This window comes from Mobula birostris, chromosome 1, assembly GCF_030028105.1.
Source record: "Mobula birostris isolate sMobBir1 chromosome 1, sMobBir1.hap1, whole genome shotgun sequence".
Classification (NCBI taxonomy): Eukaryota; Metazoa; Chordata; class Chondrichthyes; order Myliobatiformes; family Myliobatidae; genus Mobula; species Mobula birostris.
In genome coordinates this window covers 127,509,277-127,758,384 of record NC_092370.1, presented here as the reverse complement: position 1 = coordinate 127,758,384, position 249,108 = coordinate 127,509,277, and the positions used below count along the sequence as shown (strand labels likewise).

Here is a 249,108-nt window from a genome sequence, read left to right as displayed (position 1 = left end):
GCCTGGATTAGAGAGCATGATTTATGAGTGAGCTGGGGCTTTTTTATTTGGAGTAAAGGAGAATAAAAGATCATAGTCATAGTCATAGTCATAGTCATACCTTATTGATCCCAGGGAAATTGGTTTTCGTTACAGTTGCACCATAAATAATTAAATAGTAATAAAACCATAAATAGTTAAATAGTAATATGTAAATTATGCCAGAAAATAAGTCCAGGACCAGCCTATTGGCTCAGGGTGTCTGACCCTCCAAGGGAGGAGTTGTAAAGTTTGATGGCCACAGGCAGGAATGACTTCCTATGACACTCTGTGTTGCATCTCGGTGGAGTGAGTCTCTGGCTGAATGTACTCCTGTGCCCAACCAGTACATTATGTAGTGGATGGGAGACATTGACCAAGATGGCATGCAACTTAGACAGCACCCTCTTTTCAGACACCACCGTCAGAGAGTCCAGTTCCATCCCCACAACATCACTGGCCTTACGAATGAGTTTGTTGATTCTGTTGGTGTCTGCTACCCTCAGCCTGCTGCCCCAGCACACAACAGCAAACATGATCACACTGGCCACCACATACAAGGTGACTTGTATAAGATGATAAAAAGCATTGATAGATTGGACAGCCAACATCTTATTCCAGCGTGGAAATGATTAATATGAGGGGCATAATTTTAAGGTGATTGGAAGAAAGCGTAGGGAGGATGTCAGAAGAAGGTTTTTTTTAACACAGAGAGTGGTAGCTGTGTGCAATGTGTTGCTAGAGGTGCTGGAGGATGAAGTCACACTCGATAGACTCTTTGATAGGCACACGGATAAAAAAAAATGGAGGGCTATTTATAGATTGATTAATCTATAGATTGATCTTGGAGTAGGTTAAAAAGTCAACAGGGCATCACAGTCCAAAGGACCTGTACTATGCTGTACTGATCTATGTTCTTAATAGGACTATTCGCAAACTGCATACGTAGGTGGTGCAGAGGAGGAATCTGCTGGAACAACACAGAAGCCTCACAATAAATAATGCCGTACCTGGGCACTACAGGAATCTACAAGGCAGGAAATAAAACGCGAGGGATAGGATGCTGCAGTGAATTGATATTGATGGTGTCCACTAAAGTTTATGTAAATAGAGTTAATTGTGCAAATTCTGGAGAAGACCTCAGTGTGCATAACACACTTGCTTTTGAATTGTGAGTGCATGGAATCGGGCTGAGCTGTGTGCTTTGAGACTGCAATGTGCTAATATTTCCAAAGCTCTGAAGACCCTGCAATGTATACAACAGTGGGTTTAGACGTCATAAGTATTAGCCCAGTATATTATGACCAGACACAACAGGACAGACTGAAATAGAAAACCTTAGAGATAATCCAAATAGGGGAAGTTAAGACTTCAGAAGAAGATAGTATAAACGAGGAATTGTTTCATGTTTTCAGGGAATCTGGTGGGATCCAGGATACAAGATAGTGTGAAAACAAATGTGTAAGGATGGAAAGTTTTAAAAAATCAACTGAACACAGCTGAGTTCATGGTATCCAGTAAAATACCAAACACAGTTCCTGACTATAAGCAAGCTCACTGCTAAACAGGTTCATGAGAACCTTGTTTCTCTTCACCCAGAGCCGTTATTGTGCCATTCTTTTCCATTCCCACTACAGTTCCTGGTCGCGGTCACATAGCATTTGACCCACTGATCTCTCCTGCACTTTGCTCTGACTTTCACTCTCCACAGAGAGACTTTCTTACAGTGCCAATATTTGACTCAGCCGTGAAGGAATGTCTATGCTTTGCAGTAGTTTGCAAAAATAAAAGAGCTTTAGTTCCTCCATTAAAATCACTGACCTTGAAATTATTCTGAGGGAACATAATGAACGCTTAAGAGATACTGCAGGAATTGCATCTATCTGGTGTTTCAATACAGGCTGTACGAAGCTTCAGATAATAGGTGAACACTACAATTAAAGTAACGGACATTAAGTATTTGAAGCAAACAGACGAAGCATCCCTATTAGTGAAGTATAGTGTCAAGGCCAGTGCATCATCTTTATTTCCACTGTCAATCTGTTTAAATCTAGCTATTTCATTAGGTATACATTGATGTGGGGACAGAATTCATTGCACAACTCTAATTACCCTCAAATGACTTGTGCCATTTTTGAGGACAGTTATATTCAAGGAAAATCCTGGATGATATCAACAGACTTCCTTCCCTAAAGTACTTTTCAGAACAAGATGGTCTTTCAGTACAATCTGTTCTTTGTGATTTCTATAAATGACTTACATGAGGAAGTGGAAGGGTGTGTTAGTAAGTTTACAGGTGACATGAAGATTGGTGATTGTAGAAGGTTGTCGGAAGTTCCAACAGGACATCGACAGGATGCAAATTTGGGCTGATAAGTGGCAGATGGAGTTCAATCCAAAAAAGGGTGAAGTGGTTCACTTTGGGAGGTTGAACTTGAAGGCAGAGTACAACGTTAATGGCAAAATTCTTGGCGGTGTGGAGGAACAGAAGAATTGTGGTGTCTAGGTCCATAGATCACTCACAGTTGCCATGCATTGATAGGGTGGTTAAGAAGATGTGTTGGCCTTCATTAGTCGGGGGATTAAATTCAAGAGCCGCGAGTTAATGTTGCATAAAACTATGGTTAGACCACACTTGGAGTATTGTGTTCCATTCTGGTTGCCTCATTATAGGAACGATGTTAGAGAGGGTGCAGGGGAGATTTATCAGGATGCTGCCTAGATTAGAGAACACATCTTATAAGAAAAGATTGACGTGGTAGCGCTTTTCTCTTTGGAGCAAAGGAGGATGAAAAGTGAATTGATAGAGGTGTATAAGGCGATAAAAAGCATAGATAAAGTAGACAGCCAGAACCTTTCTTCTAGGGTGACTAATACAAGAGGCCATACTTCTAAAGTGATTGGAGAAAAGCTTAAGGGGATGTCAGAGGTCGTTTTTTCTTTATACCGAGAGTGTTAAGTGCATGGAGCGCACTGCCAGGGGTGATAGTGCAGACTAGTACTTTAGAGACGTTTAAGAGTCTCTCATATAGGCCATGGATGAAAGAAAAAATAGGAGGCTATATGGGAGGGAATGGTTAAATTGATCTTGGTGTAGGTTGAAAGGTAGGCACAACATTCTAGGATGAAAGGCCTACACCACACTGTTCTATTCATTGTTCTTAACACACTAGCTTCATGGTAACCCACAGTGCACTGAATCTCCTTTATAAACAATAAGCATAGCCATGATCTGGTATAAAGGGACACTTACATTTTGCTTACGTGATCCAAACTTACTGGAGGCAAGAACACAGTCTTTATTAATTTCACCGTATCAGAATCCCCTCTGGAAATTCCCAGAACAATGAATTACAGCATCAGCTCTGAACGACTCCTTAGCAGTCGCGAGGAATTCTGCAGATGCCTGAAATTCAAGCAACACACATCAAAGTTGCTGGTGAACGCAGCAGGCCAGGCAGCATCTCTAGGAAGAGGTACAGTCGACGTTTCAGGCCGAGACCCTTCGTCAGGACTAACGAAGGGTCTCAGCCTGAAACGTCGACGGTACCTCTTCCTAGAGATGCTGCCTGGCCTGCTGTGTTCACCAGCAACTTTGATGTGTGTAACTCCTTAGCAGTTTAGGTGTCACATATTTCATCACGATGCCAATACCACACCTTCATTTCCCAATTACTCTACACTAATTTTGTTAACTATGTATGGCATTTCCATCTATAATCAAATGCACAACAGCATGCAAACCATGATCTGGCCACTGAGTCTACAGCAAAGTCATCTCTGTGCAGACTGGTGTTAAGCAAGACTGTGTCGTCAGCCCAGTACTTTTCTCAGTCCCCCTTACTGCATAACTACATCTTGCCTCAAATGAACTTCAACTTGGATTGGAGATAATGTACAGGACAAATGGAAAAATATTCAGCCTCCATTGTCACTACTCCAGAGTGAAGGTCACCCCAATTCAAATCTTGATGCTTGTACCTGCTTACAATTGGACGTTGATCTCAAATTCACTGTCAACTTTGTTTAAGGAAAAGAGATCAAGGTTTCAGATGCAGCACTAAGTTCATGGCCTACCATGGCAATCCACTGGGGAGGCAACACAAACGCCATCTCTACAAAAATTCTCCAAATCCACTGGTATGATAAGCAAACTAATATCGACATCCCCTCCCAAGTCAACATCTTTGGGACTGAAGCTTTAGTTACATGTAATCAGCTCTGATGTGCAGGCAATGTTACTTGCATCTCCTAAAGGGAGAGTCTACTCCAAGCTCCATCACAGCCAGCGATTGCCAGGAAGACTGAGGAAATGATTCAAGGATGTTCTCAACATCCGTGACACCACTTGAGGCTTATACTATTTTTTGGATCTGATATGACATTTGTTGGGATTTGGGTGGGATTAGCACACACGTCCTTCCCAGGCTACAGTAGGGCTCCTTAAGCCGAACAATTCACAAGTTGGAAATGCAGCCACAAACCAACTTCCCAACAGGCGGAAAATGCCTGCAACCCCACAGCCACTGGCAAATCCATTCCACTGCTCCCTCAGTGCTCATTTGCACGTAGGAGCTGCACATAAGTAGGGTGTTCACAAGGTGGGCAGGACCTATAAATGCATACTTGATGGTCAACGTGGACTCAATAGGGCAAAGAATCAGTTTCTGTGCTTTATGACTCTGATATTGAAAACTATTAAAAATGCATTTTTAAGATTAACAAAAAGCTTTTAAAACATTTTTATAAGTAGATAAAAACATTAAACTAAATTAGACGCCTATGGAACACCATTAGTCATCGGCAGCCAACTAGAAAAGGCTCTGTTTATTCCCACTCTTTGCCTCCTGCCAATCAGCCAGTGATCTATCCGTGCTAGTACCATGGGCTCTTTCCTTACTAAGCAGCCTCAAGTGTGGCCGGGGCGGATCTACGGAAAATTGTGCCCCTGTCCAAACATCTGACACCCATCTTTTAGATAACGTTACCATAATATCAGCTCAAAAATACAAGTCAAGCTTGATAATCTTTTAATTAATAAATTATGGCACGATGAAAATTATAACTGCACCTTCCTTGCTTTCACTGATGCAAATTGGTCTATGATGTGATCAAAGTCAGTTTTTTCAGTTTCTTCTCTTTCTACACTCAGCAGAGCAAGATCACAGAGTACGCCTTGACCCATGGAGGCTCTCAAATACAAAAGTATTCATTTTAACTTGCTGAATGAACTCTCACAGCTGGTGATGGAAACTGCGACAGTTAGCATTATCTGAATAGCAATGCGAAGACTGGGGAAGACGCTCTCATCTCCATACTGAAAAATAAATTCAAGAAGCTCCTCAGGTCTTGATATTTTCATGTTGACCCACTTTGATAGCAACGTTCTGCAATCTAAAATTTCTTCATATAGCTGCTGTCCATCAACATCAGAGCTGTACAATTCGCCCAAATTTTCGCACTTCTTTAGGTCGTTACTGTCGGCGCCGTAATACAGTCCCTCGACATCGAGACGGAACCCAAACTTGGCGTCAGCGTCGTGCAAACGAGCGAACCTTTCATCCATTTCTTTGTGAAGATGATCGAGTGTTCCCTTCATGACTCTTTCCACTTCCTCCTTAGCTGTTAACCCAGCATCTCTCAAGTTTTCATTAGCCATTCATTTTTTTCTCTGATGTCTTTCAACTTCAATATTCCATTCTTGACAGAGACCGACTCCTTCTTCGAGTGACTCACTGACCAACACTTCTCTTTCATCATAAAAATGATCTCGGAGGGCTTTCAAATCCAGGGCAGCATCATGGAAGTTCATGCTAGGATCCTGCAGCCTCTTTTGAATATGGTCAATGTCCAAAATCCTAGCAAAATCAGAAAATCGTAACTCAACATGCGGTTGTACAGCTGCCTTGCATCACTTCTTGTTTCATTGGTCTTGTTTTCATTGTCTATCATGTCCTGGAGAACTTGAAGTATCTCTTCAAGGTGCTTGTTGACGGGCTTCACTGCTTCTGTCCTTGCACTCCACTGGTTTCGGACTCCAACTTATCAACCACAGGCACGGTGCTTTTGAGTTTTTCCCAGCGCTGTGTTGAACGAGAGAAAAACACATAGAGAGCTTCGATGGTTCCAAAAAATGTGACCATCATTGTATCCTGCTTGGCTGCAGGTACACCTACCAAGTTGAGTGAGTGATTGTCACAATTCACAAACACTGCCAGGTTGTTTTTCTCACATATTCTTTGATGAACACCACTTCTGTGTCCAGCCAACACAGCAGCGTTGTCATAGCACTGTGACCGACAATCTTGTAGCTCCATTTCATCCTTCTCTAGCTGTTTCAAGGTGTCTTCAACCAAGCTCTCAGTATCCTTCTGGCTTATCTGGATAAAGCCAAGGAAGGACTCTCTAACATGGACTGTTTTCCTCTCAAAATCAACCTCCACATACCTCACCACTTCTGACGTTTGCTCACGGTGTGCCTGATCAGGAGTCGAGTCGAACATGAGACCATAGTACTTGGCTTTACAAATGCTTCTCAGTAAACTCTGGTGAACAGTGGATGCCATCATGTGGATGAATTTGTGCTGGACACCCGGTGAAAGATAAGACGTGGATCCAGGATGACTTTCCAAATGAGTGAGGTGTTCTTTTATGACAGGGTCAAAGATGGCCAGTAGTTTCAGTAAGCCAAGGAAATTTCCCACATTGGAGTCATTGTCTAGCTGAAGTGACTCCTTGTGTCCTCGCAAAGCCAGGTTCTGAGTCACAAGGAATTTTATGCAGTGAAGGATTCTTGTCAAGATATCATGCCACTTCTGCTTTTCCTTCTCAATCTGTGACTGAAATACCGTGTTAATAACTCCTCTGTTTCCAGCTAAATTTCTTTCCACTGTGTGAGGCATTCCCGATGATTCTTGGCATTTTCATGAACACTAATCCTTTCAGGTGCTTTCCACTGGTTGAATCCACTTTCCTGCTCCAATGAGGATTGATGGTCTGACTGGGAACAGAGAAGACAACAGATACAAAATGCAGACTTTTTAGAAGGGGAATAGACCAGCCATGAGCGAGTCACTTCCTCACCACGACCATTTCCCAATTTCCTCTTGAACCAATTTTTGTTCAATGAGCGGTTATTTGTTGGTAGGAAAGGCCCCTCACTGTTCTGGAAATACTTCGAACCCAGCTTTATTATTTCTGTTCTCAATGCGTCAGGCAGAATTCCTTTTCCAGTATCCTTGTCGAACTTCAGAACACCAACGTCATGCTATTCAATCACTTCTGGTATGACAGTTCAAGGCTCTTTGACACCATCCAGTTCACTAGGTTCAGTGTCGTCAGGTTCAATCTCGTCAGGTAAAATCTCGTCAATAAACTCCACATCACCACCACCACCATCGCCTTCCCCTCCTGTCATGTCCACGTTCTCTGTGGCAGTCTCACTCTTAATCTTGTCATATTTGGATTTATCTGACTTGACTTCCTCCCCGGCTTGTGACGCATTTGTACTTGATCCACCTTCGGTTTCTAACAAACTTGTAGCAGGTGCAGGTGACTCCATGGAACGTGTTGAACTACTTGTTCTGGGCTTTTCAAAGAAGGGCATGAAGGACTTGCTCGACTTCCTGGCTTCCTCTGCCTCTAACTTTCATCTCTTCCGTCCTTCAGCTCCACTTCCCTTCTTCTTCATGAAGAAACGTTTCATGGTCTTCTTACACAGTGCTCTGAAATAAGGCCATCCTAGTGCTTCTCACCCATGATAATCACAGACAGATCATACATCTGAAGAAAAGTCTTTTTCCACTATCCGTGGATGGCTTGTCTGACTTTAATAGAAACTGCTCAGTGGCGCCCCCTTCAAATGACGCCCAGGGCACGTGCCATACCTACCATACCTTAGATACACCACTGTGTGTGGCACCTTGTCAAAGACCTTCTGAAAATCCAAGTACACAACATCAAACAATTCTCCTCTCCCTTTTCTGCTTGTTATTTCCTGAAAGTTTTGTCAGGCAAGATTTCCCCTGAGGAAAGCATGTTGACTTTGGCCTAGTTTACTATGTGCCTCTAAGTACCCGGAAACCTTATCCTTAACAATCGACTCCAGCATCTTCCCAACCATTGTGGTTTAGCTAACTGGTCAAACTTTCAAGGGTCTCGGCCTGAAACATCGACTGTTTATTCTTTTCCATAGATGCTGCCTGGCCTGCTGAGTTCCTCCAGCATTTTGCATGTGTTGCCTAGATTTCCAAATTCTGCAGATTATCTCATTTTGAACTGGTCTATAATTTCCTTTCTTCCGTCTCCCTCTCTTCTGAAAGAGAATGACATTTGCAATTTTCCAGTTCTCCAAAAACAGTCCTCCAAAATCTAGAGATTATTTAAAGATCATTACTAATGCCTCCAACATCTCTTCAGCTACATCTTTCAGACCCTAGGGTGTAGTCCATCTAGTCCGGTTGACTTTACCCTCAGAACTTTCAACTTACCAAGCACCTTCTCTGTAGTAATAGCAATTCCCAACCACTGAGGTCACACTAACTGCCGTATAAGTTCCTTTCTTCTACTTCTCTCCCTTCTTGAAAAATGGAGTGACATTTGCAATTTTCCAGTTCTCCGGAACCGTGCCGGAATCTAATGATTCTTGAAAGATCATTAATCGTGCCTCCATAATCTCTTCAGCTACTTCTTTAGGAATCCCAGGGTGTAGTCCATCTGGTCCAGGTGACTTAATTACCTTCAGACCTCAAACAAGAGAAAATCTGCAGATGCTGGAAATTCGAGCAACACACACAAAATGCTGGAGGAACTCAGCAGGCAAGGCAGCAGCTGTGCAAAAAGTACAGTCGACGTTTCGGGCCGAGACCCTTCGGCAGGTCTTAAGGTGTGTTACGTTCAGACCTTTCAGCTTCCCAAGCACCCTCTCTGTAGTAATAGCAACTGCACTCATTTCTGTCCTGATACTCTTGAACTTTCAGCATACTGCTAGTGCCTTCCGCATTGAAGAATGATGCAAAATACTTATTCAATTCATCCGTCATTTCCTTGTCTTCCATTACTATCTCTCCAGTATAATTTTCTAGTGGTCTGATATCTATTCTTGACCTTTCTTTTACACTTTATATATCTGAGAAAACATTTGGTATCCTTTCTGATATTATTTGACATTATTGACTAGCTTACCTTCATATTTCATATTTTCCCTCCTTGTGGCATTTTCAGCTGCTTTCTGTTGGTTTTTAAAAGTTGCCCAATCCTCTAACTTCCCACTAATTCTTGCCCTCGCTTTTGCTTTTAAGTTGGCCTTAACTTCACTTGTTAGCCGCGGTTGTGTCATCCTGCCTTTAGAATAATTCTTCATCTAAGGGATGTCTCTATCTGGTGCCTTTTGAATTGCTCCTAAAAATTCCAGCCATTGCTGCTCTGCCATCATCCCAGCTAGCATCCCCTTTCAATCAGCTTTGGCCAGCTCCTCTCTCATGCCTCTGCAATTCCCTTTACTCCACTGTAAATATAAGCATCATATAAGCATAATTTGGGAGAAAAATATAAATTAAACATAAATTATGCATAATTTTTACGAGGGAGAACACAATTTAAAGTAAAGACGAAGTCCATTTTAGTACAAAGAGTGGCTAAAGTGTAGTGAGTAGTGTTGTGCTGATTGGCTTAAGAACAGAATAGTTGAAAGGATACTTCTGTTCCTGCACATTTGAATTGCTTTATCAGATCATGTCAGGGCATTTTCAGCAGTAGTTCTGTAAAGTGCTCAGCACGGATACGTAACAGTAGCTTACCAAGTCGGTCGATGTAATTGTGAATGGGCTGTGGAGCCACATAATTTTTGGAGCGAAAGAGAATGAGGGGTGACGAGACAGAGTGTACAAGATGCATAGATTGAGCGGCTAGCCACAGGCTTGTTCCCAGGGTGGAAATGGCTACTACCAAGCGGCATAACTTTAAGACGATTGGTGAAAAGTATGAATGATAGAGGCAGGTTTCTTACACAGAGAGTGGTGGGTGTGTGTAATGCCCCGCCAGGCATGGTGGTAGAGGCAGATACCCTAGGGATATTTAAGAAACACAGATACATGGATAATAGAAAAATAGACAACTTTGTGGGCTAAAGGGCTTGTACTGTGCTGTAGTGTTCTATGTCCTATTTAATCCAGTACCCACAGATGCTGAGCAGTAGATGAGAAAACCTCAAACTAAAGCTGGTAGCTGCACATCATTTCATGGTGTGAGCAATCCATGATGTGTTTACTAAGCAGACGTATTGGAGGAATTCTTTGATAAGGTAGTCATCTCCGTATAGGGGGCGATCAACATTATTATTATATGGAATTATGTAATGACACTCCCAAAGACAAAGGAAGTGACCTTAAGATGAACAAATGTTGTAATCCTGGACATTTTGTGGGCAGGGATCTGTTGGGTTCTTTTGTACTTACAGAGCCTCTCCCACACAATCATAATTTGGACTTGTAATGTGTGTACATGTGAAGCAGCATAGGCATGGCTCTGCGCCAGTTCCCAGACTTTGCTCACTCCAAACAACATACAGTTTGTTGACAAACTCGGTGTCAGGTTTTATTTTTCAACATATTTGGTTTGATTTAATGGCGCCAATATCCTCTCACACCCTATGCAGGACAACGTAGCTTCCGTGATTTATTGACGTGGGCTTTCAGCGCCAGAGCCAGGCACGTGAGCAAGACGGTCAACAAGATGGTACATGCGGGTGAATTGAAGCTGGCATCCTTGGGCCCAAAGAGCGAAAGGAGCATAAATATCCTTAAGTGTGGCACAACCAGTGCAAACATTGACCAAGTCCAGCATTCACCCTGCATTTTCCTGCAGGACCTTCTGAATGTTTGTGGATGGATTAGAGGTTGACAAGGCTGGTTTAGAATTCCTGTGGTTAAAAACACCAAAATATTCAAATTCAACCTCGAAGTAAACACATATTTTAAATGGAAATGATGAGGCATCCTGACCGGCAAGCCAAATATTCCACTACTTAAATAACTCTAGTTCAGAGGAGGCGCATCTTAAAATGTGTTGCCCATGCAAATCTGCCATATTTTTTCATAGCGTAGTAAGTCATTTCTCAGATGACCCAATGTGCCAAGGTTGGCTCCTGTGCCAAGGCAGAAAGTCTGGCTTAACCCGACAAACCGAAGTGAAAGTGGAAAGATCTGAGTCATTGGGAATGGGTTTTGTTGTATTTGTTGGGGCTGTCCTCTCTACCGTCAAGACTGGGGAAAGAAGTGCCGCTAATACCGGATTATTTTAATGCCGCTAATTATAAAATTATGCGAGGCAAGGATAAACAGGATCAAAATGTCTAATACTGAAGGGCATGCATTTGAAGTGAGTGGGAGTTCAAAGACCAAAAAACCATAAGACAAAGGAGCAAGATTAGGCCATTTGACGTGTCGCGAATGCTCCAGCATTGCATTATTTCTGATTTCTCAACCTCTTTCTCCTGCCTTCTCCCTGAACCCTTGATGCCCTGAGTGATCAAGAACCTATCAATCTCTGCTTCAAATATACCCAGTGACTTTGCCTCCATAGCTCTCCTTGGCATTGAATTCCACAGACTCATGACCCTCAGGCTACAGAAATTCCTCCTCATTTCTGTTCTAAGAGGAGGCTCTGCCCTCTGGTCCTAGAAGTTCGCACTATGGGAAACACCCTCTCCATACACACTCTATCTAAGCCTTTCAATATTCTCGCTAGGTTTCAATGAGATCTTCCCTCATTCTTCTAAACACCAGTGAGAACAGACACTCCTCATATGTTAAACCCTTTCATTCCCGGAATCATTCTCATGAACCTGCTCTCAAGCAGTAAGGGGCCCAAAACTGCTCACAATACTCCAAGTGTATTCTGACCAATTCCTTATAAAGCTTCAGCATACCTTCCTTCCTTTTATATTCTCGTCCTCTTAAACTGAATGCTAACATGGCATTTGCCTTTCTTACCACTGACTCAACCTGCAGGTTAACCTTTAGGGAATCTTACATGAGGGCTCCCAAATCTCTTTGCACCTCTCATTTTTGAATTTTCTCTCTGTTTAGAAAATAGTCTACGCTTTTATTCCTTCTACCAAGGTACATGCTCATACACTTCCCTACTCTATATTCCATCTACCACTTCTTTACCTATTCCTCCCACCGGTCTTTGTCCTTCTGTAAACTACCTGCTTCCTTAGCACTACCTACTCCTCCACCTATCTTCGTATCTCCTGTAAACTTGGCCATGAAGCCATCAATTTCATCATCCAAATTACTGGCATATAACATGAAAAGAAGTGGTCCCAGCACTGACCCCTGCAGAACATCACTAGTTAACCAGTAAAAGGCTTCTTTCACTCCCACTCTTTGCCTCCTGCCAATCAGCTAATGCTCCATCTATGCTAGTATCATTCCCGTAATACCCTCTTAACTTGTTAAGCACCTTGTCGCACCCCTTCTGAAAATCCAAGTAACCAACATCCACTGACTCTCCTCTCTCTACTCTGCTTGTTGTTTCCTCAAAGAATTCCAACAGTGTTGTCAAGAAGATTTCCCATGCTGACTCTGGCCACCTATTTTATCATGTGCCTCCAAGTACCATGAAACCTCATCCTTAGAAAGCTGTGGGTCTCTGCAATGTACTGCCAGGGCTGGTAGTGGAGACAGATATGGTAGAGGTAGAGATGATAGAGGCTCTGAGACAGGCACATGAAAAGCAGATCTATGGGCCATCGGCATGCAGGAGTTAGTGCAATTAGGCATTATTGGCATAATTAGTTTAGCACAACAATGTGGGCTGAAAGGCCTTTTCCTGAACTGTTCTACATTCTACTGTATGTTCTATGAAGTCTCAGGCGAAATTTTGACTGACACCAGCTTTGAACGTGGGATGCCACTTACTGACAGCATTGTCAAGATTAACGAAAAGTGGAGGGCACTGGAAATCAGACTGCTCCCACTTAGGACTGAAACCTCCTTGTAGCCTGCAAAGGATCCCTCTCTCTCACTGCTTCTTACAACCTGTGGCCATCGCTTGAACCCCTGCTTCCTACGACTGCCTCTCTCTTTGGTCTTTGTAAGCAAGGAGAAGGAAATAGGATGACAGAGTGGTACAGCTGTCGAGCTGTCGAGTTCCAGTGACGGGGTTTGACCATGTTTAATTTTTATTTAGAGTCTGAGCACAGACAACCCACCTCTCCCGGAACTTCCGGGAGTCTCCCACATATTAATAGTGGCTCCCTGATGCCCGCAAATTATATACAATATCACAGAAATCAATTTTTTTGAGAGCGAGCGAGAGAAAAGCAAGAGGGAGCGCGAGAGCAACCACGAGACAGAGCGTGCGCGGATGAGAGAGCAAGAGCGAGCGAGCGAGAAAGCGAGAGAGAGCGAGCGAGTGAGAAAGCAAGCGAGAGAGGGAGAGAGAGCGAGAGAGAAAGCAAGCGCGAGCAACCACGAGAGAGAGAGAGAGAGAGAGAGAGAGCCATTGCAGAGTGTTCCAAAAAAGAATATATAAAACGTACGTCACCCCAGACTACGCTAAAGTGTACCCCTGCCTAATAGGGGTCAAAATAATGACAGTGTTGCTCGCTGCACTGTTTGCAACAGTGACTTTTCTATTGCCCATGGTGGGTTGAGACTGTAAAAGACATGTTGAGGTGAGTTTAACAGGTGTCATTCGTTCATTAGCATAGCTAACGTTATTTAAACTAGCTGGCCAACTGCGAAGGAGCTACTCTATTGCAGACATCCCACCTCTCCCGGAAGTCTCCCACAAATTGATTGTGCTACCTCCCTGAAATGAGTTTTTGCAGGGTGGGATGTCTGTGAGCATGTCAATAGGCCTTTACAGACCAACAAGTCCAACATGACCAATTAACCTACTAACCTGTACATCTTTGGAATGTGACAGGTACAGGGAGAACGTACAAGCTCCTTACAGACAGCAGTGGATTTGAACCGGGGTCCCTAGTGCCGTAACAGCGTTACACTAACCTCGAGGCTACCCTGCTTGGAGCTTGCATGTTCTCCCTGTGGTCATGTGGGTTTGTCCCTCGGAGTTCCTGGTTCCTCTCACATCCCAGGCATGCTGGTAGGTTAATTGGCCACAGTATATTGTCTGAACTGTGTGGCAGTGTGGGAGAAGCTGAGGGGAAATGGTGGGAATGTGGAGAGAATAAGACAGGGCTAGTGTATAATAAGTGGGGACTTCTTAGTCAGAAAGGAAAGGCACCTTTCTGCATCTCGTGACAATGGTTCCAAGAGTGTAGAAGGAGATTTACCTTCCCTAACTGACCTCCACTATACGTGACTCTGGACCCACCAATTGATTGATTTTGACTTCAGAACACAAGATGTATCCAACAAATGTAGGTCTTGCCTTCAATATCCAAATCCCTTGAAAGACTAACAACTTTTTTCCTACTGCTGTCAGAGTTTGGAAGCAATCAGCACTTTCAGGTCCCCTTCTTAGAGGTGCTGTCACATTCTCTGTTCTGCTATGTCATTTCTTCTTGCATTACCTCAGTTTGTACTACTATACTTCGCACCATTCCATGGTTTATTTATTATCCCCATGTAGTAGAGTCATAGAACATTAAATTATAGAAACAAGCCCTTTGGCCCATCAAATCTGTGTCAAACTGTTAATCTGCTGAGTCCCATCGACTTGCACCTGGACTATAACCCTCCAAACCTTCCTATCTATGTACCTATCCAAACTTCCCTTAAATGTGGAAATTGAACCTGCATCCACCACTTCCGCTAGCATTTTGTTCCATCTGCTCAACACCCTCTGAGTGAATAAGTTTCCTCTCAAACATTTTCCTTTACACCCTTAATCAATGACCTCTAGTTCTAGTATCAGCCAACTTCAGTGGAAAAAGCCTACTTGCATTTCCCCTAGAAGAAATAAACAGGCAGACTATTATTTAAATGGGGGGAGAATTCAAAGTTCGGAGATACAATGGGACTTGGGAGTCCTCGTGCAGGATACCCTTAAGGTTAACCTCCAGGTTGAGTCAGTGGTGAAGAAGGTGAATGCAATTGTTGGCATTCATTTCTAGAGGAATAGAGTATAGGAGCAGGAATGTGATGTTGAGGCTCTATTAGGCGCTGGTGAGACCTCACTTGGAGTACTGTGGGCAGTTTTGGGCTCCTTATTTAAGAAAGGATGTACTGACATTGGAGAGGGTTCAGAGAAGATTAACTAGAATGATTCCGGGAATGAGAGGGTTAACATATGAGGAACGTTTGTCCGCTCTTGGACTGTACTCCTTGGGGTTTAGAAGAATGAGGGGGAACCTCATAGAAACATTTCGAATGTTGAAAGGCATGGACGGAGTGGATGTGGCAAAGTTGTTTCCCATGATGGGGGAGTCTAGTACGAGAGGGCATGACTTAAGGATTGAAGGGTGCCCATTCAGTACGGAGATGCGAAGAAATTTTTTTAGCCAGAGGGTGGTGAATCTGTGGAATTTGTTGCCACAGGCAGCAGTGGAGGTGAAGTCATTGGGTGTATTTAAGGCAGAGATTGATAGGTATCTGAGTAGCCAGGGCATCAAAGCTTATGGTGAGAAGGCGGGGGAGTGGGACTAAATGGGAGAATGGAGCAGCTCATGATAAAATGGCAGAGTAGACTCGATGGGCTGAATGGCCGACTTCTGTTCCTTTGTCTTGTGGTCTTATCTATACCTCTTATAACTCCCCGGGAGGGTGGAGAAGATGGCGGCGCGACGGCAGCGCGCGTGGCCACTTCAGTGGTGATGTCTGTTATTTGTCAAGTAGGGGACCGTGCACAATCCTGATTTGATGGAGACAGACGTGAGAGCACGGAGGAACATCTGGAAAACTTCTGAAATGACTGCTTCGCTGCCGCTGCTACTGTGTGGTAACCGGAATCTCCGGAGCTGAAGGCTCTGAAATCCTCGGCTTTGCGTGTTTCAGCAGCCGGGGAGAGATCGAAGGTGCTCGGCAGAGGATGGCGCTCGGGACGCTGTGTCAGAGAGGCTGCTCGGAAGCTCGGCGTTTTCGGACGGATGGACTCAGGGTCGGCTGGGGTCGACTGCTTCCAAGGTATCGGCAAGTTGAAGGTACCTGGAGGTTTATGGCAGGGAGTTTCTCCCTTTTGCCGCCTGCTATCGGGGACTCAGGAGTCGATGAACTCAGGATTTTGAGAATTTTTTTTTACTGTGCCCATGGTCTGTTCTTTATCAAATTATGGTATTGCTTTGCACTGCTGTAACTATATGTTATAATTATGTCGTTTTGTCAGTGTTAGTCTTTGGTCTGTCTTGTTTTCTGTGATATCACTCCGGAGAAACATTGTATCATTTCTTAATGCAAGTATGCATTTCTAAATGACAATAAAAGAGGACTGAGTGTTCTCATAATCTAAAAAAAAATTGTACCTCTATCAAATCTTCCCTCATTTTCCTACATTCTCAGGAATAAACTCTTAATCTATCCAACCTTTCCTTATAACTCAAGTCCTCAAGCCCTGGAAAATCCTTGTAAATTTTCTCTGCACTCTTTTAATCTTATTGACCTCCTTCCTGTAGGTAGGAGACCAAAATTGCACACAATACTCCAAATTAGCCTCACCAACATTTATTAAAACTTCAACATAACATCCCATCTCCTGTACTCAGTATACTTTAATTTATGAAAGGCCAGTGTGCCAGAAGCTTTCTTTATGACCCTATCTACCTGTGACACTACTTTCAAGGAACTATGTATCTGTATTCCCAGATCACTCTGTTTGTTCTACTGCACTCCTCAGTTCCCTACCACTAACTGTGTAACTGGTTGTCCTCCAAAAATTTATCATTTCACACTTGTCTGCATTAAATTCCATCTGGGATTTTTCATTCTATTTTTCTGGCTGGTCCAGATTCCAATGCAAGCTTTGATAGTCTTCCTTGCTCTCCACTACACCTCCAATCTTGATGTCATCTGCAAATTTGGTGATCCTATTTACCCATTTTCATCCAGGTCATTGATATCGATGACCATCAGCAATGAACACAGCACTGATCCCAGCCAATGTCTAATCCAATTTACTACCTCATCTTGAATACCATGCAACTAAACCTTCTTGACCAACGTCCCGTGTGGAACCTTGTCAAGGACCTTCCTAAAGTCCATGTGGACAACATCCACTGCTTTGCCTTCATCAACTAGACAGTGTATTCTATCTACACCGTGTGCTTCACATGAGCAAAGGATTTCTTTGCACACTGAGTGTACGTGATCTGAATATAGTTCCATAGGGACCACAGAGCGTTGCAGTCTTTCAGACTTTAGCAGGGTTCGATTACAAGGCATGCAGACCCTGACTCAGTCAGCAGAAATGTGCTCTGAATTCCAGAAATAGGTCTGCTGTGTGTGGGTTTTGGTCAACTGAATGGAGCTCATGAGCTGGACCAGGAGAGAGTGCATGTGTCATCTGCCGTTGCTTTAGAGGGTAGCCGTGATCTGCTGGGACTCACTCCGTCATGTTCCCAGACCAAGGTGTTGTGGAGTAAAGCCATGGTGACAGCTGCCAGGAAAGCAACCATCAGCATGCAGGATGTGGTGTTCCTGACATAAAACAACTCACTCACCAAGTGTCTGGAATCTTTCCCTGTTGGATGGGACTGGTCAAGAGACAGCCGATGACTAAATCATTTTCCAGAAGGGAATGATCTCCCTGTGTCCCACCAAGCAGATGGTAAACATGCACAGGGAAAGCCATTTGGTTGGTCTTGTTCACTGCGGTCTACACTTTATTACACATTTAACAGGAAAATAAGTTGGGCTGCATTGAGCTGGGCCGATGCCACCACTTGGACACGCTGCACAAGGAGCCTCTGCACCCAAATGATTCCAGATGTGGAGGGCCAAAGGAACTGATTTTCCACTACACCCACCTTCCAACATCTACCTGCACGGAAGAGGCCCCAGCGAGGCTGACAGTGAGTAGGATCTGCACTAAGTATTGTTCAAGCCCTATGTCCAAAGACGCCTGGCAGTCTTTGACAGCTTATCAGTTGTCAGTTTTCAATTTTTTTATATATAAGGGGACAGGTTGTTTTCTTACTGGTATCCTTTGTGTTCCCATTTGTCAACCTCCCAGCTGTCTTCACTTTGTTCTCCCCTCCTCCCCACACCAGGCTCCATCTCTTTTTTTTATTCCGTTTCTATCCACCATCCACCTGCCTTTGTCTCCCAACTCCATCACTCTTCCTGTCCCTCCTCCCCCACTGGCTGAATCTGCCCATCATCTTCACCCCTCTAGAGTCCATCAATCCCATCTCATTACTCCCTGTCCCCTTTACTATCTTCCCTCTCCACTCTCAGTCCTCCTTATTATAGAACATTACCACACAGTACAGGCCCTTCGGCCCACAAAATTTTAGCCTACTCTAAAATCAATCTAAACCTTCCCTCCTATAATTGTTTTCTTCAAGCTCTTCAATGTGCACTGGAGATGGCACAGCAGATATCTGCATTTCCTCAGTTTGTTACATACACCTGTTAGGGTGCATTCTCCAGTTATCTTATAAGGTAACTGTAGCCTTCAGCCAGGAGCAGATGTCATCAGGTGTTTCCCAACCTTCACAGAGTGTTTTGACCCTTAACCACAACACTTTATGAGTGCTGACAGAGCCTCCGCTTATGTTTGATATCTCAAGCTTCAATGAAGTTCTCCATTATGAATTTGGCAATCCTAGTTCAACTGAATCCATTTCTAGTGCAAAGAATTTCATCTCAGGAATCAGAGGCAAGGAAAATTCACTTAACCTCCAGCAAACTATCCAAACAAGACATTTCCCCCCCCCCCCAGTGGCCCAATTGAATTGGGACTGAGAGAGGAGGCAACTCACAGGTCCACGTGAGAGATTTAAAAAGAAGTGTTTGCAGGCGTTCGGCATTTTCCCGGCAGCCCAAATTAATCGGGAGTGAGAGAGGAGGCAACTCACAGTTTTGTGAGTGAGATTTAAAAAGGAGTGCTTGAGGGCTTCCAGTGGCCCAATCAAACAGCAATTGATTAGTAAGGGCAAATAAAAATAAGGTAGGGATGAACGGAGCAGCCACTGTGTGAGTGGACCGGTGTTAGAGTGGGGAAGCTCTGGGTCATTAAGCTTCAGTGAGAACAGGCTTGGGTGAGGTAAGCATCTGGCAAGTTTCTTCTTCTTCAGTCTTCCTCTGTTAGTACATAGTTAGAGCAGTGAGGATGACTCAGGGGTTGTGTTGTGTTCTCTGTGTGAGATGTTGAGATTCTGGGAGATCTCCAGCCCCCTGGATAACCTCTTCTGCACCAGGTGACCGAGCTGCAGCTCCTCAGAGAACGTGCTAAAGAACTGGAGCTGCAGCCTGATGAACTTTGTCTCATTCAGGAAAAAGAGGAGTTGATGGATAGGAGCTACACTGAGGTATTCAACCCTAAGTTGCAAGAGCCAGGTGCCTGGGTTTCTGTCAGGAGAGGGAAAGAAAATAGGCAGCCATTGTAGAGTACCCCTGTGACTGTTCCTCCTCACTGTTAGAGGAGTAGATATGAGATTCTGTGGACACCATAGAGGCACTTGGATAGTATGTTGCCTCCCAGATGCCAGGGTCAGGGATGTCTCAGATCTGGTCCACAGCATTCTAAAGGGGAGGGTGTACAGCCAGAAGTCTTGGTACATACTGGCAACAATGACATAGGTAGGAAAAAGGAGGAGGTCCTGAAGTGAGAATTTAGGGAACTAGGTAGAAAGCTGAAAAGCAGGACCTCCAGAGTAGTGATCTCTGGATTACTGCCTGTGCCACGTGCCAGTGAGGGTAAGAATAGGATGATTTGGCAGATGAATACGTGGCTGAGGAACTGGTGCAGGAAGCAGGGTTTTGGATTTCTGGATCATTGGGATCTCCTCTGGGGAAGGTTTGACCTGTACAAAAGGGACGGGTTACACCTGACCCAAGCCAGACCAATATGGTAGCGGACAGGTTTCCTAGAACTGTTGGGGAAGGTTTAAACTAATCTGGCAGGGGAGTGGGAAACTGAATGATAGGACTAAGGATAGGACAGTCAGTATTCCAGTAGAGGCAATATGTAGTGAAACTGTCAGGAAAAACAGGCAGATGATAGGGCAAAATTGCAGTCAGTGGGATGAGTTGCAGCGTAATGGGGGAAAAAATTGAAAAGGGTGATGAATACAGGACTGTAGGTATTATATTGGAATGCACACAGTATATGGAATAAAATAGATGATTTTGTAGTGCAATTAGAGATTGGCAGGTATGACTTTGTGGGCATCACTGAGTCACTGAAAGAAAATTACAGTTGGGAGCTTAACATTCAACGATACACTTTGTATTGAAAGGACAGGCTCTGTTGGTAAAAAATGAAATCAAATCATTAGAAAGAGGTGACATAGGATTGGAAGATATAGAATTGTTATAGGTGGAGTTAAGGAACTATAAGGCAACCATGGCTGACAAGGGAAGTCAAATTCAACATAAAAGCAAAGGAGAGGGCATATAATATAGCAAAAATCAGGAAGAAGCTTTTAAAAACCAGCAGAAACAACTAAAAAAGCCATAAAGAGGGGAAAGATGAAATATGAAGGTAAGCTAACCAATAATATCAAAGAGGATACAAAAAGGTTTTTCCCTAAAAAGAATAAAAGAGAGGACAAAGTAGATATCAGACAGCTGGAACTTGACACAGGAGAAGTAGTAATGGGGGAGAAAGAAATGACAGATGAACTGAAAAAGTATTTTCTGTCAGTGTGGAAGACACTGGCAGTATGCCAGAAGTTCAAGAGTGTCAGGAGGCAGAAGTGAGATCAATTGCTATTAATAGGGAGAAGGTGCTTGCGAAGCTGTAAGGTCTGAAGGTAGTTAAGTCACCTGAACCAGATAGACTACACTCTGGGGTTCCTAAAAAGGTAGCTTAAAATATTATGAAGGCATAAGTAATGACCTTTCAAGAATCTGGAGGACTGAAAAATTGCAAATAATACTCCACTCTTCAAGAAGGGAGAGCAGCAGAATAAAGGAAATTATAGGCCAGTTAGCCTGACCTCAGTGGTTGGGAAGATATTGGAGTCAATTATTAAGGTTTCGGGGTACTTGGAGGAACATGACAAAATACGCCAAAGCCGGCATGGTTTCCTTCAGGGAAGATCTTGCCTGACAAACCTGCTGGAATTCTTTGAGGAAATAACAAGCAGGATAGACAACGTCAGAGGATGTTGTGTACTTGGATTTTCAGAAGGTGTTTGACAAGGTGCTGCACATGAGGCTGATTAACACTATGGTATTACAGGAAAGATACTGGCATGGATAGAGCAGTAGCTGATTGGCAGAAGGCAAAGAGTGAAAATAAAAGGAGACCTTTCTGATTGGTTGCCAGTGACTAGTGGTGTTCCACAGAGGTCAGTGTTGGGACTGCTTCTTTTTACATATCTCAATGATTTAGATGATGGAATTGATGGCTTTGTGGCCAAGTTTGCAGATGCTATGAATATAGGTGGAGGGGCAGGTAGTGTTGAGGAAGCAGGGAGTCTGCAGGACTTAGACACACTAGGAGAACGGGCAGAGAAGTGGCAGGTGGAATACAGTGTCAGGAAGTGTATGGTCATGCACTTTAGCTGAAGGAATAAAAGCCTAGACTATCTTTTAAATGGAGAAAAAAATGCAGAAAACCAAGAAGCAAGGGGGCTTGGGAGCCCTTGAGCAGGATTCCCTACAGGTTAACCTGCAGGTTGAATCTGTGGTGAGTAAGGCAAATGCAATGTTAGCATTCACTTCAAGATGACTAGAATATAAAAGCAGAAATGACTGGTGAGACCTCACTTGGGAGTGTGGTGAGCAATTTTAAACCCCTTATCTAAGAACATTGGAGGAGGTTTAAAGGACGTTCACAAAATGATTCCGGGAATGAGAAGCTCTGGGCCTGTACTCACTAGGGTTCAGAAGAATGATAGGGATCTCATTGAAAGGTCTAAATAGAGTGGATGTGGAGAGGCTGTTTCCTATAGTGGGGGGTGTGTAGGACCACAAGGCACAGCCTCAGAATAGAGGGATATCCATTCAGAGCGGAGATGAGGAGGAATTTCTTTAGCCAGAGAGTGATGAATCTGCGGAATTCAGTACCACAGGCAGCTATAGAGGCTAGTCATTCTGTGTGTTTCAAGCAGCGATTAATAGATTCTTGATAAGTCAGGGCAAGCAAGGTTACAGGGAGAAGGCAGGAGAGTGGGGCTGAGAGGGAAATGGATCAGCCATGATAAAATGGCAGAGGAGACTCAATCGGCCCAATGGCCTAACTTTGTATCTTAATGACTAGAAGAGTTTATTTGTAAAGGGAAGGATTGATGGGACGTTTTTATTGTCCAGAATGCACTGCTTGATTTTAGCGTTCTGTTTGTTACAGGTTCCATTCCAAGCAATTACTAATAATTGTATTTTCATGCACTCTGAAAGGTCATATATAATCCCACGGGTGGGTAAAAGCTGCCTACAAATAACAGGGGAGGAGTACAGTAATTTTAAAAAGAAATTTAAAAAAGTTTTCCTTTATTTAACTTAATGTTGATTAATATTACACAAAATAGCTGTGAAGAAAATTTCTTTAAGAACTGAAATGTTGGTAGAAAAATACATTTTATAATAAAAGCAAAAGATGTTTGATGCACTCAGCAGTTCAGGCAGCATCTGGGTAAACAGAAAGATGCGATTCAACTCCCCACAGACTAACTGAGAACGTCTAGCATTTCTGTTTGATTTCATTTCTAACATCTACATTATTTGCTTTTTGCTCTTGAGCGCAAGTTGAAGAGAACTGTCTTTTTGGTGTTCTTTGTCATTATTATTTGATTGTGAAGAACAGTTCAGTTTGGGAATGGCTTGCTTAAACATTCATTTGATGGGAACCAAACCTGGTATCTTTGATGTGATGCCTGACGTTCTGCAAAACTTTCCATCGTGAGCACTGGTTTCCAACAAAAGCTTAGCCGACGGTCTAAGTGTTGAGTTTCTGAGTTTTGGCTTGCAAAGCAGGTGATGAACCATGCCGAAGCATGTTCTTACAAAATACTCATAGTCATAGTCATACTTTATTGATCCCGGGGGAAATTGGTTTTCGTTACAGTTGCTCCATAAATATAAATAGTAATAGAACCATAAATAGTTAAATAGTAATATGTAAATTATGCCAGGAAATAAGTCCAGGACCAGCCTATTGGCTCAGGGTGTCTGACCCTCCAAGGGAGGAGTTGTAAAGTTTGATGGTCACAGGCAGGAATGACTTCCTATGACGCTCTGTGTTGCATCTCGGTGGAATGAGTCTCTGGCTGAATGTACTCCTGTGCCCAACCAGGACATTATGTAGTGGATGGGAGACATTGTCCAAGATGGCATGCAACTTGGACAGCATCCTCTTTTCAGACACCACCGTCAGAGAGTCCAGTTCCATCCCCACAACATCACTGGCGTTACGAATGAGTTTGTTGATTCTGTTGGTGTCTGCTACCCTCAGCCTGCTGCCCCAGCACACAACAGCAAACATGATAGCACTGGCCACCACAGACTCGTAGAACATCCTCAGCATCGTCCGACAGATGTTAAAGGACCTCAGTCTCCTCAGGAAATAGAGACAGCTCTGACCCTTCTTGTAGACAGCCTCAGTGTTCTTAGACCAGTCCAGTTTATTGTCAATACGTATCCCCAGGTATTTGTAATCCTCCACCATGTCCACACTGACCCCCTTGATAGAAACAGGGGTCACCAGTACCTTAGCTCTCCTCAGGTCTACCACCAGCTCCTTAGTCCTTTTCCCATTAAGCTGCAGATAATTCTGCTCATACCATGTGACAAAGTTTCCTACTGTAGCCCTGTACTCAGCCTCATCTCCCTTGCTGATGCATCCAACTATGGCAGAGTCATCCGAAAACTTCTGAAGATGACAAGACTCTGTGCAGTAGTTGAAGTCCGAGGTGTAAATGGTGAGAAGAAAGGGAGACAAGACAGTCCCCTCTGGAGCCCCAGTGCTGCTGATCACTCTGTCGGACACACAGTGTTGCAAGCACATGTACTGTCGTCTGTCAGTCAGGTAATCAAGAATCCATGATACCAGGGAAGCATCCACCTGCATCGCTGTCAGCTTCTCCCCCAGCAGAGCAGGGCGGATGGTGTTGAACGCACTGGAGAAGTCAAAAAACATGACCCTCACAGTGCTCGCTGGCTTGTCCAGAGGTGTGGACGGAGGTGTACCTATTCATTGCATAAGTGGTGAATTAAAGAATATTTCAGTTTCAGTCTGAGTTACTCCATGTACTTAAAAGACCTAGCATTCAGTCAGAAAAACTGATTGCATACCGATTATGAAATGATGCCTCAACGCACCTCGCACCCTCAGGCACCAAGTATGATGAGTAAATGAGCTGCAATCTTCCCTGGCAAAGGATATCTCAGTGTGGCATCCTTTTTCACCACATGGTCACATCATTCCCTTTTTGGTTTTTCATTCGCAGCCTAACAAGAGAAGACATTTCTCCTCTGCCTTAAATGGACAATTCTTCATTCTGAAAGAATGTCTCCTGTTTGTAGATTCTCTCATGAGGGTAATCATTCAGAATCCAATGTCAAACCCTTCAATGAAAAACACATAAACCTCTCACCCTTGTAAATGCTCATGCCAGTGAGATTAAATCCAACCTACACTCCTCTTTTCATCATACCTCAAGACCTTCTTCCCAGGAACTAACCTTGATAGGATGGTTGGCACAGATACCTGGGCCAAATGTATGAAATGAAGATGCTACAATATTGCTCCTGTAATGAAAATACCTAACAGAGTATTCCTTGCAGTTGGACAACAATCGTCCCTGCCTTCAGTTGGTTAAAAAAAAAGGAAAACCAAGCACAGAAGACCATAAGCTAGACTTTCACTTTGATCAGATTAATATTAATAAAATATACAATTGGGTCCTTGGGGATTGATATGCAGCACAGTATTACTAGCTGCACTATAGGCATGCATCAAAACATATGTGTTTCTATGTGTGTGTATGTGGGTGTCAGACAGTTTATTAAAATTAAAATAGATAAGTTAGTTTCTCAGTGTAACTTACTCTCATTAATTTATTTCTACTTTCTCTGTGTCAATAGGTTACCCAAAACCTTGCACTGGCAGAGTGGGACGAGGAAAGGAGCTGACAAATTTTCATGAATATGCATTGCTCTGCCTCCTATTCCAGTGGAAACACCAGTACCAATTCAAGCCCTGACGAAAACTCATCAACCTCTTACCACAGATGCTGACTGACCTGCCAAGTATTTCAGCATTTGCTGCTATTATCTTACATTGAACTGCCTTTTTTTTTGCAAATGCCACATCTGATGTGTTGTTTAACTTGGCTTTTTATGGGTTAATTGCTGCAATAAGAGTATAAGGAATGGAAGGCCCTTTGAATACGTTCCAACCCTCAGTATCATGGCCTTGACCACTTTGTCAATCATTTTCCACATCATCCTACCCCTTAAATATCAGAGCAGTCACAGCCTGCCAGGGAATGCTGCAAAAGGAATTGTTCTGTGTATTCCTTGTTTCCAGCTCTATACCTCAGAATCACCTCTCAGTCTTTAATCACTACTGACTACAGTAAAACTCTGTTAATCCACATGCATTGTACTTTGGTGGAGCTGGAACAGCAGATTTTTATCCCCAGGCCCATGGGATGGGTTCAAGATTGTTTAATGTCATTTCCAGTACACAAGTATAAGTGGAATGAAATACTGTAATCGTTACTCCGAACCCAATGCAGCACAAAAAAAACAGAAAGATAAAGTACACAATAATAATAAAAAAACACAATAAATTTAAATGTGTAAGATAGCTTATAAACTTATGCTGACTGATTGCACGACCAAAAACGACGCTAGACACAAAAGTATCTGTACATAAGGCGACTGACAGGAAATCATAAAGGGATGATGGTTGGAAGTGTGAAGGGGTGGGTTAGTGAGTGGAGGTGTTGATCAGCCCTGCTGCTTGGGTAAAATAACTGGTTTTGAATCTGGTGGTCCTGGCATGGATGTTACATAGCCTCCTCCCTGATAGGAGTAGGACGAACAGTCCGTGAGTAGGGTGGGTGGGAACCTTGATGATGTTACTGGTCATTTCCCGGCACCTTTCTGTAAATATATCCTTGATGGCAGATTGGCTGGTGCTGGTGATGTGTTGGGCAGTTTTGACTGCCACAGTACAGCCTTCATGTCTGCTGCTATACAGTATCCATACCATGTAGTGATGCAGCATGCTATGAAAGACATTAGTGTAGATGTGCATAATCCAATTCTCTTCAGTCTCCTCAGGAAGTAGCGGCATTAGGGAATGAGACAGGACAGGTCACACAAGTTTCTGTAGGGGAAAACGTTGCATCTAGTGACCACAATGCCATTAGTTTCAAAATAAATATGCATAAAGATAGGTCTGGAACAAGGGTTGAGATTCTAAATTGGAGAAAGGCTAATATTGATGGTATCAGAAAGGATCTGGCAAGTGTGGATTGGGACAGGCTGTTTTCTGGTCAAGGCATGCTTGGTAAGTGGGAGACCTGCAAAAGGGATATTTTGAGAGTACAAAGCTTGTATGTGCCTGTCAGAATACGAGGGTAAAGATAACAAGTGTAGGGAACCTTCATTTTCAAGCAATGTTGAGGCCCTGGTTAAGAGAAAGAAGGAGGTGCACAGCAGGTATAGGCAGGTAGGAACGAAAGGAGTATATCAAATGCAAGAGAACACTTAAGAAAATCAGGAGGGCTAAAAGAAGACACGAAGTTGCTCTAGCAGACAAGGTGAAGGAGAATCCTTAGGAGGTGTACAGATGTGTCAAGAGCAAAAGGATTCAAAGGGACAAGATTAGTCCCTGGGTGTCCAGAATAGTAATCCATGTGTGGAGCCAAAACAGATGGGGGGATATCTTAAATAACTTTTTTGCATCTGTATTTACTCAGGAGATGGACACAGAGTCTATAGTACTGAGGCAAAGCAGCATCAACTTCATGAACCCTGTACAGATTACAGAGGCGGCTCCTCTGCATTGGTGACACCCGACATAAATTGGGGAACTGCTTTTTCGAGCACCTCTGCTCCTTCCGCCAAAAACACAACTTCCCGGTGGCCAAACAATTTAATTCCTATTCCCACTGCCATAGCAGCATGTCAGTCCATGGCCTCTTCTTTGGCCATGATGAGGCTACTCTCAGTGTGGAGGAGCAACACTCTATACTCTATATAGGTAGCCTCCAATCTGATAGCAGACACATCCATTTCTCCTCCTGGTAATTCTTTTTCTCCTCTTCTATTCACCACTCTGACCGCTTACCTCTTCTCCTCACCAGTCTATCACCTCCCAGATGTGCCCCTCCTTTTTCCCTTTCTCCCATGGTCCATTCCCCTCTCCAATCAGGTTCTTTCTTCGCCAGCCCTTTACCTTTCCCACCCACCTGGCTTCACCTATCACCTTCCAGCCATCCTCATTCCCCTCCCCCCCCAACTTTTTATTTTGGCGTCTTCCCTCTTCCTTTTCAGTCCTGAGGAAGGGTTTCGGCCTGTAACGCCGACTATTTATTCATTTCCACAGATGCTGCCTGCCCTGCTGAGTTCCTCCAGCATTTTGTGTGTGTTGCTGTAGATTTCCAGCATCTGCAGAAACTCTTGTGTTTGAAACTGCTCACTGCTTCCACTGCTGTGCCACTGATGTTAGGAGGGGTGTGAGTGCTGCAGGTTCTCCTGAAGTTGTTAAACATCTCGTTTGTTTTGCTGACATTGAGGAAGAAGTTATTTGCCTGAAAACAAGACTCGAGTTCTTCCACCTCCAATCTGTAGGCTGTCTCATCACTATTCGTGATGAGCTCCACCACTATCATGTCATTGGCAAACTTGACAACTTGACTACTTGGGTGTGGGGATGGGAAGGGCATAAGATTTTTGGATCATTGGTCTCTCTTACAGGGAAGGTGGGACCTGTACAGAAGGGATGGTTTGCACCTGAACTGGAGAGGGACTAATATCCTAGCAGGAAGGTTTGTGAATGCTGCACAGTAGAGTTTAGACTAAAGTTGCAGAGGGATGGGAACCAGAGTGCCAGAACAGTTAGTGGAGAGTTTGTGAGGCAGATGGTGGTAAGACCTGAGACAATATTAGGAAACAAAATGTTGAGCATGGTGTGACCAGTGTCCTGAGCTGCCTGTATTTCAATGCAAGAGCTATCATAGGAAAGGAGGATAATCGTGCTCAAGATGAGGTAGCTGGTTTACAAACACAGGCACTGTGTAGTGAGGAGAGGCTGTTGATAGGGCAAAACTGCAATCAACAGAATGAGTTGCAACATAAAAGGCAGACAAAATCGAAAAGGGTGAATACAGGACTGAAGGAGTTGTATCTGGATGCGTGCAGCATATTGAATAAGCTAGATGAATTTGCAGCACAGTTGGGGATTGGCAGGTACGATGTTGTAGGCATCACTGAATCATAGCTGAAAGATTATAGCTGGGAGCTTAATGCCCACGGATACACATTGTTTCGAAAGGGTAGGCAGGAAGGCAGAAGGGGTGGCATGGCTCTGTTGGTAAAAAATGAAATCAAATCATTAGAAAGTGGTGACATAGGGTTGGAAGGAGTTGAATCATTGTGGATAGAGCTCAGGAACTGCAGTGGAACCTAATGGGAGTAGCATACAGACCCACAAACTTTAGTAAGGAGGTGGCCTACAAATTATAATGGGAGATAGAAAATGCATGGCAAAAGGGCAATTTTACAATAGGCATGGGGGACTTCAATATGCAGGTAGATTGGGAAAATGAGGTTGGTGCTGGTTTATGGGGGGGGGGGGGGTTGGATTTCTCGAGTGCCTATGAGATGGCTTTTTAGAGCAGCTTGTAATTGAGTCCACTAGGGGATCAGCTATTCTGGATTGAGTGATGTGCAATGAGCCAGAATTGATTAGAGAGCTTAAGGTAAAAGAACCTTTTGGGGAAAGTGATCATAATATGATCAAATTCACCCTGAAATTTGAGAAGGAGAAGCTAAAGTCAGATGTATCAGTATTACAGTGGTGTTTAGGGAATTAAAGGGACATAAGAGAGGAGTTGGCCAAAATTGTTTGGAGAAACTGGCAGGGATAATGTCAGAGCAGCAATGGCTGGAATTTCTGGAAGCAATTTGGAAGGTGCAGAATATATACATCCCAAAGAGGAAGAAGTAGTCTAAAGGAAAGATGACACAAATGTGGCTAACAAGAGATATCAATGTCAACATAAAAGGCAAAGAGAGGACATATAATACAGCAAAATTTAGTGGGAAATTAGAAGATTGGAAAACTTTTAAAAACAAACAGAAGGCAACACAAAAGTAAGCTGGCCAATAATATTAAAGACAATATCAAAAGTTTCTTCAGATACATAAAGTGTAAAAGAGAGGTGAGAGTGGATATCGGACTGCTGGAAAATGATGCTGGAGAGGCAGTAATGGGGGAAAATGAAATAGCGAATGAACTGAATAAGTATTTTGCATCAGTCTTCACTGTGGAAGACACTGGCAGTATGGTGGAAGTTCGAGGTGTCAGGGAGCATCGAGTGTGTGGAGCTACCATAACTAGAGAGAAAGTTCTTGGGAAACTGAAAGGTCCAAAGGTGAATAAGTCACCCGGACCAGATGGACTTCATCCCAGAGCTCTGAAAGAGGTGGCTGAAAAGCTTATGGAGACATTATTAATAATTTCTAAAGAATCACTAAATTCTGGAATCATTCTGGAATACTGGAAAATTGCAAATGTCACTCCACTCTTCAAAAATGGAGAGAGGCAGAAGAAAGGAAACTACAGGCCAGTTAGTCTGACCTCAGTGGTTGAGAAGATGTTGGAGTTGATTATTAAGGATGAGGTCTCATGGTACTTGGAGGCACATGATAAGATAGACCATAGTCAGCATGGTTTTCTTGCCTGACAAATTTGTCGGAATCCTTCGAAGAAATGACAAAGTTTAGACAAAGAAGAATCGGTTGATGTTGTGTACCTGGATTTTCAGAAGACCTTTGACAAGGTGCCATACATGAGGCTGCGTGACAAGCTATGAGCCTATGGTATTACAGGAAAGATTATAGCCTGGATAAAGCAGTGGCTGATTAGCAGGAGGCAAGGGAGCCTTTTTTGACTGGATACCGGTGACTAGTGGTATTCCACAGGGGTCTGTGTTGGGGCTGATTCCCTTATGTTATGTGGTAATGATTTGGATGATGGAATTGATGGCTTTGTTGAAAAGTTTGCAGAGAATATGAAGGTAGGTGGAGGGGCAGGTAGTTTTGAGGAAGTAGAGAGGAAGGATTTAGACAGATTAGGAGAATGGGCAAAGAAATGACAGATAGAATACAGTATCAGGAAGTGTATGGTCATACTCTTCAGTGGAAGAAATGAAAGGGTTGACTATTTTCTAAATGGAGAGAAAATACAGAAAACTGAGGTGCAATGTGCAAGATTCCCTAAAGGTTAATTTGCAAGTTGAGTCTGTGGTGAGGAAGTCAAATGTAATGTTAGCATTCATTTCAAGAGGACTAGAATATTAAAGCAAGGATGTAATGTTGAGGCCTCACTTGGAGTATTGTGAGTGGTTTAGGGCCCCTTATCTGAGAAAGGATGTGCAGAAACTGGAGAGGGTTCAAAGGAAGTTCACAGAAATGATTCCAGGATTGAATGGTTTGTCATATGAAGAACACTTGTTGGCTCTGGGCCTGTATTCACTGGAATTCAGAAGAATAAGGGGGGACTTCATTGAAAGCTATCAAATGGTGAAAGATCTTGATAGAGTGGATGGGGAGAGGATGTTTCCTATGGTGAGACAGTCTAACACCAGAGGACATAGCCTCAGAATAGAGGGGTGTCCTTTTAGAATGAAGATGAGGAGGAATTTCTTTAGCCAGAGAATGGTGAATCTGTGGAATCCTTTGCCACAGGCAACTGTGGAGGCCAAGTCTTTACGTATATTTAAGGCAGAGATTGATAAATTCTTGGTCAGGGCTTGAAGGGATACAGGAGATCGGGGCTGAGAGGAAAATTGGATCGGCCATGATGAAATGGTGGAGCAGACTAGATGGGTCAAATGGCTTCTGTATCTTATGGTGTTTGGCCACGTGAACAGTGTGCACAGGAATGGGTTCAGCACACAGCACACAACTCAGGGCACCTGTGTTGAGGATGATGGGTTGGGAGGAGTGCTTGGGATCCTAACTATCTGAGGTCTGTTGATTATGAAGTCCAACACCCAGTTGCATAATTGTGTATCTAGACCAAAAAGCAGGAGTTTGTTCCCCAGGGTCTGTGGGACAACGGTGTTGAATGCCGAACTGGAATCCAGAAACAGCATTCTGGCAGGAGCCGTTGCTTTCTAGGCAAGTCCTGACAGATGCTGTGGCATCTGTTGTAGTACAGTTCTGCTGGTAAGCATATTGTTGAGTGTCCAATGTGTCAGGAATGGAGTTTTTGATGTGTCCCATCATCAGCAGTCCAAAGCACTCCCTGATGATTGACTTCAGTGCCATGTGACGGTAGTTGTTTAGTGCTTCATCTGTAGATTTCATTGATACAGGGCTGATGGAGGGTGAATTGAAGCACGTGGGGACAGCAGCCTGGGTGAGTGAAGAGTTGATGTCCAAGAGGAGGTCAGTGAGCTGGTGTGCACACTCCCTGGGCAGTCGGCCTTCTATGTTATCTCACCGGGCCTTAAGGGGGCTGACTCTGCAGATCCTTGTCCCGTTAGTACATTAATGCCCCAACACATTTTAATGCACCTCTTAAAGATGTTACATGGTAGAATTTTCCGGCGAAGCGTGTTAATTTCCAGGCTGCGCGGGATTTAGGGGCCAGACGATTGGAAAGGGAGAGGGGCTGATAGCCAGATGCCGAACCAATGGGATTTCTGAAAACTATTAACCCTGGGTCAGAAATTAATAGTGAACAATTCATTTTAGAAAATAACGTGGCGTCAGGAGAGACAGCGGACGCCGGAATCTAACACGCGTGGTAACGGCGTGCATCATCGTGCACCTTCAGCCAGTGGCGACTCTGATTTCACGGCCACAGCACCAGGTGGCGCTCCTCAAAGGGCTATTTCCATCTGAAAATAATGCCACACACACAAAAAGGTGTTAAACTCAAAAGTGATTTGGAACCACCCAGCGTTGCATGTTCGCTCCCACCTGGCTTGTGACCACCACGTGACGCCGGACACCACTGAAAGAAACTTTGCCCAGTTTCTGCCCTTCCAGCTGATTTATGCAGCAGTACCGCACATGATCCGACCTCCGGTTTTATTGATCACCGCAGTCTATCAATATTACGGCATGGCCGGAATCATACAATACGCGATTTTTGTCAGGCGCTGATTGTTGTGCGATAAATTGATCAAATACATTACGGACGAAGTGTGAATCGCTTAATATCTAAAATTGTAGAATGAATCTCCTTTACGCACACTCCGCCTATTTTTGTAGAAATCGAATCACTGACCATTGCAAAAGAAAACAAAACGCCTAAATTTCATCCCTTCAGAAAAAAATAAACTGTGCTAATCCGAATATTTCCGGTGAAACACTCTGTCCCATTATCACGGAGCAAGGAATGCAGTAGATAACCGCTAGAATAACACTTAGTTAATAGCCAACTTGGAAAACAGTGTCCTGATTGTGAATGTTTTACTTGCAACGGATGAAGTGACTCCCAATGACAACAAAACCCCCTAATTTGAAAACATTCATACCAAACTTTGGAATATAAAGGTCACGAACCTGATTATTAAAAAAAACTTAATGCCTTTTACCTCTCCTTCCTGAGCGATCTGTTGGCAGAACAAAAATGAAACAATGGATAATCTTACGAAGAGAGTTGGGAAAAAAAGCACTTCCTAGGCTGTAAAGCTCTTGAAATCTCCTGATTTAGCGTTAGAGGATGCTTTATATTCCTCTTTTTGCAAAGGGCAGCCCGTTTCGGTGGAGAAAAGGGGGAATAAATTGGAGGAAGCAGCACAGCGAAATCCCGCCTATGTTGGGAGCAAATGGAGCGCGTGGAAAGATGGAACCGTCAATCAGATGACGTAACAGATTTTGGCGTGTTACCTGCTGCGAAGTTCGAATCGTTCATTGATAACATGTGAAGAGCAGAGATAGAGTGTGAGAGTGTGCGGTACACACATGGACTGAGTCGTTGCAGATATAGGGTGTATTTATATATATACATTTATTTATATTTTAAAATATATATAGAGAGAGTTGTATTTTGTTTCACATCGAAAAGCAAAGTTTGTATCTGTCTGTTCTGGACAATGGGACCATTTGCAGTCGAGCGGGGAGTCGCGCTCGGGTTGTTGTGGAGTTGTTGCCTGGTGGTCGAGTGGCTGTCCGTGGCGGGTAGCTTGCTGCTGGACACGGGCAGCCACAGCGATCTCCACTCGAGTTTTGTGCACCGCCGCCTCAAACACCACGAGAAGAAGAACATGCAGCGGGAGATCCTCTCCATCCTGGGGCTGCCGCACCGGCCCAGACCTCACTCGCACGGGAAGCACAACTCGGCGCCCCTCTTCATGCTTGACCTGTACAATGCCATGTCCACCGGGGGCGAAGAGGAGGAGGAAGAGGGTTTTTCGCATCGGTACAGACCAGTCTTCACCACGCAGAGTCCACCGCTGGCCAGCTTACAGGACAGCTCTTTTCTCAACCAGGCGGACTTGGTCATGAGTTTCGTGAACCTAGGTAAGATTAAACTTTATAAATGAAAGCACACAGGCAGTACTCGTATGCATACTTACATCCGCACAGATATACACCGACTGTTCACACGTGCACATCTGCGCATGGACACGGAGACCTGCATATCTCTCTCCCACACACGTACGCACGCAGGTTTAAACCCACCGTTTTCACAGAGTTCTTCATTTAAAATAAATCGATAAAATGTTTGCGGCTTTCCTTTTTTTAAACCAAAGCTGATTAGAATCAACATCCAGGCAACAGAAGTGTTCATTTTTGTTTTCAGAAATGATTTGTTTTTATCAGATCGGAGTAGTTCGCAGTACCAGTAACTCAAAGAGTGGGTGAATTTTCTGCTTCGCATCCATAAAACAATTTATTAAACGTACCCGCATTATGACTGGGAACGCTAGCGCCGTGCAATACTTTAAAGTGCCCAGTGATCTAAGTGTGGACGGAGCCAAAACATGTGCTTTCGGGAGTTCAATTAGATGCCTCCGACCCTGTTGCTGGGGCTTTCTTTGAATGTGTTAATTCAAAAGAACAAAAACAAAACCTTTGGCGTGGAATCTCGGAATGCCACTGTTTTGGTAGAGTTCTTAATTAGTATTGCGAAACTGTATACTCCGTGATAACGCGGCAAAGGAACATATTTTAATCGTAAACTTACAAGCCATTATCCTAAATTGTGCTATGTGTGATTTATGGGGTGCAATGCACCTGCTACAGTGTTTCTCTGGAAGTAAACCGCGCGATTTTACTTTACTGGACTTCATTCGGATATTGTACTGTATGTTTAATATTCTTCAATGAAACAGTGTGAAATCCCCTGAATGTTGCAATCTTGCAGCTGTAATCTTTAGTTAACTGGCATGCATTCTGACGGCTCGTTGAATGCAAACGTGCTATTTACTGTGTCAGATCTCGAAAAGTGCTCGGGCAGACCTTTCTCCTCTGTAAGGTGGGCCACCGTTCTGCACGCTTCTCAAAGCTTCCAATCTGCGTGGTAGCTGACTCGGGATCTTTCTAACATCAACACCAGATTCTTTGACTCGTCTGTTTATTTGCCATAAATCTGACTGATGTTTGGAGACATTACCGAGGCTACTGTGCTCCGAAGCGGAAGAAGATTAAAAAAAATTGGCAAGTAATGGTGCCTGTTAAAGCTGATCCCACTGGGTAAATAGTATGTATCTACAGTCAAAACATCCTTGCTTAATAATGATGATGTGTTTGGAAAAAACAGAGAAAGGAAATAGTTCTGTATTTTTCTGGCAGAATCCAGATGATTTTGCAGAGTATGTTTCCACCATAAATATCGAGCTGTCTATTGGATAAGAGGCACTTCTAGTAAATTAAACGCAGTTTTCCACGTAATTTCAAAGCTTTACACTTCAGTGAAGATTTAAGTTAAATTAGCACGATAAGTAAATGCAGATATTCATTCACGCTAAACTCCTGAAAGGATTCCACACCTGTGAAGCAACTTGATGCTACTGGACTTTGGTTAGCGAGACTAGAGCTTTCATGGAGACATGGAGTGTGACCATTCACCCATTCGTTGTCACCTCAACCCTCCATCAGAAGCGGCTGTGTGCGTTTGTTACCCGGTGGCAGAAATCCAATGTCAAACTGCTAATATAAAATCGCATTGGGATGTCTCTGAAACTTGGAGTCACTGATGCATCATGTCCTTGCTGACTGCCCACAACAATCCCATTCACCAGAAGACACTCCGTAGCCTTCCATGCCTTGGCAGTTCGAGAGCTAGTCCAGATGCTTGAAAGCCTTTGCTTACATCACCCACTCCATTCCAACAGAGGAAAATGTCCGCCCTCTGATTCCTGCTAAGCTTCCTTTCCCTTACCCTAACCCTATCCCCTTTAGTTTAGACACCTTGGTTATAAGAAAAAGTTCCCTGTTACCTACCCTATCTATGCCCACTCCCTCTTAACTTTCTCTGGTTCTACCCAGTCCCCCCCCCCCCCACTTCTGCCTCTTGTGCTCTGTGACAAGAATACACATAGATTACGATGTAGCTGTCCTGTGCTGGCACCAGTGGGATCAGCAGTTGGTCTGCCACCCGTCTTCAGGAGAGAGAGAGAGAAGGAAAACAATGGTGCAGCACTTGGAGATGTTAATGAAGGGGAAGGAGAGCTGTCAAGATCGGCTCCCCCTTTGAACCCTGAACTGTTTGAAGTGATGGACAGGCGATACCCCAGCAGGGGGATAAAAAGGGACAGGTTCGCTAAGGCAAGACACACACAACACCCGAGGTAACAAGACCCTGGAAGCGGTGCATCTCTCACAAGTCGGTGGGAAGTACCAGGCCATAGATGCACAGGGTGGAAAGGCACGATCGGCGGGAACCTGGTGTGTGTCCACCCTTGCCTGGGTGCTGGGTTCACCGCAGAGAAACGATCGTATCTGGAAATGGAGGGGGTCACGGTCGGTGACCTCAGATGACATCACAAAGGACTCACCCGAAAGCTGACTGCGAAGGTCTGTGTGGAAGCCTTGAATATTCATTCGTTTTACTCTCTCTCTCCTTCCCCCCACTGTCCATCGCCACGGCAGCGATTACTGCGAACTGAACTGAACTAAATTGAACTGAACTTTGCGTCACTTTGAAACTGGTCATTTACCCCTAGACAACGATAGAGCTTGATTAATCCTGTTATCTTAATTCTGTGTGCATGTGTGTTTATCATTGCTGAACTGTTGCATTTATTATCCTTTTGATTAGAGTACTGTGTTGCTTGTTTCTTTAATAAAACTTTCTTAGTTCTAGTAATCCAGACTCCAACTGAGTGATCCATTTCTGCTGGTTTGGCAACCCATTTACGGGGTACGTAACAGCTCCATGAGAAACAATCCCATCCTATCCATCCTCTTCTCGTAACTGAAATGGTCCATCGCGTGCAACGTCCCCTGTGTAACCACCACCTTCAGATCCAGTTCAACAACCAACACGGACACTGTGAATTACTTCCACTTAATTCAACAGCCACAATGGATCAGATTCCAGACCACCCTGCTCCCAGGAAAGGTGTGCACTTCACTGGATGTTCAGCCTCGGCAGGAGTCCCAGTGTGATTTGTAGTGCTATTTCTTCTGCAGAGAATATTCTGTCTTGCTTTTTCTGTCAAGCAGCGGAAATGCGCTTGTTGGTGTGAATATGTATGTTATTACTGTGGTGCACACCCTATGTAAATGTGATGGACTACTGGGATGCTTGTTGAGTTTTTTAAAAAATCAGCAATAAATGTTAGCATCTGCAATACCGGTGTAGTGAACAACATGTCTGACACTGTTATAGGGTAATAATATACTCCAGGGTTTTGAAAGGCTCCTAAACCAAGGGCAGGACTTGTGTGTAAGTAGTTCAGTACATCTGTTTTACCTTGGAGAATTCAACAACAAGATACATTTGTTGTGTTAAATTCCTCTCTTTTTCTCTATCAATAGGCATTTAAGAGAACAGTTGTTAGCAGTTTTGACTGATGGAGGTAGTGTTGGTGTCATTCTTTGGCATTGAATTTAGTTGAGAGTTTTTAACAATGGCAACAAGGTAGATGAAATACAACTTGACATTTCATATATTGTGCCAGACATTTCTAAAACAGGCAGGCTTGCGGACGTTCACCCTGGTGAGTACTCTTGCTCTCCCCTTTCAACTTGTGAGAATATACACCACACAAACACAGTGGTCATGAATGGCTATCAGTTATGCTCTCGCACAGCTCATTTTGCCTTGAGAAGGATTTAAAGAATCTGTGACTGCAGGGAGAATAGACCTACATTCCAAAGGGTAGACTCATGAGACACAAACTCTGCCTCTGAAGGAGCCGGAATCTCTGGCAGGATTAAAAGATGTGGGAAAGGAAGGATGTCTGGAGAAGATGGCAGAGGCTGTCTGCGAACTGACTGGTGCCACAGGAGAGAGCGCAGGTGCTAGAACTCTGAAGCAGCACACAACAGCACTGCAAGAATTCAGTCAATGGTTTTTAATACAGGATCTTTCATATGGACTGGAGAGAAAGGGGAGGGAAGGGGTTCTCTCTCTGTAATGTTATTTGTTGACTCTGAATGAGTGGTCTGGGAACTTGACTAGTTAATGGAAAAGGTGAAGAGTTCTTGATGGAGGTAGAATACAGTGTCCAGTTATGGTAAGTGGGCCTTATCCAGGGTCTCCACTGTGTGGTCGGAACACAGGGAGTTACTAGAAGGAAGCATCTGAGGGTTGGAGAGCTGTGTTGATGGGTCTGCACAGTGACATAGCTACTATTGCTCTGCTTCACAGTTTGTGTCCAATCTTGGCTTCCAGTGTTGTCTGAGTGGAGTTTATATGCTCTCTGTGATCACGTTAGTGACCCAGGTCTCAAATTTCCTCCCACATTCCAACAGAATATAGCTTGGTAGGTTGATTGACTATTAAGTTGCCCATGGTGAAATTTACTTCATGAAAGCTTGAAATCTCGTTAGGAGTGAGTCCCTGAAGTGTCGAATGACAGAGTAACATCTTGCAGGGTGGGAGCCATTTGAAACCTGCAAGTCCCACCAGGAATGAGTCACTGTGTGAGCCAATAAAAAGGGAGGTGTAAGTGGAGCAGCCACTCTGTGAGTGGACCATGTTAGAGTGATCCGGCTCTGGCTCAATAGGCTTAGGCAAGCACAGGATTGGACAAGCACAAATCAGGCGCCAAGTGATTTTCCAGGGATTTTTTTTTCCAGTTTATACATAACTAGTTGTAACAAGCTCTTTGGGCCTGTGTGGAGAGCTGGAGAGTGTAGAGTTCTGAAGTTTTTATAGCACCTAAACTGGTTAACTGTCATTTAACATGAGTCATTAATCGTTTAGATTTACTTGTGTTTTCTCGAGTGACTTGCTCTTTGTAATGTGGTGTCCTGGTGCTTTCTGTGTGAACTTGTTAAGTTTATTTTGATGCTCTGTTGGAACTCTTAAGAATAAACTTTGGTTGCTGTCTCTACATTGGAGTCTGTCTTTCCTCCGCATCTGGGTTCCAACATTGCCTGCACACGTCATGACAGCTAGTGTGCTGAGAATGGGTCCAGAGTTCCGGGTGCTAGGATCAGGGACATCTCGGATTGAGTCCACGACACTAAGTTAAAGGACAGGACCATCAGGGTTGTGATCGCAGGATTGCTACCTGTGCCACGTGCTAGTGAGCTCAGAAATAACGAAGATCAGATCACACAGCTTAACACGTGGCTAAGAAGTTGGTGCAGGAGGGTGGGCGTCAGATCTTTTGGATCATTGGGCTTTCTTCCAGGAAAGGTGGGACCTGTACAGAAGAGATGTTTTGCACCAGAACTGGAGGGGGACAAATATCCTAGCAGGAAGCTTTGCTAATGCTGCACCGGGGGGGGGGGGGGGGGGGGAGCGCGGTGGGGGGGTTATTCTAGATTTGGAAACCAGAATGCCAGAACAGATAGTGGAGTGGTTGTAGAGAAAAATGTTGTTAAGCCTTCATACAAGGTCCGGAATCAAAGGGTTTAGCACTGTGGCACTAATGTTCTGAGCTGCATATATTTCAATGCAAGAAGTATTGATGGTAAGGTGGATGAGCTTAGGACATGGAATTATGACATTGTTGCCATTAATGAGATTGGCTGCAGGAGGGGCAGGGCTAGCAGACCAATATTCCAGGTTTCTGTTGTTTTAGATGTGATAGAGCAGGAGGGTTTAAAGGGGAAGGACTGGCATTGCTAGTCAGAGAAAGGGTCACGGAAGTGCTCAGTCAGGACAGACTGGAGAGCTCATCTAGTGAGGCTTTATGAGTAGAACTGAGGAATGAGAAATGTACAGCCAAGTTAATGATACTATATTATAGATCACCCAACAGTCCCTTAGATTTGAGGAGCAAATAGATTGCAGACTGTTACAAGAAACATAAGGTTGCGATAGTAGGTGATTTTAACTTTCAACATATTGACTGGACTCCTTTACTGTAAGAGGGCTGGATGGGATAGACTTGGTCAAAACCTGTTCTGGAAAGTTTCCTTAATCAGTACATAGAAGCCCTGAATAGAGAGAGTGCAACTATAGATCTCCTATTAGGGAATGAGACAGGGTAGGTAACAGGAGTTTGTGTAGGGGGGGAACACTTTGCATCTATTGATCGTAATACCATTTGTTTCAATGTCTGTTTCTGTGCTGTAGTGTTGTATTATTCTGACTCTATAGTGCAGGTGAATGGTAAATGCTGGGGGGAGCTTATAGGAGTGTGGTAAGAATAAAATGGCATTGGGGTAAGTGGGTACTTGAAGGTCTGATTGAGTTGGTAGTGGAGGCAGAGACTTTCACAACATTTAAGAAGCATCCAGACAGGGACATGAGTAACAAGGCATTAAAGACGATACAATAAATTCTGATATGCGGCAGTATTGCAGTTGGTCTACATGGATATCATGGTTTGAAGGGACGTTTACTGTGCCTATAACTCTACCCTAGCCAGACATTAAATGGCTGAACCTAGATGAGGAAGAATGTATTACGTTGCAACAGAAAGGAAGGTGGTGAGATCAGCATCACCTGATATTTTCCTCACTCTGAACTAAACTCTAAATCAATTTGAGGACTTGGCCAGGTGTGAGGGATTAACTGGAAAATTGAAAGTGATATCCTGTTTGGAGGCTATGGGAGAATTATCCCTGACAGAGGGAGTTGGGGAGTGATCTGTGTTTGTTGGTAGAGAAGTTCACTGGTTAAGAAATACTAAGTGAGAGGCAGTTATACACTTGAAACATAACACTGGGTGGACAGTGCAGAGTTTGGGGTCTTGGGAGGAGGGGTGGTTGTGAAACAAGGCTTATGGAAAAGATGAGCGAAGAGGGAGCAGGAACAGGAGGAAATTACAAATTGATAGAGAGCTTGAGTTCAGATAGCAGACTGGTCAGAAGAGAGGAGGGCTGTTGCATGCGTGGTCTTGATCTTTGAGATAAAGGAGTGCATGCATTCATGAAGCTCGAAGGAGCCCGGGAACATTCTGTTGTGTGAAGCCATTGTGGGCCATCTTCCTCTGCCAGGAAGTTACCCGGGTAAAATCATAGGAAGAGAGTTCAATAGAATGGCTAAAGCTGATCAAGGGCAACAATGGCTGCTGTGTACCAAGTTAGCTCAGGATGGGGAGCGGGGGGTGGAATGGTAACATAGCAGTTAGAGTAATGCTGTACTGAGCCAGCAACTCAGGCTCAACTGTGCTGCTGTCGGTAAGGAATTTGTACATTCTGCCCACGATCCTATGGGTGCTCCAGTTTACTTCCATATTCCAAAGCTTATATATGGGTGAGTATGTTAATTGGTCACATGGGTGCAGTTGGGCGACACAGGCCTGGAAGGATCTATTACTGTGCTGTATTATTAAATAATGAGAATAATGATTGTGGTCGGCTGTCGTTGTAATATGAGGATATGAGGATGCAGTTGACATGAGCACTGGTAGACGCAGTGAAGTGTGATGGGGCCACAATGTACTGCAGGTGGTGGGTATGTTAAATGAAATTGTTAGAATTGCTCAGCAGGTCAGGCAGCACCCATGAAGAGAGAAACCAAGTTAACGTTCTGGGTCGTATGAAGGATGGTCTTAAAAGGAGAGGGAGGTGATGCAGTTTAGGAAGAGGAATTTCAGTGGAATTGTGACAGGAGTTGGTTAATGTTCTGGCTGTGTCCTGGGGTGGGGAGGCAGAACGAGGCGGGGAGGGCACATGGCATGTCTGCCCATCTGACATCTCGTCTTGGCTTGGGACAGCACTTCATCCACTGTTGAACTGCAAAGATTGGAGGCAATGTCTTGAACTTGAACACCCGTTTGCTGCTGGCATGATCAACAACTACACAGTTGTGCAGGTGCCTCATATCATCTGGCCAAGTGGATCAAAGTGACAACGCCCAGCTCCAGCTCTCTGTCCAGTGAAGAAATTCCCTTCACCTCTGTCACTTCCCAACCTCCAGCCCATCCTTGTCCTCCATTTCCCCAAACATCTCCATCTTCACTTTGCTGTCCACCCTTCTCATTGATGATCCATAGTTCATTTTCACAACCCTGAACCTTAAAACTTAATTCTTATTGAAAAAACATTGTCTCATTTTTACTGTGTACTGTACCAGCAGTTATGGTTGAAATGACAATAAAAAGTGACTTGACTTGACGTAAATCACTTTGTGGCTTGACATTCTGTTTTTTTTTAATCTATTTAGTGTGGCGGTGATAGTATGAATGTTAAATTATTGGATCAGTAATCTGGTTGATTAACAACCTCCTCTCCAATCCCAACCATGGAAATACAACTCCAGTTCATAATCTACAAAACTAATCATCAGTACCACAACATTTTAGAGTGTTGCAGAAACCTAGCTAGTTTACTAATGCGGGGAAGGAAATCTGTCATTTTTACCTGGTCAGACTTGTGTGCGACCTGGTCAGACTTGTGTGCAAGATAGGGGATCTGTGAGTTTATTCAACACAACGAGATTAGGGTTGGGCAGTAAATTCCAGCCTTAGAAACGCTGAAGATTGCAAAAAAATGAATGGCTGCAAATGTGAAGAAGTCCAACAAAGTTTGCTGCGATTTCTCAGACATTCCTGGCTCCTATCTCTCGCCTTATCATATTAAGACCATCCTTAAAAATCCATGAATATATTGTTGATGTGTGAAGTATGGAAGGAGTCAGAGGGACTTGAATTCAACAAATGAATTCATATTGTGATGTCTTTTATATTTTTAATTTTCATTATTAGTTTTTTAAAAAATTTTCTTTTGATTACAAGGAAGGAAATCTTGACATGAATTTGATTTTGAGTAATTAAGTAAAAACAGACATCAGAATATCTACAGATGCTCGAAAACTAAGCAACACACACAAAATGCTGTAGGAACTCAGCAGTGTAGGCAGCATCTATTGAAAAGTGTAAACAATCCACATCTGAGACTTGGCTGAGACCCTCCTTCAGGATTAAGAAGAAAGCTGGGGGGGGTGGGGGTAGATGCCTGTTTTTTTGTCTCCGGCTCTTGACCTTTCCCACCCACCTGGCTACACCAATCACCTTCCAGCTAGCTTCTTTCCCCTACCCTCACCTTTTTATTCAGGCATTTCCCACCCCTTCCTTCTCAGTCTTGAAGAGGTTCTCTGCCTGAAATGTCGACTGTTTACTCTTTTCCATAGATGCTGCCTGGCCTGCTGAGTTCCTCCAATATTTTGTGTGTGTTGATTCAAATTAAGTAAAAAGTTGGCTGCACCAAGGTTAACGCTGATCTATATGTGTATTGTTTTAAGGCTGATGAGGTAATGGAACTATTAGTTACGATATTGATTGTAAAAGATTAATATTTTGGCTATGACGGATCTCTGATTTTAAAAAAGTACCTGGTGCTTTCCCGGCGTATATGATGAATAAACTCTTCTCAGGCTTCCAGCCAGGTACAGGTATTCACAATGGCCATAGGATTGACTTTGACAAAATTACTGCACAGCTCTAATGACTTTTCGGACTACCTGGTGAAGAAAGACATTGAAATAAAACTAGAAGAAAAGAATTTTAACAAAGACAAAGGTCTCCCTCTACGTAAGAGTTGGAATTTGATTGTAAACAAGGCGGGGCAGGGGAAACCTGATTGGACGAGGACTAATGAAATCAGGAGGGACGGATGATGGGGGTGTATATATACCACGGACGAGACCAGCCTAGGCATCAATCCTGATGAAGATGGCAGAGTTTGTCATCGATGCATCAGTTAAAATCGATACCTGTACCTGGCTGGAAGCCCAAGAAGAGTTCATAGATCTCTGATTGTTAATGCATGAAGTAAGAAAAATCAATCTGTTTAATTTAGTAATACTAAATGCTGCATATTTATCTCTGAAGTTGCAGAGATGACATTTAAATACATCTCTGGGTGGTTGCTGTACAACATGGCAATTAATGTCCAATCCAAATGTAACATTGCTTGTTGGAACAGTATAAGCAGGAGCTGCTCGTCCAGCAGAGCCACAGATTCCATGTTACACAAAACTCAAATGTTACTTTTATTTACTTAATGGAAAGTATTTTCTCTAGACATAAAGTTAGTTTATTATTCACGTACTTCATGCAGTCAATCAATTAATATTTTTGAAATGTGGTTAGATTTGTCTGATGACCACAGACATGCTCATGCTGACTGACGTGGAATAATTCTGCAAACCCACAATTCCAGCAGGGAGTTGTCAATGACAGGGGTTTGAGGCAGAAGAACTTGCCTCTGACTCCCACACACTTTGACCAAGAGTGTGATTGTTGAATTAGTTCCCTTGGGCATTTGCAACTATCTGGGAAAATGTATATTTACAACTGTAATTGTCTGATTTAGTGAAGAGAGGCGGGAGAAATAGAAGCTAAACTTGCAAATTAAGTGTAATTTATGACAAATTCTACATTTTTCGTCAGTGTGTCAGTGCTATGTTCTTCTAGGTCTCATGAAAGTGTGGTATTGGATATAGCCTGCAAGACATTCCCGAATTGAGAAAGCTGACGGTTTTTTCCCCTGAGGCAATTTCCATTGGTTTTATCAGGGCTAAAACTTGATAATTACTTCTGCCATTATCTTGTTTCTGTGGAATTCCCTTCTGTGTGGCAATAATCCTTGATGGCGCATTGTGTGTAGGTGTGAGAGAGGCCCACTCTTACAATCAGCTTAAAATATTGCCCTTGTGCTTTGCCAAGTTCACTAGTTGTACCTGGGCATCGCTACGGTTCTTCGTTCATGAACAACCTTTGATGTAGTGCAGTTAATTGCTGGCAGTCCATGGTTTGTTCGACTTGCTGGATATGGAAACTTGCACAGGCAAGTTAGAAGACGGATACATTGAAAAATGACAGCAGGAGAAAGCTTTTGGGATTTCAAAGCCACTCCTTCATTCCATATAACCGTATCTCAAAATCATATTCCTACTCTTTCCCCATACTGTTGAATATCTTTTGTATGTAAAATCCACTTACTAAGGAAAGATGATATGACAACTATTAGAGTGAGGAAAAACGAGAACTGGTGTTCAGTAGAAGCACTTTAGAGTTGGTACAACACGGTGTAAAGTAGTTTCCAATGAAGAGAGGATTTCGTGGAAGGGTACAGGTAAAGAAGTCACGTAGGGTGCAAAGGGCAGAGGATGTGAAGCTGGAAATTTAAATAACACGTTATGTTCAAATCAATCTTGGTTATTGTTTCTCTCTACACAGATGCTGCCTGATTTGTGGAGTGTTTTGGTATGATCTCCTTTATTGTAACAAACAAATTCTATGTGACTGCTTCTCTCGATAAACCTATCAGAGTTAGAGGTGAAACATATCACCTATCAACAAGATTTGGCCTATTTGGAGATCACAGGAATATGCGTTTTCTATAGTTATCTGGTAGAACAGCAATATGCATTGGCACCCACACTGGCTAGCATCCTGTGATTAATTTCAGATGGGAAGCATTTGTGGTTGATGTGCACAGGGTGTGTGCCTGTGTTTGAATGAGCTACGTAATTACTCTGTGGGAAAACACAGCAAGAGTAATTGAATGAATGGCAGAAAGGGGTTGCAACCCCCTCGCTGTGTGATTTCAGATTGTCATGCTGGAGAGATTCTTCACATTTAGATAAATTCAAATCGAACTAAGTATTGTTTCAGTTTCCATTATTCGTGTCCAGGGTCTTATCTGAGCAGCCCATAAGTGTTTGTGGTGTTTAGTTGTTATTTTCATTGCTGTTTTCTGTTGCTTTTCATTCGTTCATTGTGTGCCTGAGGTCGTATTTCCTTGGGGCACATTATTTAGCTGGTTTCCATTGGCTGCTTAAGTGCTTTCTGAGGCGAGGAGATTTTGCATACCATGTAACCCATGACTGCAATTAATTATGTCTTTATCAACATTGTAATCATTCCTTTTCTATATGGGAAAATTATTGGGCTCAGCATTTAGCGGAAGTATTTTGCCATTGAGGGATTCTTAAACTAGCAATCTTAAATAGCAGTTGGAGAGCTGATTTCTGACGTCATTTAGGCAGACTTTGCACAGGACAGAGAGCATTCATTACAGAATGCGGTTAATTTTCCTCGCAGTGAATCTTTTCTCTTCAGCAGACAAGTTTTTAGGCACAAGTACTAACAGGCAGTCTTTAATACCTCCTAATATTTCTGTGATATGAAAGTCAGCATCTAAGCTTTGTGTCTTCCAGCTGCCAGTTATGGATTTAGTCTGAGGCTGTTCTGTCTCAGAAACCCAGAGCAACCCCTCACCCAGCGACCCCACCACCTCACTGTACTCTTGTTCGTAGGTTAATTGGTCATTGTAAACTGTCCCGTGATTAGGCTAGGATGAAATTGAGGGTGTTGTTGGACGGTGTGGCTCAAAGGGCCGGAAAGGCCTGTTTCACGCTGTATCTCAATAAATAAACAATCAATTCTGAGCAAGTGTGCCATCAGTTGGTACCAATGTCCCAAGTTCAGATCCTGGTCACTCTCCAAATCTCATCTGGAACACAGCCTTGGTGATCTCCTACCTTTGTTATCCTTGGCTCCTTGTGATCCATATTGGCTGCAATGCCTGCTTTGGTTCAATAGTTGGCAGATTTTTAAAAAATTATGAAAATAAACTTTATTCATAATAAAAATATTATTTACAAAAATGAACCATGCAATGTCTTTTCTTCCTTCTATTCATTGACAATGCATTATGTTATGTTCTATTACATTTCTTGAAACCAGTTTCTTTGACTACAAGTACCTCAGGTCAAGAATGATGAGTTTGGAGAAGGACATAAAGATACGGAAGGCGCTGGTGTGGAGGGCTATGAACGACATGAAGGAAATCTGGAAGTCGAACCTGACCAGAGGGCTTAAAAAGAGGATCTTCATAGCAGTCATAGAGTCCATTCTCACGTATGGATGTGAGACGTGGACACTCACCAAGACTATACGAAAGTCTCTAGATGGCTGCCGTACATGAATGCTTCGGATGGCTCTTGATGTGAGTTGGCAACAGCACATGACGAACATCGAGCTCTATAACGACCTACCGATGCTCACCACTAAAATTGAGGCGAGAAGACTGCAACTAGCGGGGCACTGTCGACGCCACCCCAAGCTACCTGCCAGCCTAGTCATCATATGGGAGCCCAAGCACAGGAGGATGAACCCTGGGTGCCCTCCCATGACTATGGTCAACATGCTCCTAGAAGACAGCGGCGCAGCTAATGTAGATGAACTGAACACACTGATGAGGGAGAGGGAGAAGTGGAGAGTCCTTCATCGTGCCCGACGCCGGCCCCCTAGGCCTGAGTCGACGTAGTAGTAGCAGTAATAACACTGTTGCCATTCATATAGCCCCTGGGATGATACACTGCAAGAATAAATGAGGAGCTTCCTCAGCCAATCTGGCCCCTCCCTCTCCAGTCATGGAAGATCCCTGTACTGTGGTCCTTCCCTACCGTGTCTTTGTGGCATTAGTGTCTCTTAGCATGTATTCCTGCAGCCTGGAATGTGCCAGTTGGCAGCATTCCTCCACGGACATCTCGATGTGCTGGCAGACGAACAAGTTTCTGACAGACCAAAGGATGTCGATGATCTGCCCAGCAGCACTGGATGTTTGTCTCCGTGTGTGTCCCTGGGAACAGCCCATAGATCACATAGCCCTCTGTCACGCAGCTGCCTGGAATGAACCAGGCCACATGCCCTCGCAGCTTTCTCCACACCCTCTTTGCAAGCACACAGTCTACGACGAGGTGACCTACTGTCCTGGCGGATTGGAAGGCAAATATCACGCCACTGTTCAAAAAAGGATGTGAGCAAAAGGTAGGTAGCTATAGGCCAGTTAGTTTAACATCTGTAGTTGGGAAAGTGCTTGAAGCTATCATTAGAGAAAAAATAGCAAGGCAACGGGAAAGAAATTGAGCCATTAGGCAGACGCAGCATGGATTCAGCAGAGATGGGTCCTGTTTGACAAACTTACTAGAGTTCTTTGAGGATATAGCAAGCGCAGTGGATAGAGGGGAACAGATGGACATTATTTACTTGGATTTCCAGAAGGCGTTCGATATGGTGCCACATGGAAGACTTAACCAGAATATAAGGATGCACAGAGCTGGGGGTGATGTATTAGTGTGAATAGAGGATTGGGTGACTAATAGAAACAGAGAGTTAGGATAAATGGGTGTTTCTGTGGTTGGCAATCCGTTGTGCGCGATGTGCTGCAGGGGTTGGTGCTGGGCCTGTAACTGTTCACGATATACGTTAACGGTCTGGAAGAGGGGACCGAGTGTAGTATATCTAAGTTTGCTGATGACATTAAATTGAGTGGGAAAGCAAATTGTGCAGAGGATACGGAGAGTCTGCAGAGAGATATCGATAGGTTAAGTGAGTGGGCAGGAGTCTGGCAGATGGAGTACGATGTTGGTAAATGCAAGGTCATCCACTTTGGAAAGAAAAATGGAAGATCAGATTATTATTTAAAAGGACAAAGATTGCAGCATGCTGCTGTGCAGAAGGACCTGAGAGTGCTTGAATTGCAAAAGTTTGGTTTGCAGATGCAGCAGGCTCTTAAGAAGGCAAATGGAATGTGGCCTTCATTGCTAGAGGAATTGAATTAAAGAGCAGGGAGGTTATGCTGCAACTGTACAGGATACTGGTGAGGCCACAACTGGAGTACTGTATGCAGTTCTGGTCTCCTTACTTGAAGAAGGATATACTGGCTTTGGAGGTGGTGCAGAGGAGCTTCACCAGGTTGATTCCAGAGATGAGGGGGTTAGACTATGAGGAGAGGTTGAGTTGTCTGGGACTGTAACTGGAATTCAGAAGGATGAGAGTAGATCTTATAGAAACATATAAAATTATGAAAGGGATAGATGAGATAGAGGCAGGAGAGCTGTTTCCACTGGTAGGTGATACGAGAATTAGGAGACATAGCCTCAAGATTCAGGGGAGTAAATTTGGGATGGAGATGAGGAGGAACTGCTTTTCCCAAAGAGTGGTAAATCTGTGGAATTCTGTGCCCAGCGAAGCAGTGGAGGCTACCTCGGTAAGTATATTTAAGACAAAAGGGCAGGGACGCAGGATAGAGGGGCACCCTTTCAAAACAGAGATGCGGAGAAATTTCTTTAGCCAGAGGGTGGTGAATTTGTGGAATTTGTTGCCACGAGCAGCTGTGGAAGCTGGGTCGTTGGGTGTATTTAAGGCAGAGATTGAAAGGTTCTTGATTGGACATAGCATCAAAGGTTATGGGGAGAAGGCCAAGAACTGGGGTTGAAGAGGAGAAAAAAAAAGGATCAGCCATGATTGAATGGCGGAGCAGGCTCGATGGGCCAAATGGCCTACTCCTGCTCCTGTTATGTTCTTCTGGTCATCCTGTGGATAGCATGCTATGGGAGTGATGCTCTGGGGATGCAGAGAGGATCTGACTGGGAGGACTCCTCTCACCGCCAGCCAGGCAGGGTCTTGGTGCCTGTTGGTGAGATTTGCTGATGAACCATTCTACCAGATGGTCTGGATGGTCGCTTAGGAAACCGCCCCACTGTGCCCATTGAGTCCTTCTGTGGTATCCACAGGGTGTTCTGTACAGACCACTGCCTGATGGACTTGTGGTCGAAGATGTTGGTCTGGAGGACTGATAGTGTAGCAATGTCCAGCTGACTGGGGCATTGCCTGCCAACAAGGGGCATGGATAGAATCTCAGCACATAATGGTACTTGGTGCCCATGCATTTTGGTTCCACACAGAATCAGAATCAAGGTAAGTGTCATTGGTATATGTTGAGCAGTTTGTTGTTTTGCAGTAGCAAACCATGCAATACATAATTTTTAAAAACTATAAATTACAATAAGAGGCTGTTCCTAAAATATTGAGTGCATTTCTGTGGCAGTTTGAACGGGGCACGACTGCACAAGCGTGTGAAAGTCGGCCCGTGAGACAGTGGGAGAATTTAAAACATGAGCAGATTAATGGAGCGGGCGACGGTGTAGCGGGAGACAGAGTAGGAAGGCTTTGGCTCGAGAGGCTTCAGTGAGCAGAGGCTGAAGACGAGCTTGTTCCCAGTGAGGTAAGGCCGGGTAAGCTCCTTTAATTACTCTAATTAACTTAGGAGTAGGCAATGGAGGCAGCAGTTTGCAGTATGTGGGAAGTCAGGGCGAGCACAATTGTCCCTGATGACTACACCTGTAAAAGGTGCATCCAGCTGCAGCTCCTGACAAACCGAATTAGGGAACTGGAGCTGGAGCTGGATGAACTTCGGATCATTCGTGAGGCAGAGGCAGAAATTATCAGGAGTTACAGGGAGATAGTCACCCCTTAAAGTCAGGAAGCAGGTAGCTGGGTGACTGACAGGAGAGGGAAGGGGAATAGACAGAATGAGCAGAGCACCCCTGTGGCCATTACCATCAACAATAAGTATATCGTTTTGAATACTGTCGGTGGGGACGACCTACCAGGGACAGGTTGCAGTGGCTGCATCTCTGGCACCGAGACTGGACCCTCAGCTCAGAAGGGAAGGAGGGAAAACAGGAGAGCAGTAGTGATAGGGGGTTCAATAGTTAGGGGGACAGATAAGAGGTTCTGTGGAAGAGATCGAGAATCCCGGATGGTCTGTTGCCTCCCTGGTGCCAGGGTCCACGATATCCCCGATCGAGTTCTCCGTATTCTCAAGAGGAAGGGTGAGCAGCCAGATGTCGTGGTCCATGTAGGGACCAATGACGTGGATAGGAAGAAGGAGGAGGTCCTGCAAAGAGAATTTATGGAGGTAGGTGCAAAGTTGAAGGACAAGACTTCCAGGGTTGCAATCTCAGGATTGCTACCCATGCCACGTGCTAGTGAGGCTAGAAAAAGGAAGATAATGAAGCTAAATACGTGGCTAAGGAGATGGTGCAGGAGGGAGGGCTTCATGTTTCTGGACAATTGGACTTTGTTCCAGGGAAGGTGGGACCTGTTCTGACCGGACGGGTTGCACCTGAACTGGAGGGGGACTAACATCCTTGTGGGAAGGTTTGCTAGTGCTATTCCAGGGGGTTTAAACTAGATTTGCAGGGGGAGGAGAACCAGAGTGTTAGAGCAGATAGTGAGATGGAGGAGGATAAAGGTCATGTGAGAACTGCAAGTATAGGGCATGGAGTAAAGCTAGATCTAACATATAAAGAGGCTTTGATGAAAGAAAAACAGAATAAAGGGTGTAAAGGTAGTAAGGTAGAAGGGCTAAAGTGTGTGTACTTCAATAAAAGAAGCATCAGGAACAAAGGTGATGAACTGAGAGCTTGGATACATACATGGAATTATGATGGAGTGGCCATTACAGAGACTTGGCTGGCACCAGGGCAGGATTGGATTCTCAATATTCCCGGATTTCAGTGCTTTAAAAGGGATAGGAGGGGAAAAAGGGGAGGAGGGGTGGCATTACTGGTCAAGGATACTATTACAGCTACAGAAAGGGTGGGTGATGTAGCAGGATCCTCTTTTGAGTCAGTATGGATAGAAGTCAGGAACAGGAAGGGAGCAGTTACTCTATTGGGAGTATTACACAGGCCCCCTGGTAGCAGCAGAGATACCGTGGAGCAGATTGGGAGTCAGATTTTGGAAAGGTGCAAAAATAACAGAGTTGTTACCATGGGTGACTTTAACTTCCCTATTGATTGGCACCTGATTCGTTCCAATGGTTTAGACAGGGCAGAGTTTGTTAAGTGTGTCCAGGACGGATTCCTGTCACAGTATTGTAACGTTCCGTTATATTGGCTCGTGAATGTCTAGGGGAAATCCTGCCCAGCACCTGCTTCAACACTCCCCTCAGGGTCAATCGTCACCCGAATCAATCACAAACATCAATCATCAGCCAGCACACCCAGTAAATTTTAACACATACACTTTATAGATATTACTAATTCTATGGCATTAATATACATTTGATACAGAGAGGAAAGTAATGGGAAAAAAAAGGCGCCAACACTTATCAAAGTCCAAGTTCTTCGCGCGCTACCGTTGGAGCTCAGTTCGACGTCAGACGACCACCCGAATTCCGTCGACCCATGGCTCGGGACCACCCAAAGTGATCGACCGGAGCCTGTCCGCACGTCCGCCGTCCTCCTCATCTCTCCTCCGACTCCCGGCCAAAACTCAGTCCACAGTCATATCATACAGCATGGCATCCGAAAACAAAACGATACATAACCACCCATTGGCTAATAGAACCTGGTTATCTCATTTAAAGTAAAACAAACTGTTAGCGCAAACTCTCTGCAGCGTTAAAACACAACAAAGCCGCATTCCACAGATTAACATAACAAGATCGCCATTTTAAATGTAACAAAAGAAAGACCCCGTACACTCTCCCCCCACCTCAAAAAGTCATGCCCTCATGACGTTAACAGAATTCACTAGTACTCCTTGTAAAACACAAAACCCAAGCCAGGTGCATAACGCAGTGACATAACTTTGCAGGGCAGTAGAGATCACACCCTGCTCTCCCGGCGCTATATAAGTGAGTCTTTCCGGGGGATGCCTACTCCTCTGAGGCCTCTGTACTTCCTCTGCTGTCTCTCCCTGTTCAGACACCCCAGTTGACCCCTCGAACCTATCTGACGGACCTTCCCCTTCACCGGGATCCCTCTGCCCTGGTGAGCCCTCTGGCTCGGGTTCTGCCTCCACCCTCTCCTCCCCCAATCCCGGCTGTAATACAGGCGGCTCTGCAACACCCTCCCTCGGTTCCCCTGACTCAGTGATGGAAGGGCCAAGAGTCTCTTCTCCCGGCACCGGGGAATCAGCGAACGGAAGCAGGTACCACACGTCCGAATCATCATCTTCCGATGACGTATCCCTTCTCGAGGTGGGGACCGGCCCCGTTTTCTTCGCAGCGGGCTCTTCCCGCGCCCCGCGCCCTCGCAGAGTCCTTGTAATAGGAGTAAACTCCCATGCAGGTTCTGGGTCCATCTTCACCTCTCGACCCAGAGGCAACAGGTGGTTCCGATGGAGTACCTTGACAGGCCCCTGCCCGCCCTCAGGTCTCACCCGGTAAACCGGGAGATTCGGCATCTGACTCTCCACCACATATGGGGTGGCTGCCCAACGGTCCGCCAACTTGTGCTTACCCTGTAGTCCTAAATTCCGGATAAGGACACTGTCTCCCGGCAATAGCTGGACGAACTTTACCTTCTGATCATACCTCCTTTTATTCCGCTGGTTCTGCTTGGTGGCTGCCGCCTCAGCCAACTCGTACGCCCTTTTCAACTCTCTCCTCATATCGGACACGTACTTCAGACACGGCTTCGAAGGTATTTCCCCCGCTTCAGTTCCAAAACACAGATCAATGGGCAACCTCGCTTCCCGTCTGAACATCAGATAGTAGGGCGAGTACCCCGTAGCATCATTGCAAGTACAATTGTAACAATGAACCAAATGGGCGATGTGCTGACTCCACTTACTCTTCCGTCCAATCTCCAAGGTGCTGAGCATGTCCAGCAGGGTCCGGTTAAACCTCTCGGGCTGAGGATCACCCTGCGGGTGATAGGGGGTGGTTCTGGACTTTTCAACCCCAAGCATATCCAGCAATTCATGGATAAGCCTGCTCTCGAAGTCCCGTCCCTGATCACTGTGGATCCGCCGGGGAAGGCCATAATGAACAAAGTACTCCCATAACACCTTCGCCACTGTAGTTGCTTTCTGATCCTTAGTAGGAAAAGCCTGCGCATATCTAGTGTAGTGATCCGTGAGGACCAAAACATTCGCGGTATTGCTGGTGTCCGGCTCAATAGACAGGAAATCCATACACACCAGGTCCATGGGTCCCGCACTCTGCAAGTGGGATAACGGGGCCGCCTGCGCAGGCAAGGTCTTCCTCCTGACACAACGGCTACAGGTCTTACAGTATTCTTCCACCTCCCCCCTCATCCGGGGCCAGTAAAACCGGTCCTTGACTAATCCATAGGTCTTCTCTACCCCTAAGTGCCCGGAATCATCATGTAGAGCCTGAAGCACAGCCTTTCGATACTTCTCAGGCATGACCAGCTGCCAGCGCCGGGGATGGTCCGGAGGCGACGTGACTCGGTACAGGACGTGGTTCTTCAGCTTCAACCGGGGCCACTCCTTCAGTAGTAGAGGAACGGAGGCATGTTTCGCCTTCTCCACCTGCCCCATATCACCCTGGCTAACCGCGTACCAGATAGTGCCAATGCTAGGGTCATCACGCTGAGCCGCCTTTACTTCCTGGGGACTCAACTCCGGCAGCTGCCTGTTCCTCAGAGCAGTCACATTACAGTAAACAGTGGGCAGCGCGTCATCGTCAGCCCCCAGTTGATCTACTGCCTGATCCGTTCCCATCTGTGCTCCTACTTCCCCGTCGCTCCCAACTTGACACATGGCCTTTACTCCCTGGGCAGGGACACTCTTCCACTCCTCGGCCGTGCCTGAATCGTCGTGCGCCCGACGAGACAGGGCATCTGCATCGATGTTCCGACTCCCCGGGCGGTACTTCAGGCTGAACTCGTAGGCAGACAAGTCTGCTAACCACCGGTGCCCCGTAGTGTCCAGCTTCGCCGAGGTCAGGATATAAGTGAGGGGGTTGTTATCAGTTCTCACCTCAAACTGGGCCCCGTATAGGTAGTCACTCAACTTGTCCACCACCGCCCATTTCAACGCCAAGAACTCCAGCTTGTGAGTGGGATAGTTTCTCTCAGATGGCGACAAGCTCCGACTGACAAACGCCACTGGCCTCAATCCGTTTCCCTGTTCCTGGTACAGAACAGCCCCCAGACCGTCGTGACTGGCATCAGTGTGTAGAACATACGGCTTCCGGGGATCAGCAAAAGCCAACACTGGGGCCTGTGTCAGCGCCCTTTTTAGAGATTGGAACGCCTCCTCACATTGAGCATCCCACCTCAATCCAAAAGGCTCCCCTGGGTTCAAGTATCCTCCTACCTCCGACCCTCGGTCTCCCTTCCTCCTCCTCCCCACAGGTGGATAGCCACACAGCAGCTGGTTCAATGGATGACTCATTTTCGCATATCCTTTCACGAATCGCCGGTAATATCCGCAAAACCCCAAAAACGAGCATAAGGCGCTCACCTTCTGAGGTCTCGGCCAGGTGGTGACTGCGGCTATCTTACCCGGATCGGTGGCCACTCCATTTCGTGAGATTATGTGCCCGACATAGCTGACCGATGTCTTACAGAACTGGCATTTATCCAGGGAAAGTTTTAACCCTTCCTCTTTCAGCCGACTCAGCACCTTCAGCAGCCGCTCCTCATGTTCCTCCAACGTAGATCCAAACACTATCAGGTCGTCCAGGTACACCAATACCTCCAGCAGGTTCATGTCCCCCACTGTCCGCTCCATGAGCTGCTGAAAGGTGGCTGGGGCCCCCGAGATACCTTGGGGCATTCGTTCGAACTGGAAAAACCCCAGGGGACAGATAAAGGCTGTCTTCTCCTTATCAGTCTCGCTCATCGGAATCTGGTAATACCCACTCCGCAAATCCAATACACTGAACCACTGTGCACCACTCAGACAGGCCAAGGCATCTTCCACCCTCGGGACCGTATATTGGTCGGGAACAGTGCGGCGGTTCGGGGTCCTATAGTCCACGCACATGCGTACCTTCCCATTTTTCTTCCTTGCCACCACTATGGGGGACGCATATGGGCTTCAGGACTCCGCAATAATCCCTGCGTCTTTCAACTGCCGCACATTCTCCACATCTGCTGGGGCCAACCGCCGCGACCTCTCCCTAAACGGGGTGTCATTTGTTACCCGAATGGTGTGCCGAGTGCTCTTGGAAAACCCTACATCAAACTCGCCCTGAGAAAAGACATCCCCTAACTTCAGCATCTTCTCCACCAGCTTGCTCTTATACGCCGGCGGTACAGGGGAATTTTCAAAATTAAAGGCGTCCTCGGTCAGCCGCCCCCCGTTTCCCAATAGTTCTTTTCCAGTGGGCTTCACGGGGGCACTGGACATCACCGTCACCGGGAACAAGTGCACGAGGGGCATCCCGCGCTTAAAGGTGATCTCCCTCTCCGTTATGTTCCGTATCATCACCCCCATCCGCCGTGCCTGTACAGCTGAGGGCCTCTGCAATTCAGGTCTCACCAGCGCCCTAGCCGGCAACCGGGACTCCCCTTCCAGGTCGTCGGGGGCGTCTACTAGCAGGGCCTCTCCCGGCGGCAATCCGGGGAATCTGGGGGTCCCCATCACTAATGCCGCCTCCCCTGGCTGTATCACCTTAGGCCTCGCCTGAGTGCACCACACCGTCCCTCGTTTGCACTCCGGGTCCAGCCCCTGGGGGTCACTCACTCCTTCGTACACTGCTCGGAACACGGGGTGTACCGAGAGGGTCTCCAAAAAGTTCTCCCCCCCCTTCTTCTTACAGGCTCCCAAGAGCCGTCGCACCAGAGGGGAGTTAGTCCCCACCAACAGGGCAGCACCACCGGTCTCCACCGGGTCCGGACAAACCAACACCAGCGTCTCAAAGGCTTCCGATACTCCCACATCTCCCTCTGAAAATTCCAATCTCACTGACAAGTATCCATCGTACGGGTAATCACCATCACTTATGCCCCAAATCTCCAATGCGTTAAACGGAGTTACTGCCAAATGCTTCAGATATTTGTTGTAGAACGACCGGTACAGTAAGGTAACCTGCGACCTGGTGTCAAGGATGGCTTTCGCAAAGATTCCCTCTATCCGTAGGGACACGCTGGAACGGGGTCCCACCAGTCCATCAGGAATTTGGGCTTGTTCTTTCCGGGGTTCCATAGCAGTTTTCTGGGAACGTGTTCCTCCCGAGACTCCAGTCCGTTCTCTCACTGAGCCTCTCTTAAGTTTCCCGACACCTCTCCCTTCTTGGTGGCCTGGGGGCCCTCCCCCTCTGCGCATCTCGTCTCTCACAATCCTTCCACAAGTGGCCAGCTTCCCCACAGTGGTAGCACACCCCCGGCCACTCACATTCCCGGCAGAAATGCCCCTCTCTCCCACAGTTATAGCACCCACTACTCGCCGCCTCTCTCCTCCCGATACGGGCCCCCGAGGACCCCTTGGATTTCTCTGGTCTCACCCTGGCTACCACCTCCTGAACCGCTGAAGACCGTCCCTGAGGGTCCAAGCCCCCTGGTCGGCCCAAAGCACACTCCTCGGCCCGTACCTCTCGGATCAGCCGTCCAAATGATGGAGGGGAGCTGTGCTTAAATAACTGCCGTATACTCCAAGCCACCCTGTCATCCTCCCGGGAACCGCTACGTATCTGGCTCATCCTTAACTCCGCCACATCGTCCTCCCTCACTATACCTCGTCGCAGCAACCCCGCTTACCACACACGCATGATTCACCGGTACCTCCTCCATTTCACACCAACTTACAATCTTATCTCGCTCCATCTTCACACCACCTACCGCAACAACAAGTACAACTTTCCCGGAAAAAAATCCAAATCCCTGACGGTAGCCCCCACTTGTAACGTTCCGTTATATTGGCTCGTGAATGTCTAGGGGAAATCCCGCCCAGCATCTGCTTCAACACTCCCCTCAGGGTCAATCGTCGCCCGAATCGATCACAAACATCAATCATCAGCCAGCACACCCAGTAAATTTTAACAAATACACTTTATAGATATTACTAATTCTATGATATTAATATACATTTGATACAGAGAGGAAAGTAATGAAAAAAAAGGCGCCAACACTTATCAAAGTCCAAGTTCTTCGCGCGCTACCGTTGGAGCTCAAGTTCGACGTCAGACGACCACCCGAATTCCGTCGACCCACGGCTCGGGACCACCCGAAGTGATCGACCGGAGCCTCTCCGCACGTCCGCCGTCCTCCTCGTCTCTCCTCCGACTCCCCGGCCAAAACTCAGTCCACAGTCATATCATACAGCATGGCATCCGAAAACAAAACGATACATAACCACCCATTGGCTAATAGAACCTGGTTATCTCATTTAAAGTAAAACAAACTGTTAGCGCAAACTCTCTGCAGCGTTAAAACACAACAAAGCCGCATTCCACAGAATAACATAACAAAATCGCCATTTTAAATGTAACAAAAGAAAGAGCCCGTACAGTATGTTGACAGGCCGACTAGGGGGAATGCCCTACTAGATCTAGTATTAGGTAATGAACTGGGTCAGGTCACAGATCTCTCAGTGGGTTAGCATCTGGGGGACAGCGACCACCGCTCCTTGGCCTTCAGCATTATCATGGAAAAGGATAGAATCAGAGAGGACAGGAAAATTTTTAATTGGGGAAGGGCAAGTTATGAGGCTATAAGGCTAGAACTTACAGGTGTGAATTGGGATGATGTTTTTGCAGGGAAATGTACTATGGACATGTGGTCGATGTTTAGGGATCTCTCGCAGGATGTTAGGGATAAATTTGTCCCGGTGAGGAAGATAAAGAATGGTAGGGTGAAGGAACCATGGGTGACAAGTGAGGTGGAGGATCTAGTCAGGTGGAAGAAGGCAGCATACATGAGGTTTAGGAAGCAAAGATCAGATGGGTCTATTGAGGAATATAGGGTAGCAAAAAAGGAGCTTAAGAAGGGGCTGAGGAGAGCAAGAAGGGGGCATGAGAAGGCCTTGGCGAGTAGGGTAAAGGCAAACCCCAAGGCATTCTTCAATTATGTGAAGGACGAAAGGATGACAGGAGTGAAGATAGGACTAATTAGAAATAAAGGTGGAAAGATGTGCCTGGAGGCGGTGGACGTGAGCGAGGTCCTCAATGAATACTTCTCTTCAGTATTCACCAATGAGAGAGGACTTGATGACGGTGAGGAAAATATGAGTCAGGCTGATGTTCTGGAGCATGTTGATATTAAGGGAGAGGAGGTGTTGGAGTTGTTAAGATACATTAGGACAGATAAGTCCCCGGGGCCTGACGGAATATTCCCCAGGCTGCTCCATGAGGCGGGGTAAGAGATTGCTGAGCCTCTGGCCAGGATCTTTATGTCCTCGTTGTCCACGGGAATGGTATTGGAGGGAGGTTGTCCCCTTGTTCAAAAAAAGGTAGTAGGGATAGTCCAGGTAATTATAGACCAGTGAGCCTTACGTCTGTGGTGGGAAAGCTGTTGGAAAAGATTCTTAGAGATGGGATCTATGGGCATTTAGAGAATTATGGTCTGATCAGGGACAGTCAGCATGGCTTGTGAAGGGCAGATCGTGTCTAACAAGCCTGATAGACTTCTTTGAGGAGGTGACCAGTCATATAGATGAGGATAGTGCAGTGGATGTGATCTACATGGATTTTAGTAAGGCATTTGACAAGGTTCCACACGGTAGGCTTATTCAGAAAGTTAGAAGGCATGGGATCCAGGGAGATTTGGCCAGGTGGATTCAGAATTGGGTTGCCTGCAGGAAGCAGAGGGTCGTGGTGGAGGGAGTATATTCAGATTGGAGAGTTGTGACTAGTGGTGTCCCACAAGGATTGGTTCTGGGACCTCTACTTTTCGTGATTTTTATTAACAACCTGGATGTCGGGGTAGAAGGGTGGGTTGGCAAGTTGGCAGACAACGCAAAGGTTGGTGGTGTTGTGGATAGTGTAGAGGATTGTTGCAGATTACAGAGACATTGATAGGATGCAGAAGTGGGCTGAGAAGTGGCAGATGGAGTTCAACCCGGAGAAGTGTGAGGTGGTACACTTTGGAAGGACAAACTCCAAGGCAGAGTACAAAGTAAATGGCAGGATACTTGAAAGTGTGGAGGAGTAGAGGGATCTGGGGGTTACCTCACAAGTAGATAGGATAGTTAAGAAAGCTTATGGAGTATTAGCTTTCATAAGTCAAGGGATAGAGTTTAAGAGTCGTGGGGTAATGATGCAGCTCTATAAAACTCTGGTTAGGCCACACTTGAAGTACTGCGTTCTGTTCTGGTTGCCTCACTATAGGAAGGATGTGGAAGCATTGGAAAGGGTACAGAGATTTACCAGGATGCTGCCTGGTTTAGAGAGTATGTGTTATGACCAGAGATTAAGGGAGCTAGGGATTTACTCTCTGCGGAGAAGGAGAACGAGAGGAGACATGATAAAGGTATACGAGATATTAAGAGGAATAGATAGAGTGGACAGCCAGCGCCTCTTCCCCAGGGCACCACTGCTCAATACAAGCGGACATGGCTTTAAGGTAAGGGGTGGGAAGTTCAAAGGGGGTATTAGAGGAAGGTTTTTTACTCAGAGAGTGGTTGGTGTGTGGAATGCACTGCCTGAGTCAGTGGTGGAGGCAGATACACGAGTGAAATTTAAGAGACTACTAGACACGTATATGGAGGAATTTAAGGTGGGGAGTTAAATGGGAGGCAGGGTTTAAGGCTCGGCACAACATTGTGGGCGGAAGGGCCTGTAGTGTGCTGTACTGTTCTCTGTTCTATGTCTGCAGTCTCCTGTCCCCCCTCTTTGACGGTAGCAATGAGAAGAGTGCATGTCCTGGGTGATGGGGTCAATGATAGATGCTGCCTTTTTGAGGCATCACCTTCTGAAGGTGTCCTAGATACTGGCGAGGCTAGCCCATGATGGAGCTGGCTGAGCTTCTGATTTTTCTGCAGCTTTTTCCGATCCTGTGCAGTGGCCTCTCTGTAACAGATGCTGATGCAACCAGTTAGACTGCTCTCCACGGTACATCTGTGCAAATTTGCTGGAGTCTTCAGTGGTACAGGAAATCTCGTCAAACTCCTAATGCATGCACAGCCTAACGTAGCCGCACACATAGGTGGTCATCCGGGTGAGGGAGACATAGTTACGTTTGAGCCCCCATTGCTGTGGGACTTTGCCTCCATTGTCCAGACACTCTAGGGTTGTGATGTGAAGAATTCTTATCATCAGTTCCTTCGTAAACATAATAGGTAGAGTGAACAACTAACAGCTTTTTAAAGGTTTTAATAAACATTTGTGTAGTCAGTGATCTCATGTGGGAGGTGACCATGTAGCAAGGACTGCAGCACACAAAGGAAGAGCAATTTTAACAGCTGTGAAGTGTGGGTGTGTCTGCCTTTTGGTTGTAATTGTTAATTTGGCTCCTTTACATACTGTATCTTGTACATTAACTCTCAGTAAATCCCTCAAAACTCAGTGGACACTTTTAAGTTCTGCTTTCCAGAAGCAAAAAACAAGTTGCTTAATGATTTGACTTTTAGTTTAATTCAAAGAGAAGGCAATTCATTCCTGGAGCTGCAGGGCTGGTAAATAAGTGTGCTGTGTTTAGTTTGGATTATATCGTGATCTGTCTGTTTTACTCTTCTTGAAACTGGAAGACTAAACTTGGGAAATGTTGACAACTGATGCAAACCGTAAAGTGGTGGAAACTCTAGTAGACAATTCTAAAGTGTGGTAATTGACTTTTTAAACTGTTCGCAAAATCACTGGATTTGGTGTGGATTGACCACGTTTTATAGAATGGGGGGGGGGGTGTTCTGCTTTTATGGTGGGAGGGGTTGCTAAAGGTGAACTGCTTGCAGAGAACATCAAATTCCAACAGGTGGTGAAGGGTACAAAACAAGGGACTAATCATTAGTTCCTTTAAAAACCTTCATTCAAAGTCCATCCTGTTTAACTCCTTTTTAGACCTGATCCAGCCCCTCATCTTCCCCTCTTTCCAGCCTGATCCGACATGGTTACAAGGGAATCACTAATTGCAGTAAACAACCTAAATATAATTAATGATAATTGATATAAATCACATGGATGCAATTAGCATGAATGGGAATAGTTGCTTAACTCTGCAGATCAGGAAGTTTTATGCAGGAATTTTCCTCCTACAAATTGGGTGGCTGGGCCAGTTTTGTAGAAGGATTGGATTACTGTTTAACCATAGAAAAGTGCAGCTTTGATGAGTGGGATGGCATTTTCTCATTCCACTTATAATTACTGCCATTCAGGGTGGGAAAGTTTAATGAGTGGAGTGCTGAAAAGCTGTGTGTTAAACATGGTAGTCATCGGAGAAACAGTGGAATGAAAAACTGTGGAGGGAGTTGCAGGTTTCTGCATCAGTTCTGGTTGTGGCTGAATCATCCTGCTAAATGGTTTGTAAGCCTTTTTGAATGCACAGTAATATGTTTTATAGCTACCACAGAATAGACTGCGGGGTGACTTATTGAAGGACTTGCCATTAGAAATATTATGTGCTGTGAATGTATATTCATTTCTTGTAGTAGATTTAAGGTATGAATTGAGTTTCTTCATAACTTGGGCAGGGCAGATCAGTGGAGCTTTATGAAATAACACTGGTTTACTCCTCTAAGTTGCTCCTGAGCATGGATAGAAAGAGCAAGGATTCGTATAGGACTCCAAATCCTAAAGCATATTTTTTAGATGGATTTGCTCAAGGCAGTGTCCACAAAAAAGAAAACTGAGGGATTATCAGCTTATCCTTGCTGGTGTTTTATAGAAGGAAGTTGGCCAGTGAGCTCTGAACTGCTCAATTTAGCTGCTTTCGCTCACATTTCTCTCTGTTGTCTATTGTCCAGTGATTTCATGTTCACGTAGGAAAAATCATGTCCTCCGCAAGCACTGTCCTTGAGCAGTGGGAATAGCTAGAGGTGCTGGGCAATCTGTCTCTCTGCACAGCCCTTGGGTTTGCTGCTGATTTCCACTTTCACTTGTTGCCCCTTGACTTGCTGATTTGCGTATGGAGGAGCTATAGACCCCAAACCACTAGCTTACCCTAGTGAAACTCAGTGTCAAGATGGGAGATGATGATGTCACTTTTCCATGGACAGTCACAGGTGTGATATATACCATCCTGCACAAGTTGGTGTACCGGACCTCTGATTCTACCGGAATCACCTCCGGACTGGTGAAACAATTTTGCCAGCCCCAGTTCCAATGACCCAAAGTGGATCCAGACCCTGGATTCCACTGCTACCAACTCCAGTTCCTATAACCCCGGGTGCCTTCTGTCCAGCTGCAGCCTGGACCTTGGCTGCTAGCATCTCCAGGTGGAGATTTTCCTCACTGCCACTGAGTCCCGGGCTCACCTTCCCCTACCTCCACTCTCCAACCCCGGTGTACTTAGTCTCCTCAATCACCACTTTGGTCCACAGAGCCTCCATCTTACCCCCACCCCACTTTCCCTGAATATCCAAACCCTCCGCTTATCTTTTCTTTTGGTCAACTCTTCACCACTGCCTGCTCCCCCCCCCCCCCCCCGATCTCAGGTCTAATCTTGCCATTTCTTCACCATTCCCTCTAACCTTCCCCTCTCTGAGGCTGAATGTTCTGTTGTCAGCAGGGGCCTTAACTTTGTCTCCCCTGGCCCACACCTCAGTGAGTTCAGAGCCCACTTCTTTGGCAAGAATTCCCCTCCCCACACTGATAATCCCCTCTCCCATTTCCAACCCTCCTCTTACTTGGACACCCGACTCTGATTGTCTACCTGATCTGGATCTTTTCATCTTGTATTGCTGATGAGACGTCAACTGACTTAACTTCAGCACTCCTCCCTCCCTCTCGAACTTTACCCTCTCTAAATGCACTGCCCTACATTCTCTCCACACCAATCCCGACCTTGCCGTCAAACCTGAAGACAAAGTGGGTACTGTTGTAGTGAGGCGGACTGAACACCACCTTGCAAAAGCCAGGCGGCAACTTGCATGCACCTCCTCATACCCACCCCTTGAAGAGGACCCTGCTCCAGATCATCAGAAAACTGTCTCCAACTCTAGCACTGACCTCACCAACCCTGGAGAACTCCCATCCACTGCCACCAAACTCACCCTTCCCTTAGCCCACTCTGCTCGCTTACGCCTCCTAGCCAAGATCCACAAACGTGATTGTCTGGGTAGATCCATTGTCTTCACCTGCTCCTGGCCCACTGAACTCGTGTCCTCATAACTTGACTCTGTTCTATCCCCCTTGGTTCAGTCTCTTCCCATCTGCATCTGTGACAGTTCTCGTGCTAACGAAGTAACTTTCAATCCCATGGTCCTGACCACCTCATTTTCACCTCTACCACCCACACTTCTCCGTATGGAAGAACTGATTGTCACTCTCAGCAATTATCCCTTCAGCGTCTCCCAGTTTCTCCAGACTCGAGGGGTAGCCGTGAGCACCTGCGTGGACCCCAGCTATGCCTGCTTTTTCACGGGCTTCATAGAACAGTCTATGTTCCAAGCCTTCCCTGGTAATGCTCCCCATCTCTTCCTCCACTACATTGGTTCTGCTTCATACACCTACACTGAGCTCATCAATTTCATCAGCTTTACCTCCAACTCCACCCTGTGGTTAGATCCATTTGGTCCATTTCTGACATCTCCCTTCCCTTTCTCGATCTCTCTGTCTCCACCTTAGAGACAAATTGTCAGCCAACATTTTTTTATAAACCTACTCATTCCCACGTCTACCTTGACTATATGTATTCCTACCATGTCTCCTGTAAAAATGCTATTCCTTTTTCTCTGTTCCTTCATATCCATCACCTCTAATCCCAGGACATCAGAGATGTACTCCTTCATGAATGGGGTTTCCCTTCCTCCATAATTGTTGCTGCCCTCACCCACATTTCCTCCATTCCCCAGACATCAGTGCTCATCCCATCTTCCCGCTGCCTTAACAGTGAAAGAGTTCCTCTTGTCCTTACCTACCACCCCAATGGCCTCCACATCATTCTCCACAGCTTCCAACATCTCCAAAGGGATCCTACCACCAAACATCTTTACCCCCCGCTCCTCTCTCCGTGAGGATTGCTCACTCAGAGATTCCCTTGACCATTTGTCCCTCCTCACTAACTCCCTCCCAGCACTTATCCCTGCAAGCAGCTGAAGTGCTACGCCTGCCCATTCACCTCCTCGCTCACCTCCGTTCAGAGCCCCAAACTGTCCTTCCAGGTCCACTCTTGTCTTCTATCAGCTTCATCCTCTTCAGCCCTTTATCATTTCCACTCTCCTGACTTCACCTATCATCTTCCAGCAATCTTCTTTCCCCTCCTCCCACCTTTTTATTCTGGCATCTTCCCTCTTCCTTTCCAGTCCTGAAGAAGAATCTCAGCCGGAAATGTCGACTGTTTATTTGTTTCCATAGATGCTGCTTGACTTGCTGAGTTCCTTTGGCGTCTTGTGTGTGTTGGTTTGGATTTCAAACATCCGCAGAATTTCTTGTGTTTGGCTGCTACAGAGGGACTCCACACGGAGTGTTCCGTAATATATGTCTTCCTCCACTTTGGTGCTTGGCTGTCTGGAGTTTGAATGACCAGTGGTAATACCACAGCAAGGTTACATGAAAGATTGACTGTGTTAAGACACTTAGTAACAATTTGGCAGCTGCCTTTCAGTTTGGGGTTGGGTTTTCTTGTGCGAGTGGAGCTGTACTAGTAGGGCCAGTGTAGAAGCCACATTGAATACAGTGTGGGCTTGTTCGTGCCTGAAAGAAGGGCTTGAACCTCACTGATTGCCCTCTGATAATTTTTGCTATTCATGAGAGCTCTTATTGACCCTCCTTCAGAGCCTTTTGGGAAGAATAGCTCTAGGTATTCAGAGTGCACGTTTAAAACTGATCAACAAAATCCATTCCTGCCTGGACTGCACATCAGCCGTTTGAAGAATGAAGAATTACCTTGATGACAATCTAGTTTATTGGGCAGCATAGTCATCCTGTTTCCTTCTGAGACATGGACTACCTACGCTAAATACCTTGAAGCACCAAAGAAGTGTCTCTGTCTCTGTCTCTGTCTCTGTCCAGCCAAACCAATATGAGCATCTACTTCCAGGCCAAGGTTCCATTTGAGGTTTTGATTGTGCTCCAGTAGACAGCTACCATTGACTCCGTGCCAGTCACTGGATCTCAAATAGGACTCTGTTCAAAAGCTCCATCAGAACTGGCCTACTCTGGTGAAATTGTTCCTGTTTCTGCTCTCCATTGGATTTATCCTGGCTTTTAAAATATTCCCCATCCCAAAAATCGACATTTTTTTCCCATATTTATGCTCTGAATCTGATTTTAAGGTGGATATGGGAAACGTCTGAAGGATATTCTTGAATACAACATCCTTACCCAATGCCTGCTCAAATTGGTTGAGAGGCTAACAGGAAGGCGTCAAGCAATTTGAATCTCACCAGAATGCCACGTACAAAGAACTTCTTGTCCCAGCAATCCAACTGCTCACATGACCTGTGGCAGAGACTATAGATCCCACATTAGACATCAGTTACCTCAGGATATCCAGAGCTGGAGGTGATGCAAGTCCTCCTGCATCCCAAGAAGCTATCCAAGAAATAACTGGCCTACCCTGAACAAAATGCATATCCGATTCTGATTTCTGTTGGATTTGCTCCCATTCCAAAAATAAGAGGAAATAGTTTTTTCCATATTTATATCTTATCAAATCATTAAATATTGTTTACCTTGGTACTTTTTGTTTATATTGGTTGCACATGAAAAAACATAGACAAAACAAAACGGGTCTGTCAGCAAGGGTGCATACTCAAGACGTGTTTGTGCTTGAGCCATAGTTTTCCGCTCCCTTTTACATCAATTAAAATTTACCCCATTGCATCATCTTTTAAGAACATCTTGCCATGAATGTGACTTTGGGGTAGAGACAGTGAGCAAATTTTAAGTTTGTCTTTTTAAAAACAAGGGAAAATCTGCAGATGCTGGAAATCCAAGCAACACACACAAAATGCTGGAGGAACTCCAGCAGGCCAGGCAGCATCTATGAAAAAGAGTACAGTCGATGTTTGGGGCCGAGACCTTTCAGTAGGACTGGAGAAAAAAGCTGCGGAGTAGATTTAAAAGGTGGGGGGAGGAGGGGAGAGAGAAACAAATGGTGATAGGTGAAACCTGAAGGGGGAGGGATGAAGTAAAGAGCTAGGAAGTTGATTGGTGAGAGAGACAGAAGGCCATGGAAGGAAGAAGGAGGAGGGAGGCGATGGATGGGCAAGGAGATAACATGAGAGAGGGACAAGGGGATGGGAAATGGTGAAGAGGGGGGTGTGGGGGGCATTACCAGAAGTTTGAAAAATCAATGTTATGCCATCAGGTTGGAGGCTACCCAAACAGAGTATAAGGTGTTGTTCCTCCGACCTATGTGGCCTCATCACGACAGTGGAGGAGGCCATGGATAGATATATCAGAATTGGAAAGTGGAATTAAAATGGGTGGCCACTGGGAGATCCTGCTTGTTCTGGCAGATGGAGCATATAGATGCTCGGCAAAGCGGTCTCCCAATCTACGTCAGGTCCCACCGATATACAGGAGGCCACACCAGGAGCACCGGGCACAGTATATGACCCCAACTGGCTCACAGGTGAAGTGTCGCCTCACCTGGAAGGACTGTTTAGGGCTCTGAATGGTAGTGAGGGAGGAGGTGTAGGGGCAGGTGTAGCACTTGTTCTACTTGTAAGGATAAGTGCCAGGAGGGAGATCAGTGGAGAGGGACGATTAGACAAGGGAGTAGTATAGAAAGCACAAAGTGTGGGCAGGGACGAGAATGTCTTCGTTGATGCAAGCAGATGTACGATGAGCATCTCCTTCATTTTCTCTGCCAACGAGCAACTGGCTGATGGGGTAGGCTTGCAGTACTTTAAGCTCTTGATGTTTTGCACGATCTTGCGATCATTTCAATTACGTTTAGCTAGGACCTTTTGCTGACCCCGTAGAAGCTGCTACGACCGAGAGTGCTGCCATCTTACTGGAAACACATCATGTACGCTCATGTAATGCCTCTGCAGTGGATGCCTTTTCTGTCATTCTGAGAGATGACCAGATAGTACTCACTATCTGCCTGGGACTCAGGATTGCTGAGTGTATAAAGTCTTCATATTGCAAATGCTCCTCACATATTAATCCTTTCTTCCCTACAATCATCCTCATGAACCTTCTCTGGACCCTCTCTGATACCAACAAATATTCTTAGATAAGGGGCCCAAAACTGCTTATTATACTCTATGTGGTCTGACCAATGCCCATGAAAGCCTCAGTATTACATTCTTGCTCTTATATTCTAGTCCTCTCAAAATGAATGTTAGCATTATATTTGCCTTTACCACCTCTAAGTTGACCTTTAAGAAATCCTGCACAAAGACTCCTGAGTCCCTTTGCTCCTCTGATTTTTAAATTTTCTCCCCATTTAGGAAGAAAAAGTCTACCTTTTTTTCCTTCTACAAAAGTGCATGACCATACACTTCCCTACACTAGATTCCATCTGCCCCTCCTTTGCCCATTCTCCTAATCTAAGTCCTTTTGCAGACTCCCTGCTTCCTCAACACTACCTGCCCCTCCACCCATCTTCATATAGACTGCAAACTTGACCACAAAGCCATCAATTCTGTTATTCAAATCATTGACATATAATGTGAACTGAAGTGGTCTCAACACTGACCCCTGTAGAACACCACTAGTCACTGGCAGCCACCCTTTATTCCCATTCTTTTCCTTCTACCAGTCAGCTAATCTTCCATCCAGGCTAGTATCTTTCCTGTAATACCATAGGCTCGTAGCTTGTTAAGCAGCCTCGTGTGTCACCTTGTCAAAGGCCTTCTGGAAATCCAAGTAACTAACATCCACTGACTCTCCTTTGTCTATTTTGCATGTTATTTCCTCAATGAATTCCAACAGATATGTCAGGTAAGGTATTTCCCTTAAGAAAACCATACACTCCTTGGCCTATTTTATCACGTGCCGCCAAGGAGCACAAGACCTTATCCTTAGTAATGGACTCTCCTTAGTAATAGTCACTTCTGCTCCCTGATACTCTTGTATTTCTGGCATACTGCTAGTGTCTTCCACAGTGAAGACTGACATAAATACTTATTCAGTTCATACACTATTATCTGCCACCAAGAAGGCCTTAAATCTCCCTGCTTCTTTCTCAACAAATTCTCAAATTCCCAAGCAGTTCTCCTCCTCCATCTGGCAGAGCTGGTCCTCACCCTCAACTATTCCTCCTTTGATTCCTCCCACTTTCTGCAAACTCGACGCATAGCCTTGGGCACCCGACTGTACTTGCTTTTTTGTTGGCTACTTGCAACAGTCCAGATTCCAAGCCTTTCATGGTAATGCTCCCAAGCTCTTTTTGATGCTACATTGACAGCTGCATTGCTGCTGCTTCATCCACCCATGCTGAGCTTGTCAATTTCATTAACTTTACCAAGTTCCACCCTGCTCTTAAATTCACTTGGTCCATTTCTGATACCTCCCTTGCCTTTTTGGAGACAAACTCTACTGACATTGTTTATAAACCTACTGCTTCCCATGGCTATCTTGACTATATTTCTCCTGTATAAAATGCTATTCCCTTTTCTCAGTTCCTGAATCTGCTCACAGGATGAGGTTTACTTTCCCAGGATATCAAAGATGCCTTCTTTCTTCAAAGAATGGGTGGGGTTTCCCTTCCTCCACCATTGACATTGCCCTCACCCACATCTCCTTCATTTCCCGGACATCTGCACTCACCCCATCTTCCCGCACCTTAACAGGAAATAGAGTTCCTCTCGTCCTTGCCTACCACCAAACGTATCCCTACTTCCCACTCACACTCTGCTTTCTGCAGGGATTGCTCCCTTCATGATTTCCCCTTTCTATTCACCTGCCCCCCCACTGATCTCACTCTTGGCACGTAACCCTGCAAGCAACAAAGTGCTGTACCTACCCATTCACCTCTTCCTTCACCTTCTCACATGGCCCCACACAGTCCTTCCAGCTGAGACAACACCTCTCCTGCAAATCTGCTGGGCCCTTGATTGCGTTTGGTGCTCCTGATGTAGCTCTTCTTCGCTGATGTTAGAGTGGATTCTTTTTGGGTAGATGATTTGTTAACACTTAAATGACTTTGGTCACCAGACTTCTATTTTAACTGTTTGACAAAGGACTGTGGATTGAGTCCACCACAATGGGCTTCCTAAAAGGTGTAAATATCAGATGCTTCTAGTGCCTGATGCTGTAGTTTTGAAGGCAGTATCACCTATACATTATAAATATTAATTGTATGAATTGTCTTCTATGTTAGCACGGGAAATGCCAAATAAATGTATTGTAGACTTAACTTACATTCCTAAAGGCTGTAGATACCAACCCAGACATGTTGGCGTCAGGAGGAAAGGATGGTGTGATATTTTGTATGTAGCTTCAATAGGAAGCATTGTCTATGCATTGTCTGTAACTTTTTAAGTAGCGATTGCCTTTGTGTTTAGCATATAAATATCGAGCCCACATTTAGCTAGCAGACCTTTCTGCGGAAAGCGTCTCCGTGCGTAAGATGCCTGCTGTACCTTGTTGTGTCGAATAAAGAAGCTGCTTTGTATCTACCAGTGACTGTCTCTCCGGTAATTTCATCCACGTTACAACAGCTGGTGAGACCCAACATAAATTGGGCAACCGCTTTGTCAAGCACCACCGCTGCACCTGCCAAAAGCAGAATTTCCTGGTGGTCGGCCATATTAATTCCTATCCTTATTCCATTCTGATGTGTCGGTCCACGGCCTCCTCTTCTGCCACAATGAGGTGACTTTCAGGATTGAGAAGCAACAGCTTATATTCAATATAATTATCCCCAACCTGATGGCATGAGCATCAATTTCTCCTTCAATTAATTTTTGTTTATTTTTTCCTTTTCCCCTCCCATTCCTTCTATTTCCACTCTGGCCTCTTACCTCTTTCTCCTACCCCTGCCTATCACCTCTCCTTTGTGCCCCTCCTTCCTACCTGGTTTCACCTGTCACCTTGTCTTCCTTCCTCCTCCCCCACCCCCCCACTTTTTTTTACTCTGGCTTTTTCGCCCCTTTTCCAGTCCTGAAGAAGGGTCTCAGACAGAAACGTTGACTTATTTCCATAGATGCTGCCCGATCTGCTGAGTTCCTCCAGTGCTTCGTGGGAATTGCTCTGGATTTGCAGTTCCTGCAGAATCTCTGGTGTTAATAGATTTGAGGGACTGCATGGCCCTTTAATTTCAGAATCAAGTTTATTATCAGTGACTTATTTAATGTGAAATTTGATTTGCGGCAGCAGTACAGTGCAAGGACAGAATGGCTGAGGGTAAAAAATCTATTTCTGAGTTGTTGAGTGTGGGTTTTCAGACTTCTGCGTGTTTTAAGAAAATGAGTCCTGATGAAGGGCCTCGGCCCAAAGCGTCGACTGTACTCTTTTCCATAGATGCTGCCTGCCCTGCTGAGTTCCTCTAGCATTTTGTGTGTGTGTGTTGCTTAGATTTCCAGCATCTGCAGATTTTCTCTTGTTAGAGAAATACCTTAACTTCATTTAGCTTCTCTGCCATTTTTGAAAAAGGAAGATGAGAAAGAAAGTGTTCATTGTCAAGTATAGGTAGGTGTTAATTGTCAGGTATAGACAGAGTATCAGTGAACTATGGTTATATAGGGCTGCTTAAAACATGGGCCAATCATTTTCAATCTGGAGATGTTGTTAGGACTTTCTTGTATCATTTTGCACTGGGATTGAAGTTGGGTTTTCTTTGATCAGTGAAATCCGGGGTCACGTTTGTGCTGTTAACTGCAAAATTATAAATAAGTTACGCAAGTATGAGGTGAGACTTGTACCCCATGCAGACCATTCAATTCAATTCAATAAAAGTTTAATTGTCATTCAAGCATACATGAATACAGCCAGACGAAACAGCGTTACTTTGCAATCGAGGTGCCAACAGTCATTCGCAGCACAAAGCACATATAAGGTAGAAAGGTAGCCATGCTATAAAAGAGTCCAAACTCGGGCCATCGAACACTGCAGCAATGTACAGGTGACCATAAAAGAGCTTGTCAACTGCTGAGCGAACGGGGGGGTGGGGAGGGGGGCAGCAGTGACCCCCCGCATCACAGCACCCTCGGTGGAGTGCACTGGCTCCGACGCCTCTCTCCTGGTGGCTGTGAACAGGCAACACTGTGGCTTGAGGCATAGTCCACGCTACAGTCGAGCCCACGCAGGCCCCCCCCCCCCGCCATCTGCCCCTGCTCACCGCAATAATTCAGCGAGTCGAATGTGGGGCAATCCACATTAACCATGTCCAAAAGGGTCCTGTGATCCTTATTGCCTCTGCAGCGGATGCTTTTTCTGTTGTTCTGAGAGACGGCCAGATAGTACCCGCTGTCTGCCTGGGACTTGGGATTGCTGAGTGTATAAATTCTTTGTATTGCACAACAGTGCCAGCTTCAACTTGCATGGGGGGCCATGAATGTTGCAATCACATCTCAAGGAGCCCCTGACACACATAGCACTTGAAATACTGCTGCCATGAGTTATCCTGTTTCCTTTCAATTAGTTGTTAAAAAATGTTTTGGAGTTACAAAGCACAGAACACGACAGGTTTACAGTGCTGGAGAAGATGGGATTTACAGGGGGTTGGGGTAGACATTAGAAAGAATTGGAAATGGGGCTGGTTAGGAGCCCAAGTAGATCAGTAGTCATGGAGGTAAAGGCTGAATGGGAACTATATTGTGGTTACCATGTGAATTTAGGTTATGTCCACACTAGACCGGATAAATCTGAAACAAAGCTTTTTCGTTTCATTTTGACCCTCTGTCCACACTGAAATGGCATTTTCCTCCCCCGAAAATGGAGCTTTTCTAAAACGCTCTCCAGAGTGTTTAAATCTGAAACGCTGGTTAGGTGTTGTAGTGTGTACGGGGTAACCGGAGGTTTTAAAAGTGAAGAGACTATGGCTGTAGGAAATGTTTCCAGGGTGACCCCTCTGTGGGAGTGGGGAAGATGTTGGCGGGGCCACTCAGGGGTCTGTGTGCTCCTATGTGTAGCTATTGTAGTGGCTGTGAGGCTGATATTGTGGCGATGAAAAGTACTGTGGGGGTGGGGGAGCCATCATATTCCTCATCATTGCAAATCCCTCTGCAACAGAGTTAGTCAGTTTTTCAATGTTCATTGTCAGCCGGGTCATACTGTCCATGAACTCCTTGTCAGTTGCCTCCATATGCTCCGGTATTTGATTTTTAGTTTTAAGTCCTCCTGCGTGAGAGCCAACAGCTGTCTGTCATTTGACAATTTCCCTTTAAGTTTTTCTAGTCTGTAACTGGACAAACGCGCACCAAGTATACCGTTTCCTCTTCGCTTGTTTTTTGTAGATGTGTGCTGTGCATGCCCGGTAGGAGGAGATTCGCCCAAATACGCGTTTTAATGTGGACGGAGGTATTTTCAAAAACTCCTGGTGTGGACGCCTATCGTTTTTACACAAAACCGGCGTTTTCAAAATTATCCAGTCTAGTGTGGACGTAGCCTTAGATAGAGGCAGCAGAATTTTTACAGAGATGTAGCACTTGTAATGCCATGAAGGTATTTCACACTTCAACACAGCATCCATCAGTTATTCAGTTCAGTTTCGCAACTTGCTATGGGGGAATTTCCTAGCCTGATATTCTTGGTTAAGTATCTGTGAATATCTGTTTCCCATTTCGTCATGAACATCTATTCACATTCTCTTCAATTCTGATCTTTGGGCTTCCTTTGAATAGCACTTTTTCATTTACAGTAGAACGTTTTTACCTTAAGAGTAAGCTTGCTTATTTTCAATGTGCAACATGTGGATGATTTGTGACTGTTGGTTTTCACATTGAGTTTTTGGAGTGTATTGGGATGATAATTGCCTGAGAAGTAATGAACTGGAGGTTTCAGAATAGCATATGCATATTTGAAAATCCTTAGGTCAGAGAAATATTAAATGAATTAGCTGGAGCTGCCAAGAGCACTTTATATTTTCCATGGTTTTAAAGATTTTTTTTACATATTTTAAAATAATTTCCAAGGTCTAACATGTACAGGAAGTGGGAAACTCCAGGGTGTGTGGCTTATTGACTGAATGTGGTCTTGTCAAACTGTGGTAACTTTGTCATGCTAAAGATTATTTCTTTTCAGTCCATCTGTGCTGCGCCATTTATTGTGATGATGTGACTGGTGTGATCTTGGTTGGGTCAAACTCTGGCAGGTTGAGCAAGAATGCCCTGGCAACACAAGTCTAGCGGTAATCCTTGCAAAGTAAACCCTTGCTAATTTTCTGCTGCACCACTTATTCAGAAACCTCTCACATTGCATCATCCTGTACTCCAGCGTCTTTGAATATGAGATCCAGTGAATGCAGGTTTTACTGAGGAAGAATAGCCAAATAATCCAGTTCTACATTAACAAGGTTGGCTTTACCTGGTGTTTGGCCACTCAGATGCTAATCTCAGAAGAGACATCCTTACTTTAGTAGAGGAACCAAAATTCATCCAAATCATATTGTGAAGAATCTGCTTCAGAACCATTCATTGTTGCAAAGTCAGGCATGCACAATAATTCTAAAAGCATTTGTTGAGGTCGGGGAAAGAAGCAAAAAATGGACTTGGAGGTGGAGAATAGATAACAGACTCTTTTCCACAACCACCACCCCCCCCCCCATCCCTCACAGTTAACCCATCCTCAAGAGATGGGAATCCATTATCATCTTGTTCACTGACCCACCAAGAAGTACGTATACCTCCCAGTTCCCAATGGGACCATTTGTTCCCTGTTGTCTTGCCTCACCCCTGGCTGCCATCTGCTCTGCTTTTGGTGCCTACTGTGTACAAATCCATTCAGAAGCAGCATTTGCCCATTCACTTGCCCTTCTGGCATTTCCCTGTGCTGTGAGACAGCAGCTTACATGCACACACTTAACTGTGTCTATGGGGACGGCAGATTACATGTCCACTGGGAAACTTGCACAGGAATAGTGAGATCACTTAGTTGGACACTGATGTTTGTAATTAAGCCAAGTTTCTATTTCAGTGAAGCTTAAAAGAAGTTCAATGGACATCACCTCATCAATTTTCAGACACCTTTTGTAATCGTCTGGCTAAAAATATTGGCTTAGCAATGGTTGCAGTTCTGTCTCTTTCTCTCGCTCTTTGTCTCTGTCTCTCCCTTGCTCTTTCTCTGTCTCTCTCTTCTCTCTTGCTCTTTCGCTGTCTCTGTCTCTCTTTCTCTCTGCAGCTGTGATAAGACTGCTCCCAGTGTCAGTCATTTCATTGGCCTCACTGATTATCAGCTTTGAACGTGAAGACACAAGTTGATTGTTTCCATAGCACCCTTTACCCTCCACAGTTCTTTACACTGAGCTCTTCAATGATTGCATCAAAACAGCCAGGGCTCTCAATTTGTGCATAGTAAGTTGCACAAGTAGCAGTTCTGACAATGATTCAATAAGCTACTGGAGACTTAGACATGGTGAAAGAGGAACACATATTTTATTAGCAAGGGAGGGCAGAAATACATCTTATGCTCTTTATTGAAATAGCATTGGAGGCAGATCAGAAGAGATTCACTAAACTAATTCTTGGGATGAGAGGGTAAACGCATCAGAAAAGGCTTAAAAAATTTAGATTGAACATGAATTAAGGAACAGGTTCTTCAACTCATGGAGCTGTGCTGAATTAATTGAGCTAATGATGCCTAATCTAGTCCCATCTGTATATTTATGAGCTTGTCTGAAAACACTTCTATTGTATCAGCCTTCACCATTGCCCTTGGCAGCACATTCCACGCAGCCATCCACCACTCTCTGTAAAAATGAAAAAAATTTACCCTGTACACCAAGTTTTCTTTGCCCCATCACCTTCAATGTATGCCTTCCAGAATTAGGTATTTCAACCCAGGGAGAAAGATACTGGTTGTCTATCTAAGCCTCTCATAATCCTGTAAACCTCGACCATGTCTCCCCTTGGCTGCAGAGAAAACAACCCTAGTCTGTCCAATCCCTCTTCTGTACTATTTAGAGTTTAGAAGGTTGAGAGATGATCTTATTGAAACTATACAAGATCCAAAAGGAACATGGCAGTGCAAACATTGAGATGGCCCCATTAATTGGAGAATGGTGGGTGTAGTTAGTCACTTAAATCTGAGTTGTCTGGGTATTTCTCTCTTGGGACAGGAAATACCCGGAACTCTTTGTCCTAGGAGTGTTCTGGAGGCTGGCGGGGGTGGTATAGAGAAAGTAGATCAGTTCTTCAAATGTGGGGGAATTGAGGGCTGCGGGGAGCTGACAGATTGACACAGAGAGTTGTAGCCTTGATCGTATTGAATGTCAGGTCAGGCTTGAGGGGCAGAGTGTATTTGTGAAGCTCCCTGGAACCTTTTACGCCACCGGAAGGCCTCAGTTCGACACCTCTGTCAAAAGATGGCACCCCTAGTCATGACACTCCCCTTTACTCAGTTTAGACTTTTGTGTTCGGTTCCCTGAAGCAGTACTTGAACCCACTACCTTCAGGTTTGAGAGGTTAAAGTTTTACAAACTGACTCGTGGCAAAAACCATCAGAAAGTTTTTTTTTTGTTCTTTTAAGTCCAGGACACTAAGGAAATGTGCATATCTTATTTATTCATGACAGACACTTCCCTTCCAAGCATGTGGGTAAAGTAGTTTCTTTTTGGGTCTGGTATCTGCGTCTATTGCTGCTTTTTGCCTTCAGGTTCTGTTTTGTGGATCATGGGATTTGTCTATAAACAGCAGCGTATCAGAGTCAGGTTTATAGATAGATAGATATACTTTATTGATCCTGAGGGAAATTGGGTTTCGTTGCAGCCACACCAACCAAGAATAGAGCATAAATATAGCAATACAAAAACCACAAACAATCAAACAACAAAATGCAAACTATGCCAGATGGAAAATAAGTCCAGGACCACCCTATTGGCTCAGGGTGTCTGACCCTCCACTGGAGGAGCTACACGTTCGATGGCCACAGGCAGGAACGACCTCCCGTGCCGCCCAGTGTTGTATCTCGGTGGAATATGGCCGAAGTCCAACAGCAAAAAGTTCAATATCCAGTCTACAAACACGTTCCTCGTTCGTAATATGACTGACGTATGTCCTGTAGTTTTGTGGCCACAGTACATTGCAATACATAATAATAATAAAAACTATGCATTGCAATAAGTTGTATCGTTAGTAATTGGAGTTGCAGAAATCCTGGCAACCTCCTTCCACTCCCGCTATTAATGTTTTCCTTTCTTTTATAGTTGGTGTTCTACATCTATGACACCAGCTTTCTCAACTTTTTTTTCCCCCAAACTTGTGTGGAAATGGGGATGAGGGGGAGAAATTATGGAAGTGGATTTTAAAGAGAAAATCAGTACGCTTTATACCCTGTGTGTGCGGTTAACATTTAGCATATTGGTGCAGTATGGCTCCACCTGTCCTCCGTGACAATTCTTGAAGGCTGTAAAGAAGCAAAATACAATGCAGGCTTTTGTTCCTTCCCCTCCCCTCCTCACCTTCTGGCTTTCGGCCCAAAATGTTGACTGTACTTCTCTTTCATCAATGCTACCTGGCCTGCTCGGTTCTTCCAACATTTTGTGTGTCTTGCTCAGATATCCAGCATCTGCAGATTTTCTCTTGTTTGTAGCTTCTTTCAGTTTCCTCTCCAGTCCTGATGAAGTGTGTTTGGCCTGAAATGTTGATTGTTTATTCCCTTCCATAGATGCTGCTTGACATGTTGAGTTCCTCCAGTATTTTGTGGGCATCTACAGAATCTGTGTTACAGATTACTGCTCTTTTGTGCCTGGGAGAAGCGCATCTTGTCCGTGACGTGATCTACATATTTGTCATTAGTGATCTTATTTCAAAGGTGGTCTTTATCCAATCCTCGGAGGTGTTGCCTCCTTTCAGGGAGAAGAAGCACATGTTCCTTTGTCTGCTGACTTTTTAAATGGGCACTGCAGTGGCAGAAGAAAATGACAACTTCCCATTTAATTATTCCAAGGGCAATCAATATTTAGGTAAATATGTGGATATGAAAGGTTTAAAGGAATAGGGGCCAAACAGGGGCAAATGGGACGAGCTTGGTGCATGCAGTGGTCAACATGGACAAGTTGGGGGAAAGGGCCTTTTTCTCTGCTGTATACTTTATAGCTCTTTTGAATGAATCCATCATCTTTTTTTTCTGTTCACCAACTCTTTTCCCTGACCATTGCGTTAACTACATACATCCTTATGATGTAGGAGGAGGCCATTTGGCCCATTGTGTCTATGCCAGTTCACAGGGAAGTCCTATTGTCCATTTTTCCAGTAACTTATTCTTATCAACCACCACCCCCCCCCAGATTCCGCCATTCACCAACACACTGTTGTTTGTTAACTTAACAGCAGTTAATTAACCTGACAACCTGTACACTTTGGGAATCAGGGAGATTGTGAAAATTCTGCACAGAGAGGACCAGAAGTCAAGATTAAACCCTGGTTTCTGATGCTGTGAGAGAACTGCACTACCATCTCCTTTTCCTCGTTGCCTTCCTACATCATCATCATGGTGCCTCTGTCTCCAAACTCCATGCTCTCCACTCCTCTGTCCTCCCTGGATGCAATCTACCTTTAACAACACCTCAGTCCACCAATCCCGCAGGCTCCTGTCTCATCACTGCCTCCCTTCCTCTCCCCTTTTATATTGGCCATCTCCCCACTCTACCTGGTGCAGGGTATCAGCCTGAGTCATCAACGTTCTCCCTCCCCCCTTCCCCCCACCAAATACTGCTTGACCTACCAAGTTCCTCAAACTGATTACTCCTCATTTATGCCTTCATCCCTTCCCCACAAGCAGGCCAAAAATAAACCAGATTATTTGTAACCTTGGCACCATACATGAACCACAGTAGGCTTCAGGGCCTACACTCTGCATTCCTCCAGTACTTGCTGCTATACATCTCTGAGCTCTTTGGTAACCACACTGTCAGCTGCCAAGCCTCAAAGCTCCCTTTAAAACCTCCCTCCCCCCGACCCCGCCACCTTCTAAAACATGCCTCTTTGAACAATTTACTTGGGATTTCTGCCTTCCATAGTTTGACATCAAGACATGTTTTTGTGTCTAATAATCTATTTTTAAAAGTGTTACATATGTAAGTGATGGTTGTGAATTACTTATCAAGTTTAACAATCTTGAGCATAAATATTGGACAAAATTGGTGAAGGAAAATCTGGTGTAATTGCATTTAAAATGAAATCCTGAATGTTAATAATACAATACGGGTAATTTGTCTGCTGTTTGGCCTAAAGACTAAATGCACAACACTATTCAGTGGACAGACAGTGACTCTGCTTAATGTTTATCCAACTGAACTTCATTGAAGGAGAAAGATAACTGGGAACGATTAGGGAACTTCAAAGTCTCAGCAATATTTTTGATGCAAAGAAAGATGTTTGAGCATAGGGGTCAAACAGTTTATAAAAGGTCATGTGGTTCCTGGGATTTAAATTGCTCTCTATAACACCAGCCTCCTGACTTGATTTTGTTGCTGATGTTATGGGGTTTGGCGAGAGGGTGGTTTGAAACCGCCTCTATACAGTGCAGCTGGAGGTGGTGAAGATTTACAGTGAAGCACCACAAATTTAACATGTCCTTTGGCCTTGGGGCATCCACTGCTGTTTGAATTTTCTCAGCACACTTGTTAATTCTCGTGTGTCAATGGTGTGGCCACAGTAAGTGATGCTTGGTTTAAAGAATTCACAATTGTTGTGTTGTGCCCTTGGCCCACAGTCTTCTATTCTTTTTAACACTGTCTTGAGGTTCTGGAGATGTTCCTGGGCTGCCTTGAAGCACCTGGTCCATAGCTTTCTGGCAGAATGCAGATGCTACTCCAAAAATAAACCTATTATAGAGATAAAGACCTTGGTGAGTGTTTATGGTGAGAAACATTTTGGAATCTTCCACGTCCTTCTGTAAATAGGGCACACCTAAGTCCACTTTGCTGAAGTTTCCCTCCAGAAAAGTTTGCAAAGATATCCTGGACAGTGTGTATTGACCTATGTTCAGTACTGGGTGATCTTAGAATCACCACAGACCCTGAAAGACCCATTCTTCTTGGCTACTGGGACCACTGGCATTGACCATTCCACTTAACTTTGGAAAAAATTCCTTCGGCCTCCATGTAATCTAGCTCACTGGCTACTTTATCATAGATAATATAAGGATGTGCTTTGCAAAACTTGGGTGTGGAATTTTCACTTAATGCTATTTTACCCTTGATATGTTTGAATCATCCAGTGCCACCCTTGAACAGTGCTACACTTGCCCCTACACCTCCTCCCTCACTACCATTCACCTGTGAGTCTGTTGGGGTCATATACTGTTTTTGGTGCTCCCGGTGTGGCCTCTTGTATGTCAGTGAGACCCGACGTAGATTGGGAGACCACTTCGCCGAGCATCTACGCTCCATCCACCAGAACAAGTGGGATCTCCCAGTGGCCACCCATTTTAATTCCACTTTCCATTCCCATTCAGATATGTCTGACAATGGCCTCCTCCACTGTTGGGATAAGGCCACGCCTAGGTTGAAGGAACAACACCTTATATTCTGTTTGGGTAGCCTCCAACCTGATGGCATGAACATCAATTTCTCAAACTTCCAGTAATGCCCTCCATCCCCCCCCTTACCATTTCCCATCCCCTTTTCCCTCTCTCATGTTATCTCCTTGCCTGCCCATCGCCTCCCTCTGCTGCTTCTCTTCCCCCCCCCCCCCCTTTTCGTTCTTCCATTGCCTTCTGTCTCTCTCATTAAGCAACTTCCTGGCTTTTTGCTTCATCCTTCCACCCACCCTCCCAAGTTTTTTCACCTATCCCCTGGCGTTTATTCCGCCCCCCTCCCCCACTTTTCAAATTGACTCCTCAGCTTATGTGTCTCCAGTCCTGCCAAAGGGTTTCAACCTGAAACGCCAACTGTACTTTTTTCCATAGATGCTGCCTGGCCTGCTGAGTTCCTCCGGCATTTTGTGTGTGTTGCTCGAACACTGCTGTTGGCTTTCCATTGACTCTGTTGCAGGGGAAGCAAATGGCAGATGGATTTCCAATCAAGTTGTAGTAGTCTCAGCCAATCATGACCCCAAATGCTGGGCCTTGTGTTTTTACCACATACAAGCCCAATGTGACTTGTTGGTTGTTGTATTTAACTGCTACAAATGATATTCCCATAGGAGTTTTCTTTTCTCCAGGGCAAGTTCTTAGTTGGATATCTGCAGTTTCTGTATCTTTGAAATGCTGTTCAGACTCATTTTGCGGAATGACTGAAACAATAGGTTTCAATAGGTGCATTTAATGTCAGATATGTATACAATATACATCGTGAAATTCTTTTTCTTCACAAACAGAGGAGTGCCCCAAAGAGTGAGTAGTTAAAACCACAAAGAAACCCCAACTCCCCCCAACACACAAGTAGCAGCAAGTCAATGACCCCCACTCCACCTCCACCACCAAATAGCACCAGCACCCTCCACCAAGCACTTAAGCGTGCAGCAAGCATCAATGAAGACAGACTTGCAGTACCCCAAACACTACTTGTTCACCCGATAATTCAACATTCTCTCTCTCGCTCTCTCTCATAGGGAAAAAAGAGGTGTTCCCATTTCACAGTGAGAGGGGGGACATAACAAACAATTCACTGGTTTAAGATGTTTAAAGTCTGTTGTGCTGCTTTTTCCGAACTCTGGGCAAACAACCCCAGGCCGCTAACCAGCTGCTCCTGATGTTCTGTGTTCTCCCGCAATGCTTCAGTCAGGGGTATTGGCCTAGGATCAGCACGTTCCCAGAGCCACAAAATCCTGGAACCCTGAAGGTGCGCTGTCTTCCAGGCCGCATGCTTGGGATATCAAAAAGCGTCAGGTTGTGAGGCCCTGAGGGCATGTCACATTCTTGCAAAGAACTGGTCAGAGTGTAACTCCAGGTCATGGTCTTCAAAAGAACACCCCACACCCTGAAACAGGGGGAAAAAAAAAAAAGAGACAACAAAGATGGAAATAAAGCTGTTTGCAAAGATGCAAGCAAAGGAGTTGTGTTTAGCACCATTTTAACTTGGCCCCACCAATGGCCGATCGAATATCCAATGCCATTTTAATTTGCTGTTCACTTCTGGTGTAAGTCATATTCTCTTGTTAGTTTTGGCATTGTAAATCTCAACGCTACTCAGTCCTGAGTCACTCTCCATGATTATCAGATTTATTTTATCAACAGCACACAGATTAGTGTTCTTTTTAAAATTTCAACTTGACTTTTATCTTTCCCACTTCCTTGTGCAGTCCATTTACTTTTGTCTGCCTGACATGCTCTTTGTAGGTATCCTACTTTGCTGCATTTTCTTCAAGTCCCACAGGAGACCTTAAACATTGATTAGATGCTGCGTTGTTCAGTTTATAACAATTATCTTCCAATGGAGTAATAGTGAGCATTAACAACTTAAACACAGGACTCTGTCGTTCACAAAACCATTTACAATTTGTCTTTGTTATATCAGATCAGAAAATATCTAAAATATATGGAAAGAGGAAGACATAAGAGGAACCCGAACCCTAACTCTTTCAAAATATCTAAAGAATCACTTGCAGTAATCTTGGCGCAAATGTGAGAGCAATAACTGATGTGACATCTTTACAATTTTCTTCAATGTTATTCATTGTTAGAACCTCCGTCTCAGCAGGGTGGGTTCAATGATTGAATCATGACTGGGTATTTTTTGTGCTCAAGCTCGTGGTGGGCTGCTTCCTGTCTTTACTGACGCACAGGGCTGGGGATGTGAAGAAGAATCAGTATGAACTTGTAGTTTCGCTTGTAGACTTGTGGGCCCCAGACCTGGGGTATGTGCACCTCGGAGCACATTCCTTCTGTGCTACTTTGCACTACTGTATTGTAAATCAGCCCAAGTGGCATAATGAGCTGCTACTGATGTCGATAGTTCATCATTTCTGTCTTATTTTCTTGCCAACTTGACTACACATTAATGAGGGATCCAAATCTTGGCTGTCACTCCAAGTTTCTTCAAAATATGCAAAGGATTGAAGCTCAGCAAGGCTAGTAGAGGTTAGTGGTGTGAGAGAGACAGAGATAACCAGGATCAGGATGGTCATTCCAGATTAATGAAGAGCTTAGCTCTTCCAAAACTGGTGATATGACAACGTGGAAGTCAGACAACATAATCCTTTGAAATCTCGAAGCCGAATCACAGATGTAACTGGCTGTCCTGTACAGCTGGCAGTATCTATTCATCCAAGTAAGTTTTGGAAGTGAACAGACATTGTAGGGTGTGTTAAATCTTTTAAGTCCAGTGGAATCCCTGTTAAAGTGATAAAGACTGAAATGTGCATTCCTTTTTGACAACTCGCCATTTGTTTGCTATTTGAGACTTTGAGAGTGTGGGTTGCTTAACCCCTCTTGCATTTACTTGCACTCTATTCCTCACTTGCAGGCTTGTATATCTGCTCTCCCTGTTCGCCATCTGTTTTCTGGACAGCCATCTCTAAGAAGCCTGGCTTTTATTTCTAATGATGTGCAAAATGGCTTTATTTACGAAAAATTAGTATCACTGCAGCCGCATTAACACATTTGTCAAAAGTCTAATTTTCACTGCTGTGGCGTTAATGTCATTCACTGACAAGATACACACTGGTGTAAACAGCATTTGTTGTTTAGCAGCTCTGTGAAGTAAGAGATATGATCAGAAAGGTATAAACACAAACAACTGTCCTGCTTTACCTTACAGCCTATTATGCCACTGGTGTTTGGGGCAGCAATGATGGTCCTTCACCTTTGTACCGTCACACACAGATATAGAAAGGAGGACTCTTCATTGCTGTTCCCGTAACTTTTTTTTGACCAGTCAGGATCAAGGTACAGTTATTATCAGAGTACATACATGAGTTGGGGAGGGGAAGATGGCGGCATAACGCAGTGCGCACAGCCGCTCCGAATTGATATCGTATTTGTTAAATGGGGCCGTGCACAATCCTGATTTGATGGAGACGGATGTGAGAAGCACGGAGGAACATCTGGAGGAACTTCTGAAATGACTGCTTCGCTGCCGCTGCTACTGTGCGCTTGAGAATCTCCGGAGGGGAAGGCCCCAAATCCTCGGCTTTGCCTATTCCCTGTTGCCGGGGATGGGGTCGAAGCACTCGGCAGAGATGGTGCTCGGTGTCAGAGAGCTGGTCGGAGGCTCGAAGTTTTCGGACGGAGTCGGACTGTGGTCAGGTGCTTCCAGGGTGCTGCATCGGCAAGTTTGCGGTGCTGGAAACTCATGGCAGGAAGAGTTTCTCCCTTCAACCGTCTGCGTGAGATGTAGGGACTTTCGAGAGACTGAGACTTTTTTTTTACTGTGACCATGGTCTGTTCATCAAATACGGTATTGCTTTGCACTGTTGTAACTGTATGTTGTAATTATGTGGTTTTTGTCAGTTTTTTTAGTCTTGGCTTGTCTTGTGTTTCTGTGATATCATTCTGGAGGAACAAATTGTATCATTTCTTAATGCATGCATTACTAAATGACAATAAAAGAGGACTGTGTATCCTCATAATCTAATCTAATCTAATGTCACCACTACAACCTTAATATTCTTTGTCCTGTGGGCATACTTAGCAGATCTATTGAATAGTAACTGTAAACAGGATCAATGAAAGGGCAAGAGCACAGAAGACTAGAAACTCTGAAAATGCAAATATAAATAAATAGCAACAAATAATGAAAGCAAGAAATAACAAGATAAAGAGTCCTTAAATTGAGATCAGTAGGCCAATGGCAGCTGCAATCTCAATGACTCTTCACACAGCCTTAGACCACCTAGATTATACAAACACCTATATGAGGATGCTGTTCATTGACTATAGCTCAGCATTTAATACCATCATTCCCACAATCCTGATTGAGAAGTTATAGAACCTGGGCCTCTGTACCTCCCTCTGCAATTGGATTCCCGACTTCCTAACCAGAAAACCACAATCTGTGTGGATTGGTGATAATATCTCCTCCTCACTGACGATCAACACTGATGCACCTCAGGGGTGTGTGCTTAGCCCACTGCTCTACTCTCTGTATACACATGACTATGTGGCTGGGCATAGCTCAAATACCATCCATGAACTTGCTGATGATACAACCATTGTTGGCAGAATCTCAGATGGAGATGAGAGAGCGTACAGGACCGAGATATACCAACTAATAGAGTGGTAACACAGCAACAACCTGGCACTCAACGTCAGTAAGATGAAAGAGCTGATTGTGGACTTCAGGAAGAGTAAGACGAAGGAACACATACCAATCCTAATAGAGGGAACAGAAGTGGAGAGAGTGAGCAGTTTCAAGTTCCTGGGTGTCAAGATCTCTGAGGATCTAACCTGGTCCCAACATATCGATGCAGTTATAAAGAAGGCAAGACGGCAACTATACTTCATTAAGAGTTTGAAGAGATTGGGTATGTCAACAAATACACTCAAAAACTTATACAGGTGTCCCCCACTTTACGAAAGTTCGCTTTACGCCACTTTGCTTTTACGAAAGACCTACATTAGTACCTGTTTTCGCTAATCGAAAGAAATCCGAAGAGGATTTTCGCTTTTACAAAAAAAGGCGCCTGCTTTAAACTTGTGTTTACCCCGAGAAAGTCTACCATGACCGCGAAGCCTTGCGCGGGCAGGTGTGTGCGCATGCGTGTACGTGCCGATTTTTTTTTTTTCCCTACAAATCGGTTTTCGGCTAAATCTTCCAGATGCTGGTAAGTGAAACTACACTGTACATACATTATTTCTACTTTATATAGAAAAAAGGCGCCCGCTTTAAACTTGTGTTTACCCGAGAAAGGCTACCATGACCATGAAACCTTGCGCAGGCAGGTGTGTGCGCATGTATGTACGTGCCTTTTTTTTTTAGGTTTTATGTGCTATTTGGTATGATTTGGTAGGTTTTTGTTGGGTCTGGGAATGCTCAAAAAACTTTCCCATATAAATTGATGGTAATTGCTTCTTCGCTTTACATCATTTCGGCTTACGAAAGGTTTCATAGGAACGCTCTACTTTCGGGTAGCGGGGGAAACCTGTATAAATGTACTGTGGAGAGCATTCTGACAGGCTGCATCACCGTCTGGTATGGGTGTGGGGGGGGCTACTGCACAGGACTGAAAGAAGCTGCAGAGGGTTGTAAATTTAGTCGGCTCTATCTTGGGTACTGTCCTACAAAGTATACAGGACATCTTCAGGGAGCAGTGTCTCAGAAAGGTAGCGTCCATTATTAAGGACCTCCAGCACCCAGGGCATGCCCTTTTCTCATTGTTACCATCAGGTAGGAGGTACAGAAGCCTGAAGGCACACACTCAGTGATTCAGGAACAGCTTCTTCCCCTTTGCCATCCGATTCCTAAATGGACATTGAACTCGTGAATACTACCTCACTTTTTAAATATATATTATTTTTGTTTTGGCATGATTTTTTAATCTATTCATTATATGTATACTGTAATTTACTTGTTTATTTTTTCTTCTAGATTATGTATTGCATTGAACTGCTGCTGCTAAGTTAACAAGTTTCACATCACATGCCGGTGATAATAGACCTGATTCTGATCTGATCATTGGTTGTGGGAACATCTCAATAGATGAGTGTAGTTACCCTCTTTTGTGCAAGAGCCTGATTGTTGAGAGATAGTAACTGTTCTTCAACCTGGTGGTGTGAGTCCTGAGGCATCTGCACCTTCTACCTGGTGACAACAATGAGAAAAGGACATGGCCTGGGTGGTGAGGATCTTTGATGATAGATGCTGCTTTTCTACAATAGTGTTTCATGTACAGTAGATATGCTTAATGGTTGGGACGACTTTACCCATGACGTACTGGGTTTCCCACTACCTTTTGTGGGATTTTCTGTTGAAAGGCATTGGTGTTTCGATACCAGGCTGTAATGAGCCAGTCAATACACTTTCCACTACACATTTTTATAAGTTTGTCAAGGTTTTTTGATGACATGCCGAATTCCTGCAGCCTTCTAAGGAAGTAGAGGCATTGTTGTGCTTTCTTCGCAATTACATTTATACGAAGAGTCCAAGACTGGTCCTCTGAGATAGTGACAACCAGGAATTTAAGCTACAGACCCTCTCCATGCCTGGTCCTCCAATGAGGACTGGCTCATGGACCTCTGGTTTCTCTCCCCTGACCTCTACAATCAGTTCCTTGGTCTTGCTGACATGGAATAAGAGAACACAAGAACCTGATTCCAGCCAGTGTAGCTATCCGGGTCATTGAGACACACAAGCCTCGAAATGATGCGACAAGGTTGTGGTCCTCTTGGATGTCCTCCTGCTTTGAGTTTGCAAAGTTTGCATTCCATCTGCCACTGTTGCATCTATGGCACAGGAATCCTGCAGTTTCACTATTCATTTTACCAGTCAATGCCCAATTGAGGATGCGACTAAACACATTGATGAAGGAAGAGCAGTAGATGTAGTGTATATGGATTTCAGCAAGGCATTTGATAAGGTACCCCATGCAAGGCTTATTGAGAAAGTAAGGAGGCATGGGATCCAAGGGGACATTGCTTTGTGGATGCAGAACTGCCTTGCCCACAGAGGGCAAAGAGTGGTTGTAGATGGGTCATATTCTGCATGGAGGTCGTTGACCAGTGGTGTGCCTCAGGGATCTGTTCTGGGACCCTTACTCTTCGTGATTTTTATAAATGATCTAGATGAGGAAGTGGAGGGATGGGTTAGTAAGTTTGCTGATGACACAAAGGTTGGGGGTGTTGTGGATAGTGTGGAGGGCTGTCAGAGGTTACAGTGGGACATTGATAGGATGCAAAACTGGGCTGAGAAGTGGCAGATGGAGTTCAACCCAGATAAATGTGAAGTGGTTCATTTTGGTAGGTCAAATATGATGGCAGAATATAGTATGAATGGTAAGACTCTTGGCAGTGTGGAGGATCAGAGGGATCTTGGGGTCCGAGTCCAAAGGACGCTCAAAGCAGCTGTGCAGGTTGACTCTGTGGTTAAGAAGGGGTACAGTGTATTAGCCTTCATCAATCGTGGAATTGAATTTAGGAGCCGAGAGGTAATGTTGCAGCTATACAAGACCCTGGTCAGACCCCACTTGGAGTACTGTGCTCAGTTCTGCTCGCCTCGCTATAGGAAGGATGTGGAAACTATAGAAAAGGTGCAGAGGAGATTTACAAGGATGTTGCCTGGATTGGGGAGCATTCCTTATGACAACAGGTTGAGTGAACTTGGCCTTAGAAGTAACCTGATAGAGGTGTATAAGATGATGAGAGGCATTGATCGTGTGGATAGTCAGAGGCTTTTTCCCAGAGCTGAAATGGTTGCCACAAGAGGACACAGATTTAAGGTGCTGGGGAGTAGGTACAGAGGAGATGTCAGGGGTACATTTTTTACTCAGAGAGTGGTGAGTGCGTGGAATGGGCTGCTGGCAACGGTGGTGGACGTGGATCCGATAGGGTCTTTTAAGAGACTTCTGGATAGGTGCATGGAGCTTAGAAAAATAGAGGGCTATGGGTAAGCCTAGTAATTTCTAAGGTAGAGACATGTTCGGCACAGCTTTGTGGGCCAAAGAGCCTGTATTGTGCTGTAGGTTTTCTACGTTTCTATTAGACCATCCAGCCCCTTAACACTCTTCTGCCAATTGATCATATCCACTTCACTTCCTGAATACCTTGAAATATATCAGATGATGCAATTTTTCACAAACGGCTAGAAGTTTATCCACATTTGAAATTTTTGTTCCATTGACTTCAATGAAACCAATTTTAAACACGAGGTCTGGCAGAGGATTGGATTGGGCCATTAAATAGAAATAGATTTCCTGTTTGTGCCTGGTATTTCTCAAAAGAGCTTTGCTGAGGCCTTGGGTGCTGAAAACTCATGTATGTCTTAAAAATTTAGTCATCAACTTGCATCTCAACATCTACCTTTTGACGTACACACACTTAACTCCCTTTTGTGTCCCAATGCAGGACCTCCATCAGAAATTCATACTGCCTGATCCACTGAGTTCCTGCAGCTTGTTGTGATTTTGCTCCAGATTCCAGCATCTGCATTCCCTTACCTTCATTCTGACTTCAGGCACCCTTTGAAGTTGAGAAGGGCAAAATATGAATAGAGTCCTGTAACAAAACAAAGACAGGTGTCTGCCCCACAATCTTTGTGGGATTACTGAAATGCAGGCCTTTCTTTTCCACTCTCCCTGCTCCTGTAACCTAATCTTGCATGCTGCCTGTGCAGAGTTTGCACGTTCATTGTGACCATATGATGCCCTAGTTTCCTCCTGATTAGCTTCCAAGAGAATTGAGGTGATTTGGATGAAATTTGATGAAAATGAAACAAAAACAGGGAATGTTGAAAAGATTCGGCAGGTCAGGCAATGACTAGTGCTTGGAAGTAGGTACAAGGCAGATATCAGAGGTAAGTTTTTCCACACAGAGAGTGGGGGGTGTGTGGAATGCACTGCCAGCGACATTGGTAGAGGTGGATACAATAGGGTCTCTTAAGAGACTTGATAGGTACATGGAGCTTAGAAAAATAGAGGGCTATGTGGTAGGGAAATTCTAGGCAGCTTCTAGAGTAGGTTACATGGTCGGCACATCATTGTGAGCTGAAGGGCCTGAAATGTGCCATAAATTTATATGTTCTAGGTTCTGTCCATACATCCAAAATTTTGATTGTTTCTATTTCTACAGATACTGCTGACTCAAGTTTTGTCAGCATTTTCAGTTTTTGTTTCAGATTTCTGGCATCGGCAGTTTTTTTAATTTGATTTCCAGTACAAAGGGATTTGTTCTGTTGGTCAGCATGGACTTGATGGGCCGAAGGATCTATTCCCCTGCAGTATGATTCTGTACTTTAAGTTGTGACCAGGTGCTATAATGGGATGAAATGCTGGAATGCTGCTCCCGCTGACAATCAGACTTGTCCTGATCAGCCTGTATGTGAGTGTATGGCGTCATGGAAGAAATGAGTTCACGAATCCAAAGCCCACCAGTCACTGGTTGCACAGAAGCCAACTGTAAGGAGTTTGTATGCTCTCCCCATGGCCACGTGGGTTTCTCTGGGTGCTCCAGTTTCCTCCCACGGTCCAAAGACTGACAGGTTGGTCAGTTAATAGCTGTCCTGTGATGAGTCTCAGATTAAATCGGGGGTTTGCTGGGTGGCGTGGCTCAAAGGCGAGAAGGGCCTACTCTGAACTGTATCTCAATAAATAAATAAACAAAGTAAGTGTTTGTGGTGCTGCATACTGTGTATCTGCACAATTTGCAGGCTCTTCCCTGATCCCAATCCCTGGAACCCAACTCGAGTCCTCGTTAGGGTTTCTGACCTATCTTGTCTCCTGTGGGGCTCATAACCTTTGCCCGAACTCACTAACCCACTAGGCAGCATGGCCCAAGCTCTTGGATCACTCTCTACCATGGCGCCCCTCCAATCTCTAACTAAACGAATGGGTACATGTATAGGAAAGGATTAAAGGGATACGGGTCAAGTACAGGCAAATGAGACTAGGTCAGGGTGGCTTAGGTCCTGTTTCTATGCTCTATGACTTTTAAGTTGATCTCACTTTGGCCCTCGAACTGTCTGCCTGCCTTTCCACAGTCGTAATATGGAGAGGAAATATCAATAAACTAATAATTCAGACTGGGTAAATAAATCTTTTAGTAGGAAGGATATTTGCTGCGGTCTTTGTAACACAATTCCTGATTATTTTGAGGTGGGATGAAAATCAGCAAGACAATTTGGTTTGCTTGCTCCTTTGCTAAGAAGGTTATGGACCAGGATTTTGGTAAATGGGGTGAAAGTGGATGGACAATTGACAGTCAGAATTGGAAAAGTTGACTGGGAAGACAGTTTCTGTGCTGCATAACTATGCAGTGAGTGATTTTTTTTTTTGGTTTAGTGTCATGGCTGCGCAGCTGTTAATAAAAGCAGTGAAGATTGCTCTGTGCCATATCCTATCCCCATTGTACTCTCCTCAGCTTCATCTCCCATGGGCATTTCCCTTTGGTACCTCTTTCCCACACACTAGCCTCCACTAGCTGGAATCCCCGTTACTGGATTCCTGGAGATCCTAGGATGAACTAAAAACCTTCCAGTAAAGTGAAGCCATTTAGTTCTGAATTTCCTGGAAAAATTCTGAACAGAAAATGCGTCCAAATCAAATGTTAACAATTAAGAGCGCAAGTTTCCTGTGGAACTTGTGAGAATGGGATTTATTTTATTTGGAGATACAGTGTGGAACAGGTCCTTCTGGTCCTAAAGCCCACCTATTTCAACACTAGCCTAATTGCAGGACAAGTACACTGACCAATTAGCATGCTAACCAGTGTGCCTTTGAAATGCATGAGGAAACAAACCACCCAGAGGAAACACACGCAGTTCACGGGGAGAATGTACTAACTCCTACAGTCAGTGCTGGAATTGAACTTCGAACTCTGGAACTAATAGCGTCAATGAACCGCTGGAAGATCAGATGGAAAATTGTAACCCACGACAATGAATGTGTTTTTCATTCAACTGCTATCTGCCAAAGGAATTGACCACCATTGTGCAACCTTCTGAAAATCAATTGTTGGATGCTATGCTCTGGGTAAATTGGAGCCGAAAGCCCAACGCCATATTGGTCTTATCTTACAGTCACTGTGTTTTTGCCTGTAGCTTTCAAACAAGGAAGAGGAGTAGTAGGCCATTAATGGGCGTTCTAGCTGAGGCAGTGCTGCTTCTTTTGAAAGATCAGCCCCTGGTTTTTGGCCCAGACTGAACCATCAGCTTAATTTACTGCTTCATGAAATAAAGCAAAGCAGTCAAACAGCAGAATCGTAATCCATCACAAGGAGAATTTATCGCATTTCATCATCTGACCTCCAGGCTTACTGATCTCGTGTAAAATTGGAAACTATTTCATGGGTACTGTATGACTTGCAGCTAATCACTGAAATGACCAGTGGCCTTGGTACCTTGATTACATTATGTGCTAACAGCCTCATTTTAAACCCCACAGAATCTATGTTGACCACCAACTATCTACTTACATTAATCCTGCACGAGCGCCATTGAATTCTCCACAAACCCATCAATGCCCCACAGATTCTACCACTCACCTCTATATATCCGGGGCAATTTTCAGCAGTCACTAATAACTTACTGACCCACATGCCTTTGAAATGTGGGAGGAAATAGGAGCATCTGGAGGAAACCCATGTGGTCACAGGGATTTTACAGTACTATAATGAAAGGTACCATATCAAGTGATCTTTGTGTATTTTCCAACTTGCAGAACTGTCAACTTAAGGATGCCTTTGAAAACACAACCAGTTTGTTACCCTGTATATGAAGCCATCAAACTGTTGTTTAAAAACCTGACTCTGTCTTTAATGTCTTCTAGGGCAGGGGTCCCCAACCTTTTGTGCACCACGGACTGGTTTAATATTGATGATATTCTTGCGGACCAGCCAACAGGGGGGTGGGGGTGTTCAAGTTCAACAGTGCATGACAGGGAACGAGGAGAGGTGTAGCTGACTCATATCGTTTCATATCGCCAAACATATCGTTTCTGCGCATGCTCATGGCCCAGTGGGGACCACTGTTCCAGGGGCATTAGTGGAATCTGCTCACCCCTAGTGGCCTCTGCTTGACTCTAACATGGATGTTAGGGGTTCCTGCTAGCAGATGGTTGTGTACAACTGGAGCAGGAGGGAGAATATATTTTCACAGTGAGAATTTTGTCCTTTTTCTTTGAAGGGGATTCATTTGTACAGAGTGAATACGTATTTGAGACCATGGATGAAAATGCATAAAGTGGAATCCTCATTTGTTCAGAAGTCTGTTTATCATACAGTTAGAGCATGAATTCCTTGCTTTTTATGTTGTTTAATTCTTAGTCCCTTTTCTGTTTGTTTCCAGCATTTGGCAAAATCAGCCATTTATAAAAAGTGATGAGGTACTAACTTGGAAATTGCTGAAATTAAGTTGGTAATGTTGGTGTTTAGTGGATTCCAGTTAATTGGGACACATCAGGAGTAGTGTATTTTGGCCCAATTAAGCTGCTGCCCAAATTAGCTGAAGTTTCATGGAAATAGCTGGAAGTTATAAAAAGGATAAAGCACCATTTAACTAAGTAACAAATTATGTATTTAAATGAAATACAGAACAAATCAGAACACTACCAATGATACTACAGTACTATAAAACTGTATTAATTCCTAATAGTTATGGACAGAGGAATTCATCTAGTGTATGCTGTCGTGTTCGTTTAATTGACTGCAATTGAACAAAATCAGTGCAGGCACCTGGTGCAGGTAATGACTTGGAGATGTGCTAAAAGGCCAGGAGCGAAAAGGAAACAATTTCACTCCTTCAGCAAGTTCGGACCTTCTAGATCTTCGTAGTTATCAGCAATCATTTTGAAATGTTACAATGAAAATTAAGATTTGATGGATGCAATCTTTGAAAGCATTGTATGAAGACGGCCCATTATCTGCACTAGGTGTCTGCGCTGATTTTGTTCATTTATAAATCAAAAGAACACAACAGTGTACACTAAATTCCTCCATCAATAACTACTAAAAACTAATGCACAGTTTTATCGTACTGTAGTACCATTGGAAGTGTTCTAATCTTCTGTATTTCATTTAAGTACATAATTTTACTCAGTTTGACCTTTGTATACCTTTTTTAACTATTTCCACGAAGCTTCAGCTAATTGGGTCAGCCACTTAATTGGGACAAAATGTACTGACCCCGAAGTGTCCCAATTAACCAGAATCCACTGTAATTTGTTTTGAGTGAACTTAGTGATGATTAAATAAGAGATTGTGACAGTTTAAGAGATTTGGTAATTGACTTGTGAAAAAAGCTGGAAAATAAATAAGATGAGAAACCTTTATTCTCTCTGGGGAGTGATTTGTAGTCGAAGCACATTGAGCTGGAACTAAGATGGTTCCTTCTCCACCTTCCTTCCCCTTTCTCCCCAATTCCCACTGCAGCTCTTGTCTACTCTTTGTCCTGTGGCTGCTCTGTTCAGTACTTAAACATGAGGCCGACAGCATTAATTTAGTTTACATAACCATCTGGGCACACCAACCTGAGTAGAGCAGTGGTTCTATTTTTTTTAATGGAAAACCTGGAAAGCTACCTAAAGAAATGGTGGTGGGCTTCAGTAAAGCTCACACTTGGCCAAACAGGAGGGTCGAGAGACAGGGCGCAGATTGATAGTGATCAGCAGAAAGGTGATGTGAGGGAGTAACTCCCTAACACAGTGAATCATTATGACTCGGAATGTCAGACCCGAAGGATGGTGCAGGCAAATGCAATCATAACTTTTAAAGAGACTCCCATCCGGTCTCCCACCTCTCCGCACAGTTCAACAGACAGCTGAACAATACTGTAGTGAAACATTTCGGCTAGAAGAGCTGCAGCTTATAGCGACGGAGACTGAGTTCAATTCAGACACTCTGTGTGGAGTTCATATGTTCTCCTTGAGACTGTGTGCGCTTCCTTCAGTTTCCCCTCACACCCGTAGATGTGCAAGCTGGTAGGTAACTGGCCAAAGTATATTGTCCCCAATGTGTAGGTGATTGGTAGAAACTGGGGTGAGGGGAAATTGATGTCAATGCAAGGAGAATAAAAGAAATTGTACAGCTAGTATAAATAGCTGGTTGATGGGCCAAAGGACATGTTTCCATGCCTGTTTATGCCTCTGACTATGACTTATGTTAGTGGTTTTGATGAGAGGAACAGAGAGGTGGTGATAAAGGGATGGAATCCTAAGGTTTCTTCCTCGAGTTGCTGCCTGACCCCACAGTGTATTGCTAGTACTTTCTGGTTTTGTTTTGGAATTCTGGCATCTGCAGTTTATTTTCTTCCTTGCCAAATGACATAAGGTAGCTACCATTCGGTGATCTTCCACACAGTTAAGTGTTCCATTCACCTGCGTTCGTCCATGATATGTGTTTATCAAGGATTAACAACATTGAGTACAAATCCTCGTTGGCTATTGTTTGGGTGCTGTTTGGAAATATTTATAAATATATTTACAGGGCCGGCTGGTGGCGCAACGACATTGGTGTCGGACCCGGGAGCGGAGGTTCCCGGGTTCGAAACTAGCCGGGTCCGCTCCTGAGTACGCTTTCCATCCGTGCCGGGTTGAGTGTCGAGGTGGCAATTCAACCTTGTAAAAGTAAAAGGGAAAATACTGCGAAAATGTCTTTGTGAGGAGTGGTGCGCCACACTGTCTCTCTCTCGCTCCGCGCCTTGTAAAAGCCATGAAAAAGACATCATCACGGACTCACGAACGCACACGCAGATGTGCACACACTGACACACACACAGGCACATGCCAAAAATAAATAAATAAATATATTTGCAAGCAGTCCCTGGGTAATGTAAAGGTTCCCTTCCCAAGAACATGTACCAGGCTATTTTTCTGTAAATTGGAGCCATTTCTTTTTCATAGCTATCCATGTCATATCACTTTGGATACTCTTCCTACAATTCTTTTATTTCATCGAATATTCATCCTCACTACCAATAATCAAACCAATGAAATTTTATGCAATATCTAATTGTTAATACTATATAACATCATTTATACTAGCATGAAAATATCTTTCAATGTGTATGGGAGAATTTGTAGGAGATTGGATTTTCTTCTGGATCAAGGGAGGCTACTGTATAATCCTGTGTAGTGTTGGTGCATTTATTTAATTTTTAATTTCTTTTCCTTGCAGTTGAGCAGGAAGAAGACTTTACTCTTTACCAGCCACACCGACAGGAGTACAAATTTAACTTGTCCCAAATTCCAGAGGGAGAAGCTGTCACGGCTGCAGAGTTCCGAATTTACAAGGAGTGGGTCAGAAACCGCTTTGAAAACGAGACATTTGAGATTGGCATCTACCAGGTGTTGCGTGAAAATGCAGACAGGTAGGTTTATCTTACTCATTTCAACTGACCCATCCACTCCACTCCCCTGACCCTCGCACACTTTTGCTGGGCTCTGGACAATTCTGTAATGAAATGGGTAAAACGATGTCTTATTTGACATCAGGAGAGACTTGAGTGAGTCAGGCCTCCTTTCTCCAAATCTTGGAAGATTGACTGTTTGAAACTTACAAAGGTTTTGAAGCACTCAATGGGACAGACGTGGGGAAAATGTTCCCCCTTGATCAGGGAATCTCAAAAGCTTTTGGTCAAATCACATCAAGTTGAGTTTATTGTCACATGCACAAGTACACTGAGGTACCGTACAATGCGAAACCTGCATGCAGTAACTTTGCAGGCACATTGGTACGGGCAACACACAAAGTAAATTGTACAGCCATAAAGAGAGAAAAAAGATGCAAAAAAAAGCAAGACCTTAGTACAAAAAAAGGGGAAATAATCAAAGAAGCCCATGATAGTGCAAGAGGAATCCATTGTTGAGTAGGTGAGACAAGGAGAAACTTCACTTGGTGTGTAGTAAATCTGTGAAATTGTCCAGTATGGATATCTGTTGAGGTTCAGCTGATGGGTTTGTGTAAACTGTTCTCCCTGTGACAGTGTAGGTTTCCTCCATGTGCTCCAGTTTCTCTTCTCTCCCCCCCCCCCCCCACATTCCAACAACGTACGTGTTGGTAGGCTGATTGGTCACATGGGTATAATTGAGTGGCACGGGCTCTTTGGGCTGGAAAGGCCTGTTGCCATGCTTTATCTCTAAGTAAATACAAAAAATAAAATAAATAAATGGATGTTAAAGGAGCAAAGGGAAATGTGGATAGGGCAGCTGTAGATTAGAAAGCTGAATGGTGGCATTGACCCCATTGGCTAAACAAACTCCTATCTCTCTTACTTATGTCGAATGGCTGTCAAACCAATACTGCATCGTGTCTGCTGTGCAGGGGAATAGTCATCAGTACTCTTGATTTTTGACTCATGGAGGCAGGCAGTACCGAAACAGGTTCACAAAGGACTTAACCATGCCAATCCCATTTACCAGCACTTGTTCTGCAGCCTTCTATGCCTTGACAATTCAAATGTTGGTCCAGCTACTCAAATGTTGTGAGGGTATCTGCCTCCACCACAGACAGCGCTTTCCAGATTCCAAACACTCTCAGGATAAGAATGTCTTCCTCAGATCCCCTCTTAACCCTTGCCCTTTTGCCCATAAAGTCTTTAGTTGTAGAAACCTCTGCTTTGGCGAAAAATGTTTCCTACTATTCTCTCCAATAACCTCCGACAATTGTTTTAATCTTCCATCGTTCGCTCTCTGCCTATCTCCAAGGCAGGGGTTCCCACCCTGGGGTCGACAGACTCCCTGCCTAATGGCATTGGTCCATGGCATAAAAAGAGGGAGTCACCAATCCCAGCCTGGTTACTGAAACATTCAATCCCAGGCAGCGTCCTGCTCAATTTCCCTTGCATCTTCTTATGTGTAACTAAAGTTTTATAAAGTTGTATTGTTATGTTCTGTTCCCTTAGCTTTCCCCTTTTGAGCGATACTTACCATGTAAAGACAAGTCTAATGAAGAGGTATTGGGTTTATGTTTGCTGTGCTGTGGTACAGCCTTACAAATATGCTTAAAATGCAGTTCCTGCACAAAATGGACTGATTATATATCTGGTTTACGTCTGCTAATAAGATGAACTGAGATCGAGGATTGGGCATACTCTGGCTGCTCCAGGGACTCAACTTGGTTCAGAATGCTATCGTTTGGTGTGTGTGTACACCAACATGTACGTCCTCTTTCTCTGCGCAATTGTTATGGTCTTTTCTTCATTGGGTTCTTCGGGTTTCTTGCTTTGTGGCTGCCTGTAAGCAAACAAATCTCAGGGTGTATAATTTTTACATTCTTTGATAATAAATCGACTTTGAATCTTGAACATCCTGACCTCATTTCAGCTGGAGCAACTGTTTTGCGACGCTTCCCTCCAGATTTGCCCTGTTGAGTCCTACCAGTTGCAGCTTTGTGCTGTTTATCCTGAGTGAGTGAACAGATCCAAAGTAGATCAACTAGAGCTGGTGTTGCTTGCCAGACATTCTCCTCAGTGACACTAGGCGATATTGCAGTTTAAACTCTCAACGTGGAGGTTCTTGGTTAAAAGCAAATTTGTTTCAAAGCAACATGGCTCAAAAAAAGCCCTTCAATGTGTTAACTTAGCAGTGGTTCCTCTGGGCAATCAGGCCTGTACATTCAGGTCAAAAGGAGCTTTTCTCATGCCTTTGATATTCTTGTATAGCTTTCAAGATACTGCGTTTTTAAAGTCTGACTTTACTTCTCCAGATATGGGTAGCCTGCCGTTTTTTAAGAATTTTTGTTGTTGAAAAGCAGAGCCTTCTGGAAATGGCCTCCTAAGCAGTGAGTGTGAAAGGTGTGATTTAAGAGCAGCCCTTTTGGACTGAGCAGACAGTGACGAATGTTTTTTTTTTGCCTGCACAATTGACCTTCTTGTGCATTCTGAGAGGGCAGTCCTGAACCACTCGTGATTTATCAGATTATGTTGTATTAAAAATTATTTTCATTGGTGCAGTTGGAGGTTTTGCGAACTACAAGTCGGCTGTTGGCAGTGCATGGCAAATTGAAAAAAGGGTTTTGTTGTTGGACATGTGGAACTTAAGGGAATTTTCTGACGTTGCTGGGAAAGGTAGTGGAATTAAACACTGGAGCATGTGGTTGACAATTGACAGTGCTTAAGCACGGAGAGGCTGTAGAATCTGGCTGAAGTACAGACCCAGGTTCCGTGATTGTACTGAGAATTAAGGTCTCTTTACACTGTGTATCTGATGTTAACTCCAGGAGTCTCCATGTGGTTAGAAGTTGCTGTACCAGTTGTCTGGCTGCTCAGGTGGCCATGCAGTTGAAATCTTTAGAAACAGATCTATTTTGAAACCACTGCATCTTTCAGCTCACTTTTCCAGTTGGAAAGATTCCTTAATGAGTTGATTCCCACTCTAATGAGGCATGACGGAATTGAATTGAATACCAATGCATAAGCTACCTTGGGGTTAACAACCCTGACTAGTCAAACAAAGCTGTTACGGAACCAGCAAAGAAGGATCCTTCTACACCTGGGTGCAATGGTGTTCGTGCATGACTGGCAGTAAACCGCAAGGAAGCTACTGATGTGATGAAGGAAGCCGTGAGCGCTACGAGAGATGGAGGACCTTCACTGCTCCCTAAACACCAGCAGTGTGACAGGCAAAAAAGGAAGAACGCTTAAGATGCTGCTCAACACTCTTAAACTCAAGAATCCCGCAAAGAAACCCAGAGGAACTCAGCAGGTCAGGCAGCATCTTTGGAGAGGAATAAACAGTGGACATTTCAGGCCAAACCCTTTATCAGGTTAACAACCTTTCTACTGCTGAAAAACCTGGGGCTTTAGGATGTAAGAAATGTCAAATTTCTGTATTCCGTGATAGTTTCATTTTTAATTTTTAAAAAGTTTGAAACTTCAGTTTCTGATTCTACTCCTTGTATGTGTCCTAGTCTTTATCTCACCTTTGTATGAGCTGTGTGATAATTCCCACTTGGTTCTACCTAGTTGTCCACATCAAAGTTGCTGGTGAACACAGCAGGCCAGGCAGCATCTCTAGGAAGAGGTACAGTCAACGTTTCGGGCCGAGACCCTTCATCAGGACTAACTGAAGGAAGAGCTAGTAACATCTCTTCCTAGAGATGCTGCCTGTCCTGCTGTGTTCACCAGCAACTTTGATATGTGTTGCTTGAATTTCCAGCATCTGCAGAATTCCTCATGTCTACCTAGCTGTGTTGTCTTTGGGAAAGCTTCACTGTAGTTGGTTGATTAACTGCTTGCTGTGTGCCAGAGCTCCCTTGGAGCTAATGACAGAATAGAATTACTGCTCAGAAGACTTTGATACTGACTGTAAAATTCCAGGTCATTAACCTGTTTTTCCTGTTCAAATGCTGATTCCTTGTACAGAATTCTTGCTGTGACACTGAAATTTCTGTTATCCAAATGGTGCAAAAATGATTAACCATTTCACATTGAATGCATCATATTTTCTTTCCAATTCATTGCTTTCATGATGTTTTTGTCAAAAGATTTTCAAACAGTGGCTTCATTTCTCCCAGTCTGATCTGGGTTCAAATATTATACATTCACCCAGAGTAACTGTGATTTAGTTTTCTCTGTCAAGCTGTTTCAGGTAAGTAATTGGAGTCAAATTCCAATAATCCAACACCTAAGGTCAAGGTAGAGTTATTACAATATTCACAAGTACATGTATGCACAGGCACAGTGACAAACATACTTGTAGCACCATCACAGGCGCTTAGCATTACAGACACATCATTCACAAGAAAAACATAAATTAGACATAGATTATACGCAATTTCTACAAGAAAGAATGCAATTAGAACAAAAACATTAATTGTAGTGCAAGTATGGTCGTCGTGTTGCTACTCTTGAGGTAGTGAGTAGGGTTGAGGAGGTTGGTACAAGAACTGAATGAATGAAGGGAAATAGCTGTTCTTGTACCTGGTGGTGTAGGACTTAAGGCTTCTGTACATAGTGTCCACTGGGAATTTGATAGTGAATTTTCTGGACTATTGGTAATTACACTTTCCTTTCATCACTCTGACATCTGATGCAGTAATATAATAATTTTTGCCGTGGCTAGAATTCAAAGGGAGCAGGAAATATGCAAGCAATTGAGACTCCTGGCTCTGGCTACAGATGTGTCTATGTTCCTGAACCCTATTGTTTCAGACTCCAGTTCCAATGATATACCTGGCCTGCACTCCCAGCACATATTTCCAGACTGATTTGACCCGGATGCTGGATCACCAGGATTTCCAAAACAATTGGATATTGGATTATTGGAGTTTGACTGCATTTTTTTCCTTTGCTAATATCGTTGTATATCACCAGACAAAAATCCTGGGTTTTGCAAAAACAATTTAGTGCACTGTGTGGTATGAGTTTTGACTTTTGGCTGGAGTGAACAAGAACAGATGTGGGAGATGAGAGGGGGGAGAAACTGAGGCATCCAGTAGGTTTCCGCATCTTCGTAAAGGAAGTAGTGGCAAAAAAGGCAAGTGAAAACTCATTTCAGTGGCAGCTTCAAAATCCAGCAAAGTACTGAGTAAGTGTGATCATTGTTTAACATGGGAAATCCCCCAGCTAATGTGTGCACGGCAGGCTCCCACAAGTATCAGGTTAAATTGTTTCGACGACAGTGGTTGAGGGATAAGTATCAGTTTGGGACTATGGATAACTCACACCTAGGAGGCTGCATGTATGGAATGAACTGCCAGAGAAAATAGCTGGGACAGGTGCAATAGCAACATTTAAAAGACACGTTGATGCGTACCTGAATAGGAAAGGTTGAAAGATATGAGTCAAATGTGGACAAATGAAACTAGGTCAGATGTACACTTCCCTACTCCTGCTGAGGGTAGTATCATGAAATTAGTTTCCATTTCACACTCTCCAGCAATTTAGCATTTCCTCAACAGCCTAGATTTTTGTGCTGGAGCAGAATTTGAATCAACAAACAGGCAATAGTCCTGAAGAAGGGTCTCGGCCTGAAATGTTGAGTGTTTATTCGTTTCCGTAGATGTTGCCTGGCTTGCTGAGTTCTTCCAGCATTTTGTGTGATTTGAACAGGAGATAATGCTACTGAATGAGCCACTGCTGGGGAGTCTCCCCTTTCTTATCATTCAAAACTGTGCATTGCAAAGAAACAAAAATTTGAAAAGGGAATATCAAAGCAGATGATCTTGAAAATACTTTTAGCGGACAAGTAGTTTTGAGTAAAATGCACAAAGTACTGGAGAAACTCAGCAGGTCAGGCAGCATCTATGGAGGGGAACAAACAGTCAACTTTTCGGCCCAAGACCCTTCATCAGGAAGAGTTCTTAATTCTTGCTGCATTTTTTGCGTGTTACACTGGATTTCCAACATTCTCAGAATGTCTTGTGTTTACATCCATTTTGATATCTGTTAACTTCTACCCACAGAACTTGCTGGGCTGCGTTGAAGGTGCCTTGTCCTAAGTGAAGATTCAAACAGTAGCACTGGAAAAAACGTCAATAATCTAGTACTGTCTGGGCTTTGGTGCCAGAATAGCAGTTTCAGCTCATCAAGCAGACCCCACCTCCAGTATGAAACCTACCCACAGTCCTGACCACCACCCCCCGTGTTCCTGTTCCTGATCCTGACCCAGAGTCCAGCTGCACACTGGTCCCAGCAACACAAAAGACCCCCAGCTCAAGTTGTACATCCCAAACCATGCCAGGTTAATGAACGAGTCAAATTCCAAATGACTGGAATTTCTGAATAATTAGATTCTGGATTAAAGAAATTTCTCCTCATCTCCTTTCTAAATGGATGTCCCTATCGTCTGAGGTTGTGTTCTCTGGTCTTTGACTCCCCCACTATAGTAAACATGCTGTCCATATCCACTCTGTCTAGGCCTTTCAATAATTGATAGGTTTTAGTGAGATCCTGCCTCATTCTTCTAAACTCTAGCAAGTACAAGCCCAGAACCATCAGAGACTCCTCAGACATTACTGTTTCCTTCCCAGAATATTCCTCATGAGCCTCCCCTGGATTCTGTCCAACCCCAGCACATCCTTTCATAGGTTGGGGCCCAAAACTGCACACAATGCTCCAACCAATACCTTAGAAGCCTGAACAATACATCCTTGCTCTTGTATTCTAGTCCTCTCAAAATGAATGCTGATATTGCATTTGCCTTCTTTACAGCTGACTCAACCTTCAAGTTAGCCTTTAGGAAAGCCTGCACAAGGACTCCCAAGTCTCTTTGAACCCCTGATTTTTGAATTTTCTCCCTGGTTAGGAAATAGTCTACGTCTTTATTCATTCTATCAAATTGCCTGACCATACACACCCGGACACTATATTCCATCTGCTACTTCTTTGCCCATTCTCCCAGTCTGCCTATGTCTTTCCAGTCTCCCTGCTTCTTCACCAACCTTTGTATCATCTGCAAGCTTGGCCACAATGCCGTCAGTTATGTCATCCAAGTCATTGACATATAACGTGAAAAGGAGTGGTCCTAACACTGATCCCTGCCGAACACCACTAGTCACTGGTAGCCAATCAGAAAAGGCCCCTATTATTCCCACTCTTTGCTTCCTGCCAGTCAGCCAATATTGCATCCATGCTAGTATCTCTCCTGTATGTAGTACCATGGGCTCTTATCCATTGACTCCCGTTTGTCTATTTTGTTTATTACTTTATCACTAGACAACCCGGTGACCCATTGCAGTCTAATGTGATGTGCTTTGGAAATTAAAGAAGAAAAACTCAGTTTATTAAAGAAGAAAGACGCGTAGAAAGACAAATATAGCTCCTCCTCATTTAACGAAGGACACTTTTGATGACAACATTTCTGGTTGATCCGCCACCTCTCAGGTCAATACTCTAACGTTTTCATTTGTTTTTCCCTGACTTAAAGCCACATACAGCTGACCATGCTGGAATACCGGTTTCTCCAAATAAATCAACACATTCTCCATGGTTTGGCCTTGCGCCTTCTGTATAGTCATAGCAAAGCCTGACTGTATCGGGAACTGGCTCCGCTGAAGAGGGACATCTTCCCCTTCTGATAAACTGAGAGTAATTCTTGGGATCATGGCAATGTCATTTTTGAACGCACCAGTGTTTATCTTTGCTATGATGAGATTGTCGTGCAGTTCTTCCACCATCATTCGCGTTCCATTGCAAAGCCTTGGTGGATCCAAGTTCCTCGTTGAAATGATGGGAGATCCCCTCTTCAATTCCAGTTTGTGGTGGCAATCCAGAGAGTTTGACCGAATCAAGGAATTCTGTTGGAAAATGAGTCGTGTTAGTTCCTTCACTTACGGCATTGAAGGAACCGTATTCTTTTATGCTTCCAGGGAAGTGTCTAATGCATGTGAAGTTTTTTTTTTTTTTTTTTTTTTTTTTGCATCATTTCATTGAGTGGAACCAAGATAGAATTCCTCGAGGACAGTTCTGCACGATTGTCAAATGTCGGGTAGATGAAATTAATCCATTCTTCCATTGTTTTTGCTGGCAGAATCATATCTTCAGGTAATTCAATTTCATCATTTTCATTTTTCTCAATTTTGTCTTCTCCAACATCCAATAAGAACTCAGAATATCATCCTTCTTCCTCACTCAATCGCATGTTTCTCTTCAATTGAAACTTGATGAAGCTTCTCCATAAGTAGGACTTTTTTATGCATGAATTCTCCACATCAGCATCATTTCCGTGCTTCACAACTGCTAGAAGCTGATGGAAATCGCCACAGCAAATGGTTAAAATATTAGATTATGAAGACACGCAGTCCTGTTTTATTGTCATTTAGTAAAGCATGCATTAAGAAATGATGCAATATTCCTCCGGTGTGATATCACAAAACACAGGACAGACCAAGACTGGAAAAAAACTAACAAAACCACATAATTATAACATATAGTTACAACAGTGCAACAATACCATAATTTGATGAAGAAGTCCATGAGCACAGTAAAAAGCTCAATGTTTCTCAAATGTCCCACATCTCACGCAGACGGGAGAAGGAAGAAAAACTCTCCCTGCCATGCCCGACCATAGTCCGACTGGGTCATCCGAAAACTTCGAGCCTCCGATCAGCTCTCCGACACCGAGTACTGAGCACCATCTCTATCCGAATGGTTCGACCTCAATCTCGGTTGCCAACAGCAGGCAAAGCCAGGGATTTTGAGGCCTTCCCACCAGAAGATTCCCAATCTCGCAGTAACAACAGCAGCGAACTGGCGTTTCAGAAATTTCTCCAGATGTTCCTCTGTGCTTTCACGTCTCTCTCCATCAAATCAGAATTGTCCACAGCCCCTATTTAATGGATACAATATCATTTTTCACCGGAGGGTTGTGCACGCTCTCTCTCTCCTCCTGCTGGCCCCCTGAATACCCCCGAAGGTCTCATTCTTGCTGCATACATCATGAAGAGTCCAGTCCATGGCTTTGAAGTTCTCCCTCCTAATCATAGGGCACTCATTCCAGACAATAAGCCTCGCATTTTGGAGTAACTTTGCAGTATTGGTGTTTTTATCGATCTTCATTGACTTTGAGGGGTATTTTGAATCTTGAATGTGCTGTCCTACCACCAGGCATCAGGCATTGCTGCAATACCTGATGATGCTACAGCAATAGCAACACCTCCATCTCCCCTATCTCTAGCGAGGATCAAGTTGATGATAAATGTCTTTCCCATTCCTCCTGGTGCATCAATGAAAGTCATTGAAGAGAGATTCCTTTCTGGTGTCATCTCTTGACCATAATGTCCCCCTTCTTTTTCCACGCAGCATAATTAGGCTGTCCATATTTTTTTTACCCTAATGCTTGATAGAAGATACGAGGCAGTAACACCAAAGCCTCCAGGAATCTGATTTTTCTTGATGTGGTTGGCGGTCTCCTAAATGGACATGATAGCTCTGCCCTTTTGCTGTGGTTGGTGTCACTGCTGTGAGCATCGTGAGGTGCTGCTGAGGCTGGCTGTGCGCATGCGTCGTGGTGTCATGTCGCGGTTTCCATTAAAGCTGGAATCGGCTTGGGTGGTGGAAAGTGGAGCCTGTTGATTGACAAGTGAGCAATCTTGTGCGAATATATAACCCTGAACTTTGCATGCATTCTGTAGTTAGCGCATTTTAAGTCGATTTAGTCAAAAAAAAGTGCTGCTGTAATGCATTGTTTGGGCTAATTGGAGGTCACAAACAGACAAATAGAGCATGAGAATTTTAGTAGTATATAAATGTGCCTCCTAGTAGTCCGAAACCATACCCTTATTATCTTCCTAACCACTGAATTCAGGCTAACTGTGCTATAATTTCCTTTCTTCTGCCTCCCTCCCTTCTTAAAGAAGCTTGTAACATTTGCAATTTTCCAGTCCTCTGGAACCATTACAGAATCTAATAACTCTTGAAATATCATTAGTAATGCCTCCACAATCTCTTCAGCAGCCTCTTTCAGAACCCTGGGATGCAGTCCAGGTGATTTATCTACCTTCAGACCTTTCAGCTTCCCAAGCACCTTTTCCTTAGTAACAGCAATTGCACTCACTTCTACCCCGTGATACTCTTGAATTTGTGACCCACTGCTGACATATTCCACAGTGAAGACTGGCACAAAATACTTGTCAAGTTTGTCCGCCATTTCTTTTCCCCCATTACTGCCTCTCCTGTGTCAATTTCTAGCGGTCTGATATCCTCTCTTGCCTGAAAAACTTTTTGTATCCTCCATTATATTATTGGCTAGCTTACCTTTTCCTCCTCGTGGCTTTTTAGCTGCTTTCTGTTGGTTTTCAAAAGCTTCCCATTCTTCTTACATCACAGTAATTTTTGCTAAATTATATGCCCTCTCTTTGCTTTTGTTGTTTTTGACTTCCCTTGTCAGCCATGTTTGCCTCATCCTCCTTTTAGAATGCTTCTTCAATATTGCTTCAATATTTTAACAGAGACACCTGATTCTATTTTAGAAAGTAATATACACATTATTGCATGCTCTATATATCTGGTTTAATTGCATATTAGTATAACTTTCAAGTTGGCTTTTTTAATCTTACTGATTTCTTAAAGTATCGACAGTGACCACTGCCATTATTTCAGAATAGCTATCTTTTTGAAGGAAGGTTAGAAACCAAATATCGAGGTTTAAGTGAAGAACTGCTGTTTGGCAATGTGTGTAATAAAGAAGCCATCAATTAATAATCACTGGGTAAAAGTTCAAATAAATTTCTTTATGAAACAGGTTACCCCAACATGAATTTATTTAGTCAGAGGAACCAACTGTGCTCCAAATTTCTGTGAAGCCCCAAGCCCTACAGATGCTTCAGCGATTTTCTGACCATCTAAAGTATAGTTTACCTTTGAGTTCACCGCTTATCAACTTAATAGCTGGGGATGTTGTTGGGCTTTCTTCTGCACATGTTTATAATAGGAATGGATAGAACACATCCACTCTTGATGTTTTCAAAGGTTATGAATAATCTGATTTCATGCTTAGTTGGAGAGAAACAAATGGGTGTTTTGTAGATTACACAATGGACAGCATTGTATTAGTTCAAAATCATGTGTTCTTTGTTCTATTGCAAGCAGAACTGAGTTCGCCGATAGAGGTGCAAGGACATTACTGTCTCATTGCAGATCACTAAGGGGAGTATGCCAATAAACATGGTGTATCTTGTTGCAAAGTAACTATTTAAAGCAATTAGCATTTCTTCTCCTCATGATTGTTAGTTATGTTTTTCTGATCTGGTGGAAGGAGACTTAAACCAAAGGATTATTTTTAAATACTGGGTAGTTTTTTGAACTTTACATAGAAAGGTCACGCTTGAGCTGGTCAAACCAAAAGCCTAATCTAACTGGTAGAACTGAAGGGGGCTTCAAAGTGTTGGAAGTGAAATGAAAGAGTTACTTGTTGCATCACCTGCATTTGACCGCCTGCCTCCAGCACACCTGGTTAATTACAGGGTTTGGGGCAGATCTGAGGACCTTGGGAAAAGCGCTAGAACAAATACATATCTTTCTTTTTCACTTTGCAATTGCTATTGTCCCATGGCTTGCTTTGGTAGCAGGTTTGTTGAAATTCTAGTAGGTGCACAATGAGTCTTTTTTTTTTAAAAAAGATCCACACCACGTGCTATTGGACCAAAGGCTTGAAGAGGGTCATTTATTGGAATGATTGATAACTGTTGGCATTGCAAGTACCCTGCATCCTCATGTACTGTGTTTCAAGTTTTAGAAGAAAGATTGCACTGGCTGGTGCCTGCAACTAATTATTTCATGTTATGGTAACCTGTTACATAAAGAAATTTATTTCAACTCCTATCCAATAATTTTAATTAATGGCCTCTTCATTATATATAGTACATCAAAATGTCCCTCTTTCAAATCACTTTTGATTTTAAGATGCTGGATAATTGTTGATTTCAGTAAAACCTGTTTCTTTGGGCTCCGTTGTTTTGGATGAATAGTTCACATTTGAGACAAGTGAGTATTAAATTAAGGAGCAGCATCTGTGGGGGGGGGGGGCAGTTGAATGGGGAAGGAATTCCTTTGCTCCTGAGCCAGTATTTACAGTCTCTTGTGTATCCATCAAGAGATTGCAAGTTCATAGTCATAGTCATACTTTATTAATCCCTGGGGAAATTGGTTTTCGTTACAGTTGCTCCATAAATAGCAATAGAACCATAAATAGTGAAATAGTAATATGTAAATTATGCCAGTAAATTATGAAATAAGTCCAGGACCAGCCTATTGGCTCAGGGTGTCTGACCCTCCAAGGGAGGAGTTGTAAAGTTTGATGGCCACAGGGAGGAATGACTTCCTATGGCGCTCTGTGTTGCATCTCGGTGGAGTGAGTCTCTGGCTGAATGTACTCCTGTGCCCACCCAGTACATTATGTAGTGGATGGGAGGCATTGACCAAGATGGCATGCAACTTAGACAGCATCCTCTTTTCAGACACCACCGTGAGAGAGTCCAGTTCCATCCCCACAACATCACTGGCCTTACGAATGAGTTTGTTGATTCTGTTGGTGTCTACCACCCTCAACCTGCTACTCCAGCACACAACAGCAAACATAATAGCACTGGCCACCACAGACTCATAGAACATCCTCAGCATCGTCCGGCAGATGTTAAAGGACCTCAGTCTCCTCAGGAAATAGAGACGGCTCTGACCCTTCTTGTAGACAGCCTCAGTGTTCTTTGACCAGTCCAGTTTATTGTCAATTCGTATCCCCAGGTATTTTTAATCCTCCTCCATGTCCACACTGACCCCCTGGATGGAAACAGGGGTCACCGGTACCTTAGCTCTCCTCAGGTCTACCACCAGCTCCTTAGTCTTTTTCACATTAAGCTGCAGATAATTCTGCTCACACCATGTAACAAAGTTTCCTACCGTAGCCCTGTACTCAGCCTCATCTCCCTTGCTGATGCATCCAACAATGGCAGAGTCATCAGAAAGCTTCTGAAGATGACAAGACTCTGTGCAGTAGTTGAAGTCCGAGGCGTAAATGGTGAAGAGAAAGGCAGACAAGACAGTCCCCTGTGGAACCCCAGTGCTGCTGATCACTCTGTCGGACACACAGTGTTGCAAGCACACGTACTGTGGTCAAGAATCCATGATACCAGAGAAGTATCCACCTGCATCGCTGTCAGCTTCTCACCCAACAGAGCAGGGCGGATGGTGTTGAACGCACTGGAGAAGTCAAAAAACATGACCCTCACAGTGCTCGCTGACTTGTCCAGGTGGGCGTAGACACGGTTCAGCAGGTAGATGATGGCATCCTCAACTCCTAGTCGGGCCTGGTAGGCGAACTGGAGGGGATCTAAGTGTGGCCTGACCATAGGCCGGAGCAGCTCCAGAACAAGTCTCTCCAGGGTTTTCATGATGTGGGAGGTCAATGCCACCGGTCTGTAGTCATTGATGCTGCTGGTGCATGGCGTCTTTGGCACAGGGACGAGGCAGGATGTTTTCCATAGTACAGGAACCCTCCGGAGCCTCAGGCTCAGGTTGACTACATGGCGAAGTACTCCACATAGCTGAGGGGCACAGGCTTTGAGCACCCTGGTACTGACACCATCCGGTCCTGCAGCCTTGCTTGGGTTGAGACGTTTCAGCTGTCTTCTCACCTGTTCAGCCGTGAAGCCCACCGTGGTGGTTTCGTGTGGGGAAGGGGTATAGTCATGAGAGCAGGGTGGGGGACTGTGAGGAGGGGTAGGAGGGGAGAGTGGAATATGTGTTTGCTGGGGGCCGACAACAGATGGCTCATGTAGGGGATGGGCAGGGGTCACAATGTCAAATCTGTTAAAGAACAGGTTAAGTTCATTGGCCCTGTCCACACTGCCTTCCGCTCCTCTGTTGCTAGTTTGCCGGAACCCAGTGATGGTCCTCATCCCCCTCCAGACCTCTCTCATGTTGTTCTGCTGGAGTTTCCACTCAAGCTTCCTCCTGTACCTGTCTTTAGCCTCCCTGATCCTGGCTTTCAGGTCACTCTGTATTGCCCTCAGCTCCTCCCTATTTCCATCTCTAAACGCCCTCTTTTTAGCATTCAGGATGTCCTTAATGTCCTTTGTCACCCATGGCTTGTTATTTGAATAACAAAGGACAGTTCTTGTCAGAACATTGCAGTCCACACAGAAGCTGATGTAATCAGTGATGCATTCTGTGAGCCCATCAATATCCTCTCCATGTGGCTCACAGAGTGCCTGCCAGTCTGTCACCTCAAAACAACCCTGGAGTGCCTCATAAGCCTCCTCCGACCATTTCCTCACTGTCCTCGAGGTTGCAGATTTACTCTTCACCAGAGGCACGTAGCAGGGTTTTAGATGCACCAGGTTGTGATCTGACCTTCTCAGTGGGGGGAGGGGAGAGGAGCTGCATGCATCCTTAACGTTAGCGTACATCAAATCCAGAGTCCTCTCCCCTCTGGTCGTACTGCTCACATACTGCGTGAAGTTGGGCAGTGTTCTAGCCATGGTAACCTGGTTGAAGTCACCCGAGAAGGTAATGAGGGCACTCGGGTGCTGGGTTTGTAATCTGGCTATGACGGTGTAAATGATGTTACATGCTGACGTTGGGTTGGTAGAAATTGGTGTTCAACCAGTGTTGATATAGCAGGTATATAACTACAGCGCCCACTGGATTTTTTTCTGAAACTATTCATGAAACTGGACAAAATGTTTAAAAGCAGCTCTGTGACATGTATCACGAGAACCTCCTGCGACAGTGGGGCATGCACAGTTCCCATCTGGAGCTGCACGTACGGTCTACAGCTAGACAATTAGTGTTGCATTGGCTGCGGGTGGCAGGTCAGAGGTCAAAGACCTTACCCCATGACAGCCACACTACGGGGATGGAAAAGGTCACCATGAAGGGGAGGGGAAATGAGGGATTGGATTGGCTGGCTTTGCATCCTTGGAGAAAAGGAGGTTGAGGGGTCCCGGCTGAGGTGTGCAAAGGGGTGTAAAAAGGATAGATAATGGGAAACATTTCCTGATAGCAAAGGTTATCGAGAACAGGAGGATGTAGGTTTAGTGGATGTAGGGCAGGGGAAAAGGGTTAGAGAGGAATCTGAGGAAGAATAGTGTCACAGAGTGAGATTTCAGAGAAGTATAGGAGTTGTTTTTTTTTAAAACTGCTGACACCACAGTTCTGATAATCTCTATGTAACATGATGGGGAACAAAATGGAGCTGCTCTCCCTTCTGTTTATTTTTGATACTCTTCTTCACCAGTCAAGCTGGTGAAAGTCTGTTATTTCGGCCATACATTGAGTCGTGTATGGTTGCGTAGTAAGTTCACAAAGACACTGATAGTTGGTAAAAGGCATTTGGTTCTATGTGTCTGTGCCGGCTCCCTGAAGAGCAATTCTGTGAGCCCTCTTCCCCTGTCAACCCTGTCCTTGTAGTTACTTTCCCTGCAGAGTGAATCCAAATTGCTACTGAGATATTATTCATTTCCTGCCCCCATCACCATTGTAGATGGTGAATTCCAGGTCACTATCATGTGATAACAATAGACATTTACTAAATATTTTATTTATTCCTACCTGGATTTCCCGGTCTAAAGGCTGCTGGATGGCCAACATTCAACGCTTGCCCAAGTTTCTGGCCACTATTGATCAAGTCTCTGTTGCTCACACTTTACACGTGTCTGTACAAAAAGCACAGCTCTTGGGACACCCTTTCTCACCCACCCCTGGTCATGAGGGGAATGAGGCCAACACACTTGAATGGCTGCTAGTCTAGAGGTCCCTGAATTTCCCAGGTCAATCCAAATGGAACAAAGAGTCAGGATAAGAGACTGTGGAAATCCAAGCACAGAATTCCCAGGACACCCAAATAAGTGGTTTTATGTCAAATGGGCCCACCTGTAAATATTGGTTGTGCCAACAATGTATGCTCAATTGTAGCCCGTGCTTTAGTTGGGTGTGTTTGGGGGAATTTGGATTCAGTCCTGGGTTGAGAGATTGGCAGAAATGTAGGTGTAGCGTTGGTTAGATGATGGAAGTGCTTGGTTAAGTGGCAGAGATGCCTCTAGGTTGCACTGGTTGGAAGGTCCAGAAGTTTGAGAGGACTAAATGTTGCAACATTGATTAATTCTGTCATGCATGTCTTAAATAATTTATGTTTGTTGTCTTTGTAATATACTGTGCTTCTGCACAAAGCTAATTTTCACGGTATTTATGTATGCCTCTGACAAACTTGAACCTGGCGTGGGGTTAGTGCAAGAACGTGGTGCTGATTTTATTGACCATTGGAACAAAGGGCTGAACAGCCTACTTTTGTTTCTATTTCTTAGATAAGTAGGGAGCTTGCTTACAAGGGTCAAAGTCTGGTGTTGCATTGTGACGACTATGTTGTCTTTGAAGTGTCCAGCCAATGGTTACTCCCACAGCAACTTGGCCTGTCTCTCTGCAATACTTTGAAAGGAGCTTTGCACTGGAACTGCTGTAACCTTGTGCATAAAGAAGCGGAAATCACATCAAGTCTACGAGGATGACCTACATCAGGAAGTACTCAGTCAAATTTCCAGAGCATTACAAGTCAGTTTGGAAATGGCCACTATTACATTTCACTCTGAAAATAATCAACAGTGTTGATTATATGCTTCTGTCCAGAAACTGAATTTCCAAGCATAACTGAGAAATGTTCCTTATACGGATGTGTATAGTATTCCCTGAGATTAAGTCTCAAATGCTTTATTTTAGTATTGTATATATTTGTTATGAGTCTGTGTGTGGTAAGTATCTAGTGTATTTTTTATAAATTTGTAATAAATATATAACCTAGACAATAATATAAAAGAGAATACTGGAAGATTTTTCCAAAATATAACGAGTAAGTGAGAGGCTACTGTGGATATTAGACTGCCGGAAGGAAGTAATAGGAGACAGAGAAATGGCAGACAAACTTAAGTCTTTTGTGTCAGTCTGCACTGTGGATGACACTAGCAGTATGCCAGAAATTCCAGTGTTGGGGCCGAAGTGGGTGTAGTCGCTATTACTAATGAGAAGGTGCTTGGGAAGCCGAAAGGTCTGAAGGTAGATAAATCACCTGGACTAGATTGACTATACCCCAGAGTTCTGAAGGATGTTACTGAAGAGATTGTGGAGCCATAGTAGAGATCTTTCGCGAATCACTAGATTCTGGAATAGTTCTGGAGGACTGGAAAACTGCAAATATCACTCCACTCTTTAAGAAAGGAGTGAGGCAGAAGAAAGGAAATTATAGCACATTTAGCTTGACTTCAGTGGTTGGGAAGATACTGGAGTCCATTATTAAGGATGAAGTTTCAGGGAAGATGCATGAAGCGGCGGGTTGTGTTGAGGAATCGGGGAGATTACAGAAGGACTTAGACAGACTGGGAGAATGGGCAAAGTGGCAGATGGAATATACTGCAGGGAACTGTATGGCTATACACTTTGGTAGAAGGAATAAAGGCTTAAGTTATTTTCCAAATTGAGAAAATTCAAATATCAGAGGTGCAAAGGGATTTGGAAGCCCTTGTGCAGGATTCCCTAAAGGTTAACCTGCAGGTTGAGCCAGTGGTAAGGAAGGCAAATGCAATGTTGGCATTTATTTCAAGAGGAGTAGAATATAAGAGCAAGGATGTAATGCTGAGGCTTTATAAGGTATTGGTCAGACAGCACGGAGTATTGTGAGCAGTTTTGGGCCCCTTATTTAGGAAAAGACATGCCGACATTGGAGAGGGTCCAGAGGAGGTTCACGATTCTGGGAAAGAAAAGGTTAATGTATGAGGAGTGTTTGGCTCTGGGCTTGTACTCGCTGGAGTTTAGAAGAATGGGCGGGGCAGTGGGGAGATCTCTTTGAAGCATATTGGATATTGAAAGGTCAGGAAAGAGTCGATGGGGGAGGTTTCCTATAGTTGGCGAGTCAAGGACCAGAGGACACAGTTTAGGAATAAAGGTTTAGAACAGAGATAAGAAACTTCTGTAGACAGGTGGATGTCACAGATGGCCGTGGAGGCTAAGTCATTGAGTATATTTAAAGTGGAGGATGATAAGTTCTTGATTAGTAAGGGCACCAAAAGTTATGGGGGGTAAGGTGGAAGAATGGGGTTGGGAGGGAAAATAAATCAGCCATGACGGAATGGTGGAGCAGACTTGATAATCTGAGTGGCATAATTCTACTCATGTCTTATGGTCTTATGGTTTTATAATACTTTATGGAAGTTCAACTGTGTTTTCAAACTTAACCATTTAATGATCCTCCTCCTCTTTCGGCAGAGATACAGATCTGTTCCTTCTGGATACGAGGACAGTTTGGGCCTCTGAGGAAGGCTGGCTGGTGTTTGACATCACTGCTACAAGCAACCTGTGGGTGATGAGCCCCCAACACAACCTAGGACTCCAGCTACGGGTGCAGGCCATCGACGGTGCGTCAACTCAAGCAGTTCTGCTTTGTACTAAGTGAGGTCAAAGACAGCCCCTCACAGTGTAAAGTTCAAACAAATTCAAAAAGTAAAATTTAAGATCAAAGTGCGTATATTTTACGGCATGTTGTCTTGAGATTCATTTTCTGGAAATTGAAATGCAATTGAATTTATGAAAACAAAAACTATACATAACAAAAACTGACAACTTAACCTTACAAATGAGCAAAATGTAGACATTAATGTGGAGAATGAAGTTGTATTGATTATAGTTGGCACAACAGCATAGCAGAAGGTGCTGCTGCCGTACAGCTCCAGCACCTGGGTGTGGGTGATATCCCCATTGTGCAATGATGTGTATCTTCCCAATGAGTGACCTGGTTTGCTCCCACATCTTAAAGATGTGTTAATTGTGTTAAAAGTGAAGGGGAGGTGGGGGTAGTGCAAACTGGTAGATATGTGAAGGGGCAGATTGCAGGGAATTAACGGGGGACTGGAATTGAGGGAATGCTCTACAAGCCACCATGAGGCAAGCAGCCTCCTATCTCATATAAAAAAAATATGAGATAACATTATGACCTGAGGAGCATTTTCCTAACTTCTCTTGGTTCATTCCAGTAGTTGACTTGATCGGAAGAGTTTTTAACTGTATTCCTTGGATTAAATTAATTTAAACCGTGTCTATTTTCTGTAGAATCAATTGCTTTTACTGTGTTTGGTCTGAAGATTCCTACTTTGGCGATTAGTTACTGAATTTGCTGCTGGTTGATGTTTGAACAGAAGCTCTTTATTTTGAGAATCATGATTATTTGACAACCAATATAATGTGCAGTTTGCTCCTTGAACTTTGCCTGCGTACAACTTATAAAATGCATGGCGTAAGAGGAGAAAACATTCAAAACGTTTGGCAGCATTTGTGGAAAGAAAAACAGGATTAATGTACCATGTCGCTGACACTTTGGAAAAAGAAACCGCCCGTGTTTACCTGAAATACTATCTCTGTTTCTCTTTCCACAGAAGCTGTCTGACCTGTTGAGTATTTCCAGCATTTTCTGCTATTACTGAAAATAGTTTCTGTCATCAAATATTTGGTCAATAGTTGATTATAATCCAGTGATTTAGCTCTGAATGGCAACGATAGATTCCTTTCTAATCTTTGACCCTTTGTCATTTTGGGTCAGCAGTATAACTGATCTCAACCATGCAGAGAGAACCATCACTTTAGATCTTGGATTAAGTCTTATGAAAGCAGCTCCAACACTTTGATTAAACTTGCATGAGTTGAAATTACAATCCATGGGGAGGAACTGAAGGAAGTATTTCCTGCATCCTAGATTGAAATATTCAAGCTTTGAAAATCTGTTAAAAGCACATAGCCAGCAGTCAACTCAATACAACAGGATCTTGTATGCAAGAAACAGACATTGCTGTGTGAGAACAGATTTCTTCTGCAGCACTCTATATGCAGACAGGATGGAAAAAAAAACAGAGCTATCATATAAAACAGCGTAGGAAGTCAAGTGATATATTCATAAACTGACATGCATTCTTACAGTCAAACCAAAAAAGTGCAGATGTTGGAAATAACTATCCATTGGAATGGTCAGCTGCTTGAAATGTTAACCCTCTTCCTCTACACAGATGCTCCTTGGCACACGTTTTCTGACTATATGAATGCCAATATTTCCCTCATCTGTAGGGTTTGTTTTTTGCTTAATCTTGTTTAACGATCACTTGTCAGTTGCCTGATCCGACTGGAGAGTTTTTACAGTACCCCTTTTTCTGCTGTTAGCATGGTTTGGATCGTTTAGTATGGCACAGACCAACACTGGAAATGGGACTCTGCCTGGTGTTTATTGCTCACCAGCATTCCGGTTATCTTCCCAAAGTAGCGATGCTGCTTTACAGAGCCAGCTGCAAGATCAGGGTTTGATTCCTGCCACTGCCTGTAAGGAGTTTGTATGTTCTCCCTGTGACTCCATTGTGGTTTTCTCCAGGTGCTCCAGTTTCCTCCCACATTCCAAAGCAAGACCCATGGGTGAGGGTTAGTGAGTTGTGGGCATGCTACGTTGGCATCAGAAGCATGGCGGCACTTGCGGGCTTTCCAACGCAGTCCCCCAATCGCAACCAAGAGAAAATGTGCAGATGCTGGAAATCCAAGCAACACACACAAAATGCTGGAGGAACTCAGCAGGCCAGGCAGCATCTATGGAGAAGCGTACAGTTGACTTTTTGGGCCGAGAATGCAGCACAGTCCTCACTGATTTAATGCAAATGATGCAGTTCACTGTACATTTTGGCGTACCTGTGACAAATAAATCTAATCTTTTTCCTGGATCAGCTGTGCGATGACTAGGATAGTCTGTGTCCACTCTGTGTTGTTTGAGCTTTAACGTGACGTTTCTGTTGCATGCACAAGGTCTTGTGATTGTTAGAGATTGAGCTCTCTCAAATTGTATTTGGAAGTAATCTACAGTTATCTGACGGAACACTGAGTGTGGTGGGCAATAGTGAAACAGCCTCTAAAACTGCTTCTTTAACAGGGCTTACTGAATAATGTCAATGCTACAATGCAGCCACCTGTTTCACAGGCATCCCATGAATAACCATTCACTTGCACCAAGACCAATTAGGCAACATCTTCCATACCTATAAGCTGGACCAGTTAGATGGATCAGGGCAGAAAAAACAAGGGAACACCACTACCTGGAAGTTTCCCACCAAGCCACGCACCATGCTGACTTTGGAAGTACATAACCTCACAGGTGTTGGGTCAATATCCTGGAACTCCCTCCCGAACAGCATTGTGGGTATACTCAAACCTCAAGGACTGTTCACCCCATGACCTCCCCAGGAACAATTAAGTGCGGGCTTAGCTTGTGAAGTCCGCATCCCCTGAATTAATATATCTTCTTCTTCTTCTTCTTCTTATCACATCCACAGACAGCCTATACATGGCCCAGCCAGAACTGGACACATTTTTGCGCCTTGTTGTTGAATTCGGCAAGATCTGCAACAGTACAGGGTTCCTCTAGCGACGGGCTATATATCTTAAAAAAATAATCTCTCCATTGCTTTTTTGGGCATTGTGCCCAAAAGAAGGGACAATTCGTCATCTTAAGCCCAGAAGTGTAACTTGTTGTGTAGGAAGAGAATCTCAACTTGTGTTTCCAGTGACTGCACATGCTGCCAGTGGTGCTGGCTGTCCCTTGTCCAAGTTACAACCCGTGAGAATCTTTGCAGAGCCCAACTTGCATCCCACCTTGGGTGTTTGTCACACACACACACAGGAGGGAGAGCTCCGACCTGTCCTGGGGTTGGAGAATTGTGCATGTGTGTGGGTGAGTGAGAGGTAGGAGCAGGGCATGTTTTGCCATTGATTTATTGCTTGGAATGTTCTGGTTTTTTTTTTATTGAGTTCCATGTGGTTCTGCCAAGCACTGTGGGCATGTTACGCATGTGCCAAATGTGTGGTGACACTTGCTGGCTTCTCCCGGCACATCCTTGGGTGTGTTGGCTGTTAACATAAATGACTCACTGTAGTTTATGATGTACATGTGATAAATAAATCTGAATCTGGCTCGTACTGACACTGTCCTCGTTTGGGCAATTGGGATTTGAGGTTAAAGCAATGGAAGGTCCTAAGCTGACTCCCTCTTCTTCTCCCTCTGGAACTAAGGATACAGTTGGTTTCAAAGCTTTATCTCCCACCACGCAGGACGTATGTTTACCACATGTCAGTCAGCAGCTGCCAAGTGTCTGGCCAGATTGAAAAGAGTGCAGCCAGTTTTCTTTCTCTGGGACATATGGCAGAATGCTTTCCAAGTGGCGGGAGCTATTGGCATATCCCCATTATTCCCGTGTTGTGGCTGGTGTGCGTAAATACCGTCTCCCAGCCTCCACCAGAGGAATGTTGCTTAAATTACCAGTTAGTGTTGAGGTGGTTGACTCCTGCCATACAGTTCTCTCTCCCCACAAGATCCCTCATCACCCTCATCACCCCACACATGAGGTCAGGAACCATGCCTGGTAAACTGATTAATAATGTTTGCCTTTTGCAGTCTTCAGCCAGAGTGGGGCCATTTTCAAGTTTATGGCCTCCAACCTGAAACCCACTCTAGGTGTTAATCTTGGCAGCTTGTTGGTTTTGGAAAACTTGTTAGATCCTGCCAATGGGTTGGGTGAAGTTTGGTGCCAAAGAAAATGGCTAAACAAAATGCTTGCTTATTTCTGGCAGTCATCCCTCCACGGGTTGGGTCATTTGATGTCAGCTGCACTGACTTTAAAATCGAGCAATATGGAGCAACTGAACTCAACAAGTCAACCAGCATCTGTGGGAGGAAAGGAATAGTGTCTGATTTGGGTCTGAACCCTGCATCAGGGTTCTTTTTATAGGAAGTCGAAAGAGAAGTTGTTCAGGGTAAGAACAAGTTCAGCCAGGCAGATGAAAACGTTGGTGGAGTGAAACTGATTGGATGTTTGGAGTAGAAAGGAGCAAAGGGTTTTATGCCTTTCCTGATGGGGGATGGAGGTGCAGAAAGACCAGACATCCATGGAGAAGATGAGGTAGTGGGGGCTGGGGAATAGGAGTTTTCAAAATAGTGGAGGGCAGGCGAGACATCCCAGATGTATGGTAAAGGACTAGAACAGGGCAATCAAGAGAGGAAGAAATAAGTTGGCGAGGCAACAGCAGGTGGAAAGGAAGCATCTACCTGGACAACCTTACTTGTAGATCAGGATCAGGACTGCTGACTGATTGCATCTTGAAGCTCGAATTGGTCATGTGCTCTTTGTCCTTCAAACTGATCAATTATCTGGGCTGATACTCCAGTGTAGTATTGAGGGAGAGCCCCACTGTCAGAGGTGCAGTTTCTCATGTGGGGAACCAAAAATGGGAACAGGCTCCCTCCACACTCTCAGGAACCCATGTACTCACAGTACTCTTCAACAGAAGAGTAGGGAAGTTCTCCCTAATGTTTATTCCTCGATCGAAATTTCAGGGATTATCTGGTCAGTATATCATTGCTGCTATTGGGAGACTAACATGCACAAGTTGATGGTTCCTGTGTTTTAGCTGTGACTACTCTTCAAAAATTTCTTTGGCTATAAAGTGCTCTGGTATGACTTGGAAAGTGGTGTGAAGGGTGCTAAGTCAATGCAGTCTTCCTCTTCTGCATTTAGAATGTTGCACACGGTTCTGGGCAGATTTTGTTCATGTTCCCCAGCCCCAATAGACTCTTTGCTGTGTTCAACCCAAGAGCTATATCTTGTAGAGCTTCATCCCTTATTAGAGGAATATATAGAAGGAGGTAACAGTTTGAAGTGGAAAATGTCTTTTCTTGCCACAGGTATTTTCCCTCACTTTGCTGTAATTATTACCCATTCTAACTTGATTGTTCGTAGCTGCTTCTAATTTGTCAACTGATTTTTCTCTCTCTATTTCCTTTGCGTATTTGGCATCCTGTAATGTGATCCGTGGATGATGGCTGGACTCCTGCTATTCCTTCAGGTGGTCCACAGAGAGGACTATCCCTACACTGTTGCTGACGCAGTTTTGCCTCCTTAATGTCCCACCGCTCCTCCTTTGCTTCCCATTCCTCAGGTGCAGTGCTTCCCTGAGCCACCACATTCATCCCTTTATCAGGGCAGGGTCGGAATAAGGTACTAATAATTACAAAGTAGCTTTAGCACTACCTTTAGAACAAAGCAGTAATAACCTCTTCCCTGGGGTTAACTGCTGCTGTGTTAAATTCTGTACCTCTCTGCTTGGACTTTTCCATCACTGAAGTGCCTCTATACAAACTGGAATATTGTCCTCTTGGATCACTTCTGACACAGTTGATGGCTCTATCCTTGTGTAGGTGAGTGGGGTTACCTTTGGGTCCATCCCCCATCATCCTAACTCCAGCTCCTGTGCAAAGACCTCCGGCTGGCCCCTTTTTGAAAATCGAAGTAACACAACTTACAAGTGTAGGTGTTCTCATAGAGACGTAGGTCCATTGCAGTGGACTTTTACTCCATCAGTCATTGGATCCTCGGGCATTTGGTGTGGCCACTGCCTCTGCCTGCTTTATATGAGTGCTCGGGTTTGTAACTTCTTGAGAAATTTGCTTATTTAATAGTATAAAAGCTCCAACAAGCTGAATTCTACACACTTGGAAGTTTGCTTTTATATAGCAACTTCCACACCTTGGGTTGTATCAGAGGATTTCCCAGACAAAAAGTCCTTCTCGTCTCAGTGTAAGTGTGGATAACATTAAACATAGAATAGTACTGCACCAGAGCATCTTGCAGTGAACTAATTAAATGCTGAACTAAATTAATTACTTATGCTTACAATATGCCCACATCCTCCCATTCTCTGCACGTTCATGTGTGGATGTGTTGGTTGTCGTTTCTGACGATGACGTAAGCCTGTGCGGGAGGAGTTTTACGGTGAAAAGGCTGTTGCCCTGGGGTAGTTCCACTCTCTCAGCCTCAAAATCTTGGTCCAATGGTACGAGAAATCGTCACGGCTGCAGACTTCCCCGGCTGCAGTGGACAGCCATGATGCACTCAGTACCTTGTCGTGCTCTTCGCTCTCCACGAAGCGTTGTAGCACCGCCTTCTTGGCCTTTGGATCTTGTAGTTGATCTCACCCAGTTCGCCGGAAATGGCTTCACTCACTGGGGTAGGCATGTCCCCGTATCACTGGGACTGGACATTCCCGGCTACTCTCACCTGGTTTAGCTTGCCCGTCGGAGCCGTGTACCGGGATGTGGCCACTGTCCCTTGTAAGCTTTTACTTGGAACCACAGGTGAGAGCTGGGTGGTAGGTGGGAACTAAAGGTGGATGAGCTGCCCCTGGGCGGAGCACGACAAGTCTGCCACCAGAGCTGCTTATGTAAAAGTCTTTTAAACACCTCTTTTTGCCTCCATTACCACACCTAGCAGCAGAGTCCAGGCACTGTTAGTGTATTGGAAACAAAAACTTAACCTTTCTCACCTCTAGTATTAAACATTTCAATCCTGGGGAAAAAGATACATATCTGTCTCTCATAATCTGATAAATGCGGAGAATTGTACAACACAAGCACCCCTATCAGAGATTCTGAGTAGGTATAGCAATTGTTATTGAAGGATAAATATCAGCATGCTAGATGGGGTGTGGATGGGAAGAAACAGGTTTGCTCTTGCACTTTAATACAGCTCCACCTCCACCAGCTCAGCCGGAACTGATGGAAGGTCATGGTCCCATTCATCTTCTCCCATTGCTCTTCAAACCTTTCACGGCCTGTACCCTTCCTGCCTTTGTACTTCCAGTCCCACAACTAATTTCTCCCTCTTGCCCCTTTGCCCTTTTCCATGTACTGAATTTTCCATTCTCTTCCCTCTTTTTCCCCCCCCCCCCCCCCATCTTTTGTCTCACATCCTTTGGCTTCAGACTCGATTGCCCTCTATGAAGTTCTCCAGGCATCTGCATCTCTACCTTTCTTAAGATCCTGCCTCTTGTCCCCTTAACCTTTCCTTTATCTCTGACATCTCTGAACTGCTGTGCAATTGTCCTAAAAACTGAATGATGGAAACACTCTGCCAGTTGCAGTGGGAAGAGAAACAGAGATAACACCTCAAAAGAAGTGTCTTTGACCAGAAACGTTGAATCTCTTTGCACAGATGTTGCCTGACCTACTGATTATTTGCAGTTTTTTTGGTTTTTACTTCAGATTTCAAGCATCTGCATTTTTTTCCCTATGCATCTGATCTGACTTTGGCAAAGTGTCACTTCCTAATTGCTGGAGCGTTTGTCTAATTAATGCGCTTGAGCCTCTTGGGTAGCTGGAGTTGGGAAATGGGACCAGTGTTTACAGTAAGATCGTTTAAGCAGGCTACGTGTAAATCATTGGAAAACTCTAAATGTGTCATCAAACTAGAAGAGTATGCATTCAGTTGTATCCAAACAAAATGTGCCTAGATTCCTTGTCTGAACATTGTCTTCACAACATAGTACCAGTGCAAACTCTCTGATTCACCAGTAGGCTTGTAAAGGTCTTTTGTTACAACAAGCCACTTTTCTGAGAGGCAAGGACACGCTTCCTCTGAGGTCGAATTGCAAGCTGGCTTCTCAGGATACACGTAAACGTCTCTTGACATCAACCTCACCTCCTCCACCATCAAAAACCTGTGTTAGTTTGTTCACAATGAACTTCAATAGGTAGGTCAACAGGTGCGTTCAAAGGCAGAGAAATGTATACAATATACATCCTGCACTTGCCCAATTTTCTCCTTGAAGAGGTCAAAATGTGACAGCAATGTTTATTGATAAATAAACCAGGTTTTACTTATGCCGGTTTATTTTTCAACTTGACATGAACACAATGAGTGATAAATGTAGGAAGGTTTTGAGCTAACATTTTATAGACCAAAGCCATTCATTTTTGCATCAAAACATGTCATACCAAGTGGGAGAACGTACAGTCAACACTCTTGTAACCTATAATGATGAAGTTATAGCACAAAGAAAATTGTTTATTGGATATTTTAAAATACTAAGAAGTTAAAACTGTTATAACAATTTTAGTTCTTCAGACCAGGTTAACTTTGTGATCTGTACTTAACGTAATGTTGAATGTTGCCATTTTCAATTTCAGTTGCTGTTTGCTTTCTCTTTTTCCCCTTCCAATCCACCTCCTATGCTCCCATCTCCATGTTCTTTCTCATATCCCCCCTCTTGTTTCCACCCACCTGTTACCCACTGGATCCCCTGCCACCCCCCCATCTGTTTCCATCTACCCTTCACCTCTTGTCTAATGGTTCTTATCATGACTTTGTTCACGACAGAGTCAGCATTAGCAGGCTTTTTGCTTCTGCTTATCACCTTTCAGCAGCTGCCTCCCCCCTCTACCTTCCCTGTTCCCCGCCTGCCGCCTTGCCTTCTGTCTACCTCTGCCTATCATTCACCAGCTACTGTTTCCCATTCCTTCCCCTACCTTGCTCCATTTGCCCATCATCCTTCACTCTTTCCTGGTACGTCAATCTCATTCCAGTCTCTGTGTCACCATTCCTTCTCTCCTTCTTATATTGGCAATCTTCCTCTCCACACTCAGTCCCGATGTAGAGCTTTGACCAGAGACGCTGACAATTCCTTCCCTCCCGCAGATGCTGCCTGTCCTGCCGAGTTCCTTCAGATTATTTGCTGCTCCAGATTCCAACATCTTCAGCCTTTTGTGTATTAAGTTACAAATCTTTTGATTATTTTTACTCATAAAATAAGCATGCATCATTAAAACATATGCTCATGGTCACATTGGAATTTGTGGGACATCCTATACATCACATTTCCCTCGATACTGTGTGTTAAAACAACATGTAGTTGGCGGTAAAGCAGAATGAGACATTTGAAGTCTTCCATAGTTGCCATATAAATGTGTGTTTTTCCACCTCTTATTTCTGAGACGTTACAGGGTCAAGTCCAAGTTGTGCAATCTGATTGGTTGGAAGGACTCGCTAGCCTTGGACCCCCTTTTCCTCCTCTTCTCTATGAGACCCCTTTCCCTTTTCCGTTTTCTGAGTCTCATCTTCTCCGTACTTCTCTCTCAGAAACCCTTTTCCACCACCTCCTCTGGGCCCCCTCCTTCCTCATCCTCGTCCTTGTCCTTTGGGTCTCTTCTCCCCAGGAAAAAGCACAATTTGCCATTAAATGACTTGCCATATTCTTTGGGTATTTATTTTAAGTGTGTAGCCTTGGATTTGTTGAGTTCTTATTTCTGAGACGTTACTGGGTCAAGTCCAAGTTGTGCAATCTGATTGGTTGGAAGGACTCGCTAGCCTCACACAGACTGGGGCCGCAGAACTCGATGGAAATAGTTACCTCTGCAGAAGCTGATGGCTCACTTCACTGAGGTCACATATTGGAATACGAGCAAAGATCATTCTTTAGTTCAATGTGTAACGAGTTAGTCAGATCTGTTTGACTGAAGTTAAATATTTTCCTTATTTTCTGCCACGTCACCCATGTCTAGACAGTCCAATATTGAAAGGAAACCTTTTTTGAACTTAACCTGTTATTATCTTGTGGAACTCCAGGATGCCAGAATTACAATAATTTAGCCTTTGGATTTAATGTCTAATTTTATTTTTTGAGCTAAATGTATAATGAATTCTGCTTGGAAAATCCATGTAGGCCGAGGGCCTGGGAAAAGGTAATTTTCCACAAATTATTATTCCACCAAACTGTTTTGTTGGTAACTAACTGTGGGTTGTCCTGTCCCTTCACCTGCCGTTGAAAACAAGTATGACCTGTTTATTCCAGTTCAAAGAAGGTCGGAAAAAGTTGAACACACGTGTACTGAGGTCCTTTAATCTTTAAATTTATCCTGCCCCATAATTTGTTACCTAACGTTGCTTTTTGAGCTTTTTTTTTCTTGCATAGAAAAATACTCAACTGTAATCTGATGCTCAAACTCGTGTCAGCCTGCAGAACTCGTAAATGTATGAAGTCTTTCTTAACCATTATTTATAACTGATAGGAGGCTTGCATTACTTGGCCACTCTATCACTAGAGGAAAAAGTACAAAGCAAACTATTGGGGATAAAGTCTGACAAGTCTCCTGGGTCTGGTGGTCTGTGTTGTAGAGATTATTTTAAGAAAGTGGCTGCAGCAAAAGTGGATGATCCAGATGTAATTTACAAAATTAATTGGATTCTGGGGAGAGAATTGGAGAACCTCTAATGTAACAAGAAAGAAGAGAGACAAAACAGAAAATGTATATGGGAGGGGGGGAATAAGGCAGGAATCTGTTCTTGTGGTACGACAAGGCTTTATAAAATAATTGAGCAAAGTCAGCATTTTGATAAATTTGCTAGAATTCTTTGAGTATATAACAAATTTGGTGGATAAAGGGAAGCCAGTGCTGTGTTTTTCCATTTCCAGAAGCATTTGATAAGTGCAGAAGAGCTTGGGGTGGGGGGTGGGCAGTTGCATTTATAAGGGGTGGGCCAACTGACAGTAAATAAGAGTTGGGGTAAATGGCTCGTTTCCTGAGTCATAATCAATATCCAGTGTGGTGTCACATGGATTAGTGCTGGAGCTCCACTATTGTGAAGATGGCTTGGATGACTGAGCAAATGTACTGGTAATGCAAAGACAGTTGAATTAGTAAGTTGTGAGGAGGATATAAAGGAATTTATATATGTTAAGTGAGTGGTCGAGAATTTGGCAGATGGGAAAGTATGAGCTCATACCCTTTGGAAGGAGGAATAAGAAAATATCAATTATTATTTAAAACAATCGGAATGGCAAACTTTTTGTGGTTCAATAGGATCTGGAAGACCTAGTACATGAAAGACAAATGTTTAGTGTGCAGGCACAGCTAGTAAATAACTCATGGGAGTTTTAGCTTTAACCACAATGAGCCCACACCTTGGAGTCTTGTGTACAAGTTTAGTCTCCATACAGACAGACCCCACTGTTCAACGTGTGGAACTTTACCATTACTGAATTCACAAGTCGCTACCCAAATTTGAAATACGGAATAAAATCTGCTCTTAGAACTCGTGAGGAATTAAAAGGTATATAAATCAACTTTCTTCATCTCTTATTTCACACCTGCACAGGTGATGCAGTTTCACCTTATTTTTCTGCCTGTGTGTACATAATTAATATTCCTTCATTCCCTGCATAACAGCCTCTTAAATGCCACTATTGCATATGCTTCCACCACTCCCCTGGCAACCTCCTCCACGCAGCTACATCTTTTCATGCAAACAAACATTGCGCTTGTATCTCTGTTGAACATTTGCCTCTCTCACTCTTATATGCATGCCTTGTAGTCCTTGGACATTTCTACCCAGGTAAAAGGATTCTGATTGTCTGCTCTGCTTATATCTCTCTCCTTGACTTGTAGCAGATGTCCCCTTGACTTCTTAAACAAAGTAGTAAACCAAATGTGGCTCCTCTCTAATGGTCTGGGAAGCCTTACAGCTTTACTTACCAGAGTATAACTCACGTCCTGGACCCTTTATTTAGCTGCTTCAGAAAATTGCCTAGAAAACTGACTCATAAATGATGTGCTAAGAGTCTTGTTGAAGCTGCTGTGTATCTGTTTGTACACAAGGTTATTCATAGTTTTATGTAACGTGGATCCAAAAATGGTTGTTTACAAGGGACCTTGGAAAGCAGATATAAAAATAGAGCATTCCATAATTGTTTATCATGCCCAGATGCGTCTGTGGAAAGGGAAGAGAGTTGGTGTTCTGGGTCGATGATGTTTGATGGACACAAGTGGAGTTTGATTTGTTTCAGAATCCTGGAAAATGCAAAGGTTCCAGTTCTTATCTTGCAAAACCCAACACATTAACTGTCACTCATAGTTGGTAGTGGACGCCTGTATCATACATACTTTTTACTTTATTGTCGCCAAACAATTGATACTAGAGCGTACAATCATCACAGCGATATTTGATTCTGTGCTTCCTGCTCCCTGGAGTACAAATCGATAGTAAGTATTAAAAATTTAAATTATAAATCATAAATAGAAGATGGAAAGTAAGGTAGTGCAAAAAAAAAAACCGAGAGGCAGGTCCGGATATTTGGAGGGTACGGCCCAGATACGGTTCTGGATCCGTTCAGCAGTCTTATCACAGTTGGAAAGAAGCTGTTCCCAAATCTGGCCGTATGAGTCTTCAAGCTCCTGAGCCTTCTCCCGGAGGGAAGAGGGATGAAAATATGTTGGCTGGGTGGGTCGTGTCCTTGATTATCCTTGCAGCAATGCTCCGACAGCATGCGGTGTAAAGTGAGTCCAAGGATGAAAGATTGGTTTGTGTGATGTGCTGTGCCGTGTTCACGATCTTCTGCAGCTTCTTCCGGTCTTGGACAGGACAACTTCCATACCAGGTTGTGATGCACCCTAGAAGAATGCTTTCTACGGTGCATCTATAAAAATTAGTGAGGGTTTTAGGGGACAGGCCAAATTTCTTTAGTTTTCTCAGGAAGTAAGGTGCTGGTGGGCCTTCTTGGCAGTGGACTCTGCTTGGTTGGTCCAAGTCAGGTCATTTGTGATATTGACCCCAAGGAACTTAAAGCTTTTGACGTAGTCTGCTACTCCTTCTGAAGTCAACAACCAATTCCTCCATCTTGCTGACGTTAAGGGATAGGTTATTGTCTTTGCACCATGCCACCAGGTTCTTAATTTCCCCTCTGTACTCAAACTCATCATTACCCGAGATACGGCCTACAATTGTTGTGTCATCAGCAAACTTATACATATACTGACCACCACTGGAACAACGTCATGCTTGGATTGTAACGTTATCATGATCATTCAAACTATAACTAACCTAAGAATTAGTCACCATTTCACCAAAACAAATGAGTAGTTATGATTTACTGGGAGAATGGGGTTAGAATAAAAAAAACCTTGTGATTGGAAGTGGAGCAGACTCAGTGGGTTGAATGACCTAATTCTGCTCCTGTATCTTATTGCCTCAAGAAATCTTGAGGTTCACCCTCTGAATCAAACTCACTGTGCCAGTGAATTTGCTTTGAACTTGACCTCTGAAATTCCACAAGTCAACTCAGAATTTCAGAGGTCAAGTTCAATACCTGTCTGTTCTTGCACTGCATGTTTATTAAATGCATCACAATTTCGTTTTCTAAAGCTTATCACAAGGATATTTGACCTGCCTATGTGAGTAATGTATGATGAGAACAATACTGAGCCAACATATTCAGATTCAGACCCTAGTCTTTGCACAGCAAGTTTCTGGATGCTCAGTGGAGATAAGTGACTTATTGTAGAATGCACACAGCTTTATGTCTGTCCATCTGTAGCGAAATGGTCATGTTATAGTACCAGCTGATTGTGAGTTGAATCCCACTATGGCAGTTGGGGAATTTAAATACAGGTACTAAATAAGTCTCCCCCGCCCCCAATAAAACCATTGGCATCTGTTATGGTAAATGTAAGCTGACTGGATTGTGTAAGTTCCTACTTGATTGCCTAAGGAAAGGAACTCTGCCATCCTTACCCAATGTAGCCTACGTCGGCTTCAAGTTCACTAATGTGATTGACTCTGAACTGCCAACTAGCAGTTATGGATGGATAAGATTTGGAATTGGTTTATTATTGTCATGTGTACTGCAAGACAGTGAAAAGCTTTTCTTGCATCCTGTTTGTAGAGACCATGTGCGTTAAGGTGAAACAATCACAATGCAGAATAAAGCACAATGGCTACAGAGAGCCGGTAACAAGAAGCTGCAAAATCATTACGAGATATATTGGGAGATCAAGAGTCCAACTTATAAAACTTACCAGTGACGTATATTCCACAAATAGTGTAAATATAAATATTGGCCTAGATCTCAGCTGTTGTGACATGCCCCTCAGAAGAAAAATGTGTTTCCAGCTTCCCTTCAGAACTTGCTAAAGAACCTAGTGCATGAAGCCTCACCTTATCTCACTTGTGCCTCCTGTGTTCTTATAGGGCAAGGTGTCAGCCCCAAACTTTCTGGCTTGTTGGGACTCCATGGGCCCCAGGAGAAGCAACCCTTCCTAGTGGCTTTCTTCAAAGCCAGCAAAGTGCACATCCGAACAGCTCGCTCAGCAGCAGGCAAGCGCAGGAACCAAGGCCGCACCAAGTCTACATCTGTTCAGGATTCACCCAGGGCAACGAGTTTAACTGGTAAGTGGGACTAACTAGAGGAGTAAAGTTTCAGTCTTTAGTCTTCCATTCAAGAAGGGTGCGAGTTTTAGCTTGATTGGTTTAATTGAAATGCTGCTATGTGACCAAAGGGATGAACTGCGTAGAGGACAGTGACAAACCTCAGCAAGATTTAAAAGAGCTGGCAGAAAGGGCAGATACACGGCAGATGAAGTTTAAAGGTCAAAAGTGAGTTTGTTGTCATGTGTACATGAAAGCACAGTTGCAATGAAAAAACTTACTTGCAGCAGCACCATAGGCACAACATTGTGTTGTGTGTTCAATATATCAGTAATATTTGAGTAATCTTGTAAATGTATTGTTTGAATAAGAATTGTTTGTTTACATAATGCATTGTGGCTTGTATGTAGAAGTACATAAATTGCATATGTCATGATGCTACCATGAGATAAGTGCACACTTCGCTTAAAGGAAAATGCAAAGTTAGATTTGCATTTCCACCTCTCTTGTTTTCCTTCAAATTGAGCTCAGTGTTTTGAAGTTACAAAACATATCAGTGGTGATGAGGTATTTCTTAAATGAACCCGAGATGACCACCTACTTGTTGAAATGCAGTGATGACGGGTCGAGTTTTTGGAAAAAAAATCAGTGCCACACATGCAGAAATGATCAAGTTAAAGAAAAAAGGCAAAAACTGAAGAGTTCACAGGTTCATAAACAGTGAGTACAGTGTGATAATCATTAAAAGCAAGAGGAGAAATGGCTGGCCACATCAGAAAGATTGTCACACTTAATTACACAACAGATAACCGGATTTTATATACTGAGCTAAGTGAGCAGAATTTTTAAGCAAATACAAGAGCAAAAAGAAACGAGTGCCTATTTTGCTGAGTGCATTGGATGTAAAGGCAGACAGTTTGCTCCAACCAAACAAGCAAAAATGAGTTTGGCTGATATCATGAAAGCAATGCAGGATCATTTAGAACCAAGACAATTGTTAATTACAGAACGCTTTAGATTTCATAAGTGGAATCAAAAGGAAGGGGAGTCCATTTCAGCGTATGTGGCTGAATTGAAGAAGTTGAGTATTGTCAGTTTTGGTGATGTGCTTAATGATGCACTGACAGATTACTTAGTTTGTGGAATCTTACAAGAGAGCATTTGAAAATGGCTCCTAACTGAAGCACAACTTACATTTAAAAGAGCAGTTGAAATTGCTATATCAATGGAAACAGGAGACAGAGTTGCTATTGAGTTGCAGTCAGGAACGAAAGTGAACGTGAACAAAATTGCAACATCTATACAGGAATCAGACTAGCTGAACAATTTGAATTATCGTTTTGCCAGGAGATCACATACACTAGACCAATGCAGATTTAAAGGTGAAACTTGCAGAAAATGCATCAAGGTAGGACACATATAAAGAGCATGTCAGGCAGACAAAAATAAATTGACTGCGCAGGGAAGAGAAAAAGCTTAAAAAGTCAAGTTGCAATTTCATAAAAAGCAGCAGTCTGCATGGTGTTGATGAAAAATCTGATTACTATGAGAGTGACGCAGGACTGGGTATCCTCGAGATTTACAATGTGAAAATTAACAATAGACAAGCAATATGGCTTACCCCAGAAGTGAACAGCATATTAATTAAAATAGAATTGGACATTCACTCAGCTGTTTCGGTCATTCCACAAAATAAAATAAGCTTGACCAACATTTCAAAGATACTGAACTGAAGCCTGCAGATATCCAACTAAGAAACTACACTAGAGAAAAGATAACTTGTGGAGGAGTGACATTTGTAACAGTGAAATACAACAACCAACAAGCCACATTAGGCTTGTACGTGGTAAAAACAGGAGGACCAGCATTGTGGGGCTGAGACAACTACAACTTCATTGGAGATCCTTCCACCATTTACATGCCACATCCTCTGTAATAGTCAACTGAAAATGGATTAAAAAAAAGGTACTGGATAATGCCACCACTGTCTCCATGCTGTACACCAGAGGGCAAGCAGGTGCTGTTAGTCTGACTGCCACACTTTTTGTAGGTAATGTATCTGAGAAAGCCTCAGGTAAGTTAATCAGGCATTTACTTGAAATGTGGCTTGGTTTAAGCTGGAAGAGAGTTCAAGGAGCTTCAGGAAAGTTGTAAGCATTTGGATGTTGTGAGTATAAAGAACCAGAATCTACCCTGTGTCCATTAAGGTTATTGCATGGACTTCAAGTGGGAGACAAAAGGCTTCTTGTAAAAATAGATGCAAAGACCAAAGCTCAGCTGGATGAGTGGAAGGCCAAAAAGAAATGTGTCAATGGAGATATGAAAAAAAGAGGATTCATCAGATGATGTTGTGGATGAGGAAGCCAAGAGGAAAGATCAGATTGTAAAGGGAACAATAGAAAGATTAATAAGTGAATACTTCAGTGAACTAAATGCACCTTCTCAAGATCAAGATGCACACCCTCAAAGGAAGGAAAAGGGAAAAAAAAAAGAGAAGGACATAAGTGCTATAGAAATGGAAGGAGACAAATGAGACCTATTTCCTTGAGAAATTAGCATATTCAGAGGTACTCACAAGAAACTAGAAGAAGAAAAAGGAAGGTGAGAAAAGGACAAGAAGTTGAAAAGGAGAGAAGAAAGGATCAATGTAAGTCCATAGAGAAAAGGAAAAGAAAGGTGTCCCGAGCTGTCAGAATCACTTCCTGTATTGGATATTATTATTATTTGGTTTATTGTTGTCATATGCACCAAGAAACAGTGAAAAGCTTTTATTTGCATTCGATCCAGACAGGTGAAGCCATGCACAAGTATATTGAGGTAGTATGAAGAAAAGCAGTATGCAAAGTACTGTTGCAGTGCAGGTAAACAAAATGCAAGGGCCACAATGAGATAGATTGGGAGATCAACATAATATTGTTTGAATATGTGAGGGCTGTCCAAGAGTCTCATAACAATGGGAAGAAGCTGTCCTTTAATCTGGTGATGCATGCTTTCAAGCTTTTGTCTCTTCTGCTGGATGGGAGAGGGGAGAGAGGAGAAGTGAGAATGACCAGAGCGGGAGGGGTCTTTGATTGTGTTGGCTGCTTTCCTGAGGCAGTGAAAAATATAGACTGGGTCATTGGAGAGGGGAGGCTGGTTTGTGTGATGGACTGGGCTGCGGTTTCTTACGGTCTTGGGCAGAGCAGACCCTGGACCAATCTGTGATACATCTGGACAGGTTGATTTCAATGGTGTAACTATAAAAATTGGTCATGTGAAGTGTTCACGTGAACTGCAGTTGGACCTTCGTCAAACTTTGAATTCTCACATTGGTGGTTCTCGTCGACTTTACTTGTATTGTGCCAGTTGGACGTGGAAAAGCACACATTTCCCATCTCCACCCCACTCAGCTAAGTTATTCTAAGTTTGTTTCATAACATTCAAGCTATAGAACAATGCTTTTCTTGGCCTTTTTGTTATCAAGTGTAGTGAATCATTTGTTCTTTTCATACATCTGTTCTCACCAGAGGAGGAGCTGCGGAGATGAGAGATTTATGCTATGATGCTATTGTTCATTAAAACAATAACCATAAAAATAAAAGCACACAGCTGACTTTGCACGCTGGATTTAGCATCTGTTTCGCTGCAACATGCAGGATGCTTATTGAGGCAGAGAGTCTGGAACTCAGTTCCTCACTTTGACAGCTAACTCCTCATAACTGATGGACCATGTGTGTGAGTACTGTAGACCCATACAGGCCCTTCAGCCCAACTTATCCATGTCAGCCAGGATGCTCATCTAGGTTAGTCCCATTTATCTGCATTAGACCCATATTCCTCCAAGCCTTTCCTATCCACATACATGCCCAAATATCTTTAAATGTTGTTCCTGTACCTGCCTCATCTACTATCTCTGGCATGCATCTACTTTGGAGTGGGAGATAGTATACCAAGGTACAAATGTGGTTGGGAGAGGGAGGGATGTCAGTTAAATGCCAGGGATTACATTTGGAGTCATAACTGAATAAAACTGACTCTGCATTCTGTGACTTTCTAGTCATTGAGAGTTTTTAAGGTGAAGTATTATCCACCTTAATTCTCTTTAAGAGACCCAACATTACCTCCTCCTTTATGTCAAAATGACCCAGCATTATCAATACTATCGGCACCGATCTCCCTATCCTCCATGTCCTTCTTGATAAATACTGATGTAAAGTGCTCATTTAGGTGTTCATCCTCATTCTCTGCATCCAAGCAAAGGTTACCCCCTTTTATCCTTGAGTGGTCCCACCCTCTCCCTAGTTATCCTCTTAATCTCGATTGCTTTGGGATTCTCCTTAATCCTGCTTGCCAAGGATCTTTCGTGGCCCCTCCTGGCTTTCCTAATTCCCTTCTTGAGATCTTTCCTGGCTTCTTTATAATCTTCAAGGGTTCGGTTTGATTCTAGCTTCCAAAGACTTGCATTCTTTTTCTTTTTCCTCCTTGACTAAATTCTTCACCACTCTTGACATCCAAGGTCTCTTGCCTTGCCATTCTTATCTTTCCTTCTGGACTGGCTGTAATTGTTTATAAGATCACAAGGGCCACAGGCAGAATAAATGGTCACAGTCATTTTCCCAGGTTGAGGAAGTCTAAAACTAGAAGTGATGGGAGAGGCAAATTTTCACACAGGGGGTGGTGGGTATATGTCACAAGCTGTCAGAGGAATTGGTAGAGCCAGGTACAATTACACTGTTTAAAAGATTTGGGCAAGTATATGGATAAGAAAGATTCAAAGGGAACTGGACCAAGGATAGGTAAATGGGATTAGCTCTGATAAGAATCTTGTTGACATGGGCTAGGGGGCCTGTTTCTGTGAGGTATTGCTCTATGAATCTGATGCAGGTTATCTTCTAGCATCAGATTTTGATGTATTCAAATTCTAAATGAAAATGTATGAAGAACTGTACAAGGTCAGCATCTGCAGAAGGAGAACTGAAGTTCACATTTTAGATCGATGTCCTTTGACGTGAAACATTAACAATTTTTCTCTTTCCATAGATGCTGCCTGAATATTTTCAACACTTTTTGTTTTTATTCCAGCATCTGTAGCGTTTGATCTCCATGCTTACACTTAAGTTTGCATACTGCACTAAAGTCATTCTTAACAAGGCCTTCTTGAAGTCTATCATATGGCTTTGCCATATGAGCTTATTTCTAGTTAGGTCCATAATAACAAGAGTAACTCTTTACATTCATTTAGTCAAGTGTGTTCTCATTGACATTGACAAAATTTGACATTGAGATTAGGGATTCAAGTTTGGTGAACTGAGGATGCATTGTAAAAGAGGAAAAGAAGGTAGAGAGATTTAGGATGGAAAACTCTAGACTTAGGATCTTAAGGCAAGGTTACTCAAAACCCTTCACTGCTTCCAATGATGGAGCAGTGAAAGGTTTTTGAAGACAACAACAATGTCAAATGTGAGGTGTGATAGGGCTTTAAGGCATTGCAGGTCAACAAGTGCAGAGTAATTTTCACATAAAGGTATATTCCTGGTAGAATAGATGTGACTTGTGTTGATGTAGGAAGTGATTGTGTTGGGAGGACAGTCAAGAGGATATTGTTCAAGGTGAAGATACGCTGTTTGCAGTCTGAATTGGAATTGGGCAGGGGTTCATAGGTAGGCCAGGGTGGCATAGTAAGTAGTGGTTAGCACAACCATTTACAGTGGATTTCTTTCTGGTCCTCTAGTTTCCTCCCACATTCCAAAGACATAGAGGTTAGAGTTAGAGTTAATAAGTTGTGGACAAGCTATGTTGGTGCTGGACGAATGGCAACACTTGCTCTCGGCATATCCTTGGACTGTGTTGGTTGTGATGTAAAACAATATTTTGATGTACATATGACAAATAAAGCTAATATTTTCTTTGTTTTTGGATGTTGGCAAGGAGGCTTGAGGTTGAAACAACTTGAACATTGCAGCTTTATTAATCCCTGGCTGGTTGTTTTTGGCTTCTGATGAATCCATAGAGCTTTACATAAGTGAATTCTGAACTTTCCTTTCACAGTAACATCTTAACAAAGGGTTTTGTTGCTTTCCGTGTTGATGGTCCTGATGTACTGAGGCGGTAACAGTGTACACAACTCCACTATCAGGGTAGATGTGTTCTTCATGGATCCAGGTGCTTTTCTTTGGACCATTCTGCAGTCTAAAATCTCTGAGAAGATTACGTACATTTTTTGCGAGAAAATGGAAGATGTTGCTCTCACACCTCTCTTACTGGGCCTTATTCAGATTCTATCTTGGTATTCACATTTATGAATTATTTCACCTAAAAGTCTTTGAACAGAACTGCATGCAGAAAATTGCAAAACTGTAGTGCAAAGCCAACATTCCCAAGGAGTGTTCGTCATGTTTAAGCACTGCCTAGAGAAACTGATACATTGAGATAAATCAAGATTTCTTCCAGGACTTGAGGGCAATGCCTGAAATTCCTTGTGGGGAGCAATGTTTTAAAATTCTTTCTGTCTGACTCTGAGAAATCCTTCAGGGAATGAACCCCTTGCAGTTGCGAAAGCTTAATCCTTCAAAACCTCCCACCAACTCCTCACCTGCGATTTCTGCTTTCAGTAGAAGTATCTGAATGCCAAAGAGCCTGCTTAACTGCTGAATTAATTTGGAGTCGATCTTCACAGTTCAAGAGTTGAACCTTGGCATTTATAGACGGCATAGTTTGAACACCGCAGATTGGTCACAGGTTGTTTAGAAGAGGCAATCAGTTCTACCTCAGAGCTACAAGTCCTCTTCTACACTGTTTCTGTAGTTCCTTTCTGTCCACAACATTATTGTGGCAGAGAAAGAGGCTGTTCTTCTCATCTGTTCATTGAAGAAGCACATCAGCTTGTTCCCTACTCTTTTCCCCATATTCCTTGCAATGTATTTAATATTTCAGTAATATTGTAAATATATGGTTTGATTAAGCATTTTTTGTTTGCATAGTTAAATATGGATTATATATAGAAAGTACATGAATGGCACACGTTATTACGCCACCATGTAATATGTGGGCACTTCCTACGGGAAAAACTAAGCAGATGAAACATATCCCAGTTCCTGCATTTTTCCTTAGATTAGTTTCCAGACTTGCAAAACAAGGTAGTTGTAAAACAAACCGGAGATGACTACCTACTTGTTGAAGCGCAGCAGGGTTTTTTTTGGAAGAGGGAGAGGTTTGAGTCTAAAAAAACAGACAAAATTCATGGATTCAGAAACAGTGAGTGCCAGGTGATGATTATATATAAATAAATAAGCAGAAATGGCTGGCTATGTCAGAAAGATAGATGCATTTGATTCCAGAACAGATAACTGGATGATGTACGCTGAAAGAATTGAGCAGTATTTGAAACCAAATGGAATAACCGAGAAGGATGAGGGACCGTGTTGCTGAGTATAATAGGTAGAAAAGCATACAGTTTGCTTAGAAATTTAACTGCTCCAACCAAACCAGCCATAATGGGCTTTGCTGGTATTGTGAATGTAATGTAGGCACATTTAGAACCAAAAACTTTGTTGATTATATATTGTTTTAGGTTTCATAAGCAAAATCAAAAGGGAGTTAATTTCAGCTTACATGGCTGAATTGAAGAAGTTAGAAAAAAACATAGAAAACCTACAGCACAATACAGGCCCTTCGGCCCACAAAGTTGTGCCGAACATGTCCCTGCCTTAGAAGTTACTAGGGTTACCCATAGCCCTCTATTTTTCTAAGCTCCATGTACCTATCCAAAAGTCTCTTAAAAGACCCTATCGTATCTGCCTCCACTACTGTTGCCAGCAGCCCATTCCACACACTCACCATTGGCTGTGTAAAAAAAAAAAAAAAAAAAACAACAACAACTTACGGCTGACATCTCTGTACCTACTCCCAAGCACCTTAAACCTGTGCCCTCTTGTGGCAGCCATTTCAGCCCTGGGAAAAAGCCTCTGAATATCCGCACAATCAATGCCAAGTTGTCCAAGCATTATCAGTTCAGTGATGGTTTTAATAATACACTGAGAGATTGTTTAGTTGGTGGAATCTTACAAGAAAACATTCAAAAATGGCTCCTAACAGAAACACAACTTGTATTTAAAAGAGCATTTGAAATCACTGTATCAATGGAAACAGCAGCCAGAAAAAACAAATGAGTTGCAACCATGAGTGAAAGTGATGGTGAACAAAGTTACAATGTCTAACTACATCCAAAAAGCATGTCGGGTAGACAAAAATAAATGGACCGCAGAAGGAAGAGATAATGATAAAAGGTCAAGTTGCAGTTTCAAAAAGAGCACTAATTTGCATGCAACTGATGAAAATTCTGATAATGATGGGAGTGACACAGGTTTGAATAGCCTTGAGATTTACAGTGTGAAAACTAACAGAGAAGCAATATGGCTTACACCTGAGTTGAACGGCAAATTAATTAAAATGGAATTGGACACTGGCTCAGCTGTTTCAGTCATTCCACAAACCGATTTTGAATGGTATTTCAAAGATACTGAACTGAAGCCTGCAGATATCCAACTAAGAACTTGTACTGGAGAAAAGATAACTCCCGTGGGAATGGCATTTGTAACAGTGAAATTCAACAACCAAGAAGCCACATTGGGTTTGTATGTGGTAAAAACAGGAGGGCCAGCATAGTGAGGATATGATTGGCTGAGACTACAACATGATTTGGGATCCACCCACCATTTGTATGCCACATCCCCTGCAATAGAGTCAACTGAGGGTGAATTAAGGAAGGTACTGGATGATGCCACAGTGGTGTTCAAGGATGGCACTGGAAAACTCAAACATATCAAGGATCAGTGTGAACTGAAAATGCCACACTCAGGTTTTACAAACACTGTGTGATTCCTTCTCATCTGTGATAAAGCCACCAGTGAGCTAGATCACATGGGGAGGGTGAAGGAATTTGTTCCAAGGTTGAGTGGAACCTACGGGCAATGCCATTGGTCCCTGTAGCCAAGAAGGATGGTTCTGCCAGGATCTGTGGTGATAGCAGATCAATACCCTCTGCCCAGGATAGTGGATATCATTGCAAACCTTTCTTGAGGGAAACATTTCAGCAAAATGGACATAGCTTCACTCTACCTACTGATGGAAATGGAAGAAGAGTCCAAAGTGTTTTTCTCCATAAACAATCTCAAAGGACTTTTCCACTATAATAGACTTACTATTGGCATAGCATCTGCACCTGCACTCTGCTGGAATGCCATGGACCGGTTGCTGCAAGTCTGTCCAGGCACTCAGTTACCATCATTGTTTCCAGTGAGGATGACAAGGAACATCTCAAAATTCGCAGGACGGTGTTAAAAAGATTAGAAGATTACGGACTCAGAGAATGATGCAACAAGCTTGAATTCTTTAAACCAAGCATCGCCTACTGTGGCCACACCATTGATGCAAAAGCATTACACAAGTGTGCTGAGAAAATTCAAGCAGTGATAGATGCCCCAAGGCCAAAGGAAGCATCACAGTTGCTGTCTTTTTCAGGATTTGTTTATAACTGTATCAGGTTTCTGCCAAACCAGCCTACAATGCTCTACCCCTTGAATTCAGTGGAGGAAGCTGTGTGAAGTGGCTTTCCTAAAGGCAAAGGAAATGTGGCATCAGACAACACACTCACACACTAAAATCCACTGATCAGTGAATCTTGCGTGTGCTGCATCCCTCTCTGGTATAGGTGTAGTCACGTCACGCGTTATGAGTGAATAAAGTGAACGCCCCATAGCCTTTCCATCATGCTCCCTTACTACTGCAGTGAAAATGTATGCACAGATTAACAGAGAGACTTTGAGTGGTTTGGGGTGTAAAGCATTTCAAGCAGTACTTGTATGGCCTCATTTCTGATCATCAACCGAGTGTCCATTGTCAGTTCACAGAAGGGTGTTCCCAAAGAGTAGCGGCGTGAATACAGAGAGGGCCTCTCTGTTTCTTGGAGGATACCATTATTAGTAGTAGTAGTAGTAGTAGTAGTAGTAGTAGTAGTCATACTTTATTACAAGATCGAATTCAAGAGGATAACTAATCATGGAAATGCAGATGCATTGTCCCATTTACCCTTGGACAAGGAAATAAAAAGAAGACACTCCTCTTGACATATTCTCCCTGATGGAAAGCAGGAGTCTCCCTATTACGGCAGAGATGATCCAAAGGGAAACCAGAAAAGACCCCACACTGAATCAAGTCTGCATGGCCACCCAAAATGGCTGGAGTGTGCAGCAGAAATTCCAGTTCCCTCATTTTTCCCAGCCCCTGAATGAACTACCCTTGATGGAGTTTGCCTCATGTGGGGAATGAAAGTTGTTGTACATCCACACTGAGAGCTAAAGTGTTGGAGGAGCTACGTGCTGGTTATCTAGGTATGGTCAAAATGAAAGTGTTGGCTTGAATCTTTGTCTGATGGTCTGGGATAGATCAACAGATCAGGCAGCTCCCAATTTGTTGATCTGCCCACATGTCCAGAAGATGCCAAGAGCAGCTCCTCTCCATCCCTGGCAACGGCCTGCAATGCCGTAGTGAGGCACTACAGGGGTGATCAAAAGTGGGTACTTGGAAAGATTAAGGACAGATCTGGACCACTGTCAGTGGAGATTGCGTCTGAGGTCATCTGGAGATGGTACGTCAATTAGTTGAGGAGAGCAGAGTTAGTTGTTAGAGAATAAATGTGTACAGAGCTGTCCTGCAGTCCGAGAGTCAACTCCTACAACCACCATGGAGGAGGCCCCAGTACCTGAGATTGTTTCACAGCCACAGCTCTCACTTGCCAAGCAGAGTGATTCCCCAGCATTCCACCCGCGCCCCCCCCCACCCCCGGCCTGTCAGGAGATCCATTATCCCAGAAGGGTAAGAAACCCTCCACAGTGATCGAATCTCCCTGCTCTGGATTTATATATGTTAGTTGTATTATATGGTATACTGAGGACACGAGATGACTAGAGAGCAATATGTTACAAATTTGAGTTGAGATGCATTCTATATTGAGTTGGAGTTTACAGCTAGGCAGGGAGGAGTGCAGTGTATTTAATAGTTCAGTAATATTTTTTGATTAAGCATTATTTGTTTACATAATTAATTATGGGTTATATGTAAGAAGTACATGAGTGGCACACGTCAATTACGCCGCCGCATCATATGTGATCGCTTCGCTAAAGGAAGACTAAGTAGACAAAACATACCCCAGCTCCCGTGTTTTTCTTTCATTTCGTTTCTGGAGTTACAAAATGTAACACTCCTAAAACTGATGTTTTTCAATTGCCTTTCTAATTCCCTCTTGAAAGTCCTGACATTCTTTCCGCCTCCTGGGGAATATGGGCAAGTAGAACTAGTTTAGAGGGGAAATCTTCTCGGCATGGACCATTTGGGCTGGAGGGCTTGTTTCACGTTGTGTGACTGATGCCATGCATTTAGGATCAGATTGCATTCTAAGAATGTAGAACGTTGATTTCAAAGACAAGTAGTTTTGGCCTTTATGGTTTAAGTAACAATGGGGATCTTCTGAAGAGGAGATTTTGGGGTACAGAGTAGAAATCTTCAGCAAGAAGTGCACCAGAATGTTGCAGGAGGGTTAGAGAGTGCTCACAATAAGGAGAGATTATACAAACTTGGATTGTCTTCTCCAGAGCACCAGAGACTGGGGGGAGACCTGATAGAAGTGTATAAAATTAATGAGAAACATAAATAGACAGAGTCATGAGTCATTTTCCAAGGGTGGATGTGTCAAAAACTAAAGGGTTTAAGATGAGGGCGGGGGAGGGGGTGTCAAGTTTAAATGAAGTGTGTGAGGCAAGAGAGCGTTCGGAGCCGAGAATGTGTGCATTGGAAGGTGTGGAAATGAATACACTAGCGATGTAGAGCATTAGGAGCCCACAATGTGTGCATTGGAAGGTGTGGAAATGAATACATCAGCGATGTAGAGCATTAGGAGCCCACAATGTGTGCATTGGAAGGTGTGGAAATGAATACATCAGCGATGTAGAGCTTTAGGAGCCCACAATGTGTGGAAATGAATACGCTAGCGATGTTTAAGAGGCATTTAGACGGACACATGAATTGAGTTGTGTAGGCACAGGCAGGTGGGATTAGTTTAATTCGACATTATGTATATTGTGGTTCTGTGCTGTACTGTTCTGTGTCATAACATGAAGCACTTGGTTTTGTGTCCAAATCCTGTAATTGTCACCTGATAAGTGTTGGAAACATATTTGGTGATAACATTCTAAGGAGAGCAGGGTCAGTACCAAAGTGAAAAATATACAGACCAAAATAGAAATTGGGTGGTTGACTTGGGCAACGCTAGCCAAATAGCGACCTCTGGCAGTGTTTCCTTCTATGCTTCTGGCTGCTAATTCCAGTATGTGTGAAGCCTACAGTGCTGGACCTGAGGCACCAAGCTTACCAAATGTTCCAGCTTCAGTGTCATTGTTTAATTTTACATGCTCATGTGAAACCCAAGACCCACTGAGATCTTAAATTACCTGAAGTTTGGTAATTTTTCATTGCCAACACTTTGCAGAAATTAGTTAGGACAGTTGCTTTGGGCTAACATTTCTGTTGAAAGATTGCCTTGGTGCTTACATTATTTCTGCTGTTGCATTTAACATAGAGTAGTACAGAAACAGGCCCTTCAGCCCATAATGTCTGAGCCAAGCAAATTAAATTATCCCTTATTCCTGCTCCATTCTTTGCATATTCAGGTGCCTCTAAATCTCTTAACATCACTGTCTGTGTTTTTGACTAGCATCTAATTTTGCACATGTCTTTGAGGTTTTATTAAGTTGTATTAGTAGATTGAAGCTTTCTGTAAATCAAGCTTCATTTTGTGGAGCTCTGTGGCTAAAGGATGCACTTGTTATACTCCTTGTTCGGTTCTGTTCAGATCCCGCAACCCTTTTTATGGGTTGTAGGGGCGCTTTCGTGTGTCATAGGCAAGTGAGGCCTAGCGGTGCGCATCCCTCTCCAGGCCTGGACCACAGCCAGTGTCCTCCAACTTGGTGGCTCGCCCTGGTCTCGAGCGTACGGCTATTGTAGTTCATCGGGGAACTCATCTGCCCTGGCTGGTGGCTTCATGGATGAGATCCTTTGCCCAGTGGTGCTGTGGTAACACCACCCCCTCACATGGTTTAGCCTGGCGGCTGAAGCGGTGTATTGGGCTGTGCCACTTGGAGGCATACGTGAGAGAGTTAGGAGATGGATGAGGACCAGTGATACCTGTCCACCATGCAAGGTAGAGTACAGCTGCCAACATCAAAGGTATCACCTCTATCCAGGGCCCCCTACACCCCATACTCCTTGTAACATAGGTTTAACCATTCATAGAGTCGTACAGTCTGGAAAAAGGCCATTCAGGCCAACTGGCCCAACCTAGGTGCCTGACTAGAATAAATCCCATTCAAGCAACACACATCAAAGTTGCTGGTGAACGCAGTAGGCCAGGCAGCATCCATAGGAAGAGGTGCAGTCGGCGTTTCAGGCCGAGACCCTTCGTCAGGTTACGCTCACTTGAAGGTTTTGACAGCCTGTTCTCACTTACTATCACGGAATCATTACAACCCAAGAGAACTTTCAGCCCATTTTAACCCTATCTCAGCAGTATTTTTGCAGTATTTTCTCCTTCATCTATTTCCTTGTTTGAATTGGCTGCCATCAGCCTTTCAATCAGTGAATTCCTCCAGATCACAGCAGCTTTCTGCTTGACTAAGTTTTACCTCGTGTCACACCTGGCTTTCTTCAGTCTCCGAATCTCTGTCTGCTCGTTCCCTACCCTTCCCCCAATGTCTCTGTGTGCACTTTAAATGGGACACTGTTGAATTTGCAAAGTAGTAGCATGGGACAAGTTTCATATTTCCCATAGATTTTTTTGCTCGAGCAGAGACTTTTTAGCATTTTAGCTCTTGAAACATAAATTCCTGTTTTTTTTTGATAACCATGAGACATAATACTTCAGACATGGGCAGTGTAGATTAAAAATCTAATTTCAGTGTTATTTGCACATTTAAGAATGGGATTAAACTGGAGAAAATGAGGAGATGTCTGCAGAACGGCGTGTTTTCAGTCTAATGAGACATAAACTGTGAGGACATTTGAAAGCTGCTAAAAACAACATTTTGTGCATCTTGATGCCTTTTGGTCAGTGTGTTCAAAAATGACTTAAGTATTTGCTGCTTTTAACCTCTATCTGAAATTATGCCCCAGCCCTTGAGAAGTAGAATGTGAGAAAATATTTTCCTCACCAATCCCAAGGGAAACTCTATCGTCTTAATTTAAATTAAGGCCATTTAGCATTTAGGCAATGTAAACAATCCTACGAATCGTTTATCCCAATGCCATTCCCTATAAATAAGAGGAACCCCTCATGTAACTTCTATGAGGGAGAAGAAGTAAAGAGCTGGTGATTAGGCTGTGCTGCCGTGATTCTCCAAATGTGCTCAGCATGCAATACTGTCTGTGCGCCCTTGTGAAATGTTTGTGTGTTGTGCAATCTGTTGTTTATGCCTGCGTCAAAGTAGAGACGTCCCTTAACCAGAGTTTTCTGACTGCTCTTGTACATTGTGTACTACTTGCTGCAGAACCTTGTATTTGAGAGCTGAGGGCGTTTATCAGCTTGGAAAATGGATATTGTTCTTAAATGGCATTACATCTTCAGGACTGTGCAGGCAGCAGCCTGAGCCATGAAATGAGCAGAGGTAAGGATGAGAAGCCAAAGCCTTGCCCTCTCAAAGACCGAAGGTTGGAGTCCCACATGTGGCCGACAAGAGTGCCACGGTGGCAGAGATAGAAGAGCTGCTGCCTCTCAGAGACCTGGGTTCAATTCTGACCGCAGATGCTGTCTATGTGGAGTTTGCAAGTTCTCCTGCGTGGCTTTCATAGTCATTCATTCATTGAGAGAGACAATTTGTAAGCAGGCCCTTCAGCCCACCAAATCCGCACTGACCAACTGCCCTTTACACATATTATACAGTAATGCCATTCTCCACACGTTCTGATCAACTCTCCTCAGATTCTGCTACTTACCTGCACACTAGGGGCTAATTAATCTACTAACACACAGAAAAACGAGGGCACCTGAGAGAAATGCATGCAGTTGCAGGGAATACGTGCAAACTCCACACAATAGCACCCGAAGTTTCCTTTAAATACTAAAAGACCTGTGCATTGGTAGAGTAATTATTATATTGAAGCTGTAACAGACATTGTTGAGGCTGAATTTGGAGAATTGTGTGCTGTTCAGGTCACCTACCTACAGGAAAGATGTCAAGCTTGAATGAGAGCAGAGAAAATTTACAAGGATAGTGCTGGGACTAGGGGACCTGAGTTGCAGGGGAAGGTTGAATAGTTTAGGACTTTATTTCCTGGAACACAGGAGAATAAGAGGAGATTGTAAACCACCGTAAATTGCCCCTAGTTTGCAGCCAAGAGGTAAAAACCTCAGAAAGTTACTGGGTTTGTAAGGATAATTCTTTTATTTTAATTGGTGATCAGTTATAAGATTATTTAATGGTCCAGTAGAATCTCGACCTCACAATCTACCTTATTATGCCTTGCACCTATTATCTGCCTGCACTGACCTTTCTCTGTAATCGTAACATTTAATTCTACAATCCATTATTGCCTTTTCGTTGTACTACCTCAATGCACTGATGTGATGAAATTATCTGAATGGATGACAGAAGTTTTTCACTGTGCCCGTGACGATAATGAACCTATTTACCAATGGTTTATTATTGTATAGCATGGACTCCATGGGCCGAAGGGCCTGATTCCACGCTGCATGCCTCTGTGATCACCAGCCACTCCCAGTGTGAGGGACTTGGTCAACCTCATATGGAGCAGAATACTTCTGTTATATGAGGAAAAGATGCGGGCAATGGCAAGTGATTAATCATGTGGCCAAGCCCTGGTTTCCACCCAGTTGTCATGGGCCCTGCTTTTTCTCAACTTGTAAAGCAGAAAAACGTGGATATAATTGTGCATCTGACTGGCTGTATGCCGGCCTTCTGACACTGAGCAAAAGGAAATCACCTTTTTTTTGAAAAGAAAAAAACAGCCCAAAGCTGAACCTCATGCTCTAAATATTTCTCAAGTTAAACCCCAGCGCAACACAACCCCCTCCATTGTTAGCTACTTGTGGGATAGCCAACTTTTTGTCTTTAGCAAGTATGCCAGCATTAAACAAATGGTTTGGTGAAAGGGTTAATGCCTTTATGGGCTGATGAGCTGTCACTTAACATTTTTTAAATACCTTGAACATGGCTGTAGCTGTTTGAGGAACTTGGGTTGAGCAGCGTGCAGCTTGTTAGAAGCAGATCCGGCCATTTAATGTCTAGCATAAAATTTTATGAGCAGGAAGCAAACCAGAAACACTTTTATTGCTGCCACTTTCGTAGCATTTACTATCAGTGGAATCTCAAAGCCAACAGCTTCTTGCTTAGCTTAATGAGGCATCCAGTGGTGTGTGTGGAAATGCCACTCAAGGTAATGGATTATCGATTACTGATATTGGTGAATACGTTTGTAGTGATCCCAGTTAACCTTTCATTAGTAAGTGAAGAAGACAAAACAATCTGTTTGAAGGGTTAACGGCAGAGTTAACACGAATAAAACCTGCATGGGACTATCCCTGTGGGCAGCAAAATCCTTTCATCCATTTGCCCCTGTTAACAACAGTGGCTAAACATTTGAAGTGATGCTGAAGTGTGTACAGACAACAGAGGCTTCCAGTTCTGTGAGAGCTTTTGGGTAGAACAGTGTCTTGAGTCACTTAACAAAAGAGTTGTGTGATATAAAGTGCCCTTTTCAGGACATCCAAAGCTGCCTTTCCAGTGACAGCAATGACGTGGCGAACATTGATACTGTGCCACATCTGGAGATACTGTGCCACATCTGGAGATACTGAGCCAGTTGGCCAACACCTTCGGAACTGCTTAACCGAGAGAGGGGCAGAGAGGTTGAAGGAAAGAATTCCAGAGCACAGCATGTCTGTTGCTGATAGTGAAGTGATTTTAAAGTCAGGAATGTGCAAAAATAAAAGGAGCACTATAATCTTGTGTGACTGAAGATAGGGGAAGGCCAGAGAAATGGCAAGAAGTAAAACTGGAGGAAGGTTTGAAAAATTTTTAAATATTGGCATTTTGCTTACTTACGACTTGTTACACCACTGGTGTTGAGGGCAGCAGTGAAGGTCCTTCATCTCTGGCCGCGTTCAAGGCTTTCTTCATCATGTCAGTAACTTCCTCTCAGTTTTCACTACCGTCAGTCATGCAAATCCCAGGTGAAGACTCAGGAATACTGTCACACTTAGATGTAGACGGTTTCTTCATTGCTGTTTCCATAACAATTTAGTTTTACCAGTCAGTGTCGTTAGCCCTGAGCTGGACTCCCAAACCTGGAGGATGGGTGGACCCTCTTAGTCTGACCTCTACCCTTTGACCCTTTTGGCGTGGGTGACCCGACCAAAAGTCAAAGCATAAAGCCCTGACTCGAGCCAACATAGCTCTCTGGGTCATTGAGGCATGCAAGCCTCCAAACCCAGTGACAAGGTTGTGATCCGCTTGGAGATCGTGACGTGGCTGGAAGAAAATCACTCCATTAAAATTATACTCACAGCAGGTGTAAATGAATTTACTACAGATTAATGGGACTGAATCATAGAGTAGATATCGTACAGGAGGTCATTCAGTTTGTCGCTGCCAGAAGGAATTAAAAGTGGGGTTGATTGGATCTTAGTACTACACTACTCATTAGATTGTTGCTAAGAACACTAAATTAAATAATGTAGTTTAATCTTATCCCTTAATAACAAATGAACATGCTAGAAATATTTAGATCAGGCCACATCTGTGAAAAGGAAAAAAGAGTTGCCATTTTATGTTGGACCCTTCTTCAGAATGGTCTTTGATCTGAACCAGTAATCCTATCTCTCTTCCCACAGATTTAGCCTGAAATGAGGCTTTACTATATTTTTATTTCATATTTCCAGCACTAGACTTGCATTACTCTGAGTCTTTAATTTGATATAACTGAATTGTGCTCAGCTGAATTTTTGAGGAACATTCTACTCTCTTGGGGCATTGCAGGAGTGAACAAGAAGCAGTGTCTGTTTTTGCTTTGACTTTCTAGCGCATATGAAAACTCATGCAGGAATATCTTCATTTAGTTAGAACCACTGAACATAGGAGGAACTACTACTTTGTTGTTTTATGGCAACATTACATTGCAATTGCAAAGTCGTAGGATGGCAGGACTTTCATATGATGAAAGACTGGATCGACTAGGCTTATACTCGTTGGAATTTAGAAGATTGAGGGGGGGATCTTATTGAAACATATAAAATCCTAAAGGGATTGGACAGGCTAGAGGCAGGAAGATTGTTCCCGATGTCAGGGAAGTCCAGAACGATGGGTTTTGAGGATAAAGGGGAAGCCTTTTAGGACCAAGATTAGGAAAAACTTCTTCACACAGAGAGTGGTGAATCTGTGGAATTCTCTGCCACAGGAAACAGTTGAGGCCAGTTCATTGGCTATATTTAAGAGGGAGTTAGATATGGCCCTTGTGGCTACGGGGGTCAGGGGGTATGGGGGGAAGGCTGGTACAGGGTTCTGAGTTGGATGATCAGCCATGATTATACTGATGGTGGTGCAGGCTCGAAGGGCCAACTGGCCGACTCCTGCACCTATTTTCTATGTTTCTGTGTTTTAATACAAAATAACAAAAACTAAATTACAGTAAGTATACATTAAAAAAATTGAATTAAGTAATGCAAAAAGAAAGGAAAAATAGTGAGGTAGTGTTTATGGTTTCATTGTTCATTCAGAAATCTGATGTTGGAGGGGAAGAAGTTGATCCTGAAACATTGAGTGTGTGCCGTCAGGATTCTGTACCTCTTCCTTGATGGTAGCGATGAGAAGGGGTCATGTCCCAGATGATGGGGGTTGTCTATTTCAGGTTTTGCCTTTTGAAGGTTTCCTGGATGCTGGGGATGAGAGTGCCCACGTTGACAGAGTTTACAACTTTCTGCAGCTTTTTCTGATCCTTTGCAGTGGCCCCTCCATACCAGATGGTGATCCAACAGTTAGAATGCTCTCCAATGTACACCTGTATAAGTGTCTTTGGTGACATACCAATTCTCCTGAAACTCTTCATGAAAGATGGCCACTGTCATCCCCTCCTTGTAATTACATCAATACGTTGGGCCCAGAATGGATTCTGAGAGATGTTGACACCCAGAAATTTGAATCTGTTCACCCCCTCCCCTTTGGCGTGACTTTTAGAATTTTGACGGACTTCTGTGGATGTGTGACGGAGAGTGTGTCACGGGCTGGTGTGGGAGCACTGGTGCCCTTCAATGGAAGATTCTGCAGAAGGTGGTGGATTCGGCCTGGAACTTCACAGGTGAAGCCCTCCCAACCGTTGGGCATGTCTACATGTGGTGCTGTCCTGGGGGTTCCCATTGCCCAGGTTGTGCTCTCTCCTCACTGCTGCCATCAAGAGGAGGGTACAGGAGCCTCGAGATTCACACCAGGTTCAAGTACAGTTAATACCCCTCAACTGTCAGGCTCTTGAACAAAAGAGGGTGGCATCCCTTGGCTTCATTTGCTTCTTCATTGGGATGTTCCCACAACCAATGGACTCACTTTAGGGGACTCTTAGTCTCATGTTCTCATTACTTATTGCTATTAATTTATATTTGTGTTCATGCAGTTTGATCTCTTCTGCACTCTGGTTGAATGCCCTAGTTGAGCGGTCTTTCATTGATTTTGTTGTAGTTACTATTCTATAGATTTCTTTAGTATGCCTACAAGAAAATGAATCTCAGGGTTGTATATGGTGACGTATATGTATTTTGATAATAAAATTTACTTTGAACTTTAATTCTTCAATGAGGACGTGAGTGTGTTCCCCGACTTGCCCTTCCTGTAGTCCACAGTCAATTCCTTGGTCCTGGTGACGTTGAGTGCAAGGTTCCTGCTGTGACAGCACTCAATCAGCTGATCCATCTTGCTCCGATACCCTCCTCATCACCATCTGAAATTCTGACAACACCCAGGGCATACCCTCTCCTCATTGTTACCATCAGGTAGGAGGTATAGAAGCCTGAAGGCGCACACTCAGCGATTCAGGAACAGCTTCTTCCCCTCTGTCATCTGATTCCGAAATGGACATTGAACCCATAAGCACTACCACACTACTTTTCTTTTAATTTCTGTTTTTGCACTACTTATCTTAATTTAGCTATATAATATACATATATACTTGTAGTAATTTGTTTTTTCCCTATATTTATCATGTATTTCATTGTACTGCTTAACAAGTTAACGAATTTCACAACATATTCTGGTGATATGAAATCCTGATTCATCAGCAAATTTTAAAGCTGGTGTTTGAGCTGTGGATAGCCACACAGTTGTGGATAGAGAGAGTAGAGCATTGGGCTAATGATGAATCCTTGACATGTGCCAGTGCTGATTGTTGAGATGTTATTTCTGATCCTCACAGGTTGTCATCTCCCAGTGAGGAAGCAAAGGATTCGGTTGCAGAGGGAGGTATAGAGGCCCAGAATTTTGAGCTTCTTGATTTAAAAACCCAGGGCATGATGAACTGTGATCAATAGACAGCAGCTCGATGCAAGTATTACTATTATCCAGGTGATCCAAAGCCGAGTGGAGAGTCAGTGAGATTGCAACAGGTCAAGATGCTTGCTTAGGCAGGAGATGATTCTGGCCATGACCAACCCCTCAAAGCACTTCATCACAGTAGATGTGAGTACCTCCGGGCAGTAGTCATTGAAGCAGCAGTGAGAGATTGAAGATGTCCTTGAACACTGGTCTTCAAAGCTCCATCAGGGTCTTGATGCCTTGCGAGGATTCACCCTCTTGAAAGAAGTTCTGGCACCGGTCTCCAAGATGGATATCATGGGGTCACCAGATGATGCAGGGATTCCCACAGATGTAGTTCTATTCCCTTTTTCAAAGCATGTATAAAAGGTGTTGAGTCCATCTGGGAGTAAAGCATCACAGCCATTCGCAATGCTAGGATTCACTTTGTAAGAAGTAATGACCTTCAAGCCCTGCCAGAGCTGATGTGCATCCAATTCTGACTCTAGCCTGAATCAATTTTTTTTTTGCCCTTAAAATAGACTTCCATTAGTTGTACCTGAACATCTTGTATATTTCTGGATCACTGATCTTGAACGCCTCAGCAGACTGTGAATCTCCTGGTTCATCCACTGCTTTTGGTTTGGGTCTGTCTGGTATGTTCCTGAAGGCACACACTCATCCACACAGACCTTGATGTAGTTGGTGACAAGTGTGATGTATTCATTCAGACTTGAAAATGAATCTACTTGTACATTCTTCTCCGCATCCCTTGACCATACCTTCCTGGTACTCTGGTGCTGCAGTCTTTAGTCTCTGCCTATACGCCAGGAACAGAAGTACAGCCAGATGATCAGACTTTCCAAAGTGTGAGCATGGGGCGGCACGCTAAATATTCTTGATGGTGGTCTAACGGTGGTCTAACAGTGGTCAAATGTGTTGGCTCCCCTGGTTCCACACATGATATGCTGGTCTTAACTGAGTCTACATGTCTTTAAACATGGTGTTTTGATTTATTCTAGATGACAGGTCAGTCAGAAAATACAGACCCATTTTGGGCTGTATGTTGTCTTTCACGCTTTAATTTGTGTAAGAATACTAATCTACAACAAACCCAGAGATGGCTATAAGGAAAGCTCCAGTCATGGCTCTGGGAGCTCCTACTGACGTGGGTCATTGGATTTCTGTATCTCCTGCCTGATGGTAGCTGCAAGAAGATGCATGGCCCTGATGGTGGGGATGCTTGATGATTGTTACTTTCTTGAGGCAATGTCTCAAGTAGGTTTTTACCAATGATGGGGAGGGATGTGCCTATGCTGTTCAAAGCTTGCTGCAACCAGGCATGAAAATGATTCAAATACATGTCTTTCTTCCCGGACCTTCTGTCCCATGATCCCCTCGTATCCCCTTTTGCCTATCACCTGTCCAGCTCTTGGCTCCATCCCTCCTCCTCCTGCCTTCTCCTATCATTTTGGATCTCCCCCTCCCCCTCCAACTTTCAAATCCCTTACTCACTCTTCCTTCAGTTAGTCCTGACGAAGGGTCTCGGCCTGAAACGTCGACTGTACCTCTTCCTAGAGATGCTGCCTGGCCTGCTGCGATCACCAGCAACTTTGATGTGTGTTGCTTAAAATACAAAGCGATATGTTATGGGACAACAAAGTAAGAGGCAGGTTTGGGTGGAAAAATTCATCTTTGGAAATGTCGCTTGCAGGTGGCATGAAGAGCCTTTATTCATGTGATATAAATCAGTAAATTGAATTATTTTACTCAAGTATGCTTCCATTGACTCCAATTGAGTCCAGTGGATAAAACCACAACACAGCATGTTTAGTTTGTATTACAAGAGGTGAATTCTCCCTCATATACACACCTGTAAAAGATTGTGAATTAAATTGATGAGCTGGGTCTGCTGGTTGCTTAGTTTTGTGATTAGAGGTATGAATTACAATTATAAGAAATAGTAATAAACCTTTATATAAAAAAATAACTAGACCCTAGTACACATGCGGGCACACACACACACACACACACACACACACACACACACACACACACACACACACACACACACACACACACACTGCTGGAGGAACTTGACGGGCCAGGCGGTATAAATGGAAAAGAGTACAGTCAATGTTTCGGGCCAAGACCCTTCAGCAGGACTTGGCCTGCAATGTTGACTGTACTCTTTTCCATAGATACTGCCTAGCCTGTTGAGTTCCAGCATTTTGTGTGTTTTGCTCCGTTTTCCAGCACCTGCAGATTTTCTCTTGTTTGTGCTTGGATAACTAGACCCTAATTCATCAAAACAAAATAAAAAACAGAACAGAGTGTTTGGAAACACTCAGCAGGTCAGGCAGCATCAATGGATAGAGAAACAGGGGTTCAAGTCGAAGAACTGAGAAGGAGTGAAAACAAGTTAGTTTCCTTTGCAGGGAAGGGGGAGGGGGCTGAGGCAGAATGCGCCATTTCACAGTACAATTGCCTTTACCAGCTGGAGGTGAGTTTCTACTTCACACCATTTTATTCGAATGATTGGTGAATAGCAAGGAAGAAGCCCCAAATATGATTCTGATGACCCCCCCCCCCAACGTTGTTGTTGGGGCATTGCACTCAATTCTGGACCAAATGTGACAGGGTTCTGTCCTTTGTCTCTGTCATTCTGATACAATATTTCTGAATGTCAGTTGAAACAGGAGGTTGATGGGCTTTTATGTTTTTCCTAATGATTCTCAAAAAGCAGCAATGTGTTTGACCTGGAAAATTGACTGACGCATTCCTGCCCATCTGCTCCAGTGGATGTCTACTGGCTCTGATGCAGCATCACGTCAAATTCTGTATGCAGGGGTTGCTGAGAGCTCTGGGAATTCTTTCCCCCCCCCTTCCTCCTTTCCCCTTCTCCCCTCTCCCTCCCTTGTTCTCTGTGCTTGCATAGTTGACCATTTTGACTCCTGTTGCTGTTTTTGTTAGTGGTAGGATCATCTGAAACTACAGCAGCTGTGTTAAGGGCAGGAAACTCCTTAAACATCCAAGCCAGATCTTTACATTTCCCTTTTAGCTTTGTGTCAATACACATTGTGTACTTAGCAATTGCTGCCTTCCGTTGCCCACCCAGAATGTGTGCAGAAGATTAGTTTGAAGTTGTTGGTGTTGTGAAATATTTTATCAAATTATGTACTATCTAGTTTATACAGTACAATCCCAAATTTTTGTAAAACAAAGCAATGAATTCTAAGCTACTTCAACAGTGCTTTCAAAATAGTTAAATTATAACAAAACTTTAGATATTTTGGCAGATCCAGGCATGTCAAGCAATTCTCATGAGCAATAACTATGATCAATGCATTTTCTCCATGAGGAAGAGAGCTTCTGCTGGACTGGGGGTTGCAAGATGGTTATTGAGGGGAACTCTGCTTTGCTCATTGAAGAAACCTCCTGCGGAATTAATATTCAAGGCAGTAAGGGTTTTCCAAAAACAATACAGAACTGTGCTTGGAGTAAAATACCTTGACAGTGTCATGGCTCTGTTCAATTTAACATTCGCAAAGATGTTTTAGAAATGATATAGCAATTATTTCTAAATTCTACTTAAACCTGCAGCCCAAATTCCTTCTAGTAACTATTCCTACTTGGGGGCTTTAGTGATAGTATAAAAACACAACTAACTTTGTTTTTCTTGCACTGTTTGTGTTTTGCTTTGCATCTAATCACAGCAGCACAATGTCCTCGCTGTGGTGGATTTTCACTTTCATGAATTTTCCGTTATCTTTTATCTATGGAGCGGACTGCTTCAGCTTTTGTGCACAGTTTCCCCTGGAGAGGTGTGAGGTCTGAGGTGTGCTCATATGTACATGAGGAGGACTATGTTTTGGCATCACACGAGATGCTGGTGGAGCTCGCAGGGGGTGTTCTTCTGGACTGATGAAGGGTCTCTATCGGAAATGTCAACTGTCCATTTCCCTCCATGTATGCTGCCTGACCTGCTGAGTTCCTCTAGCATCTCGTATGTTGTTCCAGATTCCAGTCTGTGCCTGTAATATTTTGAGGCAAGACTTGCATAGAAAAGATCCAAACTAAGGGGCAACAAAATGAAGCTGATGGCCAAACACCCTGCCACCATTTTGTTAAGGTTCTGCCCCCCCCCCCCCCCACCGTTTCATTAATACACATACAGTATAAGTTCCTGGCATTTTAAGAAGGCATTGGAGAGGTAGAGGTACAGATTAATAAGGGTGGGATGGACACATTTGGAACCACTAAGACTTGGCCTGTGCTCTCGGATGATTCCTAAAGCCTTATGGTCTGGGACCAGAGTACGTCACAGCATTACTTTCATTCTATAATCCTGCTTGAGCTGAGGTCGTCTTCTGCCAGTATCTTAAATTTAAATCATCTCCCTCAAAAGATAATAAGGCAGGTCATCTCTTTGAACTTTGCTCCTAAATGTGGAATTCAATATCTGACACTATAAGGCACTTTGAACTACATCATCTGTATGAGAAGTGTTCTATAAATCAGGTACTATTATTAAGAGACTTGGGAGTGAGCCCAGGGTCACCAGACCAGTATCCCATCCAGCAGAGACACCTGTACACCCACGCACAACGACTTGAATCACTGACCCCTGTTAACTCTTTCATTGCCAATTCTGAAGCTGCCTGTCGCATGTGGATGCAAATCCAGGATGGTCTTGGGCACAGTTCACTGGGTTAGTTGCTTGTGTAGAGAGCAGGGCTGCGGGAGTTGCATGGCAGGAGAAGACAAGATGGGTTGTAACCTGAGAGGGGAGCGGTAGTGAATGAGAAACATTTGAAGGGGACTGTAGAGGGCTGTGATAATTGGATCATTCCTTTCACACTGGAGACATGAGCCAGCAGATACTGGAATAGGGAGTAACAAACAAAGTGCTGGACGAGCTCCGTGTCTGTGGAGTTGACATTTTGGGTTGAGACCCTTCATCTGGACTAGAAGTTAAAAGGGAGATGGGCAGTATAAGGAGATGACAGGACTGTATGCAGCAAAAGCCAGTGAGTGATAGATGGATCCACTGAGGAGGCGTGATGGGCAGGTGGAGGTGGAAATAGTGACAGAAACTGGGAGCTGATGGGGTGGAAGCAGCCAAGTGTCTCTGATATTGGAACTAGATGGCAGGGGAAGGTGGAGCATGGAATCAAGTGAGGGAGGTAATGAGGGCAGATGGGAACAGTTGTTACAGGGACCTAGTGAAAGAACTGTATGTGTGTGTGTGTGTGTGTGTGTGAGAGAGAGAGAGAGGGATGGTAGATAGATATGGTATATGGCATGGGATGAGTAGGGGAAAGAAGCAGGATGAAGGGGGTCCGGGGTGTGTGTATGGAGGACTGGTTAGATCAGAAGGAGGGAGGAAAGGGGACAGAGGGGGAGCAGTTCACACCTCCTATTCCCAGTGGCAGAGAATTTGCCACGGTTGACATTGTTTACTCTAGACTGGTAGAATGGCAGTGTGTCGCAGGTTTGATTCGTTCATAGGCTTGGCAGTCAAAGTTGGTGGCAAGCTCTCCTAGAAGCACTAAGATGAAGATCTCCTGGTGGAACTGGGAGGAGGGAAAGTACAAGAGGCCAAAGTCTTCTCACCCAACCAAACAGTAAAGCTCAAGTAAACCTGTCCCTGGCCTCTGCTTCTTTTGGTGTCTTACGATCATAAAAACCACATTTTAAAAAGAAAAGTGCACCTTTGGTTGGTCCCCAAGAGGCCACCGCATTCGAATGTGCCACCATCTTACCAGATATTATTCCTATTCTCCCTTCTGGCCCCTTCCTTTCCAGTCCTGATGAAGGGCCTTGGCCCAAAAAATCAACTGTTTACTCCCCTCCATAGATGTTGGTGACTTGCCGAGGTCCTCCAGCATTTTGTGTGTTTTGCAGTGGCACCAAAGTCTTTGAATATTTTCATGGCCAAAGTTGATGCACAGCTTGAGAAGCAATAGTGTAAAAGTTTGCCATGGGTGGGAATGCAATTGGACTTACAATCAGGTCAGCTATGATCTTATTAAGTGGTGGAGCAGGGCTAAGGGGCTTTCTATTGCTTCTGATATGTACATTCATTCCCTATAATAAATGGTTCCTTTAATCATGTAAATAGAACTTCTGAGGTGGTGATCAGTGACACGAGAATGGAGGATGGTGGCCCTTATCGAAACGATCCCCAATAAGAGCCTTGATATAAATTGGTTAATTCCACTCAGTAGGTGGAATGGGCTAGAAGGAGATGGTTATAGGATTCCAAGGGAATTTCACACAATATCTGATAAATAGAGAGAGGTGTTGACTGGTGATATTCATGCCTGGTTTTGCATTTTGCATGAAAAATAAGTACAGCAAGAAACAGGATGAAGGGGTCTGGGGGTGTGTGTATGAAGGACTGGTTAGATCAGAAGCACAGAGGAGAGGGGACAGAAGGGAGAGGACATTGGTGGGCCAGGCAGCATTGCTTAGGGGGAATTGGTAGTCAGCATTTCAGGTCGAGAGTCTTCACCTGGACTGGCTTGACTTGCCGAGTTCTTCCAACACTTTTTGTGTTGCTTCGATTCTAACATCTGCAGTCTTGTGCGTCCCCAATAAAATGAATAGTTTTGTAGAAAGAGGCTGAGGTAGATGTTGTGTTGACCACATCCTGTCGAAACACTGCAAGGGAAACCTCCCTAGTCCTAAAAAGACCACCAAATTAAATTATAACATCAGGATTCTGAGTTGCAGGAACAGATCAGGAGAGATTTGACTCCGGTTTTGACGTAAAGCCAAAGAGAAGGGATGTCAAGTGGAATGGAGATGGTTCATCCCACACACTATATCAATCTGCACAGTGACTACAGGATAAGCGGGGTGTCTGGAAGGAGTGGGAGAATGAAACTCTGGCACCGTTCTTCTTCACAGAATCATTAATAGCTTGAATATTTTCTTACATATCACTGCACAAATTAAAATTCAAGTGGGGTAGGGTGCTGTGAAAACCTTTCTCACTTTACAAGCAATAAGAGTATCTGATGTATTTCCCATATCTGTGCTTCCCCTTACGTAAGTTTATTCTGAAATGTAATTTTATTCCTTCCAACAGAATACAATACCAGTGACCAACGACAGGCTTGTAAGAAGCATGAACTCTACGTCAGCTTCCGGGACCTAGGATGGCAGGTAAAAAAAAAAACAGATTTCTACTTTAATAAGGTGCTCGGGATGGGAGTGAAATAATGCTTAGCTGGAGGCCCGGACTATTGCTCGTCTTGAATGCCTGCCACCACTCGGTTGGTACCACTTTCCCATCTGTGTCAGAGGTTCTGTGTCCCATGACAAAAATATGAGCACAAGAATCTTGTCTCCACTCTGGTAATTGGTTTATCTTTGTGACATACTGAGAAGCAGTGAAGAGCTCTGTTTCGTGTGCCATTGCCTACATTAGACTATTGTTAATTGACTAAAGCTCTGCCTTCAAAACTATAATTCCAAGCAAAACTCATCTCCACACTCCAAGACTTAGGACTCAACACCTTCCTTCACATCTGGATCCGCATTCAGATCCATTTATTTATCACATATGCATTGAAACACAGCGACATTCTTGACTTCTTGACAAACAGATCGCAGTCGGTCAGTAAGTCACTTCCACGCTGATTATTCTCATCACTGGCACCCCACAAGATAGTGACCTCTGCCCATTCTCCATATACACTCACCACTGCATAGCTACGCACTCCATCTACAAGTTTATAGGTGTGATGGGTCATTACCTCTGTCCCAGGATACCGACAGACTTTTACCGCTGTACCATTGAGACCATACTCACCAACTGCATCTCAGTGTGGTATGGCAATTGTCCCGTATTGGACCGCAAAGCACTCCAGCGTGTGGTGAAAACTGCCCAGCAGATTATCGGTGCCCAATTGCCCACCGTTGAGAACATCTACCGTACACACTGCCTGGGCAGGGGGAAAAGCATTAGCAAGTTTGCATCTCACCCTAACCATGGACTTTTTACTCTCCTCCCATCTGGTAGGTGCTACAAGAGCCTCCGCTCTCGCACCAGCAGGCACAGGAAGAGCTTCTTCCCTGAGGCTGTGACCCTGCTGAACCTCTCATCACAGCGCTAAGCAGTATTGCATCCGTATTGTACTGTCTCAGTACTTTTATATTTGTGTGCTGTAGCACTTACTCTTTATTCGCAGTTATTTTGTAAATAACACTCTTCTTTGCATTTCTGCTTAGATGCTAACTGCATTTCATTGGCTTTGTATCTGTATTCGGCACAATGACAATAAAGTTGAATCTATCTATCTATCTCATAATGAGGAATCGGAGTACAGGAGGAAGTAAGAGAGCCTAGTGACATGGTGTCATGGCAACAACCTTGCCCTCAATGGCAGTAAAACGAAAGAGCTGGTCATTGACTTCAGGAGGAGCGTGGTGGTGGATCGGTGCACATAATCCTGTTTACATCAATGGTGCTGACTTTGAGAGGGCAGAGAGCTTCAATTTCCTAGGAGTGAGCAATAGTGTGTCCTGAAACAATCAATTAGGTGCCATGGCCGAGAAACTTCACCATTGCTCCTACTTCCTGCAGACTAAAGCAATTTTGCATGTCCCCTTTGAAAGCAACTAATTTATATCGATGCACCACTGACCGTATCCTGTCCAGATGCATCACAGGTTGGTATGGCGACTGCAGAGAGTTGTAGACACAGTCCAGCACATCACAGGAACCAGCCTCCACTCCCATGGACTCTGCCTGTATTTCTCACTGTCTCACTAAAGCAGCCAACATAATCAAAAACTCCATACATCCTGAACATACACACTTCTTCCCCCTTTCATTGGGCGGAAGATACAAAACAACACACACAGAATACTGGACGAACTCAGCAGATCGGGCAGCATCAATAGAAATGAATAAACAGTCAGCATTTTGGGCCGAGACCCTTCTTCAGGACTCTGGGAAGCACATACCACCGGGTTCAAGGGCAGCTTCTGCCTCTCAGTTATCAGACTATTGGATAGTTTCCTGGTGTGACAAGCTAGACTCTTGACCTTACTATCTATGGCATTATGGTCTTGCAACCTGTTGTCTACCTATACTGCACTTTTTCTGTAAATGTGACCCTCAGTTCTGGACCCTGTTATTGTTTGATCTTGTACTATCTCAAAGTACTGTGGTAATGAATTAATCTGTATGAATAGTATGCAAGACTTTACCTTGTTGGTCATGTGACAATAATGAACCAATTTACCAAATTGGGAAAAGCGATAACAGAATGCAGAATATAATGTTACAGAGAAAGTGCAGTACAGGTAGACAAATTAAGGTGCAAGGGCTAATCTGAGATAAACTGAGAGATAAACAATACTCTTTATTGTATAAAAGATTCATTCAAAAGTTGCAACAGCAGGCTAAAAGCTGTCCTTGAGTCTGACAGTGTGTAATTTCAAGCTTTCCAGTATCACATTATCACTGACTTAGTGACATGAAATTTGCTTGACAGCAATATAGTGCAAATACATACAATTATTATAAATAACAAAAATACTAATGGAAAAGAAAAGTGTTCGTGGGCTCATCTTTTTAACTTTTGCCCAGTGGAAGTTGGGGTGGCGGGCTGGGGGGTGGAAGGAGAGGCAGTGACTGGGGTGGGATGGGTTCTTGGTTAAGTTGGCTGCTTTCCCAAGGCAGTAGGAAAAAGTGTAGACAAAGACAGTGGAGAGGAGGCTGGGTTTTGTGGTGTTCGTAGCCCTCTTCAATTTCTTAGAGTCACAGGCAGAGCAGTTGCCATACCAAACTGTGATGTATCCACATAGCATAAACACGAAAAAATCTGCAGATGCTGGAAATCCAATGTTCTCACCACCCCCCTCCTCTTTCTCGATCTCTCTGTCTCTATCTCTGGCAACAGTTTATCTACTGATATCTTTTATAAACCCACAGACTGTCACAGCTACCTGGACTATAGCTCTCTCTGTCACTTGTAAAAACGCCATCCCTTCTTCCCAGTTCCTCTGTCTCTGCTGCATCTGCTCTCAGGATGAGGCCTTTCATTCCAGAACTAATGAGATGTCCTCCTTCAAAGAAAGGGGCTTCCGTTCCTCCACCATCAACACTCCCCTTACCCCATCCTCCCACCACCCCAACAAAGCTAGGGTTCCTCTTGTCCTCACCTACCACCCCAGCCGCCTTTGCACCCAGCACAAAATTCTCTATAACTTCCACCATCTCCAATGGGATCCCACCACCAAGCACATCTTTCCCTCCTCCCCCACTTTCTGCTTTCTACAGGGATCGCTCCCTACGTGACTTCCTTATCGATTTGTCCCTCCCCACTGATCTCTTAACCTTGCAAGTGAAACAAGTGCTGTACCTGCCTTACACCTCCTCCCTCACTACCATTCAGGACCCTAAACAGTCCTTCCAGGTGAGGCGACACTACACCTGTGAGTCTGTTGGGATCATGTACTGTATCTGGTGCTCCCTGTGTGGCCTCCAGTACATCAGTGAGACTTGACGTGGATTGGGAGACTGCTTCACTGAGCACCTATTTCATTTCTACTTCCCATTCCCATTCCGACATGTCAGTCCACGGCCTCTTCTACTGTCACAATGAGGCCACACGCAGGATGGAGGAGCAACACCTTGCATTCCATCTGGGTAGCCTCCAACCTGTTGTTACAAACATCGATGTTTTTCAAACTTCTGTTAATTGCCTCCCTTCATTCCTCCATTCCTGTTTCCCTCTCTCATCTCATCTCCTTACCTGTTCTTCACCTTTCTCTCATGCTACTCCCATTTCCCTTTCTTCCATGGTCTTCTGTGCTCTCCTATCAGATTTCCCCTTCTCCAGCCCTTTATCTCTTTCAGCAATCAACTATCCAGCTCTTTATTTCACCCCTTCTCCTACCTTCTTGCTCTGACTTCTCATCTTTTTTTTCTCCAGTTTTGATGAAGGAGCTCAGACTGAAATGTCGATTATTTATTCTTTTCCATAGATGCTGCTGGCCTGCTGAGTTCCTCCAGCACTTTGTGTGTGTGTGTGTGTGTGTGTGTGTGTGTGTGTGTTGCCTCCAGATAGGATGCTCTTCGTGGACCGTCTATAAAAAACAGTGCTGGGCATTGGGGACATTCCGATCTCCTTAGCCTTCTAAACAAGTAGAGGCGCTGGTGTACTGTCTTGGTCATTGCACCTACGAGGCAGGACCAGGACAAGCTATTGAGGGTGTTCATTCTTAGGAACCAGAAGCTCTGAATTGTTTCCACCCAAGCACCATTAATACAAACGGGAATCTATTCTGCCTTGCTTCTTAAAGTCTTTTGTCTTGCTGTCTTTGTGGGAAAAGTTTTGTCCTAACACTATGCCACTAGGCGCTCTACCTTATTCCTATACTACATCTCACCATTGTTTCGGATCTGGCCCACCATGTTGGTGTCAACTGTGAATTTGTAGAAGGAGCTAGAACATAGCTGACAGCACAGGAACCGCCTGTTCAACCCACGGTATTGTGCCACGTTAATGTAGCCTACTTGATCTAATCCCTCTGCTGTGCACCTGTTTCATTCTCTGCGCATCCGTGTGCCTCATCTGAGAACCTCTTCAACACCTCCATTGTGCTTGCCTCCACCGCCACCCTTAGCAGAGCATTCATGGAACCCATATTACACACAAAAAAAACTTGCCCAGCACATCTCCTTTGAACTCTGCACCTCCCACCTTAGAGGCATGCCCTCTAGTGTTGAACATTTCAATCCTGGAAGAAAGACTCTATCTACACTATTTGTGCCTCTCAGGATTTAAATATACTGTACTATTGGATCTCCTCTCAGCCTCAGCCACTCCGGAGAAAACTATCTACTCCTCATCTATTTTTCTCCCGTCCTGCTGAAGTCTCAGCCCTTTGTATACTTTTTTCCATAGATACTACCTGGCCTGCTGAGTTCCTCCAGCATTTTGTGTGTGTAGCCAAAGAAAACAGCCCGAGTTTGTAGTTAGAGCTGAATCTGCTTTAACGCACAGTTGTGAATTTATAGGGAGGATGGTAGGGAGGTGAGGACACAGCCTTACGGGGCATCGGTTTGGATTGTGAGGGAACGCTGCCCTGTCAGTGGTGCTGACTTTCGAGTGGGGTGTTAATGAGGCTCCATCTGTTCCCTTCAGCAGCACTGTCAGAGATCTCGTAATCTTCTAGTCTGTACTTATCCCTTTATTGGTTAGCGTCATCGCTGCAGATTATCTGGCTGTCATTGCGGTACTTTTTTGCGGGATCTTGCTATGCACAAGTTGGCTGCCAAGTTTCCTCCATTACAGTTGGGCTGCTTTCAGCTCAAAGGCATAGCACTGATTCATAAAACTTGGGGATTTTCTATGAGGGATGTGAAAGGAACTATAAGGAATGTTCATTGTAAAGCAAAAGAACTTTCAGGCCTGTGATTAAAGTCCAGCATATTCAGTTTCTTTTAATCTTGGCCCAACTCTGTGAAGATGCGAGTATGTTGAAAGATGTCATTGCCTGCCAATACTAATGCAGTCCAGCAGTAAGTGTCATCTTTTAATGAACTATTTCAGACTCTTCTGACCTCAAAATTAAAAGTTGTATGATGCAAACTGCAGAGCAAAAATGTTGCTAAAACAAACCCGACTGCCTTAAATCTTATTAGTAAAGGGTAAAATTCAAAAACTCATGGAATGATTGAATAAAACTGAAGACTTCATTGCATCTCAATTCATGTTAACAAAAAAAGATGTGGATTTCTATAGCACCTTTCAGGAGCACCTTAACTGCCAATGAAATGAGGAGTGAGGTTACTCTTACTTTTGCAGTGTTGGAAACACAGGCACTAATTTAACACCAATGTCCAAAGGCTGGATATCCCATCTCTAAGTGACTCACCTCCAAACGCCCTTCAACAAGGGAAAAGTCAGGAGCACTTGCCTAGAATGAGTTAGCGTTAACCACTCTCAAGATCGACACCCTCTGGACAAGGCAACCCACCCCAACCATCAACGTAAGTGCCCAGTCCCCCTACCACTGAAAGGCAAAGACTTTTCAGTGTGTATAGTCTACAAAATGCACTGCGGTTACTTGCCTGAGCTACTGTGATAACAGCTCCGTAGAGGGAGGAGACTAGCAGGCACGTGGGAATGTCACTGCCTGTTGGGTTCCCTGTCGGTCCTCACACCATCCTGACTTGGAAATAAATTATTAAATCGTAGATTTATAGAGCTCAGAAACAGACCTTTCAACTGAACTCTATTGCTGACCAAGTTGCCTACCCAAACCTAAACTGATCCCATTTACCTGCATTTGGCCCATATGTTTCTGTACCCTTCCTCTCCTTGCACTGTTCAAATTGACTCTAGTTGTTGAACTTCTACCTACTTCCTCTAGTCCAGAGATAAAATACTAGATCTCCACTCCCAACCGTACCTCCGGGAAGTGGAAGATAAAACACAATAAAGCACAATGCTTAGTATATTACATATCCAGCACAGCAAGCTGGGTTCAATTCTAGTGCAAGCTGTATGTACGTTCTCCCTGTGACTGCATGGGTTTCCTCAAGGTGCTCTGGTTTCTTTCCACATTCCAAAGACATGCATGTTAATGGCTTAATTAATCACATGGGTGTAATTCAGTGCCAAGGACCCTGTTACTGTGCTCTATTCTGAACTAAAAATGAAACTAGTTGCTTCAGTGGTGTCAGATTTGGGGTGAACCCCACCCAGTGCACAGCTAAAATCTGCCCTGCTACTGGATATCATATTCTTGCTGAAAAGCCGCTCCATTGTAATGAGAGTCGGTTTGCTGAAACCTTATTGCGTCCAATTGCTCCATTTGTAGTTACCATTTACACTGGCCTGAGGAAGTTATTCTTGGACACACACTTAGAAAATGGGTGTTGTTTCTACAAAAGAAAATGACAAATGGCAGCTCTGCAAGCAGGATCTTACTGGCATGATCTTCTTTTAAAGTCAGCAGTGTAAGTTCTTTTGGCCTGTGTTGTATTCAAGCAAAGACCCTGAATGTAAATGTCAGCACTGGTGGCGGTTTCCAGGAGAAACTATTCTGGCTGTTACTCTCCAAAGCTAAGGGACTTAGTGAGTGTGGTGTACAAACACAATCCAGATGTTGAAGCCAATGTGGACACTAGATCTGCCATTTGCCTGCTAATGATTATTTTGCCCAGATGATGGAAACCTACTTTAGTTGGGAAGTAGCCAGTGCAGGTTGTTGGAAAGCTCTGCGAAAAGAGAAACAATTGGCCTGTTGATTAATGGCAGCTTCCAGTTGATCACAGCCTTAAGACAACTCCCTACATCGTCCTTGCTAATGGTCTACAGGCTTCCTATCATGATTAGATCCCTTCCCTAGGTAACACTGTGCCCTGAGGCAGTTTCCTTAGTGCAGACACCAGAAAATTGAAGCCTTGTGACTTTGGGATACTCAGTGAACATCTGATGCTCACCCATCCAAATCAAGTGATGTCTTGGTCCACTGTTTGATTATCTTGGGCCAGCCTGTTCAAGCAAAAGTCTCCACACCCTTGTCCCAGGACAAGAGAATTTCAAGAGCTCAGAATTCAGGGGGTTTTCTGCCAGAGGTCCAACGTTCTTGCAAGTCCGGTGCTGGCTTTGAGGTGGTTGCTTTGATTTTCATCCGTACTTCACGGGCCCTTTGACCTGTCTGGTTCAAGTCAGCATTTGGCTGAACATTTCCGATACTCGTGCCTGTCTAACTGTCTTTTAACAGTTGTTATTGTACCTGCTTCAACCACCTCCTCTTCGTAGCTCATTCTGCACGCATCCCTCCCTCTGTGTAAAAACAAAAATGCCCCTCAGGTTCCTATTAAACCTTTTTTCTCTCTCACCTTAAATGTATGCCCTCTTGTTCTTGATTACCTGACCCCGAGGAAAAGGTTTGAGTGCGTTCACCCTATCTACGCCTGTCCTGATTTTGTAAACCTCTTTCATATCACCTCTCTGCTCCTGAAAGGAATAAAGTCCTCGTCTATGCCATCTCTCCCTATAACTCCGTCCCTTGTCAATAGTTTCTACCCACTTTCCTGTATTACAACAACCAAAATGGAGGACAATACTCCAAGCGCAGCCTCATCAGCGTTCTGCGGAACCTCAGCATCACCTCTCAACTTCTATTCTCAATGCCCTGACTTATGAGGGCCAGTGTGTTTGTTACAATATTTTGCAGTTTTGCCTTTGGGACATCTTGAGTATCCCTTGCAGTTTTACATTAAAAAGGCAACTCCAAGGTCAAGGATCAAATCCCAGTGGTATCATAAACCTTTCCCTTTCTGGTCTACTGTTTCAATTGAAATGTATAGATCATAAAATGGCAGTGTTGACCATTTGGCTTGTGATCCTGACCTTTCCCAGGTCTGTTGCCTATTTTATTCCCCCTGTATTTGTGCGTGTGAGTACAAATACTCTCTGGGTGGGGTTCGAAAGGCTCCTCCCTCCTTTTAGAAGGTGCAAATCAACCACTGCTCCTGCTTCTGATAGTTGCCTGTGGACTTCTGGTGGAAGGATGATTGGACGAGCACATTTATTCTCAGCGGTGACTCCATGCCCATGATAGTGAGTTAGGGGAATAAGAGCAGAGAAGCTGAGGGCCATTTGCAGATGTGTAATCACATTCCAGGAGCTCGGTGCGTAAAGGAAGAGTGGAGCATGGTCAAGGATTGGGAAAGAGTGCCTAAGAATGGAGCTGCAGAGCATATACTGTGCCCTTAAATCAGCAACATTACTATCTTGAAGAAAAGAAACAACTTACCAGCTCTTGGGTCTTCCTGAAGCTGTATGCAGCCAATAAAATATTGGCCTTGTTTTAACATAGCAATCACAGTAACAGTTTGTTTTCAGGAAGCTCCCATGGACAGTATTGTAGGCACAAGTGGATAATCTGTTCCACTGATGTTTTCTTGAATGCTATACTTTGGCCAGAATATCGAGGAGGGCTCCCCTTTGAAATGAAACCCCAAAGGATCTTCTGCATCCACTGACAAGGCTCTGGTTAAGATCATCTCCAACCAAGAAGTCTCTAGCAGAGGAGTGCTCCCTCTGGGGTTGGCCGAGATTTCTGCACTTGAATCTCGAGTTGGGCTTGAGACGTGAGCACTCACTTGAATGTTCAGAATGTTAATCCTTTCCAGATCCTGATTTGCCAGCTCTTCCAGCTCGTATTACCCTTGTCAGTTCCAAGGATTCCGCTCTTAATAAGGAATCGTGGATTTACAAACCTTTCAAGTTCCACTTCCAGGGCAGTCCGTTTAATTGTTGTATTTAATAGGAATAGCGACATGGTGGTTAAATTACTGAACTGGCATTTGGAGACCTGGGTCAAAGGTAAGTGCTTGAGTTCCACCCAGCCCTCTGAGGGAAATCAATTAACTAAATCTGGAGTAAGAAGCTAGTCTGGGTGGTGTGACCATAGGATTGTCATTAGGAACAAAGCTGGTTCATTGGTGCTGTTGGGAAAGGAGACCTGCCATTCTTGTCCAATTGAATTGTGACTCCAGACAGACGCATATGGATGGTGTTTGTCTGCTTTCTCCATTCCAGAGCAGGTAGGGATCCTGCCTCCTCAGTGACACTGGTGGATGAATAAAGGATACTTGTTGCTGGGCAGATTTTTTTTATTTCAAAATATACTTTATTCAAAAATAAAATTATATACAATAAACCATTCAATAACTTTCCATCCTTTACATACATTTCCATCATAGTCTGTACATATCCATACTTATGGCCACCCATGTGGCATCCAGTTGTTCACCTTACCACATCATTGTTGAGGGGTATACTCCCCACCACCCGACCCCTCCCACTCCCACGGGTGGAGAAACCTATACTGTGGTCCTTCCCCACCGGGCCCTTGCGGTGGCTGCACCAAGTTTCAGTGCGTCCCTCAGCACGTACTCCTGCAGCCGAGAATGTGCCAGTCGGCAGCATTCTCCCACGAACATCTCCATGTGCTGGTAGATCATCAAGTTTTGGGCCAACCATAGGGCGTCTTTCACCGAGTTGATGATCTGCTAGCAGTACCGGATGTTGGTCTCCGTGTGTGTCCCCGGGAACAGCCCGTAGATCAGAGAGTCCTCTGTTACGCAGCTGCTTGGGGTGAAACGTGACACTAGCCCGTCCATCCTCCTCCACACCTTCTTTGCGAACTGACAGTGTGCAAAGAGGTGGGTCACAGACTCCTCCTCACTGCAGTCTTCCCGTGGGCAGTGGGGTGCGGAGACGACGTTCCGGGCGTACAGGAGGGATCTGACAGGGAGGGCCACTCTCACTGCCAGCCAGGCGAGGTCCTGGTGCCTGTTGGTGAGGTCTGGCGATGAGGCATTTTGCCTGACGAACTGGACGGTCTGCTCAGGGAACCACCCCACTGTGTCCATCTCGTCCGTCTCCTGCAGTACCTGCAGGACATTACGTGCCAACCACTGCCTGATGGCCCTGTGGTCAAAGGCGTTCTCCTGGAAGAACTTTTCTACGAAGGACAGGTATGGCGGCAATGACCAGCTGATTGGGGTGTTGCGCGGGAGTGGGGCCAGACCCATCGTTCGTAGCCAGGGTGACAGGTAGAACCTGGGCAAATAGTGGCACTTGGTGCCCACATACCTGGGTTCTACACACAACCTGATGCAGCCATATACAAAGCTGGCCATCAGGGTGAGGGCGACATTGGGGACGTTCTTGTCCCCATTATCCAGGGACTTGTGCATGATGGTCAGTCTCACCCGCTCCATCTTGGATCCCCAGACGAATCTGAAGACAGCTCGGGTGATTTCCGAGCTGTAGGAGTGGGGGACGGGCCACACTTGCACCAAATACAGCAGCCCTGAGAGCACCTCACACCTGATGACCAGGTTCTTGCCCGTTATCGACAGGGAGCACCCTCCCCACAGTCCCAGTTTCTGTTTCACCTTGGCAGTCCGCTCCTGCCAGTTCTTGTTACACGCCACGGCCCCTCCAAACCAGATCCCCAACACCTTCACGTGGTCAGACCTGATGGTGAAGGGGACACTGAATCGGTCTGGCCAGTTGCCGAAGAGCATGGCTTTGCTCTTTGTGCGGTTGACCCTGGCCCCCGACGCTAGCTCAAACTGTTTGCAGATGCCAATCAACCTGCGAACGGATTCCACCTTTGAATATGGACCCAAAGATGTGTGTCGGAGAATTCAGGGGCATCATGTCCGGCCCAGTTTGACCCTGGCCACTTGCTGGTGTTGATGAACCAAACTGCTATTCAATGCCTTTTGAACTGAGGGAAAGGGAGAATCGGTCCAGACTTCTTTTTTTGGGGTACCTGCTCAGTGACTGGCCCCTGTTGTCAGCTGCGCAAGTCATAAAGTCATATAGAACAGAAACAGGCCTTTCTGCCCACCCTGTCCATACTGACCATCAGGTAGCAGTCGATACTGAGCCCTTGGTCTGTTGTCTGCCTCTACCACCCTCAGAATCCAATCTCACTCTCCGGAAAACATTCTTTCTCATGTCACTTCAAAACCTCTGTGCCTTACCCTAAACCCATGCCCACTAGTTTCAGACATCTGCTGTGGGTAAAAATTTTCCTACCATCTGCCATACCTATCCACCTCATAATGCTGAGCACCTCTATAAAGTTCTATAAGAGCTGCCCTCCACAGTTGCCTGTGGCAATGAATTCCACAGATTCTCCACCCTTTGGCTAAAGAAATTCCTCTTCACCTCCATTCTAAATGCATGTCCACCTATTCTCAGGTTGTGCCCTCCGGTCCTAGACTCTCCCACTGTCGGAAGCATCCTCTCCACATCCACTTTATCTTAGCCTTTCGACATCCGATAGATTTCAATGAGATCCCCCCTCATTCTTCTAAACTCCAGCGAGTGCAGGCCCAGAGCCATCTGGGGTCATTCTCCTGAATCTTCTCTGGACACTCTCCAATATCAGCACATGCTTTCTTAGATAAGGGGCCCAAAACTGCTCACATTACTCCAAGTTAGGCCTCTCCACTGCCTTATGAAACTTCAGCATTACATCTTTGTTTTATATTCTAGTCTTCACGAAATGAATACCAGTATCGTATTTGCTTTCCTCACCACTGACTCAACTTGCAGGTTAACCTTTAGGGAATCCTGCACAAGGACTCCCAGGTCACTTTGCACCTTGGATTTTTAAATATATGCTTTTATTCCTTCTACCAAAGTGCATCGTGCTTCCTGACACTGTATTCTATCTGCCACTTCTTTGCCCATTCTCCTAATCTGTCTAAGTCCTTCTGCAGCCTTCCTGTTTCCTCAACACTACCTGCCCTCCACCTAACTTGGTATCATTTGCAAATTTGGCCACAAAGCCATCAATTCTGTCATCCAAATCATTGACATAAAATTGGGTTCTTTTGGGTCTCCTGCTTTGTCACTACCTGTGAGCAAGCAAATCTCAAGGTTATATAATTTATACATTTTCTGATAATAAATGTACTTGAATCTTGAATCTCTTTGGCTAGCTTACTTTTTCGCTCTTTTTGGCTTTTTTTCAGTGGCCTTCTGTTGATTCTTAAAAACTTCCCAATCCTCTAACCTCCCACTAATTTTTGCTCTATTATATACCCTCTCTTTTGCTTTTATGTTGGCTTTGACTTCCCTTGTCAATCATAGTTCCCTCATCCTCCCTTTAGAATACTTTTTCTTCTTTTGAATGTATATCCTGCACCTTCTGAATTGCTCCCAGGAAATCTAACCATTGCTGCTCAGCTGTCATTCCTGTTAATGTCCCCTTCCAATCAACTTTGGCCAGCTCCCCTCATGTTTCTGCAATTCCACTGTAATACTGATACATCTGACTTTAGATTCTTGGGCCTCTCAAATTGCAGGGTGAATTCTATCATATTATGATCACTACCTCCTAAATGTTCCTTTACCTTAATCTCCCTAATCAAATACAGTTCCGTGCACAAGACCCAATTCACAATAGCTGATCTCCTAGTGGGTTTAACCACAAGCTGCTCCAAAAAGCTATTTTTATAAATTCTCCCTCTTGGGATCCTGCACCAACCTGATTTTACCAAGCTACCTACACATTAAAATCCCCCATGGCTGTCGTAACACTGCCCTTTTGGCATGCATTTTCTATTCTCCCGGTGTAACTTGTACACCACATCTTTGCTAATGTTCGGACGTCTGTATATAACTCCTATCAGGATCTTTTTATCTTTGCAGTTTCTTAGCTTGACCACAATGATTCTACGCCTTCAGTTTTGGTGTCATCTCTTTCTAACCATTTGATTTCATCTTTCACTAGGAGAGCCACCCAACCCCCTCTGCATGTCCTTTTGATACAATGTGTATCCTTGGATGTTGAGCTCCCAACCATCATCTTTTCTCAGCCACAACTCAGTGATGCCCACTACTTCACACCTGCCCATCTCTAACTGCGCTACAAGATCATCTACCTTATTCTGTATACTGCGTGCGTTCAAATATAACACCTTCAATCTTGTTTTTGTCGCCCTTTTCGATATTGTCCCCCTGTTACACTTGAACTGATTCCACTGACTGCAATATTGCCCTATCATCTGCTTGTCCTTCCTGACAGTCTTGCTACACACTGCCTCTGCTTGTATACCAACTGGCCCATCCTCAGCCCCATCACTCGGTTTCCCACCCCCCTGCCACGTTGGTGTAAACCCTCCCCAACATCCCCAGCAAACCCACCCGCAAGGTTATTGATCCCCCTGGGGTTCAGGAGTAACCCATCCCTTTTGTACAGGTCATACCTTCCCCAGAAGGAAATCCCAATGATCCAGAAATCTGAAACCCTGACCCCTGCACCAGCCCCGTTCCTCAGCCGCGCGCTCATCTGCCAAATCAGCCTATTCTTACCTTCATTAGCACCTGGCACAGGCAGCAATCCAGAGATTACTATCCTGGGGGTCCTGCTTATCAACTTTCTACCTAGCTCCCTAAATTCTCTCTTTAGGGCCTCCTCCTTTTTCCTACCTGTGTCATTGGTGCCAATATGTATCAAGACTTGTGGCTGTTCACCCTCCCCCTTTAGAATGCTGTGGGCCTGATTTGAGATGTCCCTGACAATGACACCTGGGAGGTAACGTACCATCCAGGTGCCTCTAACACATCAGACACAAGAGTGCATGGCTCCCCTAACTATGGAACCCCGTGTCACTACTCCCCCCCTACTATTCTGAGCCTCAGTGCCAGAGACCCGATTGCTACGGCTTCCTCCTGGTGGGTCGTCCTCCCCAACAGTATCCAAAGTGTTATACTTATTATTGAGGGAAACAGCCACATGCTCTGCGCTGTCTGCCCATTTCCTTTTCATCTGCTGACAGTCACTCAAGTACCTGCCTCCTTCAGCTGGGTGACCAGCTCCCTGTAGCTCCTATCTATCACTTCTTCAGTTTCATGTATGAGCTGAAGGTCAGCAGGTTGCAGCTGCAGTTCCCTAATATGTTCTCTGAGGAGCTGTAGCTCAGCACACCTGGTGAAAAGAGGTTATCCAGGAGTCTGGAGGTCTCCCAGAATTCCCACATCTCACACAAAGAACACAACACTACACGAACTACGTACTAATAGAGGAAGAACGAAGAAGAAACTGACCAAATACTTCCACGCCAAAGCCTCCCCACTCCAACACTGGTCCACTCACACAATGGCCGCTTCGCTTGTCCCTGCCTTATTTTTAATTGCCCTTGCTAATGAATTTTGATTTAATTGGGGGGCTGCCAGAAAATGCTGAAAGCCCATGAACTCTCCTTTTTTAAAACCTCACTCACGGGCCTTTGAGTTGCCTCCTCTTTCACTCCCGATTTGTTTGAACATAGTCTCAGCGTATAGGGTCATTCAGGCTCATTAGATTATAGAAGGTATGGATAGAGTAGGCAGCCAGATTCTTTTTCCCAGGAGAGAGAAATGTGAAGTGCTAGCGGTTATACAGTTGAGGACAAAGGGGTTATGTTCAAAGCAGAAGTGCAGGCTAGTTTTTCCACAAGGGGTGTCGCGTGCCTGGAATGCACTGACAGGGGTGTTGGTGGAGGCAACTGGAAGCATTTGAAAGTTTGTTAGGTAAGCATGTGAATGTGCAGAGCATAGAGGGGTATGGACATTTCAAAGGCAGAAGGGATTAGTTTAGTTATGGACATTTAATTACTAGTTTAATTAGTTTGGCACAACAATGTGGACTGAAGGACCTCTTCCTCTGCTGTACTGTTCTATACTCTATTAAGAAAATGAGGAATATCTTTTCTTTGGGATGTGACTGTTAGGAGTTCTGTATGCAAGGACACGGGGGGTATTGTGTCGATGTATATCTTCTGGGCTGTGCTAGATGGCTGTAGCAACATGACCTTGCAGTGTATTGTTCGGTCACTGTGCTTAGCACATCATAACCATGATTGCAGAAGTGGCTATGGTATTTATTTATTTCTTTAGAGCCAGGATTCCCAACGTGGGGTCCACAGACCCTTTGCTGGTGGTGATTGTCCATAGCATAGAAAATGTTGGGAGCCCCTGGTTTATAGTGTAGAATAGGCCCTCCCAGCCCTTCAAGCCACTCTGCCTGCAACCCACCGGTTTAACTCTACCCTGATCACAAGACGACTTACAATGACCTATTAACCTACTAACTGGTGTGTCTGTGGACTGTGGGAGGAAACCAGAGCACCCGGAGGAAACCCACACGGTTGTGGGGAGAACGTACAAACACCTTACAGAAGAGGCCGGGATTGAAATCTGAACTCCAACGTCCCGAGCTGTAATAGCGTGATGCTAACCACTACGCCACATAACATACGTCTGGTATGTTCTACATAAATTTAAAATACATTTCTCTCTGAGCATGAAGAAGGTGCCTTTGAGATAAATGGCATCTACCATTCAACTCAACTAACAAAATAAGCCCTGGTAGGGGGCCAACATCTTTGTGGGCAGGTTTACGAGAACTCTAGGAGTGGGTTTAAATAAACTAGGTTGCCAAGGGGATGGGAACCAGAGTGATTGGTGAGAGGATGGAACAGTTTCTGTAAAGGTAGATGAAATGAATAGAGAGATTGTAAGGAGGGACAGGCAGTGGATAGGGCATAATTATAGTCAGTTGGATGATTGCAATATGTATACTTTAGTGCAGGAAGTATCAGGAATCAGGGTGATGATCTTAGATCAGTGCACGGAACTACAGCTTTGTAGACATTACACAGACTTGGCAAGAGACAAAAGCAGGAATGGCTGATGAATGTTCTGGGGCTGAGATCTTTCAAAAGGGACTGGGAAGGATGTAAGAGAGGTGGGCGCATGGCATTGCTAATCAGAGATAGTATCACAGCTGCAGAAAGGGATTATGTCGTGGAGGGATCGTCTACTGAGTCAGTGTGGGTGGAAGTCAGAAACAGGAAGGGAGCATTCACTCTACTGGGAGCATTCTGTGGACCTCCCAGTTGAACCGAGACATTGAGGAGCGGATCGGAAGGCAGATTTTAGAAAAGAGCACAAACAACAGCATCGTTGTCATGGGCAACCTCATTTCCCTAATATAGATTGGCATCTCCGTGGTGAAAAAAGTTTAGATGGGGCAGAATATGTTGGGTGTGTCCTGGAAGGATTCCTGACACATTATGCAGACAGGCCAACTAGAGGAGAGGCCATATTGGATGAAGTACTAGTCAGTTAGCTTGATCACTGACATATCTCTCGGTGGGTGAGCATTTTAGAGACAGTGACCTCGGTTCCCTGACCTTTACATATCCTTGGAGAGGGATATGGGCAGTCAGTATGGAGGGGTATTTAATTAGGAGCGAGAGAGAACTATGATGCTATTATGCAGGAACTTGGAAGCATAAAATTGGGAACAGATGTAGTCCGGGAAATACATAACAGAAACCTGTAGGTTTAGGGAGCACTTGCATGGGGTTCTAGATAGGATTGTCCCATTGAGGCCGGAAAAGGATGGTAGGGTGAAGGAACCATGGTTGACACAGATGTGGAACATCTAGTCAAGAGAAAGAAGGAAGGTTTATGAAGCAAGGATCAGACTAGGCCCTTGAGAATTATAAATTGCCTGGAAGAAGCTTAAGAAGGGACCTAGGAGAGCTAGAAGGGGACACGAGAAAGTCTTGATGAATAAGATTAAGGAAAACCTCAAGGCATTATACACATACATGAACAGTAGGTTGACTAGAGCGAGAGTGGGACCAGTTAAGGATAAAAAAAGAAACATGCCTGAACTCAGAGGAGGTAGGGAAGGTCCTTAATGAATACTTTGATTCAGTGTTCACCAGTGAGTGGGACATTGACAAATAGGAGAACAACATAGAACAGGCTAATTTGCTGGAACAGATTAACATTGAGAAAGAGAATGTGCCGGAACTTTTGAAAAACATTATATAAGACAAGTCCCTGGGGCCAAGTGGAATATACCCCAGGTTACTATGGGAAGTGAAAGAAAATCCTTACTGACCACAGGAGTAGTTCCAGAAGATTGGCGGGTGGCAAATGTTGTTCCGTTGTTCAAGAAAGGTAATAGGAATAATCCTGGGAGTTATAGACCAGTGAGTCTTACTTCAGTGGTGGGTAACCTATTGGAAAGGATTCTTAGACAGAGGATTTACAAGCATTTGGAGAAACATTGTCTGATTAGGGTTAGTCAGCATGGCCTTGTTAGGGGCAGGTCATGCCTCAGAAGCCTATAAGAATTATTTGAAAAAGTGATCAAAGAAATGGATGAAGGTGGAGCAGTGGATGTAATGTGTATGGATTTTAGTAAGTGCTTGACAAGGTTCATTTAGAAAGTCTGAAGGCATGGGATTCAGAGATACCTGGCTGTGTGAATTCAGAATAGGCTTGCCTGTAGAAGGCAGAGAGGGTGGTTGCAGATGGAGTGTATTTTACCTGAAGGCCGGTGACGAGTGGTGTTCTGCAAGGATCTGTTCTGGTACCCTTGCTCTTGGTGATTTTTATCAATGAATTGGATGAGGAAGTATCAGACTCTGGGTTAGTAAAAGTTTATTGATTACATGAGGTTGATGGTGGTGTGTGCTAGTGTAGGTGGTGGTTGTAGGTTACAGCAGGACATTGATAGGATGCAGAGCTAAGCTGAGAAGTGATAGAGTTTAATTTGGAAAAGTCTGAAGCAATTCGCTTTGGAAGATCGAATTTGAAGAGCAGAATACAGTGTTAATGGAAGAACAGAGGGATCTTGGGGTCCACATCTATAGATCCCTCAAAGTTGCCACACAAGTTGATAGGCTGGTTAAAAAGATGTATGGTGTGTTGGCCATGGGGTAAGGTAGCATCTCTGTACACTCTAGGTTCATCCACACTTGAGAGTATTGTGTTGATTTCTGGTCGCCTCATTAGAGGAAGGATGCAAAAGCTTTAGAGCGCAAAGTCAGAGGTGATTTACCTGGATGCTACCTGGATTAGAGAGCATGTCATCTGAGGAAAGGTTGAGCAAGCCAGGGCCTTTCTGTTTGGAGCAAAGCGGGCTGAGTGTACAAGATGATGAGGCATAGTTACAGAGTGGACATCCCACGCATTTTTCCCAGAGTAGAAATAACTAGTGATGAGAGGGCATAATTTTAAGGTGAACAGAAGGAAGTATGGGGTCATGGAAAGACCATGATCACCTACGTCATACGACACGGCGCATAACCAACGAACTGTTACATACTGTCTTTGTACCAGTGCTGTCTGCCATCAGTATGCTTAATCTTTTGACATATCCTTACCTTGTGCTCTCTGGCTTTTGACCATATGTTTGCACATCAAAAAGCCTCATCCATGAACTCGTTGTTCAGTCCTCTCCGGGACAGACTTGTCTCCTTTTGCAGAACTGCACTGAATGTATCTTCACCGTGCTTGTGAATAATCTGTGTCACAAAATGATCACTCCAGAAATAAATATTTGCCCTTTAACAAATACATTTGTCTACCTGGTCACCACACTGACAGCACCAGAAGTCAAGATTGAAGACAGATTACTAGAGCTGTTTGGCAGCAACACTACCCACTGCACCACATCACAGCCCTTCGGAGAAAATACCTTCTCAAAATACAGGGCTTTCCTTTATCTCCTCTAGAGCCACCTCACCCTACCCAGCCCTTTTTGTTCAATAAAATGATGGCCCCTGATGGCTTCTGATCATAAGATAAGATATATGAGCAGAATTAGGCCATTTGACCCATTGAGCTTGTTTCGCCATTCTACCATGGCTTTCTTTTACTCACTGTACAATGGTAACAAGATCAAACAAGTAGAGTTGCCCCTGAATTCCTGTAGTCACACAGCACAGAAAAGGCCCTTCAGCCTATCATGTCTGACCTTCTAATGCATACCAATCTAAAGTAATCTAATCCAAATTCTTACACTCAACCCATTCCTTCTATGTAGTGCATTTCAAATGCTCAGTAAATATTGAACTCTTGGAGAGTATCTTCTTCCATCAGCCTCTCAGACAGCTGAGTTCCAGTTCCCAATCACCCTCCCGGTGAAAATATTTTTCCTCAAATCCTCTCTAAATCTCCTATGCCTCAAATTAAATCTATGCCTTCTTGTCAGAGAAACCTCTGCTGTGGGGCTAGTTTTCTGACTTTACCCAATCTATTTTGTATAACTCAATGTGTCCACTCAATCTGGTCTGCTTCAAAGAGACAATCCTACACTATCAAGTTAGTGCTGGTATTATTTCTGGTACCTTTGGAGTTTTGGCCCACAGCTGCTACATTTCATTATCGTGTATAGGAAGCACCATGCCAGATTCTGATGGAATTGCCTGCTGCCTCAGAAGGCGGCTATAGAGGCCAAGTCAATATGAGATTGATAGGTTCTTCATTAGTCAGGGCATCAAAGATTACAGGGAAAAGGCAGGAGTATGGTGGTTAAGAGGGATAGTAAATTATCTTGGTGGGCCAAATGGCCTAAATCTGCTCCTGCATTTTATGGTGTTATGGAATTCTTTTTGGAGTGGTCCAATCAAAAATTATAATTAAAAATGCTGGAAATACTCTGCAGGTCAGGCAATGCCTGTGGAAAGAGAAATAAAGAGTTAACATGATGGGGGAATAATAGAAAACAAGCTCATTTTAACTTGCAGAGAGGATAGAGAAATTGTCTTCTTCTCGCTCTAGTGCATTATGTTCAGTGTTTGTTGCGTGGTCGCCTTAACGATGGGGAGAACAAAGCACGCAGATGTGGGACACCTTTTCTCATTCTGTAGGAGTGATTTGGCTCCCTATTATCTGCCATTTAATTCTCCATCTCACCCCCTCACTCTCTGTCTGTGGCTTTTGTTCTTGTTACAACAGGGCTCAGTCAGTGTAAGCTTGCGAACCAGCTCCCTGTTTCTGTGTGGACACATTGCAGCCTTCCACACTTTATATTGAATTCTGCAACTTCGGGGAACTCATTTATTTGGTCTGCCTCAGAATAGGTGATCTCAGCAACGCCTTTTCCTCCATTAGTACAGTCTGGGCATGCCCTATGACATAGCATTTTGTATCTTTGTATTCTCACTCTAAGGAACTTTATTTCATGGTTTTTGTTCATTTTCTTTCTCTCTGACTGCTTCCTATTAACCTAGTGACCTGATGGTCACTACATCTTATCCCCATCACAGCTCTGACCTGACCCTATTTTTGCCCTGTTCCTCCCTCTACCACCCTCTCTGCAACCTAAAAGTTAACACATTTTCTTCCATTCCCAGTTCTACGTTTTTCTCCCCACAAATGTTGCCTGATCTGTTGAGCAGCTCCAGCATTTACCATTTTTATTTCACATTTCTATTTTATTTTAAAATTTTCATATTCAAAAACCTGGCTGGTGACGCTTCCCATTGTCAGCAGTAAGATCTTCTCCATCTCCATGGCAATGTAGGCAAGCGGCAGCAGCCGGCCACATTGTTCAGAACTACCTGCAGGTTTCTTTTTGGAAGACTTTGGGCTATGTAGCCCTGCTGTAAGGCATGAATACTTGACGAGGTGTGGTCCTTGGAGGAGGTGTTGCTGGTTTGTTAAACTGGTTTGGCTAATAGTTCTTCCCCACCCCAGCTAGATAACATTGCCTGGAGTGCCACCATTTGCTCTGTGGATGCTACGCTACTAGGTTTGTTACTGAGCAATGCAAGAAGGGAGCGTCCTAACTTTTCACTCTGGCCTGACTGAGTGGTCTCATGTATGGGCAGGAGATGGAGTTGCTGTGATTGACCTCAACACCCGTGGGTCTAGGAGAAAGGGATGGGAATCAGCTTGAGCTGCTGCTGTGTCATGCTGCAGAGAAGCTCCTGCTGGAAACTGATGTAGTTCATTGTCAGGTAACAGAAGGACAAAGGTAGAGATTGACATACTCTAGGAACATCCAGTTTACTCGGTACCATGACTGTCAGGAATGCTGATCCCCGGGGGAGGTGCTAAACAAAGGATCCTTTTTACAAACTTTTCCACCTGAGTCTTGCAATCCTGGACAACTTCTTGGGACTGCAAGACCTCTAAATTCCTCATCTAATGTTCTTCCCTTCGCTAATCCTAAAATGGTTAATTTTCTGAAAATCAAAAATACTGCAGTTGCTAGAGATCTGCAATAGAGGCAGACAGTATCAGGAAACATTCATTGGGTGAATAATCTCTTGGTTGGATAGTGCTGGAAGACTGTTTTTGTGCTTACTGTGGTAAACATAACTGATAGAATTTATTGTCCCAGAGCTCCAGTAACTTTGGTACAGTCCTGATTTGGCTGCTGTCTCTGTGGAGTTTGCACGTTCGCCCTGTGACTCTCTGGGTTCCTCCTACATTCCCAAAAGGTGCAAGATTAATCGACTGCTGTACAATACCCCTAGTTAGGAGGTAGGTGGTGGAACAAGTAGAAACGTCTGGAGAATTAATGCGATTGCTCTGTGAGCTGAAAAAGACTCAATGGGCCAAATGGCCTCATCCCACATTGTAAGGAAATATGGAATGCAGCGTAAAAGAAATGTGACATACTTTTGAGGGAATGGGGCACTTTGTAAGCTGAGTTACATAGCTGCTGCTGCTACATTAGCCTAGTAGTTTACTGACGTATATTTACCAGGTTCTCATCCCTTCACTGCTGATATGCGATCTGATCTTGGGTCTTCCGTTTAAAAGTTGCTATCTGTTTCAAATGTTTTTATTGTGAAGCAACATCAGCTTAACCACAACAGACAATGTCCTAAAGTACAATGCTTTTTTCTTTTCTTTCTTATAACAACATAATGAAAATCAAATGATTGTATGTATAGTAAACAAGCAAAAAGCAAAGGAAACCCTACCACCCCGCCTCCTTTCCCCTTCCCAGCCCTGCCCTCCCCTCACCCCTCCCGTATGTGCTGTTTAGGTCCTACCACCCCCCCTGCCCCACACTTAGTTCAGCTGTCCGTCTCTTCTAAATACAACAGTAATGGTTGCCGGGTTTTTTCAAATTCCTTGAGTCTGTCCTTGATAATGTATCTTATCCTTTCTAGATGCAGAGTGTCCATTAACACAGCCAGTCATTGTCTGAGTAATGGAGTTTCCTCCTTTTTCCAGAATATCAGTATGAGTTTCTTTCCATTAAGTATGCCATAGGTCAGGAGTTGTTACTGGGTAGCCTGGAATTTATTTGACCTCACAGAAGTTCCAAAAATTATTAAATGGGGTCTGGTATTATCTGAACCTTTAGTACCTTCGATAGGACCTCAAATATTTGCTTTCAATACTCTTGTGTCCTGGGACATAAAGCATAACTATGTAACAAATTTGCCTCCGAAGACTTGCATTTCTCACACATTGGGGAAACCTCTGGGAATATTTTATGAATCCTTACTTTTGAGTAATGTAGTCTATGTAAGATTTTAAATTGTATTAAATAATGCCTGGCATTGATGGAACAGGAGTTAACATACTCCAAACCCTCATTCCATATAACCTCCTCTATCTCTGTACCTAACTCCTTTTCCCACTCTCACTCTTTTTTAATATTATCCATTGTTGTATGGCAATTATTTTGCATGGCACCACACAGATAGTGTTCTGTCCCTAAACATGACCTTAAATGATTATCTAATTTATCAAGTTCTACCGTCTCAAAACCAGAAAGATGTAATCTTATATAGTGTCTTAGCTGGAGATACCTGAAAAAATGACTCTTTTGCAATCCAAATTTGTCCTGGAGCTGCCAAAATGACGCAAAAAGTCTCCAGTGCTGTGTTTCCCTAATTCTCGCCATGCATCAAAGGCCCCATCTATATATGAGGGAATAAGAGGGGTTCGCTGATATAGGTACAAGAGAGGATAGAGTTCTGTGTTTCAAAAACTTCCCCATTTGTCTCCACATCTGTATGGTGCTATGGATAATGGAATTGCCTCTATAACAAGCTTTATTTAACCGAATTGGGGACATAATGATTGCCCCTATGGAATATGGTAGGCAATCCTCACGCTCCATCTCCAACCATCCGGCAAGTGCAACTGTATCATCTATCCAGTGTGCTATATGGCTGACGTTAGCAGCCCAGTAATAAAAAATAAAATTGGGTAGTGCCAGCCCCCCACTAGTCTTATTCTTGCAGAGATGTTCTTTCCTAATTCAATAGGCTTTATCATTCCATATGAAAGGTAGAATTATCGAATCTAATCCTTTAAAAAAGGTTTTGGTAAGATACAGGGGCAGGTTCTGAAATAGAGCAGTTGGGGAAGGAAGACCATCTTGACTGCATTTACTCTACCCACTAAAGAAATTGGGTGTGTCTTCCAAAATTCTATTTTCTTTTTAATCTTTTCAATTAGAAGGGTTAAATTCGCTTCAAATAGGGAGCTATACTTTTTGGTTATTGCAATTCCAAGCTAAGTAAACTTCTCAAGGGTTATTTTGAATGGAAATTGTTTAAGCCCCTCCTGTTCTTCTACTCGAATAATTCACTTTTCCCCCAATTAATCTTATACCCCGAGAAAGTGCCAAATAAGTTGACTATTTCCAGCAAAACTGGAATAGTAATATATAGTTTTGTTACAAACAACAAAACTTCGTCCACATAAAGGGAAATTTTGTTGATAGTATATTCTGTATTGTACCCATAAATTTCGGGGTGAGAACATATAGTCTCCACCAGTGATTCCAGGGCCAACGCAAACAATAAGGGACTTAATGCACAGCCCTGTCTTGTGCCCCTGTGCAAACTGAATAGTTCCAAGAGGGTCTGATTAGTTAGTATTTTAGCACTAGGGTTACTGTACAGTAGCTTAATCGAAGTTATAAATTTGTCTCCCATTCCAAATTTTTTCAAAACCTCGTAGAGGTATTGCCATTCCACTCGGTCGAATGCTTCCTCAGCACCTAATCTTAATATTGTAAGGCCTTCCTTTGGATGTCTTGGGGAATGCGTTATATTAAGAAGGCGCCTGATGTTATGGAAAGATAAACCCCGTTTGATCTGAATGTAACCCCCCCTCCCCCCCCCGGTAAGCCTCAGGGTTGCTCAACTCACTGTCGTCTAGGGGAAGCAGCCTTCAGCCCTGCCAAACTGGGTAATTAAGTTTGTGTGGATGCTGTGTGATGTACCCCACCCCGCCAAAATAACAGACAATACACCATATACGATTAAATGATTACAATTTATAGATATTACTGGAACTGTATAATTAATAGAGATAAAATATAAAAGGAAAGTAAAAGGCGCCAAACTTATCAAAGTTCAACCTCTTCATGCACAACAGTTGGAGCTGTAGTAACGGGGTCGACTTTCCGCCACTCGATCCCCTCCGACCACCTCGACCCACCGCCTGGGACCAACCACGGTGATCGACCAGACGCTCCACACGAGTCTGTCTTCATCTCCTCTCCTCGCCGAAGACCCGGGACCTTGGACTCCGACTCGGAACCCGCCCTGTCAGCCAGCTCACAGCATCGCGTCCACTCTCTCTGTCCCCATCACGCCTTCTGCCCCAAAACACGTGCATCACAATAGCTTATAGACACACAAGAAAGAATAACATCTATCCCAATTGGTTAGCAACTGAATACACTCCCTCTATAGCCCAAACAAGCTGCTAGTGAGAGAACTTTCTCAGCAGTTAACACAACAAAGAAGCCATTTTAATTAGCCTACGCCATAACATAGAAGAAGAAACCCCTTACATGAGTGTACCAATTTATTTATCTGCTGACTGAGTCTCCTTGCCAGCGTTTTAGCCAAAATTGTCTGATCCAAATTTAGCAGTGAAATCAGCCTATAAGATCCTACCTCCTCTGGATCTTTGTCCTTCTTCGGAATAAGCGTGATAATGGCCTCGTTCAGGGTTTGGGGTAACGTGCCAGTTTCAAATGACTTTCTGTACATCCTCACCATGCAAGGTGCTAATAAGTCACTAAACTTCTTATGAAACTCATTACCTATTCCATCCGAACCTGGACTCTTGCCATTTTTCAGGAATCTTATTGTTCTTACTATTTCGTCATTTGTAATCTCTGCTTCCAAAGCCTGACACTCCGTCAGATTGCGTGAAGGTAGCCTACAAGTGTCCAGAAATGTGTGCACACTCCTCGTCGGTACATTAGATTGCGATGCATATAATTTTTCATAATACTGACGGAACCATTGATTAATGTCTTTGTGTGACACCAATGGAGTGCCCGAGTCTGATTTAATTTTATGAATGGCCCGATCACTTTCCAATTTGCGTAGCTGTCTTGCCAGCAATTTCTGCGGTCTATCACCAAATTCAAAGAAATTCTGTTTTGTAAACATAAAGGCTCTGCACATCCGTTCTGAGAGTATTTGGTTAAGTTTGTATTTTAATGCTGAAATTCTGTTGTATTTTTTAGCGGATGATTGTCGCGCATTCTCCGTGTCTAGTTTACGTATTTATTCTTCTAGTTCTATCTGATCTGCGCTACTACTTTTCTTTAGGGAAGACTGAAAAGAAATTATACATGCTCTAACGTAAGCTTTAAATGTTTCCCATAGTAGTCCTGGGGGTGTTTCACTATTACCATTTGTCTCAAAAAAACAATGAAATTTGCGATTCTAAGTACTCACAAAATTTTGGATTTGTAAGTAGCTGAGGATTAAACCTCCAATTTCTATGTATTTGCATCAATTCACCCAGCTCCCGAGAAAAAGTAACAGGGCTGTAGTCTGAGATGACAATATTATGATATCTTACGTTATCGATTTATGGCAGTATTTTGCCTTCAAGGAGGAAATAGTCAATCCTAGTATATATATTATGAACTCCAGAGTGGAATGAATACTCTCTCCCTGCTGGGTTGAATAGTCTCCATATCTCACACAGATTCATTTTGTCTATATATGTTTTCAGCAGGTTACTTGCCTTTGATGGTAATGCCCTCTGATTGAAAGATCTGTCTAAATATGTATCCAGAACAAAATTAAAATCCCCTCCAATAATCAGGTTAGTGCTGGAGACCTCTGGTATCAATCCTAGAACTCATCTAAAAAATTCCGGGTCATCCCAGTTTGGTCCGTAGATATTCAGTAAGGTAACTGGCATAGATTGTATTTCCCCAGTAACTATGACATATCTCCCATCTTTGTTTGCTGTTGTTGTTAGGTGACGAAATGAAACATTCCTGTGAATTATTATTGCCACACCTCTAGATTTCATTGGAAACTTTAAGGAATATATTTGGCCTATCCACTTGCCCCTAATTTTACAGTGAGCTTCATTCTTCAAGTGTGTTTCCAGCAGGAAGATCACATCGGCCTGTAGTGATTTTAGGTGAGGCAGCACTTTACCCCCTTTCACCGGCTCAATAATCCCATTTACATTCCAGGAACAAAAAGTAATGCAATTTCTTGTCCCCTGACCGCCTACCATCTCAGTATTTAACATCTGTGTGATAATGTTTTTGATCTGTTCTGGACCTTGTAAATCTATCTGTCATTAGAAATGATTTGACCCTAAACAGCACTTCCTTACCCCTGTCCCTCCCTCCCCCCACAACCCCCACCACCCTTGAAAGCTCGAAATAACCAACAAAAAAAACCATATCACCATACACAAATACACCTAGTCATACTCTAGGAATAACATCTTGATCTCTAACACTTCTCTAAACCAATTTAGTAGCTCCCCAGTTATATAGGTGGTCACAAAGCCAAATCTGGCATCGGAATGAAAAATCCGAGGAAAAACTAGCAAACAGAGATTATCGAGATGTTAAAGTAAGTGTGATTCTCAAAGCTATAACTTACTCTAGCACTATTAACAACATACTCCTCATACAACACCAGTTTAGACCAATTTTTATTACTATCTGTGCACTCACAGGGCTTTAATCTGACATAATACAATCCAAATATAACTCAGAGGGTCCTGTTTTCTACAGGGATTAGAGGCAGGGCCTCATTAATGTTTGAAACGTTCACAATTTCCTACCGCGGTGTTTTACTTGGGGCATCTTCATTCTGTAAGGGGCTTCTTCTCACTGTGCACAGTCACTTCTCAGCATTTCCCAAATGAGGTTCCGCATACTGGCGAGCTTCTTCTGGATCTGTAATCACCGCCTCAGTTCCATTAATTGTCACTCGTAGCTTCGCGGAATAGAGGAGGCCAAACTTGACTCCGGGTCTATCCCACAGCAACCTCCTGACCAGTGTGAAAGCCGCACGTCCTTTGGCCACCGTGGATGGAAGGTCTCTGACGATCTGAATCCTTTGTCCTTGATATTGTATTCTCTTGGTACCTATCACCATCTGTGTTATATCTTCAAATACATGGCAATAATGGATCCTCACGATCAGGTATTGCGGCAGCTTGTCATCCCCCCGGCGCTTCCGAAGTGCTCTATCAGTCTATCACCGGAGCTTCTTCCAAGTTTAGAGCTTCTTTTAGCCTCTGTGCCATGAAATCTCTTGTCTTCTGCCCATTGTCCTTCCCCTCTTGTAGGCCCGCAACTCTCAGATTCTGTCATTTCGAACGTCCCTCTAAATCCAGGCATTTTTCAGAAAATTGTTCAACTTGCCCACAAAGTCGTTTCACTTTGCTTTCCAGCTCCACAACTATGTCCGAAGCTCCATTAGCCAACTCTGCTATCTCTTTCAGAGTTTGATCCTGTGTATTCAGCTGGGCTTTCAATGCGGTAATCACAGCGTCACTTCTCAAAGAGACGGCCACCTCTGCAACTTTTTCTTCGATTTTTTTACAGATGTCTGACTTCATCGTAGTTAGCTCTGCATGTAGCGACTCTATGGCCACCAATACCACATTGTTGTCCATACTCTGTGCATGTGGCGCCACGTGGCCCTCACACGTCAGCTCCGAGATGTTAATTGGGCCTGTTTCTTCGTCTCTGCCTTAGCTGTTCCTCTTCTCGGCATCTTGTCGCACACTCCTTCACTCTTTCTCCTTCTGGTATGTATTGAAGAGTATCTTCCCTTCGTTTGCCACCCTAACCTCAAATTGACTTTGTGTAAATGAAGTTTTAATATCAAACCTGCCGGAGCTACAGGAGGATGCGTCCTACTTGCTCATGGCTCAACAGCACCCCCTAGTTGCTGTCTCATACTGCCATCTTACTCCCTGACCATTCACATCCTCCTCTCACCAGCTTGGCAATATTGTCATGTGATCTGCAACATGTCCTCCAACATGTTATTTTCTCTGACCATGCAGTTTGAAGGGTAATGTGGTATCTCATTGTCTTGATGCAAACAGGGGAGCAAGGATATATTTGTACAGCTCCCTCTGTGGCTTCTGGTGAACACAAGTCGCTTCACAGTCTTTTAATGCTCTTTATAAAATGTCACAGCCGCACATACAGCAATGAGCTAATGCTTGGTGGCTCTTTGGTTGTGTTGGCTCAGTGCTCTCAGGCTTATGTATTCTGCCTAATGGACGAGGGGAGAAGAGAGGATGTCCTGGGTGAGTGGTATCTTTGATTATGCTGGCTGCTTTAACTGAGGCAGTGAGAGGTATAGATAGAGTGCACAGAGGGGAGACTGGTTTCTGTGATTTGCTGAGGCTGTGTCGACAACTCTCTGCAGTTTCCGGCAGCAGTTTGTGCAGAGCAGTTGCCATACCAAGCTGTTATGCATCCAGTAGGAGGTTGTGGTTCTGATTTAGGTTCTGTTGAAACATATTAAAATGATTTGTTTGCCTTTACAACCAACACAACTTAAGGATGTGCTATGGTCAGCTCTGGTGCATTGATAAAAGTTGGTAAGGATCAACGGTGACATGTCAAATTTCTTTAGCCTTATCAGGAAGTAGAGGTGCTTTCTTGGCTGTGACATCTACATACTTTGACTAGGACAGGCTATTGGTGACATCGACTCCCTGGGCAGCCTGCTCCCCTGACTTTGTTGTTTAGGAGGTACAGGGGAGCAGGCTTCCCAGGGAGTAAACATCACTGATAGGGATCCTAGTCAAAGTCTTAATCCATCAACCTGCCCAATACTGCTAACGGATTGTCTGTCTGAGGGAGCAGGGAGACGCTTGTATGACAGCCAGCACCTCCAGCGGGCATTACTTCCTCTGTACTGTACAGCACCGCACAGGCCTGCCAGTCAGGATTGTTGTGTTCACGTCTCAGCACTGGAGCAGAATTTTGTGACTGGGAATCTGTGGCTGAAAGTATTGGATGTAAAGAAAGAACAAATCAGCATACCAAAGCCAACGTTGGGAGCGAGCAATTAGAACATAGAGGAGTGCTCTCTTCTCTTGGCCATTTCCACCCTTGGGAAACAAAAAGGCACCAGCTGTTCACCCTGTAGCAACATAGGCAAAATGCTGGAGGGGAATAAATAGGCAACATTTTGGGCTGAGGTCCTTTTTTCAGGACTGGAAAAGAAGGGAGAAGATGCCAGAATAAAGAAGGTAGGGAACGGGAAAGGAGCACAAGCTAGAAGGTGATAGGTGAAGCCAAGTGGGTGGGGGAGGGAGGAAATGAAATCAGAAGCTATGAGGTGATAGGTAGAAAAGATAACGGACTGAAGAACAAGGAATCTAATAGGAGAGGAGAGTGGACCATGGGAGAAATAGGAGGAGACGCACGGGGGTGGGGGGGGAGGGTGTGATGGACGGGTGAGGAAATAAGGTAGAGAGGCCAGAGTGGGGGATTGAAAAAAATGGAAGGGGAAAAGTTATCAAAAGTTGGAGAAATCGATGTTCATGCCATTCGGTTGAGGGCTACCCGGACAGAATATGAGGTGTTGTTCCTCCAACCTTACCATCTTAAACTTCTCTATCAAGTCACCTCATCTTCCTTCACTTCTAAGAAAATAACCCCCAGCTTGCTCAACCTTTCCTCATAAGACACGTTCCCTAATGCATGCGGCATCCTGCTCAATGTCCACTGCACCCATAAAGCTTCCACAACCTTTCTATAATGAGGCGACCGTAACTGAACATAATACTCCAAGTGTAGTCTAACCAGAGTTTTACAGATTGTAACATTACCTCATGCCTCTTGACTTCAATCTCCCAAACCATACATCTTTTTAATCACCCAATCAACTTGTACTTCACACTTTTCTGGGTTGAACTCCATCTGTCACTTCTCAGCCATTTTTTATTACACCAACCTTCGTGCCATCTGCAAACTTAATGTCCGTTCCTTCCACTTCTTCATCCAAGTCATGTATAAAAATCACAAAGATCAGGTGTCCCAGAACAGATCCCTGTGGAACACCACTGGTCACTGACCTCCCTGCAGACTATGTTCCATCTATTACCGTCCTCTGCCTTCTATAGGCAAGCCAATTCTGAAATCCTATACCTCCTGACTTTGTGAATGAGCCGACTTTGGGGAACTTTGTTGAGCACCTTAGTAAAATCCATATCCTGTACAGCACATCCACTGCTCTACCTTTTTCGATTTGTTTTGTCACATCCTTGAAGAATTCATTCAGGCTCATGAGGCATGACCTGTCCTTCACAAAGGAATTAGACTGTGCTCCTCCAAATGCTTGTAAATCCTGACTCTAAGAATCCTTTCCAGTAGTTTGCCATCACTGATGTACGACTCACTGGCCGATCCCTATTACCTTTCTCGATCAAAGGAATAACATTTGCCATGCTCTAATTTCCTGGAACTACTCCTGTAGCCAGTGAGGATTCAGAGGTCATCGCCAAAGGCGCAGCAATCTCTCGCCTCGCTTCCCATTGTAACCTGGGGTATATCCTGTCTGGTCTCAGGGACTTACTTATCCTGATGATTTTCAAAATTTCCACCACATGCTCTTTCTCTAGCATATCAGCCCGCTTTACTCTGTCTTCACAAACATCAAGGTCCCTCTTACTACTGAACACTAGAGCAAAGTATTTGTTAAAGACATCTCCTACCTCCTCTGACTCCAATCCCATTTCCTTTTTATCCATGTTTAGTCCTACCCTCACTTTAGTTATCCTACTGTTCTTTGTTTATATGTAGAATACCTTTGGGGTTTTCCTTCATCCTACTTGCCAAGCCCTTCTGACGTACATTTTTAGTTCTCCAGCTCTTTCCTGGGTACCCTGTAACTCTTTAGAGCCCTGCCTGATCCTTGCTCCGCAAACCTCAAGAATGCTTCTTTCTTCCCTTTGACTAGATGTTCCACATCTCTTGTCAATCATGGTTCATTCACCTCACCATCCTCTCCCTACCTCCATGGCACAAACCTATCCAGAAGCCCATGCAAGTACTCCCTAAACAATTGACACATTTTTGGTTGTGTGTTTCCCTGAGTACACCTGATCCCAATTTACACTCTGTAGCTCCTGTTGAATTGCATCATAATTTTTCCTCCCCCAGTTAAGTACCCTCCCATACCATCTGCTCCTGTCCCTTTAAAAGGCAATGGTAAAGTTCTGGGAGCTGTGGTCGCTGTCTCCAAAATGCTCACCCACAGAGATCTGTAACCTGACCAACTTTGTGGCCTGCCTTGATTTCATGGAAGAGGCAGATGAGCAGCAATGTTAACATAGAACATACAACAGTAGCACACACTAGGAGCTCAGTGGCGCACGACAGTATATAAATATACTTCACGATCAGCTTAGCCCTTCCTCCTAGGCAGCTCAAAGCCCTCCATATTTTACATCCATGTGCCTACTATGAATTTTCAAACATCTCTATTGTATCAGCATCTACCACTACCCTAGGCAGAGCATTCCAGGCACTGACCAACTCTGTTATTTCTCATGTTATTTCCTTATGCCAATATTCACCAGCCTGGTTAGTCCAAGAAATTAGTTGGTCAGGGGGATGAGTTTTATGTATCCATGGAAGTGTGCTGTAATGCTGCATTTGAGGTCCTTTGACCTAAAACCCTTCGTTGGTAGATCTGCTCTTTTCACTTCTCTTCCACTCTTTAGCAAGACCTCCAAACTTTTCCCTTTGGGCATTGGATGTGCTTTCACTGGCTTTTCATTCAGTGCTGACTAGTTTATAACTTAGTGTGTGAGAAATTATTTTAAGCTGTTTCTCTGGTTCATGAAATGTATCATCTTCAACACCAGGCAAATCCAGAGGCTTTCTAAATATCTCCAGCTGACCGAGCCAAAAGTAAACCTTTCCAGTTCTCACAGCGTATTATCCAAGGGGATGGATGAAACGCTTGGCCCTGGTTCAGCTTTGTAACTTGGACTAGAAGGGGGTGGTTTGCACCCAATGATGGCCCTATCCCAAGCCCAAACATCAGCTACCCTGGGGTTTGGGAGCAGTTGACATCAGAATTGTTTTGAGTAGTTGGAAAGTTGTTGCTGGTTTGTGTGCTTGCTCAGTGCACTGTGTTGTACGTCTGCCCTCGTGACAGTGCAGAGAGGAGTGAGGCACAAAAAAAAACCCATTCATACCCGATGGATTGAAGTCCCAGAGCTGTTCTTCAATCCCAGACAAATCCACTGTATCACTGACATATTCACATTTTAATGCTGTTGGCTTCCATGAAATAAGCGTTCTTTGTGGGATGGAATTTTTTATGAGTATCCCTCCAAACCTGCACTAAGTGAACTTCACACTCAGAGAGAATGTTGAATTGGAACTTGGGTTCCAAATTGCTAAAAGAGATGAGGTATTTAGAATTGGAATACTCTTTCAAATATTGGAAGTATTACAATATTCCAAATATTGGAATATTGGAAGTCTGCGGAATCCTCCTTAGCAGAATATAGCTGGAGAAGCAGCCTGTGCAGAGAATAATCCCCGGGTGGGGGGGGGGGGGGGGGGAGAGAGAACACTAATGAACGATGGGGAAGAAAATTGACATTGACACCATCAGCTAAGCTAGCACATGGTGTTTTCTGTGAAAATTATAAAGTTCCACAATGCCATTTTTTTTTTCTCCCACACTAAAGGACTGGATCATTGCACCCGAAGGCTATGCAGCCTATTACTGTGATGGAGAATGCTCATTTCCGCTCAATGCACACATGAACGCCACGAATCACGCCATTGTTCAGACACTGGTGAGTAACATACTGAGGAAACCTTAACTTTCATTTTGACTTTCTTTTGAATTTGGATCCAGGGCACCTTGTTTTATTTTGGAGTTAATTCAGCCTTAAAGTGGTGCTTGCTGAATCTGGTTTAAACCCATTATTAAATGGAGCATTAGTGAGGCAGAGGTTGGCTAACATTTTGAATACCATTGTGAATTTCATGTTACATCAGATTAGTTTCAGTCAAACGTACCAAGGCAATGGGCATTCGGGTACTAAACTAATCTGTTATATATTGATAATTCTTTATACTTTATATTTTATTGTCACCAAACAATTGATACTAGAACGTACAATCATCACAGCGATATTTGATTCTGTGCTTCCGGCTCCCTAGATTACAAATTGATAGTAAATATTAAAAATTTAAATTATAAATCATAAATAGAAAATAGAAAAATGAAAAGTAAGGTAGTGCAAAAAAACCCAGAGACAGGTCCGGGTATTTGGAGGGTACGGCCCAGATCCGGGTACATTTTTGCTTAGGAGCTGATTTCCAGCCTGTTATGCAGGAGTTGGGATTAATGTCAACACTATACCTTTGAAGAAATGAGGTTAGTGGGGCTGTGATGAGTCCACTTCTATTGGTCCTCTGTCCTCCTGTGTCCAGTATTCAACTATAGCTGCAGATTGGAGCCATCGTTTCATATTTCTACCCACTCCTTGCAACGGAATGAGTTCAGTACTGGGAATTACATCCCCTGGTTGCCATCTTCCACCTCACATTGACATCCATGCATGAAACTTCAGGTGTTTCCAAAGGAGGGAAGGCCATCTGATGTTGACCAAGGACATGTCATTAATTCTAAAGTCACACAGCTCTTCTGACCTGCAGAGGAATTTGCAATGGAAGTCAACAGGTCCAATTGTTGTGGTCCATGTGTGTACTAACAATGTGGGAAGAACAAGTTAAGAGGTTCTCCTGAGGGAATGTGAGCAGCTAGGGACTCAATTAAAATGCAGAACTGAAAAGGTAATAATCTCTGGATTGTTTACCTGAACCACGTGCAAATTGGCATGTGCAGATCAGAGAACAAATGTGTGGTTCTAAGATTGGTGTGGGGGAAGTGGGTTTGAACTTGCAGGACATTGGCACCAGTACTGGCGAACAAAAGCTGTTCCAATGGGATGGGCTCCACTTGAACCCAGGGTCCTGTGAGTAAGGCTTTAAACTAAATAGTGAGGGGGGGGGGCACAGTGTTCAACAGCTTGAGAAGTATGGATAATGTAAGGGGAAAGAGAGTGCAGGATAAGTTACCGGAGTCTCCAGAACAAATAATAAACCAAAAAGTTTAAAAAGGGATCATTTAACTTCAGGTAACCTGGAGACAAAATTGAAAAGGGTGGGGAATACAGGATTGAAGATGTTATATTTGAACGCATGCAGTATACAAAATAAGGTAAATGATCTTGTAACCCACATCAAAGTTGCTGGTGAACGCAGGGTCTGGGCCTGAAACGTTGACTGTACCTCATCCTAGAGATGCTGCCTGGCCTGCTGCGTTCACCAGCAGCTTTGATGTGTGTTGCTTGAATTTCCAGCATCTGCAGAATTCCTGTTGTTTAAATGATCTTGTAGCACAGTTGGAGATTACAGGTATAAAATTCTGGAGCCGTGGCAGAAAGGTTGCAACTGGGAGCTTAACATCCAAGAGCACACAATATCTAAGACAGGCAGATAAGCAGAGGGGCTGGGATGGCTTTGTTGGTTAAAAAAAAATTAAATCAAATCCTTAGAAAGAAGTGACCTAGGATCAGAAGATGTAGGATCCTAGTGGGTAGAATTAAGAAACTGTAAAGTTAAAAAGACCCTGATGGGAGTTATATGCAGGCGTCTGAACAGTATCCGGGGAGTGGGGTACAAATTACAACAACAGAAAATTCATGTAAAAAAGGAAAAGTTATGGTGGTCATGGGGGATTTCAAACTACAGGTCGATAGGAAAAAACAGGTTGGAACTGGATCCCAAGAGGAGGAATTTGTAGAATGCCTATGAGGTGGCTTTTTACAGTAGCTTCTGGATGAACCTGCTAGGGAAAAGGCAATCCTGGATTGAGTGTTGTGTAATTAACCCAATTTGATTAGGGAGCTCAAGATGAAGGAGCTCTTCAGAGGCCGTGATCATAATATGATAGAATTCTCTCTGCAGTTTGAGAGGAAGAAGCTAAAATCAGATCTTTCAAAATCACAGTGGACTAAACGTAACCACAGAGGCATGAGAAATTTGCTGGCCAAAGTTGATTGGAAGGGGACACTAGCAGGGATCAGAGTACAGCAACAATGGATGGTATATCTGGGAGTAACTTGAAAGCTGCAGGATTGATTCATTCCAGACAAGAAGCATTCTAAAAGGACAATGAGGCAACCGTAGCTGACAAGGGAAGTCAAAGACAGTATAAAAGCTAAAGAGAGGGCATAAAATAAAGCAAAAATAGAGGGAATCTATATAATTAAGAAACTTTTAAAAGCTAACAAAAGAAAGTCAAGAGTGGACATTGGACTGCTGAAAAATGATGCTGCAGAGGTAGTAATGGGGGACAAACCTAATGGATATTTTGTGTCAGTCTTCACTGTGGAAGACACCAGCAGCATGCAGACATTTGAGTGCCAAGAAGCAGGAATGAGTAGTCACTATTACTAAGGATAAGGTGCTTAAGAAGCTGAAAGGTCTTCAGATAGATAAGTCACCTGGACCAGATGGACTATACCTCTGGGTTGTGAAAGTAGTAGCTGAAAAGATTGTGGAGGTATTAGTAATAATCTTTCAAGAATCACTAGATTCTGGAGTGGTTCCAGAGGACTAGAAAATCGCAGATCATTCAAAAATTTATGAAGGGAGGCAGAAAACAGGAAATTATAGGCCTGACTTCACTTAAGGAGATATTAGAGTCCATTAAGGATGAGGTTTGGGATTACTTGGAGGCACGTGATAAAATAGGATGAAGTCAGCATAGTTTCCTTTAGGGGAAATTTTGCCTGACAAATCTGTTGCGGTTCTTGATGAAATAACAGGCAGGATAGACTGTGGAGATATTGCTGTGAACTTGGATTTTTAAAAAGCCTTTGACAAGGTACCACACAAAGGTTGTGAGGAAAGCTTGGCACATAGGCCTTCATAGGTCAAAGTACTGAGTGCAGGAGCTGTTGGTATGGGGTACAGTTCTGGTCACCTACCTACAGGAAAGATGTAAATAACATTGAAATATCTTGGAGAAAATTTACAAGTATGTTGCCAGCACTGGAGGACCCAAGTTATAATGAAAGATTGAATAGGTTAGAGCTGAGGTTGGGTGAGACGCCAACTAGAGGTCATGGGTTATGGGGTGAAAGGAGAAATGTTTAAGGAAAACATGAGGGGGAAACTTCTTCACTCAGAGGGTGGTGAGAGTGTGGAACAAGCTGCCAGCACAAGTGGTGGATCCGATTTTGATTTCAACGTTTAAGACAGGGGTCCCCAACCTTTTCTGCACCGCGGACCGGTTTAATATTGACAATATTCTTGCAGACCGGCTGACCGGGGGTGGGGGGGGCGGTATCCAAGTAGGGTTAAACTCACCTCAACATGTCTTTTACAGTTAGGGTTGCCAACTTTCTCACTCCCAAATAAGGGACAAAAGTAGCAGTCAAATCCCGGGACACTTTACCCCAGGAAAGACTACCATGACCATGAAGCCTTGTGGGGGCACCTGTGTGTGCATGCGTGACGTGCGCATGTGCGTACGTGTTGATTTTCCCACAAATCTGTTTTGCCTTCATCTTCCTGACTATACTGTACATACATTATTTCTACTTTATATAGGCTATGTATTTATCATATCATTCCTGCTTTTACTATATGTTAGTGTTATTTATTTTCAGTTTTATGTGTTATCTGGTATGATTTGGTAGGTTATTTTTTGGGTCTGGGAACACTCAAAAATTTTCCCATATAAATTAATGGTAATTGCTTCTTCGCTTTAGGCCATTTCAGCACGAAAGGTTTCATAGGAACGCTCTACCTTAGCGGGGGAAATATGGGACAAACCAAGTTAGCCCAATATACGGGATGTCCCGGCTAATACGGGACAGTTGGCAACCCTATGTTCAAGTTCAACAGTGCGTGACAGGGAATGAGGAAAGGTGCAGCTGACTCGTATCGTTCCTTGCGGCCTGGTAGCACATGCTTTGCAGCCCAGTGGTTGGGGACCGCTGGTTTAAGAGAAGTTTGGATAAGTATCTAGATGGGAGGGGAGGAGGATGATGGGGTTAGGCAGTTTAAATAGTTTGGCATGGACTAGATGGGCCAACAGGCTTGCTTCTGCGCTATAGCGTTCTGTGACTCTATAGGAAAGATACCAACATATGAAGGAAATTGGGTGACTAGCAGATGGCAAAGAGCGTGCATAAAGGGTCTGCTGGTGACTACTGCTGCTCCAAGGTGTCAGCGTTGAACCACTGTTTTTCACATAGTATATTAATGATTTGGATAAAGAATGGATGGCTTTATGGCCAAGATTGCAGATACAAAGATAGGTGAGGGGCAAGTAGTGTGGAGGAAGGAGGGAGTCAGCAGAAGGACTTGAGACAGGTTAGGAGAATGGGAAAGAAGTGACAGATGGAATATAGTGTCGGGAAGTGTACGGTCATGCACTTTGGTAGAAGGAACAAAGGTTTAGACTGTTTTCTAAATGAGGAGCAAATTCAGAAATTGGAAGCGCAAACAGATTTGGGAGTCCTAGACAAGAAAATCTGCAGATGTCGGAAATCCAAGCAACATCTACAAAATACAGATGGAACTCAGCAGGCCAAGCACTCACATAAAAGTTGCTGGTGAACGCAGCAGGCCAGGCAGCATCTCTAGGAAGAGGCCAAGCACTGTCTATGGAAAAGAGTAAACAGTCGACATTTCAGGCCAAAATACTTCATCAGGACCGGAAAATGTGCGTTGCTTGGGAGTTCTAGTGTAAAATTCCCTAAAGCGTAACTTGCAGGTTGAATCAGCAGTAAGGAAAGCAAATGCAATGTACCATTCATTTTGAGGACTAGAATACAAAAGCAAGGCATGCTGAGATTTTATAAAGCCGCATATGGAGTATTGAGCCATATATCTGAGAAAGGATATGCTGGCTTTAGAGAGGGTCCAGAGGAGGTTTCCGAGAATGATCCTGGGAATGGAAGTGTTAATGTATGAGCAGTGTTTGATGGCTTTGGGCTTGTACCCACTGGAGTTTAGAAAAATGAGAGGGATCTCAGTGAAACACCTTGTAGATGCGGAGAGAAATTTTTCAAATGCTTGAGAGGGTCTAGACTCGGAGGACACAACCTCAGAATTGAATGACGCTCTTTTAGGACAGAGAATAGGGGGAATTTCTTTATCTAGAGGGTGCTGAATCCATGGAAATGGGTATATTTAAAGCAGGGATGATAGGTACTTGATTAGTAAGGGTGTCAAAGGTTATGAGGAGAAGGCCAGGGAATGAGGTTGAGAGATAAAACAAATCAGCCATGAGCAAATGACAAAGCAGAGTTTGGGCCAAATGCCCCAAGTCTAACCCTCTGTCTTACTGTCTGTTCTTAAGGAATCTAGCTATTTGACCCACCTCATCTACAATTAGTGGAAACCGGCCTGTGTTAATCCCATCTTCCAGCCCATAACCTTCGATGCCTTATCCAAGTGCTTACGTAGACGCTCCTAAGAGATGACAGTGTCTCTGCTTCCACCGCTCTCTCAGGCCCTGTACTCATTCCTCAGAACGAAAAAGGCTCCCTTCGGATCACCTCCAAATTTCTTACCCCCTTACTCCAAATCTGTCCAAGTTATAGCTAACTCTGATGTGGGCAAAGGTTTCCTGCAGCCTACCTTATCTATACTCCTCAATTTTATATACCTCAATCCTGTCCTCTTTGTAACCTCAAAACCAAAATGCTCCATCCTGGACAGTGTTCCCCACACTCTCTGCCACTATCACATACAAGTGTGGTGACCAGAAATGTAAACTGTACCTCAGCTGAGATCTGATCAATATTCTGTAAAGCCGGAGGATAACTTCCCTGTTCTTGTATTTGGTGCCCTGACTAAAGAAAGCCAGTATCCCGTATGCCTTCTGAAACACGTTGTTATGCCCTTTAACACTCTAAATTTGTATACCAAGGTCTCTCTGCTCCGCAATTCTCCCTGGTACCCTAACATTTATGGGGTATGTCCTAGCCTTATTGCTAAAGTTCACCGCCTCACCATTTTGCACCCCATTTCACCATCACATTGATATCTCCTTGTAGCATAAGACTGCCTTCCACACTGTCAACAACTCCACCTGTCTGTCATCTGCGACTTCACTGATCATTCATGCATGTTATAACAGCCGAGGTCCCAGCGGACAACCAGAAGTCACAGGCACCTAATCACAAAAACATCCCTCTACCATCACCCTCTGAATCCTGTTACCAAGACGATTTTAGATTCAGTTTACCAAATTGCCTCTCATGGGCTCTAACCAACATGTAGGACCTTTAGTAAGACATCTACTGCCCATCCTCCTCAATGTGCTTTCTCACCTCTTCAAAATATTTGATCGGATAATGGCCAGACAAGATATGCCATTGAAAGCATGCAAGATTGAAGAAAAACACCCCTTTCCCTAAATCTGGGCACATTTGTAGTCTTCTATTCTCTATCAAATTCTAAATTCATTGTGTCAGAACCAGCCTTTTCTGCTACCTGTGATTTTACCTCAGTTTTTCCTGTCTATTAATATACTCTGTGAACATATGTATTGTCAGCCTTGTCCGGCAGAAGCACAATTGCCTCAACAACCCATTTGTCTCACTATATTACAGAAAATCCTTTTGTCTTTTTCATCCCTCCAGCTGCCTTCTCAGCAACTTAAGACATCCTCCCCCACCCCCAACGTCTTTCCCTGTTCTGATGGTAGCCCACTGACCTGAATGTTAACTTTAACTCTCTCTCCCCCTTTCCACAGATGCTGCCTGGCCTGCTGGGTACTTACAGGAATTTCATTTTATTTTTGTTAGCCACACAGAATACTTGTTGAGTGCTCCCCAGATATCTGCACCGAAACAAACTTGCTAATGAATAGGAAGCAATTAAAGATAGGAATAGCAACCAAGCCATAGTTGAGAAACTAGAGTCAAAATTACCATGGCAGCTTCCCCTACGGGATTGCATACCACAAACAGAAAGCTGGCATTGCAATGACTGTCCGATTACTACTTAGCTCCACTTCTAATAACCTCTAACCATTGAAGGGTGGGAAGAACTGACTGCCAGGTGTGGGTTTTAAATAGAGGGAGGTGGTAGGATTACGTGGCAACTTCATTTAATCTTGAATAACTCCCCCCCCCCCCCCCCCCCCACAGTCTGTACTCAGCAGTTATAATCTACCAATAGCTATTGTTTAAAGAATTCCTATTGGGAGAAATTTGACTTTTAATTAAACAGCTGCTAAGAACATCTACACCATCTGTTTGTACCTCTGCATGTTCAATTCCAGCCAGTGGAATCAATACTTATAGGCTAATGTTTGGAGCACTATGAAAATGGGTTTGCAGAGAGTGATTAAGTCATAGACACAGATTCCATTTCACTAGAAATGTTTCAGGAGTGGAATATGCAGTGCGTGAGGAAAGGATAAAGCTTCTGCTACATTCTGTTAACTTCAGTGTTGCATTAAATGCTAATTTTTTTGCTAATGGGCCTGTTTCAAATCTCCTTGTACATAGGTCCATCTTATGAACCCGGACTACATACCCAAGCCCTGCTGTGCTCCCACTAAGCTGAATGCAATTTCTGTGCTCTTCTTTGACGACAGCTCAAACGTTATATTAAAAAAGTACAGGAACATGGTGGTCAGAGCATGCGGCTGTCATTAAAGGGGCGTGTGTGGAATCTCATCTTCAGGTGTACTGAAACTACTGGAGGAGCCAAATCCTCAGCATATGGCAATCATTAAAAAACTCTTTAAGCAATACCTCTGTAAATAATGTTTACAATTTAAAAAAAAAAGAAATAATCTACTTAAAGGCAGTTGTAATATATTTTGTACATAGTTTTCATAAATGTAATTTATTTGTTTTTGGGTTTGGTAACTAGGAGCTGTAATGACATTGCTTACAGTTAATGGCTTTTAAGGGTGGATGAAGCAGTGTGTGTGTGTGTGTATGTGTGTGAGATAAGGGACCAATGATGTAAACCACAATGAACATTATGAAAAAATTAAGGCCACTTATCACAACCCTGGTTTGGACAGAAACTGCACGTTACTTTTATGAAACACACTCTGGACAATCATTTACATTTTTTTTATTAGAAAATGCCAAGTAATGTAAACTTTTGATGTAGCATCTCACATTTTGTTTCATGATTTTATTGTACAAAAAAATTAAGTGCCGACCACACTCAACTTTTACTGCTATCCACCTCTCACCTGGAGACATACAATTCATTCTCCTAACACACATGCTAACAATAAAGGATGTTAAAATTAAGTGGTTTTCCTGTGTAGTTTGCTCACTCATTTGCAGCAGTATGTATGAATAGTGAGCAATTCTACATCTTGGGTCTGGTGTTGCTCAATGTAACTCAATGCTTAAAGTGTATCTGACTACAACAGCCACTACCATGGACTGTACCGTTTGCTGTTTTGAGAAGAGATTTAAGATCTTTAAAAAAAAACACACACACTGGCATAAGATGAAATACACTGTAGTTCTTTTAGCCACCATCTCCGATTCACTTTAAAGAACAGCCTCAAGTTAATTAATCTTAATAAACTGCAAGGTTGTTCAATGCATAACGACATCTTAAAAAGGGGGTGCAAGTGTTACATGGTAACTACTGCATTGTCTGTTTTAACCTCCCCCCCCCCCCCCCACCAAAGTGGTCAAAAAGTGACTTGAATCTCAGTTTCAACAAGTGATTTGATTATGTTAAGCAACCACATTTTAATAAAACTCTACAAATCCAACAGTCACTCACTACACAGACTGCCAGCTCCTCCTTCCAATAACGCACACAGGTGAATGTGGCTTGAAGATACGCTGAGGTATTCTGTTTTATGCCCATAGTACTGCATTTACTAATCAGGTACAGATGATTGTCTGTTAACTACTTATAAACCACATTCACATAAAGTGTTACGCTGGCAGGCACAAGAAGTAAAATCTTTCCTTTCTAGACACACACACGCATTTCCACACACGTACAGAAGGCACCACTCTGATTAAAAAGCACAGACAATTTAACCAATCCCAAGGCTGGAGGTTGCTGAAGGAACATACCTTGACTGAGGAGTAAGTATACAACACAATTACAAGTTTGGACACAATTGTATATCAATAACAAGAGGTGGCAGCTGTGCACCTTACAGTTCGTCTCTGGCTTGCTGGAGGATGAACCTGTGGAGCGTGTCCAGATCCCTGGCTCCATTGTGCTCATTTAGCTTCTGACCTCCACGGAAAAGCAGCAGTGTTGGATAACCACGAACCTGCAAGCAAATTCACCGATCAATAATTCAAAATTTGTGGGTGCTACGATAGCATAACACTTTTAGACCTCGGGGCGGCTAAAGCTGGGAGTTCAATCCCACCGCTCTCTGTAAGGAGTCTGTACATTCTCCCCACGACTCTGTGGGTTTCCACCAGGTGCTCTGGTTTATATCTTCTCCACCCCACCCCCCGCCCCAGTCCAAAGACATACCAGTTGGAAAGTTATAAATTGTCCATTGATTAGGCTAGAATTAAATATGTGCATTGCTGGGTGGCACTGCTTGTTCGGCCTGTCCAATGCTGTATCTCTAAATAATTTTTTAAAAATAAATAAAACCCCGTTAAAAATACTTAGATTTTCTCTCACGTTGTGCAGGGACCGTAATTAGTTTCGTTGCATAAATCAGAGTCATACAGCATAGAAATAAAACTCTTCAGCCTAGCTCATCTACGCCAACTGAGGTGCCCACTTAAATACCTGCATTTCACTGTTACCATCCACAAATGTCTTTTACATGTTATTGTGCCTCTACCTTCCCTTCGGCAGCTTTCCCCAAAAACAGACTACTGTGTGTAAAACACTGGAGTAAACCCTTGTATTTCCCCTCCTATGCCACATCCAGGACATAGTGTTGGAAGGGCATTTGAAGTAGTATTTCAGTATTTAGTAGTGTGTGATGGACCAGCCAACATCCTGACCTTCGCTCATACAGTGGTGAAAATCTCATCTCACTCCCAATGGAGATGTTTGAAGTTATAAGAAACTTTGAAAGCTTGGCTAACTAGGTTATAGGAACTTAAGTTACCAAACACGCCAGAGACTTTAGCCCTAACTTAATAAAAAGGCATGATTTTATGCCAATGTTACAACTTTAATTATTTGGTTCTAATCCCCAAACAGCAGAAATAATGTTGTGCTGTTGACCCATGCCTATCACTTAGCATTTTAGGCCCTTTAAACCTTATGCCATACTAAATGCAAGCATAAAACCTTCAAGTCTTGTGCAAAATGCCAGCTCTGCCATCATGTAATGTTTCCTTACCATACGGATCAAGGCCATTTGGCCCATTGAGTCCATCCCAAGACCACTGGTCTCATTTCCCCATTTATCAACTTATAACCAAATTCTGCAAATGCTGAACATCACCACTGGCCCCCAAATGTACACATTTGTGATCTTATGCAGTCTATTAACACATGCAACTTGGAACTATAATTCACTCTTATCTGTGCACAAGGCTCTGAAGCTAGTAAATGATTACACTTCCAAATATTTACAGGAAATAAATGTAAAACATTTGAGGCATCAAGGATGTTGGCTAATGATAATCTATCTTCCCATCTAAAATGCAGTTACTATGGTAACTACCAAAATGCAGCAAATATCACCATAGTAACCAGTCCTCAAAAAAATTATCACCTGACAAACACAATACAGCTCATCATTCCTTGGAACAAGACTAGTTAGTTATGACTGGCACCCACTGTGTTCTGTTACACTAGGTTTAGCTGATTTTAAAATCAAATTAAGAGCTCAAAATGCCAGAAGGAACACCTTACCCGGCCCAGCGACAGAAATAAACCAACATGCAGCTTACAAGTCCAGGAACCCGGACATCATCAGGGATCCAGGGCCTCCCTTTGGTCACCTGAGATCAAACCCGTATGGGCACGGTCAAACCCTCAGGCTTTGATTGGTGCCTCTGTATCCAATGAGCCTGCAGCATGCAAGGTCACAGGGCTGGCCATCCAGGAAAGGACCCTGATACTCTACTTGGTGCCGGCTCTCAGTGGACAGGGCTAGCGAGGTGCAATATTGTGTCCGTGGATGGCTTTTACCGAGGGAGCAGACCATCTTGCTTTATAGCATCCCAAAGGAAGCGAAAGAATTAACCTTAACCGGCCTATATCTCACTGACTTCACAATTAGCGCCAGAAATTCATCCATATTCATGAAATACTGAAGAAACAGGCCCTTCAGCCCATTAAGTCTGACTATCAAGCTCCAACTTACATCCAGCATCATTCTCCTCAAATTTCCTTCAGGACCCCCCAGGTTCTAACACTCACCCACACAATTCAGCCAATTAACCTACCTACGCGACCAGAGCACCCCGAGGATCCATGCGGAGTCAAAAGGCATGCATGCAAAATACACAGGACCGGAGGTTTGGATTAAACTGGGCTCACTCGAGCTGCGACCCAGTGGCTCTGATGCTGCATCACTGTGCTGAAAGAGTGATCCACTTCTTTCAAATGTGTCCAATTAATGTTACTTGTAAACCTACCGAATACTGATTACAGAGAGTGCGTTGGGCTGTGCAGTCCACTTCAGCAATCTTGATGTCATTTATTCCAGGAAACTCTTGTTTGGCAAGTTCCTCCCAGGTTGGTGCTAGACTCTTACAATGGCCACACCTGTGGATGGAGACAGTTTGAACACAGAACGTATTGCATATCGAACACAAGCACCCATCCTTCAGCCATAACGCCTGCATTAATCATAACGCCAATCACGGTGTCTCTGACATCTCAAAGGTCTGCAGTTGCTGGAGTAACAAACAAATCTGCAGGAGGAACTCATGGGTCGAAAAACATCTTTGGGACAAAAGGAAATGTTAATGTTTCGGGTTGAAACTGTGCATCAGGACAAATCTATTCCTGATGCAGGGTTTCGACCCAAAACGCTGGCAATTCTTTTCCCCTCACAGATGTTTGTTGTTGTACAGAAATACCTGACCGGGTGGGGGGGGGGGGGGGGACCCATCTCTGATCTAAATAAGGGTCTAATGAAGAAACCTACAGTGTGAGACTGTCTGAATTTTACCTCCTTGAAGAAAACCTCACATGGCAGAAGAAATTACAAAATTTAATGAAAATATTTCAAGGGTGCCTGACATTGTAAATACCATGAGATTGCTTCCTTTCTGGGGGCAGGGGGGGCAACTAAAACCAGGGAGATTTGTCTCAGGATGGGAAAAGAAAGATGTCTAAAAACATTGGGAATCTAGGATTCTCTTCTCGAGAGGACTGTGGAGGTTGAGAATGTTAACATATTCAATAGCAAGACAGAGGAAGTTAGGAAACGTAGCTGAGTGGTGCTGCCACAAGTTGAAAACTCAGTCAGCTCCATCATGGGCACTAGCCTCCGCAGCATCCAGGGCATCTTCAAGGAGCAGTGCCTCTGAAAGGTGATGTCCATCATTAAGGATGCCCGTCACCCAGGGCATGTCCTCTTCCCTTGATGGGAGGTACAGGAGCCTGAAGGCACACACATAGATTCAGGAACAGCGTCTTTCCTTCTGCCTTTCTGAATGGACATTGAACCCATGAACACTACCTCAATACTCCCCCCCCTCCCCTCATTTTGCTCTATTTATTTAATTTAACTTCTTATGCATAGTTTTTATTGTTACGTACTGCAATGTACTGGTCCCGCATAACAAAATTTCATGACACATGCCAGTGATACTTCGCTCTCGATCAATGTCAGTAACACTGATTGCTGACTTCAGGAAGGGGTAAAGAGGGGAACACATCCCAGTCTACATTGGGAGAGAGTCAACAGCTTAAAATTCCTAGATATTAACCTAACAAATGATCTTTTCTAGGCCCAACACACTTATATAACTACAAAAACAAAGGCATGTCAGCATCCTTACTTTCTTTCTAGGAAGATCCACTAGTCATTGAACACTCCTAACAAAATTCTACAAAGTGCTGTTGAATGTATCCTGATTGACTGAATTGTGCCCGGGTAATAAATACACAGGAACTTAAGAACCTGCACAGAGTAGTGAACTCAAGACCAATATACCACAGGCACGCACTACCGATTCTACGGGAGGCCTTGCTTCCTGTAAGAAGGCAACATCCATCAAAGACCCCCTGCCAAGCAGGCCTTGCCATCTTCTTGAAGTTACCACCAGGCAGAGGGTACAGAAGCATGAAGTCCCACGTGACCAGTTTCAAGAACAGCTGCTTTCTTTCAACCATCTAGTTCTTGAACCAATTGCCACAGTCTTAATTACTAACCACTTTGATCTAATTCATTCTATTTTGTCAACTGAGTTAACAACACATCATGAATCTGGAGTTCATTTCTAAGGAAGATGTGCATTGTATCTGAGACCAGAAGACACATCTACCTTCGTTATTCACTGCTACAATCTTTTAACCCAACATCAGCAGAATGGCACACATTTTTTAAACAAAGGTGCAGAATTAGTGGAGGATTGCCAAACATATCAAGCAGAGAACACTCATCCCTAAAAGAGGCCTTTCTTCCAGCTAAGTTTGGGTTGTCTCCAGCACAGCAGTACAGCTGACGTGGTCTGGTCCGTAATCTTTCACTGTAACGCTGCAGGTAAACAAATGACTTACCAGGGGGCATAAAACTTCACAAAGGTCACCCCTGTGGCTATCGTCTCTTCAAAGTTGCTTTCAGTCAGGATAAGAACTTTGTTCTGCAGAGAGAAGAGGTAAGAGTTGTCAGGTAAAAGGTAACAGACGGAGAGGAGTCTTCAGTCTCTTTACTCAGCCCTACTCTTACATTTTATGCCCTCGGCAACACAACATGGACCTTGCTGGAAGACACATTGGTCCCAAACCTCTGCAGGTCTTTCACAGTGGGAGCAGGGGATTAATCACACAGAGACACTGCCCTTGGTGAGATTAGGAAGGGTGTGAAGTAGCTCTAAAACCTATACTTGCAAAAGGCAGGCAAAAGTACTCTTCACATCAAAACCCTGCCTGGTCAGGCTGTTTGTGGGAACTACACTGCAGAAGTGTTAGGAGAAATAGAACACACAGTTTTTCCAGCCAGCATTGAAAATCTCTTGTTCAGTGAATAACAATGATCCACTAAATTAGGCCATTGTCAAGGTCTTCTAGTCACTGGATGCAGCACCCTGGCCTATGCCAAATAAAAGGATTAAGATGACTCTCCCATTTTTAAAAAGCAAGTGCTTCCACTGAGTTTATTTATTTATTAATGTGGTGAAGGCCTCACCACCCAGCAAGCCATCTCTTTAACCCTAGCCTAATCACTGGACAATTTACAATGACCAATTAACCTACGAACCAGTATCTCTTTGGAATGTGGGAGAAAACCAGAGCACCCAGAAGAAACCCACATGCTCATGGGACAAACTTCTTACAGATGGTGTCAGAATTGAATTCCCAACTCCTGTAATACTGTTGCGCTAGCCACGACTCTCAATGTAAATCTACAGGAGATTTTTAAAAAATACAACCAATGGACTCCTTAAAACCTCGTCCACTCAAACTTCACTCATCTTTCTTTGCTGCCTGTCACTGGTTTACTCAAGATAAACTCAGACCAATATTAAAAGCCATGACAGAAATTCTTACTGAATATGCAAATGAGGGAGGAAAATTTGGACAATCTCATCAAATGAAAGATTGAGTTTACAGTACTTTTTGTTAGTCTTTCATAGAAAATGGGCATCGCTGACAAAACCAGCAATGGCCCATCCTTAAATGTCTCTGAAATTGCCTTGTGGGACAATTAGGAGCCAGCCACGTTAATGTGAGACTATGGTCAATCATTGAAGGTGAGAGGTTGCAAATTTCCACCCTGAAGGTTATCAGGAATCAGTAGGGTTTTTGCAAGCTTCCATGGTTATCATTTTTCCGATTAATATTTTATGCACAAAATTTACTTCAAAATTTTTAAATAAATTGAATTTGAACCGCAGCAAAACAGAACTTCAGTCCACATCTCTACATTATTTGCCCAGTGAGAAAGCCAGGATGCTGCCAGCACAATAGAAGTACGCTACATGCTTCCTATGAATAAAAGAAAATCCAGGATTTGTCTTGAAGATTCTCAACTGGTCAATTTTCCGTCATGTTCCAATTCTAATTTTTACAATAAAGATGTATGTAGTTGGCTTTTGTAATTCCATTTATGAGTTTTAAGCAGCAAGATACAATCTTTCTCTTTCCAGGAACCAACGTAAATTACCTTCAGAAAGGGGAGCATCTTAAAACAGCTCAGATGCATTAATGGTTAGAAAGAAAGCACAGGCTAGAACATTAGTTAGCTTGGTGAAATAGTGAGGTGACCAAGCCAAAGTGAATAAAGAATCAGAACAAAGACAGATTAAAACTACATCGGTCATGCAAGCTTCCCTCCCCAACAAAAATGCCTTGTCTGAAATACCAGATTCTCCTCTCCTTCCTCCTCATCCTCGTGCTCCTCCTCCACTTCCTCCTCAGGCTCATCTTCTTCCCCTTCCTCAAGTTCAAACTCTTCCTTGTCTTCACTACTGTCTTCATCTTCAGAGGATTGAGCAGCCTTCAACTGGGAATCCACATATTCCTTTAGAGAGTCCAGATCTCGCTTTCCCTTGTATTGATCGACCTAAGGAAGAGATTTGAAACCATTGGAAAATAGGTCTCTCAATTTGAGTGCAAGGTTACATTCTAGTGGTTCAAAAAGGGAAATGTACCCAGAAACTGTAATCTCCCAGCACAACCAAATCGATAGTCATCTAAATCATGGAATTCGGATGTCCTTGGTTTAAGAAACGCTGAAATGTAGAAGGGTGACCTTATACTGATTTACAACATGTGTGGCATCGATAAGGTGAATAGTCATTGTTGTTTTCCCAGGCTATGGATATCTAAAGCCAGCGGGCTTAGGTTTAAGGGGAGAGGGTAAAGATTTGAAAGGAACCTGAGGGGTAGCACTTTCATACACAGGGTACTGGGTATATGGAACGAGCAGCCGGAGGAAGTTGTAGAGGTGAGTACAATTATGCTTGTGAGGCACTTGGACAATTACCTAGATAGGAAAGGTCTAGAGGGACATTGGCCAAACACAGGCCATCTCAGGTAGGCAACTGGTCAGCCTGGCCAATATAACCATGACTGAACCAGCAGTGCAGCTTACTCCATTTAAAATCCAACTTGAGCACTATTACGTACCGGACTGAGATCAGCGATAGCATGGCAAATGGGTCAGGGCTGTGAAGGAGTTCTCTACACAAATTTGGTTAAATTCTGTGGGAGGGGGTGGGAAGTAACTGCAAAAAAAAAGGGTGGGCAGTAGATGATAACGGAGACCACCCAGAGTAGAGTACGCAGATCAATTTTGCTTTGCTGTCAATAAACCCAAATCTCCCTCACTTAACGACAACATTGGGACAGAGGACCTGGGAATTACAGCTCTATTGAGGGCTGCTAACATAAAACTTATTCCATTTATTTTTTAAATTACATTACTAAACATACTATAAAGACTTCTTGGGGTGACACTTTGAATCATGCCGAAAGGTAACAATCCTTAAACTCTTGATGGTGACAAGTCGTGACCTTTTGGCCTGATTTGTGGGGATCAGTAACTAATGGCCGGTGACATTACACGCATGGAATGCCACGCCACGTCACGTCAGGAAGTTGTGAAGAGAACAACATTGGTGTCCAAGCCATAGCTTCCTGCAGCAGTAACACAAACAGGTAGGGTGGTATGGGAGAAAATATCAAGGCCTTACATTGTAATGGGCATTGAGGGGCTAAAGATTTGTTTTAAAATATGAATTCGAAGTTTACAATCTGTAGCTAAAGTACTCTGTAGGACTGAAATGCGCCTCACAACCGAGACACAGAAATAACTGTATCTGTACTTCTCTGTTCTGAGAATGTTACATGTCTGCAGCTGAGCCAGCTAGCCTGATAATATATTTTTTGAGAACTAACACTTAATTAAAATGTGCAGCTGCTCGAGGACATATTTTTGCTACTTCGCTATTTGGTAGCGTTGCTGAAGTTCCACTAAAATACTAAGAAACTGTTTGCTAAGCTTTGCCTTGAAGTCGCCATGCAGGATGCAATGGACTAATTATACATGGTTCTCTAATTTCGCTAGACAAAGGACTAAATAAAGGATCACCTGGTGAGGCAATGTCTTGAAGCAGGTTCTTAGAACAATGATTAGTTAATGATCAATTACCTTATATGTACCTTATGTTACTGTTGCTGGACAAATCAGAAAGAAAGCCTACCCAGCAACAGGTGACGTTCTAAACATTGTTCTCTGTAAATGCTAGGCAAAGGTTCAAATAAGGAATTATGTGGTCATACAATGTCCTGAGGCACGTGACCTTTACTTCTGTAAAAATCCAACCCAAGTGTCTCCTGTCACATACCACTCATGTATAAATATGACTCAGTTTTCTTGTTTGACAGAGTCCCAGACCCCGCTTTTAGGAGCTTGGGCTCTCCGTGATATCATGAAAATAAAGACTTTCCGAAGCAGCTCTCTTCGGGTCCGAGAGTACTCTTTTCCGCGACAGGTGGTAAAGGCAGCAAATGGCATACTTGTCTTCCGTAGATGGAACATTGAGTACAAGTGTCAGGAAGTCATGCTGCAGCTGTAAAGAGTCTTAGTTAGGTCACATTTGGGGTATCAGGCTCAATTCTGGTCACCCTATTACAGGAGGGTGTGGAGGATATGGAGAAGGAGCCAATAGAGGGTCACCAAAATCTCCTCAGATTAACGAATATTAGCTATAAAGGAAATGCCGGACAGACTTAGGTTGCTTTCTCTGGCACACCGAAGGCCCAGAGGAGACCTGTTGGAAGTTAATAAAATTTTGAGATGCACAGTTTTAAGGCAAGACAGGAAAAGCTTAAGGGAGATGTGCAGGCCAAGTGTGTGTGTGTGTGTTTTTGTTAAATATAGAGTGGTGGATGTCTGGAACGCCCTAGGGGTTGTGGCGCATGCAGATGTGATAGTGGCGATTAAGTGGTATTTAGAGAGACACAGGCAGGGAGTGGAGGGATGTGGTTCGTGTGCAGGTATATGGAATTAGGTTCATTTGGCCTCATGGTCAGTACAAGCTTTGTGGGCAGATGGGCCTGCTCCTGTGCTGTATTGTTCTAAGTGCCTGGTTCCATTTCACAAGGGATAGAACTTCATTGGGAATTGGGTGCAACATTTCAAAACACACAAATATCACTTTTAGGTGTGACTATGAATTAAAAAAAACACAAGGAAAAATGGGTTTGATTTCAAGACAACCATTTTCAGGAATTTCCCCTCCCTTGACCACCACTATAAGCATTCTCAGAATATGATAGAATTTGCTGCAGGATTTCATCTTGCACCCTCCATCCAAACTGAAAGTGAGAAAGAATGAAGGAGGGGAAGGCATCTGGAAATTTTAAACACCTGTCTACTTTCATAGAATGATTTTATCATTTTCGACAAATAGTAGATTTCCCAGCTCCCCTGCAAGTCCCAGCAATGCTAAATTTAATGAGCCTCACAGACCAGCACATTACTGGACCAGGCAAGGAAGGAAGGAAGCAAAGAACTTGCCTTTTCGCCATCCTTGAACCACAGCAGCGTGGGGTATCCTCGCACCTGGCTATCAGAGCACAGCTGCTGATGGAGGGTGCAGTCAACCTGGGAAAAGATCACGACAGAATCAGCACCCTTACGTGCCGCAGCGATACTGCTTCAAAGTGTGCATGTCCTTGTTTTCCCCAACTATCACTAACTCCTCTCCTTTGCTGGTTAGCTTTCATCACCCAGTCCCTAAAATTCAATTACCTCAAGGAAGGAACCATTCCAGCAAGGAGACCTTTCAGCTCATACTGCGCCCTAGAGAAATCCATTCCGTGCTAATTACTCTTCTCTTTCCCTACAATCCATTACTCACAAGTGCCTATCCAATTCTGTTTCCACCACAGTGCAGTCAAGAGGGTTACATGTTGTCACCTGCAGTGTTTTGAATAAAATTATTTTCTTCACACTCTCTTATCTAAAGCATTCTCACTTTAAATCTACAACCCTGGCAAATGTCATTGACTCTGGAGTCTCAGCATCACATGCAAGATACAACAGAGACCTCTGCTCACCTCAATGCTTCTGAGGTTTGGTTTACCTACAGCAGGCATCTCAGAGCACTGGAAAAATTACACCAAAGCCACTTTGGCCAAATTCATTTTAAGCTTAACTGAACCAACATCAGTATCCTTTGCCAAACCAAAGTTGAGCTTAGTCAAAGTCAAGTTTGCTGTTACATGCAATGAAAAAATTACTTGCAGCATCTTGGGCACATATACTCAGGTACATGATTGCAAGAGAAGCAAATCATACACAATGTCTACAAGAGAGTACACAATTAAAAGCACAAAAAGAAGCATCAAGTCCATCGTAGTGCAAAGCAGTCATGGGTTGGCTATACTCGGGTGGTGACTGTGCAGGCTGGTTCAACAGCTGAATGGCTGAAGTAAGGTAGCTGTTCTTTCACAATCTTTCACAAAAGGTTGGTTTGCGGGTGCAGCAGGCTACCAAGGCGGCAAATGGAATGTGGCATTCATTGTAAAGGGATTGAATTTAAGAGCAGGGAGGTTATGCTGCAACTGTACAGGGTACTGGTGAGGCCACGCCTGGAGTACTGCGTGCAGTTCTGGTCTTCCTTTTCTGGAGGCGGTGCAGAGGAGGTTCACCAGGTTGATACAGAGATGAGGGGTTAGACTATGAGGAGGGATTAAGTCGCCTGGGATTGCACTCACTAGAATTCAGAACGATGAGAGGAGATCTTATAGAGACATATACAATTATGAAAGGGATAGATAAGATAGAGGCAGGAAAGTTGTCTCCACTGGTAGGTGAGACTAGAACAAGGGGATATAGCCTCAAGATTCAGGGGAGTAGATTTAGGACGGAGATGAGGAGGAACCACTTTTCCCAGAGTGGTGAATCTGTGGAATTCTCTGCCCACTGAAGCAGTGGAGGATACCTCAGTAAATATATTTAACACAAGATTGGTTAAATTTTTGCATAGTAGGGGAATTAAGGGTTATGAGGAAAAGGCAAGTAGGTGGAGATGAGTCCATGGCCAGATCAGCCATGATCTTATTGAATGGCAAAGCAGGCTCGATGGGCCAGATGGCCTACTCTTCCTATTATGTTCATGATTGATGGATGTGCTCAAGCCTCCTTGAGCGAATGCAACATCCCCACTGACTCCTGGGAACCTTCGGCCCATGGCCAGTGAAAGCAGAGGAAGAGCAGTTGGACTGGCACTGAGAACTGCAGGGCTATGCATCAGGAGAACTCAAGCAGCAGGGTCACACCACCTCACCAGCCAACCAGCTACCTCCCTACTACCTTATGTGGAACAGATGGTGCCATTGTGGGTTCAGAGGCGGCCAATGAGGCCAAGCAAATGCTTGATCCCGAAGTACTGCTTCAGAAGAAGTCATAAAGTTTACTTGAAGCTACTCTGAAACAACTCGGCCTGTGCTCTCCACCATCAGGCTCACATGGGCAGTCAACGGTGGTCCCTTTAACTTCAGAATTCCCTCATGGAATCAAAGACAATTCTGCTTTTAAGAACCAAAAACCTGGCCAATGGAATTGACTCTGTACCATCTTGATTGAAATTAGAATATCAGTTGACTTCTTCATCTAATGGTCTTCTAAAGCAAGTGACAATGAGTACTGCACAGTAGTATTGGGAATAATAATCCATCCAAATACTGAAATGCAATGCATTCTTGAAAGGTTCCAGATCTCTAGGTAAAACATACACCCAGGACTAACCACAGAGGGTTTACTCGGCTATTTCTTACACTCACTCCACATCCTTACTTTGGTTCAATAGAGCTATATTTGATCAAAGAGAGGCAGGAAGATATGCGGCTGTGAACTTTACACCTACAGTACCTTGGATTTATTTTATATTGTATGGATCAGATTGTCTACAAGACTGTGTTCTCCGAGCCCAGGAATTTCTTCCCACCCCACAATCTACTGAGCACTACCACATGCCAGGCGTTCTTTTCTAAACCTATCCAGAAAAGCTATTTCTTGTCCTCTCAATGCTCCCACCTTGCTAATTTTCACACTGTCAGAATGCTCGAAGGCCGCTGCCAACTGTTCCCACGCTGGAGCCAGAGCCTTGCAGTGTCCGCACCACGGAGCAAAGAACTTGATGAAGTGAAAGCCTAGAAAAGAATTTTATTGGCAGTTACGGAGATTGTTATTAAAAAAGACATAACAATCAATGTGTTCTTGCTGAGAATTTAGACGGAAGTTGTAAAATTAAGAATTTTGAAAAACATTTACCTTTCTCTTGTAAGCCAAATATAGTGCCTTAAAAAGTATTTAGTCCCCACAACTATGTTCACATTTTACTGTCTCATTTTCTAAATTAAAAATATACTGAAGTGGGATTTTTTGAGCAAATCTACAAAACATTGTGTAATCAAAAGAAAACCTGCCAACAATTTACTAAAATTAAAAATCAGAATTGTAGGCTGAAAATTATTCATCCCCTTTGCAATTGCTATGCTAACTTTCTTCAGGAAGAATACCGTATTTACCTTACCAACCCACCCAATTTGTTGATGTGGAAAATTGGAGGATCACCTGAATAAATACTCCCTCTCTCTGCAAGGTCCAACAGTATGGTACATAGACTTTCAACAGACCAAACCAAAATGAAGACAAAAGAGCTTTCGAGGCAAGCCAAGGAAATAATATAGAGAAGCACAAATCTGAAGAAGGCTACAAGACCACCTCAAAAGGCAAAACATACCGTGGAGCTCAGTGCAGTCAATTGTGTGTGGAAAAAATATGAAACCACAGCCACACTGCCTAGGTTAGTCCATCCCTTTAAACTTAGTCGCCAGTGAAGAATGGCACTTGTAAGAGAGGCTACTGTGACACCAGCAGTCACTCTAAGTGAGCTGCAGTAGTCAGTGGCTGCCACTGGAGATGAAGGTCATTGCACAAAGAATGGTATTCAAGGAAGAATCTCTGGCTTTAAAAAAAAAATCATATCCTTTCCTGTCAATACTTTGTAAAGTGTTGCTTAGAAGCTACTGTAAAGATGTGGAAGAGAGTCCCGTGATCAGATGAAACTAAAGTGGAACTTTTTGGCCTCAACACTAAGCAGTACATGTGGTGTAACTACTGAGTGCCAGCAGGTAACACTATTGTTAAGCATGGTGAAGGCAGCATCATGCTTTGGGGGTGCTTTTCAGCAGCAGGGACTGGATATTTGGTTAGGATTGATGGGAAGATGAATGCAGAAAGATCCTGGGCAAAAACCTGCTAGCCCCTGCCTGGAAGTTTAAATTGGGGAGGAAGTTTGACTTTCAGCAAGACAATGACCGAAAGTACACTGTCGGAACAACAACAGAGTGGCTTCAAATGAAGAACATCGATGCTCTTGAGTGGCCTAGTCAGAATCTTGACCTTAACCCAATCGAACATCTCTTGCAAGACCTCAAGATTGCTGTCCACTGCCACTCCCCAAATAACTTGAGCAATTTTTCACGGAAGGATGGGCAAATCTTGCTCTATCACATCGTGCAAAGCTAATAGAGACTCATCTAAAACGACTACTGGCTGCAACAGCTGAGAGAGGTGGGTAAACTACATAATGAGCAAACGGGGATCAACAACTTTGAAATACTGGCATACCAGTTTTTCAATTTTTAAGATTTTCATGCTTTACAATTTTCCCTGCTCTACTGTGAAAAATAAGCATGTGATTCACAAATAAAAACATCAGTTAAATTAATCAAAATCCCTTGTTGCAATTCTCATTTATGTGAATAACAGATTGGAGCTGAAAACTTTTACAAAGCACTGTATGTGCTTACACATACTTGCAATTCCAAACACTTGATTTGCAAACAATTTTACTTGTCATCATCACAAGTGTAGAAAGCTGGGAGCTTATTGATTCAGGATACAAACGTTCCTGGCAAGGTTGGCATCCTTACTTGCTTAAGGAAGGGACCACGTTCTCACACTACTGTCGTTGGTGTGGTGAAGATGCTCCCACTGCACTTCACTCCAAGATCCTGACCCAATGCCAATGGGGAAAACATGGTATATTCCCAAATCAAGATGTTTGTTGAGGAACTTGGAGCTAATGGCATTCTTGTTGGCTCAAACGGAAAATTTATTTAGGGAGGCCTTTGCTTAAGTACTGCAATCTGTCCTGAAGACTAAGCAAGCTATGGCCACAGCACATTAATGGCAGTGTGCCACTTATAGTTCTCTGTAACCCAAGACCTTGTTGACAAGTTACACACTACACACTTCAGCAGACTACATCAGCTGAAGAGGTCTCACCAGGTCACCCAAAATTACACAGGAGTGTTGCAAATCCTTCTTCCCAAAGAATGAATGATGAGCACATCTTTACTTTCATTATGACCTTCTCAATATTCATATTCAAACAACAATGTCTCTATATGAATTGAGCCAAGAATTATTCAAACCATTCCATACTACATTTAAAAGAATGTTTCAGATAGGAATAAGTGCAACAAACACTTTTTAATCTAAGAATTGATAACCAATGTTGTAAGGGGGAGTTGCTAGCACCAACTTTCTTTTAAATTGTTTGATACATCTAAAGCACACATATAGAAATAGAAGAGTTAGCCTGGTGTAGAACAGACCTTGTCCAGTGTGTAACTTGAAGTTGTTGGCTGAGAGTTCATACAAGCCCTGCTTGGCTTCTGGGACTGTGGAAGATTCCTGCTTTGATTCAGTCTGCTAAAGAGAGTAAAGTACCTTGTTTATAACCACTAAATAAGTAAATCACATTTTACAATTAGGTAGATATTTCATTGATTCCAAAGGAAATTGCAGTGTCACAATAGTATTACAGGTGCACAGATATACAAATATTAGAAGATAAGTAAGAAAAAATGTTTAAAAGTTACCTCCAAAAGTCTAACAAGAGGGGTCATCACTTCCCCGGCTATAAGTTGACTCATTATAGAGTCTAATGGCCGAGGGTAAGAATGATCTCAAGTTTGTCAAGTGCTATACAAGAGAAAATAAAATACTGGATCTCTTGTATGCAAATATTAAAGATGCATACAGCTCCACAGCTCTACCCCCACTTGGAAGATCAGATCACAACCTGGTTCACCTCATGCCCTTGTATAAGCCCAAAGTACAGCAACAGCTAGCTACCACCGAGACAGTAAACAAATGATCTCCTGAGGCTATCGAGGTCTTGAAGGGCTGCTTTGAGGCTACTGGCTGGAATGTGCTTTGTGAACCATATGGAGAGGACATTAACAGACTTACTGATTGCATCACTGGCTACATCAACTTCTGTGTGGACATTGTAATGCCATCAAAGACTGCTCACTGCTTCCCCAACAACAAACCATGGGTCAACAGTGATCTAAAGGATGTAAAGGAGAAGATTAAGGTGGCTAAAGAGGAATACAGGAGAGAGCTGGAGAACAAGCTTGGCCAGAGTAGCACATGGGAGGTGTGGAGAGGCATGAGGAACATCAATGGCTTCAATCAACCTAGCTGTAGAACCTTGGAATGCAGCCGCGAATGGGCTAATGAGTTAAACCAATTCTTCAATAGGTTTGACAATTGCCCTCCTGTTCACACCCCCATCTCCCTGTCTCCCTTTCTCTTCACCATTTACATCTCGGACTTCAACTACTGCACAGAGTCTTGTCATCTTCAGAAGTTTTCTGATGACTCTGCCTTAGTTGGATGCATCAGCAAGGGAGATGAGGTTGAGTACAGGGCTACTGTAGGAAACTTTGTCACATGGTGTGAGCAGAATTATCTGCAGCTTAATGTGAAAAAGACTAAGGAGCTGGTGGTAGACCTGAGGAGAGCTAAGGTACCGGTGACCCTTATTTCCATCCAGGGGGTCAGTGTGGACATGGCGGAGGATTACAAATACCTGGGGATACGAATTGACAATAAACTGGACTGGTCAAAGAACACTGAGGCTGTCTACAAGAAGGGTCAGAGTCGTCTCTATTTCCTGAGGAGACTGAGGTTCTTTAATATCTGCCGGACGATGCTGAGGATGTTCTACGAGTCTGTGGTGGCCAGTGCTATCACGTTTGCTGTTGTGTGCTGGGGCAGCAGGCTGAGGGTAGCAGACACCAACAGAATCAACAAACTTATTCGTAAGACCAGTGAGGTTGTGGGGATGGAACTGGACTCTCTGACAGTGGTGTCTGAAAAGAGGATGCTGTCCAGGTTGCATGCCATCTTGGACAATGTCTCCCATCCACTACACAATGTACTGGTTGGGCACAGGAGTACATTCAGCAGAGACTCATTCCACCGAGATGCAACACAGAACATCATAGGAAGTCATTCCTGCCTGTGGCCATCAAACTTTACAACTCCTCCCTTGGAGGGTCAGACACCCTGAGCCAATAGGTTGGTCCTGGACTAATTTCCTGGCATAATTTACATATTACTATTTAACTATTTATGGTTTTATTACTATTTATTATCTATGGTGCAACTGTAACAAAAACCAATTTCCCCCGGGATCAATAAAGTATGACTATGACTATCAGAACACCAGACAAGATGCCGAGGCACCCCATGCTCCCGCAGCACCAACCCTTCTCCTCCTCTCCCCTCCAGTTCAACACGTGGATGAACAAAACAGGCTATCATTGCCTACATCCCCTCCTTGCCCTGCGCCTACCATCCAGTCCTAACCTAGAGCCCATGAGATTCAAAACAGCTCAGTTTTATGAGCTGGAGGGTAATGTTGGAAGGTTGCTTTTATGACTGGAAGCATCCAATCACCAGCATACTTGTTCCTGCAGTGGATGTCATCATGATACCCAAAACTGTTATACTCAGCATTGATATTTTTAAAAAGTATGTTGCAAACACAGTTCCTTAACACTTACAGAGCCAAGATTATGCTGCTGTCTAAATAAATCTTCTGATTCAGAATTGTTGCCTCTATCACTAAGCCCTGGTCTAGGCTCCAATGTATCCATTTTCTCGTACCCCTCCCCCCACTTTTTTTTACAAACACACTAAGAATTGGCATAACTCTATTGTACATGCATAGCTCTGATCACTGTCGCTAATATTTGCATTTGATGGGTCTTTGCTATTATTGACCATGCCTTAAAACAAAGAAGTAACTGACTCACCATCAAGCTCTGAATTGGAAGCTGGGTCATCGCTGGTAGAAGCGTTTTGTTTTGTTTTGTTTGCTGAGTTAATTTATTTGTGTATGTTTGGCACCAAGTGCTGCATAGCGTGGGAAATGGAGGGACGAGATCACAGTACGTGACCAAGTGAGTTGGGGATCTTCTACCTAATCCCACGAGGCCCTCCAACCTACAAAAAAATCCACCTTGGGCCCCTCTTATTTCTTGTCTACTTGGTGCCCAAGCCAACATCCTCCGATAAGGACCCAAGTTATATGTGCATTCTGACAATACCCTACCCCACTCGACCCTGTTTCTGCTGCACAGCATTGCCCTTGCCACAGCCCACCCCCACCAACCTTGCGCCTCCCACCCCAACCCATCTGCTGCTGAAGCCATCACCCTGCCCTTACACTCGGCATTTCCAATGCACTCCACCCACGCCCTGTTCAACCTTCCAACACCGCTGAGGTTGAAATGGATCTTCGGTCAGACGTATTAAATATAATGTGTGAAATTTGAGCCGAGAGAACCTTTGTACGTTTTTCTCCACACACATGAAAACAAATTTTACTTTGCATCTCAAATTTTTGGATAGTGATCTGTAAATACTGTGCAAGGATAGATTTCCATTACTCCAAATGGCTGTGTCACAGTGGTCACCTTACACCAACTCTGCTTCTGAAGCTCAGTTCTACAAAGCTTGCTTTGCCCCGTTCACGCACTGCACCTTGATGGTCTGACACTTTGTGGCTTCTTGCCAGCCGCTGGCTTGACTTTAAAATTGTCTATCTTCACTTTCAAGTCTCTTGATTGGGGTCCTGTCCTTCCCCATCTATATGGCACTCTGCGACAGCTTTAGTTCTTCAGTCCAGCCCTCTATTTCCTAAAGTGATCAATTTCCAAATACATTCCTTCGTCAGCCAATGCCCCTTATTACACTCAAAGTCTACCTCTACAGACTGCCCTGATAAACACCCATTTAAAAATCCCATCTGCACAGATCACTTTATCACAGAACTGTTTAAAGACAAAAGACGAGCTTTGTCACACGTACATTCAAGCATACAGTGAAATGCGTCATTTGCATCAAATCAGAGAGGATTGTGCTGGGCAGCCCAGAAGTGTCGCCACATTTCCATGCCAATAACTTACGAGCCCCAACTATATGCCTTTGGAATGTGGAAGGAAGCCAGAGCACCCGAAGGAAGCCCACGCAGTCACGGGAAGAATGCGCAAACTTCTTCAAGGCAGCAGCAGCAACTGAACCCCTATCTGGCACCGTAAAGCATTACGCTAACCGCTATACTACAGTGTCACCCACTTGCTCATTTAAACCAAACTTGAGTTAATAAATCAAAAACCTTTATGACCCTGACAAGAAAAGTAACAACTTTATCCTGCTTAGATAGTTAACAGGGTGGTTAAGATGATGAAATTCACTGGGTAAGACAAAACAAGGGATGTGAGCTTGACAGCAAGACTACTTTAGCAGTGAAGAGAGAAGGCACACGGTGGTTAGACTACTAACTGAGCAGCAAGATTGATTCCCTTGGTGTCAGAAAATTTCTACCAAGTACTAACTCACACAGGGGACCATTTCACCTCATCAACCAAGCAGCAGCTTGCAAGCACCAGATGTTCACACGTTCTGTACACACTGCAGTTTCTCAGATCTATTTTAAACACCACAGTAGCCTAAAGTTAGACACGGACCCATGAGTCATTGCAAATGAAAGCCCCTGCCACCCTGTACACCTCACCAGTTTTGCTGTCATTCATTTTACAGTGGCCTAAATTACTGCATGTGTACCAGTCAGTGATAAGCCTGCACCCTCCCAATCTACTGTTTTAAATATAAAGTCACAAACCTCTGAAAGTAAGGAACTGATCCTAGAGGTTCAAGTAATACAACTTTTAATCATGGAGTCAGAGTTAAACAGCACGGAAACAGGCCCTTCAACTCCACTAGTCCACGTCGATCAAGGTGAGCTGGTCCCATCTGCATGTGTTTGGCCCAAATCCCTCTAACTCAGGGATTCCAACCTTTTTTATACCATGGACCAATACCATTAATATTGGGAACCCCTGCCTAAATCTTCTCTATCAACGAACTATTAAAGTTGGGATGCTTTATTCTATGGAAACATTTACTCCCTTGGCCCAACTCATCCATGCCAACCAAGGTGCCTTCCTCAGCTAGTTCTACTTCTCCACATTTGGCCCATATCCCTCTCAAACCTTTCCTACCCATGGACCTGCCCAAAAGTCTTGGAAACATAATTTCACCCACCTCTACCACTTCCTCTGGCAACTTGTTCTATATACTGATGACCGTCTCTGTGATAAACTTACCCCTCAGCTCCCCTTTAAATCTCCACCCCTCAAAATCTTCCTAATATCCTCTCTAGTTTTCCCCTACCCAGGGAAAAAGGACGCGACCACCCACCTATTTATTCCCCTCATGATTCTAAGCTTCGACAGTTATCCCTCAACCTCCTTTGCTAAGGGAAACTGTCACAACCTATCCAATCTCTCATAACTCAAACCCACTCGTCCATGTAACATTCTTGTGAACTTTTCTGCACCCGTTTCTAGTTTTACTGCAGCCTTCCTATAACAAAGTGACTACAACGACAAACACATCAGGCGCAGTCTCACCAATGATCTACACAGCCATAGGCCAACATCCCAACTCACGTGTCTAGAATTCCTTATTCATCCACGAGCGACTGTCCAATGTCAAGTTCAATAAAATAAATGTATGCTTCAACATTAGTCTCAGAAATACACCACATCCATGCCAATGATCAACTACCTTCGATGTGAATCCCATTTACCAGAACTAAGTTCACAGCTCACCATTCCTTGGCAATTCAAATGCACCTTAGAAAATTTCTAAATGTTGCGATACTTTCCAAATACCTCCAGCACTCCCTCAGGTACAGACACAAACCATCATATGGGTCAAAAACAATATTCCTCAGATCCCCTTCTAAATGTCTTACTCCTTCCTTAAAAACTTCTGCCTTCTAGTTTTAGACAGCTCTTCTATGAGAAAACAAATTTATTTATGCTCAATGTTATATACTTCTTCAAGTTCCCTTCAGCATCCCCCACTCCAAGGAAGACAAACACAGCCTAACTAATCCCTTCCCTTAACTCAAATGCTCCATCCCAGGGCAACAACCTGGTGATTTTCCTCAAAGTACAAGGAAACCTTAATTGGCTAATATTTTCCAAGTGCCTTCTTTTGCTCTCTTTCAAGACTCACTCTCACAAGAACTGGCACACAACTCCAATTAATTAATCAAGTTGGCTGTTTTACAAAGATCAATACAGCATAGGAACAGGCTCTTTGGCCTACAGAGTTGTGCTGAACTGATTAAGCTCATGATACTGAGTCCCCTCTCCCTGCACCTGGCCCGTATCCATCCATTCTCTGCATATTCATTGGCCTATGCAAATATCTCCATCCTATCAGTCTCCACCACCACCCTGGCAATGCACCCCAGTCACCCACCACTCTGTGTAAAAAATGTACCCCTCACATCTCCTTTGAAGTTAGCCCCCTCACCTTAAAAGTATGCCCTCTTGTATTAGACATTTCAAACTTGGGGAAAAGATACTTCTCTACCTATCTATGCCTCTCAGAATTTTACAAACTTCTGTCTGAACTTTAAGAAGGTTCAAGAACCTCAGGACCCACAGCACCAGGTTCAGAAACAGTTATTACCCCTCAACCATCAGGCTCTTGAATCAGAGGGGACAACTTCACTCACACAATACTGAACTGTTCGCACTGAAGTGGACTCACTTTCGAGGACTCTGTCTGAAGTTCTTGATATTTATTGCTTATTTATTATTATTTCTTTTTTCCCTCTTTTTGTACTTGCACAGTTTATTGTTTTGTTTTGCACACTGGTTGTGGTCTTCCATTGACTGTATTGTGTTTCTTGTATTTACTGTGATTGCCCACAGGAAAATGAATCTCAGGGTTTTATATAGTGATGTATATGTACTTTGATAGTAAATATGCTTTGAACTTTTCTATAAGAACGTCTATTTGTCTCTGCTGCTCCAACACAAGCTTGTCCAACCTCTCCTACCAATGCATACCCTATAATCCAGGCAGCTTCCTGGTAAACCTCTGCTGCACCTTCTCTCCAAAGCCTCCACATCCTTCTTATATCCGGGCAATCAAAATTAAATGCAGTACTCAAGACGTGGCCCAGGCATGTGAATGTCTGGATGCTGGATGCTAGTTTGAGCAGGGAAGTTCCCACCTCAGCTGGACTCAGTTTAGATGTCATAATAAGAGTTTGACAACACACAAGTAGGCCTTTTAGGCCCACCTCTCCATGCCGATCATGGTATTCATCCACAATTGTCCTACTTGCACTTGGTATGCAGCCTTCTGTGCATTGGCGGTGCAAGTGCTAGACTAGATACTTCATCAATGCTGAGTGCAAGCACCTTCACCATCTTCTCAGGCAGCACATTCCAGATTCCACCAACTCTTCGCGTGAAACCAATTCTTCTACAGATCCTCTATAAACCTTCTAACCTCTCATCTTATACCTAGGCCATTTTGGTTTAAACATGCTACCATGAGGAGAAAGATTCTGACCATCTATCCCATCCGTCTCCTCAGAATTTTGTCCACCACTGTCAGGTCACCGTTCAGTCTCCTCTACTCCATGGATTAACTGTGCAACAAGGACCAGTTCCGTTTTGCACTCTGCATCTGAAATTCAGTTCCACCAACTTCGAACAATCCAAATGTCAGTGATAACATCAATACTACTCACAACAGTAGCACTCAAACTTGCATGCCCAAGAACTTCAGTTGCATAGGAATACCACCATTAATAACAAGTTATTCTTCGTTACACAGCACCATTAAAAATTGTTTCCATCTTCGTGGCTTCTAAAATCTGTCACCCGTCCTGAATTGTTGCCAGGTCGAATCAACACCCAGCAGCACGTTCCAGGCACTTAACCGTATTCTGTAAACATATTTTACAGAAAGTTTCTGTAAAAACTTTCTCCCTCTCACTTTTAACACATATCCTCTAGCATTTGACATTTCGAACCTGGAAGAAAGATTCTGCATTGTCTGTATCTGACTGGACTAAAAGCCAAATAAAAATGCAGTGGATTCTGGTCAATCGGGACACATCCGGACCAGTACATTTTGGCTCAATTAAGCAGCTGCTCCAATTAGCCGAAGCTTCATGGAAATAGTTGAAAAGGTATAGAAAAGACGAACTACCACTTAACTGAGTAACAGGTTATGTAAATGAAATAGTGAACAAATTAGAACACTACAAATGCCACTGCAGTACTATAAAACAGTGCATTAGTCCCGAATAGTTATTGACAGAAGAATTCATCTGCTGTGTATGGGTGTCCAGGTAGCAGCTGTAGTGAAGGGACTTGTTGTGTCCATTCTGGGGTAGCTCACTCACCTTTGGTCCCTACTGGACACTCAGCTCTCGAAGTAGCTGTTTGCATGCGATAGCGGCCACACTCTGGTGCACTGCTTTAACAGGCAGCTAAACCAAGCGAAGGTAGCTGGAGGGCCTCAGACCCTGGTGAAACGGGGACATAGCAGTCCTAGCATTTGAAGGTAGCTTCGGTGGACTGGGCGGATGAGATCAACAGAGAGATCCTACGGCCAGGAAGGCTCTGCCACGCTTTGTGGAGAGCGAAGGGCATGACGAGACACCAAGGAGTCATGGTTGTCCACTGCAACCAAGGAAGGCCCCAGTTTGTGACGACTGCTCATACCACTGGACCTGGAATCCTGAGGTCAGGAGAGTAGAACTGTCCCAGTGCAATGGCTTTTTCACTTTAAAAACTCTCCTGCACGGGTTTCATACGGCATCACCAGATAAAATGGACTAGTAACGTGCTGCTGTGTTCTTTTGATTGACTATAAATCAACAAAATCAGCGCAGACATCTAGTGCCAGAAATGCACTGCTTCCAGACAATGCTTTCAACAATTGCATCCTCCACATCTTCATTTTTATTGTAATATTCACGATGATTGTCAATACCTTCAAATTCTTCATAGTTCTTACCCTGCTGAAGTAGTGAAATTTATTCATTTTCTCTCCCGGCTGTTTCTGGCATCTCCAAGCCTGAACACTCGAAACAGCAGTGAGCAAAGCAATTCTAAACTGTCTTACTGCTTACTTCTCACCAATTAACAGAGACAAAAGTCACTGCTTTTTGAACACAAACACATGCAACTGATGCTATTTAAAACTGTTCATTCTAAGCACACTGTAGTGTCTAACTGCCACACAAGTTCACGCGATTGACGCTAGTTAGACACTGCTTGACAACAGTCACCTGTCCCAATTAAGCAGCATAGCATCCCAAATAAATGAAGGGAATCCCAGTTATTTTCTCAATTAGTACTTGTTCTTCAAGAGCTATCCCAAGTAAGTGGCTTTCCCGATTATAGACCAATGAACCAGAATCCCCAGTACTTCATATTACAAATCCCAGAGACAAAAAAAAGGTTTCACTGAAGTAATTTATAAGAAACAATTGTACTTGATAACGATGCTGAAATAAAGAATTTTACACAGAGTGGTAGGTACCAGCAACGGGCAGCCGGGGTATGGTAGAAGCAGATGCAACAGTGACATTTAGCAGGCTTTCAGACAGACTCAAGGGTGTATGAGGTCTCCAGGGAGAGGCAGCACTTCTGGTAGAGGGGACTGTCATGTCTATTCAGGGGCTGCTCACTCACCTTTGGACCCCACCAGACATCCAAACTTTCACCTGTGGCTCCAAGTAGCCAGTTGGCATGCGACAGTGGCCACACCCCACTACACCACTTTGACAGATAGGCTAAGCCAGGTGAGAGAAGCCAGCAGGCCTCATATCCTGGTAAGATAGGGACAAGCCTGTCCTGGAATGCGAAGTCAGTGGCGGTGGTGGGGGCGGCGGCGGTTGGGATGTGATGTTCTTGTTGTTTCTCCAGGGGGGTGATCTGTTAGCTTTTGTGTTAGGGAGGGGTGGGGGGGGCACCTTATGGCTATCTGGGGAAGACAAATCTCAGAGTTGTATTCTGCATACATACTTTGATAATAAAATGAACCTTTGAATCAGGCAGATGAGATCAAAAGTGAGATCTAACGACCAGGAATGCAGCTCTGCAACTCTCTGTGGAGAGCGAAGGGCACAACGTGGCACAGAAGACGTCACAGTCATCCAATGCAACCAAGGATGACCCCAGTTATGACAACTACTCGTACCACTGAACCCAGACTTCTGAGGCCGAGAGAGTGGAAAAGTCTCAGGTGCATCTGCTGCACAAGTTTCCCATCACTGTTGGATATGACAGGCAACCACCAGATAGACCCATGAACACCTGCATATAGGGCAACATGGATCATGTGCAGGGAGGAGATTTAACTTAATTTGGCTTCAGGTTTGGTGCAAGTGTTGTGGACCAAAAGGTCTGTTCCTGTACTGTTCCAGGATTACGATTAAATCCTGAAACTTCTTTCCCAATAGCACCTTCACCTAAAGAACTGCAATAAATGCTGATCTTACCTGCAATATCCAAATCCAAACGTATACAAGTAAATCACGTAATTAACACAAGCAATGAAAGACAGGTTTATACTACGAGGACCAAAAAAAGCAAGAAATAATCAGGAAGAAAATGCAACCAGGGAAACCCAAAGCCACACCTTGAATTTTATCCATTAAGAACCACACTGATGTTTTTCTAATGAATAAGAGACTCATTCTACAGATTTCACTGAGGGGTTAAAATGGTGCCATGTCTTAATGCATACACATGTGGGAAAGGGAACACAGGGAAACAAGAGGCTAAAGAAGCTTTAACAAAACCAGGACACCATTTGTTAACTAGTGAGGTCACAAAATTATTCAATGAAAGCAAACTTAATGGTTTAATAAAGCAATGCAAACCCTTCTCATTTGTTACATATACACAATTTCTAAATTATTATTTTTCCTCAAACAGGCTAGGTTTTAATGTTTAGAAGAATAGCCTTGAAAATAATCAGCTCATGTGTAACAACGAATGAACACAAAAGGACAGAAGTTATTACGGATGGCAGCAAAGCAAATGAATGAAGAGGGCTACTGTTCTACAAGCGTACGTTGGGCCTCTCTGGAAGTGACACACAGATAAATCAGAGTGTGACTGGTTGGAGAATTAAAATGACAAGTAACTGGAAGCCCAGGTCACTCAATCTGTGTATGATTGCTTTAACGTAAACTAATAATCAGATTCCCTTCCCAAATGAGTGAATTCTTCCAGTCACCTTTACAGATCCATTTCAATTAACCAATTAACTGAGTGTCTCCGCCATACTTGGACTTGATCTTGGTCTGGATCATTTAACCCAGAACTCTGAATTACAGGTCCAATAAACGAATCACTCTGTTATTGTACTCTCGTGGGTCGTCACTATTTCTCATTTTTAATACAAACGTGATTTCAGAGTGACTTACAACAGGTTCAGCACTCATGGTCTGAAGCATCCAGGTTTCCAGTGCCTGGAGGTCGCGAGGCCCCTGATATTTCACTGCTTCCTGGTTGGGTTTGAATAACTTCAGTCTGGAGAATAAAAGAGAGCAGACACTGCAGGAAAAGTGAAACTGCACAGAAGCCCTCTGATGCGCCTAATAGTGGCATCAAAAATACTGAGCGATTAACAAATGTTGGACAAAGCTGAAATGGGTAAATGAAATACCCACGATAGATTACAATGTCCACGTGATAGTTCAACAGTCATTGTTTAGGACAGCAAGGGGTGGAGGAACAGAGTTGACATGTGAACAGATAACATTTGGACCAACAATTAAACTTACAATCGCAAACACGAGGAAATCTGCAGATGCTGGAAATTCAAGCAACACACATCAAAGTTGCTGGTGAACGCAGCAGGCCAGGCAGCTTCTCCAGGAAGAGGTACAGTCAACGTTTCAGGCTGAGATCCTTCGTCAGGACGAAGGGTCTCGGCCCGAAATGTTGACTGTACCTCTTCCTGGAGAAGCTGCCTGGCCTGCTGCGTTCACCAGCAACTTTGATGTGTGTTGATTAAACTTACGATGGTTGATTAGAGCCAACAATGCAACAGTGAAGGTGCACCCTGCACCATTGAAGCTGATCTACTGCTGTAAAGACCATAAGAAACACTAGCAGAATTAGGCCATTTGGCCCATCATGTCTGCTATGCCATTCTATCATGGTTGATTTAATATACCTCTCAACCCCATTTTCCTGCCTTCTCCCAGTAACCTGACTAATCAATAACCTATCAACCTCCACTTTAAATATACCCAATGACTTGGCCTCCACAACCATTTGTGGCAATGAATTCCACAAATTCACTACCCTCTAGTTAAAGAAATTCCTCATCTCTTTTCCAAATGAAAATCCCTCTAGTCTGAAGTGTGTCCTATGGTCCTAGACTCCCCCACTATAGGAAACATCCTCCCAACATTCACTCTACCTAGGCCTTTCAATACTTGATAGGTTTCAATGGGATTCCCCCCCCTCATTCTTCTAAACTCCAGCGAGTACAAGTCCAGCGCCACCAAACACTCCTCGGACATTAACCCTTTCCTTCTCGGAATTATTCTCATGAACCTCCTCTGGACCTTCACCAATACCAGCACATCTTTTCTGAGAAAAGGGGCCCAAAAGGAGCATCTCACCATCAGAGGTAGCAACCTTCTACAGCCATTGCAGAAAAATAATATTTACAAAATGGATTCAAGCAGAATGTTGTGTCCATTCCATTGTTTAGTCCTACAAGTAGGAAATAATTTCAGACTAGGCCAAATCTAAAATAAACAGACTTAAGTAACAGGGGGATTTAAAAAAACAGCAGTTAAAATCTGGAAAGCATAACCAGGACAGATTCAACTGTAGCTTTCAAAAGGGATCTGTTAAGCACCTGATAGGACAGGCTCTGCAGGGCAGTGGGGAGAGGGACACCATGGATTGTTCGAGCATAAGGATAGTATGGATTCAATGGGCCAAACAAACTCATTCCATGAAGTAAACATTTGTGTTAAACAAACTGTCACTGTAACAAAACTAAGGCTGGAGATTCTTAAACAGAATCTTCAATTGATTAGCCCCTATCAAAGGCAAGGTGGGAACTGAACAAAGCTCAGATAACGACAACAGCATATTGCTTTAGAGAATGCAATCCAAGTGGTACATGGTCCACCACTCCCTATTCTGCAAGATACTTACCAAAACTATTTTCAAAGCAGCCCCTCTCCCAAACCCAACACTTACGTGGGATATCCCCGGACTCCATGATCAGAACAGATTTTGGTGTCTTTCGTGCAGTCAACTTTAGCAATGTTAAGTGGAGGCGAATCCATGCTGTTGTACTTGTCCCCTAGCTCATTCCACGTAGACTGAAGCCTCTGACAATGTCCGCACCTGTACAAAGAAACAATACATCTGAATGTAACTCTACAGTGAGTGGTGTTCACACCTAAGTTTTGAAGTCTGAAGTTTGTGCTAATCATGCATTCATTTTTCAGAGGCAGACCTTTTCCACTCACGTGCAGCAATGGATTAGATTTGCAAGGACACACTGAGTAACAGACTTCACAATGATCTTCAGCAGCCTCAAATTTAGTTGCCGTAGCAACACATCTCCGTTCTACATTTGCTTACAAAGTCCTGGCTCCAACCAAGAGGCTGAACACTGACCCAATTCTGCCATGGACTGAGGTCAAGCAAGAGATTAGCAGGTGGTCACAGAAGATGCTTCAATGATTGTTTTCAAAAGCAGCTTGGAATATGCAATATCCAGGCCAGCTTGGCTACTTCCTGACCTCGTGACCACTCCAAACGCAGAACGAGCCAGGAAAGCACTGGGGACCTTGTATCCCTGCCTCAGGAGCATGTGGATGCCAGTGAAATTGGAGGAAAGGGCAATGCCTGTCACCTCACTTTCCCACCCACTCAACCACCTTGTGACGGGTTCTCTGGATCATTCTCAAGGGTCTTTACTGCTGACAGAACAGAACTGGGAGCAAGGCATCTTCAACTCTAAAAGGAACAGACACCAATCTGCAGGAACTCAGCTTGTTGAGTGGAATCTGGGGGTTGGGGAGATAAAAGAACTGTCAAGATTTCAGGTCAAAACCCTGCACGAGGACCACTGCATCAGCACCACAGTTTTACCATGAAACGCCAACTATTCCTCCCCCCCCCCCGCTGCCCACAGATGTTGCTCAACCCACTGAGTTCCACCAGATTCCAGCATCTGCAGCCTCTTGTGCCTGAACTCTGAAGGACGCTTTAATAATGAGGAAGCAAGAACCACACCATCTCAACAGCTTGAAAATAAATCAAGGACCTGTTGCCAAGTCAATCATTTCATTAATTCTCTTTTACTGACCACTTTCAAAATATTACTTCATCCCATTTCCTCAGCGTCAGTTGTTGCTGAGTGGCCAGCCACTGGCCCCACCAATGGCAGATACAACTCCAGTGATCAGGGTTTAACACCGGTCTCTTGTGCCGTCTGCAAGGAATTAGCATGTCCTCCTTATAATCACAAACATTTCCCCAGAATGCTCCAGCCTCCTCCTACGCCCACAAATACGTGTGTTGAAAGGTTAACTGGCCACTCTAAGTTGTGCCTGTATGTAGATGAGTGGTAGATTCTGAGGGAAGTGGAGTGTGGCAGTTAATGGGAACATGGAAGGAACAAAATGAGTTAGGATAGAACCAGAGTGACAACACACATGATGGGCTGAAGGGCCCAATTCTGTAAAGCATCTCCATGACAACAAAAATCCATTAAAAGAATTCACCATGTTCGGCTGAATACATGCTTTTTACACACTGTACACACCATCCCAAGACAATTTCTATTACAACAGTACTACAAAGAACTTCTTTGCCCGCACAATAAAAGTCATCCAACACTCAAAGACCTCTGCATTCATTCTAGTCAACCAACTAGAAGACACTTACATCTTGGCACTTTGTACCAAGAAATTTGAAGTTGCTGGGCACTCACACCAGACTGCCTGCTGAGCTCAAATTAAGATGTACGTCCTTCCAGAGACCCACAATTGAAAGCTGAGGTAGGTGGACAGCTAATCTGTAGCCAAATGAAATAGGTCAATTTTCGGTGAACTTCAGTGAAAACCAGGAATAGTTTATAAGAAAAGTTGCCTTTTTCCAAGATGCAATGGAGTAGCTACAAGGACCGTACTTTTAAAAAACTTTCACTGACGTAGTGGTGTAAAAGTATCTCTAAAAAATATTCTACCAGTATTAAAACGTTGCAAAAGTTAGCAAACTATGAACCAAAATAATTTTTACATTTTGCAGTATAAAATGCCGCTATAGTTCAGATTTCAAAAGTCAGCACCTATTGATTTGGTTTCTTCTAACGTCGTAATGTTAGACTTCAAACGAAAGGAAAGGGGTTTGAAGTGATGCACGGCCTGGCTCATAGTAAGGAACTTTACGGTTTGTCTATTTAACAGGAAGTGCAGAGTGAGGAAGATCTGATTAAGTATCACGATACTCCTTGCCAGAGTGAGATTAAATGGTTGCACCGGTAACCACTCACTGACAGCAGCTTTGACACAGACGGTGTTTACACATAACTACTGAAATCACTCGCCCTAAAAACAAAAAGGCCAGCTTTTGCAAAAGCACGTTACGTAACTTGATCTTCCATTGCTTTTCTTCGGGTGCCACGTATACAGCTCACGCAGGCCACATGGGTGGAGGATGAAATTCAGTACAATGGGCATAGCAATCTATCGTGCAAATTATATATATCCTTTCATAATTCCCTTAGTAATGCACTATTATATACTCAGCCTGAGATTTTACTTCGAGCAGGAACCGGTTGTGAACTTTGAATATTATCTTCCTCAGCTAGGCACTTTTACAAAGTATCATGTGCAAATATCACCCGAGTTCGATACCACATTAAAGTTTGTAATCCACCCCCGCACTGCCAAAATAAACACATGATATAATCAACAGAAGATTAAAGATGCCAAGCTAACTTTACCAGGGCGCAAAGAACATGATGAAGTGAGGGGTGGTTTGCACTGCGTGGCTGAACAGGTCCGCATCGTAGAGGTGCTTGCTGTGTGGGTCCACCGCTTCGGATTCTTGCAGAGAGCCCCGCAAATAGCCCATGAAAAGAGACAGCAGCAGGGGAAAGGAGGACAAGAATCTGGATGTAGCCATTCTCTTCGACCGCACTTGCAAGTAATAATAAAATAAACAAATGGCCGCGAAGGCAGTCCGGCCTCTGTCTGCAAAAATTAAAAAATAAACATATAAAAAATAAGTCTACGTGGAATCCAGACCGGCAGCCGCAAAGTGAACAAATTGCAGAGACGGTTAAGGGAACTACCTGCCTGTTTTACCACAGCTTCGCGTCAGTTCAGATGGTCAACCCCACACGCATTGCAACGCCTCTCTTGTCGATCAAATGCTTCTCCGGCCCAGAGGGAGGAGCGCTGGTTTTGGATCTGTCGCCGTCTTCTGCTGGCATTGCTCCCGGTTGGGCACCGCGAGTGAGGTTCCTACGAGCGAAGACAATGTCAAATCGAGATTATTGTCATAAATTGACTATGCATAATGCATTGGCCGAATAAACACAAGAATATAAACAATTTTGCACTGTGTTTTTGTATATTTACTTTATGAAGCATAATCTTTATGTTAAAAATGCACGAGTACGTTGAGGTACAGGTGTTAAGAAATGCTTGCAGCTGCATCGCCCGTACGTAGGTATAGACAACACAGAGAATATACATTCAGTTGCCATTTCATTAGGTACCTAATAATGTGGCCACCGAGTGTATGTTCATGGTCTTCTGCTGCGGTAGCCCATCCACTCCAAAGGGCCGACGTATTGTGCGTTCGGCGACGTTCTTCTGCACGCCACTGTTGTAATCCGTGGTTATTTGAGTTACCGTCGGCTTCCGGTCAGCTTGAGCCAGTCTGGCCATTCTCCTCTGACCTCTCTCATCAACAAGGCATTCTCAGCGGCAGAATTGCTGCTCACTCGATTTTTCTGTGTGTATTTGGCACCATTCTCTGTAAACTCTAGAGGTGTGTGCGTGAAAACCCTGGGAAATCAGTAGTTTCTCAGATACTCAAACCACCCTGTCTGGCACCAACTATCATTCCACAGTCAAGGTCACATTTCTTCCCCCATTCTGATGGTTGATCTGAACAACAGCTGAGCCTCTTGACCATGTCTGCATGCTTGTATGCATTCGGTTGCTGCCACGCTCATCGGCTGGAAAAATATTTGCATTCAGGAGAAGGTATACCTAATAAAGAGGCCACAAAATATAAATAATACTTAAGTTATTCAAGATAGTGAGGAACAAGTAATGAGACCTTAGTGCAACAGAGAGATGTAAATCAAAGACAAGTCTATGCCAGTACAAGAGGTGATCTGTAGTGTTCCATTGGTTAAGCATCCTGGGCTGCAAAGTGTTCAAATAGATTTACATGTTGCTTCTTGAGTTAGAAGGTGTACCTCCCACTTTAGGACAGAAATAGGCACTAAATTATAGAGCAACACACACAAAATGCTGGAGGAACTGAGCAGGTCAGGCAGCATCCATGGAAATTAATAAACAGTTGAGGTTTCAGACTGAGACTCTTCGCCAGGACTGGAAGGCAAGAGGGAGGGTGCCAGAATAAGAAGGTGGAGGAGAGGAAGGAGGACACGCTGGAAGGTGATGGATGAAGACAGCTGGGTGGGGGAGGGGCTGACGTAAGAAGCTGGAAGGTGATAAGTGGAAAAGACAAAGGTCTGGAGAAGAAGGCATCTGATAGAAGAGAAGAGCGGATCTTCAGAGAAAGGGAAGGAGGAGGGGCACTGAGGGGAGGTGATAGGCAGATGAGGAGACCAGTGTGGGGAAATGAAGAGGGAAACATTACTGGAAGTTGAAGGAATTGATGTTCATGTCATCAGGTTGGAAGCCGCTTAGTTGGTATATGAGGTATTGCTCCTTCAGCCTGAGTGTGGCCTCATCATGGCAGAAGGGGAAGCCATGGACTATGTCAAAATGGGAGTGGGGGTAGGAACTGAATTGATTGGCCACCAGGAAACTCCACTTCTTGCGGATGGAGCCGAGGTGCTCAACAAAGTGGTCCCCCAATCTATGTCGGGTCTCATCGACGTAGAGGAAGCGCATCTGGAACACCAGATAGAATAGACAACTCCTACAGGGGAATTGTTGCCTCACAAGGATGGATTGTTTGGGGCCATGCATGAAGGTGAGGGTGGAGGTCAATGGGCAGGTGTAGCACTTCTGCTGCTTGCAGGGTAAGTATCAGGAGGGAGATTAGTGGGGAGGGATGAATGGACAGGGGAATCACAGTGGGAGTACAGAAAGCAGGGAGTGGTGAGGAGGTAAAGATTTGACTGGTGGTAGGGTCTTGTTGGAGATCACAGAAGTTACAGAGAATAATGTGTTGGATGTGAAGACTCATGGGGTGGTAGATGAGGACAACAGGAACTCTATCCCTGTTATAGTTGTGGGAAGATGGGGTGAGTGTGGATGTCTGGGAAATGGAGGAGATGTGGGTGAGGACAGTATCATCAGTGGAGGAATGGAAACCCCTTTCTTTGAAGAAGAAGGACATCTCTGATGTTCTGGAAAGGAAAGCTTCATTCTGAGAAAAAATGCAGAAACGAAGAAGGAACTGAGAAAAGGGAATAGCATTTTTACAGGAGACGAGGTGGGAGGAGGTATAGTCAAGACAGCTATGGGAATCAGTAAGCTTATAAGACATATGAGCAGACGGTATATCTCCAGTGATGGAGACAGAGAGATCAAGAAAGGGGAGAGGGGTGTCAGAAATGGACTGAGTGAATCTAAGGCCAGAGTTGAAGTTGGAGCAAAGTTGATGAAATTGACTAGCATAGCATAGGTGCATAAAGCAGCACCAATGAACTAGTCAATGAAACACAAAAAGAATTAGGGAGCATTACGAGGGAAAGCTTGGAATCCGAATCATTCTATGTAGACAATGAAAAGGCAGGCATAGCTGGGGCCCATGTGGGTGCCCATGGCTACCTCTTGAGTCCGGAAAAAACGGGTGTGGCCAAAAAAAGAAATTGCTGAGGGTGAAGACCAGTTCTGCCAGATCGAGGAGGGTAATAACAGAGGGGAACTGGTTGGGTCTGTTGTCAATAAAGAAGCAGAGAATTTAAATGCCTTAATGGAGGATAGAAGTACAGTATATAGGGACTGGACATCTTTGGTGAAAATGAGGTGATCTGGGCCGGGGAATTAAAAGTTGTTGGGGAGATTGAGAGCATGTGAAGAGTCACGGATGTACGTGGGAAGGGACTGAACCAAGGTGCAAAAAATGGAGTCAAGTTCCATGAGGCAGCAGCAGGTAGAAACAATCGGCCTACCAGGCAGTTGGGTTTGTAGATCTTGGGTAGGAGGTAGAAACAAGCAGTGTGGTGTAAGGGAACTATGGTGGTAGTGGATAAGAGATCTCCAGAGTTGATGAGGTTGGTGATGGTGTCAGAGACAATGCCCTGATGGTCCTGAGTGGGACCATAAAACACCAGCACCTCTACTTCCTGGGAAGGGCAATGAAATTTGGCATGCCCTCATTTATCTTTCACAATCTTGATTGATGCACCCCACAAAGCATCCTATCCAAATGAACCATGTCCTGGTATGGCAACTGCTCTGTCCAAGACCACAAGAAACTGCTATGAGTTGTATACACAATTTAACACGCCATGAAAACTAGCCTCCATGGATTCCATCTATACTTCTCACTCCTCAGTAAAGCAGCCAGCTTGATTAAAAGCCCATTCAATCCTAGACATTCTCTCTTCTCTACCCCCCTCCTATTGTCAAAGACCCTCCGACCCCAGATATTCTCTCTTCTCTACCCACTCCCCCCCATTGGGTAGAAGATACAAAAGCCCCAAAGCATTCTACCACCAGGCTCAAGGACAGCTTCTGTTATAAGATTATTGAAAGGACCTCTTGTGAGATATGATGGAGTCTTGACCTCACCATCTACCTTATCAAAGTCTTGCACCTTATTGTTTGCCTGCACTGCACTTTCTCTGTAACACTTTATTCTGCGTTCTGTTATTGGCTTTCCCTTGTATTACCTCAATGTGTCATAAGCCCCGTGGGCTTCTGCATCTTGTCATAGTGTGTTGGGATTCAGAGCTTCTTGAACCCCTGTATTTACTGATTGTTAGACCCATGTGCTTTCAGTTTCATCTTCTCGAGTTAACCGCGACCATCACGTAATTCCTGCATTCAATGGTTATTTACAGAGGACTCTCAGCCTACTGTGTGTTTGTGGAGAATGATGTCTTGTGGTGTTGCTTGGCCATGCAGCCAATGCTCTGTCTAAAGTCTTGTCTCCATCTCTCCGTGGGGATTCTGCCATTCCTCCACACCTGGGTCGAGTCGTTGTTGGTGCTTACTGCGACGGAGGCTGCTGTCCGCCACACCTGTTTTGGGTCAGTGCCAGTGACCACCATGACAGAGGGAGTCTGTCGTTATTCCGTACTTTGGTCTAGTCCTGCAAGCGCTCACCATGACACAATGTACTGACGTGATGAAATGGTCTGCATGTATGGTAGGCAAACTTTTCACTGTACCTCAGAACAGATGACATGTAACAGAGAAACTGCCCCATCAAGTGCCCATTTTTATTATACCTACACTAATCCCATTTTATTCTCCCAAGATTCCCATAAACTCCACCTGCCTCAGCTTCTACCACTCACGGACACACTTGGAGCAATTTACAGCATTGGTATTGGCATATTATTGTCACATGTACCGATACATAGGGGAAAATGTAGTGCAGACAGACAAATAAAGTGCAAGGACAAACAAAGTGTGACAAATGGAGGCTAATTACACTTCCAGTTTGCAGAGGAGTCTGGAAAGCCACACAGTCACATGGAGAACATACAAACTCAACACAGATAGTACCAGAGGCCTGGCTCGGACCTGGGTCACTGGGGCTGTGAGGCAGCGGTTCTACCCGCTGTCTGAAACCTAAGCCAACACTCCAATGTAGTGCTGAGATAGAGCTGGACAGAAGAGATCTTACAGTGAAAGACTGTCTTGTGGGGGCATGGATCACTCTGATTGTCAACAGTCATCTATGTTGTGATTGGTTACTTTAGAAGCTGCAGCTGCTTTTCCTGTTGGTTAGCTGCCTGGTGTCCAGTTTCAAATATCCTAGGTATATAGGGAGCACGTGTGGGAGGTTCCTGCTCTCTTTCTTTGTTTAAGGCAAGTGGTGTACATGCCATTGGGAAGGTATGCTCTGCACAAACTTCTGGCTAAGTATGTTCATTGAATGTATGTTTGTTGAATATTCAGCTTTGTAGGTTCTGTAACTTGGGGAACATGAATGCTTTGTCAAATTTTTATTGTTCGTAAATAAGTGATTTATATTCTTATTCACAGCCAATGCTTTCTGACTCACTTGCTAGACCCGCGAACCTGATTCAACATCGAGCAAACAGGGTATGGCATTTTGAACAGAAATGCATCTCTTTAAAAGGTTATTTAAAAGAGTAGCCCCTGAGTATGAGAGATGCAGAGTCCGAGAGAAGGCTTTGGAAGTCTCATTAACCCACTGACGGGTGTTGGAATACCAGTAGATGGGTCAGACCAGTTAGATTTTGCCGAAGTCGAAATGGGACACAATGTCGTTTCCATACTTAAATCTTTGCTTTTTCCTAGAGAAAATCACTATTGATAGCTCAGGGTATGGCTGCAAGGTTGGAGGATAAGAAAATGGATAGTTTTTCAGTTAATGAAGCTACAGCACTTAGACGCTGCACGGCAAGCTGGCTGGGAGCACGGCCCTGTTAAGACTCAATCCATGATGAGGCGGGCCAATGATTCTACTGCGGGGCCGGGGAATGGGGATGTCTGGCTGGATGATGAAAATGAGGGAGAGAGAGTAGCATGAGCCCCTCAGTTTAATCCTCTCCATTGCGTGTCTGAAACAGTATGAGCCAGGCCAGCGATCACGTGTTCCCTCTCCCACCATGCCTCCTTCTTCTTAGAAAGGGGAGGAGGACCAGCAATGTGTGAGAGATAGTGTAATGGGCATCTTCAAGACAACAGAGGTCAGGGAATTCTCCGCTAAGGAATTAGCGAGTTTAGGGGATAGGTGCAGACAAGAGGCTGGGGAGTCTTTGACCGCGTGGTTATTGAGATTATGGGATGGGGGGGGGGGTTTACCAGAGTGAGCCTATCTAATAAAGAGGTAGGTGCCTTAGGGAGCCTATCATCCGAACATGCAATCATTAACACTCTGAGAACACTGCCTGCTTCCTCTGAGCATCATGCATCTGCATGGGTTCGAGTAACGGCTGCTGTTAAACTTACTGCAGGTATCCCACTCTTACTGAATGGAATTTAAAACCCCAAGCAGAGGAGCAGAGAAAAGTTCTACACCAATATCACAGAATTATATCGCGATAGTGATAGCCTGCCAGAGGATATTGAACTAACTTCTGGAATGAGAGGACATGTGGTTATGGTGGCGGCTTTTCAAATAGAATGAGTAGTTCTATATTTAATAGCACCAGCTGCTGGTCATCCGATAAGTACAGTGATTCAATTATTGCAAGGTTTAGAGTATGTAGAAGAGGGTGCGTGTCACCAGGTACAGAAGTTGGATAAGCAGAAGGGGAGTGGGGATCCCACATATCCAATAAAGAAATGTTTTTAGCAATGTTTAATGCTGGGGTCCCAGAGGAGCAGGTAACAGGGGTTTCCACCCCACCTTCTATGCAATGTGGAGGAAGAACTGTCCGGGAAAGCAAGAGAGGGAGGCCGTGGAGGGGGAGGGGTTATTTTTCAAGCCCTCTGCGGATAAGGGCTCCTTTTGTCCTCTGTCAGATTCCTCGCCTTCTATTTAGGATTCCTTACAAAGGGCTATGGCTAATATTTGCCAGCAGTGGGAAGCAGGGGTGTTAGCACCTCATTGTTGTAGAGAGGGGGTCATTTGACCTGCTTCCTTCTTCCTCGTATATAGTGTGAATGATTTGAATACAGAGGAATGTGAAGTGTGGTCACACGTGTTAATTTGCTTGTGTGTGTGTATGAAGACTTTGCCTTTAAAAGACTCTGTGAATGTGTTGGGCTCCAGCCAATTGCTTTTTCCTTCCAAGTTGTCCTCTGGTAAGTACGCTATTTCTCTGAGAAATTAACTGTCTATTTTGAGTTCTTGCAGTTCCATAGTAAGTTTTAAAGAAGAAGAGCACAGCCTGGGCTTTGTGTTTTGTGTTCTAATCTGTTACTTTGTTTCTTGTGTTTGTTTTGTCACTTAATTTGTTTCTTGTTATTAACGTGTTGTCTTAATCTGTTACTTTATCACTTATTTTCCCCATGCAATCGGTTTTAGGGATGACCCATTTCATAGTAGCTATGTGAAATTTGAGTTGATGGGGTAGAAATTTAGGCAACTTTATTCCAGACATGAGATGCCCACATTTCAGAGGGAATTTGGGGAGCAAATCTAGTAGTTCTGTTGCTTTTGTGTTTTTTAAATATCCAGTGACTAATCAGGAGCAAATGCAATTGTATCTCCCTGCATTACAGAACGGCGAAGTGGTGGATGCTGACGTGGTGGGAGATCCTGTGACACGTTTTTGGGTATGGCACATCATACCAATGTTTGAATTTGCACACTGGACCAATAGGTCAGATTGTTGAATATGTATGAAGATTCCTTACTACATTGCAGAAGGGAAGCTGCTGATATTGACCCCTTTTACAAGGAAAAAGACTGTTGGGGAAACTATCTGACTGCTTGGGTTTTGGCATTCTGGTTTGCGGAAGCTGGGAGTGTGTAGTCGATTCCAGCCAATCTCAACCCAGAGTATGAGGGAGCCGTAGGGATTTTTTTATTATTAAGTGCAATCGTGAACAATAGCCAGATCAGAAATGCTGATCAAGTCAACTAGTTCCCAAAGAGGAACTCTGATAGGCCAATCAGATGGTTTACTGCTGCTCAGCAATAGAACACAAAAAAACCCATACGTACAATTAAGAAACATTAAAAAATAGTAGAAGTACTGGAGTCATGATGATCATGATGAGGTCTGCTGGAGAGAGACAATTATATATATTCTGTCCTCCATAATTCAAAGAAATTGAAGGATAAGGTTGCAGGGTGACAAAACGTGACAGGAGCACTTGGAACTAAAAACTAATCCCTACTGGGAGAAAACAGCACCTGTTCTTTCCGCACTGTTCTCCAGCAGTTTAAGGACTAAGTCCAGCCGGAACATAACTCACAAGTGCTCACAAGTCAGGTATTAACCCTACCTACCAACAACCAAACATTGCCATCCTGGTCTCCTTCACGATAGCTTATGAAGAAGCATGTGACTTCCCTCCCAGAGATGATAGGTGTTTGTGCACTCGACTCTTGAACCTCAATGGCCCTGGTGAAGTAAGTGCCTTTAAGGGCTGGTATTTCCCTACGTACCATTTGTTTAATTGGAAGGTCCTGACTCTTAAAGTGATTTTTCCACCTGGCAGAGTGTTGGTGCAGGTGGTAAGTTGAGGACAAGTACAAGGTTCAAGATGGATGGCAAGTGTGAGCAGGAGCAGTACCCTAGGGCGGCTGTGTCTATGCCAGATGGTGTTGCAATGCTGGGCACTTTATTGGATATGGAATCCCTAGGCCTACTCGTGGTGCGGTTGATATGTGGTGCCGTATGTGTAACACCCAAGTGCCCTAGGATGAGAACTTCACTCGTGCTGGTTGGTGAGAGGGCTATTACAAAGGCAGGAGGGTTTTGAAGGATAGTCTTCCTCAGCGTAGGGCAGCCAGACTGTTCTGGGAACTGACTTTGATGACCTTAGCTCACCTGTTTACAAAGGAAGGTGGCATTCATGGTGTTATTGGTCAAGAATGCTGCACCTACATTCTTGATGGATCGGGTAACATCACTCACCTGGTTGATCATATCTCAGAGTCAATGTATAAGTGGGGGACCAGCTCATTAGCTATTTCACTCCGTGGTGGGGCTGGTGGCCTGTTGGGGAACAGGGATGCTGGTGTAGTACACTGGGAGGTGACTATTGGGTTTACAGTACTGGGTATTGCACTTTTATGTTTCAGATGTAATTTAGGGAGTTTGCGAGAGCCATACTAGTCTGAGGGTTGGATTATCACGTTCACAACTTTTGAAGGGTGTCTTGTGAAGGTGTGGCTCATTCTGATTGTCAACAGTCTCTTCCGTCATGATTGGTTAGTTGAGAAGCTACAGCTGCTTTCCCATTGGTTAGCTGCCTGGTGTCCAGTTTCAAATATCCTGGGTGTCCAGACAGCACATGTGGGAGGTTCATGTTCTCTTCCTTTGTTTAAGGCAACTGGTGCACATAGCCATTGGGAAGGTATGCTCTTCGCACGCTTTTAATATGTTCATTGAATGTTTGTTAGTTGAATATTCAGTTTTGTAGTTTCTGCAATTTGGGGGACGTGAATGTTTGGTTGAATTTTTGCTGTTAGTAAATAAATAATGAATATACTTTTTCGCAGTCGGTGTTTTCTGACTCACTCACCAGACTCGTGAACCTGATTCAACATTAGGAAGGCATAATCCTTTGTGCTCCCTGGAGTACAAATTGTTAGTAAATATTTATAATTTAAATTTTTCATATTTAATATCGATTTGTACTCCAAGGAGCATGAAGAGCAGAATCAAATATCGCTGTGATGATTGTACGCTCTAGTATCAATTGTTTGGCGACAATAAAGTATAAAGTATCCTCTCCACAGTTTTAGTTACCTCACGAGCACACTGGCATTGCATTGTAATAAATGGAATAAGGCTGACAAGAAGTGATAAAAGTGGAGAGAGTGAGAGGCCACTGGTTCTGTCATTCATAGGAGCAAATGTATGCACGTACATCTGGACTTCTGAATTTAATAATACTGTGGGAACTTGTTCATATATAGGAGTGCCCATAAGTCAGATGTTTGTAACCTATTGATGGCCTGTAGTAGTATTACTACTTTATTCAGTCATCGCTTAAGTTACTACTTCCAATAAAGAACACTTTGTTTATACCTTTACCTCAGATGAAAGGGTAGATTGTATTGAAAACAGAAATTGAGGGCAGAACTCAGCTGATGAAAGCATTGTCTGTGGGGATAGGATATTAGAGCTAACATTACAGTGTAAGTACCATAGGTGAGGATTGCAGACCTGTGAGGCCACAGCACTACCTGGTGGTCACCGTGTTGCTCCATTAAGACCAAATTTCAACAATGTCCAAAGAGATCAGGACAGATATTTATGTCAACAGTAGAGTTCCTAACACTGGTCTTACACTGAGCAACCATTGTACTTTACTGAGCTGACTGGAAGAAGTGAATGGGATCTCAGATGCATGAAAATGGAACAAGAAGTGACGTGGAAACCTTTGAAGCATGACCACCAAAGGCGCAGTTGTTAATGAGGGAATGTTAAAATCAGACTTCTGCGAGGGTCAGATTGGAGCAGCGCAGAATTCGAAGGCTGTTGTGGACTGGCAGAGGTTACAAACAAAGATGGGTGTGTGGGGTCCTGAGGGACTAGAAAACTACGATCAGAATTTTTAAATTGTGTGGGATCAATTTCGTTAGGTAAAGCTTTGAAGCTTTCTTTAAAAATATTTGTCGCCCTTAAATAATTGCTGTGAAGTTTTAATGCAAGGTTATTACTGGAAGCACCTTGAGGAATGTAGTTCCAGCTGCTGAAGAACTTCCATTGAACTGAAAATATAATGTAATCTGACAGTGAAATTTATGGATTGTAGATGGTATCTATATAGGTCAATGCCTAACCATTTAATAAAATGCCATTTACTCCATTCACTCAAGGTGCTTTTGCACAGGAAAGGTTCACCAGGATGTTGCCGAGATTGTAGGATGTTAGTTGTGGGAAGAGCTTAGACAGATTGGATTTGTTTTCCCTGCAGGCCAAGGGGTGAAGTATCTAAGAGTAGGGAAAGCATATTTGGAGCAGATGGTTTTAATCTTTTTCTTTCATGATAGGAGTATCAAAACAAAATGCTTAAGGTTAGAGGAAGGATTTTTAAAGGGAATCTGAGGAGTAATTTTTTTACACAAAGTGGTTGATATCTGAAACATGCTGCCAGAGGAGGGGGTAGAATCAGATATATATTCCCTACAGAGGGATTTAGAAAACACTAACATAGTTAAGGCAAAGAGGGATATTGCTGTAATGATGGCAAATAGGACTTATGCAGATGGACAAAACGATCAACATGAATGCAATGGGATGAAGAACCCATTTCTGTGCTGTGACAATGAAGTTCACTACTCAGCCCACTACATATATTACTCCTTCATGAAATGAGGATGTCACTGACAAGGCCAGCAATTACTTCCCCTCAGTTGTTGCCCTTGAGAGAGTGGTGGTGAGACACTTCAATAAACCACTGTGGTCATTGTACTCTAGAAATTCTCACCAATTCGTATCCTGGTTTGATGATGAGCTTTGTTACAACTGAATGCTATTCCAGAAAGCCAATAACTCAACCACCTTGATGGTCTGGAGGGCGATGCCTTAGATTTTCTTTCCCAAAGGACGTTGGATTATAAAAACAAGAAAATCGGTAGATGCTGGAGATCCAAAGCAACACATTCAAAATGCTGGTGAATCTCAGCAGGTCAGACAGCATCTATAGAGAGGAATAAAGGGGTGACATTTTCGTTCGAGACTCCTCTTCAGGACTGAGAAGGAAGGGGAAAGATGCCAGAATAAAAAGGTGGGGGGAGGGGAAGGAGGCTATTTGGAAGGTGAAAGGTGAAGCCAAGTGGGTGGGAAAGGTCAAGGGCTAGAGAAGAAAGAATCTGATAGGAAAGGGGAGTAGAGCATAGGTGAAAGGGAAGGAGGAGGGGACCCTGGGGGAAGTAATAAGGCAAGTGAGAAGATGTAAAAGGTCAGAATGGGGAATAGAGGAAGGGGGTGGGATTTGTTTACTAGAAGGAGAAATCGATATTCATGCCATCAGATTGGAGGGTGCCCAGACAGAATATAAGGTGTGCATTCTTCACCCTGAGGGTGGCCTCATCTTGGCACGAGAAAGCCATAGGCCAACACATCAGAACGGAAATCGGAATTAAAATGTTCGGCCACCTGGTAGTCTCGTTTGTAGTGGATGGCGCTGAGGCGTCGACGTAGTGGTCCCCCAGTTTATGACAGGTCTCACCAATGTGCAGGAGGCTGCATCAGGAGCACTGGACACACCAGACACAGCAGTTTTAAGGATATCATACTGTCTTTGTCCGGTCTTGTCCTTATTTGATTTTTAGTTGCCCAGTGGCAGGTTTGAGATTCCTGACTGCTTGTGTCATGGTCTGGTACAGTAATTGGAATGTGTAGGAACGTAGAAGCTGCAGAAGGTGGTAGCCTCATCCATTACAGGCACATCCCTCCCTACCATCAGAAGTATTGCAAGAAGGCAACAACCAGCTTCAAAGATCCCACTAGCTGGGCCAAGGTTTCTTCAGAGACTTGGGCAGGAGGTACAGAAACCTTAAGTCCCACATCACCAGCTTCATGAACAATTGGTCTCAGCCACTTGGCTCTTCAGCAAACTGGCATAACCCTAATGACTACCTTGGTATAGCAATACCATGTCCTCTAGGATTACTTTCCAATAAAATGGACTTTGTATTTTGTTGTTCTTATAGTGTTCTTTCCTGAATAAGTGTGTATAATTAGTTTTGTTCTTATTTTGATTGCTGCTTATATGATACCATGTGGCTGAGATGCTGCAGCAAATTCACCTTTCGTTCCACCTGTGTGGACGCATGTTTATTGCCAAATGCACAACTATAACTTTGTTTCCAGTTCTTTACTCCAGGCTTCTGGATTATATAACCACCATGTGACTCTTTCCTGAAGTTTGGCAGCATCTCTGAAGCAGTGTTTGAAGGACCGATTCTCTGAGAGTGGAATGAACCTACAGGGTTCATGGTTCTTAGACTTTGCTCAAACCGAATTCTGTGATGGCAGCTCATTTCCAACACACTGAAAGGCTAAGAAGGAATTTGAATCATCATTTTACACAATTAAAAACACAAGCTAATAAACAACCAACATTGACACAGGGCTCAGCTTAAGACTTTGAAATGTTGGATTCAGTTTGTGTTCCTTCCTTTGTTTTCCTGGTTTTGTTTTATTACAACAAAACTGGCACTTTTCCTCCATAAGCTTAATTATAAATTTCCGGATTCCTCAATTGTTTGTTGACTTTATGTATGGTTACTTGGCATACACATATGACCATCACAAATTCTTCTGAAAATGCATTAACTCTTCTTGCCCTATTAATCCATAACTGCTTTGCTGACCTACATCGACAGGGTTAAACTCCATTTTGATGTTAAATTATTCACTGAATTTTCTAAGCTCTCCCCACATACAAACCCCTATCACTGTAATCACCTCCAGCCCTCTAACCCTTTAGGATATAGGCACTCCTTTAATTCTGGCCTCTTACTCCCCTTCGCACAAAATTTCCTTACCATTGCTTTCAACTTTGCTTCCAGTAACCAAAGAACTCCCAACCAAGACTTTTCCACCATTTGTCTCTCTCCTTAACACACTTGTTTTAGCCCTTCCCTTTGACCAAGTTTATGGCCTTCCACCATCAGCATCATTTTTTCGCCATAAAAAGTCTTGCAATATTTGTAAGGGTGTTCTATAAATGGAAGATCTTGTTGTGAGGGCTTCAGAAATGTAGCAACAGATACAATCAGGGCAGCCATATTGGTGAATGTAATCATGTGACACAATGTAACATATGAGCACTTTTTCTGGACACCAAGTAATAAATGTCTAAAAGGCATAACATAGCTTGGATTTATTGGCTTTGAACATTCCCCATGATTGGATGAACCTGTTATGGAAGTGTGGATTCTATTAATCTTGGGCCTCCCAATTTTTCATCTAAGCTGTGAGATCCAACAAGGCTTCGGGGTGACTAGGCAGCAGGAGGTTCTCTGCTGTACACTGAATATCTTTGAATATTCTGATAGCCTGAGACAGAAGTCAAAGGTATAGGAACCATATTTTGAATGACTCTGTTAGCCAGGCACATTGATAAGCCCATAAGATTGAAATAATTTTAACACATCACTAAAACATTAAAAACAAATGACTAACAAATCATTTCAAACACTTAAAATGAAGTAAATTAATTCAAGTACCTCCCTGCATTTACCTATCAGTACAAAGTAAGTGACCATGTTCAGCTGAATAGAACTATTATTCCTGCGCCAGCACTCGCCTGGTGTAGAGCTGGTGATGGTGGGTGGGGACAGGAGCGAAGTGCATCCTGAAATTCCAGAGAGCTGTGGACACAGCTCTGTCCACGAGATACAATCTTACCTGCATGAACTCTGTCTACACTTCTCACTGCCTCAGAAAAGCAGCCAAAGTAATCAAAGACTGCTTCCCACTCCAGCCATTCTCTCTTCTCCCTGCTTCCATCAGGTAGGAGATACAAGAGTTTGAAAACACGTGGCACCAGGCTCAAGGACAGCTTCTGTGCTGCTATTATAAGATTATTTGATGGCCCTCTTGTACGTTAAAGATGAACTCTTAAGCTCAGAATCTTCTTCATTATGGACCTTGCACTTTATTGTCTGCCTACATTGCACTCTCTCTGTCATACTCTATACTGTATCTTGTTATTACCTTTCACTTTGTACTAACTCAATGTACTTATGTTTTGAAATGATATACATGGAAGGCTTGAAAAACTAATCTTTTCAGGGTATCTTAGCACACATGAAAATAATCAAACCTTCCAACACATTTTTTGGGGATGTGGGATGTAATTGAAACTCCCAGGGAAAACCCACCACATCACATTTTTGGGATGTGGGAGATAGTTGAAGCTCCTGGGGGAAACCTGCCCAGTCACATTTCCAAATAAGAGCCTTGGAAATGTTTTTGTTTGTCTATTTCTCGGGGTGTGAGGATTGTTAACAAGGACAACACTTACTGCCAATCCTTCAGTTCCCCTGGTACATGTGGTTTGCTACGTTACTTTGGAAGTCAACCATACCAGTGTGGATCTGGAATCACATACAGCTGAGGTAAAAGCGACAGATTCCACCGCTCCCACACCCCCGCCCCCATGAAAGGCTTTAGTGAGCCAAATAAGTTCTATAACAATCTAATGTTTTTGTGGTCCTATCTGGTTGTTTTCAAGTTATTAACTAAAGTTCTACTACAATGGGATCTGAACTCAGATGTCTGCATTACCAATCCAGTAATTTAACTGCTATGTCATCACTGCACCTTACATCAGAAAGTTGTATGATATGTCAGTTAGCTAGTGAGCAGAGCTTGTTTCCACAGTCATCCTGAGGACAGGACAGATTATGGCTTGGTAAACTGAGAATCACTCCTCTTTAGTGTTTGGCAGTTGCGCAACTCAGCGTGCGAACTGTTGACTGTGCAAACAAGCAAAGTAAAAGCCAGAGGTGAAGCTTGTGGCCTGCCCTGTATGGGATCAAGGATGATGCAGTGCCTTGTCCACTGTCACTTGATCTACACATCCCTGCAGTATATTGAGTTGTGCAATGTGTAGATTGTGGCACATAGCTATTGTGCTGGCTTTCTAGCAGGGGCAGTTTGGGGGAGAATAAATTTGTTGCAACCAAGGGTCAGTCTCCTACTTAACTATTATACAGAAAGTAACTGAGAAGTTGCGGCAGGCAATGAGGAGGGCAGGAGGAACACCAGCCTTTGCTGGGAGAAGAATAATGGGCTTAGGCATTCTATTGCATGCATGGTGCATTTCTCATTACAATTATAGTCCCCTGATTTACTTGTGTGTATTCATCTACAATCTCAGTCATAAGGGTATCTAGTGCCTGAGTATCTACTGTTCTTTATGATAAGAATATCATAGAACACAGAAGAGTATAGCACAGGAACAAGGCGTTTGGCCCACAATATCTGTGATAACCACCAGGCCAAATTAAACTATATCTCTTCTGTCTGCAAATGATCTATATTCTTCCCCCTACTCTATGCATATTCATGTGTCCAACAGCCTCTTAAACACCACGATTGAATCTGCTTCCACTACTTGAGTGAACTTGACCTTTTCTTCTTGGAGTGACAGAGGATGAGAGGTGACCTGATAGAGGTGTATAAGATGATGAGGGGCATTGATCGTGTGGATAGCCAGAGGCTCTTTCCCAGGGCTGAAATGGCTAACACGAGGGGGCAGAGTTTTAAGGTGCTTAGAAATAGATACCAAAGGAATGTCAGGGGTAAGTTTTACACACAGAGAGTGGTGGATGCGTGGAAAGCACTGCTGGCAGCAGCGGTGGAAGAGGATACAATAGGGTCTTTTAAAAGCCTCTTAGATAAGTACATGGAGCTGAGAAAAATAGAGGGCTATGCACTAGAGAAATTCTAGGCAGTCTGTAGAGTAGGTCACATGGTCGGCACAACACAGTGGGCCAAAGGGCCTGTAATATGCTGTAGATTTCTATGGTCTATGTCCTATGTTCTACTCCTGTGCAAAAAAATACTTGCTCTTTTAAACTTTCCCCCTCCTAATTAAGTCCATATCCTCTAGTATCTGATATTTCTGCCCTTGGAGAAAGATTCTGACTGTCTCCCCCATCTAAGCCTCTCATAATTTTAGAAACTTCAATATGGTCTCCCCTCAGCCTTTGACATTCCTGAGAAAACAACTAAAAGTTGTCCAAACTAATTTCATAATCCTTGTTTCAATTTCATAGTGATGAAATTCCTCTGGCCCTTGAACAGTAGCCAGGATGTGAGACATAAATTACAACGGGAGACAGAAGAGGCATGCAATAAGTGCAATATTATGATAGTTATGGAGAATTTCAATATGCAGGTATAATGGGAAAATCAGGTTGGTGCTGGATTCCAAGAGAGCGAATGCCTATGAGATAGCTTTCTCAAGCAGCTTGTGGTTGAGCCCACTAGGGGAGAGACAATTCTGGATTGGGCATTGTGTAACGAATCAGATTTGATTAGGGAGTTTAAGGTAAAGGAACTCTTAGGAGACAGTGATCATTATGCGATAGAATTCACCTTGCAGTTTGAGAGGGAGAAGCTAAAGTCAGATGTATTAGTATTAGAGTTGAGTAAGAGGAATTACAGAAGCATGAGAGAGGAGTTGGCCAAAGTTAACTGGAAGGGACACTATCAGGGATGACAACAGAAAAGGACTAATAATGGACTCCAACATCTTCCCAACCATAGAAGTCAGGCTAACTGGCCTATAATTTCCTTTCTTCTGTCTCCCTCCTTTCTTAGAGAGGTGAGTGACATTTGCAATTTTCCAGTCCTCCAGAACCACTCTAGAAACTAACGAAATAGACAGTTGATGATTCAGACTGGGACCCTTCACTTGGACTGTAGGGTCTTGACTTGAAAAGTCGAAGGTTCATTTCCCTCCAGACATACGACCTGTTGAGTTGCTGATAACTGCTGAATTCCTCCAGCAGTTTGGTTCATTTGCTCCAGATTTCAGCTTCTGTTGTCTCTTGTGTCTCTATTAAATCACTCCTAAAATACCGTAAATTCAAGGCAACTCATGTCAGGTTTATGTAAGGGCTTCAATATTCAAATACATTAATTTTCATTTTACCCTATGCTGGTTTGCGAATTGATAGCTTTTGTGAGATGCAGCTACAATGATCCTGAGAGATCGTGTGTCTTGCATTGACAGGGTCAGCTGGCTAATTGCAATACTGCATTTTATACTCAGTAGTAGCCAACAGGATCCCAGAATGAGAGGCTTGGACATACCCACCTTAAATGTATAATTTTTTAAGTGGATTTCAAAAGGATGGATTTGAATATTGTACAAAATCACACAGTGTTATTAATTTGTCTTTTCATAAGATGCTAATGAATCTACTCTGCATTTAAAACTTTGCTTGACTAACTTTCAGATGGCACTACTGCAATGGTGCTATTCTGGTTGTTGAGCACATGTGGAAATTTGAGCCTCTCAGAAGAATTTCACCTTACCATCTCTCTCCACACCTTTATTCATCCACGTAGGACTTCATGGACTGAAAGTGTGCCTGAAATGACCAATTCAAGTGTCCATTACTGCAATATGCCTGATATCACCAGGGACTAATCTGGAGCAATAGAAGGTATGATGTACAATTCAAAGCAGTGTACTATAGGTATAGAAGTGGAAGAGGTATGCAACGAGGTACGCAACAAGGTATGCAGACACATGCAATAAACAACAGGTTAAATAAATAGGAACAGCATCCACTAAATCTGTCCCCACAAACAGCATGACCAGAAAGCAGCAACAGAAATTTAAAAAAAAGATTATGGCTGAATTTCAAGTATTGCAAGTAATCCGGAGAGGGAAGGACAAAGGTGATTCAAGATTCAAGTATATTTATTATCAAAGAATGTATAAATTATACAACCTTGAGATTTGATGACGTTTTAGTTTCAACGGGGACAACAGGAAAGAGATATTCATTGCCAACAGGATGTGAGTCAGGAAGACTAGGAGGCATGAAAGTGGAAATTTTAAGAAGGAATCAAAATAGGAAATGACATGGTTGAATTTTTACAGATTATCTTTATTTGTCCAATGTACATCAAAACATCAACATACAGTGCAACAAGTTGTTTGCGTCAATGACCAACGCAGCCTGAGGGCGTGCTCACAGCAGCCTGCAAGTGTTGCCTGTCTTCTGGCGTCAACATAGCTTGTCCACACCTTACTAACCCTAAACCATATCTTTGGAATGTGGGAGGAAATCAGAGCATCTAGAGGAAATCCACATGGTCACAGGGAGAACATACAAACTCCTTACAAGCTGTGACAGGAATTGAACCCAGGTTGCTAGCAATGTAAAGCATTAATGAGGAGGAGGGGAGAAGAAAATGGCAGCATGACGCAGCGTGCACAGCTGCTCCAAAGTGATATTGTATTTGTTAAGTAGGGGCCGTACACAATCCTGATTTGATGGAGACAGACGTGAGAAGCACGGAGGAACACCTGGAGAAATTTCTGAAATGCCTGCTTCGCTGCTGTTGCTACTGTGCAATCGAGAATCTCCGGAGGGGAAGGCCCCAAATCCTTGGCTTTGCTTATTGCTTGTTGCTGGGGCTGGGGTCAAAGCACTTGGCGGAGATGTTGCTCGGTGCTCGGAGGACTGGTCGGAGGCTCAAAATTTTCAGACGGACTCAAGAGTCGGCTGTGGTTGGGTGCTTCCAGGGTGCTGCATCGGCAGGTTTGCGGCACTAGAGGTTCGTGGCAGAGAGAGTTTCTCCACCTGCATGAGATGATGGGACTTTCGAGAGACTTTGAGACTTTTTTTTACCGTGCCCATCGTCTGTTCTTTATCAAATTACGGTTTTGCTTTGCACTGTTGTAACTATATGTTATAATTATGTGGTTTTTGTCAGTTTTTTTTAGTCTTGGCTTGCCTTGTGTTTCTGTGATATCATACTGGAGGAACATTGTATCATTTCTTAATGCATGCATTACTAAATGACAATAAAAGAGGACTGCGTGTCCTCATAATCTAATCTAATCTAATTTAACCACGACACTAACATTTCACCCTTTGGAAATATAGTGAAAACAAGGTATAATTGTAAGTGTTGTTGTTATAAGCATTATTAGCCTGTGTGAAGTTTAGCTGGCATTTCAAAAATATATAAAACAATATCTGTAGAGTTGTGCATAGTTAAGGTAACAATTGAAGTACAAGATATGAGTTTAGTGTGTGAAAATGGGAGCAATCAAAAACTGGAATGAGTACTGAGTTAAGATGCCATATTAGATTGAGTTTGTAATTGACAGGATCTAAAGAAATGAGTAAGTTTATAACTCAGCATCCATCTCCGTAAACAATTAGCATTGTAATTTTACCCATTTTTACCCATGTGAATAGTTGACTGCTGATATCATTTAATGTATATAGCTAGCTGGTAGTTTGGATGGGTTAACATTTTTTAAGTGAACGAACCGTAGCTTAAGGGTTGTGAC

The 249,108-nt window shown here is 43.7% G+C and overlaps 2 protein-coding genes across 5 annotated transcripts; one reads left to right on the top strand and one right to left on the bottom strand.

Annotated features, from left to right (window-relative positions):
* The first annotated feature begins 33,151 nt into the window (after positions 1-33,151).
* bmp6 (bone morphogenetic protein 6) lies at positions 33,152-198,033 on the top strand. Its single transcript, XM_072261818.1, has 7 exons — positions 33,152-33,809; positions 95,211-95,403; positions 113,722-113,870; positions 128,328-128,525; positions 156,198-156,274; positions 189,406-189,516; positions 197,269-198,033. The coding sequence occupies exons 1-7, from the start codon at positions 33,383-33,385 to the stop codon at positions 197,416-197,418; spliced, it is 1,305 nt and encodes a 434-aa protein (XP_072117919.1). The 5' UTR covers positions 33,152-33,382; the 3' UTR covers positions 197,419-198,033.
* txndc5 (thioredoxin domain containing 5) lies at positions 197,832-229,501 on the bottom strand. 4 transcript variants are annotated; one of them, XM_072261841.1, is made up of 11 exons: positions 229,416-229,501; positions 229,065-229,314; positions 226,304-226,453; positions 224,503-224,608; positions 213,497-213,593; positions 210,906-211,021; positions 208,383-208,469; positions 205,221-205,421; positions 203,417-203,499; positions 201,322-201,451; positions 197,832-199,031 (listed from the first exon to the last, which is right to left on the bottom strand). In XM_072261841.1, exons 2-11 carry the CDS (start codon positions 229,244-229,246, stop codon positions 198,909-198,911), a joined length of 1,275 nt encoding a protein of 424 aa, XP_072117942.1. In that variant the 5' UTR covers positions 229,247-229,314; positions 229,416-229,501; the 3' UTR covers positions 197,832-198,908. The 4 variants fall into 4 exon arrangements, with proteins under 4 accessions (XP_072117942.1, XP_072117951.1, XP_072117932.1 ...); XM_072261850.1 differs by having other exon boundaries at positions 229,065-229,310; positions 229,416-229,489; XM_072261831.1 differs by lacking the exon at positions 229,416-229,501 and having other exon boundaries at positions 229,065-229,409.
* Between the last annotated feature and the right edge of the window lie 19,607 nt (positions 229,502-249,108).

What these genes read in the sequence shown, in the direction of transcription:
- bmp6 (XM_072261818.1), top strand. Translation starts at nt 33,383, where the DNA reads ATGGGACCATTTGCAGTCGAGCGGGGAGTCGCGCTCGGGTTGTTGTGG. An exon ending in CAGGGCAACGAGTTTAACTG is followed by an intron (nt 128,526 to 156,197) that starts GTAAGTGGGACT and finishes TCCTTCCAACAG; the next exon opens with AATACAATACCAGTGACCAA. An exon ending in ACGCCATTGTTCAGACACTG is followed by an intron (nt 189,517 to 197,268) that starts GTGAGTAACATA and finishes CCTTGTACATAG; the next exon opens with GTCCATCTTATGAACCCGGA.
- txndc5 (XM_072261841.1), bottom strand. Translation starts at nt 229,246, where the DNA reads ATGGCTACATCCAGATTCTTGTCCTCCTTTCCCCTGCTGCTGTCTCTT. An exon ending in ACAGTGTGAAAATTAGCAAG is followed by an intron (nt 208,470 to 210,905) that starts GTGGGAGCATTG and finishes ATCTTTTCCCAG; the next exon opens with GTTGACTGCACCCTCCATCA. An exon ending in GTGAAGTTTTATGCCCCCTG is followed by an intron (nt 201,452 to 203,416) that starts GTAAGTCATTTG and finishes CTCCATCCACAG; the next exon opens with GTGTGGCCATTGTAAGAGTC.